Here is a 286,539-nt window from a genome sequence, read left to right on the forward strand (position 1 = left end):
CTACACTTAGAGAGGGTCTCGTGAAAGTCTGAACGAGAGAGGAAATGCTATTTAATTGCTGCTTTTTTGACAGAGTTCTGAGATTAATCTGACAGACCACAAAATACATCCGAATTATTATTCTGTATTCTTATTAAGTCAATGATTTGTTTTGAAATAGTGGAATGAGTGAATTTTTAAACCAATATAGGCAAAGAAATGGCACATTTTCACTTATAAATGGGTGACTTCTTCATTTTTACCGTCAAAAACTAGCTCCCCTGTTGTACTGTTTTCTCCCAAAGCAACAAGATGGAACAAATGCATTCAGCAAAAATAAGCATTTTGCAATTGCGCAGGGAAAAAAAGCAACTTCATCGTGGGAATGATTTTCCTGTGGCCGATTCCAAAAACAGATGACAACACCTCATACCTGAGAAAGGAGTGTTTAGGGAGTGGAGCAATAAAGAGTATTGACAACAATTATTCCAGTACTCTTCGTGGAAGTCTGATGTTACAAAGGCAACCTCACACTGCCACATCGGATAAGACGGAATACTGTGAAGAAATGGATCTTTAATTCAAATCCACTCAGCTGCTACTCTTTTCAGCTAACATTTACTCCTGATTTTTGGGGTTGTTCCGTGGACACTGTGGCCAGAGAAGACCGCAGTGGACAGAAACGATGATGGAGTATGAGCTGTACGCAAAGGTAACTCCCTCTGACTTCTCTCTCTTGTGTTTACAGCAATATCTCAATTTACATGGGATTTAGAAATCAGTATTTGTATTTACAAATGTGTGGTTGCTGTCACAGACAGTGACGGCCAGTGATTTATCATGGCGGGTTAATTCGTAAAGAAATCTATTGTTTAGGTGAAAGCTGTGAACACAGGATACATTTGACTACTCTGTGATACAGTCTGGCTGTGGCACAATGCCATGTCTTTCTACAGAGATCCACGAGTAAGGGTGAGAAACCTTAGTGTTTTTGACCAGCAGCAAATTTTCCTCAAACGGACCAGCTGTTTTAAAGTTGTCCTGCAACGTTTCCCATTTTCTCACCTTTGCCACCTTTCACCAAGATGTTGAAGAACAAGGAGTAATACTTTTGATTATTTTTCTCCATGTAGCAAAAAATATGCTTTCCAATGAATTCAATAATTATTTTCAATAATTCAATTAAGATATATATTGTAATTATATCTCTTTGAGACTAAATTTTAAATGTAGTGCAGGATATACTGTACTTACTATGGTCTGTTGAGATAATACCTAAACATAACTTGCACTCAGGCGGTAAAAAGTTATGCGAGACTACATCATCATCAGTTTCGCAGTGACGCCGCGGCCTGTGCTGGTCCTTCCACAGTCCACAGACACGCTGCCCAGTCCTAATGTCCCCCTGTCCTTGTATGTGTCCTGCGAAGATGCCTACTCCAGGTGTAGTGCCACCTACAGTGCGCCCTTTGCCTACTCAGGCAGTTCAGCTCAGCTCAGGCTTGCCGCGACCCTCTTAGGATAAAGTGCTTATTGAAAGAGGATGGGTATTAACTTTGTGATGTATCCTGTACACGCAGCTTGGTGTCGCACGAAATAATGAACAAAAATCCCCAGATCCAAAACATGTACCTTTGTGAATCTCCAATTAGAAACGTCATATGGGTAACGTGTTCAGCAGATCTCAGATCCGAGCGACAACACCTCAGCTGCTTCTACGCGCTACGGCGCTTCACGGGCAGACCGAGTAACAGGTGGGAATGCCGTAACGCGGCTCGCGGCGCAGTGGTGCCGAATGGGTAAGTCGCTCGCGGCGGCTGCTCCGTGCTCGCGCTGGGACAATGCGGAAATGCGCTGAGCTGGGAGAGCCAGCAGGTGTCTGTAGTCCGGGAAGGGTTTCGACAGGAGCGAGCTGCAATGAGATTACAGCTAAACGGCACGCAAACATGACCGAGTCCATGGACACGAGGGAGAAGTAAGGAGAGCAATTGCGTGGCTACTTTTTTCTCCCTCCTTTTTTTTTTTACTTTTTCGTTTGCCTCCCTCTCTCGGTCGCTTTTTTTTTTAAACTGGTCATTTAACACTTAGCTCACCTTCAGCTTGCGTCCATACCTGCGCTGGGAGCGGCGTGCGGGGAGGAGCAAAGAGTGGAGGAGTGTTTAACACTTGTGTTTTCAGAAGACGAAGAATTAAAAAAAAAACCAAGAAGCCTAGCCTGTTTTAAAGAAAAGGGATTCATCAGCACACACACACACAAAAGATAATAACTAGAAAAAGAAAAACAATCTTTCGTTCTGGAGTTATAAACCTGTGCCTACGCGAAAATGGCGACCGCCGGACAGTCATCTCTCTAACCGGGGCAATACTTTAAATGGGAATATATGCGTTTTTTTTCCATAATAACAGCTGAGGAATTGTGACCAGGCTACATGGTCCTGTTTCTTTTGGTGATCAGAAGGTAACCCATCTCCGCGGAAAAAATGTCAGTCAACGAACTCTATACAAAGGTGAGTACGCATATTGGTGGAACAAGTTTTCGTCAGGCTTCAGGAAGGAGAGATTCGGGGTTTAAGTTCGGGGAGATCTGTGAAAATGCGCACAGAACGGGCTGATATTTTCTCTGCGCCTTCGGCACAGACTAATATTACATATGACTATTTTAGAGACCGCATGGCCGAGATCTCTCCTTTTTTATCCTTCTACTTGCGTGGCTCAGTGTTGCGATGAAAAGAATAAAGTACAAATGGAAGAAAATAGATGTTTCAGATAAGCGCCGGGTGCTTGGCTGGCAATCGATTACATTATTAACCGTGTCCTCTCTGATTTTTATTATTGTTTTTAACGACATTCTGTAACTTGCTGTGATGATATTATTCAATATTTCAGATGGGTGGTTTCAAAATGACTATTTTCAGGGGAAATAGTGAGAAATATTTAAAACGGGGAATACACATCGTACTTGGTTTTCATTAAATGTAAAAGCAAGAAAGTTTTAAGATGCGAGTCGGTCATCGATCTCCCTGGCGAAGAAGAGGACTTACATTTCTGTGGGTTTTATTTCAGCGAGGAGTATCGCGAGGGAGGCTACAGTTTTGAGACCACGGTGATCAATGGTGTCATTATGTAACGTCGCGCTTTTGTGAAATAGGTCCTGGCGTGTGGTGAAGTTGGAAAAAGAGCGGAACTTTGCTCTTCCGTTCTTCGACATTATTGTAGCCAGGTTACTGCAGGAGAGCAGGTGCAGTTCTCCGAGTTGGTTTCGTTGTGGTTTCGCTGTCACATTAGGGAGTGTGTGCAACTTCCTTATATTCTAGCGCTTACGTGCTACAACAACAATAACAACAATTTTGTGCTCTGCTTTTTCATCCTCGGACATTTATCTTCAAGCTAAGTGACATGTTTCTGTTCTGGTGCTCTGTTTGGTTGTGTACGCTTTGCATCGGTTTCCAGAGTGCAACTCTAAAGCAATGTCAGTGAAAGCCTAATAGTCCATTGTCTCTATGATTGCAATATGTAAAAAGACATAAGCCTAGGTGTTGCACTAGAGAGTAACAACTGCATATTCGGAATATTCAGAAACTGAGAAGTTTTTTTTAAATGTTGGCAGCGCTCTTCTCTTTTTCGCTTTAAAGGCGCCACAGTAACTGTGATATGGTCCCTGCCCGCACACACGTACGGAGAATGCTGTGGTAGGCAATGCGGGTATTCCGCTTGACAGACTCTTGGGCTGTTTTATGCGGAGATAGTGGAAGGCGCTCAGATGCGCTCAAGGCGATCCCTCGCGTTAGGGAGACTATAGCGCTTTAATTGGAATGCGGAACAGCGCTTGCTTTCAATCCCGAAATATTTTGAGCATGTGGGGAAACTGGTCTGTCAGTGTGGCATGTATGGTAATTTTTATGATTTTGCACTTTTAATGGAACAGTGACCATTTCAGAACTGACAGCACTGGCTGTCGTGGGAAGTTAATTTAATGGGTACGTTAAATGTAAACAGTAAACATCACGACTGACGCTCGGTTTTCATTGCATACTGTACGTTGTTTTCTTGTTCGCCCAAAATATACTTGACAGTCTCTAAAAAAAAAACTTCATCAGGCTCATTTAATTGGAATCGCGTCTTTTATCTCCAGCCTTGTCATTAGCAGAACTCAAGAGTGAATGACAGAGATAGGAAATTGGACTCTGATTTGAAAGCTTTTAAACCGTACTCTTTAGAAACAAAAGTTGTTAAGAACAGAAAAAGACGCTTATCTTGTTTATGTAACCGGTGAGCGAATATTGTCAGCTCACAGCCGAGATACATAGTCACGGCGAGGAGGAGTGCACTTGAGTTTTCAATAAACGTAGAACCCATCCTTGAATTAAATACAGCACCTTTTGCTTAAATCCAATTCAGAAACCCCTTGGAGTGCTCAGGGTGAGACTAGTTTCTGTGGAGTTTCAGTCTAAACCTACAGTACGAGTTGTGGTGGCAGAGAGATATTGCATTGCAGCAGCCCAACTGTTTGAATGCATTATAAACCCTTAACAGCACCCAGAGGCGTCCGGCTAACTCGTCTCGAATATGCTCCTAAAATGTATTTCAGTTTTGTTCATTTGTAATCATTTAGATTCAAATGTGAAGCTTGTGTCAGAACATGTTGTGATATTTGTTCTGCTCCTAAATGCAGGACACCTAATATGATACAGGTTTTCATAGTCTGCTTGCTATTTCTAGCATACCTTGTCTTCCAAGTTACTTTATATACTGCATGTCTGCTCAGTTGTTTGTATCTGTTGCTTTATGTTATGTATTTGTATACCCAGCCACCCACCACTCTTTGTGCAAACATCTGCCTCTAGTATTTCAGGGGAAAGGTCTAAAGGCCTCTTATCATGAAATACAGATTTACATGTTTGTGATCAATGTTGATCAGCAAAATTCAACACAAAGCAAAGAGCATTAAGTGGTTTGTGGGTTTAAAAGTTGGCTTCACTGGTACGGACAGTTTTGAAGCATTCATTATACAACATTTCTAACTTAGTGAATCCCCACTGTGTCAGCCATCCACCCACAGACAGGGGTACTGAGTCTTGGCGTAATCTCAGTGCAGGAATGCAGTCACATGAAGGTTGCCTGAGGAAGGTGTTATCCACGTGCTTGAGTAGAGAATATTCCCTTGCTCTGGAAACAGCTACAAAATGACTTAAATTCTGTCAAGGTGCCAAAAAGGTACTATAGTATAGGAGGCTGTATGTCTGGTAGAGAAGTAGTAGCTTTTACAAATGAGTGTCTAATTTATTTATACCTTTTGTTTTATTGTAAAGCATCTTCAGATTATGTATCATGAAAGGCAAATTACAAAATATAAAGACTATGGATATCTCAATGATATGGATAGGCTCAATGATACGTTGGGTTTCTTGTAGCTGTTGAAAAGCCAGCAGTAACCTGTAAACTGGAATTGAGCTTGTTCTGCAGTCTGTAAAGGGACACAGTGGGTGTGATTGCTTTGCCGAAGAGCTGAGTGTTGGTGGAAACTCTGCGATGGTCCATGTCTATATGCCATGGAGAATTCCAGCTCTCCCTTTCAGAATGAGGGCACAAGTGAAAACTACATTGAAGAACAGGCACCTCTTTACCCAAATAGTTGGGGGTTGCAGTAGCTACCTAGCCATGTCACTGAAGCCTTTCTTTTAAGAAATGTCTGGACGAGGTCCTGGGACCGTGCTAAATGCCAGACTGGTGAGATGGACTGAATGTCCTCCAATTTGTAACCCTTGTTATGTTCTTATGTTCTCTGCTTTTTGCTCTTGGCCTGAGCTGAGCTGGTCCGTTGCGCTGTGGAAATCTGATTTCCTTTTGTTTTGTATTTGTGTCAGAGTTTATAAATACTCAGGTGACATATTATTTTACTAATCCACCACATGACTAAATCCCTGGCCTACATTCTTTTAATGACTACAATGATGACTTCTTCCAGTTCTGTGCTGATCTGTGAATGTATGTGTGAAGATGGTGGTGTGGCTGTTTTCTGTTCACACAGGGGCGTATATCTCTAACAACAGCACAGAGAGCAGCATGTGAAGAAGAGGCTCTGTGACATTAGCTGCAAGCTGTAGGAGAGCTGCCACTTCACCCCTAGAGGAACAGGCTGTTGCATGTCCACAAATACTCACACTGAGTGTCTGAGTGCAAAGACTCTTAAGTCATGGTACACGTGTTCCTGAAGCTGGTTATGTAGATCATGAAATACCACACCGTTCTATAGAGCAGTTCAAGGGTTTGAAAGCAGAATTGTAAATGAAGAAATTCACAACTGGCCCAGAGCAAACTCTTAAATTGCACTCCATCCCTTTAGAAATGCTTTTTGCTTGCTTAGAATGTGCAAAGTAGAATCTGTTTTTTTGAATGGCAGAAATAAATTAATTGTCAGGTTGGAAATTTAATCAAGCAATCTTTTTTGGGGACATTAAAATTGAATTCCATCCACTGATCTTGAAAATATATACCCATTTCTCTTAATCATCATTCATCACTCTGCTTTCAAGCTTTCAGTCTGTTCTCTGTGTTTGTGTGTCACATTGATTTTAGGAAAAGGCATACTAAGCAGAATACAAGACCCTTACGTAGAAATGCCTACTTTCTTCAGTCTGGATTGTCCTAGGGTGAGATGCCTACGCCATTAAGAGAGAGGAGCTGCAGGCTCTCTTCTTCTGGCTGGGCTTTCTTTATATCTGTACTGTTATTGTATGTGTGCTCAGTGCTGGACTGCACACGACAGGCACAGGTCAAAAAGATAGCTTTGCATATTTGTAAATAATGAAATAAAAGAGATTTACAGCTTCAGAAAAGTGCCTATCTGCTGCAGGGTATGCAAACAAATGAGGAAACTAAGATGCGGTGATATTGAAGGTTTCCTTTTTTAGTGACTTTATTGCTTGGAAGAGCTCTTCTATCAGTGCAGAAAGCATTTAAAACATTGATTCAGTCCTGGATCCCCATAGTGGGGGACCAGGCTGCTTACACTGCAAGAATCCAATGGGCTGTGCTTGATTGAGGGCTGGTAAGAAATTCACGCATGCTTTTGCAGTCTCAGAGATTTGTGTCCGAGTGCAATTTACTGTAGGGTTTGTCTGCTATAAGCAATGCTGGCTGACTGCATTGTGCAGCTTCATTTTATTGAATTGAAGGCTGGGCTCAGATGTAATGGCAGATATCATCTTTGTTTAATACAATACCAAACTCACTGAGCTTCAGTCATGTGAATTAGAGTACAGATGCTCACAAAAGGCTTTTATGTGAGTCGAGATGAGGGAACAGCAAACAGATAAATACAAGATAACTGGTTGCAAATACACAGGGATGAGTACCCAGTGTCCTCTTTATAGCGTGCCTTCTTTTATAGAATACTTCCCCGGTCATAATGAAGTGAACCAGTGGACAGCCCTGAGGTTAATAGGTTGACTCATACTGCTACAGGAGTTTTGAAATGATGGCAGATGATGGAGTGTTTTACTGTAGTGAAAAAAGACACTAATTGGTTACACATCTGTGCAGTCCCTTTGGCAATGTACCATATCAGGAACAAATATAAAACGACTGGCCAATATGTTAAAGTGTAAATTTATATAAATAAGTGATCAGATCAGTTAAGGCATTAAGTAGTCCTGGTGATTTAGAGCTCAGTGGCCAGCGAGCCTGTCCTACAGGATTGGGTTGGTCTTCTAGGAGGTGCATGGCCTAACTTGTGAGTCATAAAAGAACAGTGAAAGGCACGTTGTTCTTAAAAACAGGTTTTAAGAGAGTTCTGCATCGGTTCAGGGAAATAGTCTTTCTGTGGCACTCTCTTAGGATATAGGATTTTGAGCTAATACAGATTCGGTTCAAAAGGCAAGGTACAACATGCTGTCCTGAGCCAGTTGCGATGAAGGACTGTGTGTTGCAGTTGTTTCAGTGGGACAGGTGAACACTCCCAGTTTCCCAGTATTTCTCAATGTTGGTCTGTCTCTTAACTGAAATGAGATTCATTCCAGTTTTGCTCCCCCCGTTGTTTTTGCTCCTGCTGTGTTTTTTCCCCTATAGACTTCATCTTCCCTTTCATCGAAAAGCCCATTTTGCACCAGATCTTCCATTTGTTTCATAAAACCTGGTGAGTGTACAGTACATTTAAAACAAGAGTATAAAGAAATTCAGATCCTATTGTGAAATCCGCAGACAATTTGTTCATAGAGAAATCCATTAGGTTAATGTCTGTATCCTTGATTATTGATCTCACTGCTTTAAGGTTGTCCTGTGCCGTTTTTACTGTTACGTCTGGGTTTATAATGCTGAGCCATAAATAACGTATTTGTATGAAAAACATTAGTCACAGTGGATAAAGGCTTCAGCCAAATGAGTCACTGCATATATAAGATGTTTATCGGGCTGGTTTTTAACACAGTGAAAAATAAAACGGCGATTAATTGTAGTGATTTGTTTCACTCATTTTTTAGGCTCTTCTCAACAGAGTGGAAGAGGACAGTCAGTTATTTGAATCACATTTACTGATTGGATGCTAGATTGAATGATGCCATTTGCAGTAAAAGGTGCAGCTGCAGGAACTTGTCTTATAATTGTCATTATTTTATTAAGAATTGGAAGAGGGCATCGGCCCAAGATGATTTTTCAAGCAGAGACCAAATAGTTTCGCAATATCTAACTGTAGCCTCTGGACTCTATTAGTCCAAAATTTGTTAAGGCTGGTTGAACGTGACATACTGTATAGCAAGTAAACTCGTTGCTTGTTCTGTGGCTTGAACATTGGCCTGCAAATATCCTTCTGGATTGCTGGCTTTTTTTACTCTTGGAGAGGGCACACGTTTCGAGTTCTCTAACATCGTATTTGCTTAGCGATGACTTCTGCTTTCCCCATCCGCCATACTAGGCCACTTCTTCTTTTTCCTTGTCTGCTCTACAGCAGTGTAATAAATATCTGATAACGTTAATGCTACTGCAAATATCCTACAGGATTGCTGGCTTTTTTTCCCTCCCAGAGAGGGCACACTGTATTTGAATGTGTGATGTGCATTTGAGCTTTCAACTCATCTCCCCAGTGCTCCATAGCTGTTGAATATGGATGTGCCCAGCTGTCCTTTTGGAAAGAATAATCACCGCATTGTGGCACTAGTACGGGTCTTGTGTCTTCATGTCTGGCCGAAACTTCTGTCACAGTAGACGAAACTTGTAGTTTGGAGTTCACCTTCCCTGAACGAGCCCACACACCTCTGCTACACCCAATACTTCTCCCACTGTGGCCTCCTGAACTCTCAGAGCCCAGCGTGGGGTTCAAAAGAAAGCCATTGATGTGTGGAAAAGAGTCACACTAGGTGAGCAGGTCATGGGAATGATGTACAATAACTAGGCTCAAGGGGACAATACCAGTCTTGTGTGAAATATAAACATGATTTATCACTGAGCAAGCTAGCACCACTTCATTTGCCTGCCATTATTTTTCACAATTCTTATCTTTTCATTAGTTCCATTTTTCTACAACTCCCATAATCCCCTTTTTATCCCACAATTCTCCAGACCTATTTGTTATTAACCGTACTGTTTTACAAGTCTATGCCTGGCAAATCTTCTTTGAAAGCTGAAGTATCATGGAACATTATATTAACAAGAGGCAACCTTTGAATCGTTCACAACCTGGACATTGAGGGAGCTAACTTGCGATGATGGTTGAATAATTGAGCATGAGTTGAGTGCATTATGTAATTGGAACTAACTTGATTTTATTGAGACACATATTTAAACGTCTTTCTAATTTTATGACGACAATGACGATTTTGTCCCCTTCTATTGCAGTGTTTCAGTGCATTGCAGAGGCACAGTAAATAGTGGATGTCGCAGTAGTAGATTCTTCTTTCTGAAAACCCTTAATGGCTGAGTGGCAGATGGTGAGTGATTAGAGTCTTTGAGATGACAGCCATTGGCCTTGAAAGTTCAAGGCAAGAGTTTACGTTACTCAGGGAGGAGAGGTCAGTGCTGCTATGCTTTCTGACGAGCTTGGCAGCTGGAGCCTGGTTTTTAATGGACGGACTCTGTCTCATAAATCTCACAAATGTCTGTTTCACAAATGTGACCACGTCCTTTATTGTGAGGATAATGTTTGCCCTTCCAGAATTTCACTGGGTCGTCCAAGAAAGACCATCACAAATTGTATCCCACAGCAGCAGCACGTGCCAATGGGGTTCACTTTCTTATAAACAGGTTCTTGGTCTTATTCGTCCATCAAAGCAACAGATCTGCCATCGGCCTCAGACCAGGGAGAGCAGTGCTGAAGCTGCAGTGCGACCCTGTAACTAGACAGTGGAGGAAGATTATGCCAATTTTTGGATCAGTGGCAGTTGCTTATAGCACTTCTAAGTGGTAAGACTCTTTAATGTCAAGCCACTTCAAGAACCTTCTTCTGCCTATTCTGAGGTTTTTTTACTGGAATGTAATGACTAGCAGCTTTTGTAAATACAAGCCTCTGTGCATTGACGGGGGTCAGCGGGTGTCTGTCATCCTGCCATTTTTAGCCGTGGTCACACCAGCCTGCAGTACTCGTGCAGGAAAGGAAACTACTAGGTGGTGGCAAACCGACAAGTGAAAAACAGCAACACCTTGTTGTTATCTTTACACATGATCGAGTGCAAACTGTGGCAATTGGTCTATTGTTACAAAGGAATTTTCTTTCACTAAGATAGCCCTTGTTTCAATGTACAGTATGAAAGGGATGGAGAGCGATAATGGTGAAACTATGCATTGAGGTGCCTCTCTCGGCGGGAGGTGTTGTGCAACACTTTCTCTGCAGACCCCGCCTCGCTGCAGAACCTGAAAGCCAGGTCTTGTTATGCAGCCCCCCCAAGCCGGCTGTGCTAATTGTATCCAATTACCTTGCGATGTTCTTAGAGATGCTGCCAGCAAGCCTAAAGTGAGCGAACCTGATTTACAGAAGCCCTGGTGGCGACCACAGCCACATATTGCAACTCTCTGCGAAGAAGAAGGATTTAAAGTAAGGCTTTAAAAGCTGGGTACTAAAATTCATATTTAAAGTCACAGTAAAAAAGTAAAGTTAAAAATGGAGGGGGTTAAGGCCATCTCCACTCATCTTCTTCAGACAGGTTTTCACAGAGGCGTGTTTGGCTGGTTCTGTACAGTTCCTGCTGTCCTCACGGTCTTCGAGGGGCAGCCCCTGAGAGCAGAGACTGCTGGGAACGGCTTGCTAAGTCAGACGTGTGTTAGGTTTCGAAACCAGTAAGGTCTGGCGGGTTCTAAGAGGAGGAGGGTTCTGTTCTGAAGGGCTGTGCTTCTCTTTACTTCACTTTAGTTTGAATCTCTGAAGCTCTCCAACACAATATAGTTTTGCTGATATTGTTCATTTTCTCATGCCCTAAAGAGACAAATATTTCTCATTCAAGGTCTCATTGCTCATGGTGTCAGACGCTCAGTTTCGCAGTGCAAATGAATGGGACTAAATTTTGTGCCCCTGTCTTGCTTGTAGGGGGCTGAGAGAAGTCAGTGTGTTGTCACATCCTTAAGAAAATAATCCTTAGTTTCTCAGAAACTAAAGCAGCACAAAAGCTGGTTTGAATGATGAATGATCTGTTTTTCCTGTTTGGTGGAAGGCCAGTTACGCAGAGCTCTAAAGCTATCATGCATTTTAAGAATGTGGTCTTTAGTTTTCCTAATTGTACACTGCATTATAGTTCTGTTTCCTCAAAAGAGCTTTGTGAGGTAGTTCATTTTGTAATCAGAAGCGCTTTCTTGCAGTACCTACTTCTGTAACTTTACACTTCATGAATCCTTCAATTTCAGTAAAAGGCACTAAGGCTTCTAATCTTAATTATGTATTTTTTGTTCCACACTTGACTCCTAGTCTCTTAGCTGTATGCTTAAACATACAGTATGTCACTGTAAGGATATTGTACATTTTCTCTCTGTTTTAAAGGAGGAAGGTTAGGTTGATGAAAATAATTTTAAAAAGAAAACTATTTTTAATATCTAGAAGGTGTCAGCTATAGAAAACAGCACGGAACTGGTTTTGTAACAGTTGCTACGAAATTGAAGAAGGGGAATTAAAGCTGTCTAAATTTCTGAATCCAAAGTCCTCTGCAGGCTCTCTACAGTGATATCTGCAGTGATATCATAAACACTTCTTAAGTGTTTGACTATAATTAATTAATCTGTGAATACGAATTCTTCTTAGTGTGAACTATACATTACCGACATGTATGCATGGAGGATTAGAATGACCCTACTCTGGAGTTATTGCAGTATGGGAAGATAATATACTGTATAAAATTATTGTCATCCAGAAGGGTGGAAATTTGTCTTTGGTATCACCGTACAAAACCAGAAAAACACGTAACACAACATAACTATACATTATAAACAAATAATAGCTCTAGACATGCCACATTATCACGTCTCGCCCTGCTCGTATTACATTTCTTAATGTAATACATTGAGATGCAAAACCTGCTAAGAAATATTCTGAATGTTAAGGTTTGAAATGTGAAGTTTCTCTTAAGATATAAGGCAGCGGTGTTCTAAAGTGACACTCTAGGTGAAGGTGTTGTGTAGGTGTTGTGATGTATCATGGGAGGTCCTGTTAAAAAAACAAATCTTTCCTTTAGTAAATAAGTTATCATTGGGCTCCTTGTGTCCAACTCTTTTCCCTCTCAGCCTGACAATGCAAACGCCAGATTTCTCTTGGCCTTGTACCAGAGGCTGACTGTGAAATCTAACCTTTCAGTCCCGCTCTGATATACAGCAGGTGAGTTGTGACAAAATCTTATCATTGTGGTTCACCCTAGATAAGTGAAACAGTGCAGGGCAATTGGAGATTGACCGAAGCATGCGGAGCGTTTAGTGATTCAGACTGCAGCTCCGTGCCTGGAAGAGTTTGCTTGGTGCAGGACCACAATATTAACACGACCATAATGTAGTGGTGTAAGAGAAACCCTTTTAAACATATCTTCACAAGCAAATAAAAACAAGCAGAAGATAATAGTTATTGTCCATTTGCAAAATAGAACATTCTCTAGGATGAATAAAAAAAAAAGGGTTGTGCTGGCCTGGCTGTCAAAGTGATTTTGGTGGTGTGTGTAGGGTTCTCTGGAGTTTTCTAAAATGATTACTAAAGTTTACATGTACATATGTAGAGATGTATGTGAAAACCTTTTAAACCTGAAACAAAGATAACAGAACAAAAGCATTTCAGACATTCCTAAATACATCTGCCGTTTGTAAGGGATTTTAAGGACATATGCAATGATTTGATTGGCTTTTCCTCTCCATAGTCTTCTGCCGATCTGCTGCAGTGACGGTGTACTAATTTGGTTCCTGGATTTTATAAAGTCTTTACCATTGCCCACTAAATAATAAGTGCCTAGTAAATAATTGAACAATAAGTTACATGGACCATTCTGCCTTAGTCCAAGCTCTTTAATAAACACAAAAACCCGCGCGAGCCTAGTGTGGCGCCGGGGGTTATAGGAGATTACAGATTAATCAGGCGGGCGAATGAGATGGTAATAAATAACTCGGTACCCTCGCTTAGCTTGTCCATGATCTCCCTGGGCTTATTTCGTTTGACATATATCCCCTTTATTGCACTGACCAAGGCAGCTAAGGCGTGCCGTAAAAAAGCTATTTAATTAAGTCAATCGTGACGGTGCGAAAATAATCAAGCGGGATAGGCTCGGCAGTTCAGGCTCCTGAAGAGGTTTTTTCGTGACGCCTGGCGTTGTCGGTTTTGTCCTTCTTTACTGGATGGTAGCAATCCCCTCTCCTGAAGAAAACGGCGGCAGCGTGTTCGTGGTAATGAAATGTAGCAGCGCATAAAACGCTCTTCTACGGCCGTGGAGTTTGAGGATGATTTATAGTTGGTGTTGCAAAGCAACATTGAAAGGAAAAGCAAAGTTAATTTAACACAGAAATAAAGCGTTTTGGAAATCGTTATTGCTGAAACTTTCATTCCCAGCAACTGGGTGTAACATTTGTGTTGCCGCATTTTTGCTTAAAAAAATTAAAGCAGAGCCCTCTGACAATATGTGTGTGTCATTCCTGAAGCTAAGTACTGTATGTTTCCATTGGAAAATCTATTTCTTGTCTAGGAGGAAGAAAGTCTACCAGCTGCCCATTGCTTAGAAAAGATCATGAGCTTCCAGTTTGTTGTGTATTTTGTGCAATGTGTGCATTGGTATTTGTCATGATGAGGTGTGCAACTGTCCAACTGGCTACTGCAGCCCTGCTCACTTGCTTTTACTGGAACATCAAAGGAAGTTTTGAAAATAAAAGGTAGATGAATATGTTTTCTTATCATTTACATTTATCCTTCATTCTTTTTTAAATCAATTATTTTTAGCATGAAATAACTCTGGTGGTTAACAGTGGTTTGCGTTTCCGCCTCGCAGAGCAGGGGCTCTGAGCTCAATTCCAGACCTGTGTGGAGCTTGTATGTCCCTGTTTTCTAATGGGTTTACTTCCAAGACATAATTTTTTTTTTATAACATCACTTTATTAACCCTTTACAATTTCTTGCATTAAGAATTATCTTTTCACATACCCCAGCTTGTTCTCCATGAGACACACAGACAGGGAGAGAGCCTGGGATCAGAGCGCAGGGTCAGCCATTGTACGGCGCCCCTGGAGCAGTTGGGGTTAAGGGCCTTGCTCAGGGGCCCAATGGAGTAGGATTCCTCTGCCGGCTGCGGGATTTGATCCGGCAACCTTCCAGCCACAGGCGCAGATCCTTAGCCACAGAGCCACCGCTACGCCCAAGTGATGCTGTGGCCTAGCCAGGACATAATGGCAGATTGAGTGGGATCTGGGAAACTGTCCCCAGGTGTGAGTGTGTGCAAGTCTGTGTCTGACTGTCTGCCTGTGATGGACTGGCGTCTTGTCTAGGGTGTACCCTGCCTCGCACCTGCTGTTTGCAAGGATAGCCTCCTTTTCCCCTGCAACCCTGAATTGGATAACGCGGTTAAAAGGTGGATAGATGAAACAAATTCATCTGAGCTTCATTTACTGCACATCTGAGAGCAGGCATGTCGTTCTGTTTCCTCTGAGCTGCGTCTGTGTTTGCAGTGAGGTAATCTGAGAATTTATTAGGAAACTGTTCTTTACTGTGGTTTACCCATTGCATGTTGTTAAAGCGACTTTTCCGGCAATTTAGAACTCTGAAGAACAGTTGCACAAATGGTGCACAAAATCATTTTGTGAAGCCAGATTGAGTTCTATTCATGCAGGATTAGACCATCAGTCATTCTTCTGTTAATGGCAGGCACATTTAGCTTGTGGCCCCTCTGTCAATATCCACACGGCTTAACATAATTGTCCCGTGTGATTTAGAGGAAGATGAAAGATGAAAAACCACACCGAGACAGTTCCCTTGTTGTGTGTACAGAGAAAAAGCAAAAATAAGGAGCTTGGATCAATCGTTGAGAAGAACACCCACATTCCAGGGATGTGATTTAGATTATGCGCTGGCGGTTTTTTTCTTGGGGTTGGCTGAAATCATGAAGTGGACATAGGTCACAGGAGAAAGTCGATAAGCAGCAGGTTGGTGATGAGGTTCATTTCATTGATGGAGCGCAGAATGCCACTTAGCATAGGGACATCTTAACAGCCTCCTTTCAACCCGTCGATTGAAGCGCTGCTCCAGTACCGCTGGAGAGATACTGCAGCTGCTGGGGTTTATGTTTAGGGCATATTCTGCAGACTGAATTGCGCTGTGTGGTGCGTGTGTTAGTGTGAAGTCTTGCCATTCTGTCATCTGTCCCTCTTAACTGCTTTACCTGATTCAGGGTTGCGATGCAGCCAGAGGCTATTCCACCAAAATAGAGGTGCAGGGCAGGGAGAACCCTGGATGGGCCACCAGTCCATCACAGGGCACAAACGGATACAGACTTGCACACCCTTACACCTGAGGCCAATTAACCCGTGGGAGGAAACCAAAGCACCTGGAAGAAGCCCATGCAAATTTGGGGAGAACGTATTGTACAAACCCTGCACAGATCGCAGCCCCGGGTCTGGAGGTGAACCCAGGGTCCCAGCGCTAGGAGGCAGCAATGCTAACCAGTGCGCCACTGTGCCACACCTCTCACTATGGTTGTTCATGGTGAACTGTGATCTTGAAGGGAAAAGACTACAGAGACAACAGCATGGAGTCAGTGACAGGGAGATAAAAGCCTGCATGTGGTACAGGCTGTCTTTTTCGCGTGCAGTCTAAGCTAACAGAGTCCCCGAGGTGCACAGTAGGATACTGTGCACTGGTGCATGTGGTGGGGCTGGTAAAATATACATTAAACATCTGAGTGTGAAGATATGATGTACAGAATGAAGTGCATCGGGGTACTGGCGGCTTTGTAGTATCCTCAACAACTATAAGGAGTCTTGCAGTGCTATCCTTGAGGGAATGTAGTGATTCTAAATCTAAGGCTTTTGTTGCAAGAGGAGAGTAGCAAATGTTTTATATATATATATTTTAAAGGATTACTTTGAAAAACAAGTTACTTGTATTTTTTTTTGTCATCTGAGTGAAGCCAAGCGAGTGTTAAAAGTATTCGAACCCTGAGAATTTTGTCCCTCCTTTTGTAGTTCTCAAGTGTTTTTGCATTGATTTCATAAGTAAATATCAATACCTGTTTGCAGAGCCAGTTATGAGAGAGAGCCCAGTGAAAATCGTATTGATTTCTTTCAGCCGTATTGTATGAAGAGGTTATGAGGAGTGGTGGTTCAATAAAATTCAAAGAAAGACATCTGGAGTTGTGGATTTCAAAATTAAAACAATGCAGCCAGCACTGTTTGCTGTCTTTAAATCAAAAGTACCATCTTGCAGCTGATAGGTGTTGTTATCCAAAAGTGATGGTTATAGCCTCACTGGTATTTAATGAAAAAATACAAAGACAGTTGTGCTTCTAAACTGAAGCCTTTTACAATGCACGTGTGTTCACAGCTTGCTTTCGGCGAGTCTCCCGTCATGGGAACAGGCGATTCTGCCTTCTGTCGCGATGGCTAGCTGGAACAGTTCTGTAAATGCAGTTCCTGATTATACTGCGTGATCTCTGATGAGAAAGAGATGCTTATTTGTTCCCATTTAAAGCCACCTCTTTAAGGCGTAGAATTTGGATAATACAGTATTAAATACCAACCTCCTGCTTTAGCTAGGCCATACATAAAAGTGCTAAATGTCATGCTTTCAAAGTAGCGCAGTTAAAATCCTCATTCCTTTAAATGGCATGATTAATAATGATCTGTACCTGGCACCTGATTTACTGAGGCTGTGTGACAGGTGCGTCCACCTGTGGAAAAAATGAAATCGGAGCCTTTCTTAGGGCACCTATTCCAAACCTTTCCAAATGTGAAACTGCGCGGCACATAATTCAGCACTTGAAACTCTGAGGGGCTGTCAGGTCGTTCAGAGCCAGCTTTGCTGATCCTAATGAATCCTGTCCTCTATAGCTAAACTCTGCTGCAGGTTCCTGGCCAAGCAGAACTCAATTAATACAGGGAAATCTTTTCTCTTGCTTCAGCTGTATGTTCTAGGATGTCCTGTTTTTACTGTGCAGTGCTCAGTCATCATGGGTGGAAGGCATGGATATAAGTTTCAATGCTGTATAAGTTCAATGTTCCCCAGTCCTTTTGGATCATAAGAGGATGGCAGGGTTCACAGCAGTGGTCCTTAAAGAGGCAGTTATTAGAGACTGAAGATTTGCAAATTGCTCTGTTTATACTAGTGCATAGCTACCACAGTGATGAACACTAATGGAATTAAGTAATGCAATCACTGCCTATTAGAAATCCCTTCGGAAGTCTGCTACTCCTTCTGTTTTGTCTGTGCCAAGCTCTTTATTGTAGTAATTCCATGTGGTCTGCGCTGCAGCAAAGTAGTCTTTCAAATCTCGGTGACAGATTAATTTTAGGGGCTTGTCTGAGCTCACGGTTCATAGCTGGAAAGTGCAGATTAGGTTGTTGTCTGAATGCACATCCTCTCACCACAAACCTGCTGCCGAGAAGAATAATCCTCTTGCTTGAAGGTGATCTCCTTTTTGACCATTTGGATCTATCCAGTGTATCAAAGTATTGAAGCACCAGATCACAAAAACAGACTGAGGCTGGTTTAGCATTGCTCTCTCCAAACAAGAGTCATGGCATGCTTGGGTTATTTCTTCCATTACAGTACAAACACATATAAGATGCATTTCTAATGTATTCATTACAAGGCATCCTTTTGATTTTCAGTTCCTTTTTTGGTTTCTTGACTGAGTAATGTCCCTTTTACAAACTTTTACCTTACCTGCACTGGCTAGTGGGACAACTCATAGGCAAGCATCCCATGGAAAAATTGTAAGGTCTAGCAAATATTCACAATTGTTCTGATGTGAATTTATTCATAAAATCCTGACTTCCATGTGTGAAAAAAAATGGAGAGAGCATCTGTCTTCCGAAACTTCATTTTGTAAGTGCATGTGTTTCTGGGGGTGTGCTGTTAATGTCGTGTTAGCTATTTCAGATAATCTAATTCCGAGGCTGTAATTTTTTTCAGGGCTTTCCAAACTAAAGTAGCTGTGCCCACTTCACACGTCCCCGATCGCTTGCAAAAGCAGCACAGTCCTCTGTGAGCATAAGAGAGGTTACAAATGACAGGAAGCCTCTTTTTGTTGTAAATAGCTAATTGATCCCCTATCCTATCCAGCCCTTTCTTGAAAGATTTAGAATATTGGCTTCTACTGCTTGGCTAGGAAACGCATTCTACACCCCCACAAAGCTTTAGATAAAGAAGTGCCTCCTGTTCTCAGTTTTCTCTACATTTTCATGCAGTTCCCACTTGTGACCTCCAAAAGGGAATGTGTGACTGTAGGAGCTTTCACATCTCATCCTGAGAATGAGAACACAGCACCTCACTTCATTGTTCTTCCCGAGATTCCGACTGAGACATTGGGTCCAGTACACTCCTGTATCTGCTGTGCTTATGCAAATCGGACATGAGAGCCCTGAGCTCATTTGCCTTGTAAAACGTGCTTCCCTGCCCCCGGCCTCCTGCCGTCAGGTGAAAGTGAAAGTTATGGTTCATTCGACTCCTGTGTCCAATTCTGTCCTGATGAGGAGAAAGATCCGGCTCACAAGGCCCGCTAACAGGCTCCAAGTGAAAGGTAACAAGAATGAATAAATTCAAGCTGCACTGAACATTCACCCCAGGGACAAATACAATTAAGCGATTCCTTGGTTTCTAACAACAATGCCAAGTCTCGAATTCTTCTGTGTACAGCTTCATGCCAGGGCTTCACAACGCAGCCGAGAGTGAACTGTACACTCTCCATTATTTCCAGCGCTTGAGAGGCCTCTAATAAGCTCAGTTAACGATGCTGAGTTTTTACCTCAGTAAAACCAGCTGCTTGTTTTCCTTCTTTCCTTATAGCAGAGCATCTATTTCACTGTTCCCAGGATATTCCCAAACTAGCCTTCATAATCATCTCTCATTCAGTGTAATGGGTTTTGTCCTGAAGGCCGCTATCTGTCTGGTGCCCCTCAGTGTCTAGAGACATGTCAGCATCCAGTTGTGGAGAAAAGACCCTCGGAAACACAGCTCCTCTGAGACCTCGCTGACACCTGTAAAGTGAATTTGAATGATCAGAACCCATGAGGATGAGAACCAGAGCAGAAACAATTTGAGCAACATGTTGTGCTGCAGTCATTATTTGATCAGAAGATGACTTACAACAAGAACAACAATACAGTACATAAAGTACATTTAAATACATATTCTGATATTAAAAATAGAAAATACATTTAGAAAGTAAATGTTAGTAATTGCTAAGACTACATTGTTGCTGCTGTTTTTAGCATTAACAGTGTTACCAATATTAAAGTTAAGGGGCAGAATAAATCTCGTATTAAAACCTCTCCTTGGAAAGTCATTTCATGCTCTTGTTTTTATTTTCCATGTCTGTGTCTCTAAATCCTGCCAGCTGATTAAGAGCAGTGCTTGAAAATACTAAGAATTTAGAAATGGTCCCCTTTATCCTGAACGCCATCTGCCACTTCAGCTCATCTGAAACAGATGCTGAATATGAATTGTGACAAACCAGGGTTTGTACACATCAGTACACACTGAGCACACAGTGCCATCCTGACGCCTGACACTGATACTAACTGGGAAGACCGACTCTGTACACCTCCTGTAAGTGTTGCTTACTTGTCATCATGCACTCTAACAGCAATGTATAATTTCTCAAAACAGGCAGAACCAAGATCTTTAGAATTTAGAGATTACACACACTTTTATTTATTTTTAATATTTTTGTTTACTGGGGGTGGTGGTTCTAAAACCGCTGGGACGTTCAGGGGGGCTCTGGGTAAATACTGTACAGTATGTGGATAAGCAGTGGCTGCCTTGAGCCCTGCGCCTGCTGGGACAGCTTCCCGCTGAATGTAATTAAGGATAAAGCCGTTATTGGAAGAGGACAGATGGATGGAAACATATCATATTTAGAATCTCAGAGCCCGGGAATAACGTTAACGTTGCAAGAGAGCCAGCTAGGCAGCTCCCCTCTTCTTCTCCCTCGTTCTCGCGTAAAGCCAGCTCGAGAAGAGAAGCTCCGTGCCCGCTTCCATCGGGACGATGTGCTGTTGTCTTCAGACTCAGCGAGGTGGTGCAGGGGGGCACCCGGAGGGCAGCATCCTCCACGAACTGCCTGAGTGGCAGCAGTAAATCGGCAGGGCATTGATTGAAGCCGACTTGACGTGACTAATGCAGCACTGCAGCTCTGCCCCTGACCCGCGTTCTGAAACGGCAGGATTGATGGGCACGCCTGTGCATTGCAGGCCCGGGATGAGAAGAGGCATTCGTTCTTTAGCTCTGCCATGCACAAGCCTCGGGCAACCCCCTGCTCCCCTGAAGGCTTTCATTCTGCAGGCCCACGATGTGCTCCAGTAGCAGCGAAACTAATGGCTTTTTAGTTCCAGCCTTTGAGACTGGAAATTAAGAAAAGTACAGGTTTGCCCGCCCTGTGAGAGGTACACAAAAGCTTTTGAATTATAATCTCTCAAAGTAAGTGATTTCCTGTTGCTTGTCTTTTCAGAAGTGGACAAGTGTCCTACTTCTCCGGTGAGAGACTAGTTGTAATTGCAGACATTTTAGTCACCTGGTCTCTTACAAAAGATCTCCAGGTCAAACCCTGCCCAACGACATTTCTTTTTACATAAGAAAGCATTCCTGCAGAAAGTGGCTACAGGGTGTGCTGATGATTTGATCACTCCAGTGATAAAAAGAGTTTGTTTCGTCTTCCTGGAAGCTCCCAGGAGGAGCTGGGAGTGGAGCCGTGAGGCAGAAGGCCAGGCTGACCCTGTGGCTTTGGTGTCAGTGCTGCATTAAGGTCACGGTCGCAACCGGTTGACATGAGCACGTCGCCAACACGTAAGGTCATTGGCCAAAAAAATGGGAAACACAGATCTCTCATTCCCAAACCTCTTGGGGCCCAAGAGGAGGGAGTCTTCAATGTAGAACGGAGCTACTGTTCGTTGGGAAAAAAGTGGTCATTTCAGCTGGCCCACTCGTTCATCTAAACCAAATCGATCTCTAAATAAAATGTTTGATCTCTCTAAAAACAATTCTTTTAACCACAAAAAGCAGAAGCTTGAAAGGCATGCTTCTCCGAGGCTTCAGCTATGTTAAGATGCAAATAAGGAAAGCTCAAGGAGTGAAGGATATGACTTCTACTGTGATGATGGCTTGTATGTATTTTGTCTCTTTTCTCCTTTCTCCTTTCTCCATTCTCTCGCTTGTCTGTATCTTTCTCAAACCGAAGGACACTGTACATCAGGATGAAGAAAAAGACAAAAAGACAAAAAAAAGTATAATGAAAGTAAAAGGAAGAAATAAACAAAAACCTACAAGAAAGAATGTAGGCAAAGTACTGTACGTCCTGGTAAAAAGTTTTGAGTTCACGTTTGAAGAGAGTCAGAGAGTCTCAGGAAGACCAAGAGAAAAGGCAGTCCCCAAAAGTCCGAGATTAAGTCCTAGGTATAGTGAGCAAAGGACTAGCTTCGCCTGAAGGGAGACTGTGGGAGGGAGCGTAAACTTGGAGGAGGTCAGAGATTTACTGTATATTGGATCCAGATTATTTAAAGCCTTAAAAGTCAGTAAGTCAAGTATTGAATACATGACTTTATAGACAACCCATGTAGAGATTTGTCTAGGAGAGATATGCTGCCAGAACTGGTGTGGGTTAGACGTCTAGCTGCAGATATTTGGACATACTGTATTACAATGTACAGAAAAGAGTGTTGGATAACCCATAGAACAAAGAGGTTGAATAGCTTCTTCTCATTTGTAAACTTTTCCATGTTGTAACTAAGTCTGTTCAATTCTGTTTTTACAGAGCCTTTTACCTGTAAGGGGCAGTTTTAGGGTCATCAGGGTGAAACTGTATTTAAAAGAGTTTATTTTTTTATCATTTAAATCAATAAAGTGAAAGAGGCACAACAAAAGATGTTTTGTTGAGAGGAGGCTTAGTATTTAGGATTTGAGCTCTACAGAATTTGCCTCAGGCATATGTGTGGTATGAAATGAGGTGAAGCTGTGCTTTTTGAGAGATGTTTTTGGATTTATCTTTATCTTGCTGGATGTGAATTGAAAGAAACTGGCATATACAGTGTATGCTGTAGGACCCTTTTCAGAAACTCGACTGTAGCTGCTTGAGTCTAATGGTATTAGATATTTTGTCTAATATCTGTTTGCAGGAGCTGTTACTTGGTTTTCATTTTATGTTGTATACCACACGCAACGTTATTTTGATTTGGTGAGTACCATCTCACAGAAAACCTCAGTTATTTGTAATAAATATATTTTCATACAGCTTTATAACTGGCAGTTACACAACACTCTGAAATCTCTGATTTTTAAAAGTTAGAACAGGTTATTCTTGCAGTGTAGCTGGCTTTTGGTATGAATTCCCTTAAACACAGATGATGGTTTTAGCAGCCTGTGAGGTCGAGCATTGTATTTTGAGATGCCAGCTATACTTCCTGACAGCCCCTCCCTTATAGAATGTGACCCCTGTGGTGCTGTGCTGGAGAAGAGTGGGACAGCACACTCAGAGCACATCAGAGCACGTGAAACAAAAACTTTCCCTACTGAACCCTTCATTATATTTCCCAGGGATTCTACTATCCTCATTTTTAAAATGTTTTTTTTTTATACATATTTCTTTACTTGTGTTTCATGCAACGATCTAAATGAGCCCTGACCACAGTGCTGATTTTCACATTTACTTTATGGATGCTGTATCTGTCTCTTGGGAACTGCTGCATTTGGAAAGCTTCAGTGAGAGCACCTGACCACATCGGAGCTATTTTCTTGTTGGGAATATGCTGTTTTCCAGGTTATGCAGTAGTTGTGGAGTCTTTCATGTCAGTTTCCTGTCACCTGGGGCTGGCCGGGCATTGTGGTTTGGGAATGTGGTGGAGCAGGTTGGAGCTGTTGCTCAGAGACCAGACAGACCCTGCAGTTCTGACCTCTGGGTGGGCTTACAGAGAGACCGCGCTGAGAAGAGAGACGTTAGAGCTGATTTATTGGCCATTGGGCAGAAGCCTCGAATGATGAAGAAGTTGCTTAATTTTTTTGGTGTTTTGAAGGCACTTTTGCTGGACAGGAGATGTGCGTCAGGTTGGTTAAACAACTCGCTCTTCGAGAGCACCGTAGTGTTATAGCTTGACTTGAGTGTTTCCAGGATTAGAACTGGGCTGGCTGAGAGAACCTTGAAAGTCCCAGTCAGCTAGTCCTTCCCTCACAGCTGTTGCCATGAGTTTTAATTGAAAATTTTAGAAGCTGGAATTAATCAGATGCCACCCTGTTTTTACTAAAATAACACTAGATTACGCAATTAAGCTTCTGTTCCATGATAATCGCTTATATGGAGACATTTTCATGGCCGACTGAACAGTTCTTCATGGCCTGAAAGTGCTAATCGACGTGCCTGAAATTCTGATGTTTCCTCTCCGCCACCACGGTATTCCACCCCTCCCAATCAGACATGTCCTAATCATTGAATAGCTGATAGTTGGTGCTGCTCAGTGCTGAAGCCAGAGTGACTGGAGAGGACTGAATGCAACTACAAACACGAGAGAATAAAGACGTAAATGTGTAATAAAGGAATAGTGGTCGAAGCTAATGAAAAACAGGATATACAGGAGGTCTCGACAGAACAGTGTGCTTAAGATGTGTATGTCATGTAAAAAACTTATCTTCACTCCCACCGCCTGCAGCAGGCCACAGAGAGCTCCTGCTTTCTGTTCCAGGAGAAGTGAGGTGACAGTCCCTTAGTCGCTGTGAGGGGACCCTGGTTTGAAGCACAAAGTCAGACAGAGCCAGCGAAGACTGGCAGTTAGGCCATTTCTGAGCAATTCTCTGGAAGTACACAGGGAGCGGTTAGCGGGATTCCTTCCTCTCAGAGTTTTTCTATGCGGGTCTTTAAAACTGTACTCACCTGTCATTAAGCCGCCCACGTTCCCCTGTGTAACATCCTAATAGTGAAATGACTCAGACTGTTTTTTTTTCCAACATGATGTCATCATTATCAAGTAGTTCTGTCCTTGGTATAGCACCTGATTTAAAAAAAAAGTAAAACAGAAACTGCCTGTGGTCGCTTCATTGTTTTGAACTATTACTTGTTAACATTTTCTTCATCACTTAAGGGGTTCATTTAGGTTATACAGCAAAAACATGTTGAGCTTGAACACTAATAATTATAACCCTTTGTGTCACGAAGTACCCCCTATTGGCTGTTTTAAATAGACACCCCTGTAGTGATGTATATACTGTACATGCCTTGTGGTCTGTGGTCAAGAAGCACAGAAGTGAAGACAGGACGAGATAAAGCTGATTCTACAGTAGCTGAATGAGTAAGACGGGCCTGATGACCACCTGTGATCTGATTTTGATTATATGATTGTATAAGATTGTATTAGAGCAGGTGGGTCCATCTCAGTTCAGACTCCTGAAGTGTAATGTCTACTGTCTTAGTTGTCTTTGCTTTCAGGGCTGATTTTTAGTTTTTTAGCTGCTCTCACACTGTCAAGAGAAAAAACAATTTCCTGAAAACCAGAGATATATAGATCAATACAGTAATTGCGGATGTAAAGAAATGGTGAACATTGTTTAAGAAGACAAACGGGCAGCGAGTTTCAGGGCCCATCTGCCAGAGATGATGTTGCAGGAAAGCCCGCTTGGCGAAATCGGTCTGAATGAATCAGCTGCGGGTTCTGTGCATTAGTGGGACTAACGAGATGAGAGGAATGTGCCTGTCACTCTTCTGCTGGTGATTGGCAGATACATCACTGTTCTGTGCTGCTCTCCACAGCACACAGGTATGAGATGCATCAAGAGTGTTGTCTAAGGATACCGGCAGCTGTATCACCTTGCAACTCACATATTTGGCTTGATTCCTCTGTTCTCCTCCCCACTGATAGCTGGTGGGTGGTGAGAGTACTGGTGCACTGTAGCTGCCATTGCATCATCCAGGTGGAGCTGCACATTTGTGGTGGTTGAGGGAAGTCTCCATTACCTGTAAAGTGCTTTGAGTGTCCAGAAAAGCGTTATATAAGTGTAAAGAACTGTTATTAATTATTATTAAAGATTTAGACTTACGGACCTGAATGTACCCATGGGTTCCATGATCTCATGTAGAGAGGGGATAAGAGGAAAGAAATGGCTTGGGGTTTTAAAGGGCCCGTCTGACTGATCAGACATTGCTTTCCAAGCGGAAACTGGCCTTGACCTCTGGGCAGGCAAGCTTGTGTGCACTGCCTCTTCAAATGCCTGTGCGGTCACTGTCAGCGTATAGTGTAATAAATCGAACCCAGTAATTTCCAAGGATTAAGCAGTAAAACCTGTCAAGTTGGCTTCTCAAGGTCCGCTGAATGGCCAGTGCCTGATCCGTGGTTCCGTTCCCACGCTTGCCGAGACTTGAGTAGTGGATCTGCCGCTGGGATCAGTTTCCTGGCCCACACAATGAGACTTTTCTGTGGTGCTGCTCCATCCCTACTGTGTGAGTGTCTCCTTTCAGCATGGTGCATTCAGCCCATGACACCTGTGTTCGATCTGATAGAGGAAGGTCGTGTACTTTATCCCCTTTCAAAAGCCAGAAGTGGCATATCGTCTTGCCTATGAAGGGGGATGAAATTTATGCCAGACCCAGTGGCAAGTGGGAACGTACATCCCTTCGGCACAACACTAAGGGCCTAGACCATGATTCAGGTGGGAATCTAGATCCAGGATCACATCTCAGTTGGGTTCAGGTATCTTGGAATGACACTTAACTTTTCTTCTATTTCGGGAAAGTTACACAGATACCCACACATTGTTTATGTATTTTTGGAATGTTTGCTGTGGTAACACATCTGACAACATTCCATATTCTCTCTAGACTTGCACAACCTTTTCACAATTTTCCACTGAACCAGTAATATCCAGCACAGACAGAACTACCAGACATGACGCACTGAGTTTCGGTATTTATAAGCAGGGGGAATGCTGAAATTTTCCTTGCATGACTTCCAGTGAAGCCTGGGCCGAGCTGGAGCGCTCTTCAGAGGGCAGAACAGCCTCTTGTTGGGTACAGAGTCACAGGCACTCATTGAACAGTTGTCTAGTGATGTTGAACTCACGATGAAACCTAAGCAGGCAGCTGGAATGTATTTTATCCTTTTAGTTTTACGTTTTCCAAGGTAGAGTACAGAAGCAAGCCTGTGCCTCTTTGCAAAACCAGCTCATTAAGCAGCATTCTGTTCTGCTACCCCTTCAAATGCTACTTCTGTTCCCTTAAATTCTTACGGTGTGAAATCCCAGCATGGAGTCTCGCTTGGATTTTCTGCTGTTCTGCTGGGCTAATTGTGGCCAGCTGCCCTGATTTCATCTAGGTGCTTCATCCAAGTGACAAGCATTAAAGACCATGAAGTTAGAGGAAGGTATCTCAGCTAGTTCTGTAGTTACAATTTATGCAGAAATTCACAGTTCTGCCTTTAGATATTCTATTGTGAGAGGAAAGAAGTGATATCATTTTTTTTCCTTTGTGAACTTGCAGCCTGGTGAAGTGATCAGTAAAACCAAGACAATGTAACCTCCTGGCGGATTTGAGGTTCATTGCATGCAGCTGTGCTTAAGCCTTTTTGCTTCTCAAAGAGGGCAGTCCATACTGTGGTGTCAAAAAAACATTTGACACTTCCTTGTGTATTTTTACTCAGTTTACAAATTGAGACTTGCACCCTGAAGCTGAGAGAAATAACCATGTTTCAAGACCCCGTCTGCCCTTAGAAAGGTCACAGGTCCGAAGTGTTTTTGCAACATTGTAACAGATCAGTATTTTCAGTGTTGTCTTTGAAGAGCTTGCATCAGGATGTGCTTTGTGTCCTGCTTAAAATTTTTGCCTTCCTGACGAACATGCTTTAATGCCCATTTCCAGGAAGTGCACAAGGCGAGTGTATTAGCAATGCAAACGCACGGATATTCTCTCATGGGGCTTGCTTGTGTCCAGGCCTGAGAACTTAGAAAACTTGTTCAGTGCGTACTGGGGTGCAATATGCTCACATTTTAGTCACTGTTTAGCAGTTTGCCACCTTGGATGATTTCACTCCTTGGTGGTTTCATTCAAACCCCGCCCCCCCCCCCCCAAAAAAAAAAAGGCTAAGTGAAGGTGTCAACCATCATAAAAAGGTCAAAGATTTTGGTAAAATGTACTTTCAGCCTCCAGTTCGCTGTCAGTATTAAGAACGTAAGACTCATAAGAAAGGTTACAAATGAGAGGAGGTTATTTGGCTCAACTAACTCATTGGATTGCTGGTAGCACTTTTTTGAAAAATGCCATCATATCAGCTTCAACATGGCTATACTGACTGTCCCAGACCCCGCAACAGACAAGCCCTGGACACTCTTAGGTAAGATAAGGATTCCGTGAAGTCGAACTCTGCATTGATATTCTAAAACATTGTTTTTTCTATGCCATTATGGGGTATTGCCATTCACTTTCATGCAAATAACACCTAGAAGAAGATTATAAAAGGTTGAAAGGAGTGGTAATCGACCAGTTTCTGGCCTCTCATCCAAACCACTGACCTAATCAGTCTAAATATTTTTAGAGGATATGGTGCTTGAGGCAAGTCAAGAACCAGGAATCATGTGAATAATGGATGGAAAGCTGTCATGACAGGTTATTTGTTAAATCACAGTTCTATTGCATGATAAGAGAGAATGTATTTTGAAAGAGCTATGCAGGAAAAACAAAGGAGCTGCATGTGGTGATAAATTTAGTATCGACAGTGCAGAGCTGAGTCTAAATACTTCTGATGGCCGTTGGTGACAAGCCCAGTATTTTTGAGGCTGGTCGTGAGTCACTGTGTGTCAAAGCCGTGCTGCAGGTCAGTGCCCTGTAGCACTCGCTGCCTTCACTCGGTTGAAGTACCTCTTGTGTCCTGATACTGTGGGCTGAACTGGAGGGCTTCAAATTCGAATGGAAGGGAAGGCCGGCAGAGATTCCCATACAGTCCACCGCTCAGTGTGAAGACGGCGCAGCCTGGCCTGCAGAACAAGACAGGAGAGACTGAAAGGACCTGTTGCTCAGCCTTGGTGAATGCATCAGCAGACAGAAGGCATGAGTCACTCTTGCCCACAATGTGGCATCTGAGGAAGTGACAGATATTAACATGCACTTAAAAAGGAGCAGGAGCGCCGAGCTGCATTAAGGCATGATTTGATTATTCCAGCTTGGTTTACCAGTAGGCGTAAATGATTGAGGAGAGTTTAGGCTGTACAATGGCTTTTTTAAGCGTGAGCTGTCAGGTCATTCCAATTATGCAGTCTATTGATTTTTTTTGTGAAAAGCAAATTTGCATATGATTGCACAATCTGAACCTGAAAATGTAATTATGTGAAGAATATCTTCTCTTTTCTTGACTTGGTTCATCAGTTTCTTTAATTTCTTACCACTGAGGACTGGGTAAACAACACAACTTCATCTACCTTTTTGTCTATTTTACTGTGCCTCCTTGAACCGTCTTTTGGATGAGATGTAAAACCGAGGTCCTGACTCTCTGTGGTCATTAAAAATCCCAGGGTGTTTCTCGAAAAGAGTAGGGGTGTAACCCCAGCGTCCTGGCCAAATTTCCAATGCCTCCTAATAATCCCCCTCTATGAATTGGCTACATCACTTTGTTCTCCTCCCACCTCAGACAGCAGGCGGAGCGATGTGCCGGTTGGAGTATTCTCGGTCGCATTTAATGGCAGCGTCAGCTCAAAGATTTGGTTCAAACCACCAAATGGAGATGGGCGTGCCGACAAGCTGGCCCTGCTGATGTGGGATTAATGCTAGGATGAGAGAGAGACTGTGCCTCCTTGAAAACTACAATCCAGGCAATCATCTCTCCTAGCTCTGTTACCGTTACTGACTTAAGCCTTTCATACAAAGACACATCTGTGCGGCCCATTGTGCAGTGTGTGTCCCTGGTTGTGCACAGGAGAGCTTTAGTGTTTTGCTTGGATGCACACAAAGTGCCGTGCCTGCCTGCCTGAATCCTTTAGCTCAGACAGGACCCTGCATTCAACAAAAGACCAGCGAAGAGGTGAACATGCAAACTCCACACAGAGAGAGAGAGAGAGACCCAATATGGAATTTTACCCTGGACTCGAGCAGCTGTTAGTGTGCTGCCAATTTGTAAGTCGGTCCGTCCTCACTTTATAAACAAGGCACCATACAAATACAGTACAGTACGCAGATGGTAAAGAAAAATAATGTCAGGTAATACAGCTGAAAGAAAACAGCCCACATCTAACGAGTTAACAAACAGGCACAGAATATAAGAAGCTCTTCATAGAAGGAAGCAGGGTGGAGAGAAAAGTGCCCTTGTCAGAAAGTGGGGAGATATGGGGTGAAGGGGCTCCCCAAGTGAACAGGTGTTGTTTTGAAGGGTGTGTTTCTGAACGAGGGTCAGCTGATGGGTGGGCTGCCCCTGAAGTTCTTCTCTCAGATGGGAGAGGGGCAGGCCGGGTGGAGCAGACTGTGCTGGAGCGTCAGTGATGAGCATGTTCAGGATTATGGATGAAGGATGTACTATAAGATGGCTGTAAAGGAGAGGAGGCCGTTTGAGCTCTCGTGCTAGTTTCTTAGTTGATCCCAGAATCCCCCTCAGGCAGTTTTCTGGGAGAGACCCAGAGAATTATGTTTGACATTATGGATTTTGTTCCAGACGACTGTAGAGAGGAAAGGTTTCTTGGTTTAACCTGAAGCCAGTACATTTAATTCCAGCCTGAAATAAATATCTATGCTCTGCACACCTACTACAGTAAGCACATCTCTTTTAACTATATTTTAACAAAAGAACATCATTTAAAAAAAAAGTGCTTTTGCCATCAGAAAAAACCCTGAACAAGTGTCCCTCCAGCACTAAATATGAGGCTAAGCAGTTAGCATTGACTCTCACCCTGGAAGTTACTCTGGCTGGAGTCTGTGAAGCTCATGTGGCTCTGAAACAATCCAGGATATTCATTTCTTCAGAGAGTGATAGTGACTGGGTCCCAGATTGGCGTTTTCTGTAGGTGTGTTGTAAAGTTGGCCTTGGAGCTGGAGCTGTGAGCAACCCAAGGCTGTGGTCTTTGCAGCACAGTAAAGACATGGGCTCCGAGCTGCGTGTTTTTCTTGGTGAAATATTACGGCCAATTCTCTATGGGCAGGCTGTGGTCCCTGAGCTTGTATATCAGATGGGTCTTCTTTATCAATTCAGATTTTCTACCAAAGATATATGACATTTTTTTTACAACATGTATGAAAATAGAATGCAAGGTATAAAAATATTCACAATGCCTCCCAAGTTTTCCATTTCTTTCTTACTTGGTAAACTGTACACTTCCCCCAGGAGCATGCCAAGCTGGGGCTATAATTATTACTACACAGAAGCTCAGAGTTTCTTCTGCTCCATTTCTTGTAATAATGTCTTGTCACACTTCAACAAGCTTGAGAGCACCCAAAGGACCTCCACTATTAATGGTGTTCACATTCCGACTGTCAAAATTTGCTGACACATTGTGCGTTGCATCTGCTGTTGATATTATTACAGTATCAGCACCACTCGAGAAGCAGTGACTATGATGCCAGAATCACCTTGGAAAATCTTGTTTTGTTTTGCGATGCCCGTCACTTTTGACCTACTTTGGAAGTTTTCACATATAATCTGCTTCATAATTCATTCGGCAGGGGAAGAAAATGTCAAGAAATGCTAAGAAGATCAGCTTGATCTGCCTGTTGTTTTATATATAGTATTTGCTTTCTTTTTGCAGATCAAGTCTTGCTCATAGTGTCATTTTTGGGTCTGATTTTGTAGCCAGCTGCAACGAAACTTGTTATTCAGATGCGAGCCTTCTGCTTCGCCATCTTTATTTCTTTCGGTTCAGCCCGTTAAGGCATGTCTCTTCTAATCTGTTTTTATCTCATCAAAGAAGCATGCAGTGTCTGCAACAATTATCCTTGTATATGTGTTTCTCCATAATAGATTTGTATTGTCCTTTATATTGGTTGTGAAGCTTATTCACTGCAGAGCAAAAATCTTGGACATCTTGGTTTTTGAGTGGAAACTCCCTTTCTGCAGTGGAGGTGTTTTGTCCTTGAGGCTGCCATCCAGGATGTTCCTGTCTGCTGAAGAAGCTCCACTAAGAGATGCTTCCATCATGCCAAGGCTTGGAGAAAACTGGGGGACAGACAGCTGCATGAAGAATGTGTAGGGATGTAGGAATCACACTGCTGTTCTGCACAGTTTTGAAATAAGTTTGTTACAAAGACTTATGGAGAGTCAAGTGGATATGAAGACTGCCTTCTGAAAAATCAACTCTTAAAAAAGTCTCTTTCTATACAGTAACTGCAGCAGTGACCAATCTGTTGAGTTGCCACATTCAGAATGGATTATTTGGGTGACAGAATGACCAACAACACAGAATGCCCAGGTTCTCTAGATGTCACGTAGTTCTCTGAGTTATGTCAAACCCTGGCCATCCTAAATAATTGTCTTTAGTCGCACATAGCAATGGGCTACTTTTAAAAAAATAAGTGTAACTGAAGTCTACAGATATTATTCTGAAATGCATTCTTTTGATATTCTCACAAATAAAATTGCTCACCTTCTGCATTCAGTGCAATATATTATTGAAATTGTTCTGGATTTCGCTGTGCCATGCAGACCTCACCATGGGAGTAAGTTAATTCTTGTATTAACCCTCACCTGCAAGTGGGCTCCCATTGCTAGGATATCTGCTATCATTTGTGGCAGTGTGACCAGCTGGTTTCTTGCCAAATGCCAAGTAATGTGTTGCTACAGGGGTACTATTACTTGTGACTCAAATAGTGTGGCATGGCTGCTTTTTTAAGTCGATTCCCTGTCTTTTTTCTGGCTGGATGAGGTCCTTGCATCAGTTAGATGCTAACTACCAAACAGGCTAGATGGGGGAAATGGCTTCCTCTCATTTGGATGGAACTGTTCTTATGTTTCTATCCCAGTAATCATATTTTCCTGTTGTTGTCATTTACCTTTTGTAAGTGACAGGAGAAAGATGCAGTGGCCCCAGAGACAGCACTCAGTTCTGACTTGCAGGAGGTCAGTAAGGTAGCACAGCAGCTAGCGCAAACCAATAGAACTCAGGTATTGTGTGCACCAAGTGCACAATAGTAATGAGTTTTGTGTTTGTGTTTGGGTGAGTCATGCCCCTGAGGGATTTGGAGGTAGATGTGTGATTTGTGCGGGGATATTTTATTATATTTCTACTTGGTAGCTGTTCATACAACCTTTTCTTTTGAGTGAAGAGTTGAGATGGATTGAAGAGATTCTCTTTAGAGTACCTGCAAATGACTGGTAGCCCATTAGAAGGCAAGAAGGCAGAAACAAGTTTTTGTGTGGTGCAGCAATACTGATACTTAAATGAATAGTGACAAAAAGCCACTACTCTTTGTGTTTCCATAGCAGTCCGCTATTATTCGGTGCCTCTGTCTCAGGTAACTGTTAAAAAAGGCTCACAGGCTCTGGCGCTGTGTAAACTGATGAGCTAATGGAGGGAAGGCGGCGAAAGTCAGTAGCAAGAGAAACACATTTGACTGCATCTTCACACGTATCATTTCAGCTTAAAACATCAGGTACATTGTGTCACAGGATCCTTCTATTATTTTAGGATGATCAATTCAGAAGGTTTAATAGTGTTTAGGTTTTCATAGGATTGGAGATCACGTGCTCCACTGATAATGAGGTCGAGAATTTTCCTTCCCTGCATCCCATTGTTTTCACCTTGACCCTGACCGTGACCTCCTTTGGCGTGATGACAAATGATTTATTCCTTTATTTAGTTTCATAGGTAAGTCAACAGAGAGCAAGTACTCTGTTCCCACTGCGACCTGGAGACCCATTTATATACCAAAGCAACGTAAGCAAAGCACCTCGCTGAAGGCTGTAACACCAGCATTCCTTTGGGATTTGAACCTGCAACCTTCTGATCCCCAATCCAAAGCCTGACTTCTACTACTGTCCAATAGCAAGACGGTACGTTATTGTGTTCTGAAATAACATAAATACGCATGAAATTTGTAAAGAAGTAGTTGTCTCACATTACAGTAAGTTTGTTAAACAAGAACCATTTGACAAAAACAAACTGCAGGCATTACTGTTTGACATTTTCAGGTCTCATCTCTATCCCTTTAGCTTTACATTGAAGTAAGTCATAGTGCTGTGGCATTTTTATATTGTCTCTGTTGTTTACTGTTGGGGAAGGGAATACTTAAGGGCCTTTTCTGCCTCTGTTGTAATTAGACAGTAGATACAGTACATGTGCACTGTGGCCTCATTATGTCAGTCCTCCAAATTGAAAGGACTCTTCACAGAGATGCTTTGGGGACTCAGCCAAATAATTAGGAGGTATTCTTTTGATCAAACTTTTAATGTTGCTTTAGCGTGAGTGATATTGATTTGCTGATTATGGTTCAACACGTTGAACAAGCCACATTTCGTCTCCACGCAGTTCCCTTCGCCCTCCTATGTGACCTTTCTGTCTGGTTTCCCTCCGGGTGCGGGGCTGCAGGTGTCCACACTGGCTGTTTAATGGGGAAATTCTTGCACGATGATGCCAAGAAAACGGTCAGAATAAAAACACAGTCTTCTACCGTTACCCAAACCAGCCTCTTTTTTGCTTCCTGTTTGATCTTGTTTGCCTTCAATGTCGGAATGACAACAGATCTGTTTGTCATGCCTTATTGTTCTCAACTTGAAAAGAAAGCGTACATGTACGAAAATGCCTTGTAATACTGTTTGTGTGTGTGTGGGGGGGATTATTAAAACGTGAAAGTGTAGGGAAGTAAAAATATATCCCATATGATTGGTATGCGAGTGGTTTTGATGGTTAGTGTAGTCGTGTCTTTTTTTTCCTGTTTTACTTTAAGCATGCTTATTTTTGTTATTGGATTTTGTGTCCAACATAATTCTCCCAGCAGCTGTCTTACAAACAGGGCTGTGTTTGTAAGAGCTGGAGTGTTAACCCCAGTGGCCTGGCTTAATTCCACTCCGGGCTTGCACAGTCTGGCCTTAATTCAGTTGCTAAAGTGGTAACTATCTGATGCTCCTCCTCATCTGCTGTGTAGACAGTTTTGATATTTTATCCCACATTCCTTGGGTTGTAAATCACCTGGGAGAGAGTGATAAAATTCAGTAGCAATCAGTATCTTCTGCTGACTTAATAACTGTGGGCCAAGTCTATGTTTTTGTGTAATAACAAACCATCTTTTTCTTTAACTCAGATTCATGTTTCCCCAGTTACTTTATCATATGAGTTGGATGTTGTTTCTAAACTATGGTATCAAAACAGCTGTACCTTTGCTCGACATGATATTTCACAAACGCCTATAGTTAAAGTAGGTATTTGCTATGAGCACAAGATTTTTTATAATAAAGGAAATGAGGGATGTTGCTTATCAATGTAACAGAGGCTTGATACTTAAATTGGAAAATTGAACCAAGCAGGCTATGATAGATCAGTAAGTCCCACCTTTATCACTTGTGAGGGTATAGGAATGTTAATTACAGCTAAACTTTGTGGTAATAAAATTCTACAGGATAGAAATCCGTACAGGATAGAAATCTGATAGGCAGATCTTGTAACTTCTAAAAGCCTTTGTCCAGTCCCATGCTGATGAGGTATTAAAGGCCATGGGATTGTGTTGCCAGGTAGTGACTATAAACAAATACAGACCTTAAAGAGTGCTAAAGCTTTCTAGCCACTGTGCCGTGACTCACACCTCTGTGCTGTGTGATCTGTTCGGCACTCAACTCTAAAACAAGAACAAGCTGAGCCCTTTGGAACACGATGAGCGGCTGATGTTCAGGCGCTCTGTTCATTAATGTCACCGCCTGCCTCCAGTGCTCAGCTGTTAAAGAATAAATCTCAGGCTTCCCTTCTGTTTGGAGACTAAGGGATGTGATGGAGGGCTGTCACATTTGTGCTTTAATTTTAAGGGCTGAAATCAAACCAGCGAACTTGCAAGATCTAGTAGATCAGCAGAACGGGTTCAGTACTGACCAGCAAGGAGTTTCATGGGATTTTGAGAGCAGAAATGTCTTTCCTCATCCACCCAGCTGACGGGTTTTCTGGCAGCTCTTTACCCTGTACAGTGTTTTGTACTCCTGAAACCGTTTCCAGTGCATTCTTAGATATGGCAAACACTGAGTCACTGTTAAGCACGGCACGAATATGTTGTCAGGGAGTGGGCGTTAGAAGTTGAGGGGAGAGAGTAGAGTGTACTCGGCTCGTTTTACTTACAATACATAACGCTCTACATGCATTTAGAAAAGGAAAAGCAATCTGGCTTGAAGTAGCTTATGAAACCAAATCAGAATGCATGTTCTGCCGGCCACAATTTCAATTACAAATGTATTAAAAGCGGAGGAGTGCGGCGTTGTTGAGGTGATGCCATGTCATGTTAGTCACTTGGTTTTTCTTTGTGTGGAAACAGAGAAGCAATGCCTGTTGAAGACCATTTGGATGTCTACATGGGAAGCCACAGAAGTGGGTGTGTTTCAAAGCTGGGTTGTTTCAAAACATTGGGTTGTTCTTGCTGTAGGGGGAAGTCTTATGCCCAGGGCCTAAGCGCTACAGTGGCTGGTGTGTCCAGTGGAATATAGACCACACGCTGGTTCCTCGTGGTCCTTGGTGTGGCCAAGAAACTAGAGGAGTTATCCAACCGGATTGCAGGGGAGTTTGGGATTCAGTTACTGTACATCGTGGCCAGTCACAGACCCCTGAGACAACCACCTGGTTCACCTGAAGCCGCAGCACGGAAGCTGCCACATAGGACGCCTGCATACAGTAATGGGGAGTGCAAGGCCTTTTTCTGGAAGGAAACACGAGATTCAGAAGAAGGGAGTATCCTAGATTCTGCTGTTCCTGCCATCAGATAACACTGAGCTGAAGGGAATGAAAGAATGCATATTCAAAGCATTCTCTGATGTCATAGTTTCGATAACAGGACCAGAGACAAATCATGAGGAGCGAGGCCATGCTGTCATTGAACTTCTTGGAATACAGATCGCATTTCCATATGTACTTGGCTTTTTATGCCTCTCTAATGCCATTACGAAGTGGAGATCCTTATTTGAAAAAATGTTTTGATGCCAAACATGAATGTGCAGAAACTGGGTGTCCGCTTCCTTGAACTGTCTTGGTGAGCCTTTTACTAGGACAACTCTTTCAGCAGCAAAGAACTTGTGAGTCTACAGGACTGGTTTCTGATTCAGAAACATAGCAACATGCATTAAAAGACCAGGGTTTGTCACAGTGATATCCCTGGTATTCAACCTAATTTCTTCCAAGCTGAAGAATTGATAAGCACTTAGTACAAACACATACAATCTATACAGTTAATTTAACACAGGAATAAAAGGCCGCTCATTCTTTTTAACAGAAAAAAATTATAAGCTGAAAGACATTATTGTTACCTTCACATTTCTTTTCTTAATGCGATAATGTCGAGTATGCCTGCCTACACAAAGAGGCACTTTACTAAGGTAAACAACCTACAGCATGGTACAGTATGTAAGACTCTCTGTAGTTCAGAAATCCTGAAATAGATTTATGAACTGCAGTTTAGTGGGTCTCAGTAGTTTCCCCGATTATCACATAAGACAAGTGAAGCATTGGATCGACTGTCTGATGTGCAGCATCTGATGTATGGGAGATAAACTAGAATGAAAAGCATTCCAAATAAAAAAAGACATTTATGACACTTTTTGTGAATGGTGATAAATTAGGCATGTGCACATATTTGAACATTCTGTGGGAGCTAAGGCATGTTCAGTGCGACGCAGTAACAACTTTAGGGGGAAATAAGAAAGCAGTCCACACAGAGACACCGGGATCAGAGCACAATGGAGAAGGGTCAGTGGGTTTCCACATGTCTTCCTTTGTCAGCCCTGGAAGGAGGGCACAGTTTAACAAGAAGAAAAACCTTTTCCATCAGGCTTTTCTTTGTGATATAAAGTGACTTTACTTGCTCAAGCCTGTGTGCAAAGTTCAAGCACGTTGTGTAGAGATAAGAGGACTTTGAATTAATAGATGTCTTATCTATTAAGCATTCTAAACACAAACACCAGCTTTCACCTTGGTCACAGTGGAGAAGTACAGTATATGTGATCTTGGTGCAATATTCATTTGCTTTAATGTGCAGTACAGGATATTGTGCTTAGCCAGTCGCTGTGCACTGTTATGATCAGAGAGCATGACCCATGAGAGAAACTGTTTTTATTGATAAGCACAAACTGCTAGAAGTATATTTCGGCAGGAACAATATTGTACTAATATTTAATGTTTGTAGCAGAGAATCCACAAAGAGGAGATTTTAAGCTTTGTAACATGAGTTATGAGCTTGCAATGTGCAATATCGTATCCCCTGTGTTTTAAATCACCTCTGTGTAACTCCACGGGTATCAGTGGGCAAGACTGAGCAGTGTTTCAGCACCTCAATTCCTGCTTCTTTTCTGTGTAAAGAGAAAGAAAATATCTTAGTTTGGCTTGTTAAATAGTTCTGAACAACTTGCTGTGACATTTTAATTAAGGGCCATTCCTTCTCAGTTATACCTTAATTTCCAGCGGGTCCAAACCTGAGATTCTCACATTTTCTTGCCAAACAAAGGACTGCTTTTAAAGGACTTGCAAATTCTGATTTGGGCTGGGAAATTCTGATTTCCACAGCTGTAGAGAGACGGAAGAGAAAACTGGGAACTGTTTCTGAATATGTGTGGGTGTGTAGGAAGGTAACGGTTCACTGTTGTAGTCAGGAGCCCAAACTTTATGACCCCTGCATTTGACTTCCTCTCTTGTTTGGCTGTTGCTATGAGGAACAGTGTTTGGAAACAAACATGAGGTCGAATGACTACCTTGTGCCTTGCACACACTTGCCTTCCCACAAGATCACAAAACATCAAGGTCTGAGGTCTAATCACTTCGTAATAGAGTGAAATACTGCAGAAACCTGTGTGGCACTAGAGAAAATAAATCAATGTCAGGGCTTAGCTGAAATTTCCACAAAAAAAAAAATCAGAATTCATGAATGTTTCCTGGCAGGTCATGACCACACCAGTGCATCTGTGAACAGTGAACAGACTGAGGAATGTCAGGGGTCCTCTCCTTTCAGATGTGGGGGACATACTGTAGCTGAGGTGTGTCCAGGCTTTCCCTACTGTCTGTGCTGAGCACCACTGAACCTCTGCAAGTCCTGAATACCACACCACAAGCCCAGAAACGCCATAGAGCTGATGTAACTCCCCATTGTCAGAAAGTGGGTTACTCTTCTACCCATTCAGTTCCGTACACTACCTTGAAATATTACCACCTGCCCATCTTGGTGCACACAACCTTCCACCCTGCAGGCAGTTTAGACAAATTTTCCTTTTTACGTTAAGATATCCCTGATGTTCCTTCTTATTTTCCATTGTGTGTTCTCTCACTAGAATATTGTTGATGAAATCCGTACACTTTGCATGCAGCTGAGGAAGATAATAATAAAGGAAATAAATCGAGTGCCGTTTAGATTAAAACAAAAAAGTCAATATAAATACACATACAAATCTGAAGACAGTATTTTCAGGGTAAATTCAAATTATTTGCATGGCAAAATTTTAATCTGCTGCAGTAATTGTCATTCACTTTTTTAGGAATGGAAACATCCTCTAAAGTCGGTCAATTTCATTAAAAAAGTTATTTGTATTGGATTCAGCTTTTTAATGTACAGTGTTAGAGTGTCAGAAACTGTACTATTTAAAGGGTAGCTACAGAAGGCTATTTGTGCATAGTAACATTATCAAACACTTGCTGATTTAAGCTTTGTGGGTTCATTTGAGATTGATTGTACCAAATTATATGGGCCAGATTTTGCTGATGCTGTAATACTGTGCACACACAGAAGAAATAAGAACAGAAGACTATTTGGGTATATTAGTCTAAGATGGCATGCATCTCTATCTTGAAGATAAGGAGGCCCCAGTGAACTCTCCACATCCTGTGTACAGCGTACACTCTGACTGGGTCTTTCTCCTCAACCGATAACGTTTCTCTGTTCTCACTTTGGGAAGGGTGGAAGTCTCACACTGCCTGCACACAAGGCTGTAGTTGTTAATATTGCGGCCAGCGAGTGCATGAATCCATTAAAAAATGTTTTACGTACACGTCAGGAATCTGGGTTTCAATCCGAATGTTCTCAAACATGCAGTTTTGGAAAATTAATTCTGCTTTTTTTATTTTTTTGGTTTTCGCCTCTTATTTATTTGACTTATAATTCTAGAATTTGCAAGTGAAGAACTTTTGCCTCGAGGAGTCAGTGGCCATGCTGACACACAAACTCGGTCCTTCTTTTGCCCAAGGAACAAATGAGCTGACAACACTCTCTTTAGTCCAGCAGACAGGTGAGTCACAGCTGGCTGTGCTCCTGACAGCAGTGGTTTGTCACCAGTCTTTGCTCAGCTTCTGCAAGCCTTCCAACCTGTTATACTAGGGCTTCAAAAGACTGTGTTTTAAAAAGACTGTCTGCTGAACCATTCCCTTGGTCTGAAATAACCGTTTGAGATGAGTGAAGAGGAAATTGTCATAAACGTTAAAGCTATCAGACGATTTTCACCACCAGGCTGCCGGGGATGGGGTGTGGAGGTTGTCCTTCCCTAAACTGCCAGCTGTCTGCTATGAGGACTGTAGATGAGACTTGCTCAGCGATGAATGTGTGCGGTACGCTGTTTTCTGATGGGGAAGCAAGCGTGATGAACCCAGTGATTGGTAGGGAGACAATCCCAGCTCATGTTTCTTTTGTTAAGCTGTTGGTAAGAGTGAATTACCAAAAATGATCTTTCCTCTAAACGATGGTAGCTTGAGGGAGGCTTATTGTGGAAGCAGCCCCCTTTCAGCTGAGATCTGTACCTGCTCCAGCAGTGCATCCTCATTCATTCAGACGGTTAATCTGACGAGACGACTGCTGTGATCCAGCTCTTAACCTGGCAAACTGCAACTCTGTCCTCAATCAGCTCTTCTCTGACAGAGATCTGGAGATCCTCACGGACGGAGTCAGTAGAGTTTTGATCGGAAATGAGTGAGGATGATTAGGTCTGGTGTAAATTTACTGGGAGAGGGAGACTTTTCCTGAAAATCTGTCTTATGCAGTCCTTTGCCTTAGGAATTTACTTACAGCACATAATTCACAAAGTGACCCCAGCTAATTCGATTCACGTGCTTTGCATCAGTCTTTAATGCTCCTCCATGTGAATGAATGTTTGCTGTTCTTGGTGACTTATTGGCACCACTGTTACCAGTTCTTTGGTTTATTATGACCCACGTTAGTGGTTCCATTAGGCCCAACTACTACTAGCAGTAATAAAAGTACAAGAGATACTATTCCACTGAATCTTACTGCATTGCAGTAAGGTCATTGATGTTCAGATTTTTGTATACGTTGCTATCATTGAGGTTTGCTTTACCACTGTTCTACGGTGCTGCTTCATCTGTATTTACAAAACATGACAACGGACATATTTATGTTTAGGGAGTCATTTAACTTTGTTATACCTCCCCTTCCTTCCTGGGACTGTGCCACCTGTACAAGAAGCAGGGATTCATGTGCTTTATTGTTTTTTTTAGGCACTTATATCTGAAGTGACGTACACCTGCACCCATTCATACAGCTGTTTTGCTGGAGCAATTCGGCCAGTGTTCCTTGCTCAAACTGTGCCTCACTGGGATTGGAGTCTGGGACCCTCACCATTGCTTTAGAAGAAGGCAGCCATTGGCTGAAGCAGGCAGGCTTGTGTTTTATGGGTCAATGAAATCCATTCCAGCAACACAATAAAAAAAAAATCTACATTTAAATGATAAGTCAGCAGCTTTCCTCGCATCCAGGCAAAATAGAAGTGAAAATGGTTTCCTGAATTGGAAAAGCCACAACAATAACAATAAAAAAACAGCCCTGCATTTTTATGGGTAAAGCGACAAAGTGTGTGTGTATTAAAGTTGAATCCCTCTATTTAGTCTGAGCTTCTATTATGTCTGCATGTGCCCTCACCTTCAATGCTGTTGGGAATGTTCAGCCTTGGAGAGTAAAATATGGATTAATATTAATATGCTCGTACTGTTTTGATACTGTTTGCAGTTACATGTTTTTGCAAGGTCCTTTGGAAAAATGCTTCCACTGAAAAGAAGGAACTGCCTATATCTCACCGTAAATTAAATGGAACACTGTTTTATGATCTGGGCTCGTGGAAAACACAGTACAAGCTGCAGAAGGATGTAGGGACGTACCGGTATCGGTTCCTTAAACGTGTTCTGAAATCAATTCATACTGAATTTATTCAGGCAGCGGCAATCTCTGAATGGATATATTTAATATGCACAATAAAATCCCATCGCAGGTGGCCGATAAGATATTCTGCTTCTGGTGATGTGTGCCATGTTTTATTTTTTCCTGCTTGACTGTGGGGAAAGTTAAGTTGACAGGATTTAAGCAGGTGAATCAAGAGCTCTTATCCTGGCACAGATGACGGACGTCACCTTCCTTTGCAGAAAATTGCAGAGCAGGTGGTTGCATCTGTAAATGCTTCTGTAAGGATCCCCTTCAAAGTTTTAGCCCCGCACAGAGATATCACACCTGTGACTAAACACCTACTCAAAGTGGAACGGACACCAGTAAAACAGCCTATCTTCTTGTTACAGTAAGTTCTGGGCTTCATACAAGCCCTAAAAAAAAACTGCAATTCTTTATTGTACAGCTACCCAACCTGCATGTGCTAACTGGTTTAATAAGCACTCTGCTTTCTGGCACAAACCCTCTGCACCTGTAGGTGGACAAAGAGGGCCTGTAGACATGCTGCTCCAGCACACCCAAGCATGAGAGCCATTCATCTCTTGATGCAACGCAAGCTCTACAGTGCCTCACAGCACAATTAGCGCCAGCTGCAGAAGTGGTTCCTTTCTAACCATTCTGAACTCGTGGTAAAAGCGTACAGGCTTCCCCATTGGGGACCAAGGGTAGAACTAGACACCGAATCACTTATTGCACACCATCAAAAGGGACCCCTCGACCTGAAAAAAACCCCATGAGCCGCTGTTTCAGGACAGACTTTTTGACACTGTCCAGAGTGCTTGACATGTGGGGCTTGTCTTGCTGGTTCCTGCTGCAGCCTCACGCTTGTCTTCACTGGCTCTCACAGTGTCCAGCAAACCACCCACATGCCCGTGTCACACGTCGCTGTGCAGGACACCCAGACAGCACTGCTAGCGTCCTTTTGTGTCTTACAGAATAGGTTCGAGTCCCGCACTGAATTCCTGTATCTTGGTACATGCAATGTTGTGGGAGGGGTGGTGCCCATTGTCAGGGAGGTACTGCTTCAAATGTCCGCGTTGTTTTTCATTTGCACCTTCCTGAAGTCTTTCCATCTTTCCATTCAGAGGGATACATACAGTGCAGAAGCATTTGTATTCCGTACAGGTCAAGAGGCCGAAGGCAGAGTTTGAGCCTGTGCAGGCTGAGCCCTTCAGGAGCCCATTAGACTGTTTTAATAGGAGGGCTGATCTGAGGCCGTCTCCTTGGTGGTGCCTGGTGAATGTGAATTGATCTTCCGGCAGCTCTATTGTTTTGCTTGTTTGTGAGTTTTGCTTGACAGAACAGCCTCATGAAATTGCCTTTTTACACTACGGATGCTCCTGATTCTGCAGCAGAACTGTGCTGCAAGATTCAGTGTTGCTGGGTGATGAGTGATACATGAGACTGCTTGTGTGGGCGATTGTGTTTGTGGCAGATGCTGTCCTTGGTGAACAAGAAAGCTTCTGAATGAATGGAGACCCATTTGGCCCACACTGGCTCTCTGGCTGTTTGTCCCTTATTGATCTGAGCCTGTCCAATCTTTTCCTGGGGGTCTCGGCAAATGAAAGTCTGATTATAGCTTAATAAATCGTTCATTATGTCCTGCTTTTCCTCTTGCATCCCCTTCCATTTCATTTTCCTGGTTGTGGTGTTGCTCCTGCTGTGAAATTTCACTATTTCCCTCAGGGGAAAATCCCAGTTAATTCTCCCCAAGTTCCAGAGAAGGGAGGTTCAATTATTTTAGCCCGGTCAAGTCACTGTCCGTTAATCGTGTGGTTTTATGCTGTTCTCATTTTTCCTGCTTTTCACTTCCTAGTTTTCTGCTTTGGTTGCCCTATGTGAATCCCTTTGGTATGGCACTTTTCATTTGTGGTAGTTGAGGTTCATAATTTTGCACTTAAATACTTTTCAGCCTGAAGTGTTCTTTCCAAGAGTGTGAAGTTTTAAATTAACCATTCCCAATGTGGATATGAATGTTTTACTCAATGTGTTAAGTATGTTCAACATATTTAGCAAGATTCAGAACTCTCCAAAGGTGCTTCCTAGATGGTTATGCTGTGTTTTGGAGTTCACATTTGCTTTTCCACCTTCTGTGTTTTGGGGGTCTCCTCACTTATTATATCCCTTCAAAATGACTAGTGAGAGCCAGATTTGGCCCAGAAGCCCACTATTGGGGACGACAGGTCTATGATGTGTGGAAACCCAGGTTCATGCAGTTCTTCTCCAATTTCGCATGTGGCACAACAGTATAGAGAAAGATCCCTGATTAAAATTCAACAGAGGAGTCTTGTATTTCCCCCATTCACCTCCCTTGTTAATAACGAAACAATAATATTATTCAGAAAAATAATAGCTGTGTTCTACATTTGGAGCTAGGAAGCCAATACACAGGTGTACTCCAAATTATTTCATGTTTTATGTTCTTGTTAACATCTTAACTAGAATCAGCTTTACCCTACAATGAATCTTGAAATGTTACTGTTATATGACTTTACAGAGCAATATTTAAAATGTTCTTCTATGTGTGATATTGCCTGCTCCAGGACTCCAGGTGGGTTGAATGCAAGAAATAGACAGAATGTTAAGTGATACTTTTTATGGAAATCAGAAATTGCAAGCTGTCAGTCATTCTCACTGTTTCCCAGTAAAACTAGTCGACAGAATAATGCTTCAGGGTCTGTGTGTAGTTTCCTGATTGTCCATCCTGGAGCAGGTTTATTAATAATCTTCAATGCAAATATCACCGGACCCCTCCAGTATCCTATAAAGCAATGTGTGTTATTTTGTCACAGCTCAGTAGCTTTCAGTGCAGCTCCTGTTAATTTTTAGTTTTTCACTTAGAAGCCTGGAACTGAGCTTTGCAGCTTTGGGGAAGTCAGTTTATTGTCTTTAACCATCTACAGTATAAGAGCTCCTCACGGCTGTATATCATTCAGATTAGCATTATCTGCTCCCAGTATTATAGAGCCCCTGTTGGCTCATAGCCCCATTTCAATTATCTGTATTGTGTTTACAGAATTAGAACAGTTAATTGAATAATAGTTTCTGCTCTCAAGCATGAAAGAGCACTGTTTCCTTCTTTATGTCATTTGACATCACTTTTAAATAAAGGCCTTGGCATTATCACTGTGTTCATTGGCCCCAGCTGTCAGTCCAGCATGTGGTGTGGTCAAGTAACGCAGTCGAAAATCATAATTGTTTATAAAATTAAATTAATGTATTGAGGAAGCCAAATGCTTGAAAGCAGAGGTATTGGTCATAAATTCAAGTAAAACAACTATCTTCAGGACTAGTTGATGTTGCAATTTTACACAGCCATGTCACACTCTTAGCAAAATCTTCACACACTTTGGAACCTTGCGGACTTTCCTCTTGTGACTTCTTGAATAGATTAGAACAGATTTTATTTCCTCTAAAATGAAGAATAAACCTTTAGAATTGCTTCAGTAAGGTATTGATCTATTGTGTTAGGTCTTTGGCTTCACACAGAAGAACGTCTAGTGGTGATCAGTGACATGACTGTCTCACATTTCGAAACATCCCTCCACACACATGACCTTCCTCACTCATGGATTGGGGTGTGTAGTGACTCGTGTGATGCACATACTCACTTTGTAAATCTCACGCAATCAGCATCCCATGTGAAACTTGCTGTCTGGAAAAGTGGTACAGACACTAAACAGAAGAGCAAAGGGCCTGTAAATTATCTACTCTATTATTCTGTGAGGTTATAGAAGAGAATTGTAGGTTTGTGAAATTTGTGTTGCAAGTTTCAGGTTCTCATTGTTTTTTAAGCCTTTTTTACAGCTACTGTTACATTTGCCAGAAAGTTTATAGTTCAGAAGGCAGCAGCCATGCTTCCTGTAACTCACATCTGGCAACCCACTGAAGCTCAGCAGGTGTGAGCCTGGGCAGTACCTGGATGGGAGACCTCCTGGGATATTAGTGGAGTCAGCAGGGGGAGCTCACCCTGTGGTCTGCGTGGGTCCCAATATAGTGACGGGGACACTATACTGTAAAAAGGAGCCGTCCTCCTGAGGTCCTGACTCTATCTAGTCATTAAAAATCCCAGGGCGTTTCTCGAAAAGAGTAGGGGTGTTACCCTGGCGTTCTGGCCAATCATGGCCTCCTAATCATCCCCATCTATGAACTGGCTTCATCACTCTGTTCTCCTCCCCACTGGTAGCTGATGTGTGGTGAGTGTTCTGGCGCACTATGGCTACCGTCACATCACATCATCCAGGTGGGGCTGCACATTGGTGGCAGTGGAGGGGAGTCCCCTTTACCTGTAAAGTGCTTTGAATGGAGTGTCCATAAATGCGCTATATAAGTGTACGTAATAATAATAAGGAAGTGCAGAAAAGAAACTTGCACATTGTGTTACAGAGATCCTTTTAATATGAGGGAAAATGAAATGTTCTGTGTTGGTTGCAAATTCTCTTTTTCTAGCTGTACTTGTCTGTAGGGGCCTAACTGCAAGCTTTGGTTTGCCTTGTTTTTCAGTACACCAGAGTGTGGATTCCAGATCCTGAAGATGTCTGGAAGCCAGCTGAAATCACCAAAGACTACAAGGAGGGGGACCGGGTCATGCATCTCAAACTCGAAGACGAAACGGTAGTGTGCATCAGTAATGTTTCTGAACGGGAACACAGTAAATTCTACACTGAAATAGGGAAAAGTGCATGGTTTTTAGTATATGGTGAAAAGAATGTGGCCCGTATTTCACTGACAGAACAATCCGAACACAAGTGCCCCCTTCCTGTCCTCACGATGGGCAGTGCTCATTGTGGCACAGCCTTCTCTGACTTGTGCGCTTAATGAACCCCGTCACTTTCATTAAAGAGGAAATTACTCCCATGACTGCGCATGACGCAGCAGGCTGACCTGAGGGCTCCGAGTCTGTCTCATCAAGGGTCACCAGGTAACGAGTTTCAGAAATGGGGCTTCACAGCCCTCAGTGAAGGATGAGGAGGTCTAGCAGTGAGTTTTTAATCTGATGCTTCCCGGAAAAGACCTTCAGTTAGTTTCAAAGATTTCAGCCTTACACCTGACTATCTTGTGAGGAAAAAGAAAAATGACATATGTAGGTTTCCTGAAATATTTTTCAACCGTGAAAGCAATGAGTTATGGAATTGGTTGGAAAGTGAAGTCACTTCTTTTTTCCTCCACTGACCTGAGCCGTGAGGAGCTGTCTTTCACACCTGGTTTTCTCCTGTCTCTTTCTCAGACGCTGGAGTATCCCATCAACCCCAAGGACAACCAGCTGCCTTTCCTGCGAAACCCAGACATCCTGGTGGGGGAGAACGACCTGACGGCCCTCAGCTACCTCCACGAGCCCGCCGTCCTGCACAACCTGAAGGTGCGCTTCCTGGAGTCCAACCATATCTACACCTACTGCGGTGAGTGACCCCTGTTAGTTACGGCTTCTCCCGAACGAGACGCACTTCACTGGTCTGTTCCAAACACCCACAGTGCTTTGAGCCCTTTCCATTTACAGTCCTGCACAGTCACACTTCGCACTGTTTTCTCAGGCCCTTGCTTTCCTGTTGATCGCTTCACTGCCCTAACAATACATCACAAAGGCATGGCTGTCTAGCTGGTCAATCAGTAGACTTCATTGCAATACCTTATCGAGCACAGAAGGTTAAGGGTGACCACCTTTTTAGAAAATCAGTAAGCGAGGTTAAGGAATAGCTGTTGTGGAATCATTCCTTTAAAATATTTGGTGGGAATTTTCTGTTACAAAAGATATTTTTTCTATGCAGCTATTTGACCCTCCCTCACCTGTTTAATGTCTTCCCTTGAGTTAATTGTGGTTCCTTGCACAGAGATTTACCTTTTCCTCACCGCAGTGGATCTGACACGTCGCACCTGGGTATGACTGGCCCAGAAGGCATGACTAGCACATAACATAGAAAAGTGGAAATGAAAGCAGAGCAGCCTTTCCAATCCCTCCTTAGTAGTTTCTGTAATTCACCAGGCATGAAATAGTGCGAAAACACTATGTGAGCAGCGAGTCAGTGCAGTTAAATAAAACAGGCCTTGCAAATCCTGTAAACTGGGACTGTTGACTGCAGTCTGCCTGCTCATGTGCTAATTGACCTTAAACATCTCAGAGATCTGAGAGCGCAATTTGTTGTAAAGCACTGCTTGGCGATGGGTCAAATACACATGTACTCCTGAGGACAGCTGTGTAGTTAGGCTACGCTGGGCAGCAAGCAGATGAACAAGATTACAGACGTGCATGTTTGTGCAGTCTGTTCTGTCATGGCACTGTACAACTGTGCCAGTGTATTTTACAGATCTGCAAGGTGTTCCAGGTGACCTCATCATTTTGACGTCCAGAGGTTTTCTGTATATTCTTAGAAAACCCATCTATGTGATCCATCTTGATATCTTAATTCTTATTATTAAAAGTTGTATCACATACAGTATGTTGAAATGAAAACACGTAAGATTTGGAGCTCCGTGAACTATTAAGCCTTCACCCATCGGTGAAATTCAGCAAAGCCAAAAAAGAATCCTGAAAAAGAAACATCTTTCTGTGGTTTTACACTAGCAGAGGCTGTCAGGAGGTATTTGTGCCTGTCTTATAGAGCTGTCAGAAAGCCTTAACCTCCAGGGGATATTCAGGCGTGTTGACACTGGCACACCATGATGTACAGTAGGTTCGGTACATTGGAAAGACTGAAATGGGTCAAGATTTCATCAAAGAAAATCCAACTTCTGTGTTCTATTCACTGAGTGTTTTGATAAGTCAGAGTCACTCAGTGTGTGACCTTAAAGGCAACTCATTTCTGCCCCAGAGGGACTGCTCAAGCTCAAGCCATGCAGATTTTATCCAAATTATTTATTTAGTAACAGTAAATATTAATGATAAAGTTACATTATATAAAAAGTAATGTCGTTATAAACATCAACTGTAAAAGTGCTGTAAACTGGAATGTAAAGTGTGGCTGTCAAACAAATAAGGGGATCCACCATAAATCACGTTCAGTATATTATCCAGTGAATAAAAAATACAATGTGAGATAGTTTGCCAGGAATTGTTCCCTGTGACTGAAGCCTTGATTCAAGGCATTCTGGAGAGGTGCTGTTCCCATGGGCACTGCATGTGGGAAGGTGCAGTTCTGATGTCTGTGGCTAGGTGGTGCCACCAAAGGGCCGGAGAGAGGAGAACAAACTATACAGGATGCACTGAGGAAAAGGAACAATAAAAAGGTCAGTTGGAGATGAGCAGAGAGGATGATGGGAGAATATGAGTAGGAGGCATGGGCAAGACACTTGTATTTGATGTGGGCAGAGATGGGCAGCCAGTACAGAGTTTGCTGTATGAGCAAGAGAGCTGTGAGCTACTGTACAGCTGTAAATGCAGAGTTGGTCATAAATGGAGAATGATGACCGTAGCCAAAACCAGATGCTGGAACAGGAGCCAGGGATAAAAACATAGGCCTGATTCCTTTGTAAGAGACAGTTTATCACTGTGGTGAGGTTCGGAGGTACAGAGGAAAGGACGTGAGGCAGCAGCAGGAAACACTTTAAAGTAGAGGCAGATTCCTTCTCAGGTTGGAACGTGAGTGCTGACCCAGATGCAGAAGGAACATGGAGGCCAAGGCTCTCTGGCCGGCCCAGGACCGTCAGCCCCAGTAGGGACTGGAGCTGCAAACACTGCAGTGTGTTGCACAATGAAATACTGTACAGATGTTTCAGGCCAGCCCAAGCTTGCATCTGTACAGCAATTGTGCCCCAGCGCCTACAGTATGTGCTGAAGTATTTTAGTTTCCAAAGATGCCCAAGTTTGAGATTTGTAGGCATAGATGAGACATGCTAACATGTAACGCTACACAGGTAGGTTTGGCACTTTGCTCATGGACATCTCATCACAGGAAAAATGAGCGTGATAGATTTCTGATGACACAAAATATAATTTGAATTCTTTGGGTTTTGTGAGATTTGTGATTTCCTGAAATGATTTTAAGCACTATATGAACTTGGAATTTCAATGTTTATGTTCTTTACGTAGATTTCAGAATTAATTTCCATCTATTATCAGAAACCTTCTTGTTCCTGGCAAGGGCAGAGGCCACACAGGGCTTACCCCAGAACCACAGGACAGTGCTACTTCCCAGTGGGAATGTCAGGATGTAACACACCAGGACGACGGGGACAGCCCGTTCAGCCTACCCACCATGTCTCTGTGATGTGGACGAACCCCAGAGCCCCAGGAGAAAGCCCACTCAGACATAGAGAGGGCTCCCCACTCTGGAACCAAATCCAGAACACAAGAGTTCTCCCACCTGTTTCCTAATGCATCTGCAGATCACCATAAACACCATCATGAAGATGAAGAATTTGTGAAACTGTATTTTATTTTGTGAGTATATTCACAATAAAAGAAGGTACCCACTCCCTTCCTCCCTACACTGACCAACTCAGTTATGAATAGGAATGCATCTTATGGGATTAAACTTGAAATGAAGACAGAACAGTGTTTTAGCCTGTGCTATGAAATAATATAATCTCTCCAAAACTGGGTTAATCTTGCTTTGTCTGTCTGGCTATTGGGAGCTGCCTGCTGTGGACGACGTCATTTGGATTTCGGCTGGCTTAGCGCAGGGTACCTCAGGAAATATCAGTTTGCCCAGAAGCCAGTTAACCTACCAGGATGTCTTTAGAATGTGAGCAGAAGCTGGATCACCTGGAGGAAACCCACACCAACATGGGGAGAACATACGAAAGCCAGGCAGATAGTACCCGAGGTCCAGACTGAACCCAGGGCCCCAGCACTGCGAAGCAGCAATGCTATCCACTGCTCCACTGTGCCTTCCTCCTGTGCACTTCTCCTCTGCCTGATTTGTTATATCTTGTGTTTTTGTGGCACAAGGATAGTTTAAGAGAAGCTGTTTCTTTATCTTTTCAGTGTTAGAAGTGTGTTAAAAATAGTCGTGCATTCCCTCTCTTTGTTTGTTTTTCAACTTCGGGGGTGGTTTAGCCATCTCCATAGCAACACATCCCCATGTTTTGAGTGTAGATGGTTTAATTTCAAAGTTCAGCTAATTATAACACCTTCTTCTGTCTTTTTACAAGTCTAAAAAAAAAACATACCTTCATTTTACCTCAATGAATTAGTACACTTTCACATCTAGTGTTTACATTTTCAGTCTCTGAGGATGCTGGTCTCTGATCTAGTCTAAGGGCTGTGCTGTACTACCGCAGGGCAAAGGAAAATCCCTCAGGTGTCTTTAAATCCTAAAACATACCCTACTTCTACACATCTGATATTTCTCATGCATAACATGCGTTTTTTCAAACTGTTTGGGCTTTGTATTTTTGTCTTTTGTTCCATACCATTTCAGAATGCATTTTAAAAAGCAACAGGAACATTGATTAATATTGTAAAACGGTGGAATGTGTCGTTTGAAGAGCCTCTGTACTTAATAAACTATTCGAATATGCTTAACAAGCATGGGCGATGGAACATCTGTTGCAAGGAGCGCTTGAAGAATGAAAACAAGGCCTTACAGGAATTGACCTTCAAAAGCCACTTCTCTGATTTGCACTTCAAATTTCTCAGCTCGGTCTCAGGCAAGCAAGATTGGATTTTAGATGCAGCACACCAGGTTTATGAGATGGAAAGCTCCTGTAATGAACTCTACTCACCAGCAGTGCACTTCATTTGTTCTTTGGCTTTAAAGTTCACATCTGAAAAACCATGACAGTACTCGCTCTGCTCTGCTGAACGGAAACATTATTTCTAAGATTTTGCTGTTATGTACTGTAATTTTGGAAACCTATAATGTATATGTAGAGGCTCTCATATTACCTTAATGGCTACCTACAGTAGGCCCAGTAAAGATTGTGTTGCTGATCGAGCTCTGTGACATTTATGGGAGAATGGATATTACCTGAATGATTTGCAGTCTGAAACCATTTTGTTAATTAATCTGCAGTTTGTAGCAGAGGGGTGGCCAGCTCATTAATTACTCTAATAGGATGATTGACAGGTGGTTGCTTGTTGCTTTGCTTCGGTTTTGATTAAATAGTTCTGTCATGGTTGGAGGATTTAATAAGACAACCGATGGAATAATTTATGGATAAAATTCCTTAATAAGGATCCTGAGTTCCTATTGATAATGGTACTTGGTGATTAGAGAGGATTGATCTATTCACAAAATCCAGCACAGCGTAACATCCCATGGGAGCAGTTAATTCCATTGAGGATACGTGATCCAAAGCTTGGCATTACCTGGTTACATCTGTGATCTTTGTTTCTTGTTCTCAGGGATTGTTCTTGTTGCCATAAACCCTTATGAGCAGATGCCCATCTATGGAGACGATGTGATCTACGCCTACAGCGGCCAGAACATGGGTGACATGGACCCCCACATCTTCGCGGTGGCAGAAGAGGCTTACAAGCAGATGGCCAGGTAAGCAGGGGCTTCTCCTGGGTCCAGTTCCTTACGCCTGGAGCTCATTAGCAAAAGGATGGCCTCAGCCGCAAGAAGGCCGTGGGACAAAAGTAACTCGCTTTTTTGTTAAGTTTAGGATGACCATTTCCACCCACCACCCAAGCCAGTCTAGCTACCTGTCTGGTCATGACATCTCAGCTCTCAGCTGTGATCCCTGTAGCCTGACGCAGGTGATTGGACACTATACTGTAAACAGGCGCCGTCCTTCGGATGAGACATAAAACCGAGGTCCTGACTCCCTGTGGTCATTAAAAACCCCAGGGCATTTCTCGAAAAGAGTAGGGGTGTAACAATAAGGAAGTGTAAAAATCCCACCCACCCTCGTTCCAGCCAATCACTTTTTAACACACGCCACAGGAGGAGCAGCCCCGTACCGGAGGTTCAGGCTGATTGGAGGAGAGGTGTGTCTGTCACTGAGAGCTCTGGGAAAGTGCAAGCACTGAGGACGCCACTGTGGCAATGTGTCACTGACAGAGCCCTGGTTGACTAAAGGCCCCCCTACCTTCAGCGAGGGCATTCGAAAATTAACTCACTTTTACCAGAGTCAGAGAACGGACACCAGCGCTATCCCCTGCAGATCTGCCTTGTGAACGGTGAAAGCTTGCTCTGGGTTCCTGTCTTTTTTGCAGAATTTTCTATATATTTATTTGTATTTCATAGGGCGGCATGGTAGCACAGTGGTTAGCATTGCTGATTCTCAGCGCTGGGGCAGTGGGAGCGGGGTCTATTCCAGACCTGGGGTATTATCTGCATGGGGTTTGTGTGTTCTCTCTGTTTTTCGTGTCTGATCTGTAGTTCATGACCGTGATTGAAAGATATACTGGATTATTGTGATCACAGTCTGGAACAGAATCATCTGGGTTGCCTCTTCTCACCATGAAATCCCAGGAGCCTTAATGTTGTATAGCATTTGGATTGGAAAGAGATAACAATGCACTAAGATTCAGGGCTGGATTTCATTAGCTATTATAGTAGAGAGATTTTTAGGCAAGGCTTTGACAGCCACTATGAGCTGTATCTTTTGGCACCCTGTATCCAGTATGTAGTGTCATAAATCTTGTAACACTGGCTTTCATCCAGCTTTTTGGCAGCAGCTATACTCGAGCAGCTACTTACTATTAGTCTTCACAACAAGATTTTCAACTGATTTTGATCATATTTGCTGATTATTTAAAAAACTTAAGAATTATATTTAAAGGATATGCATCCTTTCAACAGCATTGCACAGAAGTGTGCCGCATTATCATGTACTTAAAAAAATCCTTATAGCGGGAACTGATTTGAATCTCTAACTTGTTTAAAATGCTGAAGTCGTTTCTGTCATTATTGTAACAGAAACAGTGGGCTCCCGGTGTTGAACATAGTTACAGTAGGTGCTCTGTGCCGAGAACCATATTTATGAATTATTTCCTGTCTACTCAGTTTTAGTGCTCTGTGCCACCGAGACGGGTGTGTTTATAGTGCAGTTGTTACAATGATACTTTCTCATGTGGGAGAGGTTAATAGGTTGTGAACAGCACTTTAATTTTATTCGAAACCCTTAAATCATTTGCTTTTCCGGCGAATAGCAATGCTGCACTACTCCAGTGAGCCGTTTTTAAAGCCACCTCTTGCTTTAAAAAGGCAATAATTCGAAGTTTCTTTACAGTGTAGTGTGTAGCATCAGGGTTGTATTGGCAAAGCATTTTTAAAATTATAACAGATTACGTCTGGCAAGATAATGAATGAAAATGTTGCATTTTCAGGCAGGTGAAAATAATAAAGTTTTTAGCCAACAAGGGGTATAGTTGTGATAGTGAATTGAGAGATTGTTTGGAAAAGGAGCAATTTGGAGTTATTTAGCTGATAAAAAAGGACTGTGAATTCTTTTACTAAGGCTTTTGAGAGCCCAAAGGATGCACAGTGCTTCTTTATCAAGAAAGGAAGACCGTTCTGTGGAAACCTCTGATCTTTAGCAGGCTTAGGGCTTAGATCATGGAGGTGAGGAAGTGCTGTGGAGCAGGTCTAAAAGAAACCGTGAGGCAAAATTTCACAGCAATTCATAACTAATCTCAGCGACTGGTTTAAGATGATGATGTGAGTGCCTAACATAAACATTTATTTTTTAAGATCAACTTTATAATGCTGTATTTTCAGTTATTTGTATTCAGTTTCTTTTAAAATAAAGATGGTAGCAAAGAATAACAATTCTAATTAGCTGTCACACACTCATGAGCTGGGGGTATAAAAAATAATATCTTTATTAACTGTGTCTTGAGCTGGGACAGTTTTGATCTGGAACAGAAAGCAGAGTAAAATTTCTTTTTAAGTGGAACATTTTCTGGTTTGGGTTACATTTCTTTGTATGTATAGAAGCAGCCCCTGAAATTAGTTAGCACTTTAGTTGAAGGAATGGTTGTGCCAGGTGTATTACAGTGTGGTGCAATAACCCCTCTGGTGTTTTTAAATAGTAACACGAAAAACAGAGTTAAACAGATAGCATGCTAAAATTTATTGAATTTGAGCACCTGTCCACTGAACTTTTAAAACACTGGCCTTTCCAAATGAAGCCATTTGGTGCTTGCGGAGTTTGCACATGCAACCCAGGCAGAAGGTAATACTTTCATGCTCTTGGCTCTCTTGTCTGGCACACAGCTACACACCCTTTTAAGTTTGTACAACAAGTTTAGTAACATTCTTTTCAAGGCTTTGACTAGATGTATAATATGACTTTTGAATAGATGTATATACACGAATCCTGTCACTTTGCAATCTCTGTGAAGAGAAGCGTGTCACAATTAAATTAAAGCAGTTAAACTGAAGGATTGTTCAGGTCTGTGTCAAGGGATGTGATGTTATTCAGTGATTTCTCTTGACAATTAATCAGTCCTTGACAGTAGGAAGCCCTGATTTTACAAAGAGAGCAGTTTCATTTTCAGAACCACTAGCCTGACTCAGGTGTAAGTAATGATGATTATGATATTAATAACATTAATAAGAAGAAGAGAAAATAAAAGTATCATTTTTTATATTTAAACGTAAAAGGTTTCTTAATCATTCACAGCTAAAGTACAGCCCTGCCTGTACAAGGATACATAGTTATGAAAAAAGGTGTATTCTCTGTGTATTGTATTGTATCTCTAAAAAAAAATCAGGGACTAAGAAATGCCATTTATGACATTTGGAAAGTGTGTTGCACCTACATCTAATTTCGATTGGATTAAAAAAGGTTGCAGATGGTTACACCATGCCCCATCGCAATGAAAGAGTGTACGAGGCAGATTAAAATGACAGTACTGATCTCCATCATCCACGTTTTCTTGGGGAAAAAGAAAATCACCTGTGAAACTGTCAGAAGTGTCAGTAGACACAACATTCTTCTACATTCTGATTGGCTGCCCTGCATTTTTCTGTTTAGGACTAGACCAGGTTAGCATAGCCTCACTGTTCCTCCGAGTCTTTGGTTTGCTTTATAGTCTACAGATTTGCAGAAGAACTATTATTTCCAAGATTTGATAGAACCACTTAAGCAGCCCTTAAAAGGTTGTACTGTAGAGAATTGAGTTTAGTTAAACTAAAAGCTCAAGTGCTTACTTCAATATTTGTGATGAATCTGGTCAGTAATCTGTGTGTGTGCTTTGATTTAATATCAGATGCCTCTGTATCTTTCGGTTTGAGCCAGGAATGCTTTCCAGCAGAAGCTGTGTCACTCTCAGTGGGTGCCGTTTCTGTGACTGCATGCATTTGAAATCACGCCTGGGTACGGGCTGGCACTGTGCCGGCCGCCTCCAGGCTTATTCAGAGATTACTCCTGAAAGATGAAGAAAGGGAAGTGAATATTGATTCAGAGACCCTGGAAATCCATATCCAGGATCAGGTCCAATTTTGGCTTAATCCAGGTGAGGACAGATAAAGAATGTGAGGATTAGTTTCAGAATTTAATTGCATTCTATCATTGTACCTACATGTCCCTAAGCAGTGAGAGACAATTCTTCATCTCGCGGAAACTGTACGCTGAACCACAGGTTTGACAGAGTTTGTTTTGTTCTGTCCCCTCACATACTGCTTGTCAAGTTAGTCCCAAGTCCCCAGGTATTTCTCAGCTCTCCAGGAACGTCACAGGTCTGTCCTGGTTGATCTAAGACACTAGTTCCCAATCAGGGTCCTGGTGAGCCACACACCGGTTGGATTTTGTTACAGTGAAGCCCTCAGTTCCGCAATCAAACCTTCCGTTGACTTAACAATATGAAGGGTTTAATAATATCTTTCTTTCCAGTTCTTAAACATGTTGAAGCTTTAACTGTTGTATTTTATAAGTGAATTAAAATCCCAAACTTGTGACTAGAAATAAAATGCAAATACGTTATTGAAGCAACTTTTCAGATCAGCTGAGGCTTCAGTAATCTGATACAGTTGGGATGGAATGAAAATCCGCAGGTGTGTGGGTCCCAGGATCAGGACTGGGAATCACTCATCTAGAGTTGATCCCCGGCTGGCTCTTTCGAGTCTCGAGGGAAATGCCCCGAAGGGTTTGTTGTTTGTGCAGTGTTGTGGCATTTTTACTCTGTGTCTGATGCAGAAAAGCAGCTGTGTGCCTGTGTGGTGGGCGAGGCCGGCGTGCTGCCCTGAAGCCACACCTGCAGCAGGTGTCAGATTGAGGACCGAGGGAGATGGTGACTGAGAGGAGCAGGACAAGGAAACACTGCCAGATAAACCGAGACAGCTCAGATTTCTCATTAAATGGATGTGAGTGTTGTGTATGATATGTGGCTGCTGGTCTCTAGCATCCTCATCTGATCCCTTTATCCAGAATAGAAAGTGATGTCCCCGGAGTCCCATAAGGTTCCTTGCCATTCCTCCGCCCTTTCAAGCATTTATGCTGGTCTGTTTGTCATATTCTGGGCACTGCTGTGTAGCTCGGGCAATAACTCAGGCTCTTCAAGCAATTATTACAATGATCTTGAAACCTATGTCCTCCTAGTCTGCCTTTCACATTACTGTGATCGTAAAGGGTGTGATAGAAAAATTCCTGAAACTAAATAGTCCTCCTAATGGCTGCTCACCTTCTCTCTTACATGCAGTGTTCCTGCATTGTACTCTGAGCTTGCCGTAGAGGTCTGTGCTTAATCTTCAGTCTCCACAGCCCAGGTTTGAACCTTACAACAAGCTTACAATGAAACATTTTGTCAGACTTTTTAAAAACCACAATACTGGATGGTGATAAAAGATTTTAACTTAAAGGCTGATTTATATTTAAAGCAGGTCCTCTTGTCCTCTTTTTACCGACTTCTTCTGTATGTCTGTCAGACCCAGTTCTAGAAGTTTCAGTTTTCAGAATAGTACAATCTAGTAACTAGTTTTAATAAAATATTTGCTACATTTGTTCTTTCTCTGTACATACTGTAATGCACTTGAATTAATTGGTTGGTGCACTTTATACAAGGGCTAAGGGGAAACAGATTCTTTTTTACTCCATTGGGTTTATATTTTTTCTGGCTTATTCAGTCCAGATACTGTAGGAACTGGATAATCAGGCTGCAGAGGCACATGCTGGAGAACGAAACAGGAGCAACAGATGACATGTCACATCAGCTTTTTCTTAGCTGGCAGGACAGCAGATGTCCTTGCAGTCTCTCAGATCAGAAGGGGAATGACCTCAGGCTCTAGGGGACTGAAGACAGACGAGCGTCACATCTCTGGAGTAACAGCTCGATTAATTCCTTCGTGCTGAGAACCAGATGATAGGGCTACAACGCTGAACACGAGGCAGACGCGGCTATTGAAACAGTCCAGCAGGCATCCTTTCAGGCACAGGTGATGCTGCCAAGATGCTGGACACAAGTCCTCCCTGCAGGAGCGTCTTAGACCTCCCCTGTCTTAGGCCTAGAAGATCATCGAATAATGTCCCTTGCATTGTGGCCAAATGTATTTCCAGACGGGTTACTCAAAAACCATGACCCCTGCAGCTCAGCCCCCAAATTACCACAGTTCACGGATGCGGAAAAAGGCAAGTTTTGTTCGCGGGAGAATGAAATCAGCCTTTCAGTGTAAGCCAGGCTGGCGTGTGCTGTAATGTGGATGGCCACATTTGATATTGACTGAGAGAATCATCATAATAGTTTTATAGAGCTGTTTCCACTTGCACTGTTGTTAAAGAAGGGTTTAAGCAAATTCCTTCCTGGTCAGTCTCACAGAGAGCCAGTGGACATCATCTTCATATTAAAGGGCAATAAAAGAGGTGATGTTTGCACACCAATAAAAAGGGAGAGGGAGAAAAAGCAGAGTGTTGCTCTCTCAGCTGTCCCGGGGACAGTTTAGGAAAAGTCAGAAATCCCGTGTTCTGGCTCCTACAGTACATGCTCAACATGTAGTTATGAAGTCGGTAATAACCATGTCACTTCACATCTGCTGGAAACTGTTTCCACTTCATCACTTGCGAACCTGTGATGAAGCTTTGCTTTCCACAAAACGTGGGGGCATAAAAAAACCAGAAGTGGGGAAAAGCCTTTTCCGGGAAGGAGCTGTGGCCCGGTCCGAGTCCCCTGTTGTTGCTGCTGTCCGGCATGTTCGCAGGACACACAGGCCTGCACGGCCTCCTGCACAGCTCTTCCTGACCAGTCGGAAGGGTTCAGTGTGATGGTACTCCAGTCCCATGTACTTTTTTCTCCATTGCGACAAAGACCTCAGACGTAGAGGTACAGTATACTCCTTGCCTCGCATAACAAGAGAACCTGCAACGGCTGAATTAGTCAAATGCTTTGACTCCATTCGCTTCCGAAATTCTCCCTATTCATTGCTGTAGAAAAAACAAGACTAATGTAGGTTTTGCTCCCTATAGATAATCTGAGGAGACTCGGGAATGAAGGGATTGTCACAGCAGATGCTCACAACAGTGAGAAGTATTACATGGACAGAAATGTTTCTCTTATAAACTCTTTAATACATGTGCCATTCCCTTGCCTGACTGGCCCATGTTTAATATATGAAGGTGCCTGCTGCCAGAGATCTTATCCTCCTCAAACCTGTTCTGGCATCTCAAGGGGGGTTTGTTTTTAGAAGCATCATCTGTCTAGCCAAGGTTTGCCTTGGAAGTATTATTACAGCTTGTGAGATGATGCCAACACTTGATTACTTTCATATCACTCCGGTACCCATCCTGAGTGATCTTTCTTCTGGAAGAGCAGCTCCTCTTCCTGGATACAGCTGAGCAAGGCGTTGATGTCTCTGCATGCGGGGCTCTGTCCTGTGTCTGTGCTGATTGCGGGTCCTTCTTAGATTAAGAAACAAACCTGTTGAGTCTCCACTTCCCGACTTTTCATAAATTTAATGCAGAAAAACAATGACTTTTGGTGGCTAAAATTGTGAAACCTTCTTGATGGATCAGTGTTCTGTACAGTATAGGCATATCCCTTTAAGGCCAAGGATGTTATCCTTTTTTTGATGATTCCAGAACAGCATTCTTCTTTGTTGTAGCATGGGTTCCCGCAGTTAACACAGTATTCTAAATACCGAGGTAAACAGCAAGGTTTACCCAAAATGTTGTATATTTTTTATGGAATTTTCCTTGACTTGAATTTTATATTTTACACTGTTAGTATTTTGGGGAGATTTTGGTTAATTAAGTGTTCTGAGATGGAATGTTCTAGAACGCCTCTCTTGTTAATTTTTTGCTCCTGTCCTGTCTCCTGGCCCTTGCTGTGACGAGGCTGACTGTCTCGCCTCTCCTCCTGTAGCTGCAGAATTCCATTAGTGAGAAGGGGAAGTGTGAGTGGGGAGTTGAGGGCAAGGCTGAGTGACAGACATGGCCTTCTCCGAAGAGACAGGAGCATGTGAATTACATGAGTCGGTTCCTTTAAGAGTCTTCTCCCAGGTATCTAGGAATTTGAAAATGTTTTTGAAACGCCATATGTCTTCATGCATATTTCATCTAGCGATTACCTCTTGAGACATTTAATTTGCACTTGTTTTCTGGATTCATTTAATAATTTTGAGAATGAGGGAAGTTTAGCATCTCACTCTTTGGCAAGTTTGTTTTTTGCAGAAAGTTAACTGCTGCACAATTGCAGGCAAGACTATATCTGATCATCTCCTAATCTGAATCTAAAGAATAAAACAGGCTCAATGTTGACCATGCCTAGAACCTGTATAATTACAAGGTAGAATTGTATGAATGTAATGTTTTCATTAGTTCATTATGTAGTACTATTTATCCTAAAAGATCTAAAACCTTCTACAAGTTGTTTCAAAGACATCAACAGTTGAACTTGCGATGCAGAGACATATTGAACGGGTGTCAAACTGTTCTTAAAAGGAATTAATAGAATGCAAAGATAATAGTAAGTTAACTACTATTATTTAGTAAAGTAACTTTAAAGTAAGTAAAGCAAGGAAAGCTGGATACTAACTTAATGCATTGGTCAAATCTTTAGCATTTGAAAGCACTCATTTCTGTATATCTTTCACATTCTATCAGACACTTTTTTCTTGTGATACATTTGTATGCATGTAATGCAGTGATCTTTGCTGTAATGCACATCGTGTCCTGTGCTAGTTCAGCTCTCAGCAGCACACTTGAACATAGGCATGGAGTCAGTAGTTTGCACATGTTTCTGCAGGTGATGAGACCGTTATAAACATGTTGTGTAATTTCTCTGACCTTTCTCTGATAATGGCTAAAAACGCTAATCACTCATGCATGTAAAACTAATGCACTCATAGAGCAGAATTCTTGTACTTTGAAGAGGGGGAAAAGCTCTTTAATGGCCTGTATTTGCAGTTTGAAATCGGTGCCCTTGCTTCGTCTCATGAAATGTAAGCGTGTTTATACCTTCGTTATGAGTAATTTAATTTAGCGCGTTTCTTTTTTTTGGATAAAGCAAAAGCCTTTTCTGGTTTCATAAATACTCTTTATTCTGTTACCTCCCATTTTAAATTTGTTGTGTCTTGACTGCTTTAAATATTTTCTGGACCCTTTAGAAATAATGTATCAAAACATATCCAGAAAACAGGATATGGATATATCTCTATCCAGGATTGAGGAAATACTGGTGCGACAGTACATGCAGGACTGGTATTGCCCCATGCCAGCTTTAATGTCTCTTTCACATGCTGTTCCTGTCTGCTGGCACAATCCTCTTGCACGATCATGTGCAGAGGAGCGTTGTGTCCTATTGCCTTGAGCTCTGGGTTCCTGTGGATGGATCCAACACTTGTATAAAGGAAGGTGCTCCGAAGTACTGTGACAGTCTTGTGCATGGTCTTGCCTTGACTGTTATCCTCTAACTGCATGGATACCTCTCCCTGTTGTTTCAGAGATGAGAAGAACCAGTCCATCATTGTGAGTGGAGAGTCAGGGGCAGGGAAGACCGTGTCTGCCAAGTACGCCATGCGATACTTTGCCACTGTGGGCGGGTCAGCCAGCGACACCAATGTGGAAGAGAAGGTGCTTGCCTCCAGCCCAATCATGGAGGTAAGGACTCTGTAGTGCAGAACCTGTGGTAGTCTGGAACAAGCTGCCCCAGCCATGTGATTGAAGATGATGCCCTGGCTTCTTTCAAAACACGGCTGGAATAGATACTTGAATACATTATCTACTAACTACCCCACAGGCTAGATAAGCCAAATGGCCTCCTCTCGTTTGTAACCTTTCTGATGTGCTGAACTTGGAGAAAACGTTCACAACATTATGGGTGGTCAATGCATTAGCACCTGGAAGGTAATAAATTATCTAACACTCAAAAAGCTCTCTAAAATGTCAATACCAGTGGCCATTTTTTTCTAATAATACACTGCATGGTTCCCCAAAGACTTGTCCTTGATTGTGATGGGACAGTGTGCATAGAAACAAAAAGTTTCAATACTCACACAAACTTGGCAGAACCAAACGATAATTTCCTTATTCTTTAACACATTAATATCCCTTTCAAGAAAAAGAAAACAGGAATTAGCTAAATGAGTTTGTGGGGGAAAAAATGCTTCCTTTGTGTGTAGACTTAAACCTTGGCAACCTTTGCATTATTATGCAGTATTACTTGACATCTTTTTTGATTGATAAAGTGGAGAAAATGAACATGAAACAAATAAATATCCATTCCTACATTTTTACTCCCCTTTCATTTTTTCCTTGCCAGCAAAAGCATGGCCTTACACATACCTCTGCATCACACACTCAGCCCACACTTGGCACTGCAGGAGGCCTGTGACTCCCTGGCTTTCAGGGTGTAAGGCCATCTGGTAACAGCTGTTTCATGCAGCATTCTTAATCACTAGTGTTTGCCAAATGTTTTAAACCCCCCCTTTTTTCCCTCCCCAAGGCCATTGGAAATGCCAAAACCACCCGAAACGACAACAGCAGCCGTTTCGGAAAATACATTCAGATCGGCTTTGACAAGCGATATTACATCATCGGAGCCAACATGAGGACTTACCTACTGGAGAAGTCGAGAGTGGTCTTTCAGGTTCGTGTTATGACTTATGTAGATTAAGAAAAGGGTTTATGACCAGGCCCCTGAGTAATATGTTGACAATTGCAGCAATTACAGCTTTTGGACATTGATTTGATGACATGGACCCCTCGCCTTGTCCTTTGTGAGTTTCAAGCCCCCTTTCTCCCTGATCTGCTCTTGCAGGACAAACTTACAGTACATTTTGAAACAGAACACCACCCAGCTCAGTGCAGTCCCAGCCAGTCTTCTTACCTTTGACAGCCCTCTCCACTGGCAGCTGAAAGAAATTATCCATCACTGCTCTGAAAAGAAAATGCGACCACACCTGTACTTTTTGTGCCCTTTGTTCCCAGTTTTCTGTCTTGTCAGCCTGAGAGAAGTGACACACAGAGCTAGTCTGCACTGGCCCGTGAAAATCAGTATCATCTATTGCATTTTCTTGTTTCTAGATTCCTGAGTCACTTTTGATTTTCATGACTCTTCACTCCTAAGAAAAGCTTTTTATGAGCTGCCTTACTGATGCCTCATATAAACTGGTCTGGCATTGTTCTCCCATCAAAGCAGCCCTGCCTACCTGTCTGTCTCTATATACATCAGCATTCATTTCCTGTCAGACAGATCATGTAGAGTCATTCTAAAATGAGTGTTTGTAATAGCTGCCAAAATAGATCAATTTACACCACAAAATGAATTCCACTTTTTAAAATAAGATTCTTTTTCATTCCAAAGGATCAAATAGCTTTTCAGATCTTGGAAGGGGCTCACTTTGTCTCCTGCAGTAGCGCAGAATTCCAGTTCTGTGCTTTTGTTTTTCCCTGGACCTTCGGGTCAGGTTACTGTCATAGAGTGAGTTTCATGCCTGGACGACACTTTTAAAAAAACGTTTGATTTTAGGAACAGCACCAGAGTCCCAGCTCCAAGACAGGAGAAACATGGGAGAATGAACCCACTGTTTATGACAAAGGTTTGCTGAATTTAAAGCCAGTGCTCAGTTTACAATGAGTCGTCACAGTTAAATGAATTGTACCAGTGGTGCGTGCACAGTGTGTGTTGCATGTATATTTGAAAATAACTGTTAGGTGAGCATATGAAATGAAATGTTGTGTCCTGAAAAAGGTTTAGAGAAAAAACTTGTCAAGTGAGTTTTTCCATAAATGTGTTCCAGTGATTACAAATCATTTTGTTGTCTGCATTCATGCACGGTACACTTTACACAAAGTGACAGTGACTCAGTGTTTGTGAAGTGGACCTTAACGAGCAGGGAAAAGCAGTGTAACAGCTGTTCCAAAGAAGGAAGATGAAGAAAATGCTTTGTAACGTGTCATTGTCTGATTGTGTACTCGTGGGGGTGGCCGTTTTGTGTCTTTGTGGGACCTGGTGATTGTCTCATTTCACCCTGGTGCCAAACTGCAGTGAAAAGTCTCACCTGTTTGGTGGTTTAAAAGGCTGTGCAGGTGAAGTGGATTGTTGTGCCACAGAGGTAAATGGAGAAGCTACCTGCACTTTCAGGTTGTTATTGCTGGGTTTTCCAGATTGCCATTCTCAGTTTAAAAATTAATGCCAAACTCTTGATTTCTCTTTAACACCAGTTCTGCTTTAGTTATTTATCCTGATGTCACCTAGGCAAACTATTGCTCAACCTGTCTGATTCTAGCTCAATCTCACCCTGTCTGATTATGAGCACCTGCAGGACTATGTCACTTTGGTCCTGAGCTGACTCAGTGAAGATGTCATGGATGGTTGAAAGGTTTTCAGACCTGGACTGTTTAAAACATGAGAAAGACTGAAGCCTTCAGAAATGTTCTACATGGTTGTGGGATAGGCCATCATCTTCAAACTGAAAGGGTTTTTGCACATTGGAAACTTTGGGAACATGTCAAAATCAGATGCCTAGAGAGGCTCAGATATGGATCGTGGAAATTCTCAGTTGACACCCCAGGTAGGGTTAGGGTTAGAATTCACTCACTACTTAGACAATTTTTAAGCTCAGTGCTGGATTTTGGGGCCCAAGTCAGGTTTAGGATGGCTGGTTTTGTAGTCCTATCTGACATTTTTATTTTCAGAAACTCTCGGGCCTGGGTGGCGCGGTGCACCGGGTGTTAGTTGTATCCCGAAAATGAGTCGGCGGTTTCAAAAGTTGTCATCAGGCTTTATTAAATCTCGTTTTATTGCAAGAGCTTTGATCAACGGTCTTGATTGTTTCCCACTCATACAGTACCTTTAGGTTTTTTGAAAATGTCAAAATCCAATGCCTAGAGAAGCTCAGATATAGATCGCAGAAATGCTCAGTTGACACCCCAGGTAGGGTTAGGTTTAGAATTCACACACTACTTAGACAATTTTTTAGCTCAGCACTGGATTTGGGGGCCCAAGTCAGGTTTAGGACGGGTGGTTTTGTAGTTCTATCTGAAAATTATTTTTTCAGAAGCTGTCTGGGGTCTGGGTGTCATGGTGTACCGCGTGTATCCCGAAAGTGAGTCGGTGGGATCAAAAGTTGTCATCAAGCATTATTGAATCTTATTTAATTGCAAGAGCTTTGATAAGTTGTCTTGATTGTTTCCCACTCATACCTTTAGGTTTGGGGAACATGTCAAAATCCGATGCCCAGATTGGCTCAGATATAGGTTGCGGAAATGCTCATTTGACACCTTAGGTATAGTTAGGGTTAGAATTCACACACTACTTAGGCAAATTTTAAGCTCAGTGCTGGTTTTTGGGGCCATAGTCAGGTTTAGGACGGGTGGTTTTGTAGTCCTATCTGAATTTTTTTTTTCATAAACTCTGGGGCCTGGGTGTCATGGTGCACCGCATGGTAGTTGTATCCCGAATCTGAGTTAGTGGTATCAAAAGTTGTCACCAAGCATTATTGAAACTCATTGCAAGAGCTTTGATCAACGGTCTTGATTGTTTCCCACTCATACCTTTAGGTTTTGGGAATATGTCAATATCCAATTCCCAGAGATTTTCAGATATAGATCGCTGAAATGCTCAGTTGACACCCCAGGTTGTGTTAGGGTTAGCATTCACGCACTACTTAGACAGTTATATTTCTAAATAATGTATTTGTTGCTCATTGCTCATTTCTGACTGTTTGTTTATGCCTGATAATAGTAGAAAACTGAATCTAAAGCCTAATCAAATGTTCTTATATTAACGGAGTTTCTTGTTTTCTTCAAGTGTCACTGCTATCAACTTTGCTAATGTTTTTAAAATGAACTTGCATGCTGAATATCAGTGCTAATCTTTTTGTAACAATTACAGTCAACACATAATAAACTTTATCAGTCTGCTGTTAGGGTAGCAGATTTAAGTTCATGTGGAAACTTTGGACAGTTCACATGGTCCTGAGCTCCGTCATCAGCGTAATAATGTTTGATTATATTTCAGGCTGAAGATGAGAGAAACTATCACATATTTTATCAGCTGTGCGCCTCTGCTAGCCTGCCCGAGTTTAAGGATCTCTCATTGAGTAAGTGCCTTTGTCTGTCTGTTTTTTGAAGGAGCAATGATCAGCTGTATCAGGGTGAGAGATGCTGCTCTCTTGGAACAAACCCCCTGGTTTTGATGGTGACTTGTCTTTGACAAAGCAGCTTTCTCACGAGATGTGAATCTATCTCTAGGAAAATATATTCTAAATTTCTGAAGAGAGGAGTATTTAGCCCATTCATTGTTTTTATATAATTGCAATAAAAAGTACATACAGGGAACAATTTAGAGACACCAATTATCCTGGACAGTATGTCTTTGGACTATTGGTGTAAATCAGGACACCAAACCAGAGAGTGCCCCCATGGATCCAAAGAAAAAATGTAAACCTTGCACAAAACAGAACTGAACCCCACAAGGGCAGATGTTTCTGTGCTGGACTTGTAATTCTCTAATGACAACTGAAATCACTTTGTTTACAGAACAGGTAACAGTCTGCAGTTTCTTGTGCTGGAAGTAGGCTGACGTACAGGTTGTTACACAGGGGGCTGGACAGATCTGACAATTCTGACCCTCCCTCTGTGCTGGGCTGTACGGGTGGGTGACACAGTCTCTCACTCGCTCTTTCCTCCAGCCTCGGCAGAGGACTTCTTCTACACCTCGCAGGGCGAGAACATCTTCATTGATGGGGTGAACGACGCCAAGGACTTCGAGAAGACCAGGAAAGCCTTCACGCTGCTCGGTGAGTGACCCTGGGGTGACCACTCGGTCACTCTGTGTGGTCAGGAAGTCAGGGGCTCCAGACACCACTGGAATCAGACATGTTTACCTGTAATCGTTGTTGGTAGTCGGTGAACTATTATATTAATGATCACCATTAATATACTGTAAATGAAAAAACATTAAGGCAGATGATAGAATGTTAGAAACTTCCTACAGCTTTCCCCTTTCTCGATAGGATTATGTATGGAAATGTTGAATGTATGTTTTTTTGTCAATTAAAAACTCTACAGCTAGAGTGTGTTTTTGTTGGTGTGTGCAGCGCAATCTGTCAGTACTGTACAGAGATATTTTTGTCAGTATGGTGCTGTCTGCTTATAAGTGTTGTCTCACATATGTGTTCATACTGTAACCCTTGGGTACTGTAGTTTTGTCACATGTCCCGGGATTCTGTGTTGTTTTTTTTGGGGTTAAACAATATTACAATTACAGCAAACACCTTCTCAAGGACAAAAAAAGTTCTGAAAGTTTCCTCAGCATATCAATCACACGGGCGGAGCGGTGGCTCTGTGGCTAAGGATCTGCACCTGTGACTGGAAGGTTGCCGGTTCAAATCCTTCAGCCGGCAGAGGAATCCTACTCCGTTGGGCCCCTGAGCAAGGCCCTTAACCCTAACTGCTCCAGGGGCGCCGTACAATGGCTGACCCTGCGCTCTGACCCCAAGCTTCTCTCCCTGTCTGTGTGTCTGTGTCTCCATGGAGAAAAGCTGGGGTATGCGAAAAGACGAATTCCTAATGCAAGAAATTGTATAGGGCTAATAAAGAAACATTATTATATTACATTACACTGCACCAGAGTTTCACTGGAGAGAAATCATCCCTAAATGAATTCCACGGTAAAATATTTCTTCCATGAGGAGTTCCAGTGCCTGTGTACCAGAGGCACCCTGGTGATAAATAAGTGCCCAGACTGCAGCTATTCACAGAATTAGTTTTCCATTGTCTGCTGTGTTTTTCTCATACTGTTCTCCCACAGTGCAGTCTGTTCTCAAGTTATTACTTTCCAAAGAAGAAAAGAACCAGGTGCCCTGTGGCGTTCTAGCAAGAAGCGGAGGTCTGTTACAGGCCTCTCACCCAGGCACTCCACATTAATTGTGTTTGCTTCAGCTGATGGCCGGGTCGGAGCTGGGTCGTAACAGACCTTTCCTCCACTGTCCCAGGTTTCCCTCGCAGCCGGCCGCCAACCGCGACCCGTTTGGAGCATTAAGAGCTCCTCATGGTTTAAAGCAGCTCAGCCAGCGTTTTCAGTCGGAGCCCACCCACCTCCGAGCTGATGCTCTGCCCACTCTCCCCACGCCCCTCCGCCCACAGCTTTGTGTCTGAGGAGAATGTGTTATCACTTCGCCATGGAGCCACCCACTTCACAAACACGAAAATTAACACCTGCGCGAATTCCAAGCATGCGGCTTGTGAGCTCCTTGTGTGCATAATATAAGCAAGAATCCCCAAACGGCGATGCAGTTAAGCTGATCTCTGCATGTGTGCTTGGTAAAATATGGTTAAATTATTTAAAAAATGTTTTGGCCAATTTTTTCCAAAATCTCATTTTAAAAGCTTAAAAGCCCCTCCACCACCAATGCGCAGCCCCACCTGGATGATGCGACAGCTATTAGTGGGGAGGCGATAAGGGTGATGAAGCCAGTTGATAGATAAGGATTATAAGGAGTCCATGATTGGTAAAGGCCAAGGGAAATTTGGCTTGGACACCTGGGTAAAACCCCTACTCTTTTTAAGAAACACCCTGGGATTTTTAATATCCATGGTTTTACATCACATCTGAAGGATGGCATCTTTTTACAGTATAGTGTCCTTGTCACTGTCCTGTGGCATAAGGACCCACATAGGCAGCAGGATGAGCGCCCCCTGCTGGCCCCACTAACACCTCTTCCAGCAGCAGCCTTAGTTTTTTCCCCAGGAGGTCTCCCATCCAGGTACTGACCAGGCTCACGCCTGGTTATCTTCAGGTGTGAGTTGCAGAGTGATATAGCCGCTGGGGTATTAAGTTATTGACCTTTGCAGGTGTGAAGGAGAGTCACCAGATGAACCTCTTTAAGATTATTGCCTCCATCCTCCACCTGGGCAACGTGGACATCCGGTCAGAGCGCGACGGTGACTCCTGCTACATCCCTGTGAGTGTCTGGAGCCACTCTGCAACAGCATAACCATATTTCATGCCAAATCATTGTTTCGTTTTTGAAGCAAAGCTTTTTCAGTTTTGCATCCAGGATAAAAGGTTGTGTGGTCACCTTAAAACCAAACATACTGTACTTATAAAGTGGATTAGTGTTATAAATAAAGAGTATGGATGTTGAGGATATTTAAAAAACGGGTATGGTGTCATTTTGATTAATGAATCATGTAGTTCTGACCACGATAGTGACCTAGTCCTGCAATGATCACCGCTGATCCTGCAGTGATCGCATTCCAGCAGGGCAGTGTACATGCACAGTGGCTTTCTTGCAACATGACAATGTGACAGTTCTGCTGTAGATTCTGTGCTCATCAGACTGGAGCTCCATTAAAAATCTGTAGGGTGAAATAAGATGAAGCGTGACACTTAGGGCTCAGAGACCAGTGAACAGGCACATGCTTGTCCAAGGGCTTTGAGCTGAAAGGGACCTCAACTGGATCCTGCGTGTGCCAAGCACACCTGATGTACAGCTTATATTGTTTGTAGCGATGACCACTCCCACCACTGTCCCGAGACTTTCAGATGAGAGAGCATTGTCAGTCAGCCCTGTAGACTGCAGGTGTCTTGATGGCAAATATTAATCAGCATCAGAAATATTGCTGTGTCTTTTCTGTTCAATAAAAGATCTGTGCATCTCCTAGTACACAGATCTTCCTAATAATAACATATTAACCTTTTAATTATAAGTAATAAGTTCCTTTTGAGTAAATTAAAGAGCAAAATACAGTACACGTACCTCATTTGTTGTTCCCCATGTGTTTTGAAAGGGGATCACAAGGGGACTTATTCAAGAATTCAAAATAAGATAAGATCAGGCTACTTCAGGCTCATAAAGTAGCAATGATTATACAGGAAAAGTGCTGTTTTAAAGTGGAAATGGGAAACTCTGAAATCTTATGTTCAAAAAGCTGCTGGCACTCAAACAAAACAGATTGGCCAAAGTTCCTGCTCTCATACTTTAGTCTTATTTTAAGTTCATTTTTACCATGCTGTCCTGGAGCCAGATTTTGATTTAAGCAATTCAGGTTCAGCTGCCTGAGTACAAGCTGGTAAAGTATCCTTAGTCTTCTGCTGTCGAGAGCCTTGACCTCTTCCATTTACAAGTGTTTTTTTTTAGTAAGGTGCTTACAGTTCTACTGAAAAGGATGCGGATGGAAGACAGAAAATAGAGTAGAATCATATTCTGCAGCAGTGCACACGTTAGTGTGGCGCAGTGTTCAGTGTTCTGAATTTGTAACTGGAAGGCTGTGGGTTCAAATCCCACTTGAGACACTGCTTTGGCCCCTTCAGGATGGTGCTTCACATGAATTGCTCCAGTAAAATACCCAGCTGCTTAAATGGGTACTGTACGTCACTTTGGAGAAATGAAAGTAAATAAATTAGTAGTAATAGTATCTGGCATCCAAGGAGGTACTGTGGAGAAAGTGTCAGTGCTCTGTGTAAGTGAATTAGCTCTGGTCTAATTTTTTGCAGGCTGAGACCATCAAGCTGTGGCCACATGTGAAAATGTGAAAATGATCGTGATTCTTAGCCTTTAGTCATAAACGTTTAGATGTGCAGCAGGTCTCATTTTATACCTGTGTCTCAGCCTTATCGCTTCAAAAGAAATTAATTGCAATTCTTAAAAATGCCACAAAGCGTTTCGAAGGAAATGCGATAGTTTTAAACAGCTGTTTTTTCTCAGAAGTTTTTTTTTTGTAATTTCCTTTTTAAAAAACTGCAAATTACAGAATTGTGTAAGATTCCCAGACAAGCAGACCGGGTGTCATTATATTGGAACTGTTTAAATGTCCCTGAATCCTGCTCATGTGAAAGAGCCACCCTCTCCAATGGACAGATGCAATAATCAGTATAATTTGTCATTGATCTGGTGAAATGAAATACAGTCTTTCAGGACAGGAGACTGTGAGGGATGGGAGGACTGCTGGTGGTGATGATGGGAATTCAGTCTCAGCCTCAGGAAAAAGACCAATGAGTCAAAATTACGCTTCAGTAAACTAGTAACATCTTTTCAGAATAATTGAAAACATAAATGAAGATACAGTAGGCTGCTCTTTTTAATAATCTTATCTTGAAGCCTATTTCTTCCTTGACAGCTAGAAACAACTAGATGAATTGGTCTAGTAATTTTAATAATTTGTTTGTGGAAGTGTTTTTTTTTCTTTTGTCCGCAGTTGGTTTGTGGAGGTGGGAAGGGATTGATTTTTTCCTTTTCCTGGGAAGTGGGGTAGCAGTAAAACAAAGCCCCGTCTTTTCTGACCAGCGAGAAACCGCGTCTTCGTCTCGCGCCGCTGAAAAAGCACGATGGCGCGGGAAAGATGGGTTAGCCGCTGCACGCGCGCGGGGGACCTGAGGGGGCCGTGCACGTTCGTGCCGTGCCCTTCGCGGGGGTGACCGGCTTTCCTCTCCGCGCAGAAAGGCGACGAGCACCTGAACCACTACTGCGACCTGCTGGGCGTGGAGCACGACCAGATGGAGCACTGGCTGTGCCACCGCAAGCTGGTGACCACGGCGGAGACCTACGTCAAGCCCATGTCCAGGCAGCATGCCCTCAACGCTCGCAACGCGCTCGCCAAGCACATCTACGCCGAGCTCTTCAACTGGATCGTGGAGCACATCAACAAGGCACTGTACACCAGCACCAAGCAGCACTCCTTCATCGGCGTGCTGGACATTTACGGGTAAGAGCTCGACAGCTTAAATGATTTCCTGAGTCACCATACACAATATAAGTATACTTGCAAAAGATATTGTGTTTTTATTTCATAGTTAAATATTACAAGTATTTTTTGTGTGAGGAGTAAATAGCATTAAAGATAGCGATGTCTGGGTGGTCCATACAATACAGGTTTTATCATTATTATATTTATAATCATTTCTGGCCTTATGACACATACATGAAAATATTATATTAGATTTATTATAAGAGTGCCTTGACATTTGGCACCAAATAAAAACTAATAACAGACATGAATGTGTCTTTAAGTATTAATTTTATATGGAAAGTTTAAAAACACTTTATTGTACTAATATTTAGGCAGATTTAACCGTTCCCATAGGAATAAGGTTCAGATAACGTTTTTTTCCCACAATGCAAAAGCACAGAGGTATGGCAGGTGACTTTGTATGTACCTGTAAGTGAATCCTCGTCCTCAACAGTGCTTGCCTTCTGCAGGTTCGAGACGTTTGAGGTCAACAGTTTCGAACAGTTCTGTATCAACTACGCCAACGAGAAGCTGCAGCAGCAGTTCAACTCAGTGAGTATGAGAGGAATTGTCCTGTGCAAAGATTACAATATCCCATTTTTACCATCTTCTTTCACTGAATGGACATGTATCTGTAGTGATTTAATAGAGCGTTGTTTATCTAAAGGGACTGGATAAACATTTAGATGTCTATATTCTAATCCAAGTAATTTATCAATATAGCTAGCATTTATTAGGCTAGAAGTGAAAGTAAAGATGTTTTATTAAGGAGCAGTTGCTCATAGTGTACTTACAGTACTAGACCTTTGTCAAATCTGTCTCGGCAATCAATCAAATGGTTTAAGTCTTACCTCACCGATCGCTGTCACTTTGTCTCTCTCAATGGGTACAGGTCTGAAATTGGTCTTGTCAAGTCTGGTGTCCCTCAGGGCTCAATACTGGGCCCCTTGCTCTTCAGCATTTACATGTTCCCACTTGGTCAGCTTTTAAGATCACATGGCCTCAGCTTTCATTTTTACGCTGACGATACTCAAATATACATCCATACCAAACCCGACACTGATGTGGCTGTCTCTATTCTATCTAATTGCATCTCTGACATAAAAATTTGGATGACTCAAAACTTCCTTCATCTTAACTGTGACAAGACTGAAGTCATGCTTATTGGTACCCCCCATCAACTTCGTAAAGCCAGTCCTGTAACCCTGTCTGTAGATGGCTCTGTACTTGAGCTCCAATCAAAATTGAAAAACCTTGGGGTTATATTCGATTCTGGCTTAACATTCGACCCACATGTACAGCATACTGTCAAAACATCTTTTTTTCACCTTAGAAATATCGCAAGACTACGCCCTATGCTATCATTAACTGTGGCTGAAAAGCTGATCAACATATTTGTATTCTCTCGAATTGACTACTGCAATGCTCTGCTCCCTGGGGTATCTAAATCTACTCTGAACAAGCTGCAGTATGTCCAAAATTCAGCAGCCAGAATCCTGACCAGATCTAGTGCAAGTGTTCACATTACTCCTATCCTGGAGTCCTTGCACTGGCTTCCGGTCAAATTCCGCGTAGACTTTAAAATCCTCATGCTCACCTACAAGGCTTTACATGGCTTGGCACCTCAATACCTGTCTGAACTTTTATCGCCCTACTCCCCACATCGCAACCTCCGCTCTTCAAATTCTGCCCTCCTTACTGTCCCCCAAGCCCGTCTACATTGTATGGGCGACAGGGCCTTCTCCTGCTATGCCCCCAAGCTCTGGAACTCCTTGCCCAAGGATATTAGAGAGTCACCTTCTCTAAACTCCTTCAAATCCAGACTCAAAACCCTCCTTTTCAGAAAAGCCTTTACTTAACTGGTTCCATTCTTCACCCCTCTGCTCTTCTTAATACCATCTTCCACGGTCTCCTCTATTGTTATTGTTGTATTGTTGTAATTATAATTGTGTCCTGTCTTGTGAAATTTTCTTATTTATTGTTGTAGTCTTCTTATTTATTGTTATTGTCATCCTGTAAAGCGCTTTGAGAAGCCACCTTTAAAGGCGCTATATAAAATAAAGTTTATTATTATTATATTATTATTATTAATCATAAAGCACAGCTTTCATGAAACATTTACTGCCAATCTGAGTTTACAACCAGAAAAGCACACAGTGGCATTTTGAAATGTGACAGAAATACTGTATTTCAAGGCATGGGTTTCAGAGTGGCTACCAGGAGAATAAGCTTCTTGCGTGTACTGTAATCGTCCTGCCACAGCAGAGCAGAGTTCAATGCAAGTATACATACAAAATAACAGAAATCCATCTAAGAAAGACGGGTCGTGAGTCCGAAAGGTTACAAAAATAGTACAGTATGTGAGTTTCTGGAATAAAGCCTGTGCCGAACTCTGTCTTAAATGAGCTGGGCTAGAGGAGACGCTGGAAATATAATGCTCAAATAGCTGAATTCCATCAGAGCAGGACATTGCTGAAAGAAGCACGATGACGTGGGCTTAGCCGATGTCTTGAATTTCTCCTCTGTCAAACCAGTGGGAACCAGAGGTTGTCAGTTCTAATGTGTTACTGTTTAATTCTGTTTGAACTGTATCGGCTACCCATTTATGATTTATGAACTGTATTGGGTACCATTCACTATTCCCCTATTGAGTTTATCATAGACAGGCTTCTTTGGGTCACATGACCTGTTTTTTTTTTTTCACTTAAGTATCTGAGTCATAGGGGAAATTTGCTTCAGCACTCTAAACTGAGAGCCATGCTGTGGCATAAACTATAGCTGCTCAACCATTTCTTCTGTGGCAAAGGGCATGAGATATCTAAATGGACAAGTTAGAGGCTGGGCCACTCCTTTTCAAAGCTGATCTTTCCAGAATAAGTTCAGCAAATTCTTTTTTTGTTTACCTTTTGAAAAGAGGATGCTGGGAGAGGCATCAAGGGTGACCTGTGAGTACAAACCTTCTGAGTGTTGCTCTCTGACCCCCATGAGCAGGTCTCATGCTTCTCCCCTGAGTCAACCTGCACTAATTAAACGAAAATTAAGAGAATTAAAGCTAAGCTAAAAACCAAGCTGCATCGTGTGCTGCATTGAGTCATGCTTCAAATTTTTTCTTTGCCTTATCCAATAGTTTTCAGCTCCTATTTTAATGAAGTTGTAACTCCTTCCATTAACTGGTATTTAAATAGTGAGAGGCTATTATCCCTTAAAAATGCATAAAAAATGGCATCTTTCAAAGTGCTTTTGTTTGTCCAACTTATCCACCCACAGACATTTACTACAATTTACTACATTTAATTCCCCAGCACTACTGTCATACTTATTTTCTGACCCATACCTTGTCAGGTTTCGTGTTAACCTCTGGGCTCTGCGATCCACAGCCCACCAGCTCTGATTGTTGGGCCATTGCCCTGGCCTGTTGTGTTGCAGCATGTCTTCAAACTGGAGCAGGAGGAGTACATGAAGGAGCAGATCCCCTGGACCCTGATCGACTTCTATGACAACCAACCTTGCATCGACCTTATTGAGGCCAAGCTGGGCATCCTGGATCTGCTGGACGAGGAGTGCAAGGTACACCCTGCCCATAGAGAAGAGAAGTGTACAGCAAAGGCATTAGGTACTGTGCTGCAGGCAGTTGACCCAGAGAGTAGGAAATCAGGGATGAGCCTGGAAGAATGGCAAAAAAAACAAACAAAAGAGTCCCCTGTGTGAGAACCCAGATTGTCTGAGCCAAGCCCTTTACTGAAAAGCTGTTTGTGTGTGTGTGTTATGCCAGGTGCCCAAGGGGACAGACCAGAACTGGGCGCAGAAGCTGTATGATAGGCATTCCAACTGTCAGCACTTTCAGAAGCCAAGGATGTCCAACACCTCCTTCATCATAGTGCACTTTGCAGACAAGGTGAGTGCAATCCACAGGTACCCTCATGAGGGCTACTGATAAGCCCAGAAAGAGCACTGCGGTGGTCTCCTGTTTTCACCTGCAGCTCTTCTGTTCTTGTGTTGTGATGTCAAATCATTGTTTCTGATCAGACATATCATTTGGAGCATTTTTAAGTCTGTGTAAATTGAACTCAACCCATTTCCATTTTTTGGGAAATTAAAACGTTGACTTTGGGAAAACGGAATGAACAGGGTGTGTTCCTCTGTGAAATTCTGCCATGATAAATTTGCGTGGTACATTTTAGAGCTGTCCTAGGGTTGTTTTATGATGTTGATATCTTATTTCCCCACAACACGGTTTGATAGGTTTAACTTTTTTTACCTTGTTTTACTATGATTTTGCTGTTCATGCCTATACTGATTTTGTCATGATGTACCACAGTGAACATTTGCAAAGAGGAGCATTTTAACTGTTTTGATGCGAAAGAAGTGTTTGTGTTTTGGCAATAAGAGTGCACCAAACTGCAGTGCAGTCTAACCAATAAATCAACACTGACTGGCATCATATAAATGTGATTCATTGCTCTAATAAAGTGTAAGGCAGAAGCTGGCTCCTGGGTGTCTTGGAAACTCACTGTCCCCTTCTTCATCATCAAAGTGCCAGACAGGTGCATTGTCTGTGCCAACTGTCATCCCGTGGTGTGCCACACTGAGAGTTTTGGTACACCCACCCACCAGCCAGCATCAGGCTGTGCTCTCCAGCATCAGATTGGGCTCTCCAGTGTCGGGCTGGGCTCATTATCTGTTTTCCATTTCCCATGTTGCCAGTCATAAGCATGTCTTCATCATAGGAATACACTGTAACAAGTGTGTAAATAGTGCACATGTTTGAAAATATAATAACAGAAAACTGCAGAATAGTCATTTTCCATGTGTCCTGTAAAACTATGTGTGGGGTGCATAGTGGTGCGACGTGATTGTACAGTTCTTACATTTCAATATACTGTACTACTGCACAGCTCCTCCAGGATTTCTGTGCCTTAATGTGTTGCTGTGTTCTCCGGCCAGGAGCTTGTATCTGAGACGGCACAGTTACGCCAGATGCTCCTGTCTGCAAGCCGGTCTGGCCTCTGTGACAGCTGTTGACAGATAAAGAAAAGCGAAGCCAGAGCGAGTTTAAACAGAAAACCCTTTTTTTACTACGCTGTTGTCTCACGGGACTCATTCCACTGCATTGATTGTCTGGCTTGTTATAACTCTAGTCCGCACCAGCATTTCTTGAGAATCAGGAAACAGTGTGTCATCTCCACAGACTGGGAGAGGAAGAGGACTCATGGTCTTTGCCACTCCAGGGACCTGACATTAGCAGTTAGCTTCTGGAGTTGGTTCAACTGGCAGGCAGCATGACACTGGAAAGGCTTGCCCTAACAGTGCTTGTGTTTCCTACTTTCTTGTAACCTTTCAGGTAATGAATGCCCAACGTGCTGTGCTGGTCTGTAGTCAGACAATTTGCGCTTGAGGTATTTTGATTCTTCTCTCATAATGAAATGTCAATGCTGGCTTGACAAGAAATGCAAAGCAAAGAAATGGACGTGAGTGAAATAAAAGGAGGAGAGGAGAGGCAAGCGCTGGTGTTGTGTTAATGATCATGCTTTGCAGAGAGCAGCACACTAGTTGAATTCTAGTTTCTATACCAAAGACACACTGGAGTCTGGAGTCTGATTCCAGTCCAGGGCAGGGCTCACCATTGTGCTGTACATTTTTGGGCTCTGTAGGACCTAGTGTGCACAAATCTGGAGAACATATCCATCCTGTTGACAGCAGTCCCCTCATCTTAATTAGAACTGGATGTCTTATTATTAAAAGGTAAATTGAGGCAAAGCTGGAAAAAGCCTTTCTACCCCAGCAAGATTGTATCTGCCTATCTCATTATTTGAGCCTGTATACATTTTAATGTTCTGCAGTTTAACTGAATGCACACTAATTCAAAACAGTAGGCATTTTTTAAATAATTCAGTCCATTTGCCCCTTTCATTGCTGCTTAACTATGACTTGGAGTAAATGAAACTTCTTCAGCTTGTCTCCTAAAATCATATCAGGGTCTAGCACAGCATTTAAGCATTGACCTGGATCGATCTCCAGTCATCACTGCCAAACAATAACAAGGAAAGGTTGATTATGAGAGGGCAGGCCTTGTTATCTGGTCATGACGAGGGCTGTGCAGCAAGTGACAGGCTGGTACATGTCATTTTCTTGTTGCACAGGTGGAGTACCAGTGTGACGGATTCCTGGAGAAGAACCGGGACACTGTGTATGAAGAGCAAATCAACATCCTCAAGGCCAGCAAGGTAGGCCTTGGAACTCTTGAGCCGATGCAAAAAAGACCCATCCGCATGGCCATAGTTCAATCACACACCTCCGTCTGAAGTGTAATCTGTAGTCGAGCCCTCTGAGCCCTTCAGTCCCCAGGACAGGGCTGGCATCCAGTGAGACAATGGCAACACTGTAAGCTCACACCCCTACAAGCTACGGACAAAGACACAGTGTCCTGCTGCAGTCCAGCTTATTCCAACAGCCCCTGGCCATGACACTGTGACACTTCAGATCCCTGGAGACCCTGGCGGAGATTGAATCTTCTTACATTTTCTCTGGCCAGCCTCTGACTGCTTCTGTCTTAACCCAGCCTTGGTTATTGTGAGGTGGAAGAATGTCTTGATGGGGGACAGTATTCTTACCAGTGGGCTGCTTTTATCACAGCAGTTATGGTGTTGTTCTGCAAACATCACAGCTTCTGCACAGTGGCTGAGAATCCCATCTGTCAGTTCAGATTACATTGGAGTGCTGGCTCTGTTATCAGTCCCATTCTCTTGTTTTATATAATCACTAACTGATCTTTTTCATTGTTGTTTATGCTTGGCCTTGCTCTTCGCAAGCACATGCAGCTCCGCTTACATTCCTTGGTGATAGGGGCATGTGAAAGCTCACTCATTCATCCTCCCTGACTGAAGCACTGGCCTGTTGGGTCTGCCTGCTTCTAGGCCCTTTTTCAATATGGAATTTTATTTGCACATGCATACCTGATATTAAAAAGCACATCCCAGTATTAAAGAAATGTGCAATAATATATGTCCCTTCCTCTAAATACTATATGTTACCTTCCCTGTAAGAAGCAGCTCTTACTTGTCACATGTCCTGCACATCTTTTGAATTTGAGTTCAACATCTCAAAGTCCTTTACTGTGATGTCCAGCACTTTCCAAAAATGCTGGTTGTTAGTGCTGGTAAATCTCTCCGAAATCCAGACAAGTTTGTCGTTTATCAGTTGCTTTGCTCTCAGTTCCAGCTGGTGGCTGACCTCTTCCAAGATGGAAAAGACACTCCTGTGCCCACCCCTTCCAGCAAGGGATCCAAGATCAACGTGAGGGCTGCCAAGCCGGCCCTCAAAGCCCCCAACCGCGAGCACAGGAAAACCGTGGGGCACCAGGTGAGCCTCTCTCGCACAGTTGCCTAGCCAACCGTGTCAGAGGTAGGCAGGAGGCTAGCTGCAGAGAGTTGTGGGTATAACTTTTTATGTGGTAATGGGTTATTTTGCAATATGCACCATAAAGTAGGCACATCTGGCTAAAAAAGTCTCTTATCCCCTGAAATGGTGGATGTTCACCTTTCACAGTGTTTCTCTCCCTAGAGGAAAATTTTTCTGGCACACTGTTTTTAGAAACGACTGTTCTTTGAAGTTGAAGAGGCAAGTCCTATGGACAATAACATGACTCTGGAGCACCAGGTTGATATAGTATTGAATAAAGTGAGATATTAAACATCAATCTATGTCAAAGACTTTTGTCAAACCTTCTTTGAGTGAAGTCCCGTGTGCTGACAATCCAGACACTCAGAGGAGGTAGATATTGGACTGTATATAATTGTAGTGTAGTGTAGTAACCTGCAGTTAACCTGTAGTTGCTACGCAGTAAACCTGCTGTTTCAATATGACAAATAAACATTCAGACACTTGTTGTATGGTTTATTCTGCCCTTAGTCTGTATGAGTGTATGATTACTTTTCTGCAGATTCCTGTCTTGATCCTTTCTTTGACAGTTTCCGTCATATAGAAGTCATGTACAGTACCTATGACCTTATAAAAAAAAAGATGCACAGGAGAAAGGAAAGAAAAATGAGTAATTAATTCATGCTGGTCACATTGTAACACATTGGCCCAGAAGGGAAGTGTTTCTGGTGCATATTTTGGAATTTCTTTCTTGCTTTGTTCTAGAAGCACAAACTGCCAGGTTCCCTGGGGGACGGGCAGGGCACCTTCTCTCGGTTTCAGGTTTTCACCTTCCTCCTCCCTGTCTTGTTCCCTGTCCAGTTCCGCAACTCACTTCACCTGCTCATGGAGACGCTCAACGCCACCACCCCTCACTATGTGCGCTGCATCAAGCCCAACGACGAGAAGAAGGCCTTCTCGTGAGTACTCAGGGTATCAGGCTTTGAGCTGTGATGTGGTAGAAAACACACTTCCACCCAGTTTTTCACTCCAATGTGCTATGTAAGATGAGGTTCTGCCCAGTCAGGGGCCTTCTAGAATTAGTAGTGTGGACCTTAATCATCGTACCAAGGTCGCTTAGTCCCAAGTGTAAAAATAGAACTTTCTTTCCAGACATTTTATGGCTTTGGAAATAATATGCAATGGTGTATGTATTCTGTAGTGGTGTTTCCAATATCTGGTTCGCGTCCTTCACCTCTGACAAGAAGGTTGCACTCATCAGCTAAGTAAATGGGTTATATTACAGTTAAAAACTGAGTTTTGGGCATCCATTTCTATGTCCAATATTTAGAATCGGAATCACTACATACATTCATGTAATAGAACTTCACTCTGGTGTACTTTCTTCATATACCACACATAAACAAGACTAAGAGACATTATTAAGAAAGTGCACAGACACAAAGCTGAATCTCTTCCTGTGGGTCTGCTTTCTGAAAACCCAATCATCAGCAAACGGAATACGGGCCTGTCCTTAAATCAGACCTCGGACTGAAGCTTGCCTGACCCAAGAGAAGGCAAAGACATTAATGTTGACAGTTGTTTGTGTTTTCTTTTCCAGGTTTGACTCCAGCAGAGCAGTGCAGCAGCTGCGGGCCTGTGGGGTTCTGGAGACCATTCGGATCAGCGCCGCTGGGTATCCATCCAGGTGAGTCGCAGTAGAGCAACACACTCTTCTGGCAACATATCTGTACGTGCCTCAAGGAAGACAGGCAGTAGAAGACAAGTCCACTCCGGGAGTTCCTGAGAGATTCCAGCAGTCAAGGCAGTGCTTTTGTGCCTTACTCTCAGTCCATCTTTGCATTTATTGCAGAATTGCATGTCAGTGCAATCAGTCATTGTACTGTAGACTACAGTAGAGTACCTTGGTGAGATACATATTTTCTGTATCCACAGATGACACAGAATTTTTTATTTTCCAAAAGGACCTCAGATCACAGATATTCCAGAATTGCCAACAATACATGCATCTCAAGCCTGCATGGAAGCTGAAGAGAAATAATTAGGAGGTTGTCTATTTCCATATGACAAATATTAGGCATAAATTATGCTGTGGTACTTCATCATAAGGACAACTGCACATATATTAGCAACTGTGCTGAAGGACACAGGTTGTTGATGTGAGCAAATTAACAAAAAGGAAGTAAGTTTCTAGAACAGCAAGACAAAAAGTTTTTCAGTTGAACTGTTGAAAACTCCTGTAACCTGTCCAAATGTGAAGGGACGCAATCAATAAAGTACTTAAACATCCTTCAGAATTACTTTTGAGGGGATGCAAAGGACTATTCGTTGGCATTTTTTAATAGCAAGTTGGACAAAAACTGAATTTGATGTTACTTGAAACAGTCCCCCAGGGCACATACAGAGCTGTGCTGCTGATGATTCTTGACTGGGACAGCCATAGAAACCCAATCTCACCATGACAAAAGAAGTGGAGAATGTTCTGTAATACAAAAACAAACTTTCATTGTATACAGTATTTTTTTTGCATGACCTACATTCCAAAATGGAACAGAGATCCTCCTCCTAGGCTTACAGAAGATGAAAGCTTGCATCTTCTAGCTACTCTGCAGAACATCCTGGTATTGTGTGTGCCTTTCAATGAAACACTCATTCAGGGCTGCAGTTTGAGCAGCCAAAGGGAACTAATAATTGTATATCTTCATTCAGAATACAGACCTAAATACAGCCTGCATGAGGAGCCGCATCAATCATTGTGGGGCATTTGTCTTAGGAATGCTCTGTTATGATCAGTGCAGATGTCACAGGAGCTGTGATTTAACATTATACTTGCAGTCCCCCTGATTGTATTTTTTTCTGTTTGCTGCAAGCAATATACTTAATATTTAGTGTACTGTACTTAATGTGTTTGTTTTACAGCTCTTTGCATTGCTCAGGTTCATTTGTGTCCCAAATACTCTTTAGCTGCAGAACTGTTATATTTTACATGCAGTGTAGATTGTAACATGGTGAGGACTGTTGAAGAAAACCTAAGCTGAGTCTGAGTTTCTAATGAAGCAGTGAATAAGGTGCTGGTATTTGAGGCTCCTCCAGCTGGTAGTGGTAACACAAACTGGAAATGCTGAAAATACTGTGACATTGAAATACCTCGAACACCAAGGTCCGCTTCACTCTAATAAAATGCACGTTACGAAGAACCATATCTGAGAGGACTCGTTGGGATTCCTGTTTAAAACACTGCGAGAAGTACAAAGTAATTGTTAATGCCTTCTGTACACCAAATTTGATTCAGAGATTTTTTTTTTAAGTTTTCACTTTAAGTGTTCAGGATTGAGAAAAATACAAATCTTTATTTTGCACTAAATAACAAGTTAGTTTTTGATGGGAGAAACTGTAATATTGGTTGTGACGTTGACCAGTAACGGAGTGACGTATCGCGGCCTCAGCTGTGGTGCTCTTAGGAGGTCAGTACCCCTCCACTAATGAGACCTTCGCTAGGAGCAGCCCTGACCCCCTGGGTGTGTGTCCTCTGCTTTCAGGTGGACCTACCCAGACTTCTTCAACAGGTACCGGGTGCTGATGAAGAAGAAGGACGCTACAAATTCAGACAAAAAAGCTGTTTGCAGGAACCTGCTGGAGACCCTGATTAAGGCAAGAGTTATTTTCCTGTCACCTCTGCTGTAGCTCATTGGCAGATATTGTTCTGTGATCTAGAGCTATTGATTTATGTCTGGAAATTTGGCTTTTGCGATTGCACTGCAGTTCTGGGTTTTTGTTATAGCTCAAGAAGGAAGTCGGGTTACTGATTTTCTCCAGCTGACCTTCAGCAATAATGTGAATCGACAAGGTCTTTGAACAATGGGTACAACTTGTATAGAGTTAGCCAACTGTTCGGCTTATTAGAGTTTACCTACTGGCAGTTCCTGGCGTGTTAATGCACAGCCACCCTCCACTAATAGACTAGTCTGGTAAAATTTACAATTTCTTAAACCCCTTTAAACTCCTGAACCAACTGATGTAACAACCTCTCCCACATGCCATACTGTTAATTACTATCCTTAGGTTTATCTTGTCTGAGTGTCATCATCTCCACCGCTCTTTAAAAGATTTAAAAAGTGAACATGCTTCAGCTTTAGCTCTCCTTTATAAGAATGTATATACTGTACTTTTTCGTATGAGTTTCCTGTTTTCCACAATTCCAGTTTCACTTCCACCACAAGTAACAACACAACTTACTGTGTAACTGTGTCTGGACACTCTCCCGACTCACCATAGCCCTCAGTGACCTGGCTGTGTTAATGGGCTGAAGGTCTCATGGTGTCAACTGAGAAAATGTCATCAAGATCCAGGATCATTGGTTTTCTACCTCCAAACCCAGACAAGAGTACAGGACTGTTTCCTTTGGCAGACCCCTGATATACAGTATCAATTTGTATAATATCAATTTCATATAACTTGTTCATTTTTCCATTCCATCACATGCTGTACTGTAACCAGTTTTTGCTTGTGAACCTTTTTACATCTTCAGTTCTTGTACGAGTCACATCCTTGTCACTGCCTCTGCCTCTCCCCACACGACAGGAGCAAAGAGCCAGTTGTGTGATCCCTCTCTGTTTGGCAATATGTTCTGCTGTTGTGCCAGCTAAGAGGCTTGTCTGGGTGTTTCTAAATGGGATCAAAAAAAGAGGCACGATTGAGATGAGAACCTTGCCCCAGCTAATGTGAGATACAAGGAATCATGTTTAATTTCTTTTTCATGTACCCTGAAAATGTTTCATGATCCTACTTAACCCTGGTTTCGGAGTGGTACGGGATGATGTTTTTTCCTTGTAACATGCCTCTCAAGGGTCTGTTGCTTCATGTTGGTTGGCCTGCCTTGCTGTCTCCTTGTGTACATCAGCTAAATTGGTCCATTTTAAAACAAACTCTGGTGATGCTTTATGTCCACAGACATTTTGAGTGGTGACTATCTCACTTTTGTGTAGCATGTGAAATAAAATAACCTTTCCCTAGCATAGGGCAGTGCTGTAGCTGTATCCTCCCTCGCCTCCCTTAAAGCAGCTTGTTTTAATACATTTCAACGAAGATTCACATCCAGGCAAATCTTTTTTACTGTCCTGTTGTTTATTATTAACTAAACATTTTAAAATGTTTTACTTCTCATCTAGTTATTTTTCTTTGCTTTATACCTCCCTCTCTGCTCCAGCACCACCAGAGCTTTCCTCAGTTTGGAATTTGCTGTCCTTGAAAGAGCTTGGCTGTGTCCTACAGGTCTCGTGCTTGCAAAAAAAACAATTATTTATTAACTTTTTTTTTTAATAGGATCTTAATCACTGTGCATATGAGGACAGCAGTTCAAAATTAATGACAACAGCTAGTAATACTTTGTTGTGAGGGATTTGACCAGAAAATCTTTACTTATGTACATCCTTTAGCTCCTATTTGGCTGTATATTTATGCTCATGGTTGTGACCTTTCTGAATTACTGAGGTTTTTTTGGCTAATCCACTTGTGACTGTTTCACTCTTGGCAGGACCCCGACAAATTCCAATTTGGCAAAACCAAGATCTTCTTCCGAGCTGGCCAGGTGGCCTACCTGGAGAAGCTGCGGGCGGACAAGTTCCGCTCGGCCTGCATCAAGATCCAGAAGACGGTGCGCGGCTGGCTGCAGAGGGTCAAGTACAGAAAGATCCGGAAGTCCGCCATCACCCTGCAGAGATATGGCCGAGGTTACCTGGCCCGCAGGTCAGTGCCGCCGAAAGATGCGTTCCGGACCTGCTGGCTGCCTGCGCTCAGCCCTCATCCTCGTCCCGGTTCTGGTGTCATGTCTGTTCTTTCCCCTCGTTTCTCTCGCAGGCTGGCGGAGCAGCTGAGAAGGACGCGGGCCACCCTGGTGTTCCAGAAGCAGCGCAGGATGGTGCGCGACCGGCGGGCCTACCTCGGAGTGCGGCAGGCCGTCATAACCATTCAGGCCTTCGCGAGAGGCATGTTCACCAGACGGATTTATCAGGAGGTACTGCATCTCGCGTGCTTCCCAGCCACAGCTGTGTTCTGAGCAATTACCGAGCACTCCCCGAGGTGTCTGTCTTTTCTGATCGCCCCACAGCATGGCGGCACCTGTCCAGTGGATGTATTTCACATGGTCATCTTTTGATGTGCCGTCATGAGGAACAATGACAGACTGTGCATCTCTTCTCCCTTTGATGCTGTTGCTCCCTTTGTTGCATTTGTCCTCACTTTGACCGAACTGCATGTTTTCATAAGATAAGGCGGTATAATTGTTCAAAAAGTAACTGCAAGCTAATGATAGAGGTTGCATTTGGTGTAGAGGGATAGGAGGTAGAGGAAATGACTAAATACTTCAACAGACAAAGCCTCCCTGGACGCTCAGTATCATTTTTGTTGAATGTGGGGACATGCTTAGCTCCTAGTGCCGTGTTGTTGTTGTTTTGTAACCCCTAACCATCTCCCCCTCCTCAGTTCCTGCTGCACCACAAGGCGGTGATCATTCAGAAGACTGTAAGAGGCTGGCTGGAGAGGAAGAAGTTTCAGCGCGCCCGGAATGCTGCCATCACCATCCAGTGCGCGTACAGGCGCCTGCAGGCCAAGAGGCAGCTGAAGCAGCTCAAGATCGAGGCGCGCTCAGCGGAGCACCTCAAAAAGCTCAACATCGGCATGGAGAACAAGATCGTGCAGCTGCAGCGCAAAATGGACGAGCAGGTAATGCCAGAGCTCGGGGCCCGAGGCAGAGTGGCTGGAATCAACCCAAAGCTCATGGTGCACGGAGAACAGGGGAAACGGTCGGGCCACACTCATCACCCCAGCATCTCTCACCTTGAGGAATGACCTCCAATGTCCTGAATACCTTAACCGTACCTGGAATTCCAGACACTCAAAAATGTTTATTGCTCAAAGAAATACAGTAGTTTATTCCTTAAACATAGTTAATATAAAGCTGTTAGATCACAGTGGTGGGTGCACTGGTGTAAGAAATTATTAATACCTGGAAAAGATCATCAAGTTAACTGTTTTCGTTGTTTTATGTGCATCACATTTCTTCTGATACGAAGTGAAACACTTTATCTAGTTTTAAGGAGCCAGACCTCCCTCAATTTCTTTTCCTACCATAGAGCAAGGAACACAAGGCCCAGACCGAACAGCTGGCGGCAGCCAACTCCACCTTTGCCACAGAGGTGGGGAAGCTGCAGAAGGAGCTGGAGCTCTTCCGCAGCCGGCAGGGAGACAGCAACCAGCTCAGCTCCCTGCAAGAGGAGGTGGAGAGGCTGCGAGCGGAGCTGGAGAGAGCCCAAGCCCAGCACACACAGCTGGAGGAGGAGCACTCCACGGAGAAGGCCAGCCTCCTGCAGGTGAGACCCCCATGGTCTCTGCGCTTAGAGCTGCACAACCCCTCACAACCGGCAATCCTGGTTTTGCGAGGAGACTCGGAAACACGATGTCTTGTGAGGGAGGGAGGCGTTCAGTTCATTAAAAGTGCCAGATTTTCTCTCTCATCATTTAAATTCTTCAGAATAATAACTGGGCAGAACCTTTTTGTTTATTAAGAAGGACCTAATGCCACAAGGATGAGTATAACATTGCTTCTTCCAGAAACATTTGGCCACCTATGAATTATTTTCTATTCAAGGTGTAATCTGCCTTGAGCAATAATGTTAATGCTTACCAAACCTATTTATGTTTATGTGCTACAGTATATATAAAACAGACTCAGGCATACAGAGACTATCTACAGGCACTATCCCTCTGCCACCGACACACCAATATTTCTAAATGTCCTCCCTTTGAAAAACCTTTTTTGCTCATCTGGTCACTTATTCTCAATGTGTTTGACCCACAAAGATTTGTTTATCTCACCGGGTACAAACTGTTGTAAGACCTGTACTGCAGAGGACAGAATCTAACCCTTTAAACAAACCGGCATTTAAAGGGCTTAGATACAGGCGAAAATACAACTAACGTAGAACTGGGCTGTGTGATGTTTGTTGGGTGTGTTTTCTTTCAGTTCAGTTACTAAAGATAGAAACATTGATGTTTTTAAGAAGGATGGGGTTTAATCCAACTCTTACCACCATATAATGTTGGGTTTCATTATAAAGTTTAATTTATTCTCAATCTGGAAAAGCTCAGTTAATACAAAACAAAAAAAAAACAAATAGGGTGTTTATAGTATGGATTTCCTTTCACTCTCTGTCTCTCACTCCACCTGTAACTAGCACAAGATCTAAGAATTCCACTCTTTAAAACAAATAAAAAAACACACCATAACCATCACAAATTCCAGCCCTACAGCACTATTATTCTACAGACTTGTTAATGCTTCAGTTCCTACTGTATTTGTACATACTGTAGGAATCTCAGTTGTTTCTAAAAGCCTTTTGAGCAAGAACACTGCTGACAGTATTAGGCAGAAAGATGGTGAGTGGGAGAGGAGAACAGTGAGTGAACAGTGTTTCCTCTTGCGCAGAGAGTGGAGGATCTGGAGAAGGAGAATACCCTGCTGAAGGAGGAGAAGGAAGAGATGAACCAGAAGATTCTGCGCCAGTCCAAGAACAATGCAGGTGAGAGACGTTGGATTGGATCCATCAGGGCTTTTACCATAATGTTCTAGCCACTCCTTCGTTTTCTTGAGAAGCAGCCTATAGTTCGGATTCCATGACTTCATTTCTCAGGAGATATTCTCTTGAGTATCAATGTGAAGGTTCTGCCCTTTTAAAGAACATTTCTTCCTTTTCACAATGAACGCCTTTCTGTGAGGTCTGCTTGGATCAGACTGAAAGGGTATTGGGTTGCAGTTGACCTTTGAAGAAATATGAGGCTTTGGGAACTGTACAACCAGGGCTCTTGACAGTGTGAAGCAGGTGGTCTCTTCAGTGCCCCTAACTCAGTGCCTTTTAAAGTTTTCTGTTTAGGAATTATAATTCTAGAGCTCTGAAATTAACAAAAAGGAGAACATATTTAGAGAAGGATGTTATTCCTACCTTTAAGACATCAGATTTGTTTCAGTAATGTCAGAAAGTACCTTCTCATTTCAGAAAATTCTCTTATGCTTGTTAATAGATTAAATATGAAGATTTACATCATTTCCACAACCCATTGCCATCTCTGAAAATTTGCCCAAAAGAGCTCATTTCCAGCAGGTTTAAAGTGCAGCATCAAGCATCAAGCATCAAGCATCAACTAACTGGGGAGGGTGGGGTCGCATGAACAGATACTGATGTAGACATTGCTGAAAGCATGATGCTGCAGCACGAGCTGTCTGAAGCTCAGCACTTTCTCCCTGACTGATGAGAATGTGCAGAGGAGTGAAAATGCAGCCTACTTCAATAACAATGATGCTAAACGTAATGCTCAGCGTGCAGTTTGGAGAGAAGATAAAAGTCCTACTTATCAGCTCAAAAGAACCTGGATACCTGCCAGTATCACATCTGTCTGGGCTGCTTGGGCAGGAAAATCTGACTGAAAGTAATTGAGAAGGCAGAGCTGTTATGAATGCATTGATTTCACTTTGGGACCTGTGTTTTTTTAATGTTCTTTAATAAAAATCTAGGTTTGTCATAGGGGAGGGCTCTTCAGATTTTTCATGCTGTAGTTAATTTTGAAGCCATGTCTCAGGTTTACTGTATGAGCGCTGTTTTGAGACAATCCTGACAGAGTTTATTTTTAATTAAAGGGGGGAAATTGCTCAACATTAGAGCATTCCTTCATTCTTTTATGAATCAACACTTGCCATGTGTGCGTGTTCCACAGCTGCAGCATGTTTTGACACAGGATTCCAGATAGCAGATGGGTGTTAAATAGTAAAAAATGCATATGAATCGAGTCTTGCCATGTGAGCTTTCTTCATTTGACTCCAGTTGTACAGTATGTGCAGCTTGACACCAGGCATGAAACAGAGTATACTCAGACACTCTTAAGAGCTTGGTCTTGCACTGTATATCATTCTCATTGTGGCACAACCACTCCTTGAAAATGACTCAGAAAAGTACCACTGGTTTGTTTGGGGAAACCCTTAGTTGGTGTACGTAGATGCGTGATCACATATAAATGTGTGAATAAACACTGTGGTGCAAAAATCTCAAACTTTTTTAATTGTTCTGCTCTTTATACTGAATGTTTTTCATGTCTTTGATACAGAAAGACAGCAAATCCATGGTAATCTTCTACTAAAGGTTAAGCCATTTTTTTGTCAGATAACTGTTAACTCTTATAGATCTGTACTATGTAGTAGCCTTTTAGCTTTGTCAGTTGTTAGAGAGGAACAAATGATGTTAATGACAAGGAACACCTGACAACTGAATTGAATCTGATTGGTAAACGTGATTAATCAGCTGCAGTACTACAACAAATCATTCCGGCTGTTCCTGTCCAGCTTACCTTGAGCTGTATGAATCACAGTCCGATGTGTTGTAATAGTAGAAAATACTAGTGAAGGCTCAGAGTACATTGCTGATGCTCGTGACATGGGTATATCATAAATCTTGCTTGGGTCTGATGGAAAGAAAGTTTCCTTGAATCCTTTTTTGACACTTATAATTTGCCAGTGTGGAGTGATGGAGAGACACACTGCCGTAAGGAATAGGGGACGCGTGCGTGTGGAGGGTCGGTCTGAGTGTCAACCCGTGTCGCTCTCCTCTCAGACCAGGTCACCAGCGTCTCTCAGAAGGAGACCCACCTGCAGTCCGAGCTGGAGGAGGAGCGCCGGCGCTACCAGAACCTGGTGAAGGAGTACTCCCGGCTGGAGCAGAGATACGAGAACTTGCAGGACGAGGTCTCTCTGGCCAAGGTAGGAGTTCGCTCGAATCCCCACTGTCTATCTAAACATCTCAAAAACAAGACAACGTTGTTTTTCGACTTCTTCTGTTGCTTGTATCCTACTGAAGAAAATATTCAGGGCAGGAATATGGTTCATTCCTCACCCTGCATGAGAATGATAGGGAAGCCATCTCTTAAGTATGACTCCAGCTGTTGTCTTCTCTTTTCTACCACAGATAGGGTCGGTATGTATCATCTTGTACATATCATCTTAAATCTTATCCCGTTAAGAGTGAATTCTCTGTAGAGAAGTGGTGTTTCTTTTTTCAAAAGACAATTCCTCTCAAGTCACTCAAACCATTTCATTGGCATTGTGAGTGTCTGTTGCTTGCTGCATGTATTTGTGGGCCAGACTTCTTTCAATAGTTGAATTACTGGCAGAACCTGAGCTGGCCACTCTAGTCAAAGAGCTTTGACTCACTTTCTGAATTGTGACCTGCCAGGCATGTGGATTACAATAGAAGCCAGGAAGACCGCAAAGGAATGCGAAACGCTAGGAAGAAAACAATGCTTTAGCTTCCTGGAGGTGCTTTACGTGAATCGGGTGTTTATTCTTTCCCTTTTTACACCTTTCGTTTCTTGTCCTTGTCCGTAGTTCCATCCCGGACACAGGAGGAACCCGTCCAATCAGAGCAGTCTGGAGTCAGACTCCAACTACCCCTCCATCTCCACCTCCGAGGTGGGCGACACAGACGACGCCATCCAGCAGGTGGAGGTAAGGCAGCGGCCCTTCTGAGCCTGGGTCCGAGTGATTAGTGGAAAATCAATTATAATTATTAAAGATGTTTACATTTTTACTGTTTTTAAAAGCACTCCAAAATGGAGTTTTTAACAAAGGTTCGTAAGGGTTGAGACAGTAGTCAAGGCCTTACAGAGAGCTTGTAATTCCACGCCATCACTTTGCTGAAAACCTGTAAAAACCACAGTGGCTGCCTTCTACCTAAGTCATCAATAAACTCTCCTCAACTTCCGCCTAAATAATTTCATTGTTAAATCTACAGTAATGCTTTGAATTTTTTGTGAATTTACCATCTGGATTTTCTTGTTCAGGGTCACTGTTATCAGAGCTCTTTTTTTTCCCTGAAGCAAGATTGCACTGACAGAATGTCTGCAATGTTATATTAATATATCACTTCCTGGCGCAAAGGTACAGGAGTTCCTGATCTGTGAATAACAATGTTTTCTGCTTTACAAAATGAAGCATGAACTTTGCAAGGTGGTAAGCGCTTGACGCACATTGGAGTAAGTTTTTCGATTGAAAACTCATTTTTTTTAATCCACATTACTTCACACATGACAGTAAATATGCTTTTAAAGAGGCTTCTTGCCATAAGAAGGCAGCGGTCATTGCTCACGGGAGCTGGCTTTGTTCGGGTGCTGCTTGTGGCAGATTCCTGACCTGCAGGTGGGTCTCTTGTCCCTGACGGTGTCTTTCCTTCCTGTGTGCTGTTCCCCGGCGGCAGGACATGGGCCTGGAGAAGGCGGCCATGGACATGAGTCTCTTCATGAAGCTGCAGAAACGCGTGAGGGAGCTGGAGCAGGAGAGACGCCGGCTCCAGGCTGACATGGAGAAGATGGAGGAGCTCGTCAAGCGCAAGGTCTCTCTCTCCCCGCCCTCTGTCTCCTGTGGTTTCCGTTTATACGCTTGGCTGCCAGGGCTCGTTTTCCACCACTTGTTATGATTTAGTTTGGGTTTTCTTCTGTCTCTTACGATTAGGGCTCTGCAGATTTTTATGGGTGAATTAAAAGGACCCTGCACTTCATTTCCAATCTTTGTGTAGTCATTTTCTGTCTGAACGAATAATTAGGCAGCCAGCTACGCATCACGCTTAACATTGCAATTTAAATGTTTTCTTCTATCGCGGAACAGACATAATTTGCTCTCATTATGAGGAGATATTTTCCCATTTTTTGCCAGTAACTGAAACTCTAATTGCTTAATAATCCTGTGAGCTGGTGCAATTGGAGTAGCTCAAGTCAGCAATGTAAGGTTGTGGATTGAAGTGCAGGCTGTTCAGTGCCTTCTAAATTCTCACACACCCCTGCTTGTGCACACATGCAGTCACAGGAGAAAACAATCTTTTAAATAACGGATGCCAAGCCAATATGGAAAGGTGTGTGGAGTGGTAGTGAAGGTTCTGGACTCCTAACTGGAAGTTTGTTGATTCAAATCCCAGGGGAGTCACTACTGTTGTACCCCTGAACCAGGTACTTTGTCTGCATTGCTTCAAGAAGTTGCCCAACGGTTTAAAAGGGTGCAAGTTTTAAATAATAACGTGGGACAAATAAATTAGTAATAATAAAAAAGTGAAGTTCTGCCTGCAGTTTTGGATTCAGTGACTGCTGTTTGTTTTCATTCTTGCAAGTTCTTCAAGGCCCTAAGTATTAATTAAAATAAAAAAACAAAGAGCTCTTTGCTTGTTGCTCTCACCTTGCCAGTCAACCTGTTAGCCATGGTAAGAGAATTCATAAGCATACTTAACCAAACCAAACCTATGACCATTTTAAGAAGTTTCCCCGTGGGAGTGATAATCTCGGATCAAGGGCTGTCAAAGCCTTGTGGAAGTAATCTTTTCATTAGGCAAAGCGATTAAGCACCAAGTCCTTGATGTCTTACACAACCAAACTGTTCAAAATCAGGATTGACAGAAATAGAAACTGTGTTGGTGCACTATACCAAACCTTCCAAATGTGGAGAAAAACTGTGTGAAAAATTCATGTTCATCTCCCTGCATAATTCAGCAAAATGTAGGTACTTAGTGGTTCTTAAAAACTTTAATGTTGGTCTTTCCTTAGTTTCTATATATTTAGACAGCAATGAGAAATCTCTCCTCTGTTTCTGAGAAAGCCTTGAGATTTTCTGAAGAGAGACATTTTTATTTAATGAGGCAGGAGTGGTGGAGGCTGTGTGTAAAAGATGGAGTGGTTGAGATTCTAGAGCATGCTCTTCTTCTTCTCTGTATTGAAACTCCATTACAGAAATACTGTGGTAAGGTACAGTAGAACATTATAAAAGGTCCGCAGTTTTTAAAAAGCTGCTGGAGTTGGAACATTGATATACAGTAAATTGTGTATTTTCTATCAACATTATCACAAAGTATTACAAGTTATCACAGAGTAATGTCAAGAAACTAATGTGGCCTTCTATCTTTCAGTACACCTTAGCTCCTAATGTCTTGCATTTTTGTGGTTCATTTGGATACATTTAGCACTTCGTGTTACTAACAGGGGTTTGTTAATATAATGATAAACTATTAGATTTTAAAACTGTAGAAAAGATAATGTGTAATTTAGTTGTCTTGCTATGAATAAGACAGTTACACTCCTAACTAAAGCCATTGGCCATAAATAAGGTTTTCCTGACCCTTCCACCTTTACCCTGAAAAAATAAATCTGATGGGGTGACAAATTTTCTTTCTTCTCTCCTTTTCTGGTATTTTGTGATCTTACACATGAACAAAGGCTGCTCCTTCTTCTAGTCTAGACTAGGGTGCTACTGTTTTTGGTTTTCTCCTTTTTTATAAATTTACAAAAGACCTGTCAACAAGACCTTTCCTGTCCGGTAAATTATTTAATTAAAGATCTCCCTGACACTGGGCAAGATCATGCTAATATATCAATAACAGCAAAGAGGAACACTCACGATGGCGAAACTGTATGATAATCTGGTAAAAAAAAGAGTCAAGAAATGTGAACATGGCACAGTTTTCAAATTGTCCGTCCACATTGAACCACTGCATATCGATCAGCAAATGTCTGTCCCAGCAGACTCCCAGACTCCTTGCTGTGTTGCCTTTCAGGGGAACGAGCACAAGAGCACAGCGGATCAAGATGAGGACCGCAACGCCGACTCAGCGTACAACAGTCTCAAGGTACAGATCGCTATCTCTGCCCCTCCTGCTGCTTGTGTCCAAGAGGCCGCTAGCTGTATCAATGTCTCTTCTGCTTTTCAGTTTTTTATATAAATGTGCCTGTTTTATATTGTTCGCGTTCTGGCATGTGGAACTGTGGGTGAGTACTTGACTGAGAGTACAGTACCTTTAGCTGTCGTGAACTACAAAAGGTGGAAAAAGTCATGCTTGAACGGAGCTGATGTTTGTTGCATTGACTGTAAAGTTAACCATTAATAGATATAAATCAACTGCTGTAATTGCAAGATTCTCCCAAACTTTACCTTGATTGCTTTGAAGTGAGAAATTTTTAACATGAACTTGTTATAGCTTAACTATAAGGTCATATCCTTACATATGTGGAATATTGTTTACAATTCTGTCCATCACCTATATAGAAAATACATTACTCCTCTGTAATCCACAGAAGAGAGACTTGAAATAGTCTGTTTTAAGATATGGGAGACTAACCAAACTGAACCTTTTCAGTCTTGAACAGAGAGCATTGCTAAGGGATCCAATAGGAGTGTTCAGAATACTGAGAGGTGTTGACAGAATCATCCTGGCAGACTTCTTCAGCATCATGAGAATTACAATACACATTATGCTCTTTGTAAAATGGGATGTTCATGTACTATGCATATTGAGACTTTCTGTTAAATGCTGTGCTGCTGACTTGTGTAATAGAAGTATGATCGCTTTCATTAAGACAAGTGTTCAGGGCTGTGGACGTGTATCTGGAATCCCTGGTGGAGCACTGCTACAACAGGGTACTTCAGTCAAATTGCTACAGCAAAATATCCAGTTGTGTGAATGTGTACAAATACAGGCTGTTTCAGATAAAAGCAACAGCTAAATAAAGTAGTAATAACAATATGATCAGTGGTCAGTATAAAGACCCATTTTAATCACAAATTGAGATCCCACCCCAAATGCACTGACTGAATAAACAAAATAAACTTTGTCATGGATAAATTGGGTCTAATTCACAAATCATTAACCTATAGGCATTTTTCGCAATGTTGAAAGGTCTGTGTTTGATAGCTTAATACAACTTACAGGTAATTCTCTGGTGGTGTTATCAGAAGAGGTCAAAACAGATAAAACTAGTATCTTGGAATGGAGCCCTGATTGTAGTGAACATCCTCAAACATGGCCAGGCATGGAACAGTAATTGTAACGGACACGGACTGGGATCCGTGTCGGATCTTGTAGAAGACCCTATGCGATGCGGTAAGAACTGGAGAAAACAGGAGAAGTGGTAAAAAGGAACACACAGGGGTTTAATAGTGCACAAAATAATAGTGACGGACCGTGAGACAGTGTACGGGGAAGACAAAACGGCATCCAAATCCAAACGGGTCCAAGGGCAGGTCAAAGCACGGTCCGAAAGTCCACAAACTGGAAATCCATCCTGGAACGCGACAAAGTTAAAATCCCCGGGAGGGGGGAGCACACAGACAAAGGAAACATGGAGGTCCAAGGGTGACGGGGCGAGATCCTCCAGACCCCGGGCTCAGGAAACAGGAGGTGTCGGGGATGAGGCCTATGCCCTCAGGAGACGGACGTAGGGTTTCCTGGTGCTAGGCGGGCCTCGCGACAACTTACCCTAATGATGAGCCCCGAGGACTGGAAGAGCTGGTCTTAAATAATAACACTAAAAGGGTACACCTGGAGAGCTAAATGACACGAACAATAATGAGAGCATTGGAGCGCCCTCTAGGGAGGGATGTCGGGCGTGACAGTAATTTTGTGTTGTCTTCAGTTGTCTTGTGTTGTTCGGTGTATTTCAGTGTAAATCGTGACTTAACCTTTTCTCTTTGGGTTTTGTCAAATAGAAGATACATTCTGTGTAAGGATGACCACAGGGCTTACAAATAAAATTGATCTACCCCGAAGGCATGATTGTGTGTTTCAGAAGTGGGCTTTCTGAAGCAGCTCTGTTTCTCTCACGCTGAGGTACTGTACACAGCGTGAGCTGTAATTATAGCCCTGCATTATCAACTCCCACTCACACACAGAAGAGAAGTACGCAGAGATGTGGCAAGTCAGAATCTAGAGATTGGAGGAGTACAATCTTTTAAAAAATCCTCCAAACACAGATACTGTAACTGGAATTGTCTGCTAATTGTACCTTTCAAAAGTGTTTGATTGTTAAACACCGGAAATTAATGTGTGGCTTTCATCTTTGAGGTGAGAGGGCAGGGGCTCTGACAATGACTGGCAGAATCCCCTTTGTTGGGAAATTTAATTTAATGTAACTCTCCTTTGCCTTTCAACCAGATAATTTGAGAAAATATGGGTCCTGTCCTTCAAGCAGCCATTAGTATTCCGGTGACCACAGTCGATCCTTCTTTATCTCATAACCAGCAGTGCTCTGGGATAAGAGTTCCCCAAAGTACATCTTTCTATTCCTCCTGGCTGTTGGAAACTTTGTAATTCACAGGGGATTCTTCTTTCCCATGCTGTAGAATGGCTCATCAGTTATAAAGGCAAATGTTTGGAAAATGGATGCATTTGAAAGAGTAAAAATTGGATTAAGTTGTCTGGCTGGTCTGTTCCTTAAGCACAGAATCAAGCAAACCTCAGAGCAGCTTTTGGGTAATGAAGAGTTATACCAGGTTTAAACATAGCCAATCAGCACTACCCCGAAAATCGGTCAGTACAAAAGAAGACCGCGTAGTACATAATCTATTAAGACACAAAGAGTGGAAACAGTCTCTGTGTTACTAAGGAACCTTGGAGTGATGTTCACAGATAGTAGGATCATTTACATTAGGTTGCAGAAACGACAGTTGCAGAAAGATTTTTTTTAAGTAAGGTTGAAACGATGTCCTTCTTGTATAATACCTGGGTCCTTCTATTTTTATATTCCTGAATAAAGACAACCGATCTCTCTGAACAGCTGCATTTTTAGGTGGAGCTCCTAGAAAAACTCGCCTGATACAAATTACTCTCCTTGTATTCAATACCCATCACTTTTATTTTTCTTCTGTTACCCGGCAGAGACAAGAGCTGGAGTCTGAAAACAAGAAGCTGAAGAATGACCTGAACGAGCTGAGGAAGGCCATCGCCGAGAGGGCCACGCAGAACAACTCCTCCAATGAGCTGCAGGAGAGCTACAATCTGCTGCTCAACCAGCTCAAGGCGGCCAATGAGGAGCTGGAGGTGCGAAAGGAGGAGGTACTAATCCTGAGGACGCAGATCGTGAGCTCCGCCCAACAAAAGGAACCAGACAAACGCATTGTAAGTCCCTTTGTTCCCCTGGGCATTGTGGGATTGAGTGCTGTCCTCGGTACTTCAGCACAAACACTGTGCATTTGTGTCAGTGCAGCAGTCATCCTTCACTGTGGAGGTCCAACTTTGAACCTTGAACTGTCTGTCACTGAAGCAAATAAGTTTTTAATTTCCCCAGTGCTTTTAGGTGCGTTGAAAAATTTAGCCACACAATTTCACAATGAATGGCAGTCAGGCATGGTTTCGTTTTTTTTTCATATTAAGATTCTGTGGTCCATTCCTGCTTGTTTCACAGCTGTGATCTGCCGGCTGAAATTGCAACAGAGGGTACAGGGTGTGTAATTGTAGATGTAATTGCACTTGATGCTTTTGCTAATTAATTGTCGTCCTGCACGCAGGAAGGGGGAAACAAAGGCGAGCACTTTGATGACAGCAGGCTGCAGCTGAAAGGGACAAACGTATAAGGAGCTCAGCTTGAATGTGGGGTTGTGATGCTGTAGATTAATTTGATGTAGTGGGTTTTCCTGGTTGTGTTGGCACTGGGAGCAAATCTATTGACGGCTAAGAGATCCATGACCCAAAAGCTCATAGCACAGCACTGCTTAATTATAAACACTTAATTATACAGCCCTACAAATCTGCTTTTGAAGTTGCTGAGGCTGTTTCAAGCTGAATTCCCTCCTGGTGCTTTTTGGAATCTGAATTCATGTTTTTCACTACTCATTTTTTCTTCTGCTTCAGGTGGCTATATGCAGAAAAACTTTAATTGTAACACCAGGTGATTTTGATACAACTGATAGAGAAAGTAAATCTGAAAGCATTAAGTATATATGAGCTGGTGGCCAAAGCAGTAAAATCTCAGTTTTCTATTGTGTTTTACAAAAATAAAACAATCTGATTCTATGGAAGGGTGGGCATTTGAATACATGTGGAGAGGATTTGTGATCAACAAGGACTATTTAACACTCTGTTCCAGCAGCCGCACTACACAACAGATCAGGTGGAAAATTGCAAAATGAATTCATCAATTGAATTAAGGGGGATATTAAGCTAGATAGGACAATGCCAACCTATAGTGGAATGTAGCCAGACAAAAGCGTTAATAAGCCCTATGCTTACAAAGCGCTGTAGGATGTCCAATGAGTCAGTAATCAAGACCTCCATTTAGCATCTCAACTGAAGTCCTGTTGACATACCGGGGGATTGATGTGGAAATTCTGCTCCAGATGTAAGAGCCCCAACCAGCGGTCACCAACACCACTTAGCATGCACCCTGGTTTCCTTTTGAGGTCTCTCTAAACCTTCCCTGGCTTGTGACATCAGACTACAAGTTGGCAATGGGGCTTTCAAGTAATTCCGTGGAGAGTGTAAAGGCTGTGCAGCTGTAAAATAAATTTAAAAAGTCATGATGCTCCGGTTTGATATTATTTCTTTGTTTACTGTTATGATTAATTGCCTGGTTTTACAAAGTCAGCCCAAGGTGGGCAAGTTCATGGCAGAACTGACACTGCTGCTGTTTGTGTGCTTGCAGGAACCCAGCACTATGCCTGAGTGGAATAACAGCAACAAGAACATGAACAGGGACGAGGCCATTCAGGCCTACCATGGGATGTGCGAGTCCAAAAAGTAAGTGAACTAGCCTCTGATATATTAGTAGTAGTCTCTCCGCTTCTTTAGAAAAGGTAGCCTTTTTACTGCATCCCTCCCTTCAACAACAGGCATGCCTGACAAGATCTGGTCCAGACGAGAGCATTTGAGCTCCGGGAAGTGAATCGTTCAAGTGCAGTAACATCTTCCTTTAGCTGAAGCCCAAATCGGTTTGGAGTCATTTATGAAACGTAGCCGTTTAAAGACAAACCTCGGATGTTGTTGAGGAACTGAAAACAATTAAAAGGCTCAAGGTCAGCCTATTATCAGGTCAGTTAAGAGCTCAATGGTGTACCTGAAATTCATCTGGAACGAATGCTTGGAGGTGTGAAGGTCCTTAAAACCGGGGTTAGGAACCCCAGATTGTGGATGACCATGATGTGACAGATTTAGGGGTGTTTTTGGATACTCTTACACTGTTTCTTGTGTGTATCTGTGTCATGCTTGCGGTTAAACACTTTTCCTAAGTTCAGTTAGTGGCACAACACCTGTATATACAGTATACAGCTTTTTCAGTTGATTCATTGAGTTTGTTTTTCTCAGACTTATTTTTCACAATCACTGAAACTAATGAAAGGTCGTAGTACACATGAGGAGGGTGAAATAAAAAGATTAAAACAATACTGTTTTTGTAGAACCGGGTGGCTGAACCTTTAATGGGTTGGTCAAACTAGAGCAGGAAAAAAAGATTATTTTTTCTAGCATATACACTAATAGTGAAAAACAGTTGCTGTGAATTTGTAGAATTTGTGCTCCCTGTTCTGCGTGTGGCACTTAGCTATGAAAAAAATATATTTGCTCAATCATGTCACAAATAGTGCTACTGTTCAGAAAAGAAAATACAGTAAATTCAGTGGAAGAGAAGAGATTCAATTAAGAGTTTCAGTTCTAGCTACAATTAAGCTTTGCAGTTCAGTTTTAATATAACTGTAAAGTCTTACCTGGTGTAAATTATTGTTTTTGCAGTGTCTAAGAAAGAAAAACATGTCTCTGTTTATTAACACACCCTGGGTTGTATCTTCACATTTAAAATAGAGTAGCAGTCCTATATTATTAATCTCATCTTGATTTGAATTCATCTCTAATGTGTCTGCTCTTTAATAATAACTGGAAAAGCATATTACCAAGATTGAGTTTATCTGTTGGCCATTTTCCTGGGGCAGAGTGGGAGGCATGAGAAACTTAGATTGAATAGTGAGCTTTTGTTGCCATTCTTAAGATGGATTTGAGACTTGTGGTGAAATAAAAGTGCTATTACTGGTATGCTGAGTGGCTACAGCAGAGAAATGAGCAGTAGACTTTAGAGACTTTAGAGTTCATAACAGAGGTTACAATGGTCAACACTGTATGATGTTTTATCAATCTGTTCATAATCTAAATTCATAGATTTCTGCCTTGCAATACTGCTACTGTGGTGGTTTCCAGGCAATAGGAATGGCTGACAGCACTGTGATGATATCAAGATTACTGGGGAAAATGCTCCCACTTTCAGTCTGCCAAAAAGTCATTCTCAATCATCAAACCACTAAACAAAAAACAGAATGAAAGAAAAAGACTACACCTGTGTTAGCTGAAATAAAGATCCGCATGCTGTGGTGGAACTAAGGGAGCAGAACCAGTTGGCTTTGGCAATATTTCAACGACCTGTCAAAGGGAAATATGATTTAGCATTCTGCATTGACTCAAAAACTAAAGTAACATTATTTTTAAATTCCTCTTCTAGCCTCTAGCTTGTGAGGTTTGTGAAAGCCATGACAAACTGTATTAGTCACTAGTATGCAGGATCCATTTCTGATCAATGAGATTTGAAAAACATAAAATGGGCAAAGGGCTATTAAAAAACACAACTGTGCAGCTGTCTTTGGCATCGGAGCCAGCAGGACATAGTATTACATTACTGCTCATGCATAATAGCTAAGTAAACAACAGTTTTTAAAAAAATATTTTCTATAATTTTATTAACAATGCAGTTTTGCTCCAGGGTCCATCTGGTTCGTTCTAGGTTTGTTTACTGCTTGTGCATTCCAACATCATTACTTCATGACCAGCGTCTAATGTTGTGACAGTGAGTGAAATACAAAACCAATACATAATATACACCTTTCTAAAAAAAGCTTGTTTTTTTTAGTTTGTCTTTTTCTCCTCCCAGAGAAAATGTGTTAAAAATGGTCTGCTGTAAAAGCAATTACCCTGAAGAGTGTGGTTCTTCCTTTTCCAAGTAATCTTTGCTTTTAAAAGAGCCATTTCAACCCATAAAGTCCTGCAGTCAACTCGCTGACAAAAAAGTCACTGACAATTTTCTGTTAGTAGAGGAGAAAAAAACTCCATCGATCTGCACAGAGGCAGGTCTTACATGTCAGGACCTAATGTAAGAGCCTGTTTGTTAGACAATAGGAGTCTGCACAGTTTGTAGAGCACATGGGCACTGACTGTCAGTTTCTCAGAAATTCCCTTTGACAGTCTGATCAATAGCCACTGCTCGTATTTTTTAAGACGCATCTTTGAAACTATGATGTAGCACAGAAATGCAATTAATCGGCTTCTGTTCTGACAGAAGGCAGGATTTGAAAGGTATTTTGTGATATTTGCAATTCCCCCACAGTATGACTTTCAGTAAGAAAAGTGCAAACATAACATGGATGTTGTTAAACTACAAAGCAACTAATCCTTCATTAAAAAAGCCTTTCTTGAGCCCCGTGACCCTTGTTCTATGTCTTATCAGTTGGCTGGTTTCTTGTATACTGTACAGTATATGGAGGTGGAATTAGTTAACTACGTACTGTATATGAAGTCCTGTTCTCTCAGGAAAATCTTGGTCTTAGGGAATTTAACACACACTTTGAGAATTAAGAATTAAGAAGGGGTTTGTCATTTGACAACTGTTGAGTAGTACTGCACAAATTAGATGCTTTCTGCTTTAATGCCGTTGTCTGTTTCCACAGCTTTGCTTGCTACGTATACTGCAGCTGTGTGGAGACAGATATAGGGCTGGGGAGGCCAGGCAGGGCTGATTTACACAGCTCCTTCAACCAGCTGATAACAGGCAGAGCACAATCAGGGGGCATCACAAGGAGAAGCCAAGCCACTCGAAGTCAGGAGACAGGCCCAGGCAGAGTTTAAGACAGAGACTAAAATAAGGAACACCATTTCTGCTGCCTTGGAGGTCTGTTGAGATGCAGTGTTTAAGAAAGCCCTTAAAATGCTTTCAGTATTTTACATGGTGTGCCAAGTGGCTTTCCAGCAGACAGCGGCACATTGGCAAATAACAGCTTGGTCTCTTTCCATGTTACTTAGCGTTGGCTGCCTTTTCAAGTGTGCGTTTTCCTTTCAGCTCCTATCTTTGCCAGCGCTATTAATCTGTCTTGCTTTGTTTTCTCCACCCTGTCCTTCTCCTCCTTCTCCTCCTGCTGTGGCTGTGGTTTCCAGCAAGGCCCAGGACTGGGGCTACTTGAACGAAGATGGGGAGCTGGGCCTGGCCTACCAGGGTTTAAAGCAAGTCGCCAGGTTATCTGCTTCTCTCCTTTCCTGCACTCAGCTGTGTGTTTCGTGCATGTTGGAGCTGGGCACACGCTGAGCTTTGTTAGCCTTATCTGTCATGTGAGACTCATGTCTGGCCATTCATTGCCATTCTGTGTCACTCTCATCATTTGGAGGGATGTGATGAAGATCCTGCCCTCACAGGGTACTTGGAATGTGTGCTCCAAGCCACTGCCATTGGGTTCTTCAGAAAGGAGCATGTTTGAACAGAATCAGGGTGAAACAGTCAAGGACCTATCAGAAGAGAGCTTGGCCACTCGAGCTTCCATCTAAGCTTCAACGTTTAAACTGCTGTCTTTTTACAGGATGTCTTCAGTGTGTTTTTTGTGGAGATCAGGAGGCCTAGAAAGGTGATATGTACAGATGGTATAAGCCTCAGCCTTTTTTTTTCACTCTTGTCGATTTACATTCTTCCAGCAAAAGCAAAGACCTCAACGCAGACTCACATAAAATTATTACAAGGGGCAAAACACATGAAGAACTGAAAGTACAACATATACTCACCTACGTATTTAAAAGCGCTGCCTGGTGGGCAAGTAAAGTTTTAGAGCATTTAAGTAACTGTGTCCAAAAAAGAAAAATTCCAAGGGAGTATGTGAATATGTTTATAACTTCACTGACCTGAGGTCTGTTTTACAAGACTGCAAACACTGGAGATATAGACACAGCTGGCATCAGCACACATGTCTGAAACATGCGAGTCAGGAAAAACGCACTCCCAGTTCCTTCCAGTTTTTTGGGAATGGGCCGTGCTGCTACTGGGAGCCGGAGCTGCAAAACAAAGATAGATTCTAGGAAGTGAATTTGTCACTATGCAAAAGTGAAAAAGAGTCAAAAAAGAGGAAGAGAAGTGGCTGATCCAACATCTTAGAAAACAAGCAGTCTGACAGAAGAACTCAGACAGGTGTTGCATCTGTGCTGTTGATATAGGTTCCTAGGATATTCCCTACCTGATTGTCTCCATATGGCAGATCTCTTCTTCTCCCTGTTTCCTGCGGACAGGGGTGTGCGATTATTCCACTCCCTCCATCATGCTTTTCATATCCCCACTGTGACCTGTGCATCGTCAGTCATCCTCCATGTCGTTCCTGCTGTGCCTTGACCATAGAGGTCACTTGAAAGGCAGGCAAGCATATGCTTCCCTCAAGTGCTCATTGTAATAGAAGTATTCATCTCTCACACTATGTACAGTTTCGAGAAAAAGGGTAACTTCACCATTAATATTGTAAGGAGAGACGTTCTGTGTCAAAAATGCATATGAGTCTGTGATATACAGGTGAATCTGTATTAGTATTGCCAATACTCTCTTACACAGAACATATTTTTCTTTTTTATTACATTTGGTTACTGTATGTTTAATAGTGGTCAAATTCCATTATTGGTCCTGACATATTGTGTCTCATGGAATTGAGAGTAGTTTCCTTTTCTCAAAGGAAAGATTCACCTTTTATTACTCTAAAATGGCCTAAAATTTTATTACTCTAAAATGGCCTACTGCAAGTAGTATGTATTTCCTAAAAGTGTTTTTATGAAATAAAAAATCTGGTTATTTTTACATTGACTAATGATTGAATAGTTAACAAATAGTTTTTTAAAAAAACTTCTCATACTGAATTGTGACTTCCTTTCCCCCTCTTCCAGGGCTAATTAATTCTTTGTGTCCTTTGGTTCAGTTAATTCTAGTTGCAAATTAGCTGAGGGGGGACATGTTAGGTGTCTCAGAAATTCTTTGAGCTCTGATAAGATTTGTATGCAAGATGTTTTTTTACCTCACAATTTGAACAGTCAAGATGTACTGTATGTAAATTGAACAGCTAACTGCAGCAAATTGGAGTTCAGAAAAACAGAATGGAAATTCAGTTTTCACAGAACCCAACAGTTGCCTTCTTATCAGACATCAAAAGCTCATTATTTTATTGAATAAACATTTGCTAACGTACTGTATTAACTCTCTCAAAGGTTATCTCACCCTTTTACAAAATCAAACAGACTTGCAGTACGTGGAGTTTTTCCGATACAGTAGAAAGGAAGTCTACTTTGATTTTTCTTCATCACCCTGTTAGTTTTATGAAGACTAGGAAAAAGTGAAGGCATGAAATCAAAGCTGAAATAAAAGAATAAACTGTAAATATTCATTGTAGTGTATGTAGCAGTAAGGATTCATACAGAAATATGATGATCTTCAACTGTAAGAGTTCGTACAGAGAGATGATGAAGATCTTCCTCAGCTCTGAGAGCTTGTATAGGAGATGTCAATGTTCATCATAGTTTATGCAGCTGTAAGAGTTTGTACACAAAGATGATAAAGATCTTTCTCAGCTCTGAGAGTTTGTATAGAAGATGACAATGTTCATCATAGTTTATGCAGCTGTAAGAGTTTGTACACAAAGATGATGAAGATTTTTTCTCAGCTCTGAGAGTTTGTATAGAAGATGACAATGTTCATCATAGTTTATGCAGCTATAAGAGTTTGTACACAAAGATGATCTTGCATAGGTTTATGTATCTGTATGGATGTATTCGGAAAGATGATGAAGATCTTCATCAGTTTATGCAGATGTAAGAGTTTGTACAGAAAGATTCCTTGCAAAGGAATTACACTGGCAAATTGTTCTGTAACCTGGGGTTCAATGCTCCTCGCAGCCCTGCAGGGACAGTAGTATTTCTCTACATGCCTGTGATGCTTGGTGTTCTCTTCCCCAGGCTGCTGGAAGGCCAGCTCCAGACACAGAGCCGGCAGCACGAGGACGAGCTGGTGGCCCTGCGCACCCAGATCGAGGTCCTGAAGGACGACATCGAGAGGAAGCAGGAGCTGCTCAGCCAGACCCTCTCTCTCTCGCCCGAAGCGCAAGTGGAGTTCAGCATCCAGCAGGAGATCACCCGGCTCACCAACGAGAACCTGGTGCGAACCGTCTCCCCCGTCTCGCCCTTCAGTCTGTCTGCTCTGACCAGTCCCACGTCCAGCAAGACGAGACGGTCGCCTCATGGAACACAAGTGACAAGTGTGCGCGGCTCGCCTTAACACCTCTGGTTTGCTCCTGGGCTTCTAGGACCTGAAGGAGCTGCTGGAAAAACTGGAGAAGAACGAGAAGAAACTGAAGAAACAGCTGAGGATCTACATGAAGAAGGTCCAGGAGCTGGAAGGTGAGAGGAGTAGCAGTTCATGGGGAGTTTCTGGTGATGATATCAGTCCTTTCACTCACTTCTCCACTTTGTCTGGAGGAGGTCTGTTAAGCTTACGTGTGAGAGAGCAAACAGGGCAGGATTTAAATGGAATTTCAATTTCAAGTGTTATAAATGCATCAAATATATTTTATGTAGTGTCTTTCATGGTACATCATCTCATGGCTCTGTACAGTAAAACAGTCAAACAACAGAATAATACACAAATTTGAAAGGGTACATGAAGCAGAATTCAAAGCTGGGGTATAAAAGTGAGCTTTAGGGCAGGATGTGATACGAGTCGGGAGATCAGCCACAGGCTTGAAGCACCAGAGCATCAGTATGGACTCTTGCTGTCTCCCAGAGCTCAGAGCTTCGAACCATGATTCCAAAGTGCAAAGTGGACAAGGGGTGTGTAGGTACACAGGGGGTGACAAGGGAGTGTAGTCTGGCTTTGACCCACTGTCATTTCATCGGGACAGAGATTTCAGTTCTCTGGAACCCTCTCCCAAGTACTTGCATGTGCTCTCTAAATGAAAAAGAGAGGACTTCTTTATTTTAAAAAGTGCCCGTGCCCCAACCTCAGTCTGCCTCTTTGGTCTGACTGGTGTGCTCCATCTCCTGTCTCCCTCTCCAGTATCCCAGACTTCGGAGAAGACGGAGAGGCCGCGCCATGAGCTCACCCGGCAGGTGACAGTGCAGAGGAAAGACAAGGATTTCGAGGGCATGCTGGAGTACTGCAAGGAGGACGAGGCCCTGCTGGTGAAAATCCTCATCACAGGTACAGTATCCTGGGCTAGAGCTCAGTCTCCACTGCTGCTCGTTAGGAAACTGGTCAAATCCTCATCACAGGTACAGTACAGCCCTGAGCTAGAGTTCAGTCTCCACTGCTGCTCCTTAGGAAACCGGTCAAATCCTCATCAGTGGTTTAGAGGCAAAAGTATTAGGAGAAGCCAACAAGGGAGACAATTTCTTATCCAAGGTGTATTCATGCCCTTGAAGCAGAGAGTTCTGACATCACCACAAAACCCTTTTTTGCACACAAGTAGCGTGAGCCCAGGCTGGACAGTCAGCTGTGCACCAATGAGTAGACACAGCAGTCCTTTGCAAATGGCAAACTGCCATCAATTTCCTATCCCAGGTCCATGAGGAGACCTTTGCAGAACCAGGGATTAGTTTTAACCTGATAAACTGTCTATCAACCAGAATATACAGTATGTAGTTTAACGTGGTGAGTTTCTAGTCTTACACATTCCTTTTAACCAAAAGATAACACAGCATCACCAGTAGAAATGTTTGGTCTTTGACAGTCTTGCAGATGTTCTTAATAGATCATTGATTAGAGCCAAGTGGGACCAGTTGTTTTGTTTTTTATTTTCATAAAAAGAAAAGAATGCTGTAAAGTGTCACATACTGTAAATCGCTCCAGGTCTCTATTTCAAAAGTTGTATGGAATTTTATGTTCAAGGTTTGACTGATACTGCAGTGTGTAACAGACTCTACCTTGTGCTGCAGAAGCTCCAGAGCTGCTCGCATGTTTTCCTGTTTGCATATTATCTGAAAGACAGTTTCAGAATTTGAAGCTTACTGGATTACAGAACGTTAAATTATTATCAGTAAAAACTTAATAGTACTTGGGATTGCCAGAGCGTCCTTCACAAGTCTTACCTAACGTATTGTTTTGTTACACATGAAGGATTTGTCTGTGTTCTTTCTAAAATGGTGTGCCCTCGCCACGCTAACTATAAGGAGACTTAGGGCTGTCACTGTGCTCCGTGTTAACAGACATGAAACCGCAGATGGTGTCGGCCACCGTGCCCTGTCTGCCTGCCTACATCCTCTTCATGTGCATTCGACACGCCGACTACATGAACGACGACCAGAAAGTGCACTCCCTGCTCACCTCCACCATCAACGCCATCAAAAAAGTGTTAAAGGTACCGCCCGCACGAGCTGTTTCAAGGCGATGAAGCAAGGAGCTCAGGCAGGTCCCGGTTATCTGTTTTGACAGGTCTGTGGGGCTCGTTTTAAAGTGCGCAGGGCGTGGAATGCTGAAAGCAACACGCAAACGTGGATTAAGGATTGATGCCGAATTCCACATTTAGAGGCTGTTCATGTGGGAGAACAATCTCTCGTTTATATGTGGGGAATCTACCCCAAACTTGGTTCGGTGGAGCATGACGACACAGACTAGACAGGAGGCAAGGTTAGCAGCTTCACAAGGAAAAGTTTATTGCCCTTTAGGTTGCAGGAGTGTACTGTTCACTTGGGAGAGATGGGGGGAGAAAGAGACTGGAGACAGAGAAAGAGGGGGCGCAACGCTACCATATTATGTGTCTAATAATATAGCTGTTCAACTTGTTAAGTGATGAAAGTGGCCCGTTCACAGATCAACCTGGGTCCCCCTGACCCAAGACCTGCACTGTTTCCCTTCTGTCTGAACAGAACTGACAGATGTGTGGTGGTTGTGTTGCTCTTTATAAAGCCTCAGGTTTCCCGAGCCTGGTCATGACCTCTCCACTGTTTTTCCAGTACTTAGTCGTAACTGAGCTCTTATTTGCATAAACGAAACCTTTACTGAAGTCTTAACATGCCTTATTGCACCTTTTTAAACGGATTGCAGCTGCTGCTACTAGGGATTTCAAGCTGCTGACGGGCATTCCTAACGAACTCGAAATCGGAAACTTGGTTTAGGAGCTGAAACCAAATTAGCGAGTTAAATTGTTAGTTTAAAAGAGCTGTGCTTAGCAATTGAAAACTCAGCCGTATGGAAAGCCAGAGGTCTCTGGGCTCCCGAGGGTCTGGAGTAAGCATGCCTTCTTCACACCATGCCGGGAGAAAAGGGTGAAGCTTTCGTAGTCGTTATTTCTAAACCTGTGCTGCGCACTGGTGCACTCGCCCCATCTTGCCAGCGTTCTTCCTCGATGTTAGTGAAGAAATAATTCTGCTCATTGAGCCCGCCCATGCATGTCTGAAAGCGCTAATGTGGCGGAACAGCTGCATTTTGTCAGATGAAGACGGAACCAATTTGCGCTAATGCTGCATCTCATTTGGCCGGGAGGGAGGGTTGCATAAAAGGCGCGGCAGCCTTAATCTCGGTTGAGTGGATGTGGACTGTGAGAAATGCTCGTGTCCGGCCTTTTTCGGCAGCTCGTCGCTCACATAGGTCTTTTCGCTGTCGTTCACAGAAGCACAATGACGACTTCGAGACGACCTCCTTCTGGCTAGCGAACACGAGCCGTCTGCTGCACTGCCTAAAGCAGTACAGTGGGGATGAGGTGAGGCTGGCAGAAGCGCAGGGGACAGTCACAAGAGGGCGCTAGTGGACAGCACACCAGGCACAATACTTCGAGTCCATATCAGGCTTTGTTGAAGTCCTTGCTTTTGTTTTACTGTTTCACAGGAGAAATACAGCTGTGACATTCCTGCCTTGAAAACTAAGCATTGTGAATACCAAGACATTTCAACACTTTTCTCTGTGGTTCTAAATGAGTCCCGGATTCAGACAATAACTAAAAACTTCCACAGATAATGCCTTCGTATAGTTTAATGAAATAAAAACTTAATAGAGTAAAACGAGCAGTCATGGCAAGAATATTCCCCAAAAGCGCAGAGCACTTACATTTTATTGTAAAATGATCGTCCTAAATTATCATATCTAACATGATTGACCCATTCATTCAATTAAAGTAATTGAATAAGAATCAAACCTTAATAAAATGAGTTCAGAAATGGCGTCATTATTATGTGCTGTGCTCTGATTTGCACAGGCTCTGAGCTGGTGCAGGTTAAAGTGTGGGAGTGCTCTAGGCAGCCACCGCAGAACTGATCTCTGTGGCTCAGTTCCAATCCAGTCCTTTCTTTCCCCACCTGGAAGCCGCAAACAGCAGCAGGTGCAGTTTGTCTCACTCACCCTGTCCTCCCTGGCCAGGCCTTCATGACACAGAACTCGTCCAAGCAGAATGAACACTGCCTGAAGAACTTCGACCTGGCGGAGTACAGGCAGGTCCTCAGCGACCTCTCCATTCAGATCTACCAGCAGCTCATCAAGGTGGCAGAGGGCATGATGCACCCCATGATAGGTGAGCTGTTCCCTCTGTCCCCCTCTCACCTCACTCCCTCTCTCACCCTCTGTCCCTCTCCCTCTGTCCCACTCTCTCTCCCTCTATGCCCTCTCTATCACCCCTCTCCCCCTCTGTCCTCCCTCTCTCTCTCCCTCTGTCCTCCTCTCTCTCTCTCTCTCTCTCTGCCACCCCCCTCCCTCTGTCCCTCCTCTCTCTCCCTCTCCCGCTGTCCCCCCCCCCCCCCTCGCTGTCCCCTGGATCAGTATTATTCCTTCTGTGTTGTAAACACAAACACAGGTTTGATTTTGGTTCAGATTGTTGTGCCATGCGCATCTGATGCACTGGAAATCTCTCCCTTGGAACCTATTTTTTAAATTATCTTTAAAATTTAGCTCAGACCCTGCGTACTCAGAGTTGCTGCGTGAATCCACTTTGATTTGTGATATCACAAATTTACACCAAAAAAATGGAGGAATTCTTTTTTAAGTGCACCCATGAATAAAAGCTAAACTGCGTCCGGATCTGTAATTAGAAAGTGCTTCGTTGTGAAAAGAGGGTTGATTGCAGGCATCAGTGGTTAATGCCACTGCAGGGGCAGGAGCAGGACGGCAGGGTGACCCGGAGGCAGCTGTCCCCTGTCTCTGACGGAACTCTGTGGGTTTTCAGTGTCGGCGATGCTGGAGAGCGAGAGCATCCCCAGCCTGGCCGGCGTGAAGCCGATGGGCTATCGCCACCGCTCGTCCAGCATGGACGGGGACAGCTACTCCCTGGAGGGGCTGATCCGCCAGCTGGGCATCATCCAGGGCACCATGTGTGACCACGGCCTGGACCCCGAGATCATCCGGCAGGTCTTCAAGCAGCTCTTCTACATGATCAACGCCGTCACGCTCAACAACCTGCTGCTCAGGAAGGACGTGTGCTCCTGGAGCACAGGCATGCAGCTCAGGTAATTTCATTGCACTACGTTTTCATACTTTTATTCTGCTCGTCTTTTATGTTTACTTATCTTTTTTGAAACCAGAAGGTGCATCCAATTGACACCACTATTTTCAGTATTTTTTTTACTGAAAAGCACCTCCATGATTTCTGGATGCATGTTCATTTACTCCTTTTTCTATTCTGCTTATAACATGCTTTTATGTTGTTTTGTCATAGTTTTCCATACTTGGTTTGTATAATGCATTACCATTCTTCTCTGTGCTTGACTGCTAATGAAGCTGCAGCCCAGAGAATCATGAAGTCTCTTGATAATGAATGAAAATGATGAGAATCATAAATGCTGTCTAATCTTCTTCATTTCCAAAGGATTCACAATTTCAGGAGTTATGGGAACAGGCTCTCCCCTGCTCTCTTTTCTCCTATGAAGGGTTACACGCTCTACCTAGTCTTCACTTCTTTTCTTGCTCCTTCTCTGGTAGTTTGGAGGTGGACTGGAGTTGTTATCTAAGCAGTCCACAGTCTGACTGGGTGTTTCCCACTTGTCTCACTTGGATTGTGTCTTCCTCCAGGTACAACATCAGCCAATTGGAAGAATGGCTGAGAAGCAAAAATATCCACCAGAGCGGTGCTGTGGCCACCATGGAACCCCTGATCCAGGCTACCCAGCTTCTGCAGGTGAAGAAGAAGACACACAGTGATGCTGAGGCGATCTGCTCCCTGTGCACAGCGCTCACTGCACAGCAGGTAAGACTGCACAGCGCTCTGTCCCTGTGCACGGCGCTCACCGCACAGCAGGGGAGACTGCACAGCGCTCTGTCCCTGTGCACGGCGCTCACCGCACAGCAGGGGAGACTGCACAGCGCTCTGTCCCTGTGCACGGCGCTCACCGCACAGCAGGGGAGACTGCACAGCGCTCTGTCCCTGTGCACGGCGCTCACCGCGCAGCAGGTGAGACTGCACAGCGCTCTGTCCCTGTGCACGGCGCTCACCGCACAGCAGGGGAGACTGCACAGCGCTCTGTCCCTGTGCACGGCGCTCACCGCGCAGCAGGTGAGACTGCACAGCGCTCTGTCCCTATGCACGGCGCTCACCGCGCAGCAGGTGAGACAGCACAGCGGTCTGTCCCTATGCATAGTGCTCATTGCGCAGCAGGTGAGACTGCACAGCGATCTGCTCCCTGTGCACGGCGCTCACTGCACAGCAGGTAAGACTGCACAGTGCTCTGTCCCTGTGCACGGCGCTCACCGCACAGCAGGGGAGACTGCACAGCGCTCTGTCCCTGTGCACGGCACTCACCGCGCAGAAGGTGAGACTGCACAGCGCTCTGTCCCTGTGCACGGCGCTCACTGCGCAGAAGGTGAGACTGCACAGCGCTCTGTCCCTGTGCACGGCGCTCACCGCGCAGAAGGTGAGACTGCACAGCGCTCTGTCCCTGTGCATAGTGCTCACCGCGCAGCACGTGAGACTGCACAGCGCTCTCTACCTGTACATAGTGCTCACCGCGCAGCAGGTCAGACTGCACAGCGCTCTGTCCCTGTGCATATTGCTCACCGCGCAGCATGTGAGACTGCACAGCGCTCTGTCCAAGTGCACTCACCGCACCTCCAAGATTTCTGGACTGATCTGTGCTATGATTTATTTCATCCCTGTATCTGTAAGTGGAATAATGAAGTCCTAATCATATTGATCCACAACAAGTGAGTAATTCACGTTACTGAAAAGCACACTACAAATTTCTCATTGTCTCTCTTGACCCCTCCCTGCAGGTTGTGAAGATTCTCAACCTATATACTCCTTTGAATGAGTTTGAAGAACGAGTCACAGTATCCTTCATTCGGGACATTCAGGTGAGATTATCTTTGAATGAAAGCTGGAAATATACATTTTGACTTTTCATACATTTCGGCTCTTTAAAAGATTTCATTTTATGCAAAAATATATCACTTGTGCCACTTTCCTCCCCTCCTCTTACCCTTCCTCCCAACCTGGGTCATTAGTTCTCCTCCTTCACACCTGTGCCACATTCCCCTGTTCTCTCCCTCATTTCTCCACACCCCTGAAGAGGCTCCACGTCTGAAACGTGTTTTCTTTCTTCCCACTGTTCTGCATGAGGATAGCCTCTGCTCTTTGCTTTGCTGCTTGCCCACATTGACACACCTACCTACATAACTGGTTCATTGACTCGCCGGCCACTTTACAAACTGAACAAGCAAAATTTCAGGCTATTCTCATCTTGTGGCATAACAGTGAATTGCGTGAATTCTCAAATGTGCAGCTTTATCGTTGACAGCTGTGCCTGTCCTCTGTTTGGTACTAAACCTGCTGCCAGCGCTGCAGGTCTCATAGGAGCAAATATGGTGCTCACCTTCACCTGGAGCTCGTAGAAAGCAAACGACCATGATGGAAAATGCGGTCATATGACTCAAGCCGTGAGTGGGTTGCTGCCATGATGAATGCTTTCTGTTCTCTTCATAGGGCCTGCTCCGTGACCGCAACGATCCTCCTCATCTTCTGGTGGACACCAAACACACCTTCCCAGTTCTATTCCCCTATACCCCTTCCGCCCTCAGCCTGGAGACCCTACATATCCCCGCCAACCTTGGCCTGGATTTCCTCACCCGGGTCTGAGAACTCAGGGGTGTCGTCCTGACTGGCCAGGCGGAGCAGGAGACCCTGTCTGGGATGAGGCTTTGGGGCTCTCTCCCGGTAGTGCAGTGTCAAGCTCTCCATTAACCTCCTGGGTCCAACACATCCTGACAGAGGTTCCCAGCTGCAGGCACTGCACCTCTCCCCCTTCAGCCTTGCCCCGCTGTCATGTGTAGTTGGCAAAGAGACAGAAAAACTGCACAGCTGTAAGAGAAAAAGTGCTCCCCAGTCACGCGTTTGCAGTGATATCACAGAAACACCAAAAAAATATTCATTTCATTCCTTGTCTCTTAATACCTAAAACTTCAAAAACAAAATGACTTGAATGGTTTTGAAACAACATGACTTTCCTGCATTTACACGTAATGGCAGTAGTATCCTATCGCTGCAGGCGTTTGTGTTGGCAGTTGAGGTGGAGCACTTTAGTTCATTTCTTGTCAGGTAGTTCTCACTGATTGCATATCATTTATCTGCCACTAACAAAAATGGTTTGACAGTTGTACCTGACGATACAAATGTACAGTTGGCCATATTAGAGGAAATGCTGGGGGTTGACAAGCTTGCATACATGTTCTCATGCTCTCCCTTTGTCTCCACATAAAGCTGTTTACCTTTGCTAAAAGTGGGATTCTGGGCACCTGCTGCCCAGGTGTATATGAGGGGTTAGAGGGAAGTGGGGTCTGTATTTGTATATGACAGCAATACTAATGATGAAACCCGTTAGACAGTGGAGTATCCCAAACACATTTCTATTACTGCAGAGCGTGAGTCCAAGAGCTTGTTCATTTGCTCTGCTGGAGGTCCTGAGTCTTTCAGTGCCACTGGGGATACTCCTTTCAATTGTATGATACTGTATGTGATTTGTCTTTCTCGACCTGGTATGACTTTGCACATTGTTCATTGCAACCTAGAAGACTCAACAGGAAACTGACAAGGCTTTCCAGAAGGAGCAAAGTGTGCTTTAGACCAGATTTGCCATGTTTTGTCTTTATAGACTTCTTGTATAGACTAATTGATATTCCATTTATGAGAACATTGGTAAAAAGATTAGATCATTAAGCCAGACCACACAGGAGTCTTTCATTGGAACACACAGCTCGCATATTGTGGGGATGATCTGAATAGGTTTGATATATCACCCTTTAAGTCTTGAGAAACAATGTGTTGTTCCATGTGATGAGGCAAACAGACTGTAATGACTTTAAGATGTGTCTGAACCTTACTTTAACTCCCTTTCCCTGCCTGTCTGTTTACTTGTCAGGAACAGTGTGGTCACAAGCAAAAAATGAATCAATCTGAATGTAGTGTCCCAGAAGGAGAAATGGAGACCCATTGCTATTTTACCTCCCACACAGCATTCAGATTTTCTTCAGCAGATATAGAAGGACATGGGGGTTCCAAGATCACCACCTTGTGGAGTCTCATTGAACTGTAACAAGGCTACAGAATGTTCAATTCCCAATGGAGGTTTGGTTGTGGTTGAGGTGACACCTCATTTCCATGCTTTCATAACCTCATGAGTGTGGAAGCTTTGTTGGGAGTTTGGGACAAGGCCAGGCAATGGGGCAGTACGAAGGGAGGTAGTTCTCTGCTTTTCTTCAGACACAAAGCGCACTTTTCGTCAGCCAGACTTATAAAGGGACTGTTTTCTTCACCACCTTATCTCTCAGTATTGAAGAGTGTAGTGTCTGGAAACACTGTGCCAAAATCTGTGTGTAGGTGTAATCGGGGCTGCAGGCTGACGAGGCGAAGTTAAAGTTTTTCCTGCTGCGGTTGTCATCTTTTTTAGTTTTTTCTTAATTACCTTTTAGCTTTTATTTGTAGGAAATTTATACTTGGAAATTGAATATCTTATTTTAAATGGTATTAGCATTATTTTTTAAAATGTTTTTTGCTATGGGGCTCGGAGCAGGGGCAAAGCGATGGACAGCTATTTTTTAATTATTTTTTTAATTGGTGTTTTTTCTAACACCAGTTTTCCAAGTGGCTAATTTATTCATTTTGATTTAAAGTTGATCTACTTTTCTGGTGATTCTAACCAATCGCCAGCTGCGCCTAACCAAATGACCAAGTAGCTGAAGTCATTTTTTGCCTGTGTGTCCTTTATTCTAACCGTCTAAAGGCCTCTAACAAAGCATGACAGCCGTTGTGTGGCGCAGTGTTTGACACAGAAGCGATCATTCCTAACAAGAGCTGCAAGAGCGATCATTCCTAACAAGTCCGCTGGCAGCTGCTTGGCCCCTGCAGAAATCTGCAGACTCCCTGGAACTCCTCCTAATGAGATCTCAGATGTGGTTGTTTCCTGGATTTCTCAAAAGTACGTACATCTCAAGAAATCGATGGGTCTGTCTTATGTAAGCATCAGTTGGAATGGAGGGTGTACACCTGCACTAACAGCCCACCCAGCCCATCTGGAGAGCGAGGTCTCTGAGCTCTCTATTCACTCTCCCAGCACACGCTGGAGTAGCACATGGCAATTTAAACGATGCCATTGAAGACTTCAGGCCTGTCACTTACTTATTGCCCGTCTTCTTTTTCTTTTGTCTGAACTAAAAAACATTTGTTGTCAGTGCCTCGCAAGAACCGTAAATTCTGTTAACCCTTAACAGTCTGGCTTGGCCAACTTGCGTTTATACCCTTTAACATTATAGTCACCCGTGTTGCCAGAGTAGCATTTTAAACCCAGAAAAGGCCTTCCCTTTTTTTAAACTGGCACTGTCAAGGCAGTGAAACAGCTAGCCGCTTCTTTTAGCAGCTGGTGTGTATATACAGTTTATACTGTATCTGGCTCACACCAACCTAAGAGAACTAACTTTTAACCCTGAACAACCCCTCAGTCACATTGCAGAAGCTGTCTACAGATGTATGGGAACAAAAAAGAAATCAAGCTACAAAATATGACTCTTGTGAATAATGGATGCATATGCTGTATATATCATTTTCAAAATCTGGGGATGTACTGATCATGTCTGGGGGGTATCTATAAATATGAATTGTGCTTAACAGACTGTTTAATTCAGAGTTATGTTATGCTGTTGAAAATAGTTTTACCTTTTGAACAAATACTGTATGTAAACTACACATTTATGATCTTTATGAAAATACGTCATACCAAAACAAACGGGAAATTCTCAATAAAAATGATACATCAATTTTGAATAAAATAATTCTGTTTGTGTTCTTCTGTTGGATTTCCATGCTGAATGTTTAAACCCAATTCAGGTTTTAAAAAGTGTTTCATATTCTTAAAACTGTACAGTAGGTGTTGCGATTGGAAGGTTTCAAGCAGGTTTCGGTGAAATGTGGGAAGGATCCATTTTAAAAGTGTGTAAATCAAGTTCAAGGACAGTATGCAAAGGATCTCCTTTAATTTCATCTGAAAAAAACCTCACCGCTTCATCCCATGTGACCAGAGCTGAAATTCTGACTGGAAAGTCCCTCTCTGGGATCTGTGTACTGCAGGGTTTGGATGACAGCGTCATCGGAGCTCCCAACAGATTCATTCCGCAAAAGAACAGAAAACACTTCACACACCCTCAAGAAAGCTCAACGCAACTCTCACCTTCCAAGTGTTTACATGGTTCATCTTGTTACAGAGAGGGATTTGCATTGGTTAGGATAAACGAAATGTGCTGAGAGATGTATTTAAAACACCTGGGCTTTTACAGCTCCCTTAAGTGCGTCCTGTACTTGTATGGTTTGCTATTAACATTCAAGCACCGCAAGGATGTCTTGCATTTAATTTGCACCCTTCAACCCAAATTAATCTGTAGGGGTGTCAGAGTGCGGTGGCTAACATTGCTGCCTGGGTGCAGCGCTGGGGCTCTGGGTTCAGTTCTGGACCTGGTGTGCTTCTGTGTGGAGTTTGTATGTTCTCCCTGTCTTCACATGGGTCACCTCCAGGTGCCCCATTTTTCTCCCACAGTCCAAAGACATACTGGCAGATGAATTGGCTACTGAGGAAACTGGCCCTGGTGTGAGCGTGCATGTTAATGTCTGTGTGCGCCCTGCCCATGGACTGGCGTACCACCCAGGGTGTACCCTGCCTTCCGGGCGTTGCTCGCCAGGATAGGCTCTGCGATGACACTGAGTTGGGATAAAGAAATTAGAAAATGGATGAACCCAAAGGTCTTTCCTCCATGCAGAGGGAGGGAGGCAGATAAAATGCATTAGCTAATTGTATTCATCTAGAAAAACTATCCCATGCTGAGAGCTGTGTCAGCCTGTTGTGTTTACAGAGCTTTTTTTATTCTCCCTCTGTTCTTCCTTAATTCCTTACATGTGCTTGAGCTTCTCCCATACTGTTATTAACACTTACCTGCAGTAACTGTCTTCTGTCTTTCTCTCTTAATGAAGTCGTTTCAATATCTAAAATGATCAGTGAGGCAGACCGCCTTTGTTCAATTTGAGAGGTCCTTCTTTGGAAGTGAAACATCACCCAGTTTAACGAATTCCCCGTGCTCTTTTATCCATGCCGACTCGCAAAATCAATAAAAAATATGAATAGTGCGAAACTAAAACTGGCAGGTAAAGTCATCTGTAAGTGACACAAAAGCAATAAAAGCACGGACCTTTCTACGAGAAGCTACATAAAACACAATATTACATGTTAGTAGAAAATATATTAATAAATTTTAACCGACCTTACAGAAGCTATTGCTTTTAAGAATATAATGGTTGGGAACAAATAAACGAATCCTAGGTTAAAGGGGTTTATTATGACATACAAGTGATTAAGTGAAGACATGAAAAAACAAAAGATTCCGTTCGTCTCCTATTGTTTGATTTTAGTATCTCGCTAGGTCGATTTGACCATTTCAACCCACGACAATCATCCTTCCTGATATCTCAGAAGTTTTGCCCTCAATAACAAAGAGAGAGTCCAAACGGTGTACTTCAAGTCAAGTGACGTCACAAGGTGGGTGTTACGTTTTCAGCCCGTTTGGTAACTGTTGCTAAGCTGGCAGGTCGCCTAGGCAACGGGACGCTGTCTCTTTGCAAAGGCCTTGCAGCTTTGCTGGATTCTGTGTTTTGGACTGTGGAGAGCGAAGCACACCCCTGGACGATACAAGTCCTAAGACACAGAAGGATAAAACATGTCGGATATTTTGTGCCAGTGGCTCAACTCTGAGCTCAGAATATCGAAACATGTGGGTGAGTGCATTTCTTATTACTTTTACCTTAAAAAAACACCGCTGACTTTGTTCCGCATGGCTAGAGTATAGAAAACATAACATTTTAAACACGTTTTTTGCCTTCAGAGCCGAGTTCATTTGCCAAAGATTTCAGCACCGGATATCTGATTGGCGAAGTCCTGCACAAATACCAGCTTCAAGACGATTTCGACCTCTTTTCAAAAACCAAGTGAGTGGAGTAGTTCTAGTTTACTCGAAGCCGACTTTGCAGTTGACATTTGTAAGTGTGCAGTTGTCAAAGTCCCCCGATCGAAGCCACGCGTTTCGGTTTGGCTCTTGCTTATTGGAAGTTTGGAAGTCCAGCATGAGAGAACAGTCAAAAGCTAGTGTCCTCTTCAGCGAAGTCCCCGTCTTTTCTTGTGTGCAGGATAAATACCCCCTATTATTATTAATATTATTATGTGCAACAGGCAGCTCACAGTCACCAATATATATAATGCAAAAGTATTTTAAGTGTGTTCTCCATAACTGCATTTTCCATTTTCTTTCTGTTTTTCATTAACTGCATTATTAGTCTTGATAGAATTCATTGCTCTCCTGCTCAAAGGCCCACATACTGTAAACTAAACTCACCTCTTTTGTGACTCTAACATGTACTGTATCTGGTATTGTCAGTGTTTTTGCAGCACACTGACATCAGACATAATCTGCCATTTTTCTGAAAGGGACCTGACAGACAACTCCCCAGGTGTTCTCAGGTGTGGGTCAATGATGATAAAGGCCTCTAGCAGCTCTGGTTAAATTAAAAGACCTCTAGCACTGGTCCTGGACAGACCCAAATCACGCAGGTTGTATAATTAATAATTGAATGATCGATTCCCAAACACCTGGAGCAATTACACAGCATCTGTTGAACAGGTGATCTATTCAGTCAAGTAGTTCAGACATCAATTGGATCTGAATACTGAACAAAAATCTTGACTTTGTCATCCACTAATTACTTAATTGATCAGTAACACACAGGTGTCTCCAGTCTTTAGTCACAGATAATTCAAGATGACGTACAGTATAAGACTTACTGGGTTAGGGGAAGTGTTGGAGCCCCCTAATTTAACCATCACCACCGGAACTTGGCGGTCAAGTCCATGCATTTAAATTGCAATGTCATCAGAAAAGCATCTTGTCCTACACACTCCTACAACAAGATGGATGTGCACATCTTTAAGGGAAAGGACCAGTGCCCTGGACAAAAACATCTGCGATCTGATGACATTCGGTCCAGACACCCGAGACACTAATTTCAGCATTTAGCTTCTTTTCCCCCTTGCAGGACAGCTGATTCCAAACTGAACAATTTCACCCGGGTGGAGCCCACGCTGCAGTTGCTGGGAGTCCCCTTTGACCTGAGGATTGCCCAGTCCATCATGTCGCAGCAGCACGGCGTGGCCACACGGCTGCTCTACCAGCTGTACATTGTTCTGCAGAAGAAGAAGAAAGCGGGGCTCACGGGAGTGGCCCTCGAGACCTTACAGCCGACAGCGCTGGCAAAGCTGCAGAGCATCGAGAGAGAGATATACAACGATGTGGGTTTCGCGAGTACCTGAAACTGAAACCGTTTTCCTGGGAATAAGCTCTAGGGACCGGCCTCATCAAACCCTTCCCGAAATTGTGGTGCATAGCTGTAAAAACACAGACCATAGTTTTGTCATACAAAGGGACATGCAGTTTCTCTCGGTTGCCTCCACTGTGTGGCTAGTGTCAGCATTAGGGATTGTGCGCACTGTGATAATGCAATTAATTAAGTCAACGGTTCCAGTTTCTGTAGGAGCCTTATCTCTTCAGTGAACTGAGAGTCTCACCTTATGGCACTGCTAAACATAGCCCATATGGTTAACCTGGGTACCTATGTCTCAGGGTACTAGGGAACATTCTTCTGTGATAGAAATTTACCTTTTGTTTTCTTGTTTTCCTCTTTGGGTTGATTCAGCGTTACAAATCAATTCATTTTAGTATCTAAAATACTTAAATTTTAATGCCTGAAATTGTTAATGGGTGTCTGTAATAGTTTTGGTGCGCACTGCATAACAGACCCCTATAACATTAAAATGAATTTTTACTGCCCTTTTGGTTAAGTAAACTGGATAATAATGAAGTGTCTTCCTGAAAGTTAATAAAAATCAAGAAGAACTAAGTAGACCTTGAAAACCTGCCTGTTTTGATACACACTTTTTGCCTCTTTTTAGCGTCTGAGAGGAGCAGTTCAGCGTGAGGCAGATATCAGACTTCAGAAAACATCACAGAGATATGAGTTGAAAGCGAAAGAGATTCAAGATAAAGTATCCCTTGTGCGTTACCAAGAGATGCAGAAAATGCAGAAACTGCAAAATGATCTACGACTTCAGAGTATTGAGAAGGTACAGTGCCTCCTTTGTCTTCACTGGGAACATTGTTTCATGTAAAATCCCAAGGTCATTAGAGTGAAACTTACTCTGTGTTCTTAAATAATCAGATTCTTTACTGTAGTTTCCAGAATAAAGCATTTTCTGTGTTACACATTGTAATAAAATGTGTATACATATTCAGTGTCCTCCTTATTGCTGTTCACAGCCTGAACAGACGTCTCTGCAACTCTCACACAAGTGTGGCATAACTGAGCTGCCTAATCAGTTGTGGTGCCTTTGTGGAGTTCAGGTGATCTCCTACACGCATGTATTTGCTGTGTTTTAGTGGGAATGGTGGGTTTAAGTCTGACAGGATTTGACCTACAGGACCAAAGAGACGATTGTGGCTTACCAGGCTCCTTTATAACCTGCAGCAGTACTAAATTAGGGTTGTCTTTCTTTCTTCTGATGCACCAGCCCTCTCACTGGTGGCTTGCAGTTGGAATAAGAATTAGAAAAAGAAACAGATGGTCTGTCAAGAGCAGGAGATGTCTAGAGTCTCTGTTCCGCAACTTTGAGGGTTGTACTTGTTGGATAATCTGATTTAAAACTCCAAATAGAGGTTGGAGATTCTAAGTTTAGGCAGTAGAAAAGGATTACTGTCTTGCAAGAGAAGTACTGTAAAAGGTAAAAGTAAAGTCCACACCAGAACCAGAACAGTTCATCGGGCCAGAGCTCATCCTCGTTTCTGTAGTGTTAAGTGGACTTTATACAGTAGCACATGACTCCCTCCACTGGATAAGAAGCTCAGGGAACATCCCCCCAGCAAGGCTGGTCCCCACTTACTGTATACAGCTTGGTGTGCAAGAGAATTCGTGTGAAGTACCTCAGTCAAGGTTCAATAGTGATGTCTGCAGCAGGGACTCAAACACATCATCAAGTCAGGGTAATATAGCAGTTGTTAACAAGCTGCTGCCCACCCTGTACAGCTTAAAACTTTCTGTTTCAGCATCGGCTTGCTCGGAAAAGACAGAACGAGATTATGGCCAGGATACAAGCTGCCATTGTTCAGATTCCCAAACCCCCACCTCGGCGGACTCTTAAAGCTATCGAACTTCGTAAGCAGCAAAAGAAGCAGCTGGAGGCTCAGGTACGACAGGTCATCCTCACAGAAAACATTGTTATAAGAGGCCAATTGTTCAGAACAGTGATTTTATAGTTTGACGGATCAGTGCTGTATTGATAAGTACTACTCAGCTGTGTGGTTTGCTCGTAGCTACACTATATATTTACTCTGGAAAGTTTATGTGGTGTGACAGTACTGAGAAAAAGATTGTGAACTCCCTAGGTTTGTTTGTATCCTTGTATATTTAAGACTTAAAATGTAATTGCTGTAGAGAGTCATCTAATAAAAGATGAAGGTAACCCGATTTAGCCTAGACACAAAGACGCTGGATATATTCAAATTATTTAATTTAATCATCCAACAGTACATAAGTATGTGAGCCCTTAGTTAGATTTAGTGACTGATGGCAACTTACCGTTTCCTGTCACCTCCCGTTTATCAGTTTCCTGTTTGTCAGCTTTTAGGAATTTTGGCCCATTCCTCATTACTGAACTGCTTCAGGACAATCACATTTGAATGTTCCCTTACATGACCCCCGCTGTCTTCAGTCCTGCTATAACATTTCAATAGGATTTAGGTATTTGACTTGGCCAATCCGAAATGTATGTTTAGAATTATAGCATCTGCTTTAATGTTTAGAATTACTGTATTGCTGCATGTCCCACTTTTGGCTCAGCTACAGCTGAAGAATTGGTAGCCTGATGTTTTCTTCTCCAGAATTTGTTGATGCAACTCTGAATTCATGGTTCTGTGATTGGTAAGCTATGAGGGACCTTGCGCAGCTAAGCAGCACCAAACTGTGATACTCCTACTGCCATGCTAGACGATCAGGATGAGGCTCTTCTGGTAGAAGGCAGGGTTCGGTTGTCGTAGTAACATTTTTCATTGTGGTCAAAAAGTTCAACATTTGAGTCATCTTTCCGGTGAATATTCTTCCAGGGGTCTTCTGGATTGTCCAAGTTTTCTCTAGCATACTGTACAGGAGAGAGGTAACAATGTTGTTTTTAGAGAAGAGTAGTTTCTTCCTGGCTATCCTCCCATGAAAACCATTTCTGTCCTGCCTTTCCTCATGGATGAGTCATGAACACCGACATTAGCCACAGCCATGTACCATGTAGGCCTGCAGATCCTTAGATGTTACTCTGGAGTTACTTGTGACTTTCTAGATGATAGTTCAGGTTGCTCTTGGGCATCTTAGCAAGAGAAGATGACCGGTCTTGGGTAGAGTCATTGATCATGGCAAAAGTCAAAATGTATTTCCACTCACGTGTTTGGCAAGGACCATTTTGTTTCTTACAATTAGAACATAGCTGCCCAAATTCATTTTTTGTTTATATTTTACCCAGTTATTTAACTATTCTAATTACTGTCTTAATTTTACTAAGTAAACTTTGCTAAGTTAAGTTATTATTTCACATTTTTCAGTGATTTTTTTCTACTTCACTCAGCGCTGCATCTCAAAAAACATTTAATCTATCAATATAAACCCCTTTTGGTTATTTTAGAAAATACCTGTTTGATTATAAGAGAGTATCATTGTGAGTAGTAATATTTGGGGTCCACGACCTTTTTCTCAGTACTGTATTATGTAAAAAGTCTTCTCCCATAAGCAACATGTAAAAGGCTGAAGAACAGGAATGCATCAACTGTTTTAACAGAATTATTTTACAGTTTTTTGTTTGAATATAATGGCATATGACCTAATTTCTAATTGTTTTGGGAAAACAATTGCAACTGCTTGTGACTGTTAAAAGCTTATTTAAACAGTAAGGTGACTCAATCCATTTGGAGTGAATGCTTACAGCACTGGTGTAGATGATAGGACAAGGTCTTCCTAATGCTTTGATTGGATGTATCATAGGATGTGTACAGTGAGATCCTGCAGTTTGAGAAAGTGAGAAGGAAGCTGTCTCCATCTGCAGGTGTCACTTCCTCTCTCAGGTGTGTGAATGATTCATTCTTAAAATTATTATCTTTAAAACTAAGCTCTATTCATGGCTTTGCATTCATTTCTTTTAATCACAATTTGCTGTAACTTAATGATTTTATCTCTGTTTTCTTCTGTATTGAAAAGCTTATCTGCAATGGTTATGCTGTATATTGTAAAGTAGTTGTTTGGAACCCCTGTAAAGGATGTACCTCTGACACTAATAAGAATTAGAACAGATTTTATTAATTATGACAACGTTTTCATGTTACACTGCCTGATAAAAAGCCTGGTGATTCGGAAAGGGCAACTGGTTCCCCACAGCAGGTTATTCTCCAGTAGTTCAGAGTTTGCCAAACGGAGTATTTTCCGCGATGAAGCCAGCTGTATCTGGGATTCTCCTAGCAGTGAAGCGCAGCTTGCTGAGTGGTGCCACTCCTGGATGGGCTCAACATCAGCCAGAGTTTCTGAGTTTCCGCACCTCAGCCACCCCTGTAGCTTGCTACAGTAGGTGCCTGGGAGTCAGCTGTGTTATTAGCGAGGGCAGAGGCGGTCCTGTGTCCAGACCTTCCCCTGCTGTTTGAGTTCTGGGCGTTCTAGTATCACATCGTCCGCACCTCTCCTGTGCTGGTGTGAGAGCGATGGTAAAGGAAATATGATGTAATCCAGGGGCAGTTTCAAAAGTAGACTGCCATGCAAGTGCGATAACTAATAATACAGGATGTGTAAATGAAAATGGTGGGAATGTCCACCCAGAAATGTTCTTTTGTGCAGTGCTTTGCAAGGGTCCTTCCAGACTGATGGACAGAGCACGAAGTTCCTCTCCCCCAGCTGGGAGGAGAAAGCGCAGGCCAGCAGCCTGTACATCCTGAAGATCCGTCAGCGCCTGGAGGAAGACGCGGCTGCCAGGGAGCAGAGAGAGAAGCGGCGCCGCAAAGTCCTGGTGGAGCAGTTCAGGGCCCTTGAGGCTCAAGAGGCGAGTTCCTTGTCTGAAGGTCCTTCCAAGCGTGGTCTGACTGGCCGCAGAACTAAAGCCTACAACAAACTAACATGGAATAGCAGTTTTATAAATTGGCAGCTGAAACATCTTAAAGTAAGAACCCCAGATGCAGAAGCAGATGAATAGTCTATGGATACTGCAATAACTCCACGCCTACAAATGGTCATCCCTTATAAATGGTCACCTATGTTTTTATTCCCTATGTGATGTACAATACTGAGTCACTGCTGTGTTTGTGTCCATTCTTTATTATTCTGTGTTGCATTACAATATGATTTTCTTCTTAATAATGCAGATTTGCAACAGGGTAATACAGTATGTAATCAATAAAATATTAAACTTTAACATCAGCAGCTGGGGCATGTGTCCATCACAAAAAATGGTTGTATAAATGCTGGTCTAAACCATCAAACTTTCTAGCAGTTTATCCTCTTGATATTATTTAGTTGATCATATCAAATCTTCTATCGGCCAGTGCTGTGTTTCCAGAGAGACCTGTATGTATTTGTGCTGTGCTGTGACCAGGATGATGATAAACCTGTCTTTCTCCAGGTCCTCATCTCTGGGATGTACAGTACTATATTTTACAATAGGACTAAGCAAGCCAGTATGCCAGTGATAATGTACAATATATTATACAGTAATATATAGGCAAAGACAGAAGGGGTGTCGTTTTTGTCACCTCTTCCTGCCTCATGCTTTTCGGACTGGAACACAAGGGCTCTTTCCCGTCACAGGAGACGTATCGGGAGGAGCAGCTGGTGAACCGGCTGACGAAGCAGTCCCAGCAGGAGCGCCGGCTGGCCGTGCAGCTGATGCAAGTCCGTCATGAGAAGGAAGTTGTCCGAAGGAACCGCATCTTTCGGGAGAAGCAGTACGAGCAGCAGAGGCTGAAGGAGTTTCAGGAGGCTCTCGACAGGGAAGCGGTACATTTCAACCTGGGCAGTTATGCCTGGAAATACTGCTTGGATCTGTATTACTGTATAGGCACTAGGCTGTAGATAATGTTTGTGAAGATCGTAGTCACAGAAATTTCCACCATATTGTATAGTAGAGTATAGAGTATTTTCACCATAGTGTATACTGTGTTTTATATTAGAAAACAGATATTGCTTTTCTGTAATCGGTTCAGAGAAGAATGACCAGATACGTTCCTGTGCTTGAATGAAAATCTGGAACTGACAGGGTACAAGAACAAGAATCCTTGTGGTCTTAAATAGAGAGGACAGGTCTTGTGACTGGTTGAGTTTTTATATCTATTTTGCCCGAGAACCAGCTAAATAATAGATATGATGTTAAGATAGATTTTTCGTGCACTTCTAAGGCACTGGCTAAGCAGGCCCAGATTGACCACATGGAGGAGATTCGTAAGGAAATTGAGCTCCATGACAAGATTGCTGCAGAGAGGGCAGAGGCTCGCTACCGAAAGCACTACAGTGTTTGCCAGGAGGTTCTCAGCCAGATGGTTGACCTTGTGACCAAAGTTGGAGAGTACCGGGAGCTGACCAACAAGTATGTGTTCATCCATGGTACAGAGCCATATGGAGATCAGATTCAAGTGTCCTGGAATGTAAAGATGCTTAATCAGACAGATGATCTAATTACAGAACCTCATACATGTATCTACTCTTACATATCTGCCAATTATCACAGACTAAATGGTATTATTTATCAGAAGTTTGGGAGGAGTCAAAAAGATCTAATCTTGCATTTCCACTCTACTACAGTACCTATCAATACTCACTAGCTGCACACAACTCTGTGCACATCTTTTCTACACCCTTCTCATCTTCGTATCTGCAACCCTGCAGCTACCTCCCTGGCTCATTCCTCATAAGTGAGGGGGGTTGTGACAATCATGGCTTTTTGGCCAGTGCTGTTATTTCCTCAGGCATGTGTGTTAATGCCATAATATTCAGTACACGATCCCTTGATATTTGTTGGCTTGTTTTGTCCTTACTTAAATATGACTAAACTAGTGGTCTAAGTATGAACATGTTTGAAAGATGTATCTTTACAGATGTGTTGGATGGCCACCTCTCATTAGTAACCTTTCTTTTGTTTTTGAGATTGTAAGGAAGACATCTGTGAATGCATCCTTATTAGTAATATTTGATTTACATTGAAGCTTTTAAAGGACCTCTCCTTGTGTTGACCCTTGTGAGGACAAGAAGTTACTCTTTGTAGTCAACTCTATAGACATTTAAAAGAGAGGAGATGTGTGATTTGTTAAGAGATTAAAATTGGCTGACTTACATGAAGGTACAATTCTATATTGTTGTGTACTGAGCAACTTCATGAATCATTGAATTTAAAACAAATATATCTGTATCTTCTTTTATTCAGGAAGGCAGTGTTGTCCATTTTGAGTTGTTACAACACATGCATGTTCTATTGCTATTAGTAAGAGTGTACTGATCGCAATACTGTGGCATTGTTGTGCTTCCCACAGTCTGATACCTGCTAAGCTGATGCAGGAATGGAAGGAGCTCTTCTATAATGGGAAGCCCCTGTATGAGCAGGCCTCTGTTGACCCATTGCCACCCGAGCCCACCCCTGAACAGATACTAGAGCTGGAAAAAATGGCAATACTGGATAACCAGGATTATGAGGACTACCAGGTATGGCTGTTGCAGTGCACAAAATGTGGCCGAGAAGAAATCAGCCTAAAGAAATTTAGAACATTTTTCATCTGCCTCTGTCCTCTGTCCTCCTGAAAAACACTCAGCTCTCATGTTATCTAGGCTACTGTAATTACACAGTTATTACACTGTAATTGCCCACATGATTGTGAATATAGCATAAACCATTTATTTTAATGATTGTGAGTAATAGTACGTATAATGTAAACTATTGGTAAATAATAGCTTTAGCCTTCATTGAGGCTGCTACTGCAAAATGCACTATTGTTAGGAGCACCATGGTACTTTAGCTTTTCTGTGCATTATACAGTAGTTACATGGTTACTACTTACAAAACAAAAAATAATTTCAATACTGATTTGTTGCCTTTTTAGTGTAGCTTGAAATATTTTTAGGGTTTTTCCAAAACACTAAACCTGACAACTTGTGCCAGACATTTTGGTGCATTTTCATATGCATATCTAAAAGATATTCTTTATAGCGTATAGTGTAGGACAAAAACTCGATAGCCGTTACAGAGTATCAAGAAAATTGTTATATTAATCCCAGAAACCATGGTGAGGAAAACATTCTAAGATATTGTGATTTGTCAATTTTGAAAAGCTTAGACTAACAAAAGAAAAATGTTACGTGTGTGTTGTAATTACAAAAATTAGGATTTGCATTTTTTTAGTTCTACTCATGTTTGTGCTTGGAATATGGGGTACAGTACATGAGACCTCTCTCTTCCTAGCGTTAATCCTGCATCAGCAGGGTCTACTTGTCGGCACGCCTGTCTCCATTTGGCGGTTTGAACCAAATCTTTGAGGTGACCTTGCCATTAAATGCGACCAAGAAATACTTCAATCAGCGCGTCGCTCCGCCTGCCGTCGGAGTGGGGGGAGGAGAACAAAGTAATGCAGCCAATTCATAGAGGGGGATTATTTAGGAAATTTGGCCAGGATGCCGGGGTTACACCCCTACTCTTTTCGAGAACCACAGAGAGTCAGGACCTCGGTTTTACATCTCATCCGAAAGACGGCGCTTGTTTACAGTTTAGTGTCCCTGTCACTATACTGGGGCATTAGGACCCACATAGACCACAGGGTGAGCGCCCCCTGCTGACCTCACTAACACCTCTTCCAGCAGCAACCTTAGTTTTTCCCAGGAGGTCTCTCATCCAGGTACTGACCAGGCTCACACCTGCTTAGCTTTCAGTGGGCTGCCAATTGTAAGTTGCAGGGTGACATGGCTGCTGGCTCACAGTACATGAGACCTGTATGGAACAAAACTGGTCATTTCATTATTTCAATTTTTTGTGTCAACCTGTGCTTTGGGTACCCTTCTTAACAGTTAAAATGGGGTGTGAAAGAGCCCAGCACCCTGACATGGTTAACCCTATACCATATACCCTATACACTATAACCCTATACCCTACACAGTGAAAGAGTGCTCTCCTAGACCCTCTTGAGAACCTTATCTTGCACACTTTAGTAGAGACCTTAAGGGGCCCTCCACACGCCCCTAAGCTTTGACATGTGTGGTAATACTTATCACTGACAATGCTTAGTGTGATACTTTCACCACAGCGCAGACAGTGTTCTTAGCCTGACACCCACATCCTGGAAAAGCAGCTTGCTTCACTGCAACAGGAAGAGCTACCCCCGACACATACATCTTTCAGAAATGCACTGCCAAAGGCTGAGCAGCAAAGCCTGTCTGAGTGACATGTAAAAATCATCTCTGGCAATGAACATACAGTAGATCCTAGGTATTAAAAGGGAACTAATGAGCTTTAGATTCAGACAAACATGATACAGAGCAAAGGTGCATGTTGATTTTTAATGTTAATGCTGTACACCTGACAATATTTTAGTGAACTGCAAATTGCATTAACAAATCTGGCATGCTTTTCTCTCCAACTTTACATTCCTTTCTAAAAAACAATTTCCAGAAAACTCCACTTCATCTGTGTTTTTTCCCAGCTTTAGCAGCAAACTAATCTTCTGAAAGTTTCTGCTGTCTGTGGTCCTAATTAGTTAACTCAACAAATTGATTAGGTACTGACCCTTTTTATCCAATTTGCTCCAGATTTAAACCTGGAATATGTTTAAAGAGATTTATTAACCAGGGAAAAGAGTTGAGGAACTATTCTGCAGTATTGCCATTGCTTTTGTGTTTTCTACTGTGCTTATGCCACAGCACAAGAACTTAAGCAAAACAAAATCATTTGTTTTAGTTAAAATGGACAGATGTTGTCCAGGTTTGTTGCTCTTGTCTAACAGAGGTGGGAATTATGTCATTTCTGTAGCATATGACTGGGGAATGGGCTGCGCCAGATGACTGCGAAGTGAAAGAGCCTCTGCCCAAGAGCAACATCTTGGGCCATGTGGTATACAGGCTGCTCAACATCATAAATCCCCCTCAGCCAACCAGCCCATCCCCCCACTTCCCCCCCTTCACTCTGAAGGCGTGTGTTCTAGGAAAACTGTTCTCCGGAAAAACCTCCTGCCTGGAAAAAATTGCCAAAGGTACACTTGGGTATCTTTACAGATGTCTGGTTGCAACATTTGTTTACTCTCCTAGTTTTTGTGTACTTGTTGTTCTTAGTTGACTCCTCTCTTTTCTTAAATATTGAACTATTTTCTTCTGGACTGAAAGTGAAGAAAAAATAACCACCACACAAGTATAGTTACTCTTACAGTTTAGCTATGCTGGGTTTTTCCTTAATGCCAGTTCTTAAAAAGAGGAGACTTGGGGTTTTAAGGTGATCACTGCAGGATCAAAACATTGTGCACAAATGTATGACAAAAAGAAGTCAGAAGAAAAATGACACTTTTGCCAGTTTGTCTTCAAACCCTGTAAATTACACAAAACACCCATGTCTAAGAATGGTGTGTCTGTGTGTTGCTTCATCAGCTTATCACATCCAGATTCTGTCAGCCAACACGATGATTCGAGAAGCAGTCAATGCCTTTCAGGACAATGAAATGGCTGAGGCCCTGCCAGAGTTGAGCAATTCTGGGAAGGAAAGAGAGGTCAGTCCTGTGTTTATTAAACTTTCTTCTGTATGTTCTATCCTGGCATTTGCTGGTTCACATCTGGACTCTGCCATTACCCGAATGAGATTAGAAACTTCTTCAAAGACTGACTGAGAACTCTTGAGGTGGAGTGGTCTAGGAAAATCCTTGATTTTCATTGTTCAGTGGTGAACTGGAATTTCATATAAATAAATAGATGTTTTTTTATTATGTTTTTGTTTTTTTTCTCCCCAACTCTTCCAAGCATTTCCTACTCATGGTACTGATTGTCTTGTTTTTAATTCCGTGATGTACTATGGGCTGCATGAAGCCAGATGTATGTCTCACTGTGTTCTAGCTCTCTGCTCGAGCCCAGCTTGGTGCTGTTGTAGAGAAGATTCTTAAAAAGGGGAAGAGTGTTCCAGATGAGCTGCTGGTTGACATCATCGTTGAAGCCATCAGGTGTGACTCTCACATGTCTTCTTCAGGAATTAGAAAATCTGATAATGTTAATCTTCTGCATGCTGGACTACAGTTTAGCTCTGGCACCTTGTTCTGTCTTTTGGGCTTGTGATGTGTTGAGGAGTTCAACTGCCCTGACAGCACATGTTCAGAGGATATGTGTATGCTGTGTTTACAGTACAATATGTCTCTTATGCTGGCAGTGATCCAGGTTCCTGAAGACTCCAAGTGAAAAAGAGAAAAAGAACGGAAAACTGCAATTCTTATCCCTTGATAAGCTTCCTATATTTTAGCACACATATCTCTGACAATATTGTTCTTTCCAGACATGTTCCTGCAGAAACAGGCTGGATTTTGGATGGCTTCCCAGTGGATATCAATCAAGCAAAGCTTCTGGAGAAAGCCCTGTCTGGGACTGATCCAGACAAAGCGGGTTCCAAAAAGAGTAAAGCCAAAAGCTCTTCGATTGTGGTTGACCCAAATGCTGCAAAAGAACCACCACGTCCTTCACCTGCTCTGGATCTGGCTCTGCTCCTCGAAGTGTCTGATGACCTGGTACTGGACCGTGCTGCAAAGAAGACATGTATGTAACTGGTTTAAGGAAACCATGGTTCATTGCACATTAATAAAGTTCATTTCATGGTTTAAGGAGAAGTCAGACAATGGTATTGGACAGGAGGTTCTTGAGAACACAAGTGTGTTCACCTGCCTCGTCTTCCATTGTACCATGAAGATTATAGCACTGATTCCCAATTGGCAGTTCCACAATTATGAATTTTTTTAAAGAAACAAAAGACTTGACAAGTGTTTTAGAACATGTTTTTAAAAAAAGCATGATCAAACACCCTTACCACTCCCTTAAGAGCTACACTAAAAATTACACATTACTATGAATTAAACTACATTATTATTAGTTTGCTTAGAATACAGAGAGCAAAATGTGCTTCTAGAAAGTGTTGCAGTGCAGGATGTACAACAATGATTGAGGACACTGTGAAGACCACTTATGGGATGAGATGAAAACTATTACATTTGTAAAACAGGTGAATTGCCCTTTGTTTAAAAAAGGACAGTATTTACATTTACTTACATGAGGCACTCTTGTCAGGTATTTACTGTACTTTTGCAGATACAGGAGGATCTGGGCCTGGTCAAGAGGTATACCACCCGTCCCAAGAAGGACCTTTAACTAATGTGGGAGTTAAAGACCAGTTCGTACCAATAAGAGATCTGTCTCTAGAAAAGCGACAAATACAGCACAGGTCAGTGTCAGCAGTAGTAATGCAGTTCTATTTAACCATTTCATGTTTTTTGCCTTTTCTGAGCCTACATTCTGCTAGTACCTCCACATTCTGTCATTAAGCAACTGACACTACTCAAAATAGAGTATAGATAAAAGAACATCTTGTGAATTTGTTGAAATGTTTTGGACTTTGTTCCAAATTGCATAATTTGAAATGTTTATTGAAACAACAGAAGAGTTTTCAATCTTAGAATTTCAGAAAAAAATCTGTTGGTAAAACATTAGTTTAAAATAATATCCGCTAATCTATCATAGGCATTCAAAACTAAAACCTGTTCTATATTTTCAGATATTATGTTTGAGGTTGTTCTCTTTTTGGAAAATAGAACTCTGCCCAGTCAGCTTCTTCTTAGGCAGAATGTCACATAAGGTTGCGATTTAGCAATATGACAGGATAACGTGTGTGATATCAGGTGATGTGTGGTGTGTTGTGAAGCACACGGCTACATTTAATGTTCCCATCAAATAATTCTATGCTGTTGTGTTTTTCTTTATCTATGTTCATTAAACAATCTGTAAGCAAAGTCAAGTAGCATTCAAAGTAAGTATGAGATAATGAACTGCTGACATGGGAATAAAGCCAAAATGGTACAAACATGAATATATGATGCAAATGTAGTCAAATACAGACCAAATGATTGAAGAACAGATAAATAAGTTATAAAAACTGAGTAGGCTAGTTACTAAACTTTGTGAAACTGAGCATGTGAAAGTGACAGCCATGCACAGTAAAGCTAAAAGGATGATTATCTTTGTCCATTTGTTCATGGTGTACTTGCTTCTGTCCTCCCTCCCTAGGATCACTGCTTTCCATGACACCTGGCCCAAGCTGGAGAAGTGGTTTGCCCTCCAACAGAACATCTTAGTGAAGGTGACCGCCGAGGAGGATGAAGAAACAGTCTTTAAAAAAGTGGAGTCTGTTTTATTGGAAGCCATGATCAGTAAGAACAAAAATGGTATGAGCACTGAACAATTAACAAGTAAAAGCTTTCTCTCTCCCCATAAAGGTCGCAGTAACTAAAATTCCAAGAATAACATGTCAAGAAAGATGGGGCCTTTTGTTTGTTTTACACTGATTTATAGTTATTATTCTGGTCTAATCACACAGTCCAGGATGATGTGAAACTACGAGGAAGGGAGTACTGGGGACTTTGCCTTCTAAACGGAACCTGAATCTGTCTTTGGGACCTCTAGGGAAGGAAATTGTGCAGGAAGATAAACCGTCAATAGAGAGCCCTGTCTCGGATGTGCCACCTCCTGCCCCTGTTCCAGAAACAAAACCCTCAGCTACTGTAGTCGCAACAGAAGGCATGGAAGTGAAACCCTCTAGATCTAAGTCTGCCACCAGATCCTCTAAAGGTCAGCCACGCTTATTCAGAATAATTAAAATTCACCATTGTTGCCTCACCATCCACTGTCTCAGTTCTGCAAAAATCACAATTTAACAGCACTGCTATGCTGGGGAGATGTACCAAGGCATAAATCAAAACTCTGTTTATTACATGAAAGAATATTGTCTGCTCTTTTTGTGATATGTAACTCAATATTAACTCAAAATAATCCAAATATTTTAAAATGCTGATTAAATGGACCATTGTTTTTCAGACCTTATCCTTGTTTATAATAGTACTGCAGTACACCAGGGAATGTTGCATTAGAAGTGTGTAAAACATAAATGTTGTTCACAAATACAAAATTATTAACTTGGCCACTGATACTATCTTATAAGATCGGGTCATGTTTTTTAGGGTTAGGGATTTAGTCATTTAATATGTTGGTGACTGCCATGTATCCATGTATCTCTATTTACAGCCTGTGGACTCACAGGACAACTTTTAGCACTATTTGTTTCAATGCTAAATTGACCCTGCTTTGACTAATTCAGGCTAAGCTTCCCAAACTAAGTTTAATAAAAAAGACACATTTATCCACTTTATTTAACATAGGTCTGAGCACCTACATTATCTCTTTCTAGGTAGAATGATCTTTTAAAACCTTGAAATAATTTACAAAAAATAAGGAGCTGTCTCGGCATGCTCTAACAAACAGATATTGCAAAGCATGTCCTGTTCCTCTCAGGTGGCAGGGATCAAGAGGACCGCTGATCTGACCCATGTCAGATCACAGGTCTGTTAGCCTAATGGTCACATACATTTTCATTTTATCACGCTGTAAAACCAGTAAGGGAGACCTACAGTCTAAACAATCTAAAATGTGTGGTTGTCAAATGCATTGTAAAGTAACTTGTAAGTGTGCATAAATCTACAGTAGATAAAAAATGATGGACTTTTTTAGGTTCCCGGAGTCGAAGCAGTTCTGCCAAGGACAGGAAGGGAAGGAAGGCCAGCATACCAGAGGGAAAGGAGGTTACCAAGAAGGTCTCCAAGTCAGGGTCAGGTACAGGTCCCAACTGTTCTATTCGTTCAATCAACAGAGTGATACTGTCCTACTTAATAAATGTTGTTTTTTTGGTGGCTAAAAATCTTACACTAAAGTTACTTCCATAAAAAGTGTAAAGGAAAACAAATGAGTGACATTTAAAATTATTGTGACAAAGTGATATTCACTGTGAAGTCACTGTTTTGCAATTAAATTGTATCTTTTAATGTGTCAAAAGTAGAATGAACAGTGATTCATTTGTTGATCACTTACAGTAGTTATTCTTCAGACTTTCACTTTTGTGAATTGATAGACATCATAACATCGGCTCTTTCAGAACAATGTGGAACGCTTTGACATGCAGGAAGGTATTGGACTTTGAAGATATTTTTTTTTTCAATTCTTCTTTGCTTTGAGGCTCTGCCCAGGGCAAGACCACAAGAGCATCTGAGTCTTCTACCTCTGAAATGGCCCCTCAGCCTGCCCCCACAGTATCCCCATCTCCCAAGCCAGGCTCCGATAAGTGGGTCTATGTGGATGAGCTCCTTCCCAAGGTATGAATGCCAGGCCCAGCAGGCCCTGTGGCCAGCAGCCTGATTATGACAGCGTCCCGCAGGCTGCCTGATTCTAACCATTCATTGGCAATTGTCTTTGAGACATGGTGGGTGTAACAGCTTCCAAAGTGGTAAGACCAAAGGGTATACCTCGAGACAGGAGCAAAAGCTGTTATTATGTTTAATAGCACAAGCAAGTTCTCGTAATAACATTTTGCAGACTCTTGTGTAATATGCACAAAACCCTACACATTTTCACCTAAGGTCAACTCAAGTGCTTGGCCTCCCAGGTCTCTTGTCTCTTCAGTTTTCAGTTTCACTTTCTTTCATCTCACTACATTGGGGTCTTGACGGTCTCACCCGTCTCACTCGTCTTGCCGTCTTTGTTCTGCTTTGCTCTTTTCCCTCTGCTTCTCTCAGCTGCTTCCTTACTTTCCCTTTGGTCCCCCTTTTATCCTCCTGCTCGGCAGAAGACCTTGCCAGGACCAATCGGATTTCAAGAATTCCTGCAAACTGAAATGAATGTAACATTAAACCAGATAAAACGTGTTAGTTTTATCAAATAAAAGCTATTGGGGATTCTTTTACATAGGAAGCTAAGAAAGGTAGTAAAAGAGAAGAGGACATTCAGCCTGCCTGGATTCATTGGTTGCTAGTATCTACATGGTCCCAAGGTTTCATCCAGCTGTTTCTTGAAAGGAGCCAGGAAAACTTGTTCCAGACTCAATCCCTCAACCCCTTGTCCAAGAAGTGCCTCTTGTTTAATGCGTAGTGATTGTCCACTTACAGGCTTTCAAGTAGTGGACGCCTCTAGTGACTGTAAGAATTTTCTTTCTTCCCACTTCTGAAACTTATCAGTTTGGAAGATTGAGCAGCTAAGCAACTTTATTCTTAGCAGGTTTTCTAGGACTGATAGATGTCAACCAGGATGGAGGTGCCCATCCTGCCTATTTGATAATTCTTTCAAAGTCTTTTACCATTCAACTCCAAAAAGAGTATCTACAGAAGGTCTTATTGTAGTGACAATGCACTTTGAATAAAGTTAAACAGGGATCCTGCATAGATCAGGTTAGCTGCTTAGTTGCCATTTTGTTCTCTTGTTGATACTCTTCACGTGTTGTACCTCTACCTACTGTACTCTTGAGCAAAAACTGTTTGGACATACCTGTATACCTCTGAACTCAGTAAGCCTCATTCTATCGCAAATTATCATGAGGTGCTCACCTTTTATGGATAGTTAAATTATTTAAATAACCTGTTTTAAAAGAGTATTTTGCATGCAGCAAAAATGTCATACGGAAATGTTTCAGATAAGGAATGAATTAACACTTAAATTACACATTCATGTTTGGTGTGACTTTAAAGACCTATCCTGCTTCAGAGTTATTATGGTATCAGTTGGACTCCTCAGAAAAGACTTTAAAGACCTTTGCCTTTAAAAGTTTTTTTTTGCTGATCATCCCAAATTTGTATCAACTTATTCAGCATTGTATAAAATACTTTAATTACATCTGCAGATTTTATCTTGTTTTTGCCAGGTATTGCATTGACCCAAATAAAGAGCACTCATGGCGAAATGTCAACCACAGATCAGCTGATAGGAAGTCATTCTGAAGCTTATGCTTAATGTCCTCATATTCTTCACTAGCCTTTTTTGTGTTTGCACGTCTGCCTCTGACCAAAGAATCCAAGGTGATTTCTGATCAGTGCTTAGAAATCTAAATTTATAGTGTGTCTTTTATTGTGATTTTGCAATCTCAAGAGGCTCAGTAGTTTTAAGCACTGATGAGGGAGAGATATTTTTTAGAGCAATGCACATAAACTGTGAAACACCATGTACAAACTACAGCTGGCTTAAAATAATATTTAATGAAGTAGATAAAGGCATTTTTTAAATATTTTTGTTAAATAGCCTGGTTGAAATGGTACATTTAAATAATCAGTTCAATGAAGTGCTTTGTACACATTGTAGTGTAAGCAAACAAACAATTTGAAGTGGCTGTTTCATCTGTTTGTGGAATTAAAACAGATAACCAATGATGGTGGAAGTGAAGTAGCAATGTGTGCTTTTAGCTATGGTATCATTTCACATATACATGTAGGACTATTCCTCAGCTGTCTGTCTGTACCTCTAGAAGTGAGCACAAAAGATGTACCAGCTATCTGGTAACTTTAGTGGATCATACTTGTGGAGAATGTTCCTTTCTGGACCGCAGAAATTTCTTCTCCGAACGCACTGCTTCATTGTATGTTCTTTTCTGCTCATGTTCTGGATCGAAAGCTGCTGACACATGTTGGCATGTTGGATGAAAATTCTGAGTATTATCAGCTGTTTTAGTGAATATGTTTCTGTCACTTCACAGTACCTTTGATCCTGCTTCTCCAAACCAATATATTTGTTTTCTTACATGATTTACTTTTTCAACCATAAGGTTCATTTGTATATACAGTATGTTGAGCCGTGAGATGCTTAATTTAATCTTTTTACTTGAATTACATATTTGACTACATCTTTAGAATTTTTTTGTTTTGAGTAATCACAGGTGTTGAATTTAAGTAGTTTATTTTAAGCAAACAACAATAATGCTTATTATGGGAAAGATTGACAAGGCACTTACTCCTACTGCCTGTTCTTGGTCACCTATGAAGAGCCGTTAAAACAGCTGTTGGAGAGAGACTCTAATAAGAATTGTGGATATGGCTGAACCGTTCCGTTTACCAAATTTCTTGGCAACAGTATGACCTGAAGCAAGGTATTTGATCAGCAAGGTATTGAAACCAAGAATTATTGTATGTGTAGAAAACAGATTATATATCTGATTGGGTATAATCATGCACATGGAATGTGTTAAGGAATTTAATATACTTAATTACGAGGCCATCTTAAATGGAAGTTAAAACCTAAAGAAACCTCAGGATCAAAAATGAGAAATGCTTGTACTATAATAGCTTTTCTGGTACAATATTAGACTACTTAATTTTCCATCCGCTGTTGTTTTGTTCATTTCTAACTCCAAGAAGGGTAGTGACAACTGCGCAGCAGTCAAAACATTGCTCTACTGGTCCAAATGTCTGATTAGTACCATAGCTATTTGCAAGAGTAACACGCAAATTAGCAGTAGTTCACCAACTCACCTTTGTGCTTACTCTGCCTAATTCCCTATCCTTCATTCTGCTTAGTCAGTCCCTCAACCATTTATTTAGTCTCTTCGATCAAATATGCATGCTTGATTCAGTAACTTTAAAGTATGTTAAACAACTGTAGGTGTCATTGCTTTTCCAGTTAATGTATGGCAAATATTTCTAAAGAGCTGCAGCTCTTAAAAATACTTACTGTTCCTGTCAGGCTTGTGTGATATGTAACTTTGAAAAGTTATATATCATATGCTCCTTCCTGCATTTATTGCAGAACGGTCTAGATGCCAGTATTAGTTGGATAAAACTGCACTTATTCAGGAAGGGTTTTTAACTGCACTTATTCAGGAAGGGTATTTAAAGGTATTGTGTAATAATTCGGATCAGCTCAAAGAGAGTATATGTTCCAGGTCAATACTACTGTATGTCTGCAGAGTGCCAACTGACAGTCTAACAAACCCTTCTTATATTTGCCTCATACAAATAAAAGTATATATACAGTATGTTTTACAGTACACATGTTGTAGTATCTGTTTTTTATGTTACATTCCAATACTGTTGACATAAAGTATTTATAGATCTGTAACAGTAGTGGTGCTTCTGCTTTCATTGTACCCATATCCCCAGCTGTTAACTTTACAAGATTCTTGCTAAGCTGAACAGGTGAGAAATTGCAAGGTCTGAAACGGAATGTGATTTAAAGAGCCATACAGGACCTATAGAGCTGTGACTGCTGAAGCTCTGGGCTGCCCATTCTACTTTATAGTACTGTATGTTTTTCTCCAGTCCATTATTCATTCATTATTATTTCATACAGGAGATACCTGAATATCTCGTTCCGTACTGGGAGAATGTGTGTGACTCTTACATTACCAATGTCAAGATGGTAATGCGCAACCTGCGCTCTGAAGGCTATCTGATCATCCACCACTTATATGACATCAGGTACGAATTATGTGGGGTGTTTTGTCAGTTGATTTTTTTCAGCATAGCATGTCATAATTTTGACCTAACCGGCTTTTTTTGCATGTTCAGTGTTTTTCTACCTTCATGGTTTTTAACAAGAACAGAAAGGAAAATGAGACCTGCAGTGCCTGGTGACTTTTGAAGTGAAAATTTGTGCAGTTACAGTACCTGAGAGGTCTTTATTTTCAGACATACTGTACTGCTTATGCTGAAGACTTGCAGGGCAGCTGTAAATATTGTGGCTTGATTTTTCACTCCTGCGGGGGTAATAGTGAGAGCTGGGGTCAGTGTTTAAAAGGTAGGTGTTGCAGTGTGTGGGTAGCTTCCTCCTCATCTCTCTGAAGTCACTGTGGATGAAAGTTTATTTTCAGAACTTCTTGCTTTCTTTTGCAGCCACAGTTGTACAGTACAACACTGAGAAATTCTTAATTTATTGAATGAATTACGCTTCATGCCCATGTTTACAGAAAACCATGCACTGAACAATTATGTCACTCTGAAAAGGAACATTTGTATGTTGAATATGCATTCAGGCAGGCCCCTGGATTCGGTGACCTGAGGCACATACAATAGATCAAATGAGCAAAGCAGCTGCTACATCTGAAGCATTTGGCCTCTGGATTGGGGGGGTTGAACAGTCCTGAGCGTTGAGGGGTGTGACAACACAGCAAAAGACTCACTACGTGCTGTGGTACATTTTTCACATTTTTTCCCAACAATTTACTTGATCAGAACCACAGAGCCGCTCCAGCATAGGAGGGCATACAGACTCTGAGAAACACTAGCATGTCAGGTTCACATCTCGATGCCTGAAACACACAGTCCAGGCAGATAGGCAGCTAAACGACCAATCCCCTGGAGAAGGGAGTTGAAACACTCCTGAGGGCAGAGGCTGGAGTCTGCTGAACTGACTCATACAGGACTCACACGTTACATACTGTACGTGACAGGGTATAGAACTAGATCCCTAACTTTGCCTTCATTTCCATCTCTATGTATAACAATCCTAGAATTCTAAATAGTTTTTCCTTGTTTTTAGAATGCATTGTATGTACTTTCTGGCTGTTAGGTTTAAATCACCTAATATTATGGGGTTGCCTGTACCTATAATAACTTGTAACTCACCTGGCGCAGGGAGGAGTTCAAGGAGTTCCTCAGACGCCCTGACCACAAGCAGGAGTTTGTGTCCCAGTGGCAGCAGGACTACAATAGCATCCCTGATGACATGAGAGATGACGAGGAAACCAAGGCTGAACTCCACCAGCGGCTTGATGTGAGTGGCATTTGTCTTCTTCATGCATTAACAGCCTTGCTGCTTAAACTGAGCTCTTATCCAGTCTTTGGCAGGAAAAGAGTTGCATGGGGAGCATAGTGACTTCATTGCAATTACAGTAGCAATACTGGGACTGTGTTTTGTAAGAGTGCCATTTTCAGTGAGAGAGACAAGTAGGTACAGATAAGGGGCAATAAGGTTACACTATCCCATTCAGGGTAGCTTGACTTCTGTTTGCATCATTCTGTTTGCAAGTACTGTACATATACTGAATATGTGCCTTTCGTGCAGTAATCTTGATCTTGAACTACAGGTATCTGTTTTCTTGACTAGACCCAGTATTCCCCTCACTCAAACTGAATCTTAACCAGAGCATTTAGCCTAACCTCAGAACAAACACCTGCCTTTGACACAAACATTAATGCTAATTCCCCCCAGCAGATGGTGGCACTTTTATTCTATTAAATCCATGTGGTAAGCATGATATGCTCCTTCACATAAAGAGAAAGAGAGCGTAATTAATATAAAATAAAATATTGATTTAGGAGGATTTGTAGAATTGTGTTTTCACTTTGACACATTAGTTTTTTGTGTCGGTTAATAGCAAAAAATCTGAATTAAACACATTATAATTACACAATAAAATGTGAAAAAGTCCAAGGTGGGTAAATACATATGCTATGACAGTGTTTTGTGTCTGTGTATATTAACATCAGTAAGATCTTCTCTTTTGGTGCTTTCTGGCTGACATGAGAATTTAAGTCACAAGTGTAAAATTCTGTGGAACATTTGCATGATGTTAAGTCCACGTCACAAAAAGCCGCAAAGCTGCTTGTTCATCAATGTGGTTTTGTAGTTTCGGTATCTTTGAAGTGAACCTTAATAAAATGTCAAGAAATGTAGAAATTGTCGAAATTATGTCTGATAACCTTTTCAAAAGTCTGCATATGGCAACATCAGGTTCCCGAGAAAAATCTTCAGCAAAAATGAATGTGACATACAGTAGCCTTCAGTGATTTACAAAGACTAATGAGGAAAATACCAGGGTCCAAGCAGGGCGATCGCTCATTAGTCTTATGATTTTATCTAGACTGTAGATTAGCACAAACATCAGTCTAAGAGATTCATTCCCTGGTGCTCTGTACATCGTGTCTAACAGAAGCATAGACATCCCTCTGGTACTATAAATTAATGATTGAGTCCTTTAAGAGAGAATCATAATAAAATCCAGTGGCAGGGCCAGTGCGAAAGTAATAGATACTACTGCTGCTGTATAGTCACTGTTTTTTTTTAAGTTTTTCTAAAGCAAGTTTAAGCTTCATTCAAAAATCAATGATATTGATACTGAAATCTTTGTAAGCAGATCTGTTTTCACGAATTCATCCCACGGATTACTGTCCCTGGGCCACTGCCTTGTGGGTCTCCTCCAGTCCGCAGCTGGAACTGGGCGCGGACCCCTGTTGCCTCGTGAGGCTGTAAGGCGCCCCTGTTTCTCAACCCCCACTGCATCTTCCTTCAGGATCTGCGGGAACGCTTGTGGGACATCTGTGACAACCGGAGGGAGGAGGCAATGCAGGAGAGAGGCAATGTCATAAGTGGTGGCTGGCTGGAAGATCACACCGCAATCCTCATTAACCACTTCTCCTCCTTGATGCAGGTATCAGATGTGCCGCAGGCCTGCAGGGCTGCTCTCTGTACATGCAGCAGGCATGCGACTCAGGAAAGAATGTAGAAATTGTGACTTTTATTTCCTGTGTTTTATACTGTGTTTTACTTACAACTTGAGAAGGAAAGCCCCCTGCATTTTTCATGGGGAGTAGGTTAAAAGTACTGTAGGTTTGGTGATGACAATGCAGGTGGTGAAACAATGTAGCGCCTTGTGGTTTTACAGGTGGTAAAGGTGTAACAAACCATTTTATCAAACAAATCATTTGTAATTTACAAACTTCTCAATCTTTGTGCTGAAGGAGTATTTTGACATGACTTTGTCAGTATCTGTCATGAGTCTGTATACCTGAGTAAAATCCTTGTGTGATCTCTGTCAAGTGATAAAGGGATTTAAATTGTTCATGGATGTGTCCAGCCTACTGTACCTCTCAGAGCAGAAGTAATTCTGATTGCTCATTGAACTCACAAATTAATATCTATAAGCGTTTTTATATTGATTCCAGATCGATTCCAGATCGAGTTCAGTACTGCTCTGCTGATACTTATAATGCACATTTTTTACTTATACTTATAATGCACATTTCCCACTTGTAGAAGTTTGTGCTTCTCTGAATTAAGTTTAATGTGCCAAATTCGCGCCCTCTTCCTCAATACTGGGTTTGTATTTCTTTTGCAGTTACTACCGTATTTGCTGTCCTGATGATTTTTTACCATCTGAAATTGTAAAAGATTTACTAACAACACCAGTATTGCTGTTGTTGATATATATTGATATAATATTGATACAGATCGGGAAAAGACACTATCCTAATACTCATTGCTGTGGAACTTCACTAATTACATCATTACCATTAGAGGCTTTTCTTTCCTGTATTCATGTTCTCCGTTTTCTACAAATTAGCTGCTTGTTTGCCTTCCTGAATACTTTTATTATTTTCTTCATACTGGATTTTAAACATGGTATTCTACAGTATGTAGAAGATCTATCAGCAGTCTTCAGGAAATTCAATGCTTCAGTGTTATCCAGGGCCCCTGTTGTTTGTTTAAAGAAATCTTATAGATTGTGCCCATTCTGAAATCCATGCTGGCTGACCTCACAGAGAATTTTCTCATTCTCCTCTTCTATTTCCACACCTTAACATGGAATAAATATAGGATTGGTTGGCATGTGATTGTTAAGTTTCAGTTTTGTTGGATTTCTGTCTAAGCATGATAGCTGTTTTCCTTTTCTTGGTATTGATTATTAAGCCAGCCAGTTGTTTATTATTGTTTATTAAACCAGTTTGTTATCTCCAGCAGCCGTATCACCCTGCAACTCACAACTGGCAACCCACTGAAGCTAAGCAGGTGTGAGCCTGGTCAATAGGGAGACCTCCAGGGAAAAACTAAGGCTGCTACTGGAAGAGGTGTTAGTGGGGGTGGTCACCCTGTGGTCTGTGTGGGTCTTACTATACCCAGTATAGTGACAGGGACACTATACTGTAAAAAGGCACCATTCTTCGGATGAGGTCCTGACTCTCTGTGGTCATTAAAAATAGCATGGTGTTTCTTTAAAAGAATATGGGTCTGGCATATTTTTCTTGCAATGTGATAGGCTAAGCTCCCCAAACTTTTTCCATAATGCCATTATGTAAAAGTTAAGGACATTATATTATTAAGTTTAATAAAAACATGAATAAAGCAAAGATCTAATACCACTACTACTACCACAGCTACTAATACTAGTGATGATGATGATGATGATGATGATAACACAGCCAGGAGGTGGCATTGAACTGAATGCAAATAGACATGCAGAGGATGAGCCAAGTTTCCTGTACAAATTGTACAAATTGCCTCTGTTGAGTGATAGGGCAGCCTATCTTTGTTGTAAGCTTTATTATCTTACCACAGAAATACAAATGATAAGCCCCAGTCCCTTTAAAATGCAACAACTTCACAAGTATGTTGTGATTGTGATTACACACCTTACAAATATCCTTTAGTTAGATGGGCCTCTGTTCAGGCCCAGCCGTAAGTGCAGTCCACTGTGCTCAAAGGAAAGCCTGTTGTACAAGAAACCACTTGTAGTATCCCACACAAGTTGATTCTAACAGACATTTGAACTCTACAGCGGTAGAAAAATTTGTAAACTCTACTTACAGGATTTTACATATCTACATTTTACATATCAATCTATTTGCATTAGTTTCGCCAATTGCCTGACCTGCTTATAATTGACTCGGTTTATAAATCTTATCTGCAGACAGGCAGCTGAGTGGCTTTGGGAAGTGACAATCAGTTTCACACTGTCTTTGTGAATGTGGTTATCTGTGTTTTCTCAGACAGATGTGATTCTAGCACCGTTTTGTCAGTTAAGCGGCTAAGCTGCTTTCACATCAGAAGTTTTAATAAATTTATGGTGAGAGCTGGCTTTGTTTCACCTTTGTCTGTGCCAGATGTGCCGTGGCCCTCGCTCGTTCCTAATCAAACAAATAATTGCACTAATCTCATAACTGATATAACGTCATGGCACACAAAGCCACCTGACTGCTTTGTCTTCCCTTATTATCAACAATTAAAAAACATAATGTCCCAAAAGTCCTGACTTGGTAGTTTTGATGTCTTGGTCTTGGACACTCTTTGTGCAGTTCTTCGTGTGGCTCTAATGGATGGCTCTTAACTGTCCTAGCTGCACATACTGTACTCTGAAGTTAATCAAACAAATGCAACTTTTAAAGCTCTAAATAAAACTAAGACCTTATAGGTGCTAATCAAAATAAAAGCAGGTTTGCAGCAAGCACATGATCCATTTGGAGAGATTTATGGCCATGTCTTATGAACATCAAGTGCATATTTTGGTCAAACAAAATTATTTGTTGGCTTTTTTTTTCATTAAAGGAAGTGTTTCAACCATTCAGCCACATTCGAGGGGAAACCCAGCTACAAAAACTAGATTAATAAAGTACACAACTATGATTATTCTGTATTTTAGATTTAATGTTTATTTTATATTTAGTTCCATACATAATTTCTACAGTAGTTTTTTGTTCAAAAAACATTTTTTATTATACTGCAGTCAGTCTTAATGTGCAAGTGTGATCTGTCTTATTTTTACAAATATTGATGTTTCTCAATATTGATATATTGATGTTTCTCAAGACCTTGTTTAGGAAGAGACGAGTTTTCCCTTGCACTGAAAAACAAAGATCAAAGACTGTTGTGTAGTTAGAGTAAGTATTAATAACTAGAAATGGTGCTTTTTTCTAAAGAAACAAGGTGGAGACAATTTTTGGGTCTTGACTGGAGTTCTGTGTATACTGTGGACATCGTCCTTCGGATGAGACGTAAAACCGAGGTCCTGACTCTCTGTGGTCATTAAAAATCCCAGGGCGTTTCTCGAAAAGAGTAGGGGTGTAGCCCAGGCATCCTGGCCAAATTTCCCATTGGCCCATACCAATCATGGCCTCCTAATAATCCCCATCTATGAATTGGCTACATTACTCTGCTCTCCTCCCCACCAATAGCTGATGTGTGGTGAGCGTTCTGGCGCACTATGGCTGCTGTCGCATCATCTAGGTGGGGCTGCACATTGGTGGTGGTGGAGAGGAGTCCCCATTACCTGTAAAGCGCTTTGAGTGGAGTGTCCAGAAAAGCGCTATATAAGTGTAAGCAATTATTATTATTATTATCGTAAGCTGAATACATAATACATGCATAATGAATACATAATAATGAACACTGACTCAGAGACTGTAGCTTATAACTATAAGATATTTCATTGATAAACCTGATGGCAGGATGTATACTGCTTTGCTTTGTTCTGTAAAGCCTTCCTTCCTATTTTTTGGTTCTTAGACACAAAAAGTCCTGGGTCAGTTCGGAGAAACTCAAAGCATGAAAATAATTTAAATTGACTAGACTTCCAAACTATCATTGTGACCACTGCTTTCATCAGAAGATCTTGATTTTCTTTAACAATGTATTTGCACCTTAGAGACATTTTAGAAAAGACATGTATTCAAGAGCTCTAAACTGGTAGAATCCCAGCACTGTCAACGTATTTCCAAAGCTGCTTTTCAGTCATTGGCGTCATCTCCCTAACTTTCTGTCCAGTTGTTCCAGTAACAGATTAATAGATGGGTCCGTGTGAGATGCAGGCACTGGGATGGCCAGACCAGGTCTGGTCCCAGGTTGTGGAGATACCACCGTGATTCTCCTTGTTTTCCCCACAGGGTCTTTGTTCAGTTTCTCTTCCTTATCCTTTGTTTCTTGTCTGACAGTATGCCTGAAAGGCCAGGGCCTTTGGCACCAAACTGCAGGTTGGTTCTGTGGAGATAACTGGAGATGTGTTTCAGTTTACCAGTGGTGTGCATGATGATTCTTCCAGGTGGAAGTTGACCGATGCCAGGATACGCTACGTCTCCTGCGGGATTACTATAAAGGCATGGAAGGCGGCCTCCTTCCTGAAGCCAGCATGGACTTTGCCTGCATCCCCCTGGTAGACACTGTGGAGGAGGATCCAAAGCATGACACAGAAAGGACAATGAGGTTGGTGTAAAACACATTTGTACTTTCTTTAAGCAGCATCTACTGTCCTGTCCTGCAGTTTTTGGTCAGTTCAGATTACACATATTCCACAGGCAGTTTTGTTAATTTTCAAATGAATCCTGAGATATTGGGTAGATCAAAAAACTTGAGACTTTGAAGAGCGTCTTGATGAAATTCAGAATATGTTTCGGAGATTTCCTAATTTACCTGTATTTCTTATAGTAAATGCTTTTTTTGATTTTGTTTAAGTGATTACTTGGCTTGCTACCATACTGCTATAATGATTACATTCTCCAAAAATCATCTTGAAACTCCTATATACAATAGTTTCATTTAATGATTTCTATAGTTTCTCTGACAAATTAAGTCACAATTAAGTGGAAGGTGGTCTATCCTTCACTTGATTGGCTGTTTCATATGTGCTCTTTTCATTTTCATTACGGTAATACAATAGCTTTGAAAGTCACAAATCTTTGTTTCGCACAGAAAATTGACAGTTTCTTGAGTTCTATTCGGTCAGAACGCTTAAGGGGGTCCCTTTCTCTGTGTTTCTGTTGTTTTTACTCTACGGTCCAGTGCATCTGGCTTGGCCAACTCTGAAAGGCAAGTGAAGAGCGCCGGGCAGAAGGAAAATGAGGCGGAAGATAAGAAGCCCAAAACTGAAAAGTAAGATGTTTTCGCAGTTTCATGTGCTTTACAGTTCATCGTCAGAGGGCATTTCCAAACAGCGCCCCTGATACCATGGCTGTAAAGAATTAAAAACAAGACAAAGGAGACTAATAGGTGTGACACACCGCAGCCTTGAATCAGCTTTCAGTTCGCACCTTGGAACTTGATGAAAAACAGGAACTGCAGTAAATGAATCATTTCACTGAGTAAAGCTATGAAGTTTTGAGACATTATCTGGAAATTATTTGGGGTTGGAAATTTCACGATGGAGCAAAAAATCTCAGAAGTGCTATGAATCATCAAAATTGATAGAATTGAAAGTCATCTTTAGGGATATTATAGGACCTTTTACTGAAACAACACTAAACTATGTATTGACATCTATGCATTTTGAATAAGGAGGGGTAGATTAATAGTATTTCTATATCAACAAAAGCTCAGTAGGGCTGTAATGGTTTTGGACAAGAATGAAGGCCCACGGTTTAAAACCTGGTTTGTATGTGTACTATTGTACCTTTGAGAAATGTAATAAGTAGATGAACAGATTTCTAGACTGTCACTGTTGAAGGGAAATTGTTTTCATTTGACTAATTTGGTGAAAGAATAAAACGTATAGAGTCTTAGAAGGTACTCTATTGTACTGAAGAAGTTTGTAGTTATCTGGTTTTGCCCATTTTCTCTTTTAGTGCAGAATCTTTTAAAAATTGTGTTTCTCAATGTACAGAATACCCTTGATATCTAGAAGGCCTCTGTCTTCTGACCCCAGTGGAACAAAGCTGAAGACTGGATTAGCAGACCTCAAATCAAAGGATGAGCAACTGGTGATGGATATATGGCAGGCAGCCTGGACAGCCATTTCCAATATGGTGAGCCACCAAAGGAATGCACACTGGAAATATTTCCTGCAGGATTTTTCAAATATAGAATGAAGGAATGAAGGAATGAAGGAATTCATTTGGCTCACAAATCTGTGCAGTTTACTGTTACCAGAAGATTGAAACTGAATTAGGACAGCACTTCCCACAAGCAGTGAATCCCTCCAGTTCAAGACACTGAATAGCTGGAGATCACCATTTTTAATAGGTGTGCCTGCAGCTGTGAGCTTCAAATGGGCTGACTGACATGAGCTCATACAGTGTCTGGCACTTCACTGAGTTCCATTGTGTTTGCACAAGCTGATGCCTTTCTTTGAAAAACATTTAATCTATTGGTATGTTTTATGTTAATGATCTCTCTGCCTTCTTTTCCTGCGGCATGTACAGTAGCATCAGTTGCATTGCCATTCATAATGCTTGCATTTTAGATAGCATCAGTACAGTATATAGGAAATCATATTGCATCTTGCTTCACTACTTACTGTATAGTGAGGCCTTAGATTAATGGCACAATCTACATGCTATTTGGCCACTTAATTCTGTGATATGATATCATTTTTATATGGCTATAGAACTGCATGAATAACTATTAAATTATTTGGGTTGAATTTCCCGCATAGAGTTAATAATGACTGGAGGAGAGTTTCTGTTTCTGTTGATTCTCCTTTTTGTTAAATGTCAGGCTGTTCAATTAAGAAACAGGACAGGATTTAATACAGTACAGTATTTGCATTTTGAAACTGATCGGGATCAACAAATAAAACCTGAAAGAATGGAGTGTTGAAGTCGCCTTTGCTTTACAACAGGAAACACTTTCTTTCTTGCCACTGTAATGATTAGTCAGTGGATAATAAAAACATAATTAGTATTGTGTACAATAGTATTGTGTTATTAACGGAAACTGCCCTTTCAAGAGCCAAAGGACTAAACATATAATAAATTAAAATCACTAATAGCAATTCAGAAACAACTTCTCTTCTGTAACACATTTGCAGAACAAAATGCTGTGTTGATGAATACTTTTATAAAAAAATATTATTAATAATTTGTTTTAAAAAAACATCCATTTTCTAACTACTTTATTCAACACAGAGTTACAAGGGAGTTGGAAACTAACCCACCAAGCAACAGGCTCAAGGCAGGATACACTATGTCCTGGATGGGAAGCCAGTCCATCACTGGGCGCACACGCGCACACGCACGCACGCTCGCTCGCTCACTCACTCACTCCAGGGCCAATTTTCCCAGCAGCCAAATATCCAACCAGTATATTTTTGGACTGTGGGAGAAAACTGGAGCACCCAGAGGAAACCCACGCGAACATGGGACAAACATCCAAATTCCACAAAGGTAGCACCCCAGGGTCTAAACCAATGCTGTGAGGCAGCCAAGCTAACCACTGTGCCACCATAGCACCCTAGTTTTAAAATTCTAATTATTCAGAGTAACAAATATTTCCAACTAAGTAACCTGAAGTCTATAAAAAGACTTTTCTGGGTCACATAGTCAAAGGCGGTGAAAAAGGCCTGGGTTTGGGTCACACAGATGCACGCTCTGATGTTTGTGGGTTTGTTTCCAGATGTCTGCAGAGATCCAGCAAAAGGAGGCAGAGGAGGAAGAGGAGCGCCTTCGGAGTGCTGAGAGAGAACAACACAGAGCCTCGCAGGTCTCCGCCATGCTCAGTGCTGGGCAGGAGAAGAAGAAAAGCCCAAAGAAAAAAGGTACAGACCTGTTAGGGTCAGCTGGGAGAGACCTGCCTAGCACTCAGGGTGCAAGGCAGCAGTGTGGCACAGCAGTCAGCATCCTGGACTCTGTACCTGGGAGGTTGTGGGTTCCAATCCCAGGTGAGACACTGCTATCGTACCCTTGAGCAAGGTGTTCCAGTTGTACAACTGGGTGCAAATGTAGGTTGCTTTGGATAAAGGCATCAGCCTAGTCTAAGGCTGACGAGTGCTGTTTGTGCTTTGTGGGGTGTGGAGCCTGCTGCCACAGCCAGGGTAAGGGTTAGTAGGCATGTAACACATCATTGTTTCCAGGCAATTTCCAGGTTCAAATGTGACACACTGTGCACTGTGTCCAGCTCTAATAAAACATAACAGGCTTGGGTGCAAAAAATGTAATTCCTGTTCACTGCCAACCTAATTTTATAAACTTCTGTTTATTTAATTAATACTTTACAAAGAGCTTGTTGGATGGAGTTAGGTTTTGATTTAGCCTTCCAAAACAGGTTGTATTTTATAAGAAAATCAGTCCTTGTTATAGCTGTCGTAGGAAAGACTATTTTGGCAGTTTACTTTTAAGCAGATCTATATAATCTTCTTGTATATTAATTTTGGATCACCCACAAACAGAAGTCCCCTGAATTTTCTCATACTTTCTTCACACACAATATCACCCATTAAGTCAAATATTCTTAAACTGTGACTTCATTTCTCAGATCTGGATAATGAGTTAATAACATAAATTATTTTAAGCAATCCAACCAAAAACAGGATTTGTTATACTGGATACAGTGAATATAGTGTTCCCAATGTTCCAGCTTGTACAGCAATGGATTGCTTTCACATTATAGCCTTTCTCTTAAGCTCTTACAGCCTTTTCACACAGAAACAGATTGCTTAGCAAGGCTATTATAATGTATAATTAACGCATAACACTGACAAAATACGTGCATTCGACCTTTGAATTAGAGCCCAAGAAGACTCTGACATCGTAACTGCAAAGGTTTAAATGTCATTCTCGGTGTACTGTATTTATTCACGCCGCTGTTAAAGAGAACCCAGTAAGATGTACAGTACATCAGAGATTAACTTGTTGCAGGGGCTCCTTCGCCAGTCCCACAGCACACCCCTCCTCCAGCACCCGAGGAAGATGCTGGAGAGCTGAGGAAGAGGGCAGTGAAACTCAGGATCAGACAGGAGTACCGTGCAGCACTGGAGCACGAAGGTAACCTGAACTAAGTCTCCTGCCCGTCAGCTCCAGCTGTTTCCAACAGGGTGCAGGAGAACAATCCTAGACAGGAGTCTCCATTTCCCTGCTCCTTGGAAAACACAGAAACAGAATCTTCATAGGCTCAGTTTATCCACCTCTATTATATACTGTAGCTAAATTAAGAAGAAATGATTGTTTCTCCTGCTAAAACATGTGAAACAGTGCTATAATATTGAAACCAACCAGCAAACTAGGCTTTTTTTCTGAGTCAAATTCAAGTTTTGGCAAAATCTCAATTTTCATTCATTTTATTGTTTTCCTTCAACTGTTACTAGTTACTGTACATATTGAATGTGGAGGACTTTGTAGAGTGCCGCTTTGCATTGTTCTTTTTTGTTTGTTTTAAATAACATTTAAACTGTTGTATCTGCATCCTGAAAAATTCTGTGATGTTTTGCAGCCTTTTTTTGCACTTTATACCCAACAACAGCTTAACATGAGTGCAGTAATAAAATAACTAAAATGTTTTCAACTAAAATAAAATAACCCTATGTATGTTTGCTGCTCCAGCAGACAGATAAGAAAATTATTGGTGGTGTATTGTGGAAAATGTAGTTCATTTAACAAAAAAACATATTGTTTTGTTAAATGGTATCACTTTTCATACAGTATGCTGCACTAGTAAGTCCTTTTGCGTCTGTCGAATATTGTAGCACCATATAGTGCTTCTGGCACTGAGGTGTCTTTTAGTAATAAACCTATTAATTGTATATAGCACATTTCCTAACACGTATGCAAGTGCTCTGTCCAGTCCCACTAAATAGACAAAGAAATCAACAGAGACATGTCAGATTACTTAAAACACCATTATGTTCATCTTTTGGGGAGGGTCTCTAAGCAAATTTTACAGTTTTCTCCAAATGAAGCACTTCTTCATTACAGATTATGCAAAGCATAATTAATTTTAAAATGGAGAAATGGCTCATTAACAGTTTCACTGAGCATACTGTTGTTAAAACACGTTTCACTTTTAAAGTGATTTTTAGGATATTTACTATGAGACCACTTGAATATCAAGAGGCGAATACCACAGCTGGCTAAGGAGATGCGTTCCAGCGCAAAAAAAACGTGATACCTTTCTCTTGGCAGAGTCTGCGGTGAAAGTGAGGCTTGAACAGATAAAATCGAAGTCTTTAGCTGTTGTTCGGGACTTGCTACAGAAGGCAGACAATGCTTACAAGGAAATGGAGGAGTGGCTTGGAGCAAGGTTCTTGGCAGAAATGACAAGGTAAACTCACCACCACAACAGAATGAGTAATGTACACTGTCATGGAGCTCAGTGACACTGACAGATTTTTCTTTTTTAGCTTTTTTTCATCTAGCCTTTTCTGACTCCAGGGAAGCTCCAGTTGATTTTCACAACTGCATTTTAATTGCATTCCCCTTTTCAGTCCCAGTGTTTTCTCTCTCTAGGTTTTCATGTTTATTAACTTATATAATTGTTCTGAAATCACACTCTTTGCCATTTGAAATGACCAGTTCTTAATCCCTAACTCAGAGCAGCAGTCTCTTTGGTCTAGCAGTGATAGAGAGTCCGTGATTCCTTCTGGGCCTGTCAGGCCATGTGCTTCTTATTTACACAGTAATCGATCAATAGTGTGTCTCCAATAGGAGAATCTGTAGCAGCTGGCTACTATCACAGCCCCGTCTCATACCAGACATTTCTGGGTTCAACAGAACAAAACTAAAACTGAAACCTTTTGATGCCAACAGTATCGATCGTCTCACGGATGTGGCTCGCCATCACATCGAGTCGTCAGCTCAGATCGGGAACGAGCTGGTGCTTTCCTGTTCCGACTTCTTCGTTGACGGGGACTTGAAAGTGGTGCCCAGCCCAGAGCCGGCCCCACGGCCCCCTCCACTGGAGACACCCATGAACAGCACCCTGACCATCGCGCAGCTCCACACCTTCCACTGCCAGCTCTGTACAGCTGCACCAGCAGGTCAGGATCCCATTTCCATTCTTCAGAGCCAGACCTGAAGCTGTTACTTCTGAAGCCCAGGAAGTGTTTGTTTTCACTCTTTAGTGCACCAGCACTATCGGCCGGCGTCATCACTGATGGCACTTTTATCACGAGATGCGGCATTGCTCAGGCTTTATCTGCACTGACGTTTCCAGGTTATTGGGTAACAAGCTTTTTTTTTTATTTTTGTCTGCTTCACTTACAACAGCAATTATCTGAATGTGTGTGTAATTCACTGATTAACTCTAAAACTCTAAATTTCATGCTTCTTTCTCGTGCAATCCCTGCTTGTATCAGTTAAAGATCCTTCCAAATAGTAGTTCTCTTCTCTGCATGTCTTATCTCCTCCTACGTCCCCTCTCATCCTTACTGCTCCTCCTGAGCTTGCAGTCTAGGTCTTCTCCTCTGCCAAATGTCCTGTACCATTCCCCCTCGTTCCCTCATTCCCATCTCCTCCGCTGTTTCCCTCTGGAGCGCGAGGAGGGCTCCCTGCCTCGCCACCTTCTGATGCCTCCTAGAATGTCAGAAGCCCTCAGGCTGCAGCTGGAGGTCCCATCCCCAGCCTGTGCTGCCTCTTGCCCCATGACTATTGTACAGTATTGCCATGCACTGCTGCTGTTCCGTTTCGCTGCGCACCAGTCGCTTCATGTCACTCTCCAATTCACGGCCTGCTCCTGTATTCGTCTGCGCGCCACATTTTCCCATTCATGAGACTGACGTGGACTTTTAACGCTTGTCTTTTTTGAATGTTTTTAAAGCATGTGTTAAAAAACGACGAGATATTAGGACTGCAAAACAGACAAAAATGGGAACCCACACCAGAGAAAGAGGGAAGGAAAGAGATCTGAGTTTGCAAGTTCAGAAAAATGCAAAAAGGCATTTCTCCATCCTGTTGAAAGCATTAGAAACATGTCGCCTTCCTTATTTCCATTAGAATCAGCTCTTTCCATTTGGCAAACAGATACAGCTAAGTGTTCTTTAAGGGTATCCCAGTCTCTACCCAGGCTGCCCATTTGTTACATGCAACACTTTACTTAAGCCATGGGAAAACATGGGATTTGACCCCACAGCCTTCTGGTAAGGGGTTCACTGCCTTAACCACTACCCCACACTGATACAGACTGCCAGGGACTGACTGACACAAAAGTACATTACTCTCTCTCCAATGTCAGTATTGAGTTTGGAATGATTGGGCGCATTTGAAATTTTGTTATTTTTATAGCTCTTGTTTGTGGCTATGAAACCTAGCCAGGGAAGTAATATACATACTGTATACTGTAAAAGAGATGGTTTTGTGGTTTAGCACAGGCTATGCTGAGTGAAGTTCTGATTGTCTATTTGACACTCTGTACAGAGGTGACCAAACGAAGGCGCTCAATGCAAAAAGAAACAAAATAGAAAATGATAAAGAATGTGAAAGGTTGGTGTGTGTTTACAATCACAGACTTTGTATTCATACCCTCTTAGAAACTCACTTGGCAAGTAAGATCAGTGGATAAAGTCGTAGTCTCTGGTGTTTTCCTTCATTTCACTTGTGAAAGACATGTAACAACATGAGGAAAATATTTCAGATATCTAAACGGTTATTTCCTGCATGATTTGGCATTAGCCATTTCTAACAACCAAGTAATCAGAAATTAGATGCATTTTAGCCTGATCAGATTTAAACCGTGGAATACCCCCAGTTCTTTTCAGAACAATAAATCATTTATGGTATTCATTGTAAATGAAGAAGAAGAGTGACAGACCAGCCATACTAGTTTACAAATAAAGATATCTGTTGTGAAGGTGATGGTGATGCCAACAATTATATGTATTCTTATTGTGGCATTGCTTCTTGTTCTCATTAATATGATTTTAATTTCTGTTCTGTTTTTGTCTGTGTTTCATTGCCAGGTGTTCTGTCAAGTAGGGATTTTTTTGACATGCTGCAAGATTTAACATCTTTGAAGCTGGGAAGTGACCTTCTTCCTGACCCCTGGCTGCAGCTCTCAGGTGCCCAGGTACTCAGTTACCTGCCATGTAATACTGCTCTATTCTCACCCTGTGCTTGGGGCTCATGTTGTGACTCATACAATACTCGTATGGCTGAACATTTCTCTGCTTTTACAGATACAGGAGCTAACATCCCTACTGACCCTGGACTCGGAGCTCATTGACTGGCGCAAATTCCTGCTCCTGGCTGCTCAGCCATGGCCTTACCCTTCACAGGGAGATCTGCTCCACACGCTGGCCAGGTTCAAAGCCCTCGATCCTGACTCCACAGGGTTTATAACAGAAGAGCAATTTGACCAGGCAAGGTCCTCCTCCATACATCAACTAAAAGGCTATTCTGGTCTAAACTGAAATCTGTCCCTGGACCTCCAGACACAGTATGTTGGAGGATTTATGAGAATAGCCTATACAGTAGATATCTTATAGGGTCCTACAATTAGAACATTTCTAACCTTTAGGTCATTTTCAAGCGTATCCATTGAAGGGACAAGGCAGACAGTAATCTGGCTATTAACATATGGTCAAAGGTTTGATTTAAACTTGTCCTTTGTGTACTATTCAAGTCACTGGTGATATTTACGCCTCCCTTCCTCCTTTAGACTTTTAAACTTTCAGGAGGCACTCTGTGCACTACTGCCTGTGCTGTCGCTATCACCTCCCATTTCATTACTGTGAACTACAGTCCCATGAGACTGTCAATGACTGGTGACACACATGAGCTTTCCCGCCTCTTCCCTTCCTTTTAATTGATTAAGGTTTAATCCTGCAGTGTGGTTTACAGACATTATCATGAAAATGTTTTTACCCACAAGTCACCCTTTTTCCCAATTTTTATATGACTTCCAAAAATACATCGTTGAGCTCATAAAAAAATGGGGAAAAGTAAAATAAAATATTGGTATTGTGCTGTAGAATTGCTAGGGTGAATGCACAGCTATATTAGAAATGAATTATTCAAATTACAATAAAAAAGAGATTTTGAAACTTAAGCACCAGTAAACTGATAAACTGAAATAATTTCTATGTTTTATGTCATTTTTTCAGAGATAATTAATTTTCATATCTTTGACAATAGACAAGTAATCTTTCCTGTCTTGGTATCATCCAGTAAGATTTGGCTAAGCGAGCCCTGATTGTGATCACTTGTGTGTGAGTACATGTATTTATTCTTTTTCGTATCTTTCTATTACAGACTGAGCTGTGGTTTGACAGTCAAACTGAACTTCCTGTGCCCGAGGACCCAACAGAACCCTTGCCTTTCAACAGAATGGCCAATCTGAAAAAGGTCTCGTCATTGATACTTTGTAGAGATCTTTTTCTTATACCGTTTGTCTGGTATAAAATGAAGATGTTTGTCTAATATATGCACACAGGCTACATCTTGTCTCATTGGCACAATTAGGGCTATCTCCAGATTCCTTAATATATTAGCCTTCAGTGCTTGGCATGCTTAGCACAGATCAGTAACCTTTTTTATATCATGTTATTTCAGAAGCAGATCTGAAAGGCTAAAAAGGAAGTGATATTAAACACTAGGGTTGTATAGTCACTCCTAAATTTTTGATTAATAAGATTTTTGATGGCATTCACAACTCCAGTTTTTTTTTATATATATATTCTCATTTCCTCTAATACCAAGAAAAAGCAGAAAGAGAAATATAGGTGGGTTTTTCTTAAATGACAAAAGTTCCTAATTACAACTGAAGAGAACAGCGTCCAGTTACTGTTTAGTGACCTTCAGTGTCTGGTGGTACCAGACCTGGCACAGACACAGTGTCCTGGGGGGGTGTACTAGAAGGACCGCCTTGCTGGATGTGTTTGTAATGCTCTGCTCGTCTGCTTGCAGTTTTTCTTCGTGCTGTTTGCAGATCGCCAGGCCCCAGTCGCAAGGCTGGACTACGTGAACATGCTGCTGTACTTTGCGTCACACCCAGACCCAGTTCAGGGGGTTCACCGCGCCATGAGCATTGCCACTGGAGAGCGGATCTCCCAGAGGAAGACCAGCTCCAGGCTCTTGCAGGTAGTACAGTACAGAGGGGCACAAAAGAAAAATATTGAAAATTCTTTGGGATTCTAGGAACTGTATCTATCCTCTAAAGCTAGCAGATGTCAGGCAATATTTCGAATACATTTTCCTCACCCTAGAGATGGGAATTTACTTGGACTTCTCTGGTCTTTCTGTTACTTTACATTCTCCGACCAGTGGCAATGCCAACCAAGTAAGCCATTAATGCTCAACATGTGTGGCTGACACAAGGTGGCAATAAAGCTGCCCCTCACAACCCCTCCTGCCCAGGGTGGGGGCAAAAGCTTTTACATGCCAGAAGAACAGGGAGCAGCTGAAGAGCAGCAGATTAATTTAGCCTAGTAGCAGAATGGGGGGAGTAATAGTTTAAGGTAGATTTAAAATTATTTTCTTTATCATTCATTAGCCGTTGTAGAAAGCTGAAATAAAATGCATCATTTGGAGATCTGATGGAAAAAAAAAGCCCTCATTGATTTGCTTAGTCTTGAAGCACTGTGCCTGCTTGAGCTACCTTTTCAGTGGGGAGCTGGGCCAGTTTGGAAGAGGCCTGAAAGCCAGGGAGTCAGTTCGGTTCCACAGAGGCTTTGCTTTGCCTACAGTCAGTGCTTCAGATCGATGAAGACGTGGACATCAAGGTGCCAGAGGCTGGGACAGAGGAGGACCCAGGGGCTGAGGAAGTAGGGGGAGTGACCGTCACCGCTCTGCTGAGGGTGGTGTGTCACGGCGGTGTCATGATGGAAAATCAGAACAGATTTCGCTCTCATGGGAAGACAAAGGAGGAGTATAAAGAGGTACACTTGATTAGAAATCTTAGAACTTCTAATCAATCCCAAAAGCAAAGAACCACAGACATTGGTCTGATCATCGATCAAACATGATCATGTTATTAATTTTTTTTCTTATTTTCTAAGAAAACCCCAACCATGTTAGGACACAGCCTGATAGAGCCATCTTATATAGGAACCAACACCATAATAGTTATAATCATGGTGCTTTATGAGTCCTCAAGTCCTCAAGGCTGGTCTGTTTTCGCATGCAGCTGCTTGCAAGTGATGGTAGATATAACTGCCACTATTCCAGACAACTACATCAAGAAATGGAGAAAGGTTGAACTGTGCACCATATTAAACTCACAGCAAAAAGCATAACCAGTGAAAGTTCCACGCATGCAAACTTAACATCTTTCATATAAACATGTCCCCCACAGAAATAAATCAAGAGTGAAGAAAGTGTTTTGAGTAAAGTTGTGAATTCTGTAGCCTAGGTAGATTGCAAGACAGGATTTGCCCTCCTAGAGCAAGTGAAACTTTCTATCAATTACTGTCCCCATGTTTTCAATAAGGTTTGTCTTTCATGTGATCCCATCTCCATGCTTGCATGACATATACAGTATATATATATAATATAGTGTTTAAAATGTGTCTATAAGCTCATAAGCTCTTTGGAAGGAGTTCTTTATAAGCTCTTTTCTTGATCTTGTGAACAGGATTTCTGTAGGATCTACAAGGAGCTGGGATATGAGGACCAGGACAAAATCCCTTTTCAAGTCCTTTCTCAGCACCCATTCATGCTAGACCTGATCGAGAACAGCATCCAGTATAAACTCGTTGTGAGTACACCTCCTTTAACAAGCTGTGCGTTATGTTATTGTTACACAAATCCACGTTCTACCTTAGTTGTTCAACCAGTAAAGGTACTCAGATTGACCTTTATGATCCCAGTCATAAAGGGATCAGGCTGTCATTTCCCAAGCCAGATGTCAGCCAGGGCTCTGTCAGCCCTCACTCAGCCCTGTGGCCCCCCTCCAGTCAGACTGACCCTCCGGTGCAGGGCTAAGGAACTTGTGATGTGCCTCCTGTTTTAAATGCACTCTCATGTGCTGTAGTTTCTACTTCTGTCCCATTTTCTATGCTATTCAAAGCAAAAACATTTCATGTCATTTACAGAAAACAAACTCCTATTTTATCTTTATAAGAGGTTAACAGCTGAGCTGGTTTTTAACACATTTCTTTAAAAGTGATTTGATCAATGTTTTCTTACAACTGTTTTAGGCTTATAAAAGCAATGCACTGTTTCAGTACTGTTTAAGCTCTTATACAGGTGCAAAAGAGAGAAAAGTTATAAATAGCTCTCTATAAACCTGACTTCTCAGAAGGCTGGCCACTCTAAAAGTGATTGAGAGCATCCACAGGCACGGAACAGTCTTTCACGCCTGGCGCTGTGCACCTGACTGCCCCTGCTTCCTTGGGTTTTAAAAGACGTTCATAAGAGAAGTGCAGATGTGAGCCAGAGGTGCGTCTTGTGGGCAGTGGTCTGCACGCACTCCATGACAGCAGTTTTCGAGCTCCTCTTTAGCAGCAGAGGAGGAGAAAACTAGAGCAAATCAGTCAAGACTTCATGAACAGCAGCAGCGAAAAAGAAAGAAAAAAAATTCCCAGTTTGTGCAGCTGAGCAGATAAAAAGAAAATAATGTAAAACCACACCGATGTTGTTTTGAGATCTGCAGCAAGATAGGGAAATCAAATGATCATGTGCGGTTTTAGGGTTCAGAAACTGCACACATGCCTCTCTCGCGCTGTAGTGCATGTAGCACTTCAGAAGAATATAACAACACAGTAACCTTTCACAACAGCATTTTTACATCATCCTTCACAGTGCTGTGTTCAAAGCACTGCCCCTCTCCCAAAGGCAGACATTACTAATTACTACCTGACCAGACCAGGCATTGTGTGTAGTCTGTAGTGAGATGACAGGGCCACAGAAGATGTTAGGGCAGTCACATGTTTTTTTCCCATGCTTTTTTTTTTCTCTCTGCATGTCTTTCTTGTTCTTTGCTGAACCACAGCTCCCTCCCACAACTGCAGTCTAGAACGAACACCCCCACACTTTTATCCTCCACTCACAGGCTGAGAACAACTGAAAAAAAACGTCTTCGGCTTTGTTTCTTTTTTTTTTTGTCAAGGGGATTTTGAAATCGCATATAGAGAGATGGCAGTTACTAAGGCGGGAATTGTTTTAAATCAGTGGTAAATGATCTTACTGGAAAACAAATTATGTCAGGTTTATTAAACAGAATGAATTGACTGGAAGGGGAAAAAAAGCTGAAACCTTAATTAATGGAGAAAGGGTCATAACCCTTGTTGTGGTCATAAACAAACTGAAACACGTGGTATCGTAACAGGAATAAGAGATATCCCAGCCTCATTTAATTTCAGACACAGGAAATGTTTTTGTATAACTAGTGCAGTACCTTTTAATGTAAAAGCAGTTGTGATGCACAAGTAAAAGTATGAAAGGGAACATTACAGGATATTTACAGTATAAGCAGCAGAAGAATCCCCGATAGAAAGACGACTGCTGTTCACCAGCTGTGCTGGCAGGGGAATTATAAATTTCTAATGAACAATAAATCAGCAGAGAAGCTTCATGTGTTAGTGATGTCTGTAATTTAGTGTGAATGGTAACTTTTAGGTTATGATTCATGATTTGTTAAATCACAATGCTCCCACATTCATTGGTTTCCTTCAACTGTGACGAAAGGTCTTTGATCAGACGTATGTGATTTTGTTTCAGTCTCTAATTAATATTAAATCAGACATGCAGTGCGCCTGAACTCCTTGGTTTTGCCAGCTTCAGGTCTTTAATGTTTTCCTGTTATGACAACAGGACCAGGGGACATAACTCAACCTAGCGGAGACAGAAGTAATATTCTCAGCTCTTGGTGGAACTTTCAACAATTGATCTGGGTAATGAAAGCATTATGGTTAGGTGGACATTATATGGCCCAGAGGTCTGTAAGGAGGTTAAACCAGTGAAAGTAAAATGTGCAATTATGTGTTATACCTGACTTGAGAATAGCCGATACTGACACCCTAAGCAAAATATGAGCTACTAAAATTCTAGGCATTAATACAAATTAATAAATACATTCTCTGATTGTTCTGAAGCTCCATGAAGATGTGTTACAAGCACAATGTGGATCTGTATAGCACTTCAGGTAGTGACCTGTATGAAAGCTTGCTGTTTTGACAAACAACCTGACTTGCATTTTTTTCCCCATTAACATAAACCCTTGCACTGAAACTGTCTCTTTCAGTTATAATGTCATCTGCCTAAGTACAGATCGCTCAGACCCTTGCACGTACTGGTACAATGTAGCGTGCTATATCGGAAATGTGTTTAAAACAACGGGGAGTTGGGGCATGGCTGGATTGCTGAAGGTGTGTCCATGGACTGCAGGTTCAAGCCCAGGCAGCAATCAGGACATGACCACAACTGCGATTTGCCTGGGTGTCCTCGGCTCACAGCTTGGCCCTGGGCGACCTGTGAACGCGTCAGCACTGAGAGACACATCTGCTTCTTCAATCTATGGAGCTCATGTGTCAGATAGCAAATGGTGAATGGCTCTGACAGCTGGCCACACTGGAGCAGTCCAGGCACAAGTCCTTATAGTGTTGTCCAGTTTCCTTTGCTCAGGAAATTGAGTGAAGAGGCAATTCCAGATTCAGAAGGTGGAAAAGAAGTCAATGATTCACATATTTAAACAAACGCAATACAACAAACACTGATGTGCCCAGCAGAACATGAATACACACTACCACTAAACCGCGTGTTTGAAACAGCACATTATACTGTATGTCAAAGATTATACATCTGGTACAGGTTTACCACTACATCCAGGCTGTGTAAAGACAATTGTTTTTGTTTTAGGACCTATACTCCTTCACAGAGCTGGAGCAAAACCAGAACCTTCTCTGTTCTTACAGGGGTATGACTTTTTAATGATTTTCTTCACCCTTTTCTGCAGGATATCCACAAAATTATCCAGACTCAGCAAAGTGAAGGCGAATCCCAGTGTCCATCATCTTAAATATCTCCGGCCTGCCATCGGATCTCTAGGGGACTGAGGAATGGCCGAAAAATGAGCCATGTCCTTGTTAATGCAGTTGTCCAGTTTGATTTTTTTGTTTGCTATTAAAGACATAAAAAATAATAAAAGAAACTACAACTATTTTTGCACTCCCCAAATTAATTTTCTGTCATTGTCTTTAACTGTAATCATTTTTCTATTATAATATAGAAACCCTTGATTAAATAAAAAAATAATGTTAGCTTATCTTTTTTTTAAGGTCTACTTCTTTCAACTCTTTATTAAATAATAAGACTTTGGAGAAAACACAAAGAAATACCTTGTAGCTCTAGATGCATTTCTTTCAATGTCCACAGTGCAGAAAACTATGAACTTCAGTTTTTACTCATGCTATGGGGCGTTTATAGCTATATATTGAAAAAATAGCATGTTGACCTTTTTTTAAATTAAAATTATTCTTGTTCAAGTAGTGCAATATCTGTCCTCTTTATGATTTTAACAAATGCTAGAGCTAATTATTTAGAATCACACCAGCATTTCAATATACTATACCTTACAGTTCAATATATGTTTTTCAGATTATGTTATCTCAATCCATCCAAACTATTTTTTTATTATAAATGCTCTGTATAATAGCAGTTTCCCTTCATTGTAATTAGTATTTCCCTTCATTGTAATTAGAGTTTCCCTTCATTGTAATTAGTATGACTATGTAGCAAAGTTCAAATGCATTCAGAAACAAGACTGAAAATGTTCCTTGGGTCACATATGCAGAAAGGGAAAATAATAACTCTTTGGATTGCTTTGCCATGGGTGCAGTACAAATATGTATTTTTACCATTCAACCTGGGCAGAAACTGAACCATAGAATGTATAAACTCTGCTTTATCAGTTTCATCTACACTGCTTAAAGTTTTCCAGGCCACAAAATGCAATATTTTCCTCCATCACAAAACACTTGAAAATTCTCTTGGAAAGTCCCAGAATAGCTATAAACTCATTGGACACAGCTACTTGCTATGAGAATGATCAAAAGTCCAAAACATGGCACTAGAAACTCTAAAGAGGAAATAGTTAACTATAGCTTTGCGGATGCAAGTGTGGGTACTTCCTATCTTGCCAGTTGATGTACTAGAATATCTTAATTATCACAGATTAGAATGAGATGGTACAATAAACATCTTGGTATCATCATAACGGACCATTTGGCCTGTCTGCATGTAGTTCATTGTTGTAACCAATTGATCCAAGCATGTGCTAGTACCTATGGGAAATAATCAAGATCACCTTAAGTTTTTCAAAAAGAGCACAATGACTCTTTAGTGAAGCGAACACACAAGCATGTAATAAGGAGAAAAGATATTGAAAACCAGTTGCATGGCAACGAGAACGGTAAACAAGAACACAGAGAGATCGCTAGGTCAAGTCTAAACAGTGAGGTTGTAATACTCAAGTCTCTTCTGGAAAGGCTTTGATCAGAGATCTTTTGGGTGATTATCAGGAGAGAGAAAAAAATAGTAAGTGTTACTTCTGTTCATTTTGAGTCTTTGGAAAAAAACAAGCTTTGGGGGTGGAATTTTTGACCTTGCAGCGAGACCTGGAAAGCTCTTCGTAGGTTGACTGAGTGATAATGAGATCTGAAACCAGATTGTTGTAAACTTGAGCAAAGTTTCTGACGATGCTGCAAACTGGAGATACCATGTGTCGTGTATCATACTGCTATGTCTCTGAACCATTGATACAGGTTTCCCTTTACTCTGGAAGAAAGTGGTTTACATCACAAACATGCAGAGTTTACATATCTTCTTAGTCCAGCATATGTTTGAGACTTTGGGCAGGTAGAAACAGCATTTCTGTATTTTTAATTTAGAAGGAGTCTCAATCTCTGCGATGTTTTCGCAGAGTTACACAATGACTGTCTGAAGTGTTAATATCAGTTAATATCAATATTTAGATGCAATGTCTTTACTGACTTCAAATATTTGAACAGACAGCAGTACAATGGAGCCCATCAAGTGAAGATTAAATTAGATGTGCTTTGGATGTGACAAATGTTTTTTTAGTCCTACAACACACAAATATTGGAAATCTACTGTAGATCTCAGCAGTATTTCGAAAAATCTTTTTGTGTGGGTTCTGTGGACAGGTAGCGAACAAGGTGCATGAAATGCAGACAAGTGGATGGTCTGCAGAAATGGCACAACACAGGAGGAGAGCCTGCACATCCCAGATCCAGAGAAACTGCGGGCGCTTCACCGAGTCTCACAGCTCTGGCTGTCTCCTGGGAGTGCTGTGTCCTGTGTCACCCCTGGAGGTGGGAAGGAGGACGGCAGCCTGGGAAGAACAGGGGTGCCTCCTCTGTGGATTCCAAGCCTCTCAGGGTGTCGTCCGCAGGGCCTCCCTGACCCAGCTCGACGCTTCCCCCTCTGTGATCTGCACCTCTGTCCTGCTCACCGGGCAGCTCGCCCACTGCACTCGGAGGCAGCTGGAAGACAAACTCCGCAGTGGGGAAATCTGCCTCTCCTCCTGGCCTGTCTCCAAGGCCCCTGCCATGCAGACACAGGCTCCTGAAGAGAGCCGCCCCCAGCTTGTGGCCAGCCTTGCTCCCCAGAGCCCTTCACAGGGCTACTTCTCCAGAATAACAGACCTGCAGCACAAACTCTACACAGGTGAAGTAACTTTTCTTCTGTGTTACTCGTTGACTCATTCACTGCCAAAAAGAGACAATGGGTTTAGGTGGCTACTGACTAAACCTGTTGTGAAAACACACCAGTTCCTCAAAAACCACCTGTCTAATCTTAAACGATTCATGACACTGACAGGGCAGGAGTGGGCTTGACGGTCGGCTTTGTCTTTGCTGCACGTGGGGGCAGCACCAGGCTCTTGCTTTGTGTGAATGAGATCAGAGCTGTGGTCTGCTCAATCGCAGTTATCTGTTGGGTTCCAAGCTACTGTGAGATTGGTGTGGCATGCTGTGGGCTGAAAGAAAATGCACTGTGCCATTTACAGTAGTCCTGCTTGAGTTCAACTTATTGGTTTAAAAATGAGTTTCTTTCCCAAAGCATCTCCTTATTAAAAAGAGAGACAACAGACAGTTAAGGCATCATGATACTTAGAGAAAAAAAGTTGGTGGGGGGTTGAGATTTTTTTTCTTTTGTTATCAGGAACACGAAATGAAGCCACAGAGAAATTGTCAACTAAAACAGAAACTCCTGAAGTCTCTTGCCCACACAAACAAGAATCGCACACTTTTGTTTTGAGTTGAAAGTTATTCTTGCGGAAAGACGGGGCGTCTGTTGTCTTTCTAAATTGGCAATGCTACACATTCACCAGTCGAGCAGACATACAGAGGACAGCAGCCACTCTGTGATCAGCTACAATCCCCACCCAAAGGGTACTAATCTGTAAAGAGGTCAGGGATGAAGAGAGGCTGTTGTATTTTAGAAAAACAAAACATTTTGCAAGCCTGGAAATAAGTAGGTTTTAGCATTGCTGCCATCACCCAGGAGGTGCATAGGATATCATGCAACAAAGCTCATCTTTCTCCACTGACAGTTTAACAGAATTCCTCCCACGCTGTGTGACCTGTGGTAACAATTCCCATTCCACTCAGTAGGACTTTCCCCTTGAAGCTTCTCTGTCTGTGCTTGTCTTGGTATCTTCTTTTATCTGGTGAAGCAAAGGACTTTATTGAAAGACACCAGGTTATTACTGTATTAATTAGAACAACACATTCCAGGGAAATCCCTGCACTGACAAATGCATTTTTAATTTAATGCTAACATTATCAGTGTATAAATCACGTACGTGTGTGTGGGGGTTATGTAGTTTTTGTATTAAGCTACGTGTTTCTTTAATATATATGCCAAAGAGCAACCTGTACACACAAACGTATGAGAATGAACTCGCCTTGAGCTGATAGAAGTCTAGTTTGTCATGCCAAAGAGTGTGAACTGATGGCAGATCGCTATGTGGCTGCTCAGGACAGAGCCCCCCCAGACTGCTGCCATGGAGACAGAGCACTCCGGCCTCCCCAGGACCAGGCCAGCCAATCAAGTGCCACTCTGCAGACTGGAGGCGGGACCCCAGCCCAGTGGGGAGCTGGTTCTGTGGCTCTCCTGAGCCAGCTGCCCTCTTCCCCCCTCTCCTCAGCACCTGGATGCAAAGAGACGCCAGAAGCCGCCCCTTCAGGAGCTACTGACCAAAACCATGTCAGGTAAATTTTACTGTGTATCCAGCACCTGAAGACCACATATCCACAGGTACTGAAAACACGCACCCCGCAATAAACCTGCAAAGACAATTGTTCGATATCTCTGATGTTGTCTTTTACAAGACATATGCATAAGGCAAGGAAGAAATCTGTTTCTAGCTGAAGGAATTACCAGAGGTGGCACCATCAAAAGAGGATAAGCTGTCCTTGTGTCTTTGTTCCATCTGGGCCCCCTACTTTACGGTATGTCTTATCTTAAAAGCACAGCACCAAGGAGACACTGCTTTTATTGACAAGCCTGTTAAAGGGCAAGGAAACGAGATCATGGCTGGACCTCTGAAATCAGTAGGTAGTCGATCCCTGCAGAGAGGAGAGGGCTGGAAGCATTTGGGATGAGTGAAGAGTGAAGACTCCTGGCCATTAACACATGTCAGCCCTCAGCCCAGGGTCCTGGGGAACCCCACATCTGCTGGGCTGTGCTCCACCTGCACGCTCACAAACAACTGATCACATTGACCTCCAAAGACCAAATTGCGGGATTTCATTTGAACTATATCATTGTTTTCAGTTCCTTAACCTGATGGAGGTTTCCTTATACAGTAGCTGCTGTGTTTCATAAGTAACTGAAGATCCCCAATCTTCGAGCAGAAGAGGTTAATTCGATTAAGGACGCAGTGAAGTAAAGAACTCACCTGCTGCGAAAAGTAGGAGGTGTGGGGGTCCCCAGGACGAGGGCAGGGAACCCCAGCTTTAAACTCATTTTTTGAAAATGAGAGCTATCACTTAAAAAGAGGCCCACACAGGTTCAGGGGTGGACTGAGCGCTGAGATTGTGAAATACATTTTCCAAACTAATGTCTGAAATATGGACCATAAATAAGCTTAGTACTTTATGTGTATAATACAAGATCACAGAGAAAGAAAACTGCTTGTGGTAACAGGGGATTTCTGCTGCATCTCTGTTTCTCCCCCTGTCCAGCTCACACAGCAAACACCTGGATACTGCTGATCCTCTGTGCTCAAAGGTGGTAAATGTGTTTTAGATCCTCCTTCATCAGAAACATAATGGCTTTAGGCCCTGTTTCAATTATGGGCTTCAGATTTTAATTTTCCATCAATCTTTTTTTGAATATTTGTAGATTCTGTGATTTTAATTACAAATAGTTTCTTGTAAATTACAATTGGTTTGAAACTCCATTCTTTTCTATGTGTAGTATAGTCTTTGCTATTTTAATACTGTATTTCACCTGTGTTGCCAATGTTATGTCACATTCTGTTTGTTAACCTGTGCTTTGCTGTGAGTCAGCTTAGGTAAAGGTGTCTGCAAAGCAGAGTACTTGCAACAAGGAGGAAGAATGTTACTTAAAGGTCAGCCTCTCTTTGTGAGTCTAAAAACAGAATATGTGTTAAACTGCCGCACAAAAATCTCTGGATGTTATAAAAGCAACAATGTTCAAATGATGATTATGAGGAGATGACAGCAGATGCCTTTCATGTCAGAAAGAAAAACAGTCGCAGGCAGGAAAGTCAGGAGTCTGGTCAGTTTATCTGCTGTAAAGGAAACGGTCCTATTCTAGTGACAAAAGGCCAGATGCTCTGTAACAAGATGGTAATAAAAACCAAAAGCAACTAATCTGATGCACAACCTCCCAGACAATACAATACAAAATTAAAAACCATTTTAAAATAAAAAGAAGAAACCACCCCAAAAAACACCCCAGAGGGGAACAGAAGAGTTGCTTGCGTTAAAATGAAAGCTCTTCTTGCTTGTTTTCCCCAACAACTATTAATTAATAGTTGACAATTAATTTTAGAAATTAATTAATCACAATTTATTTTTAGATTGCGCTTTAGTTGCAATTGCAACTAAGGACTTAATGCAGACTTTTTAATTCTGTATAGTTTTAAATGTGTTTCAGACAACTCTATCCAACAGAAAAGAAGAAGAATCGTACATTTTACAATTTTTTAAAATCTGGTACTGTTCTGAGTGAACCATTTCCTATTTTGCAGGTCAGAACTTTGACAAAGGATGTCTCAGTTTGACACAGACCAGGAAATGAGGAGCTGCAAGGTCTGAAACATGCATTCTGAAATGCACTTCTGAAGTTTTGTGGTGCAAAGATCAACCACAGCAATTTTGAGAACATTAGCCCAGTTTACAACTCCTGTCTCTTATCACATCAAAAGATTTCCGACAGGATGCTCATCATGACTAAATGAAGTGTCCTCACAGTGCTCCTTCTGTAGCACTCATATTCATATTAACAGTTAGAAAGTGTGGTTACATTGTTCAGGCAAAGCAAGTCATGGTTTCTGGCCATGTGTTTCGGCACCCAAGCTTCTTACCAAATTAAAGGAACCCCATCATGCCTCTGTTTTCAGTGTGAGTAAGGAATGCGCTAGCAGAACTCTGCAGCAAGAAGACAGCTGCCTGCTGTAACTCGGCAACAGGTTCATGGGATGCTCTGTACTGGCCAAGGTTCACAGTGACAAATTCAAATTCTGAAAAACGTCTTGTGTTTTTTATAAACACTTCTGTTTTTTTTAACCAGATCTGGCCTACTATGAATACGGTACACCAGTCTAATCAATGAATCCTTCTATGAGTTCCCTTAACTTCAAAAAGAGACAAACATTTGTTGTTTTTTTCAGTGCTGCTATTTGTTTTCAGAATAAACATTTTGTCTGGGCCGTGCGTATTATATTTTGTCATACTTCTGTCTGTTGAATGACGTGAGTGCAAATAGGGCTATCTGTGTGCTGTAAAACAAATCCTTTTCACAGCCCCAGCTCTGCATTAAGATAGGACTTGCTCCCGTGGGTGTTGTGATTGAGGTACTTCTCCTCGTCCAGCCCTGTTGTTGTCACTGTCTGCAGCAGCGATGACTCAGTGAGGTTTCAGTTGCTCCACGGCATGGACCTGCTGCCTGTGCTTTCGATGTTGGGTTTGACTGTAATCCTCCTGCCAAAGGCCTAAGCCCTTGGCCAATAGGCAAGGTGCCTTCATCTCCCTGCTCAACCAAGCCTCTGAGGAGTAGACGCAAAACCAAAGAACAACCGAACAGAAAAAAAGCTGCAATACCAGTTGTGACATAAATAAGTCAGCTGTCTCCTCCCAAATATTCATTTTTTACCACACAGTTATAAAACCACATATTTTGCTACAGAAATCAGCATTGTGAAAGTGATATATTCAAATAAACTTTGCAGACTTGTGCTTTTGGTGTGATGTATCCTGAGACAATTGTTTGCAATATTAAACATGCATAGTACAGTCCTTCCTCCCTGACAGTTAGCAGACAGTTAGCAGGCTTGCCACATTGTTCCACTGAAATCTTCAACAGTCCTGTGGACTTGCAGTCTTCTTGCATTTGGATTTTAACATTTTACACTGAACAATCCATAGTATTTGGTGGCACTACTTCATTGACGTGTTTCAGAACGCGGTCACAGAACTGCGAGTTGACTTGTTTCGGTTTTACTTGATGCCTTGACTGCTGTGATATTCTCCTCCAATAGGTAGCAGTGACTAGCTTGCACGTGAACTGGACCTGGTATCATTGCCCAAGCAAACCAGAATTCCCTTTTCACAGTGTCCAGTTTTTCAACAGTTTAGTCAACATTGCAGTCTGCTTCCCCTCCTGCCTCCTTTAAACACAGCAGGGATGTGGTCACACTGGTAAAACCTCTGGTCAGGCTGGACTCCTTCCCAGTATGGAGTGACATTAGCAAGGAGTCACAGTGTAACAACTCCATTAATGGAGTGAGACTAGGACTTCCTTCCTTTCTCTACATCAGGGAAAATCCTCCTGAACTAAATCCTGAGCTACATTCCTGAGCTCTCGCCAAGGACAAGCACGTTTCCTTGCTTTTTTACGAGCAGGCTGGTGAGAGGGTTCTGCCTGCCCTGTCTGCTTCTGGCTCATTCTGGACTGTGCACATGTTTGAGAAGGTGAAGGTGTGTTCTTCAAAGTTTCATTATGGAAAGGCTTTATGAGTCAGATCCATTATTCTAACCAATTGTGATTTCCTGTGGTCTTCATACTGAGCACCAGTGGAGACAGATCACAACTGGGATACTCCACCTGTTTTCACTCAAACTGTTCTTAGAAGCGTCCCAGTGTTACTAACCTGATCATGGCCAGTCTGTGCAAAAATGCCAACATAAGAATTAATATGTTTTTTTATTATGTAAAACAAAAAAAATATAGTTAAGGACGACTTCAAATTCATCGTCCATCTTTGAACTCCTTCCACTGCTCAAACAAGACCTAACTCTGCCCTGCAAACCAAAAACACAAATGATTCCTGTTAAAACAGGATGAAATAGGAGTGAGCATACATGAAATGTAAACAGATGAAATGGGTAAATAAATCCTTTCTTTCAGGAAAAGAATTAGGAGTGCCAAAAATAGTTTTTCTACACTCTCATTCGTTTCTTCTTATCGGCACAGACAGTCCTAGGCAACAGTGCCGTTACTGGCATCCACATTTGTCAAAAAATAATCCTCTGAAAGAAGACAGTCTGGCCTTCCCACACTCTTTGGCCTCTGCTCACAAATGTACCTATACCTTTATGCCTTCAAACACTTTAAGAGGATGTGGGAGGCCCTAAGAGCCAGTTGATAACAATCAGTTGACTAGGCGTTTAACATTCCCCTGCTCTTCAAAACTCACTCTTGCCTTTTATCTAGTGGAAGGACTCGATCACGGCAGGCCTGGGTTCAGCAGTGGAGTCTATACTAGCTCTGAAGCCAAGTGTCACGTAGTAGGCCGAGCACATCTAAACTTTCCATCCCTTATCGCCCTTGAAAGCCCACGGGGCTAGGGCTGGGGCTGGAGGCAGCACGGGCCTGCCTCTGATCTCAGACGCCTCTGCTGTCATTGTTCCAGCACACACTTGCTCAGACAACACAGGAGGACGCTGTTGTATCTGATGAACTGCAAACAACTCTCTGCCCATGAATGTGATCAGTCAATCATTCTTATATGTACTGTATATAATCTATTCTTGCAACATAGCCAAAGGTCAAATACGAACTCTTCCTGCCTACATGGCACATGACTGCATTATGTCTTACTCACATGATAAATTCCTCATAGAAGCATGATACACATGTCATTTGACAGAGGTATGCTTTATCTTTTATCGTTTCTAAATCAAAAATATAAAGCATTGATAGAGATACAACAGCTTTAAATATAACTGTAGCATTTTTAACACTTACCCTTCCCAACCTTTCTAGTGTCACTTCTGCAGATTTGGGCAATTTTCTTATTGTCTGTCTGACTGTCAAAGGAAGAAATATAAATGAGCTCTTGCGCTCTGTGAAAAGTCTAATGAGACTAAGTTCCTCTTTTGCATCTGTAAGTGTCAACTTTAGCAGCAGTGCACACAAAATCTATGCCATGCTGATGACACCAAAAAAGGGCAAAACAACTATCTCTGGCTGCCACATTTGACTTCACATACAGAAAAGGTGAAAGGTGAAAGAAATTAGAATTCTAGTGTGATGGGTCCATTTTCCAATTACTCTAATATGCCAGAACTATTCATAATCATAATACATACAGTATATTCATAATTAAGCCCTATAGTAGATAAATATACTATAAATCTACAGTATATACTGTTACAAAAACCACATCAACTCAAAAAATGTCCATGACAGAATACCAGAAAATTGTAATTGTAAGAAATAAACAACAACACTGGCTAAAAACAGATAAGGTTTACAGGTGTAGACAAGTGTGCTCAATCACCAAATTTCCACCGCCATCTTAATCAATTCTAAGACCTGCAGAGCATGGATCAGCCCTGCCTAACCCTAACCCTAACCTGTCCTGGAAAGTGATTAGCCATGTTACTAATCCACCACTCCCCAGCAGTGAATGAAAAGTTCATATCAAATACAAAACCAGGGATGTATGCAGATATGGTGAAGTTAAATGACAAAATGCAGCCCTGGCCCTGGAGAGCCCCAATCCAGATATTCTCATACTGTAGGTCACCCTGAATTGCCTGTTATTTACAGATCAGGAACACTTGTTTCTGCATTTGGTCAATTAAGCAAGTAAGGAGGGCTTTTGGATATTCTGGTTATTGTTCCAAATGATCTCTAAAAGACTTAATTGAACTCACCATCTGGTTAATTGCTGGTCACAGTTAAATGGTTCTAGGCCTTTGGAAAATGCAGATTTAGGTGCTGCCTATGAACACTGCTGGATTGGGGCCCTCCAGGAGCAGGGTTTGAGACCCACTAATGTCAATATTCATTGGGTTCCTAGTCTGTCCTCAAAGAAAGAGGGAAAAAATCCCAACCTTTTCAAAAAAGCAAAAAAGCAAGTACATTACAGTGTAATAGAATGTATGCAAATATTTCTTTCAGAAAAATGGTGCCTTAGTGTATTTGTTTGACATATCTTCCAGTGGACAATTTTACAATTCCAATAACAAAAGCACTCCGGTTTGTAAACATTAAAGTCAGTGAGTATGTTTGCACATGCAGATGCCTTCCTTTTTGGACAAAGGTTTCACGCTGGGCAAAAAGACGAAGAACACCTGACACCTTGAGCATACCAGTTATAGATAAATGCACAAAGTAGGCATCAGTGTGGTGCAGAGGTTTGGAAGTGTGATAGGAAGGTTGTCGGTTCCAGTCCTGGCTGGGCTGAGCTTTGACTTTGCTCATAATGTTTCAGCTTCAGACGCCAATGCTATTCATGTAAATTATTGGTACCCTCAACAGTTAAGGTGCATCTTTTTGTCCAGAAAGCTGAATGCTGTAATTATGCGACATTGAGCATTAAACTACTTTTATTTAAAATCAACATAAATTCAGTTTTATTTTTTTTTATTTTGCTGCAGACAGCTTCCTATGATGTCATTCAAGACACTGAGTTTGTAAAATAAAAAAGAAAGTACTGTTATGTTAACGAAACACCACACTGCATGAGATGGTGCTCCGATATAAACCTATTTTATAAATTTTGGAATTATGATTAAGGTCTGAAGATCTGTGTGTTCTTGGTTCTGAGGAGGCCATAGGCAAGCAGATAACAAGTGGTTTAACAAGACAGTTTCTGGGGTTTTCTGTTATGGAAACCATGCAAGAGACCCAGCTTACCACTTTATTTTGTACCAATCGAAGAGGCTTTAGTTTCAGGCTTTCAGTTTTGCTCAGCATGACTCATCTAATGTCTGCAAACACATTCAGTATTATTTTAGCCTCGTGGTTAATAACCTGCATATTCTTATGTTCTTGCATATTCAGGACACTGCTAAGATGGTTTACTTTCCTCCCTGCAAAAACCTTATTTAGGTGCTAAGGACCAGACATCTTTGCGATAAAACTGCTGCTGTTGCTCTGATGTGTTTCCAAAACATGGTATGATGTTGGGTGGAGCTGAAGCACTGATAAATGTTTAAAGACATTTATCACTGTGAGTCAAAAACAGGCTAGTAGCCGATAGACATTCCACAACTTAATTGTGCAGTATTAAGTTTTAATCCTTTCTGAACTGACGTATCAGTATGTGATGCAGTTCTACGAGTCTCAGAGGTCATGTGACTCCTGTAATTCATCAGTATGTTATTTGTAAGTATAGAGGAGCCTGGAGCACAAACATAAAGACTGTCAGCACAGGGCCAAGACATCTCCATCCTCTTCGAGCAGGCTCCTAAAATGGATTTGACCTCCAACATGAAGTAGGAGAGAAAAATCTTTCCTTTAAGAGCACAGCAAGATGTGCCTTGCTACATGAACCAATACAATTTAAGTCAAATAAATATATAACCCTTTTAAATTAAATATTTAACCAAGCTAAACTAAATAAGTTTATAGCAGTTCAAGGGTCAAAGTGACAACTAAGAGGAAGCATTCAGCATGTGTACTGAAAACGTGTTGCCCTTGTCAAAGTGTGTGTAGGAGAGTTCGAAACGTTTCTTTCACTATTCTTTCAAACTCTAGGGTTGTAAAGGACCTAATTTTAGGGGAGTGAGAAACAACCTTTTTTTAATCGGTTGTTTTTTTTCTTTTAGTAATTTAGGTTTATCCTAGTTTGTCTAGGCTTGCTTTGTGGAGGCCCAGGCACTTGATTGGCACTGGTGTGTGGAAATATCGCCTGGTTTGATAGTCAGCGATATGTTGATTCACAGCAAGAAAAAACACTGAAGCTGTGCAAGCTGACCCAGCAGATGTCTTGTAAAGGGATATTGTCATGATAAAATGTTTCAGGCAGGATGAAAACACCATTAAATCTTTGTTATATCTTCTTTTGAGATGACTAAAGCAGTTTCATACAAAAAAAACAAGAACTGTATTAGCGGTGTTTCAGACAGATTGTTCATTTTTCGCCACAGCTGTGACTTTCTACGCACGTCAGCCTGTGGTCTGATGAGTTAGAAACAGAAGAGTTTAGCAGCCAGGACCTGAATTCAAGGGCTGACAATGATAAAGGCCTGCTTCACCCGTTTGCTGTTGAGTAAAAACACTGAAAACCTTCTCCTGAATGGTGATGGTACTAATTATTACAGGTGAAGAAACGTTACAAACGAGAGGAGGCTTTCCCGGGATTCATTCAGCCATTTCTCCAAGGAAACCAGAGTAGCAGTTTCAGCCAGAAGGCTGGATAATTTGTCCCATGCTCCTACAACCTCCTGTTCGCAGTTTTAAATTGTACTTCATGTTACTGTCATCTACGTTTTAGAAAACAAGGGGTTTCTTCTCTTCTCACTGGGAGAATTCTGTCACAGGAACAACCAGCAAGACACTGACATTTCTAACTTTCATTGTTGTGCCCACCCTGCACAGTCAATGCACAGGACACAGGCTTAAACATTTGGCTGCAGTTATTTGTTTTACTTCATTTTTTTACTGGTATGGTGAAATCCTAGAAAACCACACAGCCAAACCTAGAACCTTTTTTTTTCTACCTGTTGCTTAAAAAAAAAAAAGATTTTTATTCTTCTGATAACAAGAGACCTAACTAGCAGATGAGGAATAATTCTCCTGCATCTGTGTGAAACAAGAAATTCAAGGCTACCGGTTGCTTAGTTACTGTATTAAGGTGGAAACATTGGTCACCTGCAGCGACCTGACTGCCACTGTCCTGAAGTCCTAATACAGAAGCACAGGCTATTCCTAAATTCTTCTTTAGTGAGAGACAGCATTTAAGTCAAGTCAGTGAGTATCATTGGCTAATTTGCAACTTTTGGTTTTCAGGATAACTGGGTTCCAGAACTGGATTAGGTAGCAAATTTTCCTGAACACAATGAAAGGTTCCAGGTGACCCAGTGATATTTCGCCTGGGAGGAGAGCAGCGTCAGGGAGAAGCACGAGCTCTGGAGCTGTTCTCCACAGGAGCACGCGCAGGCTGAACTTGGGTTACTGTCTCCTGCACCTACTGTACACTAGCACTGTGGGTCGGTCAACAAACACACATACTGTAGGGAATAAAAGGTACTGTAAAAGTCGGGAAACCCCAACATGACCAAAACGGTCAATCTGTAATGGAGTCCAATGCCTCCAGTGAGACATCTGCTGAAACACTTGTGTTCATTCCAAAAACCGACATATCAAATTAAAAAAACTGTATGTCATTTTCTACATTTCCTGTGATCATATCTGTGTGCACTGAATTTACACAGCAATGAATTTACATGGTCCTTTACTTTTATTTCTTTCAAAATCATGCATGTTCCTTATGAGATAGCATTTTACACGGAACCAAAAAAGAGACTTTAGATGAAAAAAAACTAGTTTAAATAAGGGAGACGTCACTGTGAACAGCTGTGTTCCTATTCGGGTCTGCACAAGAGGAAGTGTATGCTGACATTGTCAGTGATGATCAATCTCTCTGGTGCTGGTAGGTGTGTGAGACTCACTGTCACTAAGAGATTGACTACAGCCCTGTGTGTGACAGTTCACATCCAGACCAGCTTTCTTTCGGAAACCCCCCTGTCCTCTTCTCACTACCTGTTTGTGTGGGATTCTTTCGCATGCTTACCCTACTGGTATATTTTTTACATATTATTATATTATAATTTGTCAAAATTAAAACAATGTTAATATCCGTTATAAAAAAGTAAAACAATGATAGTACAGTTCCCTTTGGTGGGAGCTACTGATGTAAATACCCAGAACATGTCCTAGTTGGTGATCTATTAAACTGTATTTACAGTAGTTTCATTACAAGTGATAACCAGTGATAAAAATAAATTGTTCATCCCCAGATCATCTGGAAAGAGTGAAATGGCATTGATAAATGGAATATAAACTGCTTACGAACATATCTGACTGCAATTAAAAACTAAGGGTAAAATAATTTTAATCAGGCAAATGTACATACATACTGCTACAGTTTGGCTCTGTTAATTACACTCAAATTACTTAAAACGGAGGATCTGGTCTGCAGCTCGATTTATGTGCAACTTTTTATATTCCAGCCTAACTGCTTAACTACTGGATTTCATAAATCACATTAAATTCCTGACTTTTAAGTACGGGAGAAAAAAAACTTGCATGTTCCAATCACCCACCTTGTTAATTCAATTAAAACAATAGTTGTAAAGCCAACCTCTAATGTTCAAGAACTGAAAAAAATCACACAATTCAAATTAATCCTATCATTAAGCCAGTTAATGGATCAATTGTGTAGCTGGGAGCCTGTCTAGAGTATAAACCAGCAGATGAGGGCGATCAGAATTGGGAACCTGAATTAAGACAATATGAGTTAAACTACAGTACTTCATTCCCGTTCATCTGTGAATTTGAAGCTCCTGAAACAGTAAACCCGTTTTCCTTCGGGCACATGGCAAAGCTGCTGACTGTGCTAATCTCCCCCAAAATCCTTGTAGCTTTAATGTTATGTATTTGTTTATTTATACATATAAAAAGATTTCCTGTTATTCACAAAGCCGCAAAGCCTATTCCCCTCCCGCTCATTCTCTCTCTCTCACCCTGCCTCCTGCCTATATATGCGAGCGGCGGGTTGAGGTTTCAGATACCCTGAAGTCTCAGCTGCAGTCGGTGACTAACGCGATGAGACCCCACAATAAAATGGCAGTCTTTCTCGTAATTGCGTTCATCTCGTTTCCTCCAAGTGTCCTAGCTGAAAGCGGATCAGGTTCCGACGGTAAGTGAAGGAAGACTTTTATTGAACATTACGAGATTTTAGGATAAGTCGTTTTAAAGAAAATCAGAGCCACGTACAAGGCGGACTGACACCGACAGAAGCGAACACGTTTGATAGTGAGGTCCCAGCGCTAGATAATTTTACTTTTTGAATAAATTCTCTATTAGGGATCAATCGAATCGTTTCTGCTTTCCCCGTGGTAACAAGTAGTGAAATGTTGCGTATATTTTCCAAACATTCAAAGTTTCAAACTGACAAAATCTTTAACTTTGTTTAAAAAACACGGACAGAAATTGTCCACTTGTCATTATCCCTGAAATCTGTATTCTCCCACTCTGTCACATCGCTCGCTTTTGAGTCTTTAATAGGGGGCGGCTTCCCAATGAGACTCGCAGGTAGCTACAACTCGTTTAGATGAACCCCAACTGCTCCACACAACTCAAACCAGACGCCCCAAATAACGCGCGCTGCCCTGCTGTGATCTCGGGGGGTCTGTTTACTTCGAACCTGACAAGAAAAAACGGCAACACTGTACAATAGTATTTTTGTTATTGCAGTGGCTTCTCTATGCTTGCATGGTTAATGAATATGTACAAACGCGATGCTACATGTCAAGGTGTCGGATCATTTGCAGTTTAATCAATCAGGATATTCCAAACGTGTCTGTACTTGAATGTAAAGTTTCCTATATACCAGGCTTATTCTTTACTGTTGTCTCCAAGCTAAACTTGACGGAAAATATACCAAGTACAATTTATGCAGAAAACAAGTTGTAGTAGTCCTGTTATAAAGTAATAGAATAAGTAGAAATTACGTCATTCATTAATTCATTTTTTGTTATTGAAATTAATTCACACTGGAGTTTTAAAAGAAGCCAAGAGGCTAATTCACATCAGCGCACTCGGATTTTCGGCAAATCTGTGTCTTCTACTGTGTGGTCGGTCAGCGGATCGGAAAGGTTTTTAAAGTTCAATCTGGGGGGGCGGCAGATAAAAAGACTGAAGTGGTGGAGGAAATTGGTGTGTTCCGATGCGCAGGAGGTGGTTACCGCTGAGAGACGGTTTTGGCATTAACGCAAATAATCTTGACAGCAGACCAAAATACGATGCTTTTTTAGGTTGATTAAAACCCAGAAGGGGGAAGCACGTGTTTTACTTGGGTGTTTAAATTTATATACTCAGCCAGTACCTTCAGCGCTGTGTTCTTGGCTGAAATGATGATTGATTTAACATAACTGGTGTTAAAAGGGGTGGAATGGAAGAAATTCTCATGTTTTCTGCCCAGTGATGGAAGCACAGCTTTTTGATCGGTTTTCCACGTTGAAGAGTAAAACGGAAATCCATAGATGTCTGTATTTACATCTTAACTGTGATTTCATACGATGAATGTGTGTTTAACAGAGGTTGGAAGAGGCATTACTGACCTTTCCGCAGGGTTTACCGAACAAAAGTATAGACAACACTTGTGAATGAACCTGTGGGTTGTCTGAGCCCTGTTGCAACTAGTGTATATCCTGTGGATGATCTGTGAGTGGTCATATTGAGTGTGGGGGAACAATTACTTGGGGAATAGCACTGTGCACTACATGGGAAGTGAGGGTTATGAACTGAAGTTCGGAAGGGATGATGATAAGTCAATCTCGGACATCTGCACCTAATCATGAGCTAGCTACATAAACTCAACTCAAGTGCCTCCCTTTGCATTGGTCTCAAGCATCCCTGCTCTGCCCCATCTCCACTTCGCTGCTGGTCCTGGGTTCGCTCATCTGAATGGGGCATGGGCCTCCTCATTCTAGGGCCAGAAGGTTGCCAATGAACCAAGCAGGTTGAGCCACAGTTTTGTCACCAAGAATTCCAAGCATTCACAAATATTCAGGTCCTGGATGTTGCTGGCCCTAACGAACTGTTGTAATACTTACCGATTTAGTAACTTTTCTTTTACCAGTAGCAATAATTGTGATACGCAGTGCTAAAGCAGCTTGCATCTGTAGCCATGGAAATGGCTGGGCATTCTACCTAGCAATCAGAATGAAAGGCTTTATCCGAGGGTACAGTAGCACATGGAATTTTCCAATTTTGGGGGGCAGTTTAACACGTCAAAATACTTCTGATTTATGAACTGTTCAAGTCTTGCACTGCGCAAAGACAAGGGACAGGAGCTGAAACTCATGCTTCTCCTGCCAAGAAGAACTGAAGCAATCTCTTCTTATCAAAGCGAAATGGAGTTTTTCCTGGCAAGGCTTGGAATATGTCCGTATACTAATGAAGCAGAGGGCCATTTCCAGGCGCTTACATTTCAAACTGAAGGCTGCCCCGTGTTCTGTCGAGGAGCAACAGGAATGTTGTTGTCCTATCATGAGACATGTGTGGAGGCAAGGTTTGTATGTTCTCGAGGGGGTGATGAGTCCAGAAACTGAAGAACTGCGTTGTTGTTTTAAAGATTCTCTGGATGACTTTGTGAACTGCACGTCCCAGATGACCATGGCTCAGAATTCTCTGGCCTGCCACTTTGACGAGGGCATCGCTGCTGATGTGAAGCGCATTCAGCTATGGTAAGGTCACTATTCCCTTGCCCTCTGCCCCTAGAGCACTCAGGAAGACGGTTAAGCCCTTATGGCTGGGGTCTGCAGTCAGTATTGATGGACTGACCCACATTTGGACTGATAGCAACGGATAAGAAGAGCTCAGTCACGTTCAGCACTGCTGCAGGGCGCCAGGCTCGTTGGTGAAGAGATTTGACCAATGTCTGCCCCAGCCAGGAGGCAAGGTGATAATCGAAACCTCTACCACAGCTTTGCTAGCATACTGCTCCAGCATGTGAGCTGCCTGGTCACCCATAACCAAGTGCTGCTGTTCACATGTACAGTACTGTATGTGTGACTCTGAGAAATATGCCATTGGCTCCCAGTGATCTGTAATGCCCAGGAGAGAGAACCAGCATGTTTGTGCCAAAAGCCTTTGGTTTGAAATTATTTTTTTAAATTTTTTTTAGCGATTCCCTGAAACGTAACTGCGTGAAGCTCAGCAACAGAACAGAAGATGGGAAGACCTTCCATTATGTGAATCTGAATCCCGTTAGTGTATATAATATTTGCATCACACTGAAATCCAAAATGAAGCTCTGCGACCATATTAAGCTGAAAGACATCAGTAAGTATGTAAATGGTCTATCTATAGGAGGAATACGGTTTACTAGTTCTTGTAATTTCGTATTCTAGAGCAGGGACCGCCAGTGCTAATTTTTCACTAACGCTTCCTGCAAGTTCCAGGGTCCCCTTTCAATTAGTATCTGATTTAGTAAAACACACCTGATTTGACCTCCTACACATGTGATGAGTTCAGTTACACAGAAACATGCTGGGGTGTTTGTCGCTCCTGGATTTGCAAAGCATCTGAAAATCATTACTGACTCTTTGTCCGAACGTACCCTTCACTGCTCCCTGACAAGTGGAAGGTATGTGCTACATCAGGGGCTGTGAATGAGTGAAAGATGGGGCCACCTTTACTTAATGTTTGTGCAAATGGGTGTTTATTAAGCCTTTTATACTGTATTTTATGTTGCATTACTCGACTTACAGTCCCACTGCCATTTAAGGTACAGTCTGCAGTGGGCTGTACTTGTCCATCAACGATCCCTGAGCAGAGAAAAGTGTGCTGCCAGTCACCCTGGTGGTTCAGGGGTCAGAACCAAAAATAGAGGTGGAGGCAGGGAAAGAGGGTTGTGCAGTATAAATTAACCACCTTCCCTGCCATTAATAAATGGAGTATGAGTGTCAAAAGCACCTGGATACATTTAGTAGGTTAATCTTGACAGACCCCAGCTCTGGAAAATGTAATGATGGTCTGAAATGCATGAAATATTCAGGCTGAGGATGGAAAGGAAGATTTTGCTTGACAATATTAGAATCATCGAAATTGCAATTAACCATGTGTGTAAAAGTCACTGAAAACGGGTCATGTGGCAGTGTGGTACTGAGCTGCGTCTCCACCATGTCTGAGTACAGGTATGTACAGGTGACCGCAGAGGCTTAAAAGAGCTGTGCACTTTTTTCTGAGATGGTAATGACGAGCTTCCCTCTTTGTCTTCGAGTCAAACCATTCCCACCTTGGATTGCCAATGCCACGTTCGTGAAGAGCATCAATGCCGCTGAAATAAGAATTGAAACGCACTATGCCAATGACTACTTGGATCGGAAACTCGTCTTCCAAGTTGAGATTCGTGGAAATGGCACTGTGCAGGTAGGGGCAGCCCATCTGCTTGTACTCCTATATGGAGCTGGTCACTGACTCCTCAAGCTGATGTGCTTCACTGCACAGCTTAAACAGGAGTGTTGAGCATGCTGATACACACACCTACAGTAAGTGTTCACATCAGGTCTTTCTTCGCCAGTTGTGTTCACTTGCATGGTTGCTTGAAAACGGACTATTTTTTCTGGGGCCTTAGAGGTTAAGTATCATTTTTCAAATCTACACCATTAGAGCCAGATATGTGAGAGTTGGGGAGTGGCAGCACATTGCATGTAGTTGGTCTTCCCGTTCGCTTTCAGTTTCCTTTTTATGTGCAGTCGCCACCTTCTTTACAGCAGACCTACACTCCCTCAAGGCTAGTCTGTGCTAACGTGAGAGTGAATTCAGAAACCTGAAACGTGAAAGGAAAAGAATTTGCTCTTTAAATCAATTTCTTAAGATTCTCTAGAAGTTTTCACCTTGTGCGTTTTTTTTTCCTGACTGATGGATTTAATTTCCTAGAAAACGGACATCCTCTATCAGTCTCTGCGGGTGGAGGGAAAATATCTGGAGCCTAACACCCTGTATCACGTGAGGGCCCGAGCCAAGCCTCAGGGTGACTACTTCCAAGGCTTCTGGAGTGACTGGAGTGATCCAGTTGCCTTCAGGACGACCAAATTAGAGGTTCCCGAGAAGGGAGGTGAGTCAGTTCAGTTTTGTTCCCAGAAAAGATGGTGACTGTCATGGCAGGAGCACGCTGTGACGCAGCTCGACGGGAGAGGATGTTGCTGGAGCTGCAGCAGCAGAAGTCGCAGTATGAGCAGACCCAGACCAGAAATTCCGCATCATCGCATGGGGTTCCCCCCCACCCCCCCCCTTAGTTCAGAGCAGGAGCCGGGGGCGGGAGCACTCTCCGTGCGTGACTTTCCAGGCCCTGGGGAAAAGCCCTCCTCATGTTGTCAGTCGTCAGCCTCTCGTGTGGTTGCGACAGTCTTTCAGACGGGGACCATTGCAGATCCCGAGTGGTGACTGGGGACTGTGTGATGCATTCACCTCTCGTTTTCCCCACCTGATCTGGGGTCCATAGCAGCTCTCACGCAGGTGGGGGCTGCACTACACAGGTGGATGAAGTGAGGCCACACTTATACGTGAAGCACTGTGGAGTGACAAGCTCTGCACAAATGCTATTAATGCTAGACTAAGAGCCTGTTATTTTCAGCAGCAACCTTTTGCACAGATGTGGATTAAGAGTGCCTGTGATTTCTGACCCGACACCTCCTTGTGTTTCACACAGGACCAAATATACTCCTCTACGTTCTCATAATTTCCGTGGTCGTCTTGCTGCTGATCACCATCGTCGTTGTAGTGCAATGGAGTACAGAGTAAGTCCTAGCAAAAATGTACTTTGTGCACTTGAAGACAGGTTTATCAGCTGCCCTACATTAGCTAGGATGTCCCATACAGAGCACCATGTGTCCTGAAAAGGACCAACAACCACAAATACTTAACCTACCTGTTGAATGGTATAAGTACCATCCTCGAGATCATGCAAGCGATTCTTAGCACAACAACCAATATGCCGCACTTATGTGTGAGACATATCATTACTGAATAATTACACTTCTAGAAACCTAGAAATCCTGTCGAGCCCGATGCAGAGTAAATATATCAGTACGATATCGGCTTCCCTCACACGCTACTGTGTAATCAAGTGAGATAGTGACATTATCAGTGTTGGTCAAAGTGTCTTGTCAAGCTTCCAAATTAGTAAGGCAGTATAGCACTGCTACACATGCTCCTGTACTCTGCCTGTTGCTTTCAGAGGTTGCAAACATCTCAGATAGTGACTCAGTCATCTATGCTCAAACTCAAGCGCTCTATAACGTTCACGCAACCACCTTGCCCCCTCAAGTTTGTGAAGTCGGTATAGAATTTAATCATTTCTGAGTGCTTGTTTTCATTTGCCTGCATTTTGTATTTTAGAATCAAAGCCTCCATCTGGCCAAGTATCCCAAACCCCAAAAATACCTTGGGTCATATGTACAAGAAGCCAGGCAAGGTGAGTGCACTATTGTAGCATTTTCCTTTCCTGCTGGATAAGCTGGGTTCAGTTACGTATTAAAGAAGATGCACAAGTGCGATAAGAAGGCTTTTCAATGTGCTGTCAAAAGAGACCGTTACAGTGTGTTTCTTGATGACCCTTCTGACTAAAAGCCATTCTCTCTTTCCTAGCGTTAATCCCACATCAGCCGTCGGAGTGGGAGGGGGGGGAGGAGAACAAAGTAATGTAGGCAATTCATGGAGGGGGATTATTAGGAGGCAGAGGAAATTTGACCAGGACACCAGGGTTACACCCCTACTCTTTTCGAGAAACACCCTGGGATTTTTAATGACCACAGAGAGTCAGGACCTCGGTTTTACATCTCATCCGAAGGACGGCGCTTATTTCCAGTATAGTGTCCCCGTCACTGTACTGGGGCATTAGGACCCACCTGGACTGCAGGGTGAGCGCCCCCTGCTGGCCTCACTAACACCTCTTCCAGCAGCAACCTTAGTTTTTCCCAGGAGGTCTCCCATCCAGGTACTGACCAGGCTCACACCAGCTTAGCTTCAGTGGGTTGCCAGTTGTGAGTTGCAGGTTGTTATGGCTGCTGGCGTGACTAAAAACCATTGATATGGTGTAAAACCCATCCCAGCAACCTGATGGAACAGTGGCCTTTTCTGCTCTTGAGTCCTGGGTTTGATTCCTGGCTCGAGCACCCTCTTGGGTAGAGTTTACACATCATCCCTGTATTTGCCTTTGGTCCCTGCTCCCTAATATGGCCTAAAGTACTGTAGTTTGGTTGTGCACATGCTAGATGGATCACTGAAGACTTGAAGATATTTAAAATCAAGCGGAACCATTTGGGTTCAATAATCGATAATAAGGAGTCTTTCCTTTCAAAAGACTCCACCTGAACTGTGCCGGGTGCACCTAATGCAATACTGTACAGAGATGTGGCCAAACAAGTCCTCAAAACAGGTTTTAAAATATTAAAATCCTTCTAACAATAAAGTTCCATATAAATTGGTGCATTTAAATTTGTTTTTTAATGTCACTGCTAATGGGGAGATTTACCTGACCTGTGCCTGGATATTTCTCAACAGTATTTGTTATTTCAAATGCATTATTACAATGCACTGCACTTTTCCCGGCATGTGTAACATTGCCTTGAGTGTAGGATTTCTGCTCAAGCACTCTCCTTCCCTGTAGGATCCTGTAACGAGCTTCAACCCCGAGGCCTTCAGAGACCTGCCCATCCACTCCGTGGACGCCCTCGAAGTGAGGGTGGTGGACGAATCCCTCCTCCTGCCCCCCGGACCTCAGGACCTCCCGCCTGGCAGGGAAAGCAGCCCGCGCCTCACCCTGTCCGGCTCCTCCTGCCCTCCTGGGGAAGCGCAGCCCATGCTGGTGTCCAGGGAAAGTGGGCAGGAGCGGAGCCAGGCCTGCCCGGCTGCCAGGACCCCAGGGGAATGCGTTTCCGTGCCGACAAGCCGGAGAGATGAGGCCTACGTCACCATGTCCAGCTTTAACAAAAACCAATGAGCTGCGTGCAGGGGGACTGGCTAACTTTATGCAACTTCAGGGGCCTAAAACCCTCTTAGCTGTGATTAGTTTGGCAAAGGCTTCTTGCCAACCACACGAACACTTCTTATGCTCCTTCTGGCAAAGTGCTGATAAAGGTGACCACTGTCAAAACTTTCCACCAGCTTACCTGAGGTGCTGTTGACTACTGCTCCTAAACTTTCAGGACAGGGCAGGGGATGATACCAATTGGATGATGATACTGATCAGCTGTAGATTATACTGTTGATTCCCTTCCTTTTGTTGGGCTTGCTAATATCATATAACGAAGAAGGAGGCCAGCACCCTCTGATCAGTGATGATCAAAGTGCAGGGCAGGCGTGTTTCACAGCTCTTCCATGCATACTGCTGTTAAACCGAGCCGGAGCTTCAACGTCTTCATGTAGCTAAGCTTTCCATTTGCACACTAACTGGAATCAACTGCTGCTGTCGTTTTAAAAACTGGTCAGATGGGGCACAACCCTGCAAGGAGGAATCCATCCTTCTACTACAGCCATTCCATAGTACTTGGTATTTTAAATGTTAATCAAGGCCTGTTATGTCCAGGCTAACTGAGGTCTCGGTCATATGGATTTTAAAGGTTCAGATGTATACTGTAGGGTTTTAGTACTTAAAGGTAAGCATGAGACTGTTACAGGTTTCATTTCAGTATGGATCAATGGGAATCATAATTATTTACATGGGGCTCCTTCAGATGTATGCCAGAGACTTATGAAACTCTCAGTAATGCATAGATGTAAATCTTAGCCTTCCTTCTGCAAGGAAGGCTGGACCACTTGACACACTCGTGCACTTTTGTCATGTAAAATGGGCTTTAGACTTCAAAAGAGTACTAAGGAGCATAAAATCGTCAATCAGACCAGGCCACCTATGCATTAGTAGTTGAAGCAAGCAGAAGAACACAAGTAGAAGCTGGACCTTCAAAGAGGTGCCATTCTAGACTGCTACAAGAGAATATTTACTATACTTTTTAAAGAAAGCATTAAACCTCTTCCTTGCCATAACCCACAACACTACAATTCTGCTTTCACATCACTTTAGTGTTGTATTCGTTTTGTATTCATGCAAATGACTGTTTACGTGCCCCCTTGTACTCATCCCACTGCAGAATTTATGTTTGAAAGGACACCTTCTACTATTTTTTTTTTTGCTTGAAAATGGTGGAAAACTGAGTTTTATGCTTTGAGCAGCAATGTGCAGTAGCTGAACAAGGACTGGGACTGCGCTGGCAGAGCCTGGAGATATTAAATTAAGCGGTTTCCTTGGCACGGAAAATCCAACTGAAGACATCAGGTACATATTAATACAGCAAATTAAAATGTGTACCTTCAGGTGTCCAGCTGTTCTACAGGGGCCTGCAATCTGCTGATTAATGACACCTCTGCAAAGCTCATAAGCAAGCAATGAAATGGTTATTGTTGTGTGTCCCTGAAGCAAGTGTGTATGACCTTCTTTGAAACGCTTAGAGTTGCTCAAAATATACTATATATTAAAATGCATTACAGTACATGTACTGTATTTCTGAAGGCTTTGCAGCTCTTATCTGATGTTGACTCAGAAGTTGGCAATCTGGTCAGCTTTGCTCCAGGGTTTCTGGGAAAAGAAGTCGCCTCTCTCTCTCTGCAGATGCAGCACCACTTCCTCAATCCCTCTTCACCTTTCCAGTCAACTGTCCTTGTCCATTTCCGATCTCTGATCTTCAAGCTGCAAAATGTTATCTTGGAGACCTGATTAGAATGTGTTTGACTGCAGATCATGGCTTCTGTTGGCATCTGTCACCTTCAGACAAAGCGCAGGACTGTTTTCTACTTCCTTATGTCAGTGGAGAAGACTGAATTATTGCATTGAAGGCTTAGGATTAGTCCCTATGCGTTATTGCCAATAATAATATAAAAATAAATGGTTATGTTTTTTATAGTTATGTTCTGGCTGTTTCTAAAAGGCTTAAACATCACCAATTTAACCTTTAATTATTATGCCCATTGAACAGCTGAGAGCCTTTTGCCAGAATGTGTCCTACAACTGGGGCTTGTATTTCTTTTTTCTTTTATGTTTCTATTAAAGTACTGTGGTAACCTGGAATGTCTTTTTTAATACTTTAATAAGTATGCTCAGCCACAGCTTTTGCCTTTAATGTGTAAGGGAAACGACACTTTTACACATTTGCTTGGACATGAATAGAAAATGGATTTAACAACGTGCCTTTACTTTTGATGTTTGATAATATGAATTATAAGCAGGGGGTTCAAAGTTTCTGTACTAACATATATACTGTACACACGAGGTGAACATAAAATGAAGTGAACAATTCTATTGCTCCTTTGGTATATACTGTTTATCAAACTATATTTGTTCATTTTCATGGTAATGATTCTGGGTGAATTATCTGGAGTTTGGATGGGGGATGGCAATATTTACATTTTAAACTCCATGGTGTATTTCTTTATTGTTGTACAGTAGCATAATGCCTTCACAGAACTCAAATGTCAGAAACAGGGGAGTGTATACTTAAATTGTCTTGCTGCTGTTTTAATTTTATGTGCATTATTACATGTATTTCTTAATAAATACAAGTTCTGATAAGTAATATGTGCATTGTTACTAGAAATAATATTTACAAAAATCTGTATTCAAGAAGTTGTTTTTTGGGTTCACATTAAATTTTTTTTTTTTTACTGTTATTCTTACTGCGGTTGCATGTATATTTTTCTGCACAGACTTTGCACTGTGGAAACCGGCTGATAAGTGAAGTCATTGCAAGTATTGTATTTATTGAATTAAAGACCTTTGTCTTCCCTTCTGATGCCTTATGTGCACTTTCAAGCTTGTACAAGAGTCATAAATAAATACATGTGGCTGCTAATGACCTCTGAAAAGCGTGACAAAAGGTGACCAGCAAGTTCTGTTTATACTTTCAGTCGTGCGATATCGGAAAGCATCCAAACCTGACAGGAGAAGATGAGATGAAATGCCAGGAGCAAGGCAGGATTGAGAGCACAGTGAAGGGTGGGACTCCAGTCCATCGCAACACCATGAAAAGGGGACAATTTAGAAGGGTCAGTCAAACCCAGCCAGCATGTCTTTGAAAGGAAAGGAGGACACTGGAGCGCGTAAACAAACGGAAACACAGACAAACTCTACACTGACCGGTACCTGAGGTTGAAAAGGCATTATGTTAGAGGTGTTGGCCTCTGATGTCCATGGAAATTTATACTTCAGCGTTTATATATTGTCTTGTAGCACAGGCCTCCTTACCTGTCTACCGAAAAATAGTGTTGGAGCTAATCTGTTAGTTGTCCAAAATTCCACACAGGGCAGTCTGTTTGAGTGACCATTCTTTATGGATACTCCCATGCTATTGAAAAACCTTCTTCATTATTATTACAGACTGAATATGTTTTAATCCTATTTTCATAATTTCATAATGATCCTATAATCTTGCAGCTTTAGTTTAGGGATGCTTTCACATTTCCTGTTTTAAACAATTGTTAAGCTTCTTCTGGTTTGTGGTTAAGAAACCAAAGGTTTTTTTTTTATTTGTTTGTTTGACTTGTTTATAGATTAAGCAGGCTCCCACCTGGCTGATCGTGTAAATTAACTTTACAACATGCAACGTGTAACTTCATTAACCAGTTCTTGGTCTGAACAGTGGGATTGTGAAGTGCTAACTATGCTAGACGGGACTTGCAGTGTATGTTTTGAAGTATAATCCCTTCAGTGCTAATACAAGACTCATAGAAGCCCTGCAAAACAGCCTAACAGCTGGTGACTCTAACTGATGGGGGTGGAGGACGTTTATTGAATTATTTGATCATGCTCTTTTAAAAAATGGTGATGGTAACTATTTGATACCAGCACAACAATTTAACAAATGCTCAAGTACAAACCAAGTTCAAGATCACAAGAGAGGCAAAAGATCTAGTCATTACAAGGCATCCAATTTATACTCACAAATTGTATGGGTATAACAAAAATAAATGGTGATTTTACATGCAAAAATTAACAGCAGAAAGACTAATACATTTATTAGTCAGTAGTTAAATTGATAGTTTTTGTATAATCCAGACTAAAGGTGATCAACAGGACAGCTGTTTATGAAATTAGCAAAGATCAGGGGAAGGTTAATCTGGCAGTATTTATAGAACTAAGAAAATTGAAAAAAGTTTGAAAAGACACTGTGCAACACAACAATGATCATGGATGAAAATCAATATTGTATGTACAGCAGAGCACAGTGAGCATAAAATGTGTGTTGATGAATAGAAAATCCACATCTTTTTTTTTTAGCATTGCCCTGAGTCATGTCAAAATTATTTTATATGGTCTCTTCACACCAGAGCAGTACAGAGCACTGTAAAGAATTACAATCCAAGCAACACAATATGTACAAAAAAGATCAACATGGATAAAAGGCACATTCAGTTACAAAGGGCTCAGATGTAAACTCAGAAGAAGAAGTGTCAGCCTTCCTGATGCCTAGCAGAATAGAATTCTGTAAAAGAGGTATCTTAACAGCATAAAGGCTCCAGCTCCATCTGGTTTTTGGGTACATCCAGAGAATATCAGAAAGGAATAAGTAGCTTCAAAAGGATCATGTTCATGAAGAGACTTGAATGATAATATATTCAGCCACTGACACAGGCTTACAATAAAACATAAATAAATAGGAAAACATCTAGCTTTTCTTTTCACATAACTATACTAAGCAACAAAGGAAACGTATCATTCTTTATGCATGTATATTTTTAGGAAAACAAAATAAGTAAGATTACTGATTCAATGTCTCTCCTAATATCTCAACATTGATCACACCCTGGGACCTTACTCACTGCCCTTTCTGTGGGCATTCCAGCAGGACAACACGGAATCATGCTGCGCCTTTGACAACGGCTTTCGTGTGAAACAGTTATGCCATGGAAACCCTACTAGGCCAATTGAACATTTGTGCAACAAACTTGGACAACATAATACCTACAGCAGGTCTCAGAGACCAGTGAACAGACACATGCTTGTCCAGACTTTACCGAAAAAAAATGAAATCCCACAAAACAGCATCTGCAACCGGCCAAGCATGCACTGCACATCAACCGGTCACATTGCCTGCATCAGTGGCCATGCAAGTTACTAGCCTGTGGCTTTCAGAGCAGACTTCCAGATGATTGACCCAATTGAGGATAAATTGTAAGCAGCACCTTCATCACATCAGATCAATCACATGTCAGAGATACAAACATATTGTAATTTTCCTAATAATAGCATTGTGAATGTTTGCAATTATAAGAAATTTGCAATTTGATGCTCAGTATACTGTACATGACTGAGAGCTACTAGAGAGTATGACATGAATCACACATATTATTTCCCACAGTAACCTTGCTCATGTTTAACAGAACCTATCATGTGCACAGCAGGAAAAGCATTAACTGGCTGCTGACAGGATGTCACAAACAGGCATTTTGAAACAGTTTACATTTCACGACCAACAACAGGTAACTACACAGAAACAACAGATTTCAAGCAGGTATATCTGTAAATGTTCTGTATTCTCAGTAGGTTTTGCAATCATTAGAGAAGTCTACTTTCTATTTAAAAAATAAAATAAATTGCTTCATCTAATAAAGATATTGGGTCCTTGCGCTGAGAAATCCGATGTCCACATTCAAAGTGTTGTGTTGATTAAGAGCCACGCATGTCCATATTGGAAAATAGATCTTTCATCCCAGTAACCACAACTGCATCACTGTCATTAGATAATGGCAGAGAATCCAACGTTCATTCAAAAGGTAAAGATTAGTTAAAAGCAAAGTAATTACTTTTTTATCCCACTGTGATTGCTTCTAAAATATTTTGAAAAAAATTAAGAAAAATTTCACTGTTCCCAAAAGGTCCAGGTAATATTAAGATTGGAATCACAATTTCCATGCATTCTTCATCATTAGAATGAAATAGACATCGCTATCAATGGATGCACTGACTCCAGAATAATAATTGAGAAATTCCTCCTTGGTTACCTGAACAGGAGAAAAAATGAAGGAAACTGCAGTTACAGAACTGACAAGTGAGAGGCCAGCACAGATTCTATAGCAAAACTACAAATAAGTAAAATTGAGCCATCCCTATATCCCTACATCACCATAACACATGTATTCAAAGACTAGACTTAAAATTGGAAAAACCAAACTTGGAAAGACTGCTCTCATACTCTGGGAACCATACCTGAGTATGTACTCTGAGTATAAACTCTGTACTGTTTCCCTGCAAGGTAGCAATGCAGTTACAGTATAAATGCATAGCAGAGATGAGATCAGCTGTCCTGCTCATTAGGACCAAAGCTCATTACTGGTAACTCATACTATGATCTTACCATCACATCATGATGTAACTAAACACACTATTGGTCATTGCAACCATGATTTAACCATCTTACCATTGAGTGTATAACCATTAACTAATCATTGTACCATTGAGTATTTAACAATGATTTAACCATCACACCACTGAGTGTTTAATCGTGATCTACAGTAACTATCGTACCACTGGGAATTGCAATCATGATTTAACCATCGCACCATTAAGTGTATAACCATGATCTATCATCACACTAGAGAAAATGGGACACCACTGGTCTCTCCAGAGCTGAGCTAGATCAATCAATTAACTTGTATCTGGTCTTTGAATACAGTTACAGTACAGTTTAAATTACAGATTAAATGTGAAATGTGAAAGGAGAGGGATACTTCTGGCCTGTTTAAACGTCTCTAGGATTCAATTTCACTGGAGCAAAAAGGAACCAGATTTTTACAAGTATTACAGTAGTCAGCAGCAGCCCAACACCAGCAGCAAAAGACTGCAGGAGAGTTGTGAAGTTCAGTGTTTTTAAATGGTACAGGCAGGAGTAAATAGAAACAAGACGGTCTGTTTAGGTATATCAGTGCCACTGCATCATTTCCTGAATTGCCATGCAGAAAAAAAACTGCTAATAAAATATTGCAGGGGTTACTGGTGTACAGACAGAAATGTATGCAACTAGCAAATAATTATTGGCCATTTTGAAAACTATGTTTTACAGACTACCAATGAATTTAAGTCAGAGATTCGTATAACATCTGTGTGTATGTCAACTCACTTTTCATGTGAGACATCTCACTTCTTAAAAGTTTCCAAAGAAAGAACAAAGCTATATTTAGATTTTCCTGGTACATAAGGCAGTGCACTAATACAACAGAACATTATCAAGGATTATTATGTTTTAGCAATCCTAACACCATGTCAACCCCTATTAAAGAGGGTACTCCTGAAAATTTTCTGGAATTCTCAGAGATGAGCAATACTGTGAAAGAAGAAGCCCAGAATTCAGTCATTAACACACCTTCAACAAGATGCTTTGCTCCAAGAAACTTACAAACTCCAAATATTTACTTTTTTACACCACCATATTTTTTCATGCAGAGTTTAAAAGTAGGGGTGCAAAGGGACTCCCATATACTTTAACAAATAAAGGTGCCCTGAAAGAATGGAAATTTCAAGACCCCATAGATGGCAAATTGATTCCTCAGCAGGCAATTGACTCCGAACACACTTACACCAGGGATGAATTCCTACTAAGCACCGAAGTCACCTGCATGAAAGTAAAATTTCAAGCACCAAAGACATTCTGTGTAAAATCCTGGCATGTGAGCAGAGCATGTTAGTACTATCAGCTTCTACAAAGAAAGTAAGAGGAGGAAAAGACACCATAACATGTGTTTCTATACTGAAAAAAGAAAAGCCACTCTGCTGTGATAAAAAAAGTGAAAAACTGTGAATCCCCAAGTTCCAGAGTGCCTGCATGCACGTGGCTACAGGGAAGACTGGTTACCCTAAAGCGGGCATGCTGCTGGTTAGTTTAGCTTCCAGGCGCTCTTCATCATCACGATAAAGTAAACATCGCTGTCTATGGAGGCGCTGACACCTGCGTAGTAGTTCATGAACTCTTCTTGGGTGACCTGTTGCAGCAAATCAAAAACACAAAATAACAGAGCCGTCTGTGTGCGAAAACAAAACTTTCAGTGGCCTCTGCTTCAAACTTGTCTATGTGTCTGTCTGCCGTATTGGCATGTGCAAGAAAAATTCCTGATCACCTGAGAGGAAGGAAACTGAAAGTTTAGAATCAGCTCCACTGAAATTAAACATGCACAATACATTACAGTTCATTACTGTTCACTCTTAATACAGGCACAGTCCATCAACTGGCTATGCAGGATTGTCCTTGAGATAAAAAGTAATGTTAAGAAACAAAAATGGAATCCAGCTCCATTACATATTTTAATATGAATTAAAGTTTTAATTTGAACAGAAAAAAATATCTGGAGTTAACATTGCACCAGTCCTGTGGAAATAAAGAGAGTAAATAAAATGTTTAAGATGAGACATTTTTTAATTTAAATAATTTTAGAAAAGTTTTACACTGTTGTGGAGGGGGTGTTCTTTAGTGTGTCTGATCTGTTAAAATCTGTGGGTACCATAAGATTTGATAATGTAGGACACCCCACAAAAATACATTGCTTCTTCTTCGGCATGCATCCATCAGTGAGCACAATTTGTAGTGCCAACACTCTGACACTTTAGTTTTTTGTGAATTACCCTCATTTAAAGTGTACTTCATGTAGTTTGGTGATCTTTTGGGAAATAAAATCTATTTTTAAGCCCCAGATCTTCTTGTGAACAAAGGCAGGGGTGTGACAGAAAAAAATACAGGGGGGTTTGACACATCTGTCCTTCGCTGACTCAGAACAAGGGGAAGTGGTAACAGTCTGGGGTGAGCATCATGGTATAAAGTCCTGCAACCTTGTGGTGTTAAAGTGGTGTTAAAACTGCCTCTAACGTGAAAACCCCCCTTAAATAATACAAAATTGAATTAACTGCATTGAACAACACTGAACGATATTCAGACTGGACCTCCTCAGTTCACTTACAGCAGCATTTGTGTTACACAAAACAGGACACCTAAAACAAACAGAGTAAAATACCTTTTGCTAGACTGAAGGATACACAACGGTTTATAAACATTTAGATGATGACATAAAGAGAGAGATGGCTGCAGTCATTGGCCATGCATAGTTATTGGAGCTTCTGAATGTTGAAACAGTTGTGCAAAGTGCTTTGCAGAATACAAAATGTGACACCTCAAAGAAAAAGTGCTGCCGCCTCTCGTTATTTCATTATTACTTATCTGAGCAGGGTATGGAATCTGTACGTCCTTTTTGGGCCTATGCACAAAATCACTTACTTCCAAATGAAATGCCATTTTAGGTTTTAAGAAAAGTAAAAAATTAAGTCCTAATGACTTCTGATGACTTAATGACTCATTACTCTTTTGACTCTTTTTTGACTTCTGATGACAAAAAAGTAAATCTTATAGTACTATTATATGACCACTTACATGATACTTTCAACCTCACTTCTGTTAAGAAACGGGTACAAACTTGGCGTGGAAATAAAATGTTTTGTAAATACAAACTTCCTGTGTGTTAGAAATACATCATTCCTACATCAAAAACATCACACACCTGACCGTCTTTATCGTAGGGCGAGTCAAAGTTATCCAGGAATTTTCTGAAAACCTGCTCCTCCGTCCACTCTCCATTCTGATACTTGGGATGGTGCTTTGCATTATAAACTCCCTTGAGGTCCTCAATGGTTATCACTCCATCACCAGTCCTGTCCAGTTTCCGAAAGGCTTGCATGATAACCTCTTTTCTTGCATTGGACATGGACGGCTAGCATACATGAAGACAAAAGGATGAAAACCATTACATTCAAAAGATTAAAATGGGTGCAGTGTTTTATATTTCCAGAAAGAATAAAAAAACTGATGGTAACTGATTGAAAAAAAACATATGCAACACAACAACTTAAAACAGGGAGTGTTTTAAATAAGAGTAAATGGTTACATTAGACAAGACACTGCATTTATGCTTTGCTCAAACAGCACAATAATGGGCTGTGTTTGATTTTTTTGTTTTACTTTTTTGAAAAAAAAAGAGAATTCACAAAAAAGGGTGTAGATTCTTGAAAGAAACCCTAATTTTCTCAACAAGATAACATTAATTTCTATTGTGGTGTTACAGGAGCGACAATTACTGGCAGAGCTTTGGGTTTTTTCTCCCAGCATTCACCAGGACTGGATGAAACATCTACCTTCATGTCCATCTGTTTATTCTGGCCAATGAGCAAGGAGCAAAACCTTGCCCTTTCTATTACAGTAACATTTAGGCTCTCAAAATACATTTTGAAGGATAAGAAAAAAAATGCAATCTGAATCACATCATTAACACAACTTTGCATGGGATATTCCACAGTGCAACTCCATTTAATATAACGCTGCTTACGAGATTCAGTGTCTTTTTTAATGTGACTTTCCATCACATTAAAAAATAAGTTTTGCTCACAGTCCACCTTGTGAAAAAAACCAAGAACTATGGCTCAGAAAGAAGGTTTTACAGTTCTGTAGACTAAATGCTTTGGAGATACTGAATCTTATATTCATTGAATCGTTGTCAATTCAATCAACTCTCACAAATAAAAAGGAAAGTCAAAACCAATAAATGAAGACAAAAGTAAAATAAAAACATATTTTCCTAGATGCAAACATAGTGATATATCAATCAGAGACTGTTAATGCTGACAATTCCAAAACTTGCTTGAAGACAGCTTTTCACTAAAGCTCTTAATGTGTAATTTAGTTTTGTACAGCACTTGTTGAAAGGCACTCAGAAATATATTACTTAAAGCATGCCTAGAAAGTTGTTTTTTTAGCACTGCACACCTTTAGCATCAGAATAAATTAGTAATTTCTTTATCTGTGTTCATCTTGTGCTGCCAGCAGGGTGTTCAGTTCACTCCCCAGGAGACAGGGCGACAGGGATGGACTCCGACCAGGAACCTCCACATGTGAAGTGCTTGCTTTGTAATTGTCAAGGCGGAACACACCAGCAGACAGATCACAGTGCTGCCAGACTGATAAACTGAGAGACGTATATGAAGGCTGGGCGACTAACACACATCTACTATTAGAAATGAACTCAAAAACGTAAAAAATGTTACCCTGAATGAAATATATTTACTACAAAAAAACAATTGTGAAAAAAATAAACCAAATTTTTTGTGAAATAATAATAATATGTCAAAATCAAAATTATTAAGACAATACAACGAAGTACAGTGATCTGGTCAGCACAGGACCGTTGTAGTCCGGGATCTCTCCTTCTTGTGGTGCCATCTGCTGTAAATTCGCATGGCCTGTTTTAAGCCTACATTTCTCCTCCTCTCTGTATAAGGCGTGGTGTATGTCGCTCTGGATGTCTCACAGCAAGGTTCTGTCTCAGCATCGGTCAGTCTAGTGTTTCTCCCTTTGTACCGCACTAATCTTCTAAAAATGACACAAACGGGTGGCTCTGCAAAGTGGGACATTCTTCTCATAAACAGAGTGGTCTCAGTTACGAAAAGTACAGATATGACACTCAGAGAAAACAGAAGTCATTTGACTTGAAAAACCAGCTTTAACCACACAATGTAATTCAGCTGACTTATAAAACTTATCGGAACATTGAGTGGTTAAGTAACACAAGCTGGTTTCAATTCTCCACAAGAACACTTGACATTGGCAGGATGAGAAAGTACTGACAAATTTCCTTTTTTTTACTGAATTCCACATTGCTAGGCTTTCAATAGCAAATAAATCACAAGCAGCATACTTGCAAAAACTTGAACTGATGAAATACTGCATATTTAGAATAGATATATGGATCAGTTACCCTTAACGTAACAAGGAATTCATCAAAGTCGATTGTTCCACTTCCATCTTTGTCAAAAATCTGGAAAAGCTTTATGGCCTCCTCCTTCTCCATTAGTACTCCATAATCATTCAGGCCTTTCATAAACTCTTTCATATCAAGAGTTTTGTTGTTGTCGTCATCCATGATCTTGAAGGTCCTGAAATAACAGTTACTCCAGTATTATCACATTCGATACTTGTGTAAAAAATGTTTGAAATTCTGAAACAGAACCATGGTATAGTTTGTTTAGTGAATATGGAAAATGTACAGTAGGATAAGTGCTTTTGTTTTTCCACTCGTTTAATTGATTACAATTTAGTGGAAGTAAAAGGTTGGTGCATCTTGCCAAGAAAATGTCTAAAAAGTAGAAATGGTGTACATAAGATTTGAGCACACAATGAGCCCTTTGTCTCATCCATTGTATTCTTAGTAAGGTGGCCAAAACAAACATGACAGAGTAGGAAAAGAAATGTGAAACTGCACTTAACATGGCTAATCAAATACACTTAGTGAATTTTAAAATGTAAGAGGAAGATTAAAGGGGAAGAATCAGGATAAATTTGATATGATGTAAATCTTCAACACAGCTCACCACATTACAGACAGGTACTAGGCTTGATACTTGTACTATACTTTATACTGTGACCTGAAATACTGTATGTAAAGGCAAATCACCAGGTAATGCAACAAAACCTCACAGAGGGTGACATCTAGTGGTGTGTTACAACTACACCTCAGGTACAGGAGTAAGGCGTCCTACTGTATAACAACTGCATTAGAGCTGATCTAACTTTACTTTCTCAGAATTTCTGTATGTAGGCACAAAGAAAAACCCATCTTTTGGGGCATCTCCTGCAAGCAGGTGCAGGAGAAGGCCCTGTCACCCATAGTATGTAGAGGGGCTTGTGGGACGAAAGGCGACAAGAATTAGATGAACGAAGGGTGATAGGTGGGGAGTAGGATGAAAGAAGCTCAGACAGGTAATGAGGTGACAAGCCATGAAGAGCCTTACATTATGAGGATTTTGAAGTCGAAGCCAGTGCAAGGACTCCAGTATCGAGCCCTGAGCAACACCAGATGTAAAGAGTCCAACTGCAGAACTGAAACTCCCAAGATACACAGTGTCTCGGCGATCAGGTAAGACTCGACCATTTAAGAGGCAGAAATTCCCAACAAAGTCTCAAGATAACAAAGTAAAATGTCATGGTTAACAGTGTCAAAAGCAGCACTGGGGTCAAGGAGAATAAGGATAGAAAGAGAACCAGAATCAGAAGCCATAAGTAGATCGTTAGTGACTTTAACCAAGGCAGTGTCTGTGCTGTGTAGCAGATTGGAAGGATTCAAAGAGATTATTTGTAATGAGAAGGTTATTTTACAGACTTTTAACAGCATGTTCCAAATTTTTTTGCAAGAAACAATAGTTAGATAAAGGGAGAAAATTGTTTAGGTTGTTCAGAGCCGGATTTGGGCTTTTTTGACACAGGGGTAACTGCAGCTGTTCTAAAAGCCATTGGTACCACACCAGTGCTCATGGACTCATTTATTATGCTAAGGACAACAGAGCAGAGAGTAGAGAAACAGGACTTAAATAAAGCTCAGGGAATAGGATCTAATAAACAGGTGGTGGATTTCATACTGTATGTGATACAATACAAGGGCAAGCAGCAACAAGTAGAGAGAAGCTAGAGAAAGGGGAACCAGCAAAACTAGGCAGGGAGGAGGAGGGATGGTAACATGTGTTGTGGAGGGAATGTGATGAGGGGTAGAGCTCTAAAGAGAACTGCCTTTTTTTAACATCAGCATAGTCTTGGAATCTCCTTCTCCAGTACAGTTTCTCTGCAAAAAGCACAGATCCCCTGCAGTGTTTCCCAGGTGGGTTTACCAATACTAACTTTCTGTGTTTTCTTTCTTTCCAAGCACATCGATATTTACCATAAAACATAGTTTGACTTGCAAACCCAAGACATAATGTAAATGCAAATACAGGTCTCAGGAAATGTTCAAATAAGTGACTGTATGCAGTATATATCGTGACATGTAGTTACAGTGGTTAGCACTGCTGCCTCACAGTGCTGGGGCCCTGGGCTCAATTCCTGGATTGCTATCTGTATGGAGTTTGCATGTTCTTGCCATGCTCATGTGGATTTCCTCTGGATGCTCTGGTTTCTTCCCACAGTCTAAAGACTTGTTAGTAGGATTACCAGCTTCTGGGAAAATTGGCCCTGGTGTGAGTGTGCGCGTTTGTGTCTGTGTGTGCCCTGCAATGGACCAATGTCCTGTCCAGGATGTAACCTGCCTTGTGCCCATTGCTTGCCAGGCAAAGCAGTTAGAAAATGGATGACTGGACTGTATCTATATACAGTGAAAAATATTAGGACAGTGAAATGAAATTGATTATTTTTGCTGTGTACTTTTTATGTCATAAACAACTCTCTAGTCTTCATCTTGGTTTATTCTTTCTAACTCAGAGGTAGACACAAAAAGTGAATTCCAAAGGCTGGAGTGAAGGCTATACACTCAATGCTCATGGAACACCCGAGCAGAAGCACCATACTAACACTCACCAGAAATGGAGGGATCCAACACAACAAATGACACTGTTCTAACACGGCTAAGCATGTATGCAAAATGATTCCCAGAAACAAAAGCTGAAATTCTATACATTTGACTCATATTAAAGTGTTGATCCGAAATACAGATTTCATTAGTCCACACCAGAAATTACACATTTCCCCTCACTGTCCCAGTACTTGTGCTTTTCTCTGTTTGACAGCGCTGGAAGGGTTCTGGTCCCGACCAGGCCACACTTACAGTACCTGCCCAGTCCTTTGATGCCCGCAGAGCCCCGTGACAAACATTGGAGCCGCAGCCTCTCAACAGGGTCTATGCATTTCGACAGCTGCTTTTTGGCATTCAGTGACATTTCCCGGTCATGCCTTGCAGTCCCAGACATTTTTCTCTGACTCTGGAATATAAGAACAGCGGTTTGATCATTTTAGTGTGCTCAAAAAACATAAAGACCCTTAAAAAATAAACTGTCAAGCATCGGGCCAGGTTAACTTTTCTTTCTGACATTAACAAACGATGTTATTATTCCTCTTTTAGAGGTCAAGCTCCATCGCCCTCACTGCCTTTCCAATACTGACTTTCACAGCTCCCTTTCATCACGCACAACAGGACCGCCAGAGGAATGAGACCCACAAGGAGCCATCAACATGCGCTCGCAGGCTCGAGTCAGCTTCATACTGTATGATCAGCCCAAAAAATCTCCCAAGGAGATGTGTAACACATCACCAGTACTCAATAAAGGGCACCAACCTCATTGTGCGTCTTGGCACACGGCCAACGTTCATGTTTGTAATGTTTGGTCAACAGATAAAGGTTGTTTTAATAGTCATCATTTTGTGAATGAGGCCCCTGGAAATGTATCAATGTTCAAATTTGATTTAATCTGAGCAAAGGAAAGTCTAGTCTACTGTCCTCCTTGAAGTCACCTTGAGTTCTCTTCAAAGTTAGAAGCAGGAAATCCTGATAAGACACATCTATTTTGGAACCTTGTTCAGTCTGTCTGTGTTTGTCGGGGTGGGGGGGGCAGGTTAAAGTACATAATTAGCAAAAGCTACTTACTGAAATTACTTACTTGTAGGTCAATAGGTAAATCTCACATAAAATGCAATCGATTCCAAGTTAAAAAAATAGAAACTATAGGGTACTACTCCATCAAGCTGAAACACGTCTCTAAGCACAACCCCATTCTCCCAGCATGTTTAAATGAGCTACAACAGTCGGTCACTCAAAGGGGAATAACCCTATTGCACACAGCACTTAGCTTGCTGCAACTCCACAGGTCTCCTAATCAGCATTAACATGCTTTTTGCAGCTTGTAGCTGCAAACAAATACAATGCTTCTAGTGTGCATTTTCCTTAACACAAAGGGAAGTTATCCAACTTAATTTCTGCTCTGACCCACTCCTGACTGCTCCAGAGCCTGGCATTGCCTGCAATGCCTTTAAACAAGATGTTATGGAGCACGTAGTGTTTCGAAACTGGAAATTATTAACACCCATCTCTCATTATTTAAGTGTAGACAGCCCTGGAAGTTTTCACTGAAATACCCAGGTAAAAGCTGGTTAATTGTAGTGAGGCAATGATGGAACTACAGGAAAAGCTTGTTAAATTACAAGAGTGTTATGATAAAGCATGATACACACTCAGTAACATAGTGAAGCAAATGTGTGGGAAACCATTGGTAAACTGCAGAAACAACAATTGTTTGCATCTATACAGTATCCAGAAACATCGCATAGCGCTTTACATATTGGAGGAGATCCCCGTCATCCACCACTGAAGTGCGGTGCCCATTGTACACCAGCAGTCCCACTACACAGCAGATCAGAGAGTGAAGGAGAATTTACTCCACTGATCGGGTTAAGGCTGGAAGTTTAGGGAGACATCCAGATTATACCAGGGGTAAATGTACATGAATATTTACCACATTAAGCTTTCACAATGGAGACATTGTTGCCACATGCTATATGTACCTGTACCTGGACAGGACAATCAATGCTGAGGTTCAACTCAAAAGGCCTTAAAAGTACTACTGTATGACAGAGGCTGTAGACAGGCATCATGGTCAATGGCCACACAAACTGACACTGCTTTAATGGAAAATCCTTAACAGGTCTAAGATACAGAGGCAACAGCTGTGTCAGTTCAGAGTTGCTATTGATGCTGATTTGACTTCAAAAGTTGATGACGCACACTTATAGGGCACAGCTGTTGAACCAACACTTTGAGAGTGTAAATATTACCCCTATAGACAACCAGTAAGATTATAAACCCAAGATCTGTTAAGAACTGATTTAGAATGCAATCCATGTGGCAAGTTCAATCATTTCAGAATCTGAATTAAATTTAACAGGCAGCACAGTGGTGCAGTGGCTAGCAATGCTGCCATACACTGGGACCCTGGGTTCAATTTGAGGGGTGCTGTCTGCGTGGAGTTTGCATGTTCTCCCCATGTTCACATGGGTGCTCATGTTTCCCTCCCACAGCAAAAAAATATACTGATAAGTTAGCTGGCTTCTGGGAAAATTGGCCCTGGTGTGAGTGTGTGCGTGTCTATGTAGGTCTCTGTCTGCCCTGTGTCCCACCCAGTGTGCATCCTGCCTTGCACCTGTTGCTTGCCAGGATAGGTCCAAGCTCCCCTGTGATTCTGTGCTGGACAAACTGCTTGGAACGTGTGTGGATGATGGATGAAGCTTATCTGAAAGAGAAGTCTATTATGTCTGATACTAAAAACATTTTTAAAAATCAAACATAAATGCTAGAAATAAGCAATCAAACTGATTTATCAGGTCTGTCTTAAAATTCGTCTTTAATTTGTAACATTTTAATGAGTTATTAGCAAGATAATAATAATAAACTTTATTTTATATAGCGCCTTTAAAGGTGTCTTCTCAAAGAGATTTACAGGATGACAATAACAATAAATAAGAAGACTACAACAATAAATAAGAAAATTTCACAAGATAGGACAGATTATAATTACAACAATATAACAATAACAATAGAGGAGACCGTGGAAGATGGTATTAAGAAGAGCAGAGGGGTGAAGAATGGAACCAGTTAAGTAAAGACTTTTCTGAAGAAGAAGGTTTTGAGTCTGGATTTGAAGTTTAGAGAAGGTGACTCTCTAATATCCTTGGGCAAGGAGTTCCAGAGCTTGGGGGCATAGCAGGAGAAGGCCCTGTCGCCCATACAATGTAGACGGGGTTGGGAGACAGTAAGGAGGGCAGAATTTGAAGAGCGGAGGTTGCGAGGTGGGGAGTAGGGCGATAAAAGTTCAGACAGGTATTGAGGTGCCAAGCCATGTAAAGCCTTGTAGGTAAGCATGAGGATTTTAAAGTCTACGCGGAATTTGACCGGAAGCCAGTGCGAGGACTCCAGGATAGGAGTAATGTGAACACTTGCACTAGACCTGGTCAGGATTCTGGCTGCTGAATTTTGGACATACTGCAGCTTGTTCAGAGTAGATTTAGATACCCCAGGGAGTAGAGCATTGCAGTAGTCAATTTGAGATGTTGAATTGACTAAAGATGGCTTTAAGATGTTCTTAAAGCCAATTTGAACGGTTATCATCTTTCAACGCAAAGGTGTTTATGGGGTTGATAAATATATATATAAGCTTTAGCACAGACTACAACTTCAGGAAAATCCAGAGGGAATCTAGACTAAAATCAGGACGGTTACAGAAGTTATAATAAGTCGAAGGTATTGTGCAACTGGTAGGTAACAAGATTACATATTCGTAACTGAAGCTGACCACTGGTCAGCCTGAGGTTTCATTGTAGGGAAACAATAAGCACAGTCCAGACATCGATTGCAAACACATGCGACCACGTTCAGGATGTTGTGTCCAGCTTCAGTTGGTCACATATGAAAATAACATCTCAGCATAAACCCAAACTACTGTTGATTTATTCTACTTTGGTTTCAAAGGCATTGGCGACCAGTTGACCATCCTAACCCCTCCCCTCCCCTCAACCATTTTGTTTCTAGATTACACAAAATCGAAATTTGTAGAATAATTCTGCTGAGCTTCATTCAAATATTAATTTCCTTGATATTCTGGAGCACGTTCAAATATCTTGAACTTTCGGCCAATAATGTAAGAAAGGTGTGTGTGCGCGTTTACGCAAATATATTTGAAAAAACAAATATAACCAAAACAGTCATATTAAGACGTCGTACAGGAAACACGATAATTTATCTGTTGGCTTCCTCATACAATAGCTCGCAGCACTGAGCTGAGCTAATTTAAAACAAATACTTGATAGCAAACTCTTGATAGAAAAAGGCCTCTCCATCTACCAGAGATTACGCTGTCTGAGATAAGCATAAAGAAAATGCATTTTTAAAATGCGTTTAATCATCTTACCCACCGCTAGTTTCTCTCTGCAAGTTGCACCCCAGGTAGGAACAGCAGTACAGCACACGGGCTGCCTTCTCCACAGCCCCGCCCCTAGCCAACTTCGGTCTCCATGGAAACATACACAAAGATGGCCCTGCTTCTTGTTATTGGTGCTTGTCCCTGTCAGTGAAACAAGAAGCCGCCGCCGCCGCCACAGTTTACAACCAGACAACCAATTCGTCGCTGTTTGTTGTTATGGAAACGCGTGAGGAGGAAGAGAATTGTTAAGGTGTTAAGGTTTTGTAACTAAGCTGGCAATGCAGAAAGTTCTCGTCAGTGCTATTTATTTTTTCGTTTTTTAAGCTGTTACTGAACATCAAAAACAACAACAGATGTAATTACAAATCTGAAAAACATGTTAAAGTTCAACAATAAGTTCATTTGTACATACTTCATGATTATTAATAACGGACTGATAATAAATAAAAACATGTTTTTCTATAATACATCTTGCAAAGTATAACATAAAGTAACATAAAACCCCTTAAATCTAACATTTACATTTAAATGCTTAAAGAAAAGGTTTTGTAAGTCTATCCTACAACTTTGTAGTTCACCACAGCGTGTTATTTAATGTGAGGGTCCCCTGGCGCAATAACCCACGTTATGTTTTTGTGTGTGTGGCTTTCAGTGTATCATCAGCAGCAGCAGCATCGCAAAGACTGGATGCATTCAGCGACAGTGCGCAGACCCTGTATTACAGTGGTCTGGCTTTGCCACACACCCGGTTAACGCGAACGGGTCGCCTTCTGCCCTGAGAGGTATTTCAGGTGTGATGGGTAATGCCTCCGCACATGGCTCCTTGTCTGGTCAAGAACAGCCCTCCCCAAAACGCACACATCACATCGCAGAGAGCCTGTTAAATAGTGAGTCAGAACTGCAACACTAATAAAGTCCATCCATTTTCTAATCGCTTTACCTAGAACAGGGTACCACCACTTATACCACCAAGCAACAGGTGTAAGGTAGGATACACCCTGGATGGGGTACCAGTGTCGATTTTTCCTGAAGCCAGTTCACCTACCAGTATGTCATTGGACTGTGGAAAGAAACCCATGCGAACAGGGGAAGAGCATACAAACACTTTGTCCAATAATTTATTTGTACTGTAAATGTCTGCAAAGTTTGCGGTCATTGTACCAGCTTCGGCCACCAATTCATTCGTTTTGGCCATAGTAATTCAAAGGTGAAGGTCATGCTGATAAAGCTCTTTGAATTTGAAATTTGAAAGGTTGTTCTCCAGAATAATAAAATAGATTATTGTTCAATTGCAGCACATATTTTGCTGCTGGCTTTGTCCTTTAGGCGACTCTCCAAAAACACATGGAGACCAGGCTTTAGCACAATACAAATAAGAGAATGAGAAGTAAACCAGATCATACACAATAATTAATAGTATAGTAACAAAAGGGTTTCATCAGAACGGTGTTCTATTCTAGTTGACTAAAATCGTTTAGTTTTATCCATCTATTGTCAAAGAGACTTTTGTTCCTGGTAGGGGGTCAAAATAGCCTGAAGAACATGGTGCAAAGTGGGACTACACCCTAGATCGGATGAACACCACACCCACAAGAACACAGGAATATAAACACATTTACTCAGAGGCACCAATCAAGCAAGTAAGGCGGCCTGTCTGTGAAAGATGGGAGGGAATCTAAGCACTTGAAATAAAAACCATATGGAGAACTCCACACAGAATTAAAGCCCAGGAACCACAAGCTATGAGGCTGCAGCTCCAACCACCTGAGTGGTGCATGACTTCACAGACACCTGGGCTTATCTCCTCTACTCCAGCAAGGCAATGTGTTTTTCCTTTCTTTAGCACCAGCCCAGAACGTTTTTTTTTTCATTGTCTTGCCAGCACCTGCCCGACGTTGTCCACGGAGCTGCAGGGAGGACTGCATCATGAAGTTCTAAAGCTGGAATCCTTCCACCCATTTCCTAAGCCCTTCATTCAATTCACAGTCGTGGGGGAGCTGGAGCCTATCCTGGCAAGCAACAGGCTCAAGGCAGTGTACGCCCTGGACAGGATGTCAGTCACACACACACACGCACACGCACACGCACGCCAGAGCCATTTTTCCCGGCAGCCAATTAATCTCCTAGCATGTCTTTGGACTGTGGGAGGGAGCCGAAACACTTGGAGCAAACACGTGAACACGGTAAGTTCATGGAAACATCCAAGAACATATCGATTCCACACAGATAGCACCCCGGGGCTAGAATTGAACCCAGGGCCCCAGCACTGCAACGCAGCAGTGCTAATCACATCAGCACCCTGCCACCCCAGACTTTTTGCCCCAAAGATTCAGAAGAATCTGCCAGCTGGCAGAATTGGACATTAATCACAACAACATTGTTAATCGTTTGCACTCATTTCGTAGTTCCTGTTTGGGCACTTTAGAGTCCAGAGGGCACTTATCCAGCCAGGATTTCAGCAAAGCCAACAACTGCACAGAGATTAGCATGGGTCACTTGTGAGTCTCTGTCTTGCACACAGCTGGTAGTTAAGAGACAGATTCTACTACAATAATAAAATATTAATTTTATAGTGTTAAATGAAGGCCTTCTTATCTTCCTTCCTTACAAACAGTTTAATTATCTGTAGATCTTTCCTTATTTCCAGTCAACAAGTGAGTAATTATTAGGATATTACAACCAATCAAATTAAGAGATAATGATGACAAAAAAGAACTCTTCTACTGTTGGCTGCCTATAAATGTGCTTCTCTCTGAGATTAGTACAGTATTTCAGGTATGGAATGCTTCAGCTGTGAGATTTGGCAGTGTTGCAGCTGTAGGTGCTCGGTTCAATGACTGTTTAATCAAAGCTATTACTAAGCTTCTTTACCTCATGAGGATTGTCTTGTAACACTGAAAAATAGTGCATTTTACACTCACATATCATTGCCCTGCCATTTACAAACAAAAAAGGCTTTGGCTTTGCGTTCCTATGAAAATGCAGCATCTTCTCAGCTAGTGAAAAATATAAAATATATGGAGGAAAAGGGCACTGTATCCAATGAGGACAATCAACTCAAGCAACGCAAAATCGGAATAGGTAAGTTCTTTAAAAAGTGTAAAATTCTCCAGTTTAATAGGACTGGAAAAGGTAAAATATGAATAAAGGTAATGATACTTCAGTGGTCCGTGGTTTGAATTAGCTGAGCTTGGTTGTAGAAAAGCCCAACATCTGTCCATCATCAGAAAGCTATATCGCCTGGTAAGGTATGGGGCACTCAGCAAGATGGGACTAGACCCAGGATGAGACAACGGTCACCAAGACACACGCACAGGCACTGTTGAAGAGACACGTCAACATAGCTGGCACCTCTTTTGGAGGAAAGCCTGCAGAAAACCCAAGCAAGCATGGATAGAATATGCAGGCACCCCGACCCAGAACTGAACACAGCAACCATGAAGATGATCTTGTGAGCCAGCAGCCTGTAAAGTGAATGAAACATGATATAAACATGTTTTTTCTGGGGTTACCTTTAAGGTAATCTCAACAATACATTCACACTTTTTTGACTTTTTTCTTTTTTTTCCCATTCAAGTAACTGCAGTGAGGCGGTGTCATGTTACCTAATTTTATCTTCCCGATCTTTCAGGATTTCCAGGCAGCTCCTGGTGCCAGGCACATTTTCTTTAACTTCTGTGTTTTCCCTTTCTGTGTTTTCTTTTCACTGCTATGACAGCAAGGGAATGGGGAGGAGGATCCAGTGGTCATCCCTGCCAGCCCCTCTCGCTCTCTCTTCTCTCTCTCTCTCTCCTGTTCACTCCCCCAGGGTTTGCTACTTCCTCAGCCTGGCCAGTGCTCAAGACCCCCTCTCACACACAGACCCGCACACACTTCCCTCAGCACACGCTGCAGCTGTGAGATGGCCAGGGCTGCTGTATGGCTTTCTCTTCTCCTGCTGGAGTGCCCCCTGCTCCTGGAGTCTGCCAGGATCCTAACAGTCTGTTTGATCGGTAAGTCGCCGAATGTGACCGCACAGTTCGGTCTGAGCGGGTCAGTAGCTGCTGCTGCTGTTGCTGCTCTAGCTGCTGGAGGTGCCGTGAGACAGGGTTGGCTGTGTGGACTGGCATAGGCAAACACAGAACGGGTGGAGCAGAAAGGAAAAGAGACACAAGGTAAATTCAACATGCAGAAGCTTGGAAGAGATGAGTGATCGCAGCCATTACAGTGAGAAGCTTTGATTATAGAAACACTACAGTGTGTTCTGAGTGAGGGATTCATTTATATTGAAGAAGAGATAAGAATTAAGGCGAATGGTCATAAATGCTGTGCAGATCTTCAATGTGCATGCTAAATGACTACGACAATAACATGCTGGTTTATGTACAATCTAAGCACAGATAATTTTGTCCCAAGTCTCCTCTGTCCTACCTCTGAACTGTGAGTTTACAGGTTTGCTACTCAACACTTCCTGAGAATAGATGCACCCCTGCAGCTTAAAGGAAAGAGCCAAGAAGCTGAATAAACATTACAGGAGCATGTAAAGGATCTCAGGAAAATCCATCCCATTTGGTTTGCACGTTTCATTACCATTCAATAACACAGCGACCCTCTCAACACCCGGTGTACTCTGAACTTTGAACGTCAGAAAGCTTACAGTGCAGCTGGGGGAAAAATACTTCATAAATGAACAACACGGGACTGCAAATGTTCACCTGCACAGTTCGGTATTGGCAAATATTGTTGCCACTATGAACAGCATTGGAGCCTGGAAACATCTGATCAGTGGCTGAGGGACCTGTTCTCATGGAGAAGTTTTCTGTCATTCTTCATGCTGTTCCCAGGTGAATCTGCTCAAACAACACATGCTGCTCAAATTCATGGCCAAACGTAGAGCTCCCAGGGCACGTTTTCAATAAATGACCTAATGTGGTCGATAAGTGGAGGGCCTTGACTGAATGTCTGAAGTCTGTTGCAAGCAGTTTGTAATGGACAAGAGGTGGCAGGATGGCAAATCTTTTTGTTCCACAGATACAAGCACAGAATAAGCAGCCCGCCCCTAAGAACCGGACAGACAAGACGCAAGATGCTGGAAAGTAGCCTTTTCCGCTGGTCTGTTTAAATTCCTTTCTTTTAGCTGAAAAAAGCATAGGTAGGCACTTTAAGTTCATTTAAATTCTGATGTTTGAAGCACGTCAACATTTAATAGCACTTTAAGATTTTACAAACTAAAACTGAAACGCTAAAATGTAAGTCATCTTATTTGAACTCAGTTATATTTTGGAAAAATGAAATTGCTGTTAATGTGTATTTTCCATTTTATTTTATATTCTTCTGTCTCAGTGGCCGTGCTATTGCCAAGACCATTTCTGAGCAAACGGAAATTGGAGCAGAGTCATGTGGTTGTAATGAAGTTTAGCATGAGGGCTCACTGGCAGTATTATGCAAATGTTGCCCTGTTCATCGTAAACCACAGTGATATGACTAGACCTGACATCTGCAGATCATCTTGGTTGTGTTGGTTTTCCACCACTGTGTGGCGCTACATCGTCCTTGTGTTGGGATCATAACAGCTGTGACTCTCCTTCTCCCTGTAACAAGGACGGTATATCTGAAAAAATCAATCCCAAGCAGTTGTTCGTGCTTATAAGTTTCTGATAGATCACTAATTAGGCTTACGTCATTGTAATCTAGAAAAAACTGAAAAGTCCACATTTTTCCAAAGTTTGATGTACCTGTGGTACCTGATGTGTATTGTAGCATCAAGATGTTTTTGTTTTGTCTGCATTATTTTTTTCTAGATCTGCTCGGCAGCATAGTTAGTGCTGCTCTCTAAGGGCTCCAGGTCTTGGGAGTCTGTCTGTGTAGGGTTTGCATGTTCTCCTCTCCCTTGTTGGTTTGGGTTTTCGCAAAGCGCTCTGGTTTCCTCCCACCTTCCCGAATCACCCTGGGAGGCTTGATCAGCACTTGGGTATGGACTGGCATCCTGTCCAGGAGCAGAGTGGTTCTGTGCTCAGTCCTGCCCTGTGGCCTGGGTTTCCACAATACGTCCTGTCTTGTCATGCCCCTCACCAAAACAGGACAACTGCTCATGAAACCAGACTGTTCTGTTTTTCCTTCAGCATCATTTCAATTTCTTCTGGATCCACACAAGCATAAATTTCTCATCTCCAAAGTGCGAGAGACATAAAAGGTTGTGGAAAAAATCCTTGGGAACCCGCTATTTGGGATTGCTTTGTGATATTCCTCCACTCCAGCATCAGTGACAGCCTGCTGGACAACGATAGAGGCAGATTGGTGCAGGCCAGTGGTCAATAGTGGAAAGGAGTCTCAGGGCCTCTACCTTTCAAGACACACCTACAGCACCTGGTGAAAAGACCAGCCTGGCGGTCAGCTTTCTTACACACGGGCACACACCATAGCATTCTCTATTACTCAGATCACGCTCCATATAACATCTGAATAGCATTTGGAGAGGGATTCATTTGGATTTTTGTAAGCTGTTCAAACATGTGCTTCTGTAAAGTGTACAGGCAACACAGGGTCTCTAAAAGATCTTAAACGGAGGTAGTTACAATATCATAAAACTGCTTTATCGGTGACACAATGCACAACTGTAGGTTTTTTTTAAAGAAGAGGTTTCTCACTCAGCAAGATATCTGTACACCATCACTCCCCAGTGCAAGTCATCCTATTGTATACAGACAAGTTGAGGGAGCTAAATCTCTTCAGCCTAGAACCGAGGAGTTTAAGAGGAGATTTGATTCAAGCAGCCGTAGCAGGTAAGTCCCAGACTCTGGGTACCTTTAAGAAATGCCTGGATGAAATTTTAGAATCACTCAGCTACTGAATTACCAAATGAGAAAGATGGCCCTTATGGTCTTCATTCTCTTTTTCTTGTTCTTCTTGCTGCTGATCAGCAGGGTATTAACTTTCACTTGTTCCTTCACTTGTTCCTTCATGGCCAGCGAACACTGACCTCTTTGAACAAAACTTTTGTCCAGTTTATTTGTTTTATGGATGAAGTGACAACACTTTTATCCCACATTTTTTTGCCAGGAAACATTGTCTGGAGTAAGAAAAATCCCAAAGAAAGATTTTTTTTTTCAGAGGATGTGAGAATTTGTATTCACTCCTGTTAAAGGAGCGTTTTATACTGTATACTCCTCTCCACGCTGAACCTTGATGGGGATCCTGGTTCAAAAATGGGGTGACTGGTATCATAGGTAAACTGACAGATCGAGAGCTCCCCAGCTCTTATTTCCTGGCCTGACCTTTGGTTCCGATTTGTTCATTTGTTTCTTCCTTTATTTAATCTGCAGTGAGAGTACCTGCGTGTGTGTAAATCATTATTGCTCAGAGCTAGTCTGGGCTGTGTCCAAGGGGAGCCATTAGCCTGCACTAGGGGTGTCCAGTTCTGGTCCTGGAGGCCTCTGTACCTGCGGGTTTTCTAGATCTCTCCGAAGCATCTGCACCTGAAGACCTGGGAGGGGCTGTTAAACCACTCCCATTAAGCCAGTATGCTGATTCAGCTCATTAAGAGATGGGGAGAGAAAGGTAGACTGCAGTCACACAGCGTCGCCAGGACTCAGAGGTTGGATCACAACAGGTGCCATTCTCATGTCATTCTTGGTGTGTCTTCCAGGGGGCAGCCATTACATGCTGCTGGATGAAATCTCACACACGTTTCACGAGAGTGGGCACGAGGTCCGCATGCTGCTTCAGACGGGCACTCCGGTCATTAGAGGTAAGAGGCCAGTGCTTCTCCGTCCCGGAGACTCGTTCCTGTTCCTCGGCCCACCGAAGAGAAAACACATGTGTCTTGAATTACAGTAACTTGAAACCTTTTGGCAGATGTCCAGCTCTTCCCATTGTTTTCCAGCAACTTCTGACATGCATGTAGCAGCCTCGCCACAAATCTGCAAATACAGGGCCCCCTTCCTAAGAGAGGGCAATTAGCTTAAGTGCCCTATGAAAACCAAGCAAGAGAGAAAAGACACCTTTGAGCTATTGTAACAGCATGCAGTTTGCTATAATTTTCTGGGAAGTGATACTGCTATCCAGATCCTCATACAAAAGTGTTTCACTGCTGATGTTTGTGCAGTTCTCTGAGTTTTATTACCATCAGATCTGAACATGCCAGAGTGTGCAAGTCTGATTTATGACATTTTGATGGACCGCAGAGTCCGTTTCACTAGAACTCTCGAGCTGACATGCCTTGGAGCAAGCCACTTATCCAGCTTATTCAAGGACACCAAATCTGTTAGCTATTTATTTCTGAAAGCCGCAGAAAGGTTTGCCGTTGTTTCTGAGAAAAATGGGAAAAACAGACCATTATGCACAAAGTTGTAGATAATGCCCTCTTCGAGCTCCCTGAGCGTCGTCCCTCTTTTCAATTTGGGAGAAGGAACAAGACAAGGTTGACACAAAAACAGTTCCCAGGCCAAATAACTGAATTTTGTCTTTCCTTGTTTCCAAATTTCAACACTACAGGGTTGAACTACGTGGGGCGCCCTGACAGTTACCAGATTACATCATGGTCTGCAAGTGAAGACTACATCAAAGAATACAATGAGTGGTTTTTGGAACAACAGAAGGAGTTTCTTCAGGGCAGGTCTGAATTGCATTTTACTTGCTTCCATGTAGCATGTGGCTGTGTCTTGAACTCTGAAGAACACTCTATTTACTTTGAAACTGTTAGACTGTGTATTTAATTTATTAGGAAATCTGATTTTTCTAATGAGCTTTTAAACATTGAGCACTAATCTGTGAGTTAAATATACAGAATCCAGACATTTTGAATGTGTAAGCTACACAAAGACATTAGCATTAAGCATTCAATAATACTTAATTTAATAAATATTGATGCTATGGAGTTCAGGACATCAGTTAGAATTGTCAAGCAGTGCATCCGGGGACAGCAGTAACCCACTCCCATGGTAAGTGACCGTGCTTACCAGAGGGAGCTTCTACAACTCAGTGAGACCACGGTTGCAGTTCAGGACTGTTGTGTGAATGGTAGGACATGGTACACTGCTATGTTAAACCGGTAATTGTCTGGTGTTTTTATCCCTGGAAATGTGTAACTCATTTGTATGTGCTCCTAATTTCATTGCTCCTGCACTATACATCTTTGGAATAGACCAGCTAAAACATATATCCTGCAGTATATAAATCTGGTCCAGGATACAATCCTGATACCCCCTAAGGTGCAGTAACTTGTCTACAGTCTTGACTGGGGCAAAGGGGAAGACAGGGTTTTGCAGGAGAGGAGAAGCAAAGAGCATAAGTGTATCTTGTTTAATCATTATTTTAGCTCCAGAGAGACTTTAGCCCAGTAAAGTATTAAACCATGGTGAAGAATTCTGCTTCAGTACACTTGCTTGTGTAACAGTGGTGTGTCTGTGTGAAAGGGGTAAGTTTGGTTGAATCAATCCTCCTGTTCCCAGCACATTTGAACTGTATGCCGTCCTTATTTTTCCTTGTTCCTCCCCAGGGACAGCTTCAGCAATTACCTGAAATTCCTCGGCCACCTTGCCTACCAGTGTGATAACATTCTGGCGGACTCGGAGCTGATGGGGTTCCTGAAGCAGGAGTCCTACGACATTGTGCTGCTGGACGCTTTCAACCCCTGCTCCTTCCTGGTGGCGGAGTGGCTAGGCGTGCCGTACGTTGCCTTTTTCCCTGGAACCCTGAGCTTCCCTTCGAATGGCCTCCCCAGACCCCTGTCCTACGTCCCCGTGTACCGCTCACAGCTGTCAGACCACATGGGCTTCTGGGACAGAGTGACCAACGTCCTGCTGTTCCTGGGTTCCCTGGCGGCAGAGAGGTTCACCCAGGCCCCGTTCCTGCAGGTCATCGAGCGCCACTTCAACCCAGCCCAGACCTCCCTCCCGGAGCTCTACAGGAAGGCCGAGCTGTGGGCCTTCAACACCGACTTCTCTCTGGAGATTCCCCAGCCGCTGATGCCCAACACTGTGTGTGTGGGAGGGCTGCTGGCGAAGGCACCCAAACCTGTTTCTCAGGTACTGCTTCCGAGCTCTACTGCCTTTAGCATTGCTTTTCCTCTTTTTACAGGACAGAACCTTGCTTTTACACAGAGGCAGAAATAATCTGCTGTAATGGATAGCTTATTTTGTTTGCAGACTACTTTTTGTTTGCATTTTTTAAAGCAATGCAGCAGGCATGGAATTCTCTTTTTACCCACACAAATCATGGCTACTTCAGAAGTATTTATGACAAACTCAGTTTACTAAATACACCTTCTTTTTTAACACCCTTAACAATACTTGAAGGAGAAGATATAAAGTCAGCATAGGCAAGCCCTCCAAACTGTACACAACCAGGTCTTTTCACACTACAAGAGTAGAACACAGACCACAATCAAGGTGCCACACAAGAACAAGAACTTCAGTCAACTCACACTGAGAGCATTGCTGACCCACAGGTGTCCGGTTGGCCACAGGGCAGCACCGTCACATGAGAGACACGAGATGCCCAAGAGCACTTGACCAACTGCCGTTGTACACTGGCCCTGGAAGCTGTCTTTCACAAACAGGTTCCAACACAGCCGGGAGGTGAACCACCAGTCTCTGATCAAGGGGAACAAGACTGTCCTTCAACAATGTTTCAACCAGTTGATCCACTCCAGAGCCCCCTTTGTGCATTACTAACGCAGAACCCTGACTGAACTGCTGCTCTGCTCTTTCGGTTGAATGTAGGACCTAGAAGACTTCATCTCCAGGTTTCAGGAGGCTGGGTTCATCGTGGTGACACTGGGCTCCATGCTGTCGACTGTTCCCCAGGAGCAGCTTGTGCAGGAGATGAATGCGGGCTTCGCCGAGGTCCCTCAGGGCGTGATATGGAGGTTCAACCCCTCCCGCTGGCCGCAGCGCATCCAGCCTGCGGCCAACATCAAGCTGGTGGAGTGGCTGCCCCAGAACGACCTGCTGGGTAAGGCCAGCCTGCATGACACCAGTGTCAGGGCCACACACACAGTGAATGTGACCTTTCGCAAAGATCTGTCATAGTGAAGAGCTAATCAGGAATGCCGGCACAACGTCATCACGGTGTGCAGTTGTACCAGGGGCGCTGGCGTGTCTCGACTTTCTGGTGTCTGACAAGACTTGCCGGTCTTTCTCTAAATGTGAACACTTTTGTGTTCATCCCTGAAAGCCAAGTCACAGGTGAAACGGTGATACAGTTATCTTGAAAAATCTCTGACAAAAAATAAACAATATCTTTCTATGGACAGTAATAAACAATTTCATTTCATTCCCAGTGTCAAATGAAGAAAGCTAGGCCTCATGAAGAAGTGTTTCACTTTCCACCAGGAGCGGAGGATGGGGGAGCTCCAGATTCATGTTTTTTCTGAAGGACAACGCCTCCTATACAATACAAAATCAAACCCTGAAATGTGATATAGACTCTTCCCCATCTTCCTAGATTTTTCTTTTGAACTCCACAACATGTTGGAGGATTTTAAATTCCTAGTGCTGACTGGATTATATAAATCATTGTAGTGTCAGTAAAAGCAGCTCTGTTTTCCTCACGGGTCAGAGTTTGGCCCTAATAGCAGCAATCGAGGCAGCCAAGACAGCTAAACTTCATTTAAGCAGATCAAATTTTCTTGGCCATCATGCTGTCTCGCCTTCCACGGGTCGGTCCCGGGTTCGCTCACTGGGCTGGCGCTAGCCGCTGTTCCCCCTGTGTCCCCAGGGCACCCCAAGGCTCGTCTGCTGGTGACGCACGGGGGTCAGAACAGCCTGATGCAGGCGGTGTTCCACGCTGTGCCCGTGCTGGGAATCCCTCTGTTCGGAGACCAGTTCGACAACATGGTGAGGGCAGAGGAGAGGGGGCTGGGCCGAAGCCTGAGCCCCACCGAGCTGCGTGGGGCGCTCTTCGCCAGCACCATGAAGAGCCTCATAGGAGACAGCAGGTAGAGGAACTTCAGCGGTGGGGACTGGCACTGGGGTACAGTCACAGCCCTCACCTCGGCTGCCTATATAGCAGGGAGCAATGCGATAATGTCTCAGGGGAACTGCCTGTGACCCCAGCTGTCTGGATGTGGCACAAGTATAATTACAGGGTGTTAAATTATACACCCTGTAATTCAATAGCAGAATTACTATTGCAACAACACATCATCAGTAGGGTAAAACTAACCTGTCTCACGACGGTCTAAACCCAGCTCACGTTCCCTATTAGTGGGTGAACAATCCAACGCTTGGTGAATCCAGTCACAGGGAAGTACTTTTTCATCAGAAGCACAGACTCACCTGGCTCTGGAGCTTCTTTCAGTTGCAGTAATTTGCAGAGAAGATGTGCCTGAGGTAAAGTATTTGACCTTTGTTAGTCTTCCTGGTTCCCACCAGGGAATCCCCGATCCGACAGTGCTGGCCTCAGCCTCCTCGGTCTTGAACTGCAGCCACCAGTCCTGGTCAGGACCCACAGCCAGCGGACTGGAGCTAATAAACGACGCTGCCAGGGAGAAATCTCTCAGCTCATAGCAGGGCCTTAAAAATGTTCAAACCCTTTCAGATACATGCCAGGAAAACATTTTATGAGGTGAAAGTCTGTAAAACTATCATCTACATTCACATAATTTATTGGTGAGAAAGCCTTTACTTCAGAAAAGTTGTGCTTTTTATTTTCTGTACATGGGATTAGAAATTTTAAAACCATGTGCGGCCTTCCAAGCTGTAGGTGCCTTGATGATACATTTCTCTTGCAAGTCTTGTCAATCCATGTGAGCTGTATGTGAAGGTCACAGTTATACGAGTCCCTGCTGCCAGTGTGACGATGTGTGTGGCACAGCCGCGCTGTAAGAGATGTCAGTGTTGGGACACGATTGACTACTCAAGCCCTCTAGGCCTCAGGCTCTAATTGTGCCTTTCTCCTGCCCCTTGCTGTGCAGGTACAAGACATCCGCCCAGGCCCTGAGCCGAATCCACCGCTCCCACCCCCTGGCGCCGGGCCAGCGCCTGGTCCACTGGGTGGAGCACATCCTGCAGTCCGGGGGAGGGGCTCACCTGCGTGCCCGCTCCCTGCTGCAGCCCTGGTACGAGCGCTGGCTGCTGGACGTCGCGCTGTTCCTGCTGGGCTCCATGCTGCTGCTGCTGGGCCCCATGCTGCTGCTGCTGGGCCTGGGAGCCCGAGCCGTGCGCGCCGCGGCCAGGACACTGCAGCAGAGGGGCAAAGTCAAGCGCCACTGAGCACGCCCTCCTTGGACCCCTAAAAACACCAACACCAGACAAAGGAACAGACAGGACAGGTGTCTTCACAGGAGCAGCGCAGCTCCAAAACAGAAGATCAAAGGGCAGCGGAGAGCTTCTGCAAATGATAGGTTCATTCCACATCTCTTCACAAAGCTGGAGACTGACACAGCCGTGCTTTTGACTTTGACCTTCCAATCCAAATGTGTTTTGGGGCATTACCTAGTTGTCAGAGCAAACGTTGATGCTGTGAAAAGTCTTAGCTGCTGGGTTCACTTCTTGTATGCAAAGTTCTCCATCAGTGACTGTTCCTTCCAACCATCAACAAGCAGCACATCTCACTTCAGGTAACTTGAGCTTTACTCCTGGGTACTCTCACATGCAAACCAATTTAATCCGAATCTGATTTTACACTGCTCCTCTATACTTTATCTCTCAGCAGTGATCGATTTCTTCTTGATTCACAGGCAATTAAAGAACTTTAATTATTTAACCAAATAATTGGTGCTCATCAAGCAGTTACTGGAAGAAAGATTTTATAAAGGGCTCTCACTTTACTAGGCCTTTTCAAAAATATTTAACGTTTTGGGTTAAAGAAAAAAGTTAATACAAGAAAGAACATTAAAACGACAAAGACATAAACAAGCTTAAAGGTTGTGGGTGTGTGTGTTTTTGGTCTCCAGACTTTTAAATCTTCCCACCAATAAAAAGGTTCTAATTTTAATTTCTATAAAACTAATTCATTCTGAAATAATTCTGAATAAACGCTGAATCCAATTCAGCATCACTGGCTCTTTCTAAGGAGCAACCCAGGAATCTTGTTTTCCAGCTGCTCTCAGAACATGTCCTGTCTCTTTACGCTGTGGGAGTTTGATGTGAATGTGGTCCTTAAACCTTGGAGATTGTAATACAGTCTAGCTTCATGAACCAGATCCTTCTTCCCCTAGGGAAACAGTGTCGAGATTGAGAACAGCTTTGTGGTTTGAGCTTCCTTCAGCCCACTTAATTTTATCTTTAAAAATACGAACTTGAATTGGGCCTGTTCCAAAACCACAACTCTGTGCCGCTTGCTTCTGCTCTGAGCAAAAACAAGCTTGAGTACATTGAATTTCATTATTTTGATTGCAATATGGTTTACTTTAGAAATCCAAAACTAAGAAAACTCTAAATCCTGGAAGGAAGACTGGCCTCTTTTTGCATAGTAAGAACTATTTTATAGCAGGCAGCTGTATTTATAGCGTGCCTGCTGTAATTCTGAATTCTTTTAACAATGGAGAAACTGAAAAAAAACAGTTACACATTTCAAAAGCAAAACCTTTGACAATCTCCAACAAGAAAACATCAAGTTAGTCTGCTGTAGGTCTTAGTATAATCAACCAAGAAAATTTGTTTTGACCTTTTTTTATTTTTCCCAGCTCAAACTTCGTATCCTCAGCACACACACTTTTCTATTAGGGCTTCTCCTCTAGAGTTCATTTAATTGCTTTTGTAGTAAGAAAAGGTCTTATTTGGGTACAGTAACAAAGGTCCGAAGACACTATTCCCTTCACATAGCATTCGGGAGTCTTGTCAGGTCTATACCTACAACACGCTTGTGTATAACTGCCAACTCCAAACGTTATGTCATGGCAGTCCCACATTTGTTGCTTTTGGGTAAAACAGAAGGCAGCCTTGCCCTAAGCCCTTGACATCTCCTCTCCGAGTGGACACCCTGATTGGTTCTGGCACTTCAATCTCTGCACCGAGAGCTGGTCGCAGAGCTTCTCACAGCTCTGCATTGTGAAGGGGAACGCAAGCAGGAGGGGAAGGCCACGCAGCCGATGTGTGAGGCCCCCGTCATGCCTCAGTAACGCCATCTTTCACATGGGCCAAGCTGATTGCAGATCGCCCCTCACCGCCCATGTGTATTATTATTATTAATGAGCCAGCCGGACACGGGAGCAATAGAGGGGGGTTTTATTGGGGACCCAGGTGGCTGGCGCCTACGTCTCCTTTCATGCCCAGTGTTCTTGTGCAGCCACCAGCACACACGCACACAAAGGTCAGGCGTCCCCGTCACGCAACGCTGGAGCCAATTAGGCGGGCTGGGTCAGACACAGGAGTAGCGGCACGCCTGTGGTATTTCTCCATGTCTTAGTTGGTTTTTTTACAAACTTTTAAAGGCGTAATGCATTTCAGTCCGCTGTATGGAGCAGAACAGCCCTAAAATCTGCCCGCAGGAGCGCTGGATTGGATTCTGGATGTGTAGGTTGGGTTGGGTTCAAATCCCAGGTGGCACAGCGCTCTTGTACCCTTGAGCAAGGTACTTCACTCACATTGGTCCAGTGAGATACCCAGCTGTGGAAATAGGTACAAAGGGAAAAGTTGCTTTACTACACTTATGACCACATGGGCTAGATGGTGTGGTCTCATGAGTGTAACCACTCTTATGAATAAGTGGGCTGTGTTCACATACAAGTGGAGGACGGGGCATCTTGGTCATGCACAAGCTCCCCACGAGGAGGTGGCGTGCACATGGGAAGAGCTGGAGGCCGGCCGGCACATTCCTTTCCCCCAGCTTCCAAGGGTATGATTTTTTTTTAAAGCGCATTACCAAGGCCGAGCACGTCTGGCTGCCCTCAAACGTACGAGAGCGACTCTATGGAGAGACGAAGTCAGAAAGAAGGCGCAAGCCTTGTGCGTCCCACAGAAGCACACTTTTTCCTCCTCCTTCGAAACCCTGAGTTCGTCACCTGTAAACCCTGAACGAGAATAAGCGCAGAACACGGATGCACGGATTGCTTCTCTTGAAAGGGAGCCAGATGCAGCTGGTCTACTCAGGAATAAATGTGCAAATGTGACCATAAAAGACAAGGACAGGTCTTTCAAATAGATGCCAATTTAATTTGTGCACGTCACTACAGTTCGTCATAGTTTAGATATACAGAGAATCAAAACAAGATGGTAATAATAAATTATGGATTCCATGAACAGAACACATGGTTATTAGAAAAATGTACATTCGTGCACTACGAAAAAAAAACTGCTTTATATATTTCTGTTCTAAATTCATCCTTCATACAATTTACAGAAATATATGGTTCAGAGACACTTCAGCGTATTTTAAGTGCAAGGAAAGTATTTCTGCGGCATGAGAATGTTTAAAGAAATCCCCGGGAAAATAAATAAGTGCATTTTACACCAAGAACAAGAACCTATTATTTACCTGTCAGTATCATCATTACATATTGACAGTTTACACTGAGCTGCTGGAAACATTTTTGCTTCCAAACAATTTAAAGTTTATCACTGGTCCACACTCCTGTTTTTGGGGAGACAGAGCTCTACACGTTTGCTGGGGAACACAAACTCCTTAATGATGAAAGACATACTGTAAGTAAAACCAGTGAAATTAACAAGTGATCCAGTTAAGCTATTAAGAGCTCAGGTAGAATGAAAAACAAAACACCTTTTGCTCGACAGAACCAAGAGTGAGGATCACTGGGATTTGGATCTCTAGCCAAAAGAAAATCATGTTCCTTTTCACAGGCCTCTTTAGAGAACCATTTTAGTTCACTCTTTAGAAGATATCAGGGGAATTCTCATGCAAAGGGTTCCAAAAACCCTTATGCTTTGTTCCCCTTACCAGTCCAAGATTGCAATCTGACCAGCACTTGACCTTTCACCTGGGTTACACAATGCTGCAAAGAGCCTACAGCACACATGTGTGCAAGGCAAAGCAAACTACATGAGGATATTATCATATTTTACACGAAGGGAATTTCAGCTAGTTTTAAAATACAGGACCAGAGGCTAAATAGAAAATGACTGGTTTGATTTTATGTTATTTGATTTTTTAAGCCTTTAAAGGAGCATCGCTTTTCTTGAACCCTGAATGTGGAAATGATCAAAGCAGAAGCTAACCGAGGGAAGAAATACAGCACAGGAGAAATAAAATAGCCAAACTCTACGACATCAGAGCACCTACACTGCACTGTATACTCAATACAAGACAGGGGGATTAGTACGTGTGCCAGTCATACTATTACCAAATGAGCCAGTCAGGCCTCCTCTCGTTTGGAACCTTCTTTCTCCAAAAGCAGATCTTCACTCTTTAGAGTCAGAATCAGACAGAAATTACAAACACTTTTGAAGAGCTTATTTTATGTACACCTGGGGTCGTTAACATATTTGCAGTTAACACACAACACAATTAATCCTAAAAAGTTAGATCCTATTAAGTTAAGATTAAATTAAGTTAGATCCTTAATCCTAAATCTGATCTACTTTTACGTTTAAGGAAGAACTTGCATTAAAGGGTGGTTTTATTGGGTAGTGGGCTTCTTGTAAAAAGCTAAAACTACAGTAAAATCATATACACTATCACAAACATTGCACTTCACCTGAAGAAATTGTTCCCCAATGTGAAAGTTTTCTTTTTTCAGTATGTCCACATTATTGATTCACTACAGAATCCAGTTTCTTTTTTACCTTTTATAAACTAATGAATGACGTTTTTAGAGAAGAGCTTGGCTTTTATGCATATCCAGTATGTATTTAAGTATCAACTGGTCCATAACCAAAGCACATTTTGGCTACATTTACAGGAGAGAAAGACATGTCAATACTTTTGCACAGTCACATTATCTACTACAAATTCATTTAGAACCGAATACTTTTATCTTTTCAGTTTAATGATGGTGGGAACCCAGACAGTAAAATGAATTAAAACAAAGCTGTCTGAACTGCAGTGTACAGAGACTACTTCTTTTTAAAATAATTATAAAATACATACATCAGTCATGATCATATCATACTGATTTGTAAAGATGTAAAATCTTGATGGATATTATAACCTTATTGCTCAATGGCAGGATGGCGCTCATTTCTAAAAAGGTCACTTCTTCAGCTACCCTAAGAATAAAACAAACGAAAACTTTGGCACTCTGCAGGTTAATGTTATACTGGACAGAACTGAGAATTTAAATAGAGGACACAGTGAACAAGAATCAGTGTAACATAACACTGCTGAAAAGAATGAGTTATCACAACTTAAGATTAAGACACTGCACATGAGAGAGAAAGTATTGCTAATTTAGACAAAGACTGTTTTTTAAGTCTCATTTCTTATGCAGAAGCGGGGGGATATTCGAGAGCTAGTTCACATCTCAGGAACAACACTTTACAGATAACTGGATGACTGGCTTGAACTTAAAAGCACAACCTGGGCAAAATAATGTGAAAAAGTAAAAATAATTAGGCAGCAAGGGAATGAAGAGACAGTATTCACACAACTGAAACCCCTCAAAAATGTTAAATACCAGTCTACAGCAGTATCTAAGAAACTGCAGTTAACACTCACTGACTTCTTCAAAACAGAGGCAGAAAAAACTCTTCACCAGGACGAAGTCATTAACAGAGTAATAAAAGTTATTCCTATGTATCTTTCAGTACCTGTGAGGAGCAGTGTTGAGTGAAAATTGGTGACTTGTACCCTGAGGAATTCCGTCCTCAGTGAGCACAGCCCATCTAGAGTGTGGTTGGGTATGACCATCTCTGAGCATCTCTCATCACTGTTAGGAAACGCCACACAGTTAGGATCAGGCACAGTCATGTCATAATTTATGCCAGACAACGAACAGAGGCAAAAAGCAGTAAAGCAGTTTTTTCGTGACAAACGATATCATTACTTATGATCCTGAGAAAGGTAGCCCCAGCACCAAAATTTCAGGACAACAAAAACACACGTTTTTCACTTCCAAACAATGTAGCCTGATGCAAATCTGGGAACACTACGTCCTTTGTAATATGGATCTGATCACACTGACTGCGGTGCCCAAAGCCATATACCCCTTTAAAGCAGAAAAAGAACTTTTCACATGAGTGCGGTACTTCAGCTTGTAGTGATTTCCATAAATTAAGAGAAACCTTTCTTGAAATAAAAACATTTCAAGGCCATAAACAAACACCTTTAAATACACCAAATGTGGCAATAATGCGATTTTACACGTACACAAAAAAATCCTCTATGTACAATTCAGTGTACTTTTTACTTACAGTGATTATGCAATAACCTGTTAACACTTCAGACACAGCTACAAGGTTTTGTATGTACAGTTCAGAAATAAACACAAGAAAGGTTTTCTTGCTTTGTTTGTAATGGTAAAAAGAGCTTTGTTACAGAGGTGCCGTGTTTTAGTGTGTGATCAGTTGTAAGGTAATGAAGGTCAGTAAACAAGCCATTTTCTCAAAGTGCCACCAGCCCTTAGCCCCTCACACTGTTCCTGCAGCAGACTGAAGGACTGGAGGAGCGCCAACAGCATGTGCAGGCAAGCCAGCATGTATTTCTATTCTGGACACATGTAACATAGTATGTCGGAGGCAAGTACACAATACTAATTAAAACTGTGTACACAAGGGTTTTCTGACATAAAACTTGATTACTTAAAAGTTAAGCACAGTACAGTATGTCTTCCTTTCACCAAATCCAAAAAAGGTAGAGACACATCGGATCACATGATGTCATCAGTCGATCAGTAATGCAGGAGCATGTTTCACTCCTCCTGGTGTGTTTTGCTGCCTTATCATAACTGTCCTGCCCTGGCCAGAAAGACATGGGAACCCAAAGCTATTGGTAATTTTGGAAAATGACATTGATGCATGCTGTGGCCCATTTTTGTTTTTAAAAGAAGAACCATAGAGGGAGCAGCACATTATCCATATAGAAGCAAGACCAGCTGTGAGAACAGTTTGCAAAGAGACAGAACAGGCTTGGAGGATGGGGCCAGGGGCCAGCGGCCAGCTTGTGCCTGCCTGATCTCTGGTTTACTGAAAAAAGTCACATTCTGATACAGGAAAAAAAAAGAAAAGGACTCGTGTTATAAAAAGCTCCAGGCTTGCAGCCACTCCAAGTGGATTTGCAGATGGGCATATGCAATGTCTACAGTCCACACTGAGCCACGAGAAGCCATGATACAGAACTGCCAGTTGAACACGAGAGGTAATGTGCTACATTCACAGACAAGCAAACCTTATTGTCTGGTTGTCAGGCCTGGTGTTGGGTTGAATGTCCGGCATGTGTCTGGGTGAAGAGGCCCAGGAAGCTAGATCAGAGACATGATCTGTGCAGGAGGATCTCGGCCAAACTGCACCTCTCCCTCTTGCCTGGTTCACACGTCGTCGAAGATCCGACTTCGGGACATTGACAAATACCTTCCCCCAGGAGGGTGCCTGCTGGAAAGGAAAGATACCCTGGTCACACGAATCTTGAACTGTCTTTTTACATTTCAGGCTTATGCTGTATGTTTAGCACTGACTGAGCCCCAGCTATTTCATCAGATGCTTAGCAGACAGGAGGCCACTGGCCATACTTTACCAAGAGGCAGGGCAGGAGGCTGTTTGAGGTCATAGCCTGTACACCCTGCAGCCCTGCAGTTCTTCAGACACGTATTCACACAAATCACACAAAAATCCTTCAATGCTGTGAAGTGGAAAACTTTGTGCTACGTCCATGTGTACTTAAATCCCATTTGTTGTTTTCTGTACCTTATTTACATCTTATTTTCAAGGAAATAGCCATTTTCCCTTTATATCAACAAACCACTAAACAGAAAAGCTGTAAAAGGATCACAGAAATTCACCCAGAGACATTATCCCTTGGGATTTAAGGTTAACAGGATTAGATGTTTCCCTCAGACTATAGAAATAACAGAAAAATGGATTGACTACACAAAAGGTTACGTTTCCTTCTTGATTTTTAAAAGGAGGGGCAGGCTGGCAAGGCGATTAATGCCTTTTTAAAGTGATTTAATGCAAGTAAACAAGGAGAACAGCCAAACTACTGTTTTCATGCCAAGATGTATGATATTCTATTATCTTGTGCATTTCCTTTGCATTAATTATTTAATCAAACTCGTGTCACAATGTACAGACTCTGTCTGCAAAACGCGTGTGACCCATGAGAGACAAGGACCCGAGACAGAGCAGCTGTGGGGGGGGGTACACGACCCAGCGGAAGAGCAGGAAATGCAGAGCTAACCCACCCCTTCCCCACGGAAGCTCAGCTTCAGAATCTGGGCATCAATCTCTTCCAGGATTTTTTTTTTTCCCAGTTTTAAAGGGGAACTTGGGAAGAGCCTCTCCGGGCTCGTCCTACCTCCCGGGCTCGGCCTCCAGCGGGTCATCGGAGAAGGTCTCCGCGTTGAAGTCCAGGGGCTCTGCGTCCTGCAGCAGCTCCACGCGGTCCCTGTCAGGCCGGCCGCTGGACCTGGTGTACTTCATGGCTTCTGAAACAGAGGGACACGCACCGGGCACATGAGGGCAGGCCTGCCCGTTGTCACCTCTGCCAAAGCTCCCTTCATTATGTGCCTTTACTGTACGTCTTCTGCCATCCTTGTACAAAAATAAAAAAGCACCCAAAACAGAGGAGGCAAATCGGCACTGGTGTGAGGTGTGAGTCCTCTAGCGTAAGAGAAAGGAGAAGTACAATGTACAATCATGGACAAGGGAGCCGAGCCACATGCTCTTAAAGTATAATGTGACTTAACTGAATAATGCAGCTCCTCAGCTCAGTTACTAACATGACAGCAGTTCATCAACTCTTCCTACCAAAAGGGCTTGTCTGAACAACGCATACTCACTTCACTGGAGCTAGATGTCATCTTATACCACAAACTCTGTTTTTAAACTTTAAGCTTAAGGCTTTGCCCTCAGTGATGCATTTCATAGTGTCAAAATGTTCAGAGGCGAATCACTGCCTCTCAGCATGGCACAGGCCTGGCCCTTATGCAAAACTGCAGACAGGTCAGTCACTCACGTCTGCTTGAACTGACGTTGGTCGAGTCCGAGAAATTCGTCTCTTTCAGCTCTGAATTAACATTCCTGTTGCGGGTATAGTCCTCTCTCGGGTTTCCATAGCGATCCTTCAATTCCTGCAACAGACAGATCTGTTAAAACAAGAAAAACCCAGGGAAGCCAAACAGAACAATTTCCAAAACGCGTTTAAAAACCCACAGTAAGCGATTTAACCTTGAGTGAACAAACAAAAAGCAAATGTGAATATGTGGTAATAGCTGGGTAAATGTAAAATTAGAACTATTATACAGTACAACACGATATAATAATTAAGAAAAGAGGGAACTGGTACTGTATATTAAGTTACCACGCAAAGCATTTCCACTTATTACTAGTTGGAAACATAGACCTTTAATAGTTGCTTGTAGTCCCCCTGAGGTATTTATCTTTTTAAATCTTAAGTCTCCAGGGTGACCCAGAGTTAAACAATCAAAAACAAAGGCAAAAGACATTTACAAATTGCAGCTGGCAAAAACCATCACTCACCCTTCTTCTGTTCTCCCCATCTTCAATTCTTTGGCGCTTTCTCTTCTCTGCATTGAGAGAAGTAGGATTTATTGAGTTTAGTTTATTGAACAGAGAAAGCGCACGGCTCTTTGGGTTCACCATAGTATGCTAAAAAACGAATTTTCTTCTTTAATCCCTGGGAAGGACACAACCTATAAGATATTTTTTTAATTTCCATTATATGTAGCACATAAATGTATACAAATTTATATACCATATATAAAAGTTTATAATACTACACACATTGACAGGAGTCCATGCTGCTATTCAGCTCAGGATTCACGCATAGAGAGGAAACGTGTGTGGCGGGGGTGTTGTTTGTTAAGCCTTATCTGAAAGAGCTCTTCCAGGGCCACAAACATATGGGGCATTTAGTAACTGCACAATCATTCCATTTCAGGAGGCAGCCATTCAGTAACTTTTATTCAATCGAGAACAAAAGATTAATGTTTCCAGGTAACAAGCTGTTCAATCAATGTTAATAAGAATCGATCAACATGTGCCTTCAGAACAGAGAGGAAGCCCTTGAGATCTTCCGCTGTAATTTTGTAGTTTTTCTGTCATAATCAAAGCTTGAGTGTTCACTTTAATAATATTCACATTATACACTTCATTATTTTCGCAGTCTATATTTGGGCACCCCCATTGGATCAATTGAAACTTTCTTGCATTACCTCTCCTGATGAGCTCTTTTCCTTCATCTATGAGGTCAGAGGTCATGTCATTGTCTCCCATGAATTGCTGGAACCCCAGTAAGTTCAAACAGCGGGTCCCAAGGCTGAGGGCAAAAAAAATTTTTGAAAGTAAATCACACTCCTGAGGACATACTCTCTGTTACAGAAACGGGTAATAAAATGAATAAAATAAAATAATTAGAGTGCATAATTTCAAAGATGCAGATGCACTGATAAACTGTGCAGAGGCAGGTCACACTATGAGCACGGTGTCTTCCATTCAGTTCTGAAGGATGCGCCTTCGCAGTACTAACAATCTAAGAATGTAACTGAGAAGAACAGGTTTGAAAATGCACATCTCCTTATTGTGGAAGTTTGTAATCCGTGCATTTGTATATTGAGCGATGGGCATATTTACGGATTTCTGTGGGCTCTTTTATTCTTTCGATGTAAAGAAAACCTAGCTGCATTTAAGTGTACTGAATAGTCTCTTGGCAACAGCAAATGATATAAGTGTAATAATATCCATTTCGACACAAACTGTATTAAAAACAACAACCAAAATCTACAGAAACTACTTCTTTATCATAGAGTTCTTTTATTATGTAACATGGAAATAAAAAAAAAACCTCAGACAAGAAGGCTTCCAGATTTGATCATAAAGAGAGTCTTTTGCTCTCCTGCTCCTTGGCACTGAGATGGCAGTACAAAGGACAAACTGCACTGTCCCAGACTTCCTGGATTATAAACTGTGTGGTAAAGAAGATGGCCCCTTCTCAGATAAGGAAGGCACACTTTTTTCTTTAATGGAATAGCAATAGAAATACAAGAATTCAATAAAAAAGGAAAACAGCAGAAAACAGTTAATACACTCAGGGCCTGTCGTGAGGACTTACTAATTTGTTCCGAAAACACTACCGCTAGCTGTACAACACTGATGGCAGCTTTGCTGGGAACGAGAAAAGAACAAGCTCTGGGTCACTTCTTCTTGAGGATGGTTTACTTCTGCTGGGACAAATGTTTTTGGCTGAGCCTTTCTCACACCAAGGCAGCGACACAAACAAGAAGAAAGCCTCACCTGAAGTAGGTCGCGATGCAGAGGATGACTATCAGCATAGGGTAGTAGATGTAGAAGCCATCTGCAATGAAGGACAGCACCCGCATTGAACCCATGATCTGCAACAGAGCACAGTATGGCTTCAGTCCACTGAAACACCAATACTATCACCTCAATTCAAATCACTTTTCACATAACCACTATCAAGCAGCTTAAGACAATAAGGTTAAATACTGGGCGTTTTCAATCTCTCACATATTAACTCTTAAAGAGCATGGATTCACTGTATACCTTAATAAGCTATAATCTCAGATTGACGTTTTTGTTGCTGAACTCTAAGTGCAGGATTCTTACATTGGAGAAACAAACCAACAGGAGAGAGCAGACATGCTCTAGAGAAATTGTTGACGGTACAAAAAGAAAGACCAATGAAAAGCGAAAGAGAAACAGAACTTTGATAGTATCTTGACTTCATTATCTAATGTAATCACAGCTTGTCATGTTATGTTTCAATGTTATGAAATGTTATTATTTCCAAAGAATAACCTATACAAAGAGGTAGAAAATCATCTGATCTCTGAAATAAGAGATAAATGTAAGCCGCAAACAATGTATGTGAAAGTATAACTTTTGTGCTTTCAAACGTCGACATCTGACCACTCCAATGAGAAAAGTGCCGTCTGATCTTGATAAATTTGTTTAAAGAAATTCTTCCCTTGTACAGAATCACATGACTGGTAGACAGAGAGAGACATCTGCTGGTCATACTCAGAGCAGGTTACAACTGCAGCCCACTCAGTATCAGCATGCTTTTCAACACTGGCAGTGAGCAAACAATGCCATAATACAGCACTGGCCTCTTAAAGCTTTGTTTAAACTGACTTTGACCCCTGATAATTGCCTTCTTTCATGTCTGACAGAGTTTCTCCATGATAAGTGACAACATGCACTTAATTAGGTTTCTTTTGTGAGTAAAATAAACTATAAAACAAAACCTACTTCTTATTTAATTAAGGCACAGTAGGAGAGGCCATCGTTTTGCAGCCTTTGAGAACAAATGTGAAAACCTTGCATTCCCTGAAGAATATTTACCTAGAGCTCGGCTGAGCTGAGAACAAGTTGCAAAGCCCTTCCATGCGTCTTTAAGCCACAGTACGGTTAACAACACATTGTGGCTTTTTACCACCACACAACGGGACTCTCAAACCAAGCTGCTGCTGTAGTGCAACCGAGCTACGAATGGGAGGTGAAGATAAGCCATGTGCCATCTTTGTCACCCTCAGCCAAAGACACAGCAAGAAAGCTGTCAGACCTGAGGTCTCGTATCAAAGTGAAGAGAGTGTGATCAACCCCAAACACCACCAGCACTGCCACCCCTGGCTCACGCACTGAGCTGCAACGTGTGGGGTGTTCCCGGCCATGTTTCGACTGAGCATGCACACGCTACCTCTTCTGCACCCACGGCTCACACAGGGCAGAGACATCTCCCAAAGACCTCCTGAATGGTGTTCCTTATTTACAACTGCATCCGCCTGCAGTGTGAACAGCTGTGCATGTGACCTTCAGGAGAAGCATGTGACCAACCGCCTCCTACAGCAAACAGCTTGAGTCAACACTGCTCTGTCTTCATTTCCTGCTGATCATATGGCTCGTCTGGCTTTTGTCTAATGAAGTTTACCTTCATTACCTGGCACACCAATCTAACAATGGCTCATGCTGGCAGAAAGGCTGATAACCCTCGTCTCTCCAAAGGGCAGGTTAATTAACAGAAATAAAGATTTTTTTTTCCAGTAGAGACTAAATACAGCTACATGCATGGAAGGCAGGCCTTTTGTAATTGTACTCCACTCACAGAGGTGTAGGCGGTCTGTTCCTTCTTCTGATGGGAAATGGTCGAGTCTAAGTGGATCAATCCCAGGAAGTTCAGGCACAGGGGAGGTGTCAAGCGACAGAACAGCCTGGTGTCCAAGACAAGGAGAGAAACAGCCCTTTAAAATACACATCCTTCACAGACATGAGTATAACCATTCCTATGGTTCTAACCTCAGGGCTTTTGGCAATGTAGATGGTGAAGCAAGCTCCAGGCACGGATATCTATTCAACATGTCAGTGCTCTGTGACCCAGAATAAGGAAAAGGCCCGAGCTGGTCAAGCTTTCTAGCCCGAGTGTCTGTTTCAGAATGTCAGTTCTGTGCCTGTGTTTTATCTTCTGGGGCTGTGGGTGATACAGCAAACCACTCAAACATCGAACATCTAGAATAACTGTATAAATATATTCCCACAGTACACATCTGCCTTTTTTGTTTTGTTAAATGATCAGCAGAAAAGAAACAGTGTGCGCCACAGGGCATTTTGTGGAAATAGCCAGCAAGGGGCTGTTGAGAGGTGGAGTCCTCTACTTTCCTCCCTACAGCTTTCTCTTGTGCTCCTTACAAAAGTGCCCCGTTCCCTGTGACCCATGTGACGCAGGTATGAATCAGCTGATTTCAACAGTCAAACAACAGGTTCAAACAACAGCCGAGTGATTTTGTGGCAGTCAGGGCGCTTGGTTTCTAACCAGAGGAATGCTACCTCAAACCCCAGGCTTGACAGAAGAGCAGCTGTTACGTGTCGCTCTCCACACAGGATTAAATGGTGAGGGTTGACCCTACTTCACACTCTATGAATGAGGCCCATATCATTGTAGATGGAATTTGTTCTCATCTGGCTTGCCCGGTTAAATAAAGGTCTAACAAAAGAACAGACAACCGGTTGTGTCTGCGTCTACATACATTCCACTGAACTGCAGGCTGTAGGCGTCGGTCTGGTGGTGAGAAGCCAGGTAGTAGTAGTTGAAGACTCGGATCCGAAACACGGTGGAATACACACAGGTGCACAGGAAGAAGATGGTGATAAAACAAGCCATCTGGGATGGAATTTGGAAGAAACACAAGGGGAAACTGATCAAACACTTTAATTACTGCAGACACGCTCACACATGAACCTAAGGTAGACCAACATTAGATTAAACAAGGACATGACTATACTAAGAGATATTTAAAACCCAACGAGTGTTACTGCTTCCAATACTCAGTTACATGGTTTTTCCTTTGCTAAAAGTATAGCTTGCTATGCTAATCGCAGAGCCCCCATGAAGTAACAGCGAGGTTTCTCCCAGGCAGCTGCAGATGTACAGGTACATCTCTCACCTCGATGTACAGGTAATTGTAGGTTCTCTCGGCCAGCTGGATGAAGACGGCGAAGAGAGAGAGGACTGGGCGCGTACTGAAGAAGGTGCATTCGGACCAAACCACCGCCACAGAGAACGCCGAGAGCAAGATGGCCAGAGCCCGGTAAAACCACTGTTTCAGCTGGCACTCCCAGTACCACTCTGCACAAGAGACACACAGGCACCAGATAAACCAGAGGGGCCCTGGGCTGTGGTGTCCAGCGGTCAGTAGGCTACCGACTCTAGTGTCCACCTGGGCTCGGTATCGCAAGTATCAGTCTACTCAACACTTCTGGGTCACTTATTCCATTTCTGCATAAAGGGCAGCCTGCTATTGCCCATCGTCAACCATGATACAGAGAAAAGACTGCACCCAATTTCTTCAAAACACTTCCAGAGTGAGAATGTGCTGAATGGATAAGCTTCTACTTATATTAAGATGTAAAACTGACGCAAGGTTGCTTGTCACAGTTCGCAATTCCCTTCAAAAAACACAGCACAAAAATTGACTTGGGACAAACAGTACGATCCAGAAAGTCCAAATCCAAAAAGGATAAACCAGTTTTCGAAAATATATTTCATTTTTCTTTCAAAGCATCATATCCTGTTCAGGGACACGGGCAGCTGACATGCCTGACGTAAAAGTTCTAACGAGAAACTGAATGAGATCAAGGGTTTACGTCAGTCTTATTACTGCAAGTCTTCTCTCAGACAGTGTTAAGGCCTTGATATGAAAAGTGCAATATTTAAGGTAAAAACATACTACCATGTCTTCCATTTACTTGACAAAATATGGTTTTATTATGTTTTGATTAATTTCTAATTACTTTCAGTTCTGTAAATATGACAACAGCTGAATATGAAAGCAAACCACGCATTATAGGGGAATTCTGTCCAGGTACAGGATTTTCCCTAATTGTATACTGAACTCAAAGTCCCTTTATGTTTAAGGGATTTTCCGTGCCAGAACTTCCATGCAAAGTCAGTACACAGACACAGAAGCAAGCAGAGCTCTTTACCACTGTCTGAAGCAGAGGTGCTGTACAGAGATGCAGGCCTTGGCCTCTGTTAATTGTCAAGTAGCTCGTTCGGCCATTCGCATCCGATCAAATGTTCTTCATCAGCCTTCATCAAGGTCGCACACACCCGCGTCGTCGGCTGATTTCGGATGATTTTTGGCTCACTTGCCAGACTGGGACTTCGTGCTTAGGGACCAGGTGATGAGCTGTGCCCAGCAGCTTCAACCAGCTGAACAAACTGCAGTCACCATCACAGTCAAGGGGCACAGTGGCCACATTTGGTACATCAGGTCGTATGCTGCTCACCTACAGTTGGCGTGTAGAGATAGCGGGAGACCCAGCCCTCGGGCTCCTGGGGCGCGAAGCTCCTGACAAACTGGCGCGTGGCGCTGGCCTCGTTCTTGGCCACGTCCTCCAGGTGGAAGGCCTGCTCCAGGAGGATCTGCCACTGCACCTGCGTGCGGTTGTGCCTCTGCACAGCGTAGATCACCTGGCCCGGAAGACAGTGGTGAACATGGGCCGATGTTCCACAGCTTTTACTGGGACAGCGGGCTCTCGATGGGGATCAAACCTCGTCATTACAGAAAACTCCCCTCCTAAAACCCCATGTAACAAATATTCTAAAGCTTTGTAAAATCAGATTTTGTTAGTTGATGAAGGAATCCACTCTGGAGGACTGCGTTACAGACAACCCCTTCAGTTTCACTCTTCCCCTAAGGATGGACCCGACGTATCCTGCAGTAGGCAGGCAGACTATGGCCTTAAAATGCTTATTTTTTCTGTTGCTCTTTTAGGCTGAAGTCCAGGTTTGCCTCCTGTGCCTGCTGAGTTAGGCTCTGCTACACCACAACCCTCTTTGCAATTTGCTCATTGCAAATGGATGGATGTTCTTTTGTGGTACGAGCTTATTTCACCTGAAGCAAGGCCTCAGCAAACGCCTGAGCAAACTTGCATATACCTTAAAATACGCCTGTACCACCAGATGTAGCTCCACTGCCAGTAAAAACCAGACAGGCTTGTGTGAATTCATCACTAAAGTCTGCTACATGTTTATCACAACAGATTCGAAATCTCTTCAGTGCACACGAAGGTACGTATTCCTGCATGTTTGCATACATTAGCTGTTCTCAAACAAGTATATCAATCAGCAATGGTTTCCATTATAGAGCTAATCATTAAACCCAAGGTCTCTGACAATGAAAGTACAAGAAACCACCAGGTTGTGATAGGGGTTGATCTGTAAGACCACAAAACAGTTCTTTCTTACAGGTAATATTCTGTAAATTAGCAAGCTGTATATTGCGTACTTGCTTGTGCAGCTTAGTCAGGCTTTTCTCGCTTGGGTAGGTGTTTTGCTTGTCATCAAAATCTTCATAGTCGTCCATGTTCCTACCCATCTTCTCCTGGTAGTCCGTGGGGCACTGAAAGAAGACTCCAGGCAATGAGCCCCTGCACTAGTCATCACACTGACAGCGAGGTGGACAAAACTGGACGTAAATGTGTTCATGTAAAAAAACAGGTAATAAAAACTTTTTTTCTGGAAAATAATCTAGCCACAAAAAGCGCTGGCCAGCGGACAGCCTGCTGTTTATTGCTACCGTAAAAGCCAGGGCTTTTCAAAATACCAAACAAGATTTTCAAAGATGTCTTGAAGTAAAAGCTCCTTTGTCACACAGGCATACATTAAAAAAGCAACTGATCAGTCTTTTTACTATGACTTAATTTCTCGTCTGTTCTCATTTATACATATACAATGATTTTGCTAAGGCCACTGCATACAAAATGTGGAGACTAAGTTTTCTATAGTTTGAATCTTTGCACACATGCACAGTATTTCCAAGGCAATGACAAAGAGGAATGTATCCGTTAAGCAATGACAGGAATATTCAATCCCATCAGTTTAAGTTCAGTTTTACGGAAATGGTCAAGCCTTGAAATTCACATTTCAGCCTTCTTACCTTTCTTAGTATAGTGTCAATGTACTTTCTCAAGGGATGGTTATACTTAATGGATTCGCTCACTTTACGCACCTCCTGCACAGACAGCACACCAAAAGAAGATAGATCAAAAGATGTAAATTAGGTTATAGCCTGTGAAGAAGATGGTTGTGGTAAATTTTTCCTTTTGCTGACACAGCAATCCTGCAAAAACATTCTCAAGGTGTTTCAACTGATACCTCTCTGACATCGCCCGTTGTCATTTTAAATGTAATCGTCTTTGAAGAGCTCCTTTCTGTATTTTAGAAGGTTCCTCGGGTGCTGGGACTTAAGGACCAGTGATTCTATGCAGAATCAAACTGGAGTTGACCGATGTGTTAGTTCTCAAGTAGTGTCCTTCAATTTCAGTAAATTTTCAAGAAAAGTCTGGATGACATTCTTGAATAAATAGGGCACTAGAAACTGAACAAGAAGGGTTGAGCTCCAGTCGAATTTTCTGTAGAATCCAGTATTAAAAAAAAAAGTTTTGCTTTAAATACAGGATTTGAAGAATTGAGCCCACTGTGCCTGATACAAGTACTGGCCAGTATGATTAAAGCATGTTCCACACATCCACAAAAAGTTGTGCTTTGTTCAGAAAAAGGGTTAACATGTGGCCATATATTGAGAAACTGCCTTTCTGGTTTTGGGTGAGGTCAATTTTCAACACAGACGTACTGAAAGAAATGTAATTATAGGTGCAATACAATCTGCTAGTTGTCAAACAATGTGCTTATACAATTCTACAATTGGAGACACAATAGTAGAGTGAGCTGCTTGTCTTTGGTGAAAAACAATTAAAGAAGAGAGAAAAGGAAACTGTTCAGTTTGTGGAACACCCACTCCAGCAGGCCGCGGACCGACACCAGCCCGCCTACAATACCTCCATGACATCTTCCAGGTTCTCCTCGGCATCTGCCTTTTCAGTCATGAGCTTGGCGGCTTTGAAGTAGGTCTTCATGAGCAGGTAGCCCTTCCGGGACGCGTTCCAGTAGGAGCGAGGGATCTCCACCAGCCCGTAGCCCAGCAGCAGCACCAGTAGGAACAGCCCCCAGGTGTTGGCGGCCGTGATGCCGATGGTCTGCAGCTGAGACCTGGAACCACATTACAGCGGGTCGCTCCAGCCCTCTCTCCCAGAACCATTTCGGCCCGTGTTACAAAAAACAGCAATTCTGCAGGCACACTGCAAGGATAGACATCAAACTACAGCAAACTGTACTCTCATACCTTGTTCCACCAGAATAGTTTTTTTTCCTTACACAGAGGAATATTAACGTACTGAGAAATGATCAGGCTATGTAGTGGAGGACGAAACACAGAGTTATATTAAAGCACAGGAAGCCGCAGAAATTCAGCTCTGATGCAGAATTACCTTAGAGATGATGGGAAGTGGAATTTAAAAAAATAAACTGAAATAAAAGAAGGGGGTGGTTCCTTGAAATGGTTTGAATAAGACACTGGCATATTACTTAATACTTCACTTAACAACAGTTCTTAGATTGCTTTGACCCGGCTACTTCCTAGTTGAAGTGGGCCAGATCAAACAACAGTTATGTGCAGGTGGAGAAGGAAACCTTGGCGATTTTCCCACTGAACCACTTCCTAGTTTAAGTTATTTGAAGTGACCAAACGGCAAGAACGACAGCAGCTGATGAATGAAGCAGAAACCTCACCAGTCTAGGTGCCACTTCGGGTGCACTGCCACGTAGATCAGGAGAGATCCAAAGATCAGGAGGTAGGTGCCGTAGTAGATGGCGTTCTCAATCAGGGCGGTTTTGATTTTCCCGGTGATGGAGAAGCCCCCAGACCTGGCATAGGACTGCATGAAGGGCAGCAGGAGCCTGCAAAGACAGAGCACGCGGCTGAGCAGTGAGGGTGCCCAGGCAGTGCCAGGGCTGAGGCTGAGCGGTGAGGGTGCCCAAGCTGGCCTGGAATGGCTACAGGTCAGAGGCATCTGTGCCTCAAAACACTGTCAGCACAAGCGAGTCCAGATATACGGCTAACAAGACAAAGATATCAGAGATCTCTGGTGACAGCATCCCTCTGCTGCAACAGTCCATTAGTTAAGGAAATCAGTGTGTTAAGAACATTAAAATGATCGTTTTCAGGATTTTTGCACTAAAAACACAATTACGTATTCAAACTTTCTAAACAGGTTCTTGGAAAAAGGAATGGTTCACTGAGCAAGGCCTGTAATTTCCATGACGGCAATAAAACAGTGTAACTCCTGGACACCGCTTTAACAGCAGGTCAAGGTCACAGAAAGGGGAAAAACAGACAAATAATAAAAATGCTTACATGCACGCTGTCTGTAAAAACATCACTGTGCCTTCTGCAAAAGCCTCACACTGCAGAGTGGGGAAGCAGTGTGTTCGAGACAGCACTGCCACTTGTGTAGGTGTGCCATGGCAGTATGTCCTGAGGTGCAACACACCTGGCTCACCATGATCAGCTAGCAGGCAAACTACAGGCATAGAAACAAGCGGATCCTTTCAGCTGCCAGCTCTTATTCAACATTGCTTTTTTTAATAGTGCATTAAGAATGTTTTAAATACCACGCCTGTTTACGCAAATCTACTCAAGGTAGGAAAATACAGAAAATGCGTGTAATGAAAGTCTTCTTGCTGTCCCAGAACACACTTGGCACTGATCACCGACTCCCCCACGTCCCACCTCATTGCCATGGCCCGACAAGGTAAATGAGACCCAAACACAGACTGATATACGGTAGATACAGGCTAAAGACAGGCCTTACCAGGTCAGGCACTGGGACGTCCAGTAGACAACGCGCCAAAAAATGGGCATGATGCCATCCGGTATGTAGCTCCATGGCTTGGTGCACACCTTCCTTTGTAAACTTTGAAAAGGAAATACAGATGCTTTCATCATCATCATCATCATCATCATCATTTTTCTGTTTTAAACAACCATCATATAAAATACAAGGTGTAGAAAAATACTGTGAAAAAGAAAACCCAGGATACACAGATATGAAGACAAAATGAGTTTGCCAATTTTCACGTTTATATATAGATTAAAATTACTCATAACATACCATAAAAAACTCACCCTTTAATTTAGATTTAATTTTCTGCAAGGATTCTCATTTAAATCTATTACATACTCAAACCACCTGAGCACCGTTGCAATGAATTCAAACCACCTGAGAAATGTAATACATAATCAGCTTCCTTTTTAATAATGTGAACAAGAAAGACTAAAGATGCCTATTTTCAGCCTCTAACGTAAAGATGCTGACTCCTTACTTTGGCCACATTTCCAAGAACAAAGATTGAACTAATTTGCAGCACTCGGTGAGCTAACTGTGAATTATGCACTGTGGACCATCAATCTAAAAACTAATATAATTTGACTTATTTTGAATACAAAAAGCATCAACAAATCAATAAAACATCTTCCAAGGCCAGGGAAACAAAATACATAATTCATACAGTACATAAGAGCATTTTAAAGGTTACAACAAAAGGAAGCCATTTGGACCATTTATCCTGTTGAGCTGCTTGTAGCTGATTGATTCAAAGATCTCATCCAGGTGTGATCTCATCCAGCTGAGCTGTGTCTTGGAAGAAGCCAGGGTTTTGGTAGCTTGTGCTCATACCACACCTTGTATAACTAAGTGCCTCCCAACAAAACATCTTCACTGGAAAGGAATAATCGTGGAAATGAGAAATGAGAAATTCCTATGTGGAATCACTTTTACCAGCTGCACAACTAAACACCTGCTGGCACAAAAAGAAGGAGCCAGTAACACATACAATACTTCCATCCAGCAGCTGAAATACCATTCTAGCTTCCATTATTCAAGAAGCCATTCCTTCATTCCCATTGTAAATACCACCTCTGGCTGACAGATGAGGCAAGGAGTGTTGCTGCAGACCTTGGCGTGGGCGAGATGGAGCCGTTCCCAGCTGTCTGGTTGGCCAGCAGTAGTGTCACAGCAGAGTGAGCCTCGGTCTCGTTCTTGCACTGCTTGTAAATGGTCTGAACGCAATAAGAGAAACAGAAAAGGAAAGGTCTAGATAAATTCAGCCATACACCTGGTGCAGCACACATCACCATAAACAGAGCTGGAGGGGGCCGAGTCCCACAGCAGCTTTTCTACCCAGGTGGTGAGTGCATGCCAACAACTCCAGTCTAAAATGCAACTCACAACACAGCCCACTGAAGCTAAGCAGGTGTGAGCCTGGTCAGTACCTGGATGTGAGACCTCCTGGGAAAACCTAAGGTTGCTGCTGGAAGAGGTGTTAGTGGGGCCAGCAGGGGGCGTTCACCCTGCAGTTTGTGTGGGTCCTAATGCCCCAGTATAGTGACGGGGACACTATACTGTAAACAGGCGCCGCCCTTCGGATGAGACATAAAACCGAGGTCCTGACTTTCTGTGGTCATTAAAAATCGCAGGGCATTTCTAGAAAAGCGTAGGGGTGTAACCCCGGCGTTCTTGCCAAATTGGCCATTGCCCCTTACCAATCTTGGCCTAATAATAATCCCCATCTATGAATTGGCTTCATTACCCTGCTCTCCTCCCCACTGATAGCTGATGTGTGGGGAGCGTTCTGGCGCACTATGGCTGCCGTCGCATCATCCAGGTGGGGCTGCACATTGGTGGTGGTGGAGGGGAGTCCCCATTACCTGTAAAGCGCTTTGAGTGGAGTGTCCAGAAAAGCACTATGTAAGTGTAAGCAATTATTATTATTATTATTATTATTATTATTAAAATATCCTCTGACTCAATTGGCCGAATTTCTACACTTTCTTATTACTGTGTAGGGTTACTGTTTTTATAAACAGTGCAAAAGGAACTTGGTAAATGCTGCACTAGTATGACACGAGGACAACTGTGGCTTTCAAGAATACCTTTTTAGTTCCACCTGATCTTTTACTTTTGAAAGGCAGCCATTTTCCGCCTATCTCGTGAAAATGACAGAGGACAGCGACCCACAAAATGCAAAGGACAACACACCTGGCGCCAAGGAGACACGTGGGGACACGTGTGCGCTGGCGTGAGAGCCCTAGCGCCAGCAGAGCGGGCGGCGGAAGAGGAGACGCGGAAATGTTCTCACCGTGCTGACGTCTAGCGGCAGGATGAAGACGATGAGGAAGCAGAGGTACCAGGCCAGCAGCGTGCCAAACAGCACCATCTTCTGCTGCTTCCTGAAGTCGCCATACCGGTGGAGCAGGAAGAGCGCCAGGAAGAACACCACGACGATCTCAATCCCCAGGGCAGCCCCGCTCATGGTTGCTCACGGCCAGTCCACGAGTTCCCGAGTCACGGCCAGCAGCTCATAATGTGCCTGGAGGGAAAGATCCTGATTACACCGCCGCTCTGTGAGGGTTCAGGGCCAAATCCGCCCTGCAATGCTGTTTTATGCCCTTCACAATGCAAATCGTATTCATCCCAAATGAGTTCATTAACAAAAGCACAGTTTTTTTTATCAAGTTTGATCGTTTTTTGACTGACTGATCAAGTTCAAGTTATGTGCCGTAGAAAAATAATAATACACTTTATGTTATATAGCGCCTTTAAAGGTGGCTTCTCAAAGCGCTTTGATGAAATGAAAATGAAATTAAATGAAACGCTTATCTGTGTGTATTTACTTACATGGCAAATGACATAACAGATGACATAAAAGATGGCATAATGTTGACTTACAGGTCACCCTGTAAGTATTCTTCAAATAGCAGAACCTGTGTACATTGTTAATCTATCAATCTCTCCTAACCAGCTCCGATGCCTTCGCTAAGCCTTCATTTTACAGATGATTCTTAAACAAATTCGACAAAAAAGGGTCATTCTTTCCCTGTAAGGGCTTTTTTTAACCTTCTCAAAGTGAGCCTGTCCTTCTTACTCAGCTCTCTACAGCTGTCAGTAAGACTGGGCAACAGGGACATGAAACCAACATTAATGTTTGCTTTCCAAGCGGGTGTCATTGTTTCCCCTCTATTCAAGCACCCCTTCACTGGAAAACAGTGTTTCCTGGTTTCGAATAAATAATGCAGAGTACCGCTTCCCAACAGCACAATGCTACACACAATAGCCATCAGCAGAGGAGGGAATCTTCTATTCACTGAACTGGAGTAGATTTCCACTTGCAAACACTCGGGGTTTATAGCATGCACTGCCCAGCAAATTAAAAAGGAAGAAATTCCCATCCAGCTGGAAGACTTTCTACCATTTGCTGCATTCAAGTATCTCCTTCTCACATTGTGTACATACATGCAAAGATACAAGGAGGTCCAATTGCTCAGTATGTTGACCCAAACATCCTTGGTGTCCCCAGACTCAGAAAGGGATACAATGGTCACTCTAAAAGATATTTCCAATCTACATTTCTGGCTAAGTTTGGATATCTATGGATACCAATTCGGCCACACGGGCAACAATCTTTTAAGCGAGTGTTTAAAATAAGTAACCATTTTATAAAATGGCACAAGCCGCCTTTTCACACAATAAATCTGAGAGCATTTTATTAAAGAAGCCACTACAAATAATGAGATATTTCAACCGTAACAACAAGCACATCAATATAATGCAAAATACATACGCATGAAATATAAAGGAATAACAATAACATTACTTATTATGTATTAATGTTTTGGTGCTGGTTAAATTGGAGACAGCTCTCTGCGGAAAGAGCTGCAGCTGAATATCACTTAAATGATTAATGAGCTACTCAAGTGAAGACTGGCGAGGGAATAGAGTGGTGATGCTACTGGTTTGATGATGAAATGATGACAGCTGTCATCTGTGTCCCATCGGCGCCCTCTCCACCCCTCCCTGGGCTGAAGTTGCCAGTGGCGATGCCCAGTGGCAGGGTGGTGCAGGGGTGGGTGAGGCACCTGCACAATTTCATTCTGCTTACCCCCACCCCCACAAAATTATGCCAACAGAAAACAAGCAAGCAGTCCTTGCGAGAAGCTGAGAAAGGCACAGCTACAGGACACAATCCACCCCGTACTCCCGCCCTTCTCCAAAGGACACTATCACACTCCCTGCCATTCCATGGCAATTCACAGGTCACAGGTTCACAGGTCACAGGAGTAGAGGTTCACCACTGAACCTCTATTCTCATCCCAGCTGATGGGGGACGTCGCCTGGCCTTCTGCTCACGTCACTTCTTTCACTGCAGGTCCAGCTGTTCTCCCCGATGGCGAGTGAAAGAATCCGCCCCCTGCTGGCACACATCGTCATTTCCACGCAGGACACCCGAAAAAAAAACACGTTGCGTTTCCTTTCTTCTCTTTTCAGCACGGAATAAACCTTTACTTGTTCCTTTTAAACCTTCACGTGTTCCTTTGCAGCCGACTCATGCTGACGCAGCTACTTCCTTGAACTACATATTGTCAATTTCCCCACTTTCGAAGTAAAGCATGAGCCACACGAGAGAATCCGGGTGAAAAAGCAGCACACAGATGGGCTTGTAAGGCCAGCACAGTCGTTGACTGTTAGTCTAACTGTTCTCTTTTTCCCCGAAACAGAAGATTAAGGTACTTTCCACTTAAGAAATTTGAAGACAAAAGCACACATAAAGTATGGCCAAAGGGAAGATTTCGATTGCTTCCAGGTTACTCCACACAGCGCCCACCTGGGACCTCTTCTTTAGAGCATGTGACACATGCTGTGAACAACTTGGAGACTCCTTTATCTTTCAGCTGTCCACACAGCCCCAGACCTTCAGACACTGCCCGAGCCACATGACAGGAGTCATCTGAAACAACCACAGGCTTCTAAACTTCATTCCCAGAAAAAAAAAAGGCAGCACAATTTCTATTATCTGTCTATTGATATCGCTACATTCCTTTACCGAGAAGGGCTCTCTCTCTTCTGGGACATGATTATGTTAGCTTCCAAGATCCTTCTCCCTTCACCTTCAAATGATTCTCCCATTTCTCCTCTTCACTTTTCACCTGTTTGTTCACAAACTAAAAATATTTCCACACATGACACTGTATAGCATGAATAAATATCAAGCATGTCCTGTATTTCCAATCAACCTTTGCTGCTGTAAAGCAAATGAACTGGGTTTGTTGAGTATTGCCTTTACCGTCGAAATGGCTCATCCGAATAAATGAAATATTTCATAGAATTCAATTAGTGAAAGGCAATGTGTTCTAAATGTGAATAAAAAGTGGGTTTACAACATTTAAGCATGTCTCTCCTTCCCGTATGGAAGAGTCCATTCACAGTAAGCATGAGACGGGGCAAGGTCAGATTCCGGTTGATCCTGTGACTCTCGCACAACAGAAAGTATATGCTGTTTAAAAACAATGAAGAATGTGAAAGGACGAGCACATAGCAACAAGAGAAAAGGGAAAAGCCAGCGTATACACACCCATTCTGAACTCCGTGTGCGCACGTCATACCTGACAGCACAGGCTTTCACAGCAGCGGCCTGGAGCTGTCTTTCTGACGAAATGCCCCCGACCCTACCGTTTACTTTCGTGCAGCTGTCATCTGCTCTTCCCGTTAGCGGCGCTGCCGGCTCAGTGACCAAAATTCTCAAACCTCCAACTCTCAAAAACAAATCGTCATAGTAAGATCTTTGAAAGCAGACCAGAAGACGTGCGGTTTCACAAGCTGTGCTCCGTGGAGTTACACACCGGCACAGACTAACGGGCAAGCAAGAAACAGCACAGTGAAAAAGCCGAACACTGGAAACTTCAGTTCCCCTTATACACGGCTGCTTGTTTCTATGCGTTACCATAACAAATGCTGGCGAGGATCAGCACATTACAAAGCGCCTCATTTCTCCTTATTTTACTGGGCATCTGCCGAAGCGATGGCACGGTTATAATTGTTATAAAACAATTCATTGGGCACCTACCTTCTACAGCGAAAGAACGGTATTTTTTATATTTTTCTTGACCTTTTAATGGTAACCTACTTTCAAATGATCCGCAGAGTAATTTACCCTGTCGCTAATGAAAAAAACCAGTCCCTTACCTCCAATGGCTCGTATCCTTAACAAAAATCTCCCGGAACCCGGCTCCCAACACTCCCTTGTATAAGACAGAATTACTATATTGCACCAATTCTCAGATATGCGTGTACCATAAAGCATCAACGTCACATCCTGTTCGCTTCCTACCTTGTGCAAACGTGAAAGAGCATTATAGGAGATGGAGTCATTGTAGTCTGCCCTGAGTGTTATTTCGAAGGGAAAGTGGCAGACAAACTACATTTCCTATAATCCATTGTAAAACGGTCGCTATTTTACGTCATAGACCGGCGACAGTTGCGAGCGCCAGTCTGAGAATTCGGCATACGTATTTTCCTGTTACGGTTCAAGGAGTGTAAAACAACAGCATATAGCAAAGGTCCTGTGCTATTCTGCCCCTCTGGCCTGTTTGAGTGCTTGTTCTTAATTGATCCGAGGTTCTTATTTAGACATTTTTATTTCAAAGAAGCCATGTGTATCGGCTTCAAAAGCATGGCGAAGTAGCTTGTTCCACTCTCCATCCTTCTTGTATAGAAGTGCCTCCGGTTTTAAAGACAATTTCTTGTGCGTTCTTCATAATAATCGTTGTACATGATATGCCAGTGTACTTTAAAGTTACACAAACTTTGTCAATAGTTTTAATATGGTTTTAGATTAAAATTATTAATACATTGCCTCTATAAACACCATTCATATGTATATTTGGGAGGAAAAAACACTTTATCCACTACTGAAATGCAACTTGCCTAAACCATTATGGTCCTAATTCGACCACACTTGTGTAATATGACTATTAATTAAATGAGTTATTTTTCCTTTATTATTTCAACTGAAAGCGATGAACAACAAATGGCAGCTTTATACAGATTGTTATAATATACATTAAAAAAATCATATAGGAAAATAATACAACATAAAATACCAATACATTATATGTTCTTACAAAATACAAAAGGTAGACGGACGATGCAATACAGACACGAACCGTGAGATGACAGAGGCAGCGCACAGGCACATCTAGAGCCGCGCGGGCAGCCAGCGCAGCCGGCTGTGGGGATCCTGCGTGTGACGTCAGAGTGAGCCGCCAGGACAGCGAAAACTAACCACGATTAAAAAAAAAACAAGCATGTTCTCCGACGCGGCGGAGAAAATGTTTCTTAGTGAAATGTGCATTTGTTTATCTAAAAAAAACTATCACAAAGGACGACGTCAAAAAACATTAAATTATAACTTTTATTAGATAATGCATATAACACAGTGCATTAGATATATTCTATAACCTACTGTATAATATCATTATCCCAATATCATCTCAGGCTCACTATATTGATATTGGCTCACTATTGATATAATTATATCTATATCATCTCAGGCTCACTATGGGAGTCAAACAGCGAATTGCGCGAAGGCGTGAGCTACAGTTTGTGCAACACTGAGCGCAGAATGCGCAGCCAGACGTCACCTTGTTTTCGCAGCGTGCAGACGTGCGAAAACAACCAATCACGAGTCACTTCCTTCCTCGTTTTCCCAAAGCGCTCAGTATTACAAGCACGAAGGCGGGCAACCAAGCGGGAGGTTTAAAATTAATCCCGCTTGCTTGTGCGTGGAAACAATATTGAGAATTCTGATAAATCTGACGGACACAAAGGGAACATGTCTAAAGAAAGGTAAACGGGAGATCCTGGTTCCCTAGAAGGATTTTGCGTGTTCGTTTTGGGCAGCATATTATTAAGAAAGTAGACGTGGTGTGAGATGAGTGATGATTATGATTGCCTGAGACATGGGAAATAAACAGGACTGCTCAAGGCTAGAAGCTTATATGATATATACTGGTTGAATGTAAATCATTGCATGATATGCAGAAAATCTGCGTCGATGTAGTAAAACGAACGTGTTTTGCAGTACATGCTGCTTTGCCGATATGCCTGTCCAATTCAAGTTTGCGACGCAGTAGGGGTTACGGCTGCTGTTTTTCAAGTTGATTTCATATTGCACTCAAGTGAGCGGAGCATACACATTGATGGTCGATCGAAAACGGGATCTGTTTTTTTTTCTCCTGCCGGCATCACTGGGTCGCCGGCTCTTGGCAGCACTTTGCTTTACGGTCGTCGCGCAAGCGCGCGCTCTCAGCTTAGGGTGAGTCGGCCCGAACAAAAGACAAGTGAAAGAATGCAATTAATTCACAATACGCAATTGATGTGTTGCAAGGTAAAATGACATCTGTGTAATAAATGGTTGTTTATGCATGGGATTTGGGAAATAATTTTTTATATGTAGCAAGGCAATGTGGGGTAAGCGATGACGCTTTGTATTAGGGCGGGCTACACAGTACTATAAGTCACTGATGTTAATTAAAAATACCTTTTTATATGTACCTATATTTTTCATTTGCGAACATCGGTCCTACCATATATGCAATGACTAGGGACTCGTAGTTAGTGCCGAAGAGACGGTAAACCTAGGTCCTGACTGTGATCCCTTAGTACTGGTGAGAGTAGGGATGTTAGTTCTACTTAAATTACATTCCGGGTTTTTAGTTAATGTTTGATCTACCTGAAGTTCTGTTCTGAACTCGGCTTGCTGTGTTGTGAGGCGGCTGGCACGTGGTGGTAGCCGCATGTTCAGTGGTGGAGGAAGTGGGTCACATCCTGGATGTGAAGCGCTTTAGGATCCAGCGGGGTGAAAGGCGCTATATAATCAGAAGGAATGATTAGAACAATTATTGTTGCAATGCAAAAACAATTCTGAGTGTGTTTCATGGTGTACCCCGCGTAGTGCCTGTTGCTTGCTGACCCTGTATTGCATAAAACAGTTTCGAAAATGGATGGATGGTTGAAAGGTGTCAGCTGAATTAGATCAGAAAGTGGAAAATGCTGCAAGTACGTGGAAATCTATGAAATGTTGGCTTATCTGCATGTTGTGGATAGGTCTGGTTTTGTCATGTGGAGCTACATGAGTAGTGAAGGAGGTTTTGGTGTGTTTTAACAGTTGGTATGTTAGGTCTCCATTCCCAGCCCTTAAGAGCCCCAGTCTAGTTATTCTTATATGTCATACTTAATTGTCTGTTATTTAAAGATTGGGACCACTTCTTTAAGCATTGGAACAATTAAGCAAGTAATGTTCAAATAGAGGGAACACTGGTCCTGGAGGGCTGCAGAATATTGATTATTGTTCCAAATGATGTCTTAAAAACTCTTAATTGAACCCGTCTTACTGATCATGGTTCCTTTAGTAACAGATGATTTAAAGGCTGGATAAAAACACTGTAGACTTTTGCTCTTCAGGATCAGGGCTGGAGATCGCTGCAATAGGATGTTGTTAGTGAATATAACAGGCTTGCTAGTGGACTAAAATATGAATTTTCTCAAAACGCTTTGTACCAGTGGGTGAATGTTCATTATACATTTGAGCAAAGGTTCAGAATTCTGCCACAACATTCTGTAGGTACGTTTGTTGGCAAATATTGCGTGCTGGTGTGCGTTGGCGTATTTTGCCATTCGATTTATTGTTTTGAACTTTGGATCCGTAGCTCATTCCAGTTTTTTGCTGTGCACAGTGTGCACAGTAGTGCGCAAAAGTGAACAGTACCTAAAACCCACAGAAGCCTGCTGGCCGTGAGTCCTCTGTGTACTGTATTTTGTGGGCTGGCTGGAGGATGACAGATTTCGTTAGTCTGATGGTAGATGAAAATGTGGGTGGGATGTCCGTGTCCAGAGTCTAGATCGAGGTTTGACTGCTTCCACTCAAAGAGAGCATGGAAGAGAACGACACTGTTGACGACATCGCTTTGGGTGCTTGGGAATGCCATTATTGTACTCCTCAAAAGGCTTTTTCTTTCAACGTGTGATCCCGATTTAGATTTAAAAAAAATAGTTTCCTAGCTTGTTTTTCTCCCTCGTTGATGTTGCAGAAGACACCTCCAGGAGCTGCCTTCCATGAGTGGGAATCTGCCAGACTGGACACTGTCCACATCGCAGGGGGGGAAGAAGGGGGTCCAGTCGGATATGGACAATGAGAACACCCCTCAGGACCTCATTCACAGCTGGTCCCCTCCTCGCAAACAGCAGAGGATATGCCGGGGGAAGGAGAATGAAGAGGCCGTGTTTGTCTTGGCCAGGAGGCCTTGGAGGAAGAAGGAACAGACAGGTAGGGTTAGCGGGAAAGAGAAGGGGAGAGAATCTGGGCAGGTAGGGTCAGGGGTAGTGTCTGTGGGAGAGGGAAGAGGAGAGAAATTAGGCCACTCAGAATGACAGGCCTGTTTTTAGTTTTTCCTCACTGTGGTCTCTAGGTATCTTAAACGCCAAAAAGGAAGCAGGAAAAGAAAAAAAACTCATTTTGATGGATCCTACTTTGCATGATCCTTCTGTGGCTGGTGAAGGAACCTTGGTAGTGTTATCTCCCCTCCCTCGTCAGTCATTAGCAACTGGGAGTGGGAGGAATGGGACCTGGAATGCAAGCACGAAATGGCTACCTGGGAACTGGCTTTTCAGCTTCAGCAAGCTTAACCCCCCTTCTTTGCTCCGACAGGGTTCTCCTGGGACAGCCTGCCAGACGAGCTCCTGCTGGGAATATTTCACAGCCTCCCTCTGCGGGACCTGCTGCGGGCCTCCCGCGTGTGCAAGCGCTGGCATCGCCTGGCGTAAGTCCTGCTCTGCTCGAACCCGGGACCAAGGGCTCCAGGAGTACGGGGGTGGGGGGGCTGCATGACACTGGGGTCTCTCCACTGCGTGGGGGTGTTGGACTTATTCGCCAGAATGCCATGGGGTTTTCCGGGGGTTCACTGCAGCACATCATCCCGGATTATCTTTGCTGATCCAGTCACTACCCTTGAAGTGTTACCCTTGAAGCTTTAAAAGACGCGCTTGGTGAGAGGTACAGTCTCAGTGAAACCTTCTCAGACCTCGACAGAAGCGTTTGATCTTCCCAGTTACTGAAATAATAACAGAATGGTGAAATGCGGGATGAGAATTAATGGGAACCAGAGGCCAATGATCGGCTAAGGTATCGGCTGTGTTCCTTTCAGGTTTGACGAGTCTCTGTGGTTCAGTGTGGACCTGGAGGGCAAGGCCCAGCTGGACCGCGCACTCAGCCAGGTTCTGACCACGGGAGCGGTAGCCCTGCGCTGTCCACGGACCTTCATAGGACAGCCCTCGTTTCCTGACACAAAGTGAGTCGGACCCACTCTCTCCCTGGCCCTGCCGCTGCAGTACCCCAGCACAGGCTTCCGCGTTCCCCACGTACCCCTGCTGGAGGACGCAGTTCTTTAAACGTGTGAGGCATGCAGCTGTGTGTCTGCTTTTGGTAAATGCCTGCCTCTGTCCCCCAGTCTCTGCCAAGCTGATGGATGTTTTTCAGGGTAGGGGTTTTGACTGTAGAACCTTAGGGTGTCCTTCTGTCTGCTTCCTGATTTGCTTAATGAGATTTTTCAGTTCTGTGGAGCTCCCAACAAAAAAGCCGAGGAGTCCAGTCTAGCTACAGTGTAACGGTTTGCTTGCGCAAATCTACGAATTCATATGTTGCTGTGCTCCAGGTGGCAGTGTCAAACAATTATAACTAAAAAAAAACGCATTTCAAACCTACTTCTTATTACAGTACTCTATCTTTTACTGTAGTGTATCAGTAAACCATAAAATTGTAGTGTCTTTTTTATATTAAAATTTAGTGACCATTTTTCTTTCAAATCTGTGAAGCTGATTCTTTGATTTAAACATTGTGTATTCTAGACATTTTTCACTTGAGGGACACTTTTTTTGAAATCTTAACAGAAACACACAGTTTGCTGAGGTTGCTGTAGTCTTTACCGTTGTGTACTGATGATAAGAGAATGTGCTAATGCGTCTGTATTAAAACCATTCACACCATTCGGTTTCTTTAAAACATCTGTAAACTATTATACTTTTTCATTATAAAATTAAGTATACTTTTTTCCTGTAAAGTGCTTTGAGAATCTGTAAAATAATGGTTATTAATATTGCTCTATTGCTTTTAAAATCTAGGTGTATTTTTGACCATGTGCAGAAATATTTTGCCCCGTACTTGTGCTTTATTTAACATGCTTCGCTTTGGAGATTTATTTTACTGACACTTTTATCCAGAACAACTTACATTTTCACCCCTCTGCTGTGTACTGCTGGGTATTTTACTGGAGCAGCTCAAAGGGACAGCAGTGTCTCAGCTGGGATTCGAGTCGTGACCTCTAACCTCTGCTCCACACTGCTGGCTCACGCTTGCTGGACGGTGTCTCTTGTGTGGTCTTTGCAGGCCCCTGCGTGTCCAGCACTTGGACTTGTCCAACTGCACAGTGAGCAGCGCTGCGCTGGAAGAAATCCTGAGGCGCTGCTGTCGGCTCCAGAACCTGAGTTTGGAAGGGCTGGGTCTCTCTGATCACATCCTTCAGTGAGTGCGTTTGGGATTGTAACGAATTACAGCCTGCAAGACCCAGCAAGGAATTTGTTTTTTCGTCTTGTCCATCCCCCACACCTAAGTGTGGGCCTGTTTGTGTATAATGGAGTTTATTATGTGTATATATGTGTATAATGTTACCCTAAAGAACCTGTGGAGTTTGGAAGAAGTGACAATTAACTGAAATGCCCAAATGTGCCCGAGTCATTTTGCTCCCCCTTTCCTGCAGATCGTTATCCCAGAACCCGGAGCTGGTGCGGCTGAACATGTCCGGCTGCTCGGCATTCTCGAGCCAGGCCCTGGGAGAGGTGCTTGAAGGCTGCACAAGGTGAGACCGTCTGGGACTCGGCAGGTACAAAATGATGTTCGCTCTCGGGAAGGGAAGCCCAAACTAGACCTCAACCTGGTTCCACTATCATTCAGTGGGCTGAGGGCGCAGGCCCCCCCGATGTAAGATTCAAACTCTCAAATCTGTGGGTTAAGGATGCAATCCCAGTTTTAAATTCAAACCCTCCATTCTGTGGGTTGAGGATGCAATATCAGTGTCGGATTTGAACCCTCAAATCTGTGGGTTAAGGGGGCAAACCTGGCATTGGATTCAAATCCTGGTTCATGTAAGGTGTCGAATTTGAACCCTCAACTCGGTGGTTCAAGGACACCTTGAAAAGGATTGTCGGTTTTGAACTCTCAAATCTTTTTGGGAGTTCAGAGCCTTACCTTTTAACTCAAGGACAGTTGCTTGTGTTTTTTCATTTATAATTATGTGACATTTTCTAATGCAGTGTCAGAGTGTTTAATGTGATATTGCCTTGTCAATTCTTCCAGGAATTGGCTCAAGCTCATTTCTCCGAATTACCCGAGCCCTATGGTTTTCCCACTAACACTAAGAACTGCTTGTTATGTGCTTGTTGTACGTGCAGGCTTGAAGAGCTGAATGCCTCCTGGTGTCCTGACTTCAGCAATGAGCACATAAAAACCTTGGTCACCGCAATCCCTGCCAGCGTCACACGACTGAACCTCAGTGGTTACAGGCACAACTTGCAAATGGACGGTAAGCAGTGAGTGAAAATGGGCAGAAGAACCCAAAACAGGATTACAAGCGAGAGGAGGCCATTCAGAAGCTAATTGATCCGAGGAAGATCTCATCCATTTGTTTCTTGAAAGAATCTAGGGTATCGACTTCAGTGACATGACTGGTCATCTTGTTCCACACCCCCACCGCCATTTATGCAAAGAAGCTCCTCCTGTTCTCAGTTCTGGAAGTTACACTTCCATGTACGTTTAAACTGTGCCTTCTGGTCTGTGTTTCTGGCCCTGTGCTCCTGCTAGAATCTCGTGAGCCAAAAGGTTGTTTCTTCCTTACTATTTCTGCACAGACTTTAGTGACAAAACTCCCTGCTTTGGATTTCTGGAATCTATGACTTTACTTTAACTTGGCCACTAAGTTGGTTCATGAACCTTTTGTTTCCTCAACATTAATAACTGAAGTATACAAAGAGCTGAGCTTCACTGTTTGTCACGTCTCCTGACTTGCAGACTCTTTGCTTTTGTTCCGCTAGATGTGAAAGTCCTGCTGGGAAGGTGTCCGAACCTCACGGACCTGGACCTGAGGTGAGAGCTCAGCTGTACGGCGATGGCAGGTGTCACCTCAGCCTCCCGTTTTTGGGCTGACCTGTCTGCTGAATCTCTTGCTTAGCGTCACAGGGCTGATTGTATTGTGGAAGCTGGAAATGAGGAAAGTCCCAGTTCTTTCCCATCCATGCCTCCTTTAGAAAGGATCAATAAAGGGAGGGTGACAGCATTATGAATCTTTTGCTTCACTTAAAAGAGAGACCAAACCTGTTTATGTAATCCAGGAATGTTCTGCAGCGTGTGGTCGTCCTCAGTCGCTTTCCAGGGGTTACCAGATACGAGGGATACTTGTCACCTCTGTAGTCCGCGCAGGAGATGTGTTCTCGTAGCACTTCGGGGAGATTTTAATGATTTGAAACTGGTGATAACTGATGTGCAGTGTCAACAGGGGCGGAGGGGGGGTCCTTAACGGGGAGGGTCTCTTGAAAACGGTTCCTCGGGCCGCAGCTGATTGAAACCCACCACCGCTCCACACAAACATCATGAGCGCCGATCCCTGGGCGCAAACCCATGTCTCCAGCGCAACACAACAGGGAACCAGCCGAGTGAGTTAAAGGAGACCTCCTTTAGCTGAGGAGCTCCTTTGGCTGAGGTCCCTGCTACGCGCAGGGAAGGGCGATGATGTCACCGTGCCCAAACCAGCTCCGCTACACAAGCAGGGTGGGAGCCACAGCAGGCCGGTGGCAGGCCTCGGGCGGGTCGCTCCTGGGGTCACAGGGATAGTCTCCTTCTTTCCCCTTCATGCCGCTGACGCAGCTGCCTGTCCTTCCCTTCCAGCGACAGCGTCCTGCTGACGCCCGACGTCTTCCAGTATTTCCAGCAGCTCCCAGCTCTCCAGCACCTGGCGCTGAGCCGCTGCTATCAGATCCACCCGGCTGCGCTGGTGTGAGTACCTGCCTCTGGCGCGAGCCCTGTCCGCACCGCGCCGCAGGCCTTTCAGCTCGTCCTCTTAGTGCAGGACAGCTTGGGTTGTTCTTGTGTCTGTAAGTGTCGCACAAGGAGGCAGACTGGGATTTAAAGCTAAAGAGAAGTCCAGCACATCCACTGCGTGCTGCTTTTGACACACACAGCAGATAAATTTGGCGTGTGTGTAATAGCGGGGCCGCCCAGCTGTGGGGGTTGATCTTGAAGTCCCAGTATTCTGTGCTGCTGCTATATTCTGCTCTGTGAATTAGGTGCTTCTGCCTCCCACTGAGGCCGTCCGATTCGGAGAGCTATTAAACATGCATCTTCATGATTGTTGAGATGGCCAGCTTTTTACTTTTGCCCCGAATCTTGAGTTTTGATGAGAGGATGTAGCCATATCAACTGAATTAAACATTATGGGAGAAATGTTCATCTCTTCCAAAGGTGAAGCTATTCCCAGTCACACCCTTATCGCCGAACGGTACTGTAGCTCCAGGCAGCCTGTGATCCAGTACACCAGGGCAGTCCTTTTAAACACGTGGCTGCTCAAAAGCCAAATTGCCATTTAACCTAGAACAGTGCATTTATTATCTGCAACTTAAACCGAATTTAACAGTCAGTATTTAAATAGCAGTACAGATGCCACAGTAACTGAAGGCATTTTGATTCAAGGAGTCAAAAGAAACTTGCGCGTTTCCTCACGCAATGCACTGTTAAAACCGATAGTCTACAGTACCTGTTGAAAACGCCCTCGCGGTTGTACTTGTTTCTCCCTGACCGTGCCCTTCCCTGCCCTGCCCGTCTCCTTCCGCAGCGAGCTGGAGAAGTTCCCTGGCTTGAAGACCCTGGAGGTGTTCGGCATCGTGCAGGACGCCTACCTGCCCATCCTGAAGAAGGGCCTCCCACACATCAAGGTCAACAGCTGCTGCTTCACCGCCATCAGCCGGCCCACCCCGGCGGGCAGGAGGGACCGGGCCCTGTGGGGTCTCCGCTGCCAGCTGGCCTACAGGCAGCCACCAGGCCTGTAGGGGCAAAGACTGCAGTTCCCGGCGACCGGAGGAGGAGCGAGCGTCCGTGGTGGGCAGGGACCCGAGACCGACTCCCAGAGTAAACTGGGGTGCATCCTTCTTTCTCACCGGAGAAGTGCCACGTTCGTCTCTTTCAAACGTTCCCCCTGCCCGTGGGGTAGACCAGTGATGCCCAGCTCCAGCCCCTGACTACCTGAGTAGAGAAATCCTGTACCCTTTTGGTTCCTGATGTAAATGCTTGAAGTGGTGAGATCAGTCTCATTTGCCCCGATGTTTGTACAGCTGACACATTGTCCCACGTTGTCCCAGACTGCAAGCATGGAAAGCCTCAGGCAGACACCTTGGAATGTGGACGGGCAAGTTGGATTTTGATGTTTTTCCTTTTTATTTTATGCAGGACCATCAGGATTACATATGGAAGCGCAAATGGAAAATGAATATATTTTAGTATTCCGAAAAAAGATGTGCTGCCCTTAGTAAAAGGAAACAAGTAGGCTTATCTAGTGTTTTAATGTGGATTAGATATAATTAAGATGTGTTCTTTTAACTAAGTCCCCTTTAGAGATCTGTGCAGTGTTTTTTATACAGGATTGGTTGAATGTGCATCAGCCAGAAATGCAGCTCAGCCTTTCCCCAATTTTATCCATTTTTCAGCAATAAACTCCCTTTAACTGTGGCCGATGTTGCAGTTCATTGTTTTCCATGCAGCAGTGCCATGGCCAGTCTGAAGAAGAGTGAATCCCAACACTAGGCTGTCTCTCCTCAGCAGGGCAAAAGGCTGTATTTTGCAAGTATTTGTAGTACTTGCAAAATATACTGTTTTAAGAATTTTCTCAACCTCCGTAAGTGCGCATTAATTAAGAGAGCTCTTGTTCATTATTTTGACAGACAAAAATACTTCCTGAAGTGTTTGGTTCAGAAATGTCTGGGGTGGCCTTCTGTATCAATACCAGAAACTAAAATTATTTTAAAAATTCAGCCACCATTTAAAAAAAACAATTTAATGCACAATAATGTGATTGCAAATGATGAGGAAAAGAAATTCTGTCTGTCCTTATGTATCTCATGAGCAGGATTGGGGAGCCCTGTGTAAAAGCAAGATTGTGAGTTAAAAAAAAACCTGCAACAGGCATACACTACTCCAGTCCTGGAAGGTCATATAGTCTGCTGTTATTAATTTCACTAATTGCTTATGGTTATTGCATTAAGTAAACCAATTAATCATTTTTTCCCAGTTCAGTAGGTGTTCAAGATTTAAAGAGAGCTGTACATTTTCATTTGCAGCATAGTTTCTTAAAACGTCTTACAAAAATCACTGTTCCCACCCTCTTGTGTTTTGATGCTGCGTTTGAAGTGCTGGAGATATCAAGTTGAGCTGTGCCCTGGAACCCTTTCCCAGACTAGGTTGGTGTTAGCTGCCATGCCAAGAAAAGCTGTTGGCTGTGCCGGTTCATGGGGAGGGTCGTGCAGAGGTCATTTCTTTAACAACCAGGTTGGCAGAGTTGACCCTGTTTCCACAGCAGTCCCAGCTGAAATGTTTAGATTTGGTCCGTTTTTGCGTTCACACTGTTAAAAACATTTCTGAAAAAATAAGCCTTTTTGTCAAACCTGCAGTACAACATCCGTGCTGCCCCAAGGCAGGAGATGCCTTAAAGTGCACGCTTGTGTCCTGAGAAGGATAGATGTAGTACATGGTCAAGTTTTACTCTGTTCTACCAACCCTTAGACATTTTAACCCAAAGAACAAGGTGTACAGCTTTTCTTTTAAAACCAACTTAGATTAACAGTTACATTTGTCATTCGTTTTCTTAAAGACACGCAGTATTTGTGTGGTTCTACTTCTACCATTTTAAATTTGTATTGTAAATAAAATAATTTAAATGTTTTTAATGCATTTGTGAGATTCTGTACCAGACAGAGAAAGGTTTGGTTGCACACCTAAGTGCACAAGGTTGTAACCCTGGTCCCAGAGAACTTCAGTCGCTGGTTCTCATGCTAGTTGAGCATCTGAATGGCTTCATTAGATCAATTAATTGCTCAACTAGGCAGAGTTTAAGATCTTTTAAAGTTGCCACGAATGTAGCATTCCAGGCCCAGTTTTCCTGTCCTGTCAGACTAGGTGCTTTAACAAGATGCCTAGACAGCCCTACGTCCAGATTCAAGTCCTGGTGTGCAGGCATGCTCTTAAACCAAGAGAGGTGTGTGCGAGTGATCAGTACAATAGCACTTTCTGTGAGCTGGGCCAGTCTCTTGAGCTCTGAGACCATGCTGGGTCACTGGTGTGGAATTCCTGCCTCAGAGGGAGGAGTGCCACCTACTGGTCCACCAAAAGCAGTCCTGGCAGGAAACCGATAATCCTCTGCTAAACCTTTTGAAACACCAGATGCACCCAGTCTTATTTAAACTTGCTTGGAGGTGTCCCAGGAAGCCGTAGAGGCCAATGAGAAATCAGACGGCCCTGCATGACTTAACCCACCCTACTGTCAGTAATGGGGTCCTAGTCAGATAGTGATATGACCCGGGCTCGAACCCCAGATTGCAGAACTCAACGTGTACTAGGGTGAACTCCTTTATAGTTGATCCAGTTTGGGCGGACCTCACAAAGACCTTCCAATGCTCATTGTAGGTGCTAAATGAGCTTCAACTGAAGACGGGAGGAGGGAGGAGGTCAGCACCCAAGCCCTCCTCACTGTTTGGGAAACATTTTTTTGCAATGCGGAACCAGAAAACCTTGACTCAGATTCATGAACAAATACCAATCAACACAAGTTCACTTAAATGCATATTTAATATTCTGTAAAACCCCAAATGTTGACCGACACAGGAGCAGCACATTTGAGAAAGCAGTGCAGTGTCTGTCTCTCAACAATCTGGATCAGCGCACTAGTTACACTCCAGGGTTTTTAACACAAAAATCTACCAAGGGTCCTACTTGTATCGCTGTCCCAATTTTAAACTGGAAAAACGCATGTTTTAAGTACATGGTTTCTTCAGATGGAAGGTATAGTGTGTCCCCTTTAAAAGTGGCCCATGAGGATAAGACACAGAAAGAAACGGGTACAATACACCGCCACCCTTAGTCAACAGCCCCGGGGCTACAGACTGTCCCAATCCCCTCATGACCAGTGAAAGAGAAGAGCAACAAGAGGCACTTTCAAGTGCAACAAGTGGCCTGCGTGTCCAGACACTGGAGTTGTGTTGTACACAAAGCGTGTTGCCCTCTGAACCCACAATGGGGTTCAACATGGGTACAACACAGCCCTGCTGCCCATTCATCATCATGTGCTCTCACAGCACCTCAATGGCTGATCAGCATTTGATAAGGACAATTAAGTAAAATCTTCTAACACCACCACAGGTGCAGTAACTATGAGCTGTGAAACAGTTTATGTACACGGGACACCGGAGACAAGAAGAAGCCCCCTGTAAACAGCTCTTTGCGACTGTTAAAAAAGCCGTGGCTTGAACCTAAACCTACCGATCAATCATTCACCATTTGGCACCCTACAAGCTCTACTTTCTAGTATAATTACCAATTTAATTGGACTGGTGGCGACGGACCCTGTAATGGACTGGCATATGTCCAGTGTATGCCCTGCCTTGTGCCCGTTGATTGCTGGGAAAGGCTCCAGCTTCCCTGTCACCCTGAATTGGATAAAGTGGATTGAAAATGAATGGATGGATTGTGGCGACTGGGGGAAAGAAACCCTACTGGTTTTAGCTAACAGTGCTCTGGTGCTCCTCACCTCACCTCAGTGGGCTTGTCTTGAACTGCAGACGGGAGATTTCACAGGATGAGCTGTTTGGAATGCCCCATGATAACCATTGGGAAAGGGACAAAAAAAAGATTAGCTGAGGACTGTGCATCACTTTTCACAAAAGCAAACAGCCTGAACCTAATTTCAAGCAGCTGATGATAGGATGTTAGAAAAAATACAATCATCCACATACCCTGGCCTATTTAAAAAAAGCAAAGGAGGGCAGGTGAACATCAGTTTTTCCTGTGCGCTTTGGAAACCGATGAGCGGTCAGTAATCCTAGTCTGAACAAGACTCGCCAAATGGTTTGCATTTCAGCTGGGATTTCAATACTTGAGAATGGCAAAGTTTAAGTTTACGTATTTAGCAAAAAGCAACAGTTGCTTTTTTGATGGATCATAATTCGGGTATAACAGTTTCTAAAGCACAAAACTGCCTGTACTGCACCTAGTGCCAGTTTGGCCCTTGTCCCGGTCTCACAACAAAGAAGGCAATAGATTTAATACTTCTTCTTTGTGCTCTTACTGGGCTAATAAGCAGAATATTCACCGTTCTTTTTTCAACTTTACAGGAACATTAAGATTTTAAATAAAACAACAGCCTTTGAAATAATCTGTCACATAGAACTAGACTGAACCTATTAGTTTAGGGAGACCAGGGAACCACTGTATCAGGGAATGGTTCACCTGCCGCGATTTAAAATGGCTGTCCTAAGAAACGACGAAGGAATTCCTTTTTAACTAGAAGTTTTTAAGAAGGAATTCTTGGTGAATCTTATCACACACTCACCGTCACCTAATATTTCAGAACTCTCTTTGGCCTATAACTTTAAAAAAAGAAAATACTGACAATTATCATACAATATAAACCCAGTAAAGCTAGTTCTAAGAGTGACCTGGCAAGTTCTCACAAGATCCTGCAGACCTAACGGAATACTGCTTCATTACTACACATCTTGTTCCCCTCTGAATTCTCACGGTTACTCCAGTTACTCATGGCATGAGGAGGAAGGAAGGATTAAAACGGGTTTTCAGTACAGCCCTCCTGTAATGGCCCTGCGAGGGAAAACAAATGTCTCCATACAAAAATGGGATGGATCTGAGCCCGCAGTTCCTGAAATCAAGCCACACCCTGCCTCCAGTCTGGGTGTCCCTACTGGAAGGTCACCTACAGCAGACGCACTGTGGATCAGGTCCTCCCTGTGCTTCACAGGGGTTAGTGCTTGAGGGCATGAAAATGCAGCAGCAGCAACAGCAATCTACTCCCTGTGTGTCCCCTTCTCTCACTCTGTAGAAGTCTTTCTACCTCCATTTTGGTAACAATTCACCACGGAATTGCCCACAAACCCAATTCCCCTGCTGCAAGAGAAGGTGGAGACTGCAAGTAGGGCCTTTCTTCCAAACTACCTGCAATATTAAAACCGAGTTTGACTGTAAAAACGCCAGAGAAATCCCCTGTTCATCTTATATTAAAATACATAAAAATGTTGACTTGCCCGTGCTAAAAAGACAGGAAATCTGAGGTGCTGCTTAACGGAGTCGGAAGGTATGCTGGTCAAGCAGAAAAATCCAAATCTTTTTTCCAGACCCGTCATGCCTCACCGAGATCTCACCACTTGGGTTTACAGTCTGTGGCACTTAAGACTCTGAAATTAGCTGCACTGTCTCAGACACCCGCAAAGACTGCTGCCAATGCTCTGAATGTGAAATACTCTACAATTCGACTCACCTAGACAGGGCTAAATTAATGTGGCACGGTCACAGTAGTGCAGATATTCTGGCAAGCTAAATTAGTTGATATTCGGAATCTTTTGCATTAATTCTGATGCCTACAAAGATAACGAGGCTTGTTTGCATACGGTACACATTCAGGCAAAAGCCCAAATCCATTTTTCTTTTTCAGATTCTGTTAGAAGCGTGTTCAAACCATTATTCAGGCAGAATTAGAATGAAACAGATCAACTGGCTCCCGACTGGACAAGGCAGTGAGCAGTGAGCAGTGTTAGTCAAGAGAAGGAGAGGAGAGGTTCAGTCAGCCTGTGAAAGAGGAAGCAGTACCATCAGCTGAGAAACTGGGAGAAAAGAGCAGCTTCAGCTGTAAAGGGCCTCCAGAAATCAGGAGCCTGGTTCAGACTTTGCCAAAGCAGACTTTGGCATTGTCCTTTCTCCTTTTTGTTGGGCTTGAAGGGGAGAATAAAGATGTAGAAGAAAAACAAAACTCAAGAGAAGTGACTGTGGACAACCCTGAGACAGAAAGCAGCAATGTTAAATTGCAGGAATAAATTTCAAGCTTATAGAGAAGCCGGCCTGGAACTAATACAGGACACGGTAACATGAATAAACACCTACCTAGAGGTGGATAAGGAGTTGAAACGCAAGAAAAAGGGAATCCGTTACGCCTCAGTCTCCTCTTTCTGCCTGAAGAACCGTTTGAACACATCTGGTGGAAAATATACACTATACTGTATATATAAAAGGAGCACGAGTTTCCCCCCCCCCGATAGGTGCTACAGAGAAAAATTGGTTCGCAACAATCCAAAAAGTGAGTGAAAAATAAATGTAGCACCGTCTGAATCGCAGATGTTAAACCTCCTCTGCACTCAGCTACCTCAGCCTACGCCTCGCTTCAAATAGCAAAAAAACGATCCCATCTGCCCACAGCACCGAGCGAGAAGTAACGGTCAGTCTAGTGCGCAGGGAAGAGGGGAGGCCCCCCGACCCCCTTTCTTCTCGAGTCGGCCTCCTGGTGGCAGTGTGAGGGCTCCCATCGCCCTGCGGCCCCCAGCCCTCAGTCCCGCAGCACGACGGTCCGCAGCGCGTCGTCCGCGTCCATGCTGATGGTGGCGATCGCCCCGTCGTTGAACTCGAAAGACGTGCCGCCGTCCACCACCATGCAGGCGTCCCAGCAGCGGGAGCGCACGCACACCCTGCGCGTGAGCAACGGGGGGGAGAGAGAGAGAGAGAGAGAGGGCGCGTCGCATCGGCTCACAGACCACTCCGACGTGTTTTATCTAGAGCCTCTCCAGAAAAAACACCCTCAAGAGAGAAAGACAGAAGCATATCTTCCCTGTAACAGGCAGCTCTTGACGAGGTACCTACAGGTTTAAATAAAGTCATTTATCACATTTTTCCCCAAACCTGACGAAAAATGGACTGAGAAGTCGGCAGATTATCGGGGAGTGCCTCTGAACTGTACACTTGAGACTTGGGAGGTGCCAAAATATCCAGTCTTAGGTAAGAAGATTTTAGAGTCAAGTCTGAGCTCCTGGATCCCTGAACATTGAGCCAGCTCTGACATTCTGGCTGAGGAACCCAATTCAGGCTCAACAAAGCAGTTACACAACCATGAAACACAGTTCCGGCCCGACTGCGGGCAGCACTTTTCAGGACACACGCAGCAGGCAGGGGCCGGCGGGGCAGCGGCCCAGCGAGAACGCAGACACACTTACTTCGTAGTGAAACCGCGCTGGCGGCTGCTGGAGAAGACCCTGTTCACGATGGGCTCCCGCACGCTGAAGAACAGCCTGCTCTCCTCCGGGCTGAAGGTCAGGGACTCATTGTACTCACTGGTCACTGCAGGAGTGCAAGCACATTCATCAACACTGCCAGTGCACAACGGACCCTCAACATCGCACTGCAGCACGGACTCAAACGCGCTCTAGATTTGGGAATGTTGAGGCGTGTGCAGGTTTGTGTCACATCCTTTTCGTTTAGCTGCTTTGATAGATTCCAGCCCCAGAAAACCAAAGCGCACATGGCTTGTTTTTGCCTTCTCAATACATAATTAAATATTCCTCAAAGCCTTCTACAGCAGGCATTTCAAATCTAAACCAGCAGTGAGAATGTAAGGACAAGCAGAAACCAGATAAAGTAACAGTAAGAATAACTATTATTTTTAGTAATTTTAGATTATTTCCTGATATGGATTTCTCTTGGATTCACAAATAAATCTGAAGCCACGCTGTCAAGACCCATATGCTGGGATCCTTCAACTGAGAGGCTGACTTTCTGTACAAGGAAATGGACAGTAGTCTGCTCTCATCTTCCTGCTGGTGAACATAAAGCAAAATACTTAACATTGCCCGCTTTCATCTATCCAAGTCTGTAAACTTACCCTTTTCAATGAAGTTCCGATTTAAAGGAATGTCAAGCCCAATCTGCGTCTTACCTAAATCCAAAATAAGATATTAATTGGTCAAACTCTCAGGAGTGCAGTGCATTCTTTTACAAGATGTGTGCTCTTCGCTTACCGATTTTCAGTACGTCTTCCACAGCTTGTGTGACCAGCTTGTTAATGTTGTAGGACCTACACGGAAAAAATAGTAGCAAACTGACACAGCAAATTTCCTTTCGAAGGGACACAAACACAACAGGCTGCAGAGGTCCTGAAAGAACTGTGAGCAATAAGATGCATCACAATTTCTTTAGCATCTACAGATTTTACAAGTATGCAATAAGCAATTAAAATTCAATGCACGACTAGTTATCACCTTTAAAGCACGCCATTAACTACACAGTGAGAATAAGCAACCATAAATAAAGTGAGGAGCATTGTGGCGCCCTGTTAGGATTCAGAACCCATAACTGGTGCTCACCCAATATTTTACTGACACCCCTTCTTTTTCCACAAGAGATTGAAATTAGACTGGTGAGAAAGGGTGTTCTGTGTACCACACATGCAGGAACAGTACTAATCACAAGGTCTGACAGATTAACAAATATTATGTACCAATACAGGTGAGCGGCAGCGCAGTTTTTAATTGATTTCGCAGTTCCCCTAGGCAGAACACGGCCTGAGACCCATTAACACTTAAACTGAGAACCACGCGCAGTGCCGTCTGCATTCACCCAGCCACACACCACCTCTTTTTATAGCACACAGGGAAACAAACGATAAAAACAATTCTCGAATCTTTTGCCTGCTTTTTAAAATTGACCAAATACAGCTACAGCAGCAACTGCAGATTAGTCAGGAATGGCTAACTCTCTACTTGATATCATCAGGATGATGGTGCTTTAACGTCAAATGGCCTCTAAACTGCTTCACTTGACCGAATCTCCTGCTCGTGTGGTCAAAATGAGCGTTTAGAAACTGCTGATCCAGCACTGGGGCTGGCCACCCCGGCGATACAGGGAGACTTTAAGCACTTTGCCACAAGAGCAGACGCAGCTGTGGCCGAGACGGTCTGTGTACCATGCTTTGGAGCCCGTTCCTGTGCACACGTTGAGACCAGAGCTCTTCTGCTTCTCCCAGGGCCCGTCGTCCACAGAGATCTCGTAGTATGAGGCCCTATGAAGCGAGAATGGGAGACGCGTGTTGAAGGATTTAAAGCGCGCCCTGCACAAGACAAAAAGTGCATATCAGGCAGGCAGGGCAGGGGGGAGGAAACCAGCAAAATAGGGGGTTAAAACAACTAAAAAACAATTTAGTCTGCAATCTGAAACCAAATGATACACTACCAGAAACAGCCTACATTGCTAAATATACAGTTTCTTCACCTTAAAGAAACTTAAAAAGCCTGATCACAGAGTCTGAATAAATTGGGAAGAAAATGTACAGCCTCCCATATCTTGACAGCACTCTGGACGACCAGTGCCACAAACTGCTTCCCCCATTTATCAAAAAGGTGCAGCAAAAGGTAGATTTAATTAATTCTACAATGCAACAACCTTAAGGCAAAATTTCTTCCCCCCCCTCTCAAAGGGAAAATCAATGCATAAATCCAAATGGGTATTTCTAGCTTCGAGTTCAGCGTGTGACAGTGTGTGATTATATACTGTATACGAGTACAACCAATCGACACCAGCTACACTCTTCAGGCAGAAACTCGGGAGTAAGATTTCAGTATGTTGATTACGTTCACAAATACACATGACAGCACAGCCTTCTGCTTTTGTACCTTGAAGACAAAGACTCGCCAATGAAGACCTCATTGAGTCCTCTGACAGGGAGAAGATGTGGACCTGATTTACTCTCAGGCTCTTCATCTGCAATGTCAGACAAAACATGCTATAACGATAGGCTGTATTTGTTATAGATTTCAAGTTCTTCTTGACTCTTAAAATTGTGAATGCATTCAGATCCCATGCTCCAGTCTGCCGATAGAACCTTGGTCAAATTGCACCACTGCACTTATACGATTATTTATATACAGTATGAGCTTATAGGATGAATTTGGTGCAGGGAGATGTTACAGCACTGTTGTACAGCAGTTGGAGCAGTACTGAATTTGGCGCAGTGAGATGTTACAGCACTGTTGTACAGCAGTTGGAGCAGTACTGAATTTGGCCCCGTGAGATGTTACAGCACTGTTGTACAGCAGTTGGAGCAGTACTGCATTTGGCCCGGTGAGATGTTACAATACTGTTGTACAGCAGTTGGAGCAGTACTGAATTTTGCGCAATGAGCTGTTACAGCACTGTTATACACCAGTTGGAGCAGTACTGAATTTGGCCCGGTGAGATGTTACAGCACTGTTGTACAGCAGTTGGAGCAGTACTGAATTTGGCCCGGTGAGATGTTACAGCACTGTTGTACAGCAGTTGGAGCAGTACTGAATTTGGCGTACAGAGGCTGGAGCCGGCGCTGGTCCGGTGAGCCTTGTTGTGCTGTTCCAGACTCAGCTGCTGCTCGTGCAGGTCCACTGGGGTGGGGTTGATTCCGGTCCCCTCCAGGTAGATCCGGATCCTCTGACGCCACTGCCACCTGCGGAGAGCCATGATTAAGCTGTAAGAACAATTCCTAGGTATTCCCACTTCTTAACACCTACTGGAGTACCAGGAGAAATACTGATTAACTGGAAAAAACTGAACAGAGTACAGCTGTTGTGAGCGCTCTACATGAGATTCATCTCTTCGTGAACAAGTAGCAGTCAGGTTAACCTCTAAAACAGGCTTTCACATAGAGAGTCAGGCCATACCACTGAAAGCTATTCGCAGGTGAGGCAAAGGACAGGGAATATCAGCTTGCACTAAATTTGTTTTTAACATTTTAAGTGATGCACAATGGTTCAAAGCGGGCTTCCTGGGGGGTAAAGTCACTTTGAAGGTCCACTTGTCTCAACTTAACAGCCTTAATCAGATTGTTGACATCATTTACAAAAACTGAACCAAGTAGAACCGGACATATTAAGCAAGCCCAGAAAAGCAATTAACTACAAGGAGGTGTACCTTGATGTGAAGACGGGTTTCAGAGAATCTAAAATCCTGATAAATGAAATGAAGTAAGGATGCAGAGAGCAGACAGAATCTATATCTCCCTTCTTTAACTCTCATCCCTCACTGTGAGGGAGCAAGAGAAGGCTGCTGACCTGAATTCACCAAGCTTCAGCTTCTGAAGTGCTTCTGGGAAAGAGTGAGTGTAGCGCACAGGCAAGCACAAATGTCCCTCTGACCTGCAACAGAAAATACCTGCATACAGTATACACACTTTGTTCATTTGCTGTTACTCAACCACACCAGACTAGGCTGGAAAGCATATCAGCATGACTTTGTTTATACATATCTAAGAACCCAAGCATTTTTTTTTAATGTTAAAAACAAATCCTATTTCATACTCTTCAAAAGCTCTCCAGAAAAAGAAAGCCCGGCTGATTGATAATTGATTAGGACATGGGCAGTTTCCTGACTCTCCAGACATCTACTGCAGAGCATTTCAGACATTTTTGTCATGCCAGCCCATTCCTCAGAGTGGAAGAAAAACTTACCTTTCGGGGTCAGTGTTCACTCCCAACACTGGCTTGTGCTTGTCCAGGACTTTACTGGCCACCAGCAGCATGGTGCCATCTCCTGTCAGGGAAGTGGAATGTGGTCAGCGTAGCCTGACAGACAGATTTTCATCCTACACTGAGCCTGATGAGCAAGTGGAGAAACTCTCAAGACATTCCCATGTATACACCAAGACGAGTTACTGAAGCTATCGGAGTGCTTGTTCGAGGGTACAACAGCAGCGTCTCACTAACTTGATTATTAAGCACGAACCCCCAACCCCCTAGTCTTGAGCCCTAAGCACTATTGCACACCTGCTGTCCTCATATAGGGTGACCCTGTATAGCTCTGTAGAGGGACAACCTGGAGCAACACGAATTACCGCTTCATGTTCATCGGGCTCCCCCGAACGAGCGCAACGGGTTTGTCTCCACCCATGTGTCATGTTCGATTATTAACCCCCAAACCATTTTCCACCTGGAGACACCGCCTCCACAAGGCCTCTCAGCAAGCCATGAAAACGTGCAGATGGATCACGTTCACACACGGCAGGAAGGAAAACTGAATGAGGTTCCAGCAACACAAATACTTACCTGCTTTAACCACAACACCCGTTTAAAAGCTGGGAGAAATTATTTTAAAAAGCTGCAGCAGTACAAAGCGTAACTTCACATTAACCTTTTTTTGAAAAATTGAGAAGGCAGGGACAGGGGCATCGCATTTATAAATGCCAGCAGAGGTCGCCCTCTTTCTAGAGCGTCTGTAACTCGAAGGCCCAGCTCGGACACAAGCGGTTCTGACTGACACGGTCCCGGCCCACATTCTGCTTTAACCTCGACAGGCCTGGCTTGTAAGTCCAGTCCACTGGACCGTGGGAAGATCCGACATGATCTCACAGGGGTTCCTGGAAATACTCTGCTTGCAGGTGCCAAAGTAAGCCCCTGAGTAAAGCAGGAGTAAAGTAAGCCTGATCTGCTCCAAGCCCTCCTAACCGTGAAAAGGGAAGGCTGCAACAACGACTCACCCCCGGCGGATACGATGGCGTCTGCCCATCGGACCGTCTCTTCGTCATACTCCCTCCTCTTCACCACCCGCACCTCCATCCCCTCTTTCCTGCGCCACCCAGGGAAACAAAAATAGCATTCGCTGGATCTAGGGGTTTGAACCCGCAGCACTGCCAAAAATCCCATCCCAATTTGGACATGCAAAGGAGCAGGGAGCCACCGATTTCAAAGAGGGGCATATCTGTCTCCCAGTTCACAAGTCACCATGAAAAACGGGAACTGAGAGAGACAGAGAGACAGAGAGACAGAGAGACAGAGAGACAGAGAGACAGAGAGACAGAGAGACAGAGAGACAGAGAGACAGAGAGACATGCCGCACACCACAGCTGTGCAGGAAGCAAGCACCCAGTTCAGCTGCTGCTCAGGCAGGATCACAGCAGTCCCAACGGTTTTTACCTTGTGAATGACTAGTGGAAAATTCATGAGGGGTAATGTATTTTCTTCAATAAAAGAAACAGGGCCCCTTCGTAAAAGTTATCAATTGTTTAAGTGTTTCACAAAGTCTTATGTTCAATTTAAGACTGGCTGTATTCTACAAACAAAATTCAATGCCTAGGAAATCAGAAGCATAACACCATGATCCAAGAGAAAGAGCTCTAGAGCAAACACCTCACACTGGGCTAGACCACAACACCTCATCACTGGGCTAGAGAACAGCATGTGCTTCCAATGTGTTTTCACCCATCTGCCTTCAGACAATCAGCTTTCTCGAGTGCTTTTGAAACTTTTTGACTGTGCACGCAGTGTGCAAAACACCGCAATGGCTGAACGGGTTATGAGTCGTGACATAATAATGAAGGAAGTAACAATCACAGAACATCAAATCGAATCTGTGTGAGATGCGACACAAGACAAAAAGAAAAATAGTATACAAATTCATCTTGTTCCTCCTTTTAACAAACTGAGCGTATTTCACCTGCCCAAAATAAACTCGTGTATCTCAATACCCATCGTCCTTTTGTTCCACTGCAGGAGAAAGGTAACGAAGGGCAGTCGCTATCCTGATCCTGGATTCTGCGCTACTACACCGGTACAACTCCTGATCGCGCCCTCCCTCCAGCCTCTTCCTGACCCCCTCTTACCGCAGGCTGTCCACAACGTGCTGCACGTTCCGGGTGTGGATGTTGTGTCGCTCCAGCAGCCCGGAGTAGCTGGAGCCCTTCATAGCCAGCTACACAGAAGGAAAAGAGAGAGCAAGACGGAAACATGACCTTGAATGTTCTGCTTTAAACATGCTGGAGAAAATGGGCAGTAACAAAAAAAAGCTAAATCAGCAATATGGCTACCCACAAGTAAATCGGAAACAGGCAGTTCAAGGTTTAAGGTGCTTAGGTTTCAAGATGCATGAAAGGATTGAGGGTCAAATAGAGAAGCTACTAAAAAAAGTTATAGAAAAAAGCAATATTGTACACGCTGCCGTGACGGAGCTTTTGAGAAAAGAAACACCAATCTTTTCTTTTACAGGCTCTCCACTGTTTTGGTTCATCTGATTCATCAGGAGAGCAGACAAGCACTCCCAAACTAAAAAGGATCCACATCCCAGCACCGCGCTGCGTCATCAACTCTTGATTAGAAACTCTTCGCTGTACGCGCTTTGCCACTTTAGTTCTTCAGACGCATATCTTTCTCAGCAACTTGTTCAAACTGACATTCTCCTCCCCCTGGGATTTGACTGTAGCTGATGGAGGAAAGATACGGAGAAATCCTCCAGGATAGCAGACCTCAGGGGCTTAAGTTAACAAATTTCCCTGAAGCAACAGTGATCTCAATTTGCAAACATCTCCATTAAACTGTCTCTGCTCGGTTAAGGCGTTTGCTGAGGGTGTGTTTCAGACTGCATAGCCAAAAGGGCGTTGAAACCCCAAATAAATTGGCCAGATTATCTTCTCTGCTGTGTGCTACCAGAAGACCTCAGGCGTGCACCTACAGCTCGTTAGTTAAAGCAGTGATTTTTATTACTGGCCATTTAAAGCAGAACCATGTGACATCACAAAGTGCACTGCCACTCCAACATCAGAAAACACAGGTATTAATGACACAAAGATTCTCCTGGTTTAATGCACAAGGGTGTTTACAATGGTGCAACACAGAATCTGTAAAAACAATTCTATTGTATTTAGCGAACATGCAACGCAGGCAGTTCTCTAACTAGAGCGTAATTTATAATAAGCCCCTACTACAGTGACAAAAGGGCCTGGCACACAGGGAAAAGGCCCATAGAAAATGCTACATTCTATATTTCCTTGAACACGACATCTTGGTGGAAAGGTTTCCCATGAATCTGAACACACTTCTGTCAGAACGGAGTCATAAACTGGACTCCTGGAGGGCCCACCTACACAAATTTCTTATTTGTTCCAACTAAGCTCTCGGGCGTACAGTTGATCCAATTAACTGTGTAACTACAATACTTCTTATCACACTCAAGTGTTTTCCAAGTAACATTTTGAGCAGCCAACTGTAAAAGGCCTTATGGCAAATCCTATATACATCTAAGTAAATGATAAAGTTAATTGTTTAATAGACTGCTCAGGATAACAACAGAAACCAGAAGAGAGAGTTGTCCCATCCTGGTCCTGGAGGCCAGATGTATCTGCTGGTTTCCTCGGTCTCTTTAAAGCAGCTGCAGGTGTGAGTCTGGGAGAAGCAGGTAAATTGGGCCAATTAAGTCAGCAGAACTCATTTCATTCCAGCCCATTAAGAGCTGAGCTAAAATTAAGAGCTGCACACAAGCCAACCCTTCAGCGCCCGGACATGGGCCAATACCTGAAATAGAAACTGAGAATAAAAGTAGCTGGAGTAAGGAAACGACTCATAATTTGTATTTTCTCCCTTTTTTCCTTTTCCTCGTCACGCATACCAAGTGTTTCAGATCCTCTTCGGAGAGCCCAGCGCACCGGTACCTCTGCTGTTCAAACTCGTATCTCGTCGTCTTGGTCACGACGGCCACTTTGGCTGGCGTGAACCCCGCACTTCCGTGAGAAGCCCCGCAAAACACGCCGCGGACACACGAGACCGTAGGCTTCACGCCGAAGAGAAAGCCCAGCAGCTTGCGGTAACTCATACTCGGGAGCCCGTTCGCCTGGCCCGCCTATTTTCTGGGGGTAAAAAATAAGATTATGAGTACCCAGATTACAGGTGCGAGTGCGACTTCGGTTTGACAAACCAGCTTTTTTACACTGTTCTTTAGATTTGTTTATGCTGCGATATCACGGACACCGAGAACTAGGCAACCGCCCTACCCCACATGCACACCACATCAGCTCCGTATCTCCAATAAAGACACCTAAGCTCTTCTGTATTTAAATAGGAGGCCCTGAACAATAAAAAAACAACAACAGCTGAGAATTAAGACAACATTCAGACCTTGTGTAGCTTCGGAAACCAGTTGTCACCGCGAGATCGGGTCATCGGCTTGTCCACGGCGCCCGCAGCCCCGCTCGGCAGAGGCAGGCGGCCCCGACCCGCTGAAGCACACGTCCGCCCGGGTGCTGGTATGGCTAGTATTAGTGCTTATTAATACTACTACACCGCTGCAGTTATCACAAGGGCGGTCATGCTGGATGACTTGTGCAACTACTAGCACATACGGGACAAGTGGCAGGCGTATTATCTTCTCCAAATCGGCAAAAGCTTTCAAAACAAACAAACAAAAACTCCTTCTCGTTTTCCACTAAATAAGTACTTTCCGTAAAGTACTCCGCAATTTTTTACTTCCTCTCATAACAGGAGGAGGCGGAGAGGAGAATGAGCAAATCCTCCAGCGAACCCAGTACACACGCTCCCACAGACGCAGCCCTCGCCATCTTCTGATGCGTAAGGTGGCTGGGGTCAGGAGGCGGAGACAACGGCTGACTTTTCTAGCTTAACCCCGTCAGCGCCGGAAGGCATTAGACGGGTAAGTGCCATTGAATGCCCTTCAGAAAGCGTGTTGGGGGGAAAAAGTCTCCACGTCTGCACTGTGCCCGTAATTCGTCTGCTTCTTTTCTCCACAGGCCACGGAAAACGCGACGCAGAAATAGTAGACATGTAGTTCTGTCCCTGCAGACTCTTGGCAGGTTTGAAGGTAGGCGTTATCGCTCAAATGCAATTCTGTGCAAGTGCGAAGCTCTAGCACATCACCGATATTTCTGCCTCAGAGTCTTTGTTGAAATGTTTGGAACTGAACAGTTTCAACGCGTTTTTCCAGAGGGTGTTTAAGCAAGGGCAAGAGCTAAGCGGATCACCTTAACGATGCTGATCTTTAAAATCCTTTACAGCTTAAAAGGACTGTCCTACGCCATCGAGGTGAAGGAACTATCGTTTTAGCCAGGAAGAGAGACAAATACGAGAGACCTGATTCGAGTATTCAAAAATCATCAAAAACATGAACACAATTGGCTCGCTAAACTTCTTCAGAATCAACAGGGATATGCAAGCCAGAGGTTACAGCTGGAATCTCAAGACGTGCATTTAAAACCGAGAATAATAGGCACTTCTTTACACAAGGAGTGGTGGATGTGTGGAACAAGGTGCCCAGACTCAGACTGGCTGGAATAAATTAAATCGAACCAAATCAGCTAGATGGGTGGGCTGACCTCTCGTTTTTTAAGCATGTTTTTTTTCTTTGTGGCACTTGCAGAAGGCCCACCTTAATGCAGTACAGGTGCTGTGTTTTGAAAACTGTACTAGAGCCCCTTGTTCCTGGAACCAGGGAGAGGGTTAATAACCTCAGATATCAAGGCTTCTGTTTCGCAGCCAGCATATCGTAGTCCTTCTGTAATCACTATTGCATACATTAAAGAAATGAAAAAAATGGCCATGTCTACTGTATCCACTTGGAGCTCATAAATTCAAATACTGTTTCAGTGTCACCATGATCATCTGTCACTGTTTTGACTAGTACACATCTTATAATGAACATAGCCTATTGGGCCACTCTGCCTTCCGCTAAATCTTTTCTAGATCTCTTATGAGCTGATTTCCCTCTCTCACACCCGAAGAAGGCTCCACAGCTGAAACATTCTTTTCAATTCTTTTATTCTAAATAAACCTTTACTTGTTCCTTTGCAGCCTACACATGCTGACGCAGCTACTTCAACAACATCTAATAATATCTGATTGTCCATTCCAGCAACTAACAGCTTCTTTCACTGGGTGGCTCTTGCCACCCACCATCATTTATATATATATATTTACAGTTTCCTCTGATGGCAAAAAATGTTTCATGGAACTGAGATCAGTTGGTGATTACTGCTTATGAGAGGGTGAGTGCTGGGTTCCTGAAAAATATATTTCTCCTGTCTTTCACAAGCTGTAGGGATTTGCATCACTGCCTCAGGTTTGTCCTCTGTGGTAGGGTGTGGGCTCTTTTGGTGCGGGGAGGGGCTAGAGTCCCAGACCCCATCCTTACTGTCAGCCATTAGTAACCCCCCCCCTTCCACTGTCAAGCAGTGTGTTACTTGTTTGTCCTGATTGATCATTCCTCACTGCTGAGAAATAGACTTTTCATGGCAAGTGCACAGATGAAGAACGTTAACCTCTTGAGGTTTATTTCTAGTGTTTCTTTCAAAATGGGCATTGAATGTTATAGCCAGATTTCAAGCAACCTTTCCAGGTGGTCCCATAATTAGTCACCAGGCTGCGACAGTGTGTGGTTTGTATGTTAACTTCTGTTCATAACATTATGAATCATACAGCAATACACGACTAATAAATACATACTTTATTTATAATGCATTTCTTTAAACAAAAAAGCATACAAACTGGTACTGCTCTTGAGTTGTTTTCAGAAACTATTGAACAACCTAGCCCAATTAATACATTCATAAAAATATCAAAATGTCCTTATCAACCCTTAGTACATTTTGTGAGCACATCTTGAATAGATAAATTAAGGCAATTTTTCTTTTCACTTTTTAAAACAACATAGACTGATTCTGTTTTTTTTTAAATATTAAAATTACACGAATGACAATCGTAGCTTCCTGTGCAAATACAGCTGAACAGCCAAACCTAAGTATTATATGTACATGATAGCACTTAAACGTGTTTAAAATTAAAAAGTAAATGCAAATTGCATTTTTCACTTGGAATAGAACAAGTAAAACATGAAAAAGAACCTGGAACACCTCCCACTTTATCTATAAGACCCAGAATGCAGATTGCTGCAGCTGTCCTGGAACGTCTCATGGGTCTGTGAGTGAAATAACCTACAGGTGTGTCTAAACCTAACACAGAGTAAAACACCAGAGAACAAAGACTGTTTTTATCCATCTGTGAGGCTGAATTCCAACCCAAACAAGAAACCAGCACAAAGGTGACAAGAAAGCTGTGTGACTCAGCCAAACATTATCAGACAGATAGAAGTATAAGAGCTCCCTTCTGAGTGAAAATGTCACCTTTAATCCAGCAGTCATTCCCCTGGGATGTTAGAGGTAGTTGAAAGACCCAAGAGCATCATAGAAAAGCATTCTTACAGAAGGAAGACTGACTGTGAAGTGCTGTCAGATGATATAACAACAAATATGTTACTGGACATATCCACCTATCAAGTACACCTTTGTATGCCAACGAACAATCTCTTATCGCACTCAGTTTCCAGCAATTTTAATAGTGATACGTTATTGAAATTGTTACTAGAAAGGCTAGGGCCTTCACAAACTTTCACACTATTCTTTTTCAAATAAAGAAGCAAAGGAAATTCTCGCTTGTTCTTTCCTTGTCAAGGGGAATGTTTGATGCCCCTCCTCTCAGGATAAAAACAGAAAAATTCTGGAGAGGCCTATATCCACACTGATATCTGACGTTATATTGCAATAAGTAAATGTTGGCCACTCCTGTGTAACCTTAAATAAGCTGTGAGTGTGCAAAGCAGAGTACTGTATACAGGTTGTACAATCTGTGTTTTTTCATTGAAGAGAACTATGGCCTACATTTACATTGTCATTTTAAAAAAGCTGTTTGAACAGACAGCTTCCATTTATGAAAATAAAGTCAGCCCCACCACCATCTGCAACCCAGAGAAATTTCTACCAGAAGAAATAAAGAAAATGTATATGAAGCAAAATCAGTCATATACAGGGGAATAATTTCTCTGCACGAGGTGCAATCATTTCTTTGCACAGGTTTACTGTGATACATAGGAAACTACATTCCAAAAGAAGGCAAACATCCCTCAAAATCTTTTGTTTCACATTTAAAAAAACAGTCAAAGAAAAATATGCCAAGAGAGCTGTTTAAACACAGCTGACTCATTGTGCATCTTTACCAAAAATTCTCAAACTCAATTTTCTGGCAAAACAGGCAATTTTCCAAAATAACTCCTCTACGTTGAGTCAGTGTACCTTTTTTAAGCCATTGGCTCATTCCAGCCAACAGCAGTCTTTCACTTAAATAGTATTGCACTGAAGAGTAATGAGTAAGAGAAAAACGCAATAGAATTCAATTCTAGCAAAAATGTGATAAAAGCGGCCATTGAACACATCTTGGCTAAATTACTGGAGCTGTCCAGCACAGTGTGAATTAAGCATTAAAATGGAACTTAAAAAGTGCTGCGATACAGTATCTTAAGATCACTCCTTAACTAAATATACATACTAAAGGTAGTCAAAAAAATCTACACGATACACATCTTCCAAAACCGTCTCCTTAACAATGTCCAGGCTCAGTAGTGAGAGACATACTATTGCAGTAACCATGCAGCAATGTTCCTTTTTCTGCATGAACATCATTTTCTTCTGATTCTTTCAGAAAACCCTTTTGCCCTTTTTCCTTTGTTTCAAAAGCTACCTCACACCATCATCAAGAATATTCAAGATCTGAGTGTTTCCCCAGATGTACAAAGTAAAACTTGCCGTAAGACAAAAAGAGAAGCCGCGCTTCTAAGTCCGATCTCCAAAGCAGTGTAAATGAGTCATTTCCAAGCACCTGCAGGTGTTCGATATACCCCGAGGAACGAGGGCTCTGACTGAATTTAGGCAGTAGGAGCTGCGATACTGCGTTGGATGAAGGGGATCCTGCTGCCAATCTGCGTTCCACAAGCAGGCGCAGGCAGCTGGCAGACCGCGGGATCCAGCTGCCCTTCCCAAAGCGCCGCGGCCGCGCACGGGCCCCGAAGAAAGGCTGGAGCCGGGATCCGGTGAAGGTTATCACAGGAGTGCTCTGTGTGTGAGAGTGACGGGGATCGCCGCACCCTGAGGACGCATCAGGAGCGGATCCGGGGTTGGCTATAGCTCCAGTCTGATCCTCCTGCAAAGACAACAAAAATAGAGTGCCTTATGACTTACCTCTGGATGCTGACTGCACAAAGTCCTACAAGTCACGCTCCTACAAGTGATTTCTACCACAATACCACTGAGAGTGTCCTGACTGGTGGTATTACGGTGTGGTACGGTGGAGCCACAGTACAGGAAAGAAAAGCCATACAGGGGGGTTGTGAGGACCGAGCAGCCCTCCATCGACACCATACCGGATGTATCTCGACCGCTGCCACAGCTGCGCTCGAGCTATACTTCGGGACCCAATTCACCCTGGCCACGATCTGTTTTCGCTGATTCTGGGTTCTGGTAGGAGGTATCGCAGTATCAGAACACTGACCAATAGATTCAAAAACAGTTTCTTCAAAAGCAGTCCACATCACAAACAGCTCAAATTAGCACCTGCACTTTGAGGTACTGCACTGTTTGCACTATGTCCTGTCTTGGCTGCATATATAACATCTATTGTCTACATTTTTATTGACCATATCTGTTTGTCATTTGTGCCTATTTTATTTTCTCTGCCATTACTGGGTACAGCTGAATGAGTTAGCATTCCAATACACTTGTTGTATATGGCAAATAAAAAATCTTGAATCTTGAATCCCAATTAAGTGCTATACTGTACATCTTAGGAGGTGGCATAGGTTTTGGAGATCACTGTTTCACAGGTGTTATAGTTATGACTCTGTAATTAATTATAAGACTCGTAGGGAAAACAAAGTAGCCAAACATTCAATTAATTAGCTCACCTAAGAAAGTTGGATCCAATCCTCAGGATTTATCTAATCAAATGATTTTCAATAAATTTCATCATTAAGTTTTTTCCCAGGCGCTGTTGACAGATTTTGGAGAAACCCTCATTTTTGCATGTTTGCAATGTGTTGTGGGCAGTTCGGTGGGCAGTGGCTAGCATTGCTGCCTCGCAGCGCTGGGGAACTTACGTTTTTCCAACGTATCATCTTTTTGAGCATTACTCACAAGACTGTAAAGTGCTAAACTTGTCTGAACACGATCCTTTTTAGGTTTCCTGTCAATAACCCCCCCACACACACACACTTTGGTGACACAAGTATCTGCTGATGCAGATACGAGGGAAGGTTCCACTTCTGGCGTTTAAAATATGCAGAGACGTGCAGGAGGATGGGACTCTAAATATAACATAATCCTAAACATCTCTTCACTGCCATTCACCCAGCCAGCAATTTGTTAAAGTGTTTAAAATCGCACGTGAGAAGCATGAGTCACTGAGCCGCGACTCCGCTGTGACACTGCATCTCTTCACTGTTTCCGCTGGCTGATGACTCTGATCCTATTACTGCAGACTGATCATGACCCAGGAGCCAACCCGCTGCAGGGCATAGGGCCTTCACGCTGAGGCCGGGTTTTTAAAAACACAGGAGCATGTCATAAACTGACCCCTTCCACCACACTACTAGAAGTAAGCAGTTTTCACAGTACCGTGAGTGATAGCACAGTTCTTTGGGTCTTTTACTCTACCGTCCTATGTCAGAACCCACATAAGGTGAGGGGCACTGGCACTGTCTCACAGCTGGCATAGTGCAGGCAGCCCTCATGGGTGTGACTTGTTTTTTTTCTCATTCCTGGAAACAACACCCACATGTTTTCAGTCCTGGGCCTCCTGCTAAAAAGCCCTCCCTGTCCCAGCCGTAAAGGCTGGTAGTTCTGCCAAGAATTCCAGTCCAAAGTAGGCACTGCCCTCCTTGGCACTGCCCAACCTTCCCCACACACGTACACAGCAGCATCCGAAATGCATGAATCCGTGTGAACGCCCTAACATTTGCTTGAGTGCTGAATTCGGTATTTTACATGCAGGCCTCCTTACCAGCTGTGGAGCAGCCCAGATGGGTCAGTATCTGCTCTTCCTCCTCCTCTTCCTCGCTGTCAAAGGGCCGCAGGGCAGGTCCTGACTCTGGCCCCTCCAGACTGGGCGCCCTCCCCAGCTCCATGCCAGCACACCGCAGTGCCACCAGGCGATGGTGAATGGCCATGTTGAGACGGGCAATGTCTTTGGCGCCACCCTGCAGAGAAATAGGCTTTCAAAAATAGTGCTTCAACAGCCACCTAACTCAAGACTGTTGTGCAGGACATGTCTGTATCACTGCTTATCAAGGGCAACGGGCTACAACACTTCTGTTAATGAGCAAAGGTCTTATGACCAAGTATGCATCACGGCTTTCTTAGAGACGTTGGGCCACAGTGGGTAATTCATCTCTTCGATGAAAGTAACTCACAAAGAACAGGGAATATATGTTAACATCCAAACAGTCCCAAGAAAACATAGTTGCTTACACTTAATTTCACCTTAGCCATTTAGTTGTTCCATTTCTAACAGTTGTGCTAGAAGACAGACTTTGATCGACTATGACTGAAATTATTACCCTGACTGATTTTGCTTCATATACAGCACATTTTCTTTCATCTGGTAGAAATTTCTCTGGGATGCAGGCAGCACTGAATGTTACTTTCAACCTTTCTTAAACAAATTTCAGTTTGGAAACTGCTGAGACTTGCAGCAGTGGCTTGAGCGTTGCCGGAGTTGGCACTGACGTGGCGCTGCTTGCCCAGACATGGACAGGGTGATCATGGATGCTACCTGTCACCGGTAACACTGTACCAGCCTTGACATGGTCAATAGGTGAACTTTACACTCTCCGACATTTCCTGGGCTGAAATCCTTGACATCAGTCTCTCATCTCAAGATCACAGAGTCTGTGGTTAAAGACGTACGCCCGCTGTACGTCCAGGGCTCCTGTTTCCACGTGCAACATGAACGTCCACACAGATATACCCATGATGCACATGAGTGCGCTGTTTTTCCAGTTCTCTAACCCAAGGGATCCAGTCAGCACATAGAAGTAGCATGTTCATATGTGCAAGTTTTGCAAAGGCTTCTTCAAAGCTCAGAATGTGTTGCATTTGCCGGGATAAGCTTACACAAACATTTAATTCTGCTTTGTCCCGGGAAAGATGCTTGGAAGTGCTGCGGCCCTGCCCCTCAACTGGTGCTCACCTGGACGAGGAAGATCCGGACAGAGCGCTCCTCCAGCTCGGTGGCGGTGAGCTGCAGGTTTCTCCTGCTCGCTCTGTGCACGTGCATGTCAGCCCACAGCTTGGAGTTCAGGATCACCTTCAGGCTGCCCTGGTTTCTCATCACTGCAGGGGGAACAGGGCGTTTTCAGACAATGAACCGGAATGGGATTATGCTTACTGACAGGAGCCACATTAGAAAAAGCAATACAGAAAAACAAAACATTGGCACTAGCTTTTTGAAAGAACTCTTTTCTGAGCTTGTCTGTAACATGACTAATTTCACACTCAAAGTTTACCTTCAGGAAGACTTTCTGGAAAAGCAGGTCACAAATTAACTAATACCCTAATTGTTTGGGTCTCTTGGATTTTTTTTATCCTTTTTTGCTAAAGATTTCCAGGTGCTAAAAAAATGTAAACCTCAAAAAATGTAAGCAACAAAATGTCTGAGTAAGCAAATAATTCTTTATTTAATGAAGGTCTTAATCAAGCAATTAAGAAGATGGCTGGAGCAAGAGCTAGCAGGTAAAGGTCCGGAAGCCCTGCAGTTTACTGTACCTAATCGTGACTGGAAGCTTCCTGGCCTCTCGGCAGCCAAGTCATTGAGCCGCAGAATTCCCCTGCCTCTCTCCCGCCAGGACTGCGTCGCCTTCTCAAACACAAACAGCTTGCAGGTCATCTGAAACCCCACAGAAGGGCAAGACTTGTGAAAAATCAAAACCAAAACTTAAAACACTGTGCCACCTACTGCATCCCAGACATCAGCAGTCTGGTGGTTTGGAATGGGTAAGGTCAAATTCAGGGTTTCTCAGGAGTGTTCAACACACCCTCCATGAGGAGCAGGACACTAGCCTATTCTACACTGGCTCTTGGCACTTGTTTAAGATGTACTACATGTACTAGGAGAAGAAACTGTGTTTTACTGAGGAGAATCATTACATGACTTTGGATTGGATCAAGCGGTAGGACAGAAGATGGATAAGATCTTACAATGCGCTGTGACTCTCGCCAGGAAAAGCAGATTAGACTAAAGCTGGAGGGGAGGCAGGGAGATGCGTCCCAGCTCTTGACGGGACTTACCTGCACCACGTTGCTCTCCAGCTCCTCTCCCGTGAAGACCCTCACCCTCTTCAGCAGGCACCTCCGCCCGCTGGCCGCAGTGCAGGCGGCTGCTGACTCCCTCAGCGTGCGCCTCCTAACCGCTGCAGGGGGCACAAGGAAGGGACAGCTTTAGCACCAGGGCTCAACTCACGGCCAGGACTGAGAGCAGTGGCGCCCCCTGCCAGCTGGTGTCAGAAATGAACGTCAGTAATAAAGGCTGTTCAGCGGGGCACACACTCCCCTTCACATCTTGCCTTTAAAAATGCATGCTTCACCTGTCTTACAGCATGCAGGCGTGTGCTAAAAATCTGTCATTTGCTAGATGGGATGGCCTTTTCCTTCCTGTCAATGAGCAGTTTATTTACAATGGGACATGCCTCTTCTAAAATCTGATGTGAATTCACCGTGCATTGTAATCATTCTGACTGCTGAGCACACAAAACGTCTTGTTGCCTCTGGTTTTTAGTATATGCTAACATATATTAGTTATACCGTGGTTAGCTGTGCACATTCATGGACAATTGTGGTGTGGCTACTTAAATTCAAACTCCATTATTATAGAATATAAATACTTTTTTTTACTCAAAGCTAAGATATAGCATGCTGCAGGACTGAACAGCATATATTATATCAAGTAAATAAGTATTCTATGTGTTGCCTAACCACATGGTTAGGATGTACAAGGTCACAGGATGCATCTTCTTTAGCAATAATTGGGATTGTATGAAAAACTACTGGAAATTGAAGCCTGCAGCAATGGACAGTAATTAGACCCCTGGGACCTGTGCAGACACTGAGAACCACTGTCTCCATTGTGGGCTCCCAGTACAAGATAGAACAGGCAGACAAGCCATCCATATGACTCAGACAATGGCACTGAAGGCATATAGCTGGCAGTAAAAAGCAGATTCAAATTCCTTGTGAAGAGCACGCAAATAGTTTCTGATTTCAGATATATTTTTATGAATAATGACGGCCATAAAAAGAGTCTAGAATATGCATACACTTTAAACTATATGAGAGGAGGACCACTTAAGTCAAGTAAAATACAAACTTTTGGCTTCTGGAGTAAAAGGGGATAGTGTATTAAAAAAGAAACTATAAAGCTGAATGTTGTTTGTAACAGCGCTGATTTTGTCAAACAGGATAATTTTAATGTACCTTTCTGTTCCAAACATTCAGTAGTTCCATGTTTTATAACACAAAGTAAGGAAAAAACAAGTTTACAAAATGTAAACAAGTTGATTCAACTGCCAGCAGCTGTTAATCAGCTGATGATCAGCAGTTTCCTGCAAACCGCTCTGCTCTTCAACAGGCTATTGTATGATCTAGGATCTTTTCTGTTGCAACTACAACTACTGCCACAAGGGGGCAAAAAAACACCATAAGGTGAAGGGCAAACGATTCAGGGATGCCAAGGAAATTGAGAGAGAAGGCTGGAAAGAATCATCAAGTCACCTCAGTTTTATGGAAAATCTTGGATTAAAAGAGAAACTCCTCCAGCAGCCTTAGTTCACCCGGGAATTGTGAAGTGAATTCTGATTGTTGTCACACAAAAACATCCCTTATTCACAAGGTCAGCCTACGGTCTCCTAGATCCTGTGAGACAGAAGGCACCACGTTTTCCAGCTGATGTTGGCAATGCCCTGCAGAACGCTGTCAGACTATAACTCCTGTGATTTACTGAGCAGCCGGAGAACACTGGGGGCTGAACAGCTACAGAAGATTAACTGCAGGGACATTCCATATTGAAAGGGACGTACTACTTTGTACAGAGCATGTCTCTAGCCAACTGCCCTGCTTTGTTGCTGACTGTTTCCTTCTGGGAACCTTCAAGAAAACGGTCAAGGAGCTGCTGGATAACATTCTGAGACCAGATACCTGCCTGCAATAGGCTGAATCAAACGAGGGGACTGTCTGGTTTGTGAGTTACTGGGACTCGGTGGCAGCTCTGCACAGTTCTGCGCAATCAAATCGAGATCGAAGACCGAGAACAAAGCGTCCCCAGCCTGTGTCACGTCAGGGGCTGTGTAGCTGAATGGAAACTCCAGGAAGGGACACGCAGGGCAACACTTACTTCCATGCGGTGATCCGCAGGTTGGGGACTCGGAGTCGGAGTCGGACTCGGAGGAGCTGGACTCTGGGGCAGTCGCACCGTCTTCGCTGTTGTCCGATACGTCAGCGTCCGGAGTCTTCATAGGGCTCTGGGAGGAGGGAAATCGACTGCTGTCTTTACACATCAACGTCAGCTCCAGCGATTGAGTGAGAACACAGAGGAAACTTACAGTACATGGCTGACAGGTCTAACGGCACAGGGCCGCTGAACACTGTGGGGCTTTCAAATGAAAAGCAACTATTCGTTTGCCTTAAATGCAGCTTCATTTTTCAACATTTCACTGCAGGGAAATCTATGTCTTAAAAACTGTGACGTTCTAAAAGGTTTTCATCTGCTAGCCAAAACGACACAGAAGTGCCCTCAGTCCAAAAATTGATGGACAGAATATTATGACATTATACATTATGACATTACATTATCCACTTCATACTATACTTACAGTTACAGATTTTTCCTGTTAAACACGTGGAGTATAAAACATGAGGTTTTTTAACAGATCAAAGTAAAAAACATCAATCCAAAGCTAATACAGTGATTAATGCCAAATTCAGTTACACTTTTGTAGAAATGAAAAAACTCTGGTGTCCAGTGCTCTCTGGGTAATGAAAAGGCTAGTACAAAAGTCTGTACTTTGAACAGTCATGTTGGTAAATAACAGTCCTATTTAAACAAAATAGAGCCAAAGATATCAGTTTTGAATGGAAACAAGTTTAAAAATGTATTCATTTTCATTTTTAACAAAGAACGTATGCGATAAAGGTGCACAGCCTTGCTCCTTACACATCTTTAAAAATTAACTTCACATTCTTGCTTCTGCATTAGCAATTAAATCTGGAAACATCAGACCTGTTCACATACCAGGCGATCAGTTTAAGTACCATAACAGTGAACAGCTGGGATTCCTTAGTTGAAGTCAATATTCATTTCTGATGAACACTGAAGCCAAATCGGCTAATAACTCTTGATATTTTAACTCTTGTCTCCCATTCTCTGCTAGAAGATGTGATTATACAGACCTGCAGGTGTAATTAAATTAAACATGTTATTGAGCTCCTTAAGGTGACACAATCCCCTTGAAGTCTCCAGTGAGAGGCAGACCTTTTTGGAGTAGTGGAATTCACCAATGTCAGAGTGGCAGGATTGACACAGACCAAAGCCCGATAGGAAACAAGCACCGCATGACTTGCCAATTAGTGATAATATAAAGACAGCCCTGGGACTACAGATACACAACAGTGCAGAACTAAGGCCTATCCTGAGTGTCAGCTTTAAAATAACATTTTTCTCATAGTTTATATTATTGGGTTTCCAGCTACTTGCCTGGTTAATTAGTTAGAAAAGTATTTTAAATATGAAACCAGATATACTCACCAAAACTCTCTCGCTCATGTTTTCCCCAAACACAAATGGGAAACTGCTCTCTGTGGCAACCAGGTCCATTTTCACAGGACTTCTGCAGAGAAGGACGAGATGCCAACAGATTTACCTTTGAAGCCGTGTCCTCACCAACAAGGGTAACCAGGACTTTCCAAGCTTCTGTACAAATTTGATTTTTTTTAGTTTTCACTTTAAATCTTTGTTCTAAACAACATCTATTTCCAGTCATGCTTAAAGCAGTCCCTATTACTGGGCACATACAGTAACAACACTATACCAGCTCATGTTTTGTCACCTGAAGTTAAACACTTTCGTCCTCAGTCACCAAACTAAAATAGCAACACCGGCACTAGGGCAGTTCTTAAAAGAAATTCCCACATTGGGAAATTTTCAACAGAAACGTCTGACTTTTGTTCTCTGAAACATACATCTACATAACACAATCAGTCAAAACCCCACGATGATCATAGATGTATTTTTCCCCCTACAATCAGCTCTGATGGGATCAAGCTACTTATGTTTGTAAGCTTTCATTTCTCAACACAGACTATGCATATTTCATTGTTTCCACTCACATATAATATTGGAACAAGACTTAATTTTGCTTTACATGTTGGTAATAGACCTTTAGGACTAATAATAATAATAATGTGGATTATTATTACCACCAATTTGCCACCAAATATTCCAGGGGCAGGAACGCCTAAAGAAAAACTTACTGAAAGTTTCAGGTATATTAAACAAAAGTTCATTACTCCTTGTCTGTGAACTGCTGTATGTGCTGTTTGGCAGAGGGTATTCAAACTGCAGATCAATGGTTATAAAGCAAGGGTTTAATTTTCACAATCCCCAGACCAGAGGAGCACTCCTCCGCTTGAGATTTGATACGGATACACTGGTTACCTGTCTGCCTGAGGAGGCACAAGCTGAGGGAAAGTGGAAGATGGGAAAGTGGTGTCCGACTCTATGCCTGGTGGGCGACTTCCTGGAAAACTGTGGAGCTCTGTTGGTGCCTATTGATCAGAAACAAAAAGGACAGCAGATTCTGTTGATGTGTGTGTTGCTGGGGGGCGCTTACCAAATTAAGCTGAGTTTGCAACACAGTGACTCAATTGTAATCAGTGAGTAAACAATGACTGTTGTTATTTTTTCCTCAAAACAAATTTAAACGTGTTTCGGAATCTGTTTTTTTGTAGAATGATCATTTGGAGGGGGCTGACCAAACAAACAACAGAAAGTGTTGACCTTAGCTCAACAGGGGTGTCGTATTCACTGCATAAGTGAATGATTTCAAAAGTTTACATAGCCCAAAATAGCAAAGATTAAAATGAAGGTATAGGGCAGTTTAAGAGATACAGTACCAAGTGGGAGGCCTGCTCTCCTCTCACAGACATGCCCAGCTCAGTGCACCAATCATCATTCTCCTCTCCAGACATGCCCAGCTCAGTGCACCAATCACCTCTCCCCTCTCGCAGACATGTCTACCTCAGTGGACCAATCACCATTATCCTCTCCAGACACGCCCAGTTCAGTGCACCAATCACCATTCTCCTCTCCAGACATGCCCAGCTCAGTGCACTAATCAATCTCCCATCCAGGTACTGACCAGGCTCACACTTGCTTAGCTTCAGCGGGCTGCCAGTTGTGAATTGCAAGATGATAATTCTTTTAATTTCACATTCACTACCGCCCTTTGGCTTTTCCTAACCAAAGGTCACAAGAGGTCATTCTGGATTTGCTGGTGGGTGGCGGTAGTGACTTGAGCTCACCTGCTGGTCTGGCGCCCGGCCGGAGCAGGGCGTGTCAGCAGTGGTCAGGCTGCAGGACCCCTCTGCAGGCAGAGGCGGGGAGATGCTGTGTGGTCTGGGAGCCTGGAGGGTGGCCGGCCTCAGCACAGGCCCTTTTGCTTTCCACGCTGAACAATCTGCTGGGAGAAAACAGCAATCGCGATCAGCACCACATGTGAGGCCTCCACTAACAAATACATTCCTTCTGAAGAGGAACCCTTATTGCTAGGCCATGGATTTCAAGTATGCAAAACATCCTTCTTCTTTTTTTGAAAATGAAAAAAAATTGTTGGCACAGTTTCATACACTTGCCTTTACAAAAATTCCAACTATTTCATTGTGTAATGAAAAGATTTAACGCTTTAAAAGAAGGAAGCATTGAGTGGTGGTTTTCTTTTGCCTGCAAACTAAGATTAAAAACCTTGAAAAGCCAAACATTTCAGCAACATCTACAATCCTTATTAATGCTCTGATATATTAAATACATCTGCCTGCCCTTCAACAAACTAATTTAAAATATCTCAACAAAGGTAAACAGAAACCCTAAACTGTCATTAAGTATATGGATTGGAATTTGTCACTGGTAAAAATCAAAGTGATTTAACTGAAGAGTTTGTTTCCTCTCAGGTTTAGTATAATACAGCTAACTTACTGAATATCACTCCCTTATTCCTGAGAGAAGTGCTCTAATTTCAATTGAATTTTAATTAATTGGAACTGATCACAACAGAAACACTTATACGTGCCAAGCTATAGGAAAATACAAAAATAGAAAATTGAGCAATTTAGCTTTTTGACTCTTTATAAAAGCTTTAATGCTGAGATTTCTTGAAAACACATTCTCCTATTTAACCGCAACTAGTTAGTTAATTGAGGACTTGAGAAGCAAACACATCTGTATATCTCTGAAGGTTTCAAAACACAAAATTAATTGTAGCTCTGTGGTACACAGTTCAGATCACCTCTGTGATGGGGTACAAACAATGAAATTTGCAAAAAGTGCTCGCAACATTCCTTCATATACAAATGAGAAATGAAGCTAGGCCTTTCCTGACTGCAAAACCACTTCACTTTAATGCAAAACCTCTGCATTAAAATTGTGTTTGCTCCTTCATAATTTCCTGCCAGGGAAACATGAGTCTGAATCAACAACAGTACCCACCTGTATCTACAGGACTGCTGCTGTCGATGTTAGGGTTGCATAGACTCGAAGGCATGAACACATTTTTTCTTGATACTGGAAAATAAAAGGAAGAAAAAAACACATTCAAAGTCAGAACAATTCCACTTTCAATCTACAAAGGTTAAAACTAAAAACTAGAAAAGCAGAAAGCAATCTACCCAAGACAAAATGTACCATGCCTTAAATATCATAACTGGAGCTCCCGCTGTTTTTTTCTCATCACATTGTGAAACTCACATGCTTTTAATAATAAAAGCTCACCTCTTTTCTCAAACTCACCTCTTTTAATAATAATATATTTGCTTACACTTATATAGCACTTTTCTGGACACTCCCCTCAAAGCGCTTTACAGGTAATGGGGACTCTCCTGCACCCCCATCAATGTGTAGCTCCACCTGGTGTACTCATCACAGACCAGCTATCAGTAAGGAGGAGAACAAAGTGATGAAGCCAGTTCAGAGATGGGGATTATTAGGAGGCCATGATTGGTAAAGGCCAATGGGAAATTTGGTCAGGACGCCGGGGTTACGCCCCTACTCTTTTCGGAAACATCCGAAGGATGGAACTCTTTTACAGTATAGTGTCCCTGTCACTATACTGGGGTATTAGGACCCTCACAGACCAAAAGGTGTGAGTGCCCCCTACTGACCCCACTAACACCTCTTCCAGCAGCACCCTTAGTTTTCTCAGGAGGTCTCCCATCCAGGTATTGACCAGGTGCACACCTGCTTAGCTTCAGTGAGTTGCAGGGTGATATGGCCTGTTGTTTTTGTCAAGTCATATCTGGCAGTAGTACTTTATCAGGTTAAAACAGCTCCTTCAGTGGGCAGCAGCTCCCCTGCAACAGGTGATCGCCATGGATTAATGACAGCGGCCATCCAGCTGGAGCCTTGGGCCACTGTGAAAACCTTCTAATGTACTGATGCAACTCCTTGTCCAAAATCTCTGCCATGGGGTCTTCAGACAAGACAGACAAGTGCACATGGCATTATTAAACCTTTCTCCAGGCGCCTAGGATGACGTGCAGAGGGAAGGACGCCTTTACACAGTGTCCACGACAGACAGCCCTACCTGGACGGGAAGGAGGGAAGGAGAAGGAGCACACCGAGGAGGACCGCTCTCTCTGCTGCCTGTCTGCAGGACCTGGAGAGACAGGAAAAGATGGGCCTTATTTCCTGCTTCCACTCTACAACTCCAATCAGCGCAGCATTCCTCAAGCACTCCGGTTTTTATTAAGGGCTCACAACTGCCGCAACGAGAGCTGAAAGAGCACAGAGGAGGTTTCCAAAAAGTTCACCCATGTCGCTCAGGTGTGAAAAACAACTATGGCTCCGGTTCACCCCATGAACCCGGTTCTGTGATCAGTTTTGTTATTTTATTCGAAAAACAACCAAGCCTAATACAGCACAAAAACAGAACGTTCCCCTAGAGGGACTAAAATGCTTTAAGTTGTTGGTCTCTAGCCCATTGTTAAAGGCTGGGGGATGCTGCCAGCGGGATGACATTGTGAGACAATGACTCTCGGTTCTGTTGAGGTTGGGAGCCCCCGGCTGACACACCCACCTGTCTCCCCTGCCCTGTAGGAGGCGCTTGGAGAAGGGAAGGTGAAGGAACGCCCGCGTTTTCCGGGACTCGCTCCCAGACCTGTAGAATAAGAGATCATGAAACAAGAGGATTGTTAGGGATATATCCAAGCCCATAACTCCGTGA

General features: G+C 42.7%; 9 protein-coding genes and 3 long non-coding RNA genes across 32 annotated transcripts in view; 8 read left to right on the forward strand and 4 right to left on the reverse strand.

Annotated features, from left to right (window-relative positions):
* The first annotated feature begins 453 nt into the window (after positions 1-453).
* On the forward strand, positions 454-116,384 carry myo5b (myosin VB). 3 transcript variants are annotated; one of them, XM_069186909.1, is made up of 41 exons: positions 1,673-1,954; positions 2,386-2,486; positions 46,398-46,508; positions 47,122-47,293; positions 52,177-52,321; positions 61,655-61,811; positions 62,656-62,799; positions 66,175-66,256; positions 66,848-66,955; positions 69,012-69,121; positions 71,599-71,864; positions 72,359-72,440; positions 75,315-75,455; positions 75,661-75,783; positions 78,029-78,112; positions 79,101-79,247; positions 80,127-80,224; positions 80,866-80,952; positions 82,805-82,916; positions 84,799-85,010; positions 85,122-85,278; positions 85,746-85,985; positions 86,396-86,632; positions 87,748-87,841; positions 89,921-90,066; positions 90,691-90,810; positions 91,559-91,693; positions 93,896-93,967; positions 96,992-97,231; positions 98,754-98,848; positions 102,296-102,373; positions 105,110-105,308; positions 105,457-105,550; positions 106,206-106,349; positions 107,354-107,505; positions 108,757-108,846; positions 109,500-109,650; positions 110,299-110,578; positions 111,141-111,315; positions 112,338-112,418; positions 113,047-116,384. In XM_069186909.1, the coding sequence occupies exons 2-41, from the start codon at positions 2,460-2,462 to the stop codon at positions 113,197-113,199; spliced, it is 5,541 nt and encodes a 1,846-aa protein (XP_069043010.1). In that variant the 5' UTR covers positions 1,673-1,954; positions 2,386-2,459; the 3' UTR covers positions 113,200-116,384. The 3 variants fall into 3 exon arrangements, with proteins under 3 accessions (XP_069043011.1, XP_069043010.1, XP_069043012.1); XM_069186910.1 differs by lacking the exons at positions 1,673-1,954; positions 2,386-2,486 and adding an exon at positions 454-691; XM_069186911.1 differs by lacking the exon at positions 102,296-102,373 and having other exon boundaries at positions 1,674-2,486.
* A 1,823-nt stretch (positions 116,385-118,207) lies between these two features.
* spef2 (sperm flagellar 2) lies at positions 118,208-162,333 on the forward strand. Of its 4 annotated transcripts, none has more exons than XM_015340439.2 (36): positions 118,217-118,371; positions 118,479-118,581; positions 119,683-119,935; positions 120,596-120,766; positions 121,743-121,883; positions 123,721-123,800; positions 124,561-124,762; positions 125,524-125,712; positions 126,111-126,298; positions 127,239-127,407; positions 129,719-129,938; positions 130,327-130,445; positions 130,786-130,889; positions 131,216-131,472; positions 132,019-132,151; positions 132,991-133,148; positions 133,387-133,551; positions 134,488-134,589; positions 134,989-135,125; positions 139,078-139,205; positions 140,361-140,499; positions 142,019-142,156; positions 146,537-146,697; positions 147,274-147,363; positions 148,091-148,232; positions 149,821-149,962; positions 151,062-151,187; positions 152,322-152,460; positions 152,946-153,175; positions 155,093-155,199; positions 155,309-155,491; positions 156,384-156,476; positions 157,038-157,211; positions 157,817-158,008; positions 158,704-158,826; positions 162,025-162,333. In XM_015340439.2, the coding sequence occupies exons 1-36, from the start codon at positions 118,314-118,316 to the stop codon at positions 162,085-162,087; spliced, it is 5,319 nt and encodes a 1,772-aa protein (XP_015195925.2). In that variant the 5' UTR covers positions 118,217-118,313; the 3' UTR covers positions 162,088-162,333. The 4 variants fall into 4 exon arrangements, with proteins under 4 accessions (XP_015195928.2, XP_015195925.2, XP_015195926.2 ...); XM_015340440.2 differs by having other exon boundaries at positions 148,133-148,232; XM_015340441.2 differs by lacking the exon at positions 142,019-142,156.
* A 1,130-nt stretch (positions 162,334-163,463) lies between these two features.
* LOC107076527 (uncharacterized) lies at positions 163,464-169,504 on the forward strand. Of its 2 annotated transcripts, XR_001477740.2 has the most exons (5): positions 163,464-163,604; positions 164,234-164,756; positions 166,071-166,303; positions 167,279-167,667; positions 168,313-169,504. It is a non-coding gene; the product is annotated as an uncharacterized lncRNA (long non-coding RNA). The 2 variants fall into 2 exon arrangements; XR_001477739.2 differs by having other exon boundaries at positions 166,071-167,667.
* A 7,801-nt stretch (positions 169,505-177,305) lies between these two features.
* On the forward strand, positions 177,306-188,088 carry il7r (interleukin 7 receptor). Its single transcript, XM_015340387.2, has 8 exons — positions 177,306-177,438; positions 179,878-179,989; positions 180,430-180,587; positions 181,528-181,676; positions 182,187-182,364; positions 182,959-183,046; positions 183,648-183,723; positions 184,918-188,088. The coding sequence occupies exons 1-8, from the start codon at positions 177,345-177,347 to the stop codon at positions 185,248-185,250; spliced, it is 1,188 nt and encodes a 395-aa protein (XP_015195873.2). The 5' UTR covers positions 177,306-177,344; the 3' UTR covers positions 185,251-188,088.
* Positions 188,089-189,068: 980 nt separating this feature from the next.
* capslb (calcyphosine-like b) lies at positions 189,069-207,746 on the reverse strand. Of its 6 annotated transcripts, XM_015340389.2 has the most exons (7): positions 207,663-207,743; positions 204,050-204,198; positions 199,922-200,070; positions 197,085-197,262; positions 194,838-195,047; positions 193,148-193,274; positions 191,210-191,300 (listed from the first exon to the last, which is right to left on the reverse strand). In XM_015340389.2, the coding sequence occupies exons 3-6, from the start codon at positions 200,056-200,058 to the stop codon at positions 193,170-193,172; spliced, it is 630 nt and encodes a 209-aa protein (XP_015195875.1). In that variant the 5' UTR covers positions 200,059-200,070; positions 204,050-204,198; positions 207,663-207,743; the 3' UTR covers positions 191,210-191,300; positions 193,148-193,169. The 6 variants fall into 6 exon arrangements, with proteins under 6 accessions (XP_015195874.1, XP_015195875.1, XP_015195876.1 ...); XM_015340390.2 differs by lacking the exon at positions 204,050-204,198 and having other exon boundaries at positions 207,663-207,746; XM_006627298.3 differs by lacking the exon at positions 207,663-207,743 and having other exon boundaries at positions 204,046-204,386.
* On the forward strand, positions 204,218-206,631 carry LOC107076552 (uncharacterized). The gene is made up of 3 exons (XR_001477763.2): positions 204,218-204,307; positions 204,710-204,848; positions 205,940-206,631. It is a non-coding gene; the product is annotated as an uncharacterized lncRNA (long non-coding RNA).
* A 60-nt stretch (positions 207,747-207,806) lies between the features above and the next one.
* On the forward strand, positions 207,807-217,895 carry LOC102684190 (UDP-glucuronosyltransferase 3A1). The gene is made up of 7 exons (XM_006627297.3): positions 207,807-208,049; positions 211,682-211,783; positions 212,530-212,650; positions 213,533-214,061; positions 214,758-214,989; positions 215,755-215,974; positions 216,953-217,895. The coding sequence occupies exons 1-7, from the start codon at positions 207,959-207,961 to the stop codon at positions 217,248-217,250; spliced, it is 1,593 nt and encodes a 530-aa protein (XP_006627360.2). The 5' UTR covers positions 207,807-207,958; the 3' UTR covers positions 217,251-217,895.
* A 2,215-nt stretch (positions 217,896-220,110) lies between these two features.
* lmbrd2b (LMBR1 domain containing 2b) lies at positions 220,111-244,523 on the reverse strand. 5 transcript variants are annotated; one of them, XM_069186916.1, is made up of 18 exons: positions 244,466-244,523; positions 239,605-239,835; positions 238,422-238,525; positions 237,279-237,380; positions 236,197-236,364; positions 235,407-235,617; positions 234,506-234,580; positions 233,855-233,968; positions 232,854-233,037; positions 231,509-231,690; positions 231,092-231,225; positions 230,173-230,278; positions 228,342-228,439; positions 227,264-227,367; positions 226,569-226,615; positions 226,045-226,159; positions 225,385-225,514; positions 220,111-224,462 (listed from the first exon to the last, which is right to left on the reverse strand). In XM_069186916.1, the coding sequence occupies exons 2-18, from the start codon at positions 239,776-239,778 to the stop codon at positions 224,399-224,401; spliced, it is 2,112 nt and encodes a 703-aa protein (XP_069043017.1). In that variant the 5' UTR covers positions 239,779-239,835; positions 244,466-244,523; the 3' UTR covers positions 220,111-224,398. The 5 variants fall into 5 exon arrangements, with proteins under 5 accessions (XP_069043017.1, XP_069043018.1, XP_069043015.1 ...); XM_069186917.1 differs by lacking the exon at positions 244,466-244,523 and adding an exon at positions 243,486-243,606 and having other exon boundaries at positions 220,111-224,459; XM_069186914.1 differs by lacking the exon at positions 244,466-244,523 and adding an exon at positions 243,486-243,606.
* Positions 244,524-245,021: 498 nt separating this feature from the next.
* skp2 (S-phase kinase-associated protein 2, E3 ubiquitin protein ligase) lies at positions 245,022-255,333 on the forward strand. 2 transcript variants are annotated; one of them, XM_006627295.3, is made up of 10 exons: positions 245,022-245,147; positions 247,391-247,626; positions 248,008-248,119; positions 248,504-248,647; positions 249,742-249,876; positions 250,112-250,210; positions 250,803-250,933; positions 251,442-251,493; positions 252,292-252,399; positions 253,235-255,333. In XM_006627295.3, exons 1-10 carry the CDS (start codon positions 245,134-245,136, stop codon positions 253,446-253,448), a joined length of 1,245 nt encoding a protein of 414 aa, XP_006627358.2. In that variant the 5' UTR covers positions 245,022-245,133; the 3' UTR covers positions 253,449-255,333. The 2 variants fall into 2 exon arrangements, with proteins under 2 accessions (XP_006627358.2, XP_015195750.2); XM_015340264.2 differs by lacking the exon at positions 245,022-245,147 and adding an exon at positions 245,578-245,688.
* An 884-nt stretch (positions 255,334-256,217) lies between these two features.
* Positions 256,218-269,775, reverse strand: nadk2 (NAD kinase 2, mitochondrial). 4 transcript variants are annotated; one of them, XM_015340384.2, is made up of 13 exons: positions 269,343-269,773; positions 268,837-269,074; positions 267,059-267,147; positions 265,937-266,025; positions 264,912-264,993; positions 264,516-264,599; positions 263,775-263,911; positions 263,106-263,193; positions 262,400-262,543; positions 261,456-261,511; positions 261,320-261,373; positions 260,655-260,778; positions 256,218-260,132 (listed from the first exon to the last, which is right to left on the reverse strand). In XM_015340384.2, exons 2-13 carry the CDS (start codon positions 269,038-269,040, stop codon positions 259,994-259,996), a joined length of 1,290 nt encoding a protein of 429 aa, XP_015195870.2. In that variant the 5' UTR covers positions 269,041-269,074; positions 269,343-269,773; the 3' UTR covers positions 256,218-259,993. The 4 variants fall into 4 exon arrangements, with proteins under 4 accessions (XP_015195870.2, XP_015195871.2, XP_015195872.2 ...); XM_015340385.2 differs by having other exon boundaries at positions 262,400-262,495; positions 269,343-269,772; XM_015340386.2 differs by lacking the exon at positions 268,837-269,074 and having other exon boundaries at positions 269,343-269,775.
* Positions 269,776-269,791: 16 nt separating this feature from the next.
* On the forward strand, positions 269,792-270,773 carry LOC138237686 (uncharacterized). Its single transcript, XR_011189040.1, has 2 exons — positions 269,792-269,874; positions 269,972-270,773. It is a non-coding gene; the product is annotated as an uncharacterized lncRNA (long non-coding RNA).
* Positions 270,774-271,659: 886 nt separating this feature from the next.
* Positions 271,660-286,539, reverse strand: part of LOC107076550 (ran-binding protein 3) — a 29,127-nt gene continuing 14,247 nt past the window's right edge. Inside the window, exons 4-15 of one of the 2 annotated variants that reach the window (XM_015340382.2) lie at positions 286,393-286,473; positions 285,901-285,972; positions 284,808-284,882; positions 283,628-283,782; positions 282,762-282,871; positions 281,853-281,934; positions 280,443-280,569; positions 278,345-278,466; positions 277,823-277,943; positions 277,248-277,390; positions 276,060-276,255; positions 271,660-274,205 (exon numbers count right to left, since the gene is read on the reverse strand). In XM_015340382.2, the coding sequence (XP_015195868.1) occupies positions 274,162-274,205; positions 276,060-276,255; positions 277,248-277,390; positions 277,823-277,943; positions 278,345-278,466; positions 280,443-280,569; positions 281,853-281,934; positions 282,762-282,871; positions 283,628-283,782; positions 284,808-284,882; positions 285,901-285,972; positions 286,393-286,473 (1,328 nt within the window). In that variant the 3' untranslated portion in view covers positions 271,660-274,161. Of the gene's footprint in view, positions 274,206-276,059; positions 276,256-277,247; positions 277,391-277,822; positions 277,944-278,344; positions 278,467-280,442; positions 280,570-281,852; positions 281,935-282,761; positions 282,872-283,627; positions 283,786-284,807; positions 284,883-285,900; positions 285,973-286,392; positions 286,474-286,539 lie in introns of both variants that reach the window. The other variant, XM_015340381.2, reaches the window with a different exon arrangement.

This window comes from Lepisosteus oculatus, chromosome 3 (assembly GCF_040954835.1).
Source record: "Lepisosteus oculatus isolate fLepOcu1 chromosome 3, fLepOcu1.hap2, whole genome shotgun sequence".
Taxonomy (NCBI): domain Eukaryota; kingdom Metazoa; phylum Chordata; class Actinopteri; order Semionotiformes; family Lepisosteidae; genus Lepisosteus; species Lepisosteus oculatus.

Excerpts from the sequence above, each read along its gene's own strand:
- myo5b (XM_069186910.1), top strand. The coding sequence starts at position 665 with ATGATGGAGTATGAGCTGTACGCAAAG. Across the intron at positions 102,374-105,109 it reads GGTTTAAAGCAAGTCGCCAG|GCTGCTGGAAGGCCAGCTCC; the intron begins GTTATCTGCTTC and ends TCTCTTCCCCAG. Across the intron at positions 110,579-111,140 it reads AGCACAGGCATGCAGCTCAG|GTACAACATCAGCCAATTGG; the intron begins GTAATTTCATTG and ends GTCTTCCTCCAG.
- spef2 (XM_015340439.2), top strand. The coding sequence starts at position 118,314 with ATGTCGGATATTTTGTGCCAGTGGCTCAACTCTGAGCTCAGAATATCG. Across the intron at positions 135,126-139,077 it reads TGGATGAGCTCCTTCCCAAG|GAGATACCTGAATATCTCGT; the intron begins GTATGAATGCCA and ends TATTTCATACAG. Across the intron at positions 140,500-142,018 it reads AACTCCACCAGCGGCTTGAT|GATCTGCGGGAACGCTTGTG; the intron begins GTGAGTGGCATT and ends ATCTTCCTTCAG.
- il7r (XM_015340387.2), top strand. The coding sequence starts at position 177,345 with ATGAGACCCCACAATAAAATGGCAGTCTTTCTCGTAATTGCGTTCATC. Across the intron at positions 181,677-182,186 it reads GTGGAAATGGCACTGTGCAG|AAAACGGACATCCTCTATCA; the intron begins GTAGGGGCAGCC and ends TTAATTTCCTAG. Across the intron at positions 183,724-184,917 it reads TGTACAAGAAGCCAGGCAAG|GATCCTGTAACGAGCTTCAA; the intron begins GTGAGTGCACTA and ends CCTTCCCTGTAG.
- capslb (XM_015340390.2), bottom strand. The coding sequence starts at position 200,058 with ATGTCTGGGACTGCAAGGCATGACCGGGAAATGTCACTGAATGCCAAA. Across the intron at positions 195,048-197,084 it reads AATTCCTTGTTACGTTAAGG|CCGTCCATGTCCAATGCAAG; the intron begins GTAACTGATCCA and ends CATGTATGCTAG. Across the intron at positions 193,275-194,837 it reads CCTACGATAAAGACGGTCAG|GTCACCCAAGAAGAGTTCAT; the intron begins GTGTGTGATGTT and ends TTGCTGCAACAG.
- LOC102684190 (XM_006627297.3), top strand. The coding sequence starts at position 207,959 with ATGGCCAGGGCTGCTGTATGGCTTTCTCTTCTCCTGCTGGAGTGCCCC. Across the intron at positions 208,050-211,681 it reads CCTAACAGTCTGTTTGATCG|GGGGCAGCCATTACATGCTG; the intron begins GTAAGTCGCCGA and ends TGTGTCTTCCAG. Across the intron at positions 212,651-213,532 it reads AAGGAGTTTCTTCAGGGCAG|GGACAGCTTCAGCAATTACC; the intron begins GTCTGAATTGCA and ends GTTCCTCCCCAG.
- lmbrd2b (XM_069186916.1), bottom strand. The coding sequence starts at position 239,778 with ATGAGCGGGGCTGCCCTGGGGATTGAGATCGTCGTGGTGTTCTTCCTG. Across the intron at positions 228,440-230,172 it reads AACAGACCGCCTACACCTCT|ATCATGGGTTCAATGCGGGT; the intron begins GTGAGTGGAGTA and ends GCTCTGTTGCAG. Across the intron at positions 224,463-225,384 it reads CTGGAGGCCGAGCCCGGGAG|CAGGCACCCTCCTGGGGGAA; the intron begins GTAGGACGAGCC and ends TTTCCTTTCCAG.
- skp2 (XM_006627295.3), top strand. Across the intron at positions 250,211-250,802 it reads GTGCTTGAAGGCTGCACAAG|GCTTGAAGAGCTGAATGCCT; the intron begins GTGAGACCGTCT and ends TTGTACGTGCAG. Across the intron at positions 252,400-253,234 it reads ATCCACCCGGCTGCGCTGGT|CGAGCTGGAGAAGTTCCCTG; the intron begins GTGAGTACCTGC and ends CTCCTTCCGCAG.
- nadk2 (XM_015340384.2), bottom strand. The coding sequence starts at position 269,040 with ATGAGTTACCGCAAGCTGCTGGGCTTTCTCTTCGGCGTGAAGCCTACG. Across the intron at positions 264,600-264,911 it reads GTGAACACTGACCCCGAAAG|GTCAGAGGGACATTTGTGCT; the intron begins GTAAGTTTTTCT and ends TTTCTGTTGCAG. Across the intron at positions 262,544-263,105 it reads GGCGAGTCTTTGTCTTCAAG|GGCGCGCTTTAAATCCTTCA; the intron begins GTACAAAAGCAG and ends TGTCTTGTGCAG.